Raw genomic sequence first — 288,358 nt, 5'->3', positions numbered from 1 at the left:
GGAAGGGAAGGCCATAAATCCAAGAGCTTTAATGTATTTGGTAACATGCTACTTCTTAAGATAAATGGTGGGTACTTGAGTCTTCATTATATATTCTTTTTTTCTATACAAGCTTGGTCTCTGTATATATTTTTAGTATTACTATTACCATAATTAATACTAGACATATTGTGGTGATCATGTCATACAATATATAAATATCAAATTACTATGCTGTACCCTTGAAACTAATATAATATAGTATGCTAACTATACTGCACCACAAAATAAATTTAAAAATACATAGTAAATGCTTAAATTTATACCACCTATTATATCATTTGATATAGTAATTTTTTGTTTGTTTATATTTTAGTTCTTGCCATTCCTTTTGCTTGAAATGTCCTTCCTTTTCCACCTCGTAGAATCTTACTCTTTCTAAAAGAACTGTGTAAGTTCAAAGCAGGGAAACTAAATTCAGGCTGGGTAACCAAGGAAGGCCACAAAGTGGATGTGACATTTTGCCGGAAGCCGGTCCACCCTTGCTGCTTGACACAGTCTCTGCAGGGAAGAAACATCTGCACAGCTTATGTTTCAAGGGACCTGGCGTATATGGCATATGTTTGCTCCCCCTCTTAGCGCTATGTGTTTTAACCAGGACCACTTCCCCAAGAAAGGTTGTTTCCCCAGGTGGGGATTTTTCCCTGGAGTTAGGGATTAACAGGAACTGCAACCACAGCCTTAGTACAGGAAGTCCATACAGCTCAGCATGTAGATCAATTAGCAAAGAATATTTCTCTTGCTGTAGCTACCCAAGAAATTATAAACAAAAAATTAGAAGCCAAGGTTAATGCTCTTGAAGAAGCCCTTACAAGGATATATCTCTAAACAAAGCATTATCCCCATGCTTTTAAGCACAGGCCTATTTTTATTCATAACTTTAATAATTATTTGTCTTTTCCCAGTCTTCTTCCAAGTCTTAAACAACCCAATCTGAGAGGTGGCCCCTGATTTACAAGCGCTAGCATTTAAAAAATAAAAATGGGGGAATTTGCCGGAAGCCAGTCCACCCTTGCTGCTTGACATAGTCTCTGCAGGGAAGAAACTTCTGCACAGATTATGTTTCAAGGGACCTGGAGTATATGGCATGTGTTTGCTCCCCCTCTTAGCGCTATGTGTTTTAACCAGGACCACCTCCCCAAGAAAGTTTGTTTCCCCAGGTGGGGATTTTTCCCTGGAGTTAGGGATTAACAGGACTAAGAAAGGGAATAAATCAGTAAAACCCCTTAACTAAGTGCCAGGTGGGTAGTTAATCACTTTAACTACGAACAATCATGCTTAAGCTACATAATCTTTACTTAGGATAATCTCCTTCAGTTACTTCCTTGTAGCTTAACAGAACAGTAGAGTAGTGACCTTGGGATGGAGATAACAAATGCCCTAACCTTTGGAATAGAATGGGTAGGATTAAAATCAAATGGTATAAATACAGATGTAACAGGAGAATAAAGAAGGAACCTGGCTAGAACCTGGCTGGAGAACCTGGCTAGGCTGCTGATCAACTGAATGCTGTCCTCATGTCATTCCTTCTTCGCCGACTCCATCCACACCTTTGGGAACCCCTGGACCTGCTGGGGTTGGACCCCAACAACATTTGAACTAGGCTTTAAGTTCTGAGGAGTAGAAACAGAGTCAAAAAAGGGACATTCTGAGCACAGGACACAGCTTGAATTAAAACATGGACAATTCAAGTTTAAGGGTCTCAGTGTTGCTGAAGAAAGGAATACCTGCAAAAGGGGATGGGTTGAGAATTTAGAGAAATAATGAAACCTTTCAAATATCCTAAGAAAGCCACTGAAAATTTAACTATTCAAACACACACACACACACACACACACACACACACACACACACACACACACACACTTCTGGGAAAGAACCATGAAAGCAGAATAAAGGATAGATTGTGGTAAAAATATAAGGACCCTAAAATAGGAGATATCTGTGATTATATATATATATATATATATATATATATATATATATATATATATATATATGCTAAGAAAGTAGCTTGACCAAACTACTAATTAGTCCCCTTTTTATATCTCTCTGGTCTTTGATATTAAATTATTAACTGTGGGTTAGTTACCAAAGCCCAAATCTATACATTAACTTGGGAAAAACATGCTCATTTACTAATAACATGAGAAAAGTATGGGGATTTTTAAAGGTGTTATGTCTAAACTTCTAAAAATTAAGCACCTTATCTTGAGAAATTTACCACAATATTCTTCCATTAGCTGAAGAGATTCTCTGAAATGAAATTAGTCACACTGAAAAACTTCAATAACTCAGGTCTCTAGGATGCCAACTTGGTAATTAAGTTATATTGCTGAACACCTTCACTTGCTAGAAAGAACAAGTTCAGCTTCTCAAGATGCTTAAACAACTTTTTCTAGATGTTATTATTTGTTTCCATAGCAGGCCTCAGAGTTGGAAGGCTCAAAAACATTCAAAGCTGGAAAGGATATTAGAAATTATCAAGTTTAGCTGTGGGGAAGCATGAGATTTGGTTGGAAAGTTGTAAGGAGGACATTCTGAGAAAAGGGAAGTATGCAGAAGGCCGCCTGTCCTGTTTATTGGAATACCGACTTACGGAAGTACTGAAGGAGGTGCCTCTTATTATTTCTTGGCCTTTCCAAACAGGTCTGTGCATGGGCAGACTACCGGGTGTTTACTGGAATCCTTATGCTTAATTTTTTGAGTGTCCTTGTTTAGAAGACATTACAAACACATGTGTCCTTCCAAAGCTACTTACCTGACTGATTGTATCTAAAAGATAAACTTTATCTCAAACCACTGGTACAATAAAAGCCTAACGAAGCAGGCAATAGATGCTGTCCAGTTCCTTTAGCCAGGCAGCCCCTTAGCCTTCTTTCACAGCAAACAGTTATATAGGAGTAATGCATTCATCCATCGCTCAGGGTCTGCTGGTCAGACCCAGCATTTAACTTCTTCATTTTACTGATGAGGAGACTGAAGCCTAGAGAGTGGAAGTTATACCTATCCAAGGTCATAGGACAAGTTACCTCACTCATTCATTATGGTAAATATTGAACTCTGACTTGTACTAAGTACATGGGTTGCAATCTAAGCCAGGAATATATTTCAGGTGTCCAGACTCCCAGCTTTGGGCTCATGTACTACAACATGGGCAGCCAAGCACTCACTAGCAAAGTAATTTACTAGGAATGCATTTCAGTTCCTATTGCTGTAGCTGAGGTCCAGGGTCCACCAGTTTTGGAATCCTGTGCCCTAACTAGCTAGACCTACTAAATCAGAACTCTTATGAAAAGCTTATAAAAACTGTATTTTAATAAGTTCCCTGGATAGTTCTCATTAACATTTGAAAAGCACAATCCTATGTGAATGGAAAGAAAAAAGTAAGGATTTATACTTTTAACTGAATTTAGAAAAGCAAATAGCAAATACCAATTAACATATGCCCAGAAGCAGAAAAGAAATAGATTCTCTAGTATAGATTTATATCTCACTAGATATGATGATTAACCATTTATCTAGACTTCAACATTTAGAAGCACTTTCACATATAATAACTTATTTGATCAAAACAAGACACTGAAATATATCAGCACAATTACTTCTCCTTTTTCCTATCAGGAGAATATAGCCTCACAAGGTTAAGTGACTTGTATGAGGTCACACAGCTAAGAGGCAAGGTCAAAATTCCTTTTCACTGCATCACAACTTCCTCATCTGTCACATAAAGGAATTGTACTGGTGAAATTTAAAATTGTCTTTATGATATGAGAAAAAATGGGACATGTGTTTGTCAGTGCCTATCTATATGTTTAATTCATTTCAGAGTCAAAATCAATGTTTTCTTTAAGAAAGAAGAGAAGATAAGGTCACACATCTCTTACCAGACTGAGACACTGAAACTACCTTAGAGAAGAGTATCATATCCAATCTTTGGTGCCTCAGGAACTTACTCCCATGACTACTATCTACCTACCTATGTAAATCCTTTTCCCAGCAGATGTTTCCTTGCAGGTGTATGTATGACATCACAGGTCCACTTCAAACACTGCCAATTGTCCTCTTTCTCCTGGGAAGAAACCTGTCCGCATTCCTTCTGCTAACGCTAATGCTGTCTTACATAAGTTAAGCACTTTGTAGTTTTTAAAAGGTCTTCAAAGACTTTTCATCAGCTCGCTTTTAGTTGCTATGTTCTTCTTCTAGTAGCTGTCAAGGCTTCTGGGCATCTCATTTAGACCCATCCCAGGCTAATGCTCCAGGACTCTTCATGAGGCCAGCGCAGCTAACTTGACTTCTCTGTGGCCCCTGGTCTTATTACCTCAATAAAGTCCCAGCCCTTTAAAGCTTGGAGATTTACATTGCTTTCTCCTTATCTTTCCACAATTCAAGAACATTAGGTGAAGTCCAAGGACTTGCTGATATAGTTCTCTGATGCTGCCACTTGGTGCCCAAGTAATGTCCTCTCAACTTCCTGCCGTAATGTTAACCCTCCTCCATGAGAAGACACTCCCTCAAATTTAATACTAAACTCCCCTAATGCTAGCAGTTTAATAACAGCAATACAGTTTACTACGTCCAGGAGATTACTAAGGGATTTATATGTATTACTGTAATAGTACTGTAGAAAAAATATTATTACTATATTTTCATTTCACAGATAAGTGAACTGAGGTTCAGGGAGACTACTTATTTCAAGTTACACAGCTAACAAGAGAATTTTAATCAGATCTGTTAAACTTTGAAAGCCATGCTCTTAACTAGTCAGCCAGAGAGTCTTCCTTAACCACCACATGCCTTTCACCATGCCCTTCTAATCAATAATGAACTGTATTGGTTGGCCTTAAATTCCTAACTGCACCATCTACAGATGAGTGTCTGCCCACCACTGTCCCATCCAGTGGGTGGATGGAGTTCCACAGGTTCCAGCCTCTCCCAGTCATTAAATCCCACTGAACATAAGCAGGCTATTCTTGGAATTATATGACATCATCTATTTGATCCTCCCAAAAGCTCTGTGAAATTGACACTGCCTAGATCATACGCCCCACTGTCTAGAGAGGGTGGCTAAGGCACAGATAATTACCTTGAATATTCTGGGTTTATTATCCCTAGCAAGTGGCAAAACCGTGATCAGACACAGGTTTCCTGACTCAAACACCAAATCACTGTACATTAAGTTCCTCTCAAAACATTTAAGAGGTAAGGAATATGGAAAACAATATGTGCAAAGTCCAATCCATCACAACATTGCAATGCATAGAAATCCAGCTCTATGTGATTTCTTGAGGCTAAGATGTTATCACCTCTTCATCCTAACTCACCACCTCTATTAACTCTTATGCTAGAACAATAATTCATTCAGTGCATGAAGCAATCACATTCAATGATCCAGAACCAATGACCCAGTATATTTGAATGAGATTATACAATTAATGGAGAGGAACAAGGAATGAAGTAACAGTGAAGTAAGAATCCATGGGTCAAATTGCATAGGAATCAGAAAATATTTTGTTAATGTGATTGAAATGTGGTAAAATACATTTTCCTCTAGTTTTGGCTGAGCCATGCCAACATCTGTTATTTCCCCCAGAGAAATAGGAACAACCAACATCATTGAAAAGGACTCAATAAATAATGAAGGCTTCTGTCCACTTCTGCCATTTTTTATTTTGAAAAAATTATAAGGGGACAAGAAAGCTCCAGAAGCATCCAGAAGCCACTCATTCTTTGTGCTTGCTTAGAAACACAATCACCTCCATTCAGCTCCTCAGAACTCCCTTGAGTAGGCAGGACCTCAAGGGTCATCTCTTATAACTACCTCATGTTACAGATGACACAACTCATGCACAGAAAGAATAACTGACTTGCCCAACGTCACACAGTGAGTCACTGTCAAAGCTAGGGCATCAGCACCCAGTGTGGGGTTCCCTCCTCTCAGGAGTTATGTAACTGAAACTTTTCTTGATATTATTTTATTCTATTAGCCTGGCATGAAACCTGATCATGTATGAGCTAGAAGAAATGAAAGCAAGATACTAGGATGACTGTTGTGTCTTTTAGTATTATGAATATGTTTCGGGGGGTGAGAGGAGATAGTGAAAAATTGATACAGCTCTTTGGTTACCGTAACTATATTTCTAATGTCTTTATAATATACAATGATGAACTAATCTACTAGCTGATCAAATGCAGGATTAGTCCTTAAACTAAAGGGGAATTAGGTTAAATCACTTTAAGATCCTTGGAAACATTTGCAACTCTGTGATCCTGGATCGAGTGTGGAATGAACCTTGGACTCTGAGTTCAGAAATATCTATTGAAATTCCAACTCAAACCCTGACAACCTTTCTGAATTACAGCTTCTTTATTCACATGAAAAGACTAATCATCCTTATCTGAGCCTCAGGTTTATAAGAAAAATATGAGATCGTATATTTAGCAATAATTTATATTCTATACTGTTAGCATTAATATTAGCGTATTACAAAAATCACAGGTACTGCATGGTATGTATATATGTACATGGATATACATATATATGGATGCATGCATGTATGTGTATATTCATATATTTCTGTTTTTCTCTCCATACCCAACTGTAGCCTGTTATCTAGGGTGTACCGTACCTGCCCTAATTTTACTTCCTATGAACAGTCATCTCCTTCCCCTTCCTCCTGCACGCATCTGCCAAGGTTTACACACCCTACATTCCTGCATCGCACCTCCCAAGCCTATTGGCGATTAAGGCTTGGGATTCTATTTTTCAGTGTTCTGTTTTGTGATTTGTGTTTCAGGTTAACTTTAAAAATAGGTTTTCTTTTGTTTGTTTATTTTTCCCAGACCTGCCAGGATTGTCCTTAGGAAAATATGTGTGCATCTTTCCATTATAGGATTCAAATACCAATCCTAGATATAAAACCTGTGAATTAGAAGTCTTTGAACTGATGATAGAATCATCTATAAATGATTCTATAATTTATAGATGAGGCAGAAAAAATCAGCTATAATCCTCTGGATATGTACAATGTTGAGCGTGAGCTAGGAGTTCGGATTTGATGAAGTGACATTTTCATGCTGAAGTATTAGCACTGAAAGTCAATGGAAACACTGGCAAACTTTGAAAAGGGGTTAAGTTCCTCAAATGACTACCTGGAAAACTGTGGCGAAGAACCAATCTGGAGATGACTGGGAGTTAGGGAGCATACCGAATGAGTAAATTACTAGCTTTAGCAACAAAATCACCTTCTCCACATGGAGTGTGCTTTTTAAAAAAATTAATGAAGCCCTTTGATTTGCTGAATCTCATTGCATCCTCACAACACTGCTAGGGAGATGAGTCAATTACGTATTTTTCTCATTTTACAAACAGGTATCTAAGGTTACCTGGATAGGGACTGGAGAAGTCTAGGTTGCTAGCTAAGAACTTCTTCTTAAACATAAATTTTATTTCCCAGGACTGAATATCAGTTGTTTCATTACTCTTTGATGTTCTCAGAGAACCATATTTTAAAATCACCAAATCATTTCAGGATTCCACAAGTCAGAAGTGATATCTTCATTTACACAGTCTCACAACAATAACCACTGTCCCTGTGGACTCCTTAGCAGCTGGTCAAACCTCAGGTCCTTCTCCCTCGAGCCCTCTTTCTGGGAACCACTATATTTACAGTTTGCAAAGTGATCTATTTAAAAGGAGCCTGTCTCAATGACAAGGACTTACTCGGAAAGGGAGTCATTATTTTCACAACAGGAAGTCCAGAGGTGGAGCAGTCTTCAAGGCTGTGACTCAATGGCACAGGTCGCATCATCCTCAGGCAGGGCCACAGCATTTCCTGGCGTTGAGCCAGAGGAGGAAAGGATCATCTTCAGGCATCCTCGAAGGAGAGAGAAACCTATCCCCGAAGCCCATGACCGACACCCCATTAGCTATCACTAGTTCAGGTTGTTCCTGAGCTAATCACCGACAAGGGGAATAGTGTTGGCCTCACATCAATCAGACTCAGTGGGTCAAGTCAGCTTCTCCAGAGGCACTGGGCTCTCAGAGGAGATGGATAGAGAACAAAACCAGCCTTCAGTTAGGAGGAGAGGAGAATACTGAGTAGGGAAACAATACCCTCACTAGAGGCCAACACATGGGCATATCTGCAGTGTGTGAAGAGGACCCACATTAAAGAACTCTCCAGTGGAAGTCCTAAGATTAGAAGATAGGATCTTCTTTATAAATTTACTTGGAATTGAAGCCAATACCTGACATTTTAGACTGACAATATAATGATTATGTTTCCATGGTTTTTAACTTGAATGACAGAAAATGATCATTTGTAAAGGATGCAAGAATTACAATAATAGCTTATTATTTTCAGCAATTATTCACCAAGTTCACTCAGTGCGCTAGTGCTACATGCTGGGTAGTGTTCTAGACATGAATATCCAACATAAATTCATCAATGTATGTGTTAGGGAGGTGGAAACAGGTGTGCAAATTACTATAATGTCACATTTTTCTTCCTATCATATGCAAAGTAGAATGGGAGGACTGTCTAACACATTAGGTCAAGGCTAAGAAATGGCTATGTACATATATGATGAGAAATAATGAATAAATAAAATAAATGCATGTATACTTTCATCTTAGCAGTAGTAGAATGGAGAATATTTATTGTTGACCTGTTATGTAAAAGTGACTTCTACACCCTAAGTATTATGAACATTATATTCCAGCTGAAAAGTGGAACTGCGTAGACATGGATAGATAGATAGCATGGCTAGTTTCCCAAGTGAAGTTCTGACAACACCAGTGGGGCTGACAGCTAGCTAACTACAAGCTATACTTACTGAAGACATGGCAGAGACCTCTCTGTAAAGAATAATCTGATCATGTAAAATGGAATCAAAGCTTAGATAGCATAATAATAATAATTATTATTATTATTAACCCTTGTATTAACTACATAGACACTTTACAAATACAATCTTATTTAATCCTCAGAAAGCACCTGAGATAGGTATTGTATTATTATTATTATTATTATTATTATTATTACAATTTTACAGATGAGGAAACTGAAACTCAGGAGAGTATGCAATTTGCCCGAGGTATATAACTAACGACAGAGGAAAGAACTGAGTCCAGATTCTTTTTGTCTCCAAAGCCTGTACTTTTAATGATTCAACTAGTGTTTTCAAAATGTGGTCCATGCTCTATCAACATCAAATCATCTGAGATATTTGTTAAAAATGCAAACTCTTTAAGCTCCACCCAGACCCACCAAGTCAGGATCTCTGAGATGGATCCAAGATTGTGCATTTTGCCTGGCTGGTGTGGCTCAGTGGTTGAGTGTTGGCCCATGGAACAGGAGGTCACAGTTCAATTCCTGATGAGGGCACATGCCAGTGAGTGACAGAGGCAAGACCCAGTGGAATACTCCTGTGTTACTCCATTACATGTGATGAATGCTTATGTCTTCTAGTCTTTGCTTCCTCAACACAGTGCTAGTGTTACTATAGCTGCTGTGTGCTCTCAAGGGCAGTAAACTTAGCACAGGCCCTAGTGCAGGGCCAGGCAATATTTCTCAGTTTGGGACCTCCTGGTAGCTTATAAGAAGATTTAGTTGGTTTTAGGTAACGTTGAATCACAAATGAAAAAATAATCCCCTTATCAATTTTTAAAATCTTTTTACTTCAAAGAAAAACTCTCAGGATGGTATTAATATACCCTTAGTACCTCCATTTTTAAGAAATTGGGAGTGGGGAGTTTTGTTTTGTTATTGTATTTTTATTCCCATGAACACCTTCTCTTTATGGCAAATGATATAAGTTTTCCAAATATGATAGTGATATGAATTTTCCTTTTACAATATTAAGTGAAAATATTAAGTGAATAATAGTACAGATAGTATGATTAAAATTCACAAACCTGCTATTAGAATGATTAAAGTATGGGAAACTGATCAAATGGTTCACACCACAGACTTTGAAGTCAAACACTCTTGAGTTTCCAACACCAACTTCTAGATGTATAAGATTTGAGGTAGCTTATATATGTTTCAGTGATTCACTTTTACCATTTGAAAAATGGATATGTTAGTAGTGCCTACCCCTGGCTTGTTGTGAGGATTAATAAAAGAGTCATGGGTAAGCTCTTTCCATAATGCTTGTCAACAAGTGCTAACTGCCATTTTATATACATTGGCAGCACCAACGTTACCTTGGCTGAGGAATGTTGATATATTTTATCTTCTAAGGTCACAGATGATAAAATCTAGGGAATATTAAAAAAATCATTTTATGTTATGCACTTACAAGACAAAAACCATAGGCATTCACACAACGTTACCATCTCTACACCCCAAAACCTGAAACTTAAATTTCCTCTAAAGGTATTTTTAACCTTTATGGTTTTAATCTTATGATTTGTAGTCTTTGATCATTTTTAAAAATATTTTTAAATGCTTTCAATAATCTCATACTAAAGTTTAGTATACAGGCAATAATATAAGTAGTATAAGGAGTATTCTGATGTCACCAATATAAATCACAGATATTTTCACATCATATTACTTGAAATATTTATATTCTTCACTACTTAGAAATTATGGTTATTAGCATATTAAAGAAGCAGATGCATTACTAGATCACCAATTTGTAATATTTTGATAACTGCATTTCAATATAATTGCTTTTTTTATAATCCTATTCATTTTATGTTATGCACTTACAAGCATCTGAGACAAAAACCACAGGCATTCCCACACCTCAACAGGTGTCCATAGCACACACAAAAGGTGTAAGAACCCTGCTCTATGGCCTTGTAGGAAATAGCCCTGGAGTCTGTTTGCATACCTCTGGGAGATTTCCCATCTCCAGAGATAATCCTTACATTTCAGAGTCCAGGTGGGTTTTTAAAACCCAAACAAAACATTCAACTTGATGGATGCAGAAACAAACCACTGTGTTACTCCAAGTTTCCAAAAATTATAAACTAACTCTGATACATGCCTTGCAAAAGTATCTGTGTTACCAGCCAAGGAAAATATTGACATAGGTGGCAGAATTTCCAGGATTTAAATCACCCAGTAAATAAAGGTAGCAGAATTTCATTGTTTCATACTCTACTCTGTCTATAGGCCACTTTTTTATTCACTAAGTCAGAAGCAATGCCTCACTTGTCCCGCTGAAAAAAGCATAGACTTTTAATCATTTTAATCAATCCATCCTCTCTGCACAAAACAAATAGCTAATTAATAAATCAAAATTTCATTTGTTTTATTTTTTCAGCCAATGTTTTTGTCTCTTCAGAATTAGGAGGCAGTTATTGAATCCGTGACATAAAGAAACAGAGAAGTTAGATGTGCAGGTCTAAGACATTCTTGCTCCCAATATCATGCATTCTCTACATGCAGAGCTGAGAATTATGCGAGTGGTAGGAAGACAGAGGAAGAGAAAGGGATGGGACAGGGGAGAGTAAAGGAAGGCTGATTTACTAATTTTGTATCAAAACAAAATGTTCCCATATAATTTCAGAATTAAGGTTTGAGCTCAAAAAAACTGGTTAAAAGGTTGTCTGTCCTCCATCCACCCATTCTCCTCCAGAGCTGGCAGTATATCCTTTCTAATGGAAGGATAGAACCATGACACTTTCAGATTTAATATCTTTTAGAGCTTTGGGGATAAAGTTTGGACTTAGAGGTCCATCTTGATCTGGCTACTGCTTACTTTAGATGTGCTAGGGCTGGTTCCTACTGGCCTTTTAGAATCAAGTATTAAATATCGAGGAGTTTTTGCCTGGCTTTGTGGCTCAGTGGTTGAGTGTCAACCTATGAACCAAGTCACACTTCAATTCCCAGTCAGGGCACATGCCCGGGTTGTGGGCTCAATCCCCAGTGTGGGACATGTAGGAGGCAGCCAATCAATGATTCTCCCTCATCATTGATGTTTCTATTTCTCCCTCCCTCTCCCTTTCTTTCTGAAATCAATAAAAAAAATTTTAAAAAATTTTAAAAAAATAAATAAGTATGCAGGAGTGTTATGAGGCAGTTGACAGACTGTTGGTAGCTTGAATTAGGCCATGGCGGGAATATTCACACCACAGAAATTGGCAGATGTTACAAAGAAAGGCTTTTTCTTTTTTTAAGAACAGATTTATCAACACATCACTGCTCCATACCACACATTATTTAATCACACCCTCTCTCTTCTTTTTAGCTATACTGAATTACTTTATTTTCTCCAGTAGGTTATGCTATTCCTTTGCCTAGAACACTATTTTCCTTCTCCTTTATCCCTGGCTCTATTCCTATGAATCTTTCAGTTTTTATATTACTTTCTTACAGACATTCATTGCACTTTAACCTACTCACTTCTGAAAGTCTGGGTGAGATGTCCCACCTATGACCTCCCAAGGACACCATGTTTTACATTCCTGAGATGATACTGTCATTGCCCTATATTGGCCAGACTATGTCACTTAACTACAAGTGACTCAGTGGCAGAAGCTCCTCTTAATTCTTTATTTTAATCCCATGTGTCTGATATCTAGAAAAGGCTCAATATTCAATAAATGAGTGAGATGAGTGATTAGAATTAAGAAGGATTCAGGGGACAAAATACTTGAAAAATAGGACTTCTAACTTACCTACATGGGGAGGTAGAACACCAGAAATTGGGAAAATCATTATCAACCCAGAAAAAAAAACTTATGGAAAAAAAAAAAAAAGACAAAACCAGGGTCTTAAGAGAGAGAGTTGTCAGTGCCTTTATGGTTTTAGCCCAAGGATGACAAACACTGGTCCAAATGACATCATGACCCATTACCAAGGGCATGAGAAGCTTCCCAATCTGATCCCTCTGCCCTTTTCTACTGAGCCCATGTGGCTCCTTCATGCCAGGGACATTGTCATCAATCAAAGCTGACATTTAAATTGAAACTCATTTGACAACTCAAAGGAGGTCATGAGACACTATGATTACTACCTTCCTCCCAGAAGCCTTTCTGCCCTACTTTCAAGTGTCTCACCAACTTGCTCCCTTTTGGTGTCAGGTTTGAAACTAAGACAAGTGAAGAGGAGAAGGAAGAGGAAGTGAGGAAGCTGTGTGGGAGGGGAAACTTAAAAAGAGGAGGTTAGGGAGAGCCATCTATAATCTGTTCTCACATTCCACCTCCTCCCCTTTCCTTTGAGTCTCTTCTTTCTCCTTGCTAATTCTCTCGGTGATTATTCTCCCATTTGCACATCTCATTCCCAGCTTCTGATTCTTTGTTTAGCCCTGCCTGTTCACTCCAGGGCAGCTTCTCATTTCTTCTCCATTCCCTTGTCTGACCTTTCCAATCTCCCTTTCTCCTCTGACATCCTCTTTATTTCTCAACTTCTCTTTTTCTCTTACATTTCTTCCTGCCTTGTTAAAAGGTTCCATGATCTCCCTCTCTCTTAATTTTCTTTTTATTTCTTCTGTCTCATTTTTATCCCCCTTTCAACTAGTTTCCAGAAGAATTACTTTTTTAAAAAAATATATATTTTATTGATTTTTTACAGAGAGGAAGGGAGAGTTAGAAACATCGATGGGAGAGAAACATCGATCAGCCGCCTCCTGCACATCTCCCACTGGGGATGTACCCGCAACCCAGGTACATGCCCTTGACTGGAATCGAACCTGGGACCCCTCAGTCCGCAGGCCGATGCTCTATCCACTGAGCCAAACCGGTTTCGGTGAGAATTACTTTTATCTTAATCACTATTTTCTTCTTTCCCTGGCCATACTTTTACTTATCTTTCCAGTTTCACTTTCTATCCCACTTCCTACCTGACATCCATCTCCTAACTTTCAACTTCCAAAACGAAAGAAAAGAATTTCTATAGAGTACATTTTTTCCTAATAGACCTTTCAATTAAATATTGAAATATTTAATCTAAAGGCAATAGATTAAAAAAATCATATCACATACATAGTAATGTAAACTTGCAAATTATTTTCCAGCTGGCTTTTTACATCTTGCATATCTTCTAAAGGAGAAACTTCATCAAATGTAATTATCTTTAAATTAAAACCTAAAAGAAATGCAAAAAGTATTCTTGTCATTTCTTGAGAGTTTAATACATACACATTGCCCAATGCATTACTCAAGTTCCAAAGCCTTTGCTTTTCCTATCTAACCCTATACTTACAGATTTCTAAAGATATTTGATGGGAAACATTGCTTTCAAACGAGCACAGACTAATTAGAGCATTTACATATTTACTGCCCTTTGAATGCATACCGGATGTCTGTCGGTCTCAGATGCAAAAATCATGCATGACCTCCTAGAGGCCTGAGAGTGGCTTCCTTAATGAATGTCTCTCATTAGCTTAGAAATATAAAAATGTAATGGTGTTTCCTAAAAAGTGGCACACAAAGATGCTGATTTCCAGTGCTAGTTAAGTGTCACCACGAGGAAGAGGCAGCCATAGTCAGCATAGGTGTTCTGTAAAGGGTGGGGAAGCTTCATTAACCTTGTTTTCAGCAGAGAGGCATGTGTTTCCTTTGAGTCTGTCATTCCAGAGGCTGACCAAATGTGAAAACAAGCTTAGAGCTAACAAAACAAAAATTCAGCAAATCTCTTAAGGAAAAGTTGACATCCTACAGAGAACTCCATTCCCATCAAAAACGAACTGCCAGCTATAAAAGACTAATAGGGAACATTAAGTTCAAATCCACTTCTTTACAAGGAGAAAGTTCAGTTATAATTAAGAATATGTGCTTTAGAGATAAACAGACCTGGGTTAAAACTGTCACTCTGAAGCTCACTAACTGTGCTCTAAGCTAATAACAGCACTTGCTTGTTGGGCTGCTATGAGCATTAAATAGATGCAGCCCATAAAGTTATAGCAATATAAGAAAGGCTTAATCAATATTAAATACGAATTCCAGACAAGGAAAGGGAATTCCCTGAAGTTACATCCTTGGCTGAGAGCAGGATTAAGACCAGACTACCAGCAGATTGATTTTGATGCCAATGGTCTTTTAAATTCACTGAGATCATAAAACTATGGTTCATGGGTCAAATCTGCCTGCTGTCTAGTTCTACACATAAAGTTTTATTGGAAATAGCCACACTCATTCTTTTAAATATTGCCTACAGTTTCTTTGGTGCCAAGATGACAGAACTGAGTAGCTCCAATCTGCAGAGCCAAAAATATTTATTAAAATTCCTTTACAAAAGGGTTTGCTGATGTGACTAGGACTAGACTTCAAGTCTAGATCTCTTAGGAAGATTGGAGTGAGTTCAGTGCAATCCTTCCTCTGCTCTTGGAAGTGTTAATCAAAAAGATAAAGATTTCCTGGTGAATCTGACCTTCCCAGGTCTTAGTATGGTGTCGTAAAACAAAAACAAAACTACTCTCATTGAAGGGAGGTAATCTGTTTCCTGTAATGAATATACTTGGGATTCAGAAGGGTGTTCAGAGTAAAAATCTTTATTCATCCTAGCCTTCCAGTTTCACTTAAGTCTCAAATATCTTTCCCCCTTCTTGCTTTCCACCAACTTGAGAATCTCTAAATGCATATAGCATTGCTAGGCAGCCCCCTTCTCCCATGCTGCTATGTGTTTTCATCAGGGTCAAGGAATGCTGGTGCTAAATCTGTCCTTAGCCTCTTCTTTGCACAGATGAAATAACTGATGTCCTGATAGTATCTGGCCATGGATTCCATGCACAATACTTTTTGCATTAAAATGAAACTGTGCCCCATCCCCCATGATTTGCTTTATGTTGTTCAACTGTTTAGAGTTTCTGTGGTGGCAAATAAAGAACTGTATCCTTTATTAAATTATTTTTTAAACTGCTTTGCTGGGAGGAAGAAAATCAGTGTTGCCCAGACAGGAAAGATAACTAACCACCTCGTCCCAGTTCCTTAAAATATCAAAGTTACAGGTGTACTTTCATACACAATTACTATCTAAGTACTCCTCTGAGATTGCCTTTTTGCCAAGAGATGAGAAGAGGTCTTAATGCACTGACAGGAAAAAGAAACCTCAGAAAACTGAGAAAAGCGAGAGGAAGGTGAGCCATGTAACCATAAGTAGCAAAGTCTAAAGAGCTACTTGGAAAGGGTATAAAAATATATATTTGGAAGAAATTGTGAATTCATCTAGTAAAAAATATGATTTATAAAGTGGGCACATTATTTATTAAGGATGCCTTTTGTTGAGGCTTTAAACTCCAGCCCCTCAACCACTGCCACCCCTGTCATTGACATAAGGCACTGTCATATTCTGCAGGCTGATTTCTTCATCTTTGATTCCCCAGTCTGTAGATAAACACAATCAACATATTCACATCTAATATCCATGTGGCTATAAATGTCATAGTGATGGGGTAATTGTTGACCATCCTTGTAGGAGATCATTGGAGGAGATGGATAGTGAGAAGTGAGTGGGAAAAGTGCGCCTTTGGTACTATTAGCTTTGTGGTTTTCCTGGTCAAATACTACAAGTGCTGAGATTATTTTTGGTCACCAGACTTTCATTTGCAGTACTATGTGGTCTGCTACAGAAACCACAGAGTAATAGATTTTCCCACCAGTTTAAAAATGCCTTGGCCAGTAAAATCTCACAGGCTGCCTTTTAAGCAATCAAATTAGTTTATAAATCTTGTTGTTCAATATATAAAACATTTTAAATTAACCAAATTTTAAAATCCACTTTAAAATAGCCTCTGAAAATTATTTGATATCTTTTTAAAACTTAGTCAATTAAATACCATGAAGCTTTGAAAACTACATTTATAAACTTAACTTCCTTTTCAAATTGGTTGATTTAACAAATTAGTTTTAATTGGTCAATTTAACAAATGAGTACTTTTTAAGTACTAATGATTTTTAAATAAATTTAGTAAAACTGACAAACTTACCTATCTTATATATTGCAATACTGATGTTAGGGGCAGAAATAGAATATTGGGGGCTAGCTATGGTTATGAGAAATATTAATCATGCTCTGTTAACCATGATTGCCTTGTGTTGGAAGAAAGGACATTCTAACCTGGTTGGCAGTTGTGTGCCCCCAGCCCCTGGAGCCAACCCTGGACCTGGGAGTCAACCTTGGACTGTGGTCCATTCTCATTCAAGAACGCCTATTATCATGGAAAGATTAACAACCTTGTTGCCTAAACAATGAAGTCCCACTCTAGCCCACACTGCCTCCTTACCCATGCCTATAATTCCTACTTCCCCATGTAATCTTTGTCTTACTCTATATAAGCAGCTGGCTTATGGGGGGCTGCAGAGCAGATTTTTGTGGATGACCTGATGCTCTCCCATATTGCTGACAGTACTGGAATAAATGCACATACTATATGATTCAACCCTGTCTTTGCATAATTGGCTCAAGTAGTGATAGGAAGCATGGACCAATTGATTGTCTGGTTACCCTGTGACTACATGACAAGATCTCAACCTGAAGACATAAGTGTACATCAATTACTTGAATAACCATTTCAAATTTATTTAAAATTGTTATCTTGTTGTGGCAGAATGCACAAGAGATCGATCAATCAGCACTCTGAAGGAAAGTTTATTGCAATACTGATGTTAGGGGCAGAGTTTAACCTTTATTTCGCAGATCTGCTAGTCCAGGGGAATTCTGGACCCAAAGCCTGAACTGAACTCGTAGGGAGGCTCTGAACTATACATCTCCTCCTGTTGAGGGCCCCTGAGGGTCCCCACAGCTCCGCCCAAGTCAGTTTTAGCTGGACCGTGGGGGCATGCTCCACAGCTCTCCCCAAGTCAGCTGTGGTGGGGCCCTGGGGCCCTGCAGCTCCACCCAAGTCAGTCAGAGTGGGGAAGTAAGACTACAGTTTTAACCAGGTACTGAACTAGGTTACAAGTCCCCCCCACCCCCCATTTTCCTTTTCATTCTCAATTAACTAAAGTTCCCTGTTTATTATAAACATATAAAATTACATATATGCATAGCCCCCTTCTTTCTTTGAAATATAATTGACATACCTTAAATATTAAAAAATATATAAATTCGTAACTTTGGACATATATTTACATATGTGAAAATGTTATGGAATTGGCGTGAAAGAAGACAGGGAGGTTCAGGAAAGCCTTTATTCAAAGCAGTGCTGCTGGTTCAGGGGACAGTGACTTAACTATAGGATAACTAGAGGCCCAATACACGAAGATTCGTGCAAGAATGGGCCTTCCTTCCCCTGGCTGCAGACACCACCTTTGCTCTGTCTGGAGCCTCCTTTCTGCCTTCCCAAGCTGCTCAGAGACCCGGAGCGGCTGGGGCAGTGCGGAACACCTGCATCCTGCCCCACCCCCAGCCTTTTGGTGCCTGTCTATGCAAATTAACCCACCATCTTTGTTGGGTTCATTTGCATACTCACTCCTGATTGGCTGGTGGGAGTCATGAAGGTATGGTCAATTTGCATCTTTCTCTTTTATTAGTGTAGATAAGAATGTGCACTAGGACACTGGTCACTGGCACAGATTCAGATTGCTAGCCACCCCCGCCCCCCACCACCAGTTTGCCCCCTATATTCCTCCTCAAGCAGTCATCTTGTTTATCAGATTGACTGATGAAGTATCACGAGTTATTTTACTTAATCATGGCCCCAAAGCCATTCACATAACATTTGTTACAGTATACTGTTACAATTGTTCTATGTTATTATTACTTATTATTGATAATCTCTTACTGTGACTAATTTATAAATTAAACTTTATCAGAGGTATCTATTATAATAAAAGCATGCTAATTGGACCGGACAGCCAAACAATCTTCTGGACTAAGCTGCTGCAGTGAGGGCCAAGGTAGAGGTGGTTAGGGGGGATCAGGAAGGCAGGCAGAGTGGTTAGGGGCAATCAGGCAGGTAGGTGAGTGGTTAGGGGTGATGAGGCAGGCAGGCAGGCAGAGTAGTTAGGGGTGATCAGGCAGGCAGGTAAGCAGTTAAGAACCAGTGGTCTCAGATTGCGAGAGGGATGTCCAACTACCAGTTTAGACCCGGTCCTGGTGCGGGGCTGAGGGAAAGCACCCTCCCCCCCCCCCCATGCACAAATTTTGTGGACCGAGCCTCTAGTATATGTATAAGATAAAAACATAGTATATATAGTTTGGTACTATCTGTAGTTTCAGGCATCCACTAGGGGTCTTGAATCCTATCCCCTGCAGGCAGATAAAGAGGGACTACTGGGTGTGTGCGTGTGTGTGTGTGTGTGTGTGTGTGTGTAATTTATATGTATATGTGTGTATATATAATTCACAGATTTCATAGATTAAAATAACACATCTGATTTTTTAAATTAAAGTTTTCACTGCAGTGGACCAATTCTAACTCCATTCTCACTCTCCAGGGTGAAATCCACCTTCTTCTCTGGCAGAGAAATTGTCTTTCTCACTTCTCAGCACAGATAAGGGATAATGCTCCAAATATATGACTATAAGCAGAGAGACAGAAGAATTTGTGCACGGGTAAGGAGAGGTTGACAAATTGAAGAAACAAACACTTAATTATGGCTGAGCGTAGGGTGTGAAAAGAGGAGTGATATAAGATTTGTAATAGCAAGATTATACATATTTCTGGAAAATCCTGTTGGGTAGGAGTTCCACTTAATTAGTATTTACTTTTCCTTCACTTCACTTTGTAATTATCTGCATGTTCTTAAAAGTTTCACCTTCATCTTGTTGGGGGTCTTAAAATAGTTCACAGTAATCCTCATTTTTCTGTCATTGTGAGTACTACAAAGAGAAGATGGCCTTCTGAATTTGTTTGGCTATTCACTTTGTTTTGTTTCCCATTGTGTTTTGTTTCATTGTCCAACAACCAAAATTCTCACTTATTGAACTAAAGACCCAGGACCTTCAGGGCTGGTGTTTCCTAATGAAGAACCATGCCTCCTTTTCATGTTGTCCAGCAGCTTAATGCATCTATCATATCACATTCTTCCTTTTCGTTCATGTTGAATACACTGAAATTTAAAGAAGTCTTGATGAATCAAACTTTGGATTCTGTTTGGAACCCATCACCTGCTCCTCATTGCCATCAATACCACCTTAATTCACATTCTCATTCTTCTCAAAACCCAAGCCCATTTCAATCATTGCTATACTGATTTCTGTGATCCCAGTCTCTTTCCTCCTTCTCATCCCACACAGGGGCATCAAGGTTATCTATCTGGCATGCAAATATTATTGTTTCCTTATTCTTCCAGTGAGTAATAGGGAACTACAGAGGTCTTTGAGTAAGAGAAAGTTCATAATCACTAGTGTTGCATAAATGTCCCTTCAGATCTAGCCCAGCAGACTTACCAGTCTCCTCTCCAGCAACTGCCCCTCACTACAACCACCTACACTCTCACACACTAGACATTTTCTTTCCTTAACCATGATAAATTCTTAGAGATCATTTGTCTTTGTCTGTGCTATCACCCATGATTGGAATAACACCCTTCCCTCTGTCCACTTGACAATTTCTACTTAACTACTCAAATGTCTTCCTTGACTTCCTGAAATAGAGACATCTCTCCTCTCATGCCCATGAAACTGTGTTTATAGTCATATGTGAGTTTATATAGCGGTCTTCTCTACTAGAATTAGCTTCTCAAAGCCTTCACCATGTCCTTTGCATCTTGATATGCCCAATATATATGATATTCAATATCATATTACACAGATATTACACAGTGCTTTGCCCAGTGGCTATCAAAGAATGGATACAAGGTAAATATCCAATGAATGTTTATAGGATGAAAAAGTGGGGTCCATGGCATTAATCAATGAAAAAAAGTATTTGAATCATAAAGATCTTTACTTACCATGGTAGGCAGTATTGGGTGAATTTTATAGGTAAAGGGGTGGGATTTAAAGTACTTAAGAAGTTTAAGCAGAAAAAATACTTGATTTTATTTTCCTTAGAATATTAATTTGACAATTTTTCCAAATATGTGTTAAAGGGGAAGACTGGGGCTAGAGACGGAGCTGAAAAGAAAAAGAGCAGACCATTTTCAGTTTAGTCAAGTAACCACAGAAATGGAAGGAATGGAGACAATGTTACTTAGAATGTATACTTCATAGGAATTACTGACTAGTTGGATGTAGAGAGTGGATGGTGAAAGGTAGAAATAATTAAGTCCCAGAGTTCTGGCATGAAGGAATGAGTAGATGAAGTTCCATGAACCACACTTGGGATATAAATGCAAGGGCATATTTTAGGGGTAAAAATCATTATTAAAACTGAATACACTAAATGAGAGATTTCTGAGGTAAGTCCAGTTACTAAGTTCAAAACACCAAAATATTATAGGTGCTATACTGAGAATATGAATAAGAAAGTTTTTTTGTTTAAAATGATTAAGCATATGGCTAAAAGCATGACACATTTAACTACTAGTACTCTATAACAAATGCTACTCTAATAGGACAAAGTACAATAGAAACAAAGGGAAGCAGCAATGAAATCAAATAGAATCTGATGAGAACTGCATAATGTAGGTTAAGTTAGAGATGGATTTTGAAGAGTAAATTTATTCTTATGCAGAGATCTAATCCTGTCCTCAGGGGGCTTGCTGTTACTTTGAGTTCAAGATAGGGAATTAGCCTGGCTGGCATGGCTCAGTGGTTGAGCGTCAACCTATGAAACAGAATATCATAGTTTGATTCCTGGTCAGGTCACCTGCCTGGGGTTGCAAGCTTGATCCCCAGTTAGGGGCATGCAGGAGGCAGCCGGTCAATGATTCTCACCACTGATGTTTCTCTCTCTCTGTTCCTCCCTGAAATCAATAAAAATATATATTTAAAAAGAAAAGATAGATAATTAAGCAGATTCTAATCAGAATTACAATATAATTTCATGAGCTTTATAATAGAGAATTTCAGTGCTAGTTTGGACAGGAAATAGTTTTTTAAAAAGATTAACCAGAGCAATTGCCACACTATTGTCTATGTCCATGAGTTCTTTCCATTTTTTTTTATCAATCCCTGCACTTTCCATACTAAGTAAGCTCTGCCCCCCAACAGCTGTCAACCTGCTCTCTATTTAGTTCATTTTGTTTTTTAGATTCCATATATGAGTGAAATCATACAGTACATGTCGTTCTCTGACTGGTTTATTTCACTTAGCATATTTTTCAGGTCCATCCATGCTGTCACAAATGGTAAGATTTCCTTCTTTTTTATGTCTGAGTAGTATTCCACTATGTAAATGTACCACTTTTTTTTAAGCCATTTATTTACTGATGGACACTGGCTGCTTCCAAATCTCTGCTATTGTAAATACCGCTGCAATGAACATAGTGGTGCCTATGATCATCAGATCTTATTTTACTCGAAAATTTTAACTAACTACAGACTTCAAATATGCCATCATTTCCCATTTGGAGAGAAATTTCGGTACCCTAAAGGGATCAACCTGCAAAGAGTACTGAAATTTCTCTCCAATTGGGAAATGATGGTACATTTGAAGTCTATAGTTCAAATTTTCTATTACGACAAGGTGCGACTGATCATTCATGAGGCAATCTACTCAAGTGAGGAAAAAGAATACAAGGACCACAGGGATAAGTGCCTCGTCTGCCCTCTGTCCCACTTCTTCCGCGGTGCTGGCCACCACCAAGGGGCAAGCTAGTGGGCTTTCTGCATGTGCAGCCTTAAATCTGTAAGTCCTTGTCGTACAGGTGCTCCTTCAGGCTTGCACTGCCCAGACTCTGGGCCAGCCATGGTCCTGTTCATGATGCTGAGTGGTCAGGGGAGCCCTCTGCTTCTCCAGCTTAGGCTTCCCCCCTAGATGTAATATAAAGGGATTCTGAGGCTTCCACTCCAATTCTGCCATGGGTTAGTTCCTTGTGAAACTTAGGGCAGTGGTTTCTGCCTTTGAATTTTAGTTAACTTTTTTATAGAATTAAAAAATTAGACTACATACCTCTCAATCTCTTCTATTGAACACCAATGATTTGAGAGGTTAAGAGCAGAGGTATTGTAATAAAAATAATCTGGATTCCAATATCACCTCTGCCACTCACCTTGTTTAGCACATCTTTAAAATGGGATAACAACAGCACCTACTCACAGAGTTATTGTGCTGGTTAAATGACACACTGCATACACAGCTCTTAACTGTGGCTGGTATATAGTAATTGCTCAATAAATTTTATAGTGACCTTTCCTCCAGGAGTTTGCCCCCCAAATGTCAATTCATGTGGGTTAGCCTTGTTTTCTGAAACCACCCACAAACCTTGACTGTAGTTCTATACATTGTATGTGGCCAGAACTGCCTACACATATCATAGCCCTCTTGTATCCTACATCTGAGTCTCTCCTAAATTATATGTCCTGCTCCTCACAGGTGTAACAAGTCTCAAAATCCCAGCTCTTCCTGCTCTACCCTGTTCCACTGGGATTATTAGCCTTGGTTCTGATATAAGTCTGTGATGAATCCATCAACTGTGCTCTCGGTAAAGACTCTGACCACAAATTCGCATCATCTGGCCTGACAAAAAGCTTTGTTCACAAACATTCTGGCAGCCAAGTGGAATTGTCTACTTTGAACTGAAAGACTGGGATTTTATTTCAAGTTCCCTGAACCACGCATTCCCAGTCAGTCTTTTGCCTTTCAACTCTATGCTCACTATCCACCCACTGCTCTCTGATGTTGTGCCATCTGCTTTACCTTACAGCGTTCTCTGTGCCATGGGAACCTTCCAATCAGATCCTGTGAGTGTTCTCAACAGGCCTGGCCCCATTATCCACTAAATCCCCACATTTCTATTGCAAAATCCTTTCCAAAAGCTGCTTCCCTCTGAGGAGTTAGATTATTGGCATGTATCACCTCTGTGTTGGTACAGTAATAAGTAACTTTAAATTCCTGACACATTCCTTGTCAGTCTTTACAATTAAATCTCTCACCCCTTGTCACAAATTGTTCTAGCCTGCTTATTCCAGAGAACGCTGATAATAATAATTATGCTTAAAATTTGGAGGTAATATATATTGAGCACTTACTATTTTTTCTATATGCCAAGGTCTGTGTTAAGCACATTTCCTGCATTTTTATTGAATCTCAAAGAACAAAAGAGGATAGCTAATACTTTATACAAATTTTAAGGATAAAGAAATAAAACTGAGGGCTAGTGAGCTAAATTAACTTGCCCAACATAGCATGGCTAGTGAATACCAGGATTCAAATGCTGCTCTATTTACCTTTAAAGCCCATGAAGCAAAAGGGAAAAAAAACATACACACACATGAGAGTGGAAGTGAGAGGTCTGGGAGAATCCCTTCCTGCTTGAGGGAAGAAGGAGGGAATGTGCACCTGTGGTATTTGAGTTTAGCTTTGAAGGATGGAGAGAAATCAAAGGACTTCAAGAGAAAGAACAAGAGCAGCATGGAGACAGGAAGCCAAAGGCTACAGAGTGAACATCTTTTCTTGGCTTGAGCTCACACATAAATAAGTCATGAAAAAAATCACTTTCAAAAGATATACTGAGACCAGAATGTGAATACCTTTGATCTTTGGCTAAGGATGCGCTTCTCAGTAAGGTTTCAAGCAAATAAATTAATAACAATCATGCATTATCATATTTATGTTTTAGGAGTAGTCTTCAGTGAATGAACAAATGATACAGTTTGAAGAGGAAAGACTACAGGCAGGGAGACCACAGCTAAATTACTTCAACCAAGTAGGTAAGAATTATGAGGATCTAAAGTGCGAGGGGGTGCCGAAACCGGTTTGGCTCAGTGGATAGAGCCTCGGCCTGCGGACTGAAGGGTCCCAGGTTCGATTCCGGTCAAGGGCATGTACCTGGGTTGCGGGCACATCCCCAGTGGGAGATGTGCGGGAGGCAGCTGATCGATGTTTCTCTCTCATCGATGTTTCTAACTCTCTATCTCTCTCCCTTCCTCTCTGTAAAAAATCAATAAAATATATTTTAAAAAAATAAAGTGCGAGGGGAAATGACAGAAGGAAAGAAGAGGAGCGAACAAAGGTGAAAGGTGCTTGCTTTCAACGTTGTATTAATGTAAGAGGTTTTGTGTCTAAAAACTTCATAAGCTTCTTGGGAAGACAAAATATACACAAAACACAATAAAGGGATTTTAACATTTGGAAATAAAGGGCACAAGAATACAGAAGAATGTGTCAGCTAAGGTTGAAATTTCTGGTGAAGATTTTTAACGGAAGAGGCTGTTTGACTCACCCAAGGGACATTGGCAATGTCTGGATACCTATTTGGTTGTCACAGCTGCTTAATCCTAGTGGCACCTGATGGGTAGAGGCCAGAGCCTGCTCAACGTCCTACAATGCACAGGACCACTTCCCCCGCCCTCCTCCAACAAAGACTTTCCTGCCCCAAACTTTCCCAGAGCTGCAATTGAGAGACCTGCTTTAAAGGCTTGCTTTAAAGACACTGGGAATTTATTTGATCTCTCTGACCCTGCTTTCTCATTTGTAAAATGGAGCAATAAGGATAATAGTATCTCCTTCATGGAGTTTGTGATAAGATTAGATAAGATGCTGGTTAAGTGTTTGTCATATGGTAAATGCTCAGTAAATCTCTATGAATATTAGATTTATTTATTTTTTATTTTTTGCAAAGATGGGCAATAATTAAATTCATACTTGGAAATTTCAGCTCATGTGAAGTCCCCATCTCTCTGCCATCAATCTCAAATATATAACCCAGCTCTGACCTCTGGACCAGACTCCCCTCCTACCACATGATAAAATCCCTGCCATTTTCATTGGATTATCTCACCATTTTTCCAAACCCAACCTGTACAAAATAATTCATAATCCCCCAGCTAACTCACCTCCATTGTTTCTGGCAAAGGCACATTCCTTTAGTCACTGAGCAAAAAAATGACAGCGAGTGTCATTCAGGAAAACTGTCTTCATGATCCCCATCTGCAGCACTGGCAGTTCTAGTCCTTGGCTCCAACAGCCCAACTGTGAAGTTGAGGATGTTACCTGGGATCTAATAGGCTTCTTTCAGAACGAATACCTGTCTTCCCCACCCACACCCACCCCCTGTCATATAATGCCAACAAATCATCAAATCTTTCCTGGAAATGCCACTCACTTTTGCCCACTTTTCCCCAACCCAGTGGTAGCACACTGAAGCAAGTGCTCAGTAGCTTTTAAAAGAAATATTGCAACAGATACCTAACTGGTCTCCTTGTCTCCACTCTTTCTCTTCCACTCTACTCTGTATGCCTCATGCATCCTCTTTATATATGTCTCTGATATGCCCTACCTGCTCATCATTCTTCAGTGGCTCCCCACTGCATGTCTCATTCCTAAAACTCTTCCACTTGGTACACAAGGCTCTATGATCAAACCCAGTCCCCCTTCCCAGTGCCTCTCCCATGGCTCTCCTCCATATACTGCTTTCTAATCCAGACTTCCGTATCTCATCAACACTCTAGCATGACATATTCATTCCTTGCATGTCCCTTACACTGTTGTGCCCTCTGAGATGCTTTTATGTATATCCAATCATCCCACTTATTCTTTATTAGAGAAATATTAAACAAGGGCCTACTTAGGCACAGTAAACATGTAGAACATTATGATGCGCCAAAAAAAACAACAAAAAACAAAACCCAAAAAAAACATGGTCTCTGTCCTTACAGCTTACAGTATAGAGGGATACATGGACATTTTTCAAGTAGTCACATAAGCAAATTTAAAATCGTAGCTACAACTAAGTGGCATGCAGTGCTAATATGAGATTTGGCCTAATGATGGGGATGGGATGGGGGATCCCAGCAGAAATCAGTAGAGCTGATATTTGCTTATCAAGCTAACCAGGCCAGGAGGTATAGGAAGCCCATTGGGAGCAAGCACAACAGGCTCTAAATGCAAACATGGCTTTCTTCTTACGTATGGATATACCAAAAATAAAAACATAGAAATAAGCTCACAATTTCATGGGGATTGTTTAGTTTATGTGGAAACTTAGTATGCGCTAGCTCATTTGATCCTGATGAGTACTCTGGAGTCATTCATAAGAGGCCCTTTTATAGATAAGTATATTAGAGTTCAGAGATATTAACTAGCTTGTGCAAGGGACAAAATTTGGAGCAAAACTATGGTCTCTGATCACTGGTGCAGGACTTTTTCTCCCCAACTACAGTCACTGCCCCTGCAGTTTGCAAAGTCCATTCACCTCTGCTCAGCAAGAAGCCCTAGTGTGGCCTTTTCCCTGAAGCCTTCTCAGTCCCCTCAGAGCCACAATAAAAAAATAACTACGGCAAAGCAAATGGTATCTTACAAACCAGGAAAATATCTATAGTATACATGACAGCAAAGAGTCACCATAAAAAAAGTGTTCATAAAATTGGTAAGAAAAACAATAAGAATCCAGTGAAGGAATAAATAAAATCCATGAAAAGGAAATATAAGGGGCTAAATAAATACAAAATAAAACGTCAAACGTCACAAGGAAGTAATCAAAAAAGTGCAAATAAAATGGGCGTTACTTTTGTCCATTAAACTAGTTTTTAAAAAACATATATATTTTTATTGATTTCAGAAAGTAAGGGGGAGGGACAGAGAGATGGAAACATCAATGATGAGAGTGTATCATTGATTGGCTGCCTCCTGCGTGTCCCCCACTGGGGATCAAGCCCGCAACCCAGGCATGTGCCCTGACTGGTTCATAGGTCGACATTCAACCACTGAGCCACACCAGCCTGGCTAACTAGTATTTTTTTTAATATACAAATAAAAAGCTGTCAAACTTGCCACAGAAAAAATGGCATTAAATGTACATTGTGGTAGGAACATAATAAAAATAGCAGTTATATAGAATGTGCCATTCTAAATACTTTACATCTATTGTTCTAAGTACTTTCCATATATCAACTCTATGATGTACTATTGTCATTCCTATATTAATTTAAGTAACGTTTCCAATCATTAATTAAAGTAACACAACCATCTGACAATTAGATTCTACACCACAAAAAAAACCTTAAAGTACCAGTATTTAACTTAGTATAATAACTTATTGGAAAGATTTATGGACAAATGTATTCAAAAGAGTGTTAGCATTCAGACTGTTGCTGATTTTTTTTTCACTGTTATAAAGTGAGTAGTAAAATTAAAGAGGGAAAACTTGGAAATGGTAAAAATAAATTGTAAAATAACTATAGTCTATCTGAAGGACAAAACATTATTCACTCTCCAAAATACTATAGGTATTATATTTTTTACTGACATAAGAAAACATTCTGGAATATCACTTAGAATGCTAAGGGAGAAAATAATACAAAACCACATATAGTATAATGATTCCAACTTTGTTTTTAAAACACCTACTCAGTAAGTATTTGAATGCAGATGTAGAGAAGGCCAGGCTATCTTTGGCTTGGTGAAAAGAAATACATAATCTATATAAAAGGATATGATAAATCTGAAGGAGTAGTTAAAAAGTTCATAATTTGATAACAGAGGGATGATCTTTTAAAACGAGAATAGTGGTTTACACAATAAGATATTACTGTCTTCATAAAATAGTTTAGAGTTTACAAATTGGAGGAACCTCAATTCTGTTGCCTTTCACCTAAATCTCATGAAAATGAATCACATCCATGAGACTCAGTATTACAGGGACAAAACTAAATCTAAGCTACTTGGCTAAGACCCTGCTCTTCAGGTTTGTCCAGTCTCCTTGACCCACTGGGGTGAGGTCCAGCTGACCCTCTGAACCCAGGAAGTCAGATTTAGGTGTCCTGTGGACTCTTCCGAGTGTAAGAGTTTAGTAGAAAGAGCTTCACCCTCTGGTCCACCAAAGAAAAACCATCTCCCAACTCTGAGAACCTTCCTATCCATCCTTAACTTATTTGGTTCCCTGAGATTCCAAAGCACTTCTCTTCTCTTATTCAAAGCCTGAATATAACCCGTTCCCTGGAATGATCCTCAGTGGGGTTGCAGACTGGATTGTGTTAATGAAATACTAATAGAGCCTGGTGGAGTTCAGACCCTAATCCCAGAACAAACAAGATCCAAGCTCATAGAATATGGAGAATGAGTACTAAATCTCTGCTCCCCATGCCTTGGGGGGATACATGCCATGATGTATCTTGGTCCAGTTCCCTTTTCTATGTATCTCCACTTTCCCATCTGGAAAAAAATGGGTATAATTATACACTTACCTCATTATGAATATGCCATTAAAAGTTTTAGCTCATAGCTGCCAATAAATGTTAGCTTCTGTTAGGTAAATGACAAGGTTATGATGATCACCAGGAGGAGCTAGCCAAGCCCCAATCAGTCAGAGCCAGGCAGAAGTTTCAGCAGACTGTGAACTCCTGGCTGTTTGTTTTTACCCATTATTTCATCTTCAGTACTTAGAGCAGTGATGGCGAACCTATGACACGTGTGTCAGATGGTGGCACACGAACTCATTTTTTTGGTTGATTTTTCTTTGTTAAATGGTATTTAAATATATAAAATAAATATCAAAAATATAAGTCTTTGTTTTACTATGGTTGCAAATATCAAAAAATTTCTGTATGTGACACGGCACCAGAGTTAAGTTAGGGTTTTTCAAAATGCTGACACGCTGAGCTCAAAAGGTTCGCCATCACTGACCTAGAGTGTAGCGAACAGCACATAGTTGACACTTGACAAATACAGATCAATAAGTGGATAAATGGATCTGACAAATACCTTCCAGCTGCCCAGATCTTAGGCATCCTTGGGGAGCACTGATCTCCCACATATCTGGGTAAAGCATATGAGATTTCTGGGAGGGGCATCCCGGTAGCCACCTCCAGGACCAGCATGTAGGTGCACTTTTCCACAAGTGGCTGCCTCTTTTCCTAGATCTCCATATAACACTAGGCAAAACTAAGGTTTCCGGTTTGGGCACTGTTAGAGTTGGAAGTCTGGCTGCACATCCTGCCAAACTCTTTTTGGCAGAGGAGCAATTAAATCGATTGCTGAGCCATCGAAAAGTCCTGTGGCTTCTCCGTGTAAGTGAGGCTCATTAAACTCTATGAAGCAATAGCTACAGATTCAAGCAATCAAAATCTTAGGTCTGTACAATGGAGTGCAAGGAAGGGATTGTACATGGGTGGAGAAGGCTGCTTCCAAAACTGCCCTCGCAAGCCGCCCCCTCCTTTCCTGGTTCTCACCTCTTTCATCTACCTCTTAAATAAGAAATTCAGGAGAAATGGTCTTGTTGTGCCTGGACTGGAAATCTCAAAAACTGGCTTTCTACTCTCTGCTTCCCAGAAGACAAGTGATGCCACCCTTTAGCATTCCTAGATGCCTAATTTGCCATATTATTTGTTTGTACCATGAAAACAGATTTTTATGGGTGCAGGTATCCTTTTAAAAGCAATCTGGGCCATTGGATTGCATTTGGTAGCCTCTAGGCAACTTATTAAAAATTTAAATGCCTAGGCCCCAAATCCAGCTATCCCAATTCAGTGGGGCTTAGATAGGACCTGGGTTTCTCTTTCCTCCCCCAACCCCTTTTTTAAAACAAATGTCCCAGAATATTCTGATGCTCAGTCAAGGCTGAATGTCACAATAACCTTCCAATTTCTTCTTATCTCCTAACATTTGAATCTTCTCCATAATATTTATAGCAAATAATTAGTAAACACATGTTTGAGAATTACTAGTAATGGGAAGCCTGACTTCTAGAATAAAGCCATCATTTTAGAGTTATATAACCATCTGTCCTTTTATTCTAGTTTTAATCATTCTGGGACCTTGAAAAATTAACAGTCCCTCTAATCCCTCTTTTACATTCCAAGTTTCTTTTTTGGATGTTTTTAATTGATGGAGAGGGAGGGGGGGTGAGAGAGGGGGAAGGGGAGGGGGAGGGAGAGGGAGAGGGAGAGGGAGAGGGAGAGGGAGAGGGAGAGGGAGAGGGAGAGATTACCTCCGGTATGTGCCCGGACCAGGGACTGAACCCAAAACCTAGGTATGTATCCTGATCTGGAATTGAACCTGCAACCTTTTGATGTAAGGGATGATGCTCCAATCAACAGAGCAACCTGGCTAGGGCCAACCCAAGTTTCTTTATGTAAGATGGCTCTTTGTAGGAGGACTAAAGAATTGTTTATAATGCAGTCTTTCCTAAATTATGTTTCAGAGAACAGTGCTGTTAGGATGTACTCCATGAAAGGGTGGTCTGTTGTCAAATAAGTTTTTTGCTTATCAAACATAGCTACATTCAGTGCTCACATGTACACATTTGACAAGCAGAGGCAAGAAGGTGAACTCTTTCACATGGCCCTGGGAGGAATTTCCATAGTGGATAATAGGACTGACTTTATAACTACTAGTAAACTATCATCTCTGGTCCCTTTAGTACAAATATTTTTATTAAAACAATCTAGTAATTCCTTCTTGCTCACAATGACCAGTCACATTTGAAACCTCATAGAAAAGCAAGGAAAAGTGAGCACTCTGTATGCAATTCATTCCCAGTCATCAAGGGTCAACCCTAGGTCACACCTAGTCAGGAGGGTTTGTCAATTAATTAGTCATCATCTTGAGGGAAGGGCTGGGTCTGTCTACTCCCAATATAATTCACTTAGTTCTCATCAATAGCAATTGAAGATTTCACCCTTCACTTAATAAAAAGCTCAGCAGATTTCAGATGAAAGAAAAGCAGAATCAAGGAGGTCCACACCTACCCTTTCCCAGATGCTTGGGAATCTGACCTAATTTTGTTTCAAACATTGCAGAAACCTTTTGATAGCCTTAGAGAAATTGTTTAAAAATGTACTCATGATATGCAACCTGTTTCATGAACTGCTTCCATTCTCCTGTAAATTATTCTAGCCCTATAGTGACCACGTATATTTTACATTATAATCACAGTGCTCCTATAATTTTGTGTACTGAATTCCACTTATGCTGTCCACATCCCTCATACTCTTATGGTATTCAGATTTACCAGACAACATATGTCCAGGGAATTCACCCTAAGTGCCTTGAAGGTTAAATTAAGTAACTTCAAATGCTAACTATAATACAGTTTTAAAATAAACATTTTTGTACAGAAGGATTTTTCCTTGTCTTCATTTTTTAGTGTGGATATTTATGAGTGGGATTATTGACCTAAAAAGCATACATAATTTAAGGCAAATTAGTCTTTTATAATGCAATAAATAAATATAAATAAATCTAACAATATACATAAAAAGATAACAAAAGTCTTTATAAAAATTATTAAGTAAATATAAATGATCTAAATTTCCCTAATCAAGGGAAAGAAGTCTCCAAATATATCTAAAAAGAAATTTACCAACATTGGCTTTAAACACATTTCTAAAACAAAATTACAAATTAATTGGTTATTTAATTAATTTAAAAGACTGGGGTGGGGGGAGAAAGTCATGCTGAAACAAAAGAGGAACAAGGTTGCCAATATCAACCTCAAGGAATAAAAGGAAGAAATTAAACAAAACATGTTAAGCATAGGTTTATTTTATAATAGAGTTATAATAATGTAAAATTTCATAGGTTTATTTTATAATAGAGTTATAATAATATAAAAATATATAAACACTATGAAGAAAGAAATATGTAAAGCAAAACATGTGTGCATATTTAAAGAACGATTAGAATAGTTTTAAATTAATGAAACGAGGAATCTATTGCAAATGAAATAGAAATCTGTGACAAAAACATACTGTTAAAAATAATTAAAGTTTAAATCCTACATGCTAGAATTTATGGAATCTAATCAAAGAATTAGAACAAAAAATAGAAGATCACATCACAAGAAAATAAGTAAAAGAAAATCGATTATATTAAAACTGTTATATCTAACTTAGAAATTATAAGCATATTTAAATTGATCAAGCCCAGTGCCTTAAATATCTATAATAATAAAAGTGTAATATATAAATCGGCCAAACCACCGAACAGCAGAACGACATCAGATGACCTTCTGGACAACCATGCTATGACACGCACTGGCACCAGGCCAGCCAAGGGCCCCCCCCGCCCCCTCCCCCGCCATCGCCCCACTATCACCTGCCGGGGTCCAACCCCAGCAGGTCCAGGGGTTCCCAAAGGCGTAGACGGAGTCGGCGAAGAAGGAATGACACGGAGACAGTGTTCAGTTGATCAGCAGGCTAGCCAGGATCTCTAGCCCGGATCTCCAGCCAAGTTCTGGTCTGGATCTCCAGAGAGGTTCTGCTTCAGATCTCCAGCCAGGTTCAGTCACCAGGTTCTAGTCAGGTTCTCTTGCCATGTTCTATAGTCAGGTTCAGTCCAGGATCTATTGCCATGTTCTCTCCAGCGAAGTTCTTCTGTCTCCAGGCTCCGTGTAGGTTCTGTCTTCTGAATTCTGTCTCCTGAGTTCTGTCTCTTTCTGTCTTGTTACAACTGCATTTATACCAGTTGATTCAATCCTATCAATCTCTATTACAAAGGTTAGGGCATTTCTTATCTCCATTCCAGGGAGTAAAGATTATGTAGCTTAAGCATGATTGTTCATAGTTAAAGTGATTAATTACCCACCTGGCACTTAGTTAAGGGGTTTTATTCCCTCCCTAACTTCAGGGGAAAATCCCTACCTGGGGAAACAACCTTTCTCGGAGAGGTGACCTTGGTTAAAACACAGCACCAAGAAGGTGAGCAAACATATTAAGAACCGTATGCCATATATGCCAGGTCCCTTGAAACAGCAAGCATGGACTGGCTCCCGGCAAATTCCCCCTTTTTTATTTTTTAAAAGCAAGCATTAAAAAGAAAAACCTCAAATGCTCTCTTGTATCCATTTTAAGAGTAGGATTGGCACTTTCCGCTATTACCTGAGTCCTGATCTATCACCCCAGGGAGAGCTTGCCAATCCAGCACTTTCCCGGGGTGGAAAGGCTGCAGTGGGGTTAAGGATAAGGCTCCTTGGGCCTACCTTCTCCCATGCCTCTACATTTACCTTTCTGGCACCTTTCCTTCCTCAGAAAAGCATGGACGTATTTCTTGTATAAAATGTTCCATCTGACTGGGAGTAACCTTAATTCCTCTGCTAGCAAGCATATGTGTTAAAAGATCAATACAGAGTCTTATTTCTTTAGACTCAGTATGGCACATCTTCTTAATCTAAAGATCAATACAGAGTCTTCTTTCTTTGGACTCAGTATGGCACATCTTCTCAATCTAAGAATCAATACAGAGTCTTCTTTCTTTGGACTCAGTATGGCACATCTTGTCAATCTAAGTTCTGTACTATCCACCTTCTTACCCTACTTATCCTCTGTAGGGGGGTCTGCAGTACCCTGGTGGAGTCCTATCCGTCCCGAGTGTGGGGTTCTCAATGTGGGGGGGGGGGCTTACCTAAGGGAATCCTGTTCCAGGGGTTCCCAAAGGTGTGGACGGAGTCGGCGAAGACTATCCACCCTCTTCCTACGGTGGAGTCCTATCCATCCCGAGTGCGGGGCGCTTACCTAGGGGTCCCTGTTCGGGCGCCAGATGCTGGGGTCCAACCCCAGCAGGTCCAGGGGTTCCCAAAGGCGTAGACGGAGTCGGCGAAGAAGGAATGACACGGTGACAGCGTTCAGTTGATCAGCAGCCTAGCCAGGATCTCCAGCCAAGTTCTGGTCTTCGTCTCCAGAAAGGTTCTGCTTAGGATCTCCAGCCAGGTTCTGTAGCCATGTTCCCTCGCTAGGTTCTCCAGCCAGGTTCTGTCTGAGATCTCCAGCCAGGTTCGGTCACCAGGTTCTAGTCAGGTTCTCTTGCCGTATTTCTGTAGTCAGGCTCAGTCCAGGATCTTTTGCCATGCTCTCTCCAGCGAAGTTCTTCTGTCTCTAGAGAATGTTCTGTGTAGGTTCTGTCTTCTTAATTCTGTGTTCTGAGTTCTGTGTTCTGAGTTCTGTCTCCTCCTAAGTTCTGTCTCTTGCTGTCTTGTTACATCTGTATTTATACCAGTTGATTCAATCCTATCAATCTCTATTACAAAGGTTAGGGCATTTCTTATCTCCATTCCAGGGAGTAAAGATTATGTAGCTTAAGCATGACTGTTCATAGTTAAAGTGATTAATTACCCGCCTGGCACTTAGTTGAGGGGTTTTATTCCCTCCCTAACTTCAGGGGAAAATCCCTACCTGGGGATTCAACCTTTCTCGGAGAGGTGACCTTGGTTAAAACACAGCGCCAAGAAGGTGAGCAAACATATTAAGAACAGTATGCCATATATGCCAGGTCCCTTGAAACAGCAAGGATGGACCGGCTCCCGGCAATCACCCCGCAGAGGGAGGCTCAGGCCACCCTCTGCACAGCCATCAATTGTGAAACCCTGGCTGGGTGGGTGGGGCCTCCCTCTGTGGAGTCATCCATCATGGGGCTCCATGATGGATGGCTCCACAGAGAGAGGCCCAGGCTATCCAGCTGGTAGCACTGCGGCAGGTGGGCGGGGCCTCCCTCTGTTGGGCAATTGATCTGGGGATCCCACAATCAATCGCCCCACAGAGGGAGGCCCAGGCCACCGGCCAGCAATGCTGTGGTTGGTGTGCGGGGCTGGCCAGCCATCAGCCCGCAGAGGGAGGCCCAGGCCAGCCAAGCGATCACATCCCACACCTGTTGCCCGCAGAGGAAGGCCACCTGTGGCAGGGGAGCTGGGGGGGCAGCACCACACAGATGGCAAGCAGTGGCAGCGGAGGTGGTGGGGCCAGCTGCCGGCAGCCAGGGGAAGGAAAGCCCTGATAGGCCCTGATCCCCGGCCAAGCCTAGGGACCCTACCTGAGGGGTCCTGGATTGTGAAAGGGCACAGGCCGGGCTGAGGGACACCCCCCGCCCCCACATGAATTTCATGCACCGGGCCTCTAGTAACTAATAACATAGACTGAAATTATGGAATCGAATCAAGTAAAAAGCAGGAATATAAATTATACAATATTGAAGGGAGGATACATTAGAAAAGTGGTCACTTAAAAGAATATGACTTTTTGAAATAGTGCCATTAACATGAATGACTTCGTATTTTAACAAATCCAGAATATCAAAAATACAATGCAAGATGAACAAACTTGAAAGTAATAATAATAATAATAAAGGAATGTAAGTTAAGGTGATTCTCTTTTCTTTTTTATATTTTATGATAGAGGTAGTTTCATATTTAGACATCTTCCTAAATTAAGGAAAGGACCTTTGCATATTAAGCCTTTTACATGGCTTATATTTTTCTCAAAACTTAGTTATGTACATGTCCTTTTTTGTGTGCTACAATTTTCATTATCCCCATGTATATACGTACTTAGCACCAATGGAATAAAGACACTCCTGCATCCTCAATGTGAGACTGGTAGGCTCCTAGCGTCACACTGAGAACATCGCAGTGTCCTCACTTCTTCCATGAAGTGTATTCTGGTAGTGGATTATGTAGACTTTTGGAAGGTCAAATATACTTTATGCAATCTCTAATCAACAGCTCCCTGTATTATTCCTTTGTGTGCAAAAGCCTACCTTAGCATTATAGACACTGGAGGACAGGTCAGGTAATGACTTTATTTTTGCTTTTCATTTGTTTACAAACATCCCTAGAGAGTAATACCATCAGGGGCTTAAACTTAGGTATAAGGCAGACCCAATTTGCTGAACTTCTCTGAGCTTAATTCCTCATCTGTAAAATAGGACTAAAAATACCTTGCTTGCTTTGAGACTTGAGATAAATAAGACTTCACCTGGAATAAACTAAAAATGTGTTTTTCTTTTTCCTCTTCAGACTTTTTTAGAGGGGTGATTCTATGTTGCAACTTCTCCACATGCTTGCTCACTCTCTCTCATCCTCTCTGTCTCTCTATCTCACCCTCTCTCTCAATTCACTCCTCATCAAGAATAACACAGGGATGCTTACCTAGTGGCTGATGAGGGGAACAATCCAGGATGTGGCTTATAAGGAACAGGTTCACAAAATGAGTTAAGTGGCCTGGGTCTGGACTCCCTGTGCTTGACCCTGGAACTTTTTCTAACAATTCTGTGAAGTTTGACAGGTTCTCTAACTCCTCTCTGCCTCAGATATAAAATACAAAAAAATTTAGCAGCTCCATTATTGAGATGCTATGAGTATTCCATGAGTTGACATATATAAGCACTCAGATGGGAGGGTGATGCATAGCTCACATTCAGTAAGTGCTAGCTATTATTATAACAAAAATAGTCTGTAAATGTATGTTGAATAAAGCTGTTCATGGCTGAGTATAATTTACATATTCTAGGCTTCACTTGGATATGACAATATAATAAGGTCACACTACCTTTTTATAACCAAATTGTGGTAAGATTAAAATCATCCACCCTCCAGAAGTCCCTCAAGTATTTCTGAGACTTTCCCCATTACTGCTATTTATGTAGTTAAGAAATAGAACTTCTAGTCCCTCTGCCTTCAATTATCTATCATGCTACCATTCCATAGTCTCTATTGCCCATGACGCTTGGAAATTATTATTTTGTTGGACACAGCTGATGTCCAGAGGAGATCATCATCGTTATTCTCTTCTGGCATCAGCTGAGATGGTAATTTTCCCCAAACTGTTTTGCTTTTGCTACTCAGAACATCCATGGCTAGGATTTGGGGCTAGAATTTACAGAAGTTTTTTGGATAAGGGAAGAAAGGTGAAATACTGAGAATAACAAAAAGGTCCTTTGCATGGACATTTCCTCTTAACTTGGGGATCATATGTTATCCCCTCAAAGAGACCTTCCCAAATCATCCCCTAACACAGTGGTTCTCAACCTTCCTAATGCCGCGACCCTTTAATACAGTTCCTCATGTTGTGGTGACCCCCAACCATAAAATTATTTTCGTTGCTACTTCATAACTGTAATTTTGCTACTGTTATGAATCGTCATGTAAATATCTGATTTGCAGGATGTATTTTCATTGTTACAAATTGAACATAATTAAAGCATAGTGATTAATCACAAAAACAATATGTAATTATATATGTGTTTTCCGATGGTCTTAGGCGACCCCTGTGAAAGGGTCACGACCCACAGGTTGAGAACCGCTGTATCTTCCTGTTATAGCTTTCTTCTCCTCCTTCTCCCTTTTATTGTTTACCAGGACCTGAAGTTACCTTCTGTATTTGTTTACTTGTTTATTTATTTCCTCATTTGAAAAAGGGAGTTCTTGTTTATTCCTAAGTCCTTAGAGCCTAGAATAGGGCATGTCTCACTGTATGAAAACAATGCGTATTTGTCATAAGAAAGGATGAGTGAATGAATGAAGGAAACCAGACCAGCCTTAAGGATGTAGAGAATTTTTACGCATTTTTTAGATATCAAATTGCTTTCTTCAGGCATGGTCCTCTATGACCCACAGGACAAGATCAACTAAATCATTGAAGTATCTGTCTTCCCTGCTTGATTGTCAGGGCAAGAATTGTGTCTTATTTCCTCTCACAACATGTCCCCAACTTCTAGACAAGTGCATGCCTTGTAGTTGGTGCTTAGTAAACTTTTCTATTAAAGTATTTAAAACAGTATTCAAATTGATGAAATAATATGCAATTAAGAAGGAGCCTTCTTATTTAATAGAAAAGACAAAATTGAAACCTTGTGAAGAAATCATGCTAATACATAGCTGACCTGCTCAACATTTTTACAAATTATTTTTTCTTGACTCTTCACATCTCTCACTGATGAGTCATTCTGTCCCCACAATTACTAAATATTACAAATTCTTTCACTGTAATTATAGGAAACTTACAGAGCACCAACTCAGCAATAAATGAACCATTTAACCCATCATGTACTAATGCTTTCCATTAATAAATCCAATGACTAAGGAAATGGTTTCCCGATGTGTACTTTCACATTATTCCATAAAGGGCCAAAGTATCATAGTCAGCGCTTGAATTGTTCCATTTGGTGTCCTGAGGAGAAAGCAACATTCAAAGTGACGTGTCTTGGGAGTCAACCCGCCTAAGGTTTCTTGGTGTTCAGGAATGTGAGGATGATAGCAAATTTCCATCGCTGAAGTGGTAACACAGCCACTCAGCTATTTTGATGTTGAGAGTTTCCACCCTAGTTTTCACAAAGGTTCACACAATATCAAAAAACACCACCTAATTAAATTTTTTAAAGCATCACAATCTAAAAGATACTAAGTGTATAAATTAATTCTATTGAAATGATATTATATTATTTAATTTTATGGCAAAATCTCTCTCTGTGTAGAAGCATAGTTTGTTTCTGCTTGGGAAAAAAATGTTTGGTGCCACAGTTCCCTCATTTGTAAAGTGGCCATAATAACTATGGAGTTGAGAGAATTGCCTTACGTTTAAGGGAGACAGTGATAATGATCACAATAATTATAGCTCCTATTTATGTTTACTAGGTGCCAAAGATTGTGTTAAATATTTTATCTGTATACACTAAATAACCTTTACCAAAACCTATAATATTGATTAATTTCCAAATAAATAAATAAGGAACCAAGGCACAAGTGATTAAATAATCTGCCAGTGAGAACCACCATAGTGTAAAATTCCAGTTGGCACCACTGATGTTGTCATCTATGTACTGTAGCCCCTGGAAACATGCTGCAAAATAGCCCCGAGTGCCAGAGCCAAGATGGAAATCAAGCTCTTTTTTTAAAAATATATTTTATTGACTTTTTACAGAGAGGAAGGAAGATAGATAGAGAGTTAGAAACATCGATGAAAGAGAAACATCGATCAGCTGCCTCCTGCACACCTCCTACTGGGGATGTGCCCACAACCCAGGTACATGCCCTTGACCGGAATCGAACCTGGGACCTTTCAGTCCGCAGGCTGATGCTCTATCCACTGAGCCAAACCGGTTTCGGCGGAAATCAAGCTCTTAATCATAATGCTCTACGCCTTGGTTAGCCATGAAATACAGTACAGATGCAAAACGATTACCTGGTATCTGTATAAAAAATCAAAATATTAAAATAATGAATTTTATTTTGAATGCCTTGGTTAGGAGAATTTTAATTAGATGCATTTAAAAGAGAAAAGTGATTATTAAATTTACCAGAAACACTAATTCAAACGAAAGACCATTTCATCAGGCTTGCAAGAATCACTAGTTTGACCCAAATAGGGCAGAAGAGAGTAGACCACTGGCTGAGGTTAAATTAGCATTGTGGTACCATTGTCTTACTTGTTAACCTAATATAAACAGCTGTAATTATGCTCTAGCTGGTTTGGTTCACTGGACTGAGCATCAGCCTGCGGACTGAGAGGTCCCTGGTTTGATTCTGGGGGAAATAGGTGGTGGGTGGGGAAAGATTAACCAAATAATTTGTATGCACATATTCATAACCCATGGACACAAATAATAGTGCAGTGAAGACCTGGGGCAGGAAGGAAGGGGAGCTGGTGCCAGCTAGAAGGCAACAATGGGAGAAAAGGGGAGACATCTGTAATATTTTCAAGAATAAAGATAAAAAAGAAGAAAATAAGATATTAACTTTAGGGAATAAAATTAAACAAGTTTTGAAAGGAGAAATTTCTTGGTTCTCAGCTATTGAAAGTAACAAAAAATATCATTTTGCCAAACATTTTTCATATTTTAACTTAATGAGAAACGTGCTATTTTTATTCCCATTTCATATTTTACAGAGAATTTAAGTAACCTACCCAACTACCCATAGTTAGTGGTAGAACAGGAATTTGAACCCAGCCTTGCCAGATGTTAATCACTAAGGACAGCCCCACCAACGGTTCTAACTATGTCTATGTGTCATTTCTCTGTTCCCTTGCTCAATGGGGTCACTACCATTGCCTTCTTTGCAGGTCTTGCTTAATTCCCTGCATAATTTTAGAAGAGACTAGAAAAATGTTTTACTCCTTGTTTTTCTCATTCATAATTCCTAGAACCCATAAGCTTCCTTCATTTCTAGAAGAAGCTAGAGAGAAAGCTATAGAGTATCAAATCCTGGTTCTGATTATGGAACTTCCTCCACAAACTAGGGAGGGGCAGACTCCAGAATGATGTTTCTTCCTCACACAGGTGACCATGCCTGATTGCCTGTTCAGGGACTGTCACTCAGGCAAGATTCTCTACCCATCTACACACACACACACACACACACACACACACACACACACACACGGAGTGGACTTTACTAGCCTATATAATAAAAGAGAAACATGCAAATTAACCATCCCTCTGCTATGCTCAAGCCACACCCACCAGCCACACCCACCAGCCAATCATGAGCAAGTATGTAAATTAACCCAAATAAGATGGCGGTGGCCACAGAGCTGGAGCAAGCAGGAGGCTTGGGTTGCCCCAGGCAATGGAGGAAGCCAAACTTCCTGCCTGCCCTGGCTGGCCCTCAGCTCTGCTCAAGGCTACAAAGCTTCAATTATAGAAGATAAATAAATCCCAGAGACCTGCTTCAGCAGGCCATGGCCTCTGCTCAAGGAGGGGCTGGGAGCCTGGGTTGCCAGGGGCAACCCAGTCTTCCAGCCAGACCTGGGCTCCACTCAGGGCTACAAAGTTTCAATTATAGAAGATAAATAAATCCCGGACAATAAAAGGAGAGGCTGTGAGCACGGATAGCCGGGGGGCGTGGCCAGCCTGAAAACTGCCCTCAGCCCCTCACCCAGGCTGGCCAGGCCCCCCAGTGGGGACCCCCACCCTGAAGGGCATGTGGCCTGAAAACAGCCCTCAGCCCCTCACCCAGGCTGGCCAGGCATCCCAGCAGGGACCTCCACCCTGAAGGGGGTGTGGCCAGCCTGAAAACAGCCCTCAGCCCCTCACCCAGGCTGGCCAGGCACCCCAGAGGGACTCCCACCCTGATCTGGGACATCTTTTATGGCAAACCAGCCGGCCCCCACCTGTGGACCAGGCCTGTATCCTATATAATAAAAGGGTAATATGCAAATTGACCCTAACAGCAGAAAGACTGGGAATGACTGGTCACTATGACACACACTGAACACCAGGGGACAGACGCTCAATGCAGGAGCTGCCCCCTGGTGGTCAGTGCGCTCCCACAGGGGGACTCTGCTCAGCCACTGACGGCTGCCAGCACAGCGGTGGTGGCGAGAGCCTGTCCCGCCTCCTCAGCAGCGCTAAGGATGTCCAACTGCAGCTTAGGCCTGCTCCCTGCTGACAAGTAAACATCCCCTGAGGGCTCCCAGGCTGCCAGAGGGATGTCTGACTGCTAGCTTAGGCCCGATCCCCCAGGGAGCGGGCCTAAGAGAGCAGGTGGACATCCCCCGAGGGGTCCCAGACTACGAGAGAGCACAGGCTGGGTTGAGGGACCCCTCCAAGTGCACAAATTTTTGTGCACTGGGCCTCTAGTTAATAATAAGAACAACAATGACAACAGCTTGCACTTATGGGAGTCTTCTATTTTTATCAGTACTTGTAAATGTTTCATATTCTTTATCTTATTTAATTCTCACATCCATATTACAAACTAGATAATACCATCATCATTTTGCAAATGATGAAACTAAGCTCATACAAATTAAGTAATTTTGTCACCAAGCCTGTAAGCTGGACTTTCTGACTCTAACTCTCTTGCTCTAACCTTTGTCCCATATTACCTCTGATGCTATCTCATCAAAACTGAATTAATATTTGAACATAAATATAACACTGATATAGTACAAACACGTACACACATGCATTCATACACGTAAAAGCACCATATTTATACATTATGCAATTTCACACCTACAGGTATTTTCTCACAGTGTGTTTCAAGTTTCACTTAGCAGTGCTATGACCAAGTGAGCCCCATGAATTCCACAAATAGTATTGATATAGTCTGATGCAATTCAGGGGAGGCCTTATTATTAAAAACAAACTGTGGCTTTTTATAGTTTATAAAACTTGCATCTAGTTCTCATTAGATGGTCTCACATCAAGCATGTGAGGTACAATGACCCCATCTTGCGGAGGGAGTATAGCCTCTGATAACTGGATAAGAAGCTGAAGTTAGAAGCCAGAGGAGAAAAGAGTAGGAATTGAATTTCAGCTCAAACTCCAAAGCCTGGGCTGCAGGCATTACTTCCCCCTGCCTCCCTTCATGTGTTTCCTGGAATCTTTCCTCCCCCTAAGCTATTCTCTTCCATGTGTAGTTGTTGATTTTGATCAATTGTGGAGTAGAATCTTCCCCCAGATGGAAATCAACTGTATTACACAAGAATGCTTTTTACCTGGGCGGTGTCCTTAATTTTTCAGCTAAGTCTTTTACTTCCCTGTGAAACCGCTGGGTAAGGTCCAAAATAAAATGTGCTGAATGGCTCCATGCCCTCTAATGCTGAGTCAGCTAATGCAGGGTCTGCGTGACAGAAGGCACTTGATGTGCAAAAGCAGGCCTCCTCAGCTTCTCAGTAGCCCTGGGCCTAGGAACCCACTAAGCTAGCACTTAGTCTGGGATGACTTTTGGCTTCTACGCTGCAGCACTTTTGTTACTTTTTTGGTTTTGTTTTGTTTTGTTAATCCTCACCGGAGGATACTTTTTCCATTGATTTTTCAGAGAGAGTGGAAAGGAGGGAGGGAGAGGGAGAGAAAGAAAGATCAATGTGAGACAAACACATCTATCAGTTGCCTCTTCCACATGCTCTGACTGGGGTCGGGGATCAAACCTGCAATCCAGGTACGTGCCCTTGACCGGGAATCAAACCCACTACCCCTTTGGGTTGCAGGTTGACGTTCTAACCACTGAAAACCACTGGCCAGACTTGTTACTTGTTTTTTAAATAGAAGAGATGTAAGGATCAAAGGTCTTTCCCCTTGGACACTCTGTGTCTAGTTTTTCTTTACCTACACCTTTTTTGATTCCATATGAATGGGACATTTGGCAATAATTCCAAGCTATGACTTCTTGTGAATTAATGTTAACTCCTACAAACTACTGCCTATACCCCCATTAAAAAAACAAACAAACAAAAAAACTATGGTCCCAACCCAGCAAGAGAAGCCACATCTAGGACCTATAAGCAATGCATGATACTCTTTATGTCCCTTAAGGAAAACCACATTACAGCCTGCCGATACTGCTACATTAGTCTCTGTACATTCTTGTCCATTAGTCCCTGTGTACATTCTTGCCCCCTATAACCTAATCTTTAAAAATCAGTCAATGTGATATTGAAAACATAAACCACATCATGTCACTTCTCTTCTTAACCTCATCCTATGTCTTCTCATTACTCTAGAATAAAACCCAAATTCTGTATAATGCTGGCTTCTTAGATCTTCTTCAGAGGACATCTTCAGAGGGACTCTTGGCAAATTCAATATCATCAGTCCTTGAAAACCCAGCACAGGAAGCTTTTCCCTATAAAATATTTGGATTCAAGGAGGAAATCTAAGAGCAGCAAGAAAGAGAGATCAGTGCAGGATGCCGACTGGGAGAGAATCCTCCAAAGAAAATGATATGCTTCTTATGGGGACCTGAAGAAAAACATTCAGGTCTAAGTTGTGGTTAAGTTTGACCAGAAAGCGGGATTATTTGGCTGGAAATCAAGGCATAGGATTTTACTCAGTTAATTTTTGTTTTTAAAACATTATTTAGTATTCTTAGAATTGTGGCATCTTTAAAGCTGAAATGGAAATTTAAAATCAGCTATTCCAAGACTCTTACTCCATGCATTTTAACAATAGGGCAGAAGATGCCACATGCTAAGCATTTTTGATCAACTCGGAAACTCTCAGAAAGACTAGACAACCATAATGGTTTATATTTGGTGAAACTTTTTTACTTCCAAGAATTTCCTCAGACACTTATTTCCCACAAGAAGGACACTAAGAAACAGAATCATTTTTCCAAAATTGCCTTGTGGTATATGCATACAAGCACTTCTCAACCTCTTCTGTTTAATTTTTCCCCACATTACCATTTAGCATTCAGCATATTATATTTTATTTGTTTTTATTTCTATGCCCACCAATAATAACAATGTACACAGTAAATTCACCAGTTACTATCCTAAGAGCTTGATGCACATTCATTCATTTGATCTTTGTAATAAAGCAAGTATGATTATTTTTAATATTCATTTACTTATTTTTAAAATTATTTTCAAAAGGGAGGAAGAAAGAGAGAAGGGGGGACATTGATGTGAGAGAGAAACATGGATCAGTTGCCTCCCCCGATGTGCTCTGACCTAGGATTGAACCCTCAACCTAGGTATGTGCCCTGACCGGGAATTGAACCCACGACCCTGCAGTGCACAGGATGACACTCGAACTATTATTATCCTCATTGCAGAGATGAAGAAACTGAGAGAAAGTGGATGAGTTCAATTCTGACCTTGGTGAGACTGAAACACCTATTATATATTCATGCACAGATATCCAGGAGGGCACTATACCCTATCCTGGAACTCAGGAAAGAAAATACATTAGAATCAGGTATTGGAGGCCTCAGTCTGTGGATGGAAACTAGAGCACTGAGCTGGAGATCTCTTAGGTTGTTGGCCCTGACTTGTGTGGCTGGGCCTTGTTGTGCTTTGAAGGCAGTTGGGAAAGAGTAGTGGGGAGAAAGGCTGCATGCCAATAGCCGTGAGCAGAACAGGATGTGTGAGGCTCTGTTGGTTCTCTCTGATACATGAGACTAGCATTTGAGGATGATGATTAACTTTCTCTGTGACTTCATGCAAGTCTTTTCACCATTAAGGGCTTCTATTTCTTTCCAAGTAGGATGAGCAGGCTCTACAATAAAGTTTTTAAGTCTCCAAGCCCTGAGCATTAACATGCTAAGAAAGTAAACTCTCTACTCTGTTGGTGGGATTATAAAGGGACTATCCTATATAGAGGATAACTTGTCAATATCCTTCAAAATTACAAATACCTATATTTATTGGCCCAGCAATTATAATTCTAGAAATTTATTCTATAGTTATATATGCACAAAATGATATAAATTCAAAGTTGTTCATTACAGCATTATTTATATATCAAAGATTGGAAACAGTATAAATATCCATCAATAAGGAATAAATAAATTGTAGTATATCCTTACAGTAAAATTTTATATAGTCATATATAAAATGTAGATGCAATGTAGTACTATATAGCCATGAGGATGAACAAAATAACTGCTACACGCAATCTATAATAATAAAAACATAATATGCAAGTTGGCCGAACAGCGGAATGACCATCAGGATGACCTTACAGGTGAAGCCGGGACTGCGAGGGCAGCTGAGGCAGTCGGGGCTGTGAAGGCCTACTCTTGCACAAATTTCATGCATCGGACCTCTAGTAGTGTATAATAAATATAGAAACAATGAAGAATAAAAGCAGAGCAAAAGAAGCCAAACACAAACAGAGCACACACTATGAATTTACTTAATTCAAAAACAGAAAAGAGAAATCTCTGGTGTTAGCAGCTGGGGTAGTGGTTACATTGGGGCCAGAGCTCTGAAGAGCACCCAATACACCATGATCTATCATGAATGGCTTCATGTAAGTACATTTACAAGATCCTTGTAACTGAACTGTTACTGAAAGCAGCTCCCTTTATGAAGAAAAAGGGGCCCATATTTCACAATCGCTGGCCTTCAATGAGAGCAGAGACTCACCGTATTAGAACGTGATGTTGATGAGTAGGAGGGGAGGGAACTAGAAACTATATGCCAGATAGGAACAGTGTATCCATGGGAACAATGGAGAATGACATAGAAATCAACAACCACGGGACAAACACTCCATCAGTCTGCAACCTTCTGAAGGGTTAGCTTTGGAGGTAATGGGGACACTTGTTTTTTGTGGTTCAAGGAGATGAAACTAGGGCATGTGGATGAAAGCTACAGAGAAACCTATTTCGGCTTGTTTAAAGATGGATTTTCCATACCCAGAGTTTTCAAGGTGGAACTCGTTGCCTGTCAGCAGTCACCTGAAAAAGGTCAGGTTCTGGGTGAGAATTAGGACGGAACCCTCTGTACCCATAAAAGATCCTCATAACCTTTCCCACGGTTGTTAGGAAGAATGTGAGGACAGAACGAACAGTAATTTTTCCTGGTTGAGCAAGAACTACAAGACAATAGCTGTGTGGTTCTCAGACAGCGACTTGGTTGGTGTAAAGACCAAGGTCGGGTGTCACAGCCAATAATGGTGCTCAGAGAGCCATGGTTCTTTGACTCCTACTGAGCAGTAAGTTGTGTCCTCCCGAGCTGTAAGAGGCAAGCTCTAATTCCAAGTCCCTCCTGCTTCCTGGAGTTAATAAAAAAGCTGGAATCACCCCAAAATTCCAGCTGAGCTCCCATCCATGTAGGCATGTCTCCTGCAGCATCCCTAACAAATGCCCAGCTGGTCTTGTTTACACTTCTTCGATATAGAGGAGCTCTCTGCTTCACAAGGAGGCTTTCAATGGTTGAAAGTACTCATTGTTAGTGATAAAAAGGAAAGACAATAGCTAACATTTACTGAGTTCTATGTGCCAAACTGTGCTCAATACTTTCCATGCATTGAACACCTAAATCTTTCCACAAACGTATTGAACAGGTAAGGAAATTAAGCATCATAATCTTAAGAATGTGTTCCAGGTCATGCAAAACGATAGAGTGTGCGTCAAGAAAGAATGATTTTCACAAATAAAAGTTTCCAATGTTATTTGCTCATCTATCATTCTTTTTGTAATATGTCTGAGAATCATCTTTACTAATACACACTTAAAATTTCTCTTTAAATTATCCTGTTTTGTTAAAAAAACAAATACCTATTTTAACTACTTGTTATATATTTGCAATCACAAAATTTATCTACCAGCTATGCATTTTCCCTATTATATGTTAAAATAAATTCATAACTAATAAAAGTTTTCCAATGTTTAACCATGTTTGAAGTAGAAACACCTTTCTTGCATCATTTTGTATATCATATAGTATGGTAAATAATGTCTTAAGCTATATTACTTCTCATGTTTAAATGCATATTTTTTAATAAAAAACCTGACTTACATAATTATTTTTCATTATTGGTATTAACTCTGCCCTGTGAGCTTTCTGAGGACAAGTCCTGGCAATTTATTGTCAAGACTAGTTTTTAAGTATCTAAGGAAATTAACTATATCTCCACTTAGGAGATATTGTCAATATCTAGTTAATGACCTACAGATTTCCCATTCCTCCAGCCTCTTGGACAGGGTTTCTGATTTCTCCAGACCCTCATAGGCTAGTCACTCTTGCTTGATATACCCAATTTTGTAGCCAGTCACAGTTGTTGTTCTATAAGGGCATATACAAACCCGGTTAGAACCTACAGAATCTCTGCATCTACATCCAGTAGTTGCTTCTGTGCTCAGGTTTTGCTCTATCCAGGACTGAGGCCAGCTTAGTGCAAAGAACATAGTTCCAGCCCAGAAGACATGAGCTATTCCCCAGTTCTGCCCACTCTTTAGCTATCAGTCAACTTACAGGAGCCTGAGTCTATTCAACTGAAAAATGAATATAATAATTCTTGTTTTGCTAGCCTCTCAGGATGATTATGAAGATAAAATGAGACAAATGATGTATCAATTTTATAAACTATAAAGAGTTACAGATATTAGTTACCATTAAAGCAGACACTATGGCCAAAGGTAACTTAAGAACCCAAGGCACCTTACAGCTCTACTAGAAAACATCATGATGGAGGAAATGGTATGTGGACAAGACTAGATGACGCTCAAGTAATTTGCCGCCGCGTGAAGAACTGTCATGGTCCAGTCACTGTTCTAGACCCTGACATAGAATGTTGAGTGTGGGAGCCAACTAGGAATGGTATTCAACCAGTATAAACTAGAGGTCATACTAATTGTTTAAATACTAAAATATTTTCATACTAATGGGTACAGTGCTACTTCCTGAATTTTCTAGTTCACATGTATTGCCCTAATTATTCCAACCCCTCCCTCAGGACTCCTACACCTCCCCAAACACCAGCAACTTAAAGGATAAAGGGCAGATAGAAGAGCTTCCTAAACCCTGTTTCAAGACTCTGGCCAGTGTCAACTCAGGCTGATTAGTGCTATGTGATACTGGTTGTGAATATTTGTCCTATCACTCAGGGAGAACAGGTTTCATTCTATGGAGAAGATACAGAGTAAGCAAGTGAATGACACAATGCATAATTCAATTGCAGATTGTGATAAGAGCTATAAAGGAATGAGCTGGTGATGGGAGTGGAGGGGGGAATCATCGATAGCATGATCGGGAAAGGCCCCCTTGAGGAAGTGAGATATGAGTTGAAGCAAGAATAAGAATGAAGGAATGAGAGCCAGCCATGCAAAAATCTAGGAGGGGAGCACTGCAGACAGAGGGAAGAGCAGTAGTGAAACCCTAGGGCAGGAATGGGTTTGTCATGCATGAAGAGCAGAAAGAAGGCCCATATAATCAGATCATAATGAAGGTTGCCCAAGTAGGCTAGGGCCAGAGCATGTGAATGCCGACAGTCTTTGGTAACAACCTGGACTTTTTTCCAAGTCCGAGAAGTCATTAGAATGCCTACGTACAATGACATGTAGTTATCATATTTAGAGAATGTCTCATTTGGCGAAACTCAAATCCTGGGAGACACTTCCTTTCCTATTGTCTCCCTACTAGAATTGGAAAACCTGTGGCTGATTAAAGTCCTGCTAAATGCATATGTGGTGGATGATAACAACCCATTCACCAGCCTAGAGGGACCAGTTTAGGAGGGTCTGCAGAGACTTAGAAACTCTGTCCTATGAGGTTGAAAGAACAGGAAATTACCAACCTGGAAAAATCTTAATAGAAATATAGCCAATCTTTTCAGACACTTAAAATCCAGCCTTGGAGACAAAGTTGCCAGTACATTTTCTTTATATCCATCTGATCTTCCCCATATCCAAGTGAAGTGGTCCAAGCTGAAGTTATCATTTCTTACCATATAATAAGTAAAAAAGTATGCAATTCTGCTAAGAAAATTACATTTGTGTACTACAGAACTATGGGCAAGAATTATGTCACTTCTTTTGCTTACTAAAAAAGCAATTAAGAACATTTGCCTGATTTCACACACAATTGTCACAGCTGGGCTAGCACTAGAATACTATGGTTGCCCCGCTCCCATTATAATACTCCACTTCCTCCTTTTGACATTTGGGGAACAAGGGAATGTTGTAACTTAGTGCTAGTCAGCAGAGGAATGACCCAGCCAGCTCCCCATGTGCTGTTCAGTCCACACACGTGATGACCATCTGGTCAGGCATTCGGGGAATCAGCATGCTTTATCTAGGAGAAAGAGGGATCCATGCCTTCAGCTTGACATATATAAACTTTAGCTCATTTTACCCCACATTTTAGAGACGGCTAAAACCTACCCAGTAAGTTATGTGATTAAATGTCATCTAGCCAAAACAAACTAAGCTTTTTGATTATGAACCAGATAACCACAGGTGGGCTAGGAAGAAAGAGATGTTTCTTTGTTCATTTTCCTAGGCACCCCTAACTCACTGTAGCTCTAACCCATGGCAATCCCCCAAAACACAGAATAAAGGCATACATTTTCATGGTTCCGATGCATCGCTGATGAGTAGAAGAGTCTCACATGGGGACATGGGAAAAAGGTGACCACAGGATGGGACATGCTGCCAAATTGGCTTTTTCTATAACTTTGCAATGAAGTTTCCTCTGAAACCTCCCTCCTGCAGTGTGTAGCTCCAACTTCATCTCCACTCAGTTCTTTCCCTCTAACTTTATCCCCATTCACCATTCCCTTTACTTACCATGGATTATTCTGCCTCTTCCATTAGTCTGCAATGTTCTTTGAGGACAGGGACCATGTCTCCTTTTTCATCTACTTCCATAGTACCAAGCTTGGTATTTTTCATAAGGACCCAGCACAATTTCATTAAATAAAACAGAGTTAACTGTGACTACCACTTAAGTAACATGTGCCAGGCATGACTCTAAGGGCTTTACATATTTTATTTTATCTTTATAGCAATCCAGTGATGTAGATGTCTTCAGTTTTGATTTATAGAGGACCAAATAGAAGCTTTAGAAGTTAAATAACTTGCCTAAGGTCACATAATTAGTAAGAAGCAGAATTGGGACTCAATCCACATTTTTTCTGATGCAAACACAGAGTAACTTACCCACTAATCTAGGCTGCCTCCCTGTACTGACTACTTCATTATGAAGTAAATAGAGGAGCTGGAATGGTGAGACAAGGTTAGACAAGCAGCCACTTGCATTAAGGAAGCTGGACCAGTAGAACTGCCATGCAGAGTCCACATTCTTGACTTGTAGCTGGGTATTAGAGGGTGGGCAGGTATCTGTGGGAAGGAACTCATTTCAGACCTTAAGCTAGTTCCCATCCCCTTTTAATACCAGATAAACAAGCTGAAAAGGAGCTGCCCTGTCCTCGGTGTACTGCATGCTAATCCTATTCTCCCTGGGAGAAGAGAAGCAGTAAGAGATGTTGCCTACAAGTCTTTGCCTGGTATTGTAGGCAGTGAGCTGAGTCAGAGAGAGAGTTGGCGGAAGTTGTGAAAAGGCAAACCAGCAGCTTAACTCAGGGTGGTGCAGAGCTCTTGCTATTGAGCCTCTGCCAGGAGTGGAAGAGCAGGATGCTCTCACATAGTGAGAGTGGAGATGTAGTAACAGTGGGTGTATATTGGTGAAGGTGGACTATGTCATTGCCAATTTGGAAATCCAAGGTCTTGAAGTTGTTTCTGAAAAAAAAAATTGTTGAAATAAATGAGCTAAAGACAGCACAGAGGGATGTGGTCTAGTAGAAAAAGCACTAGTTGTGGACTTAGGAACCGTGTCTTTGAAAGTCAATGCTGGAACGAGTCCTAAAAATCATGAAATGTTAATTGATATGATTTTGTTTCCAAAATTTGCTTCAACCTTTGTTTCTTCTCTCATTCAGTCAGCCAAGCCTTCTCTATCATTGCCTTACCAGCCATGGGCAAACTACAGCCCGCGGGCCGGATCCGGCCCGTTCGGCTGTTCTATCCGGCCCGTGGAGCCGAAAGAGCGGAGGGTTCTCTTGCTCTCCCCTCCGCTCCTTCACCAGCAGCAGTGTTAACATGTATTAGTTCACACAAACACTCCATCCATGCTTTTGTTCCGGCCTTCTGGTTCAGTTTAAGAACCCATTGTGGCCCTCGAGTCAAAAAGTTTGCCCACCCCTGGCATAGACACTAACTGACAGCAGAAAGCAGAGAAAAAAGAGTTAGTTGTTGGATTTTGAGTTTAGTAACCCACATTTATGGCTCATGAGGTACAGAAACATGAGGTTTTGAAAGAACAGGTGATATGATGATGATATGACTGATCAGAGAAATTTATCCTACTTTCAAGAAAAGAGTAGACTCCCAAGGCTGAGAAATAAGGGATAGAAGAGGCTTAAATATTGTTGGACAAACAATGAGGGGACATAGTCAAGTGTCAGAGGGAGCATGAGGGCAGTATTGAGTCAACATCTAGAGAATGGCCAGTCTCCATTTAAGTGTGCACCAGTGTAGCCACGGCCAGTTATAGAAGCTACTGCCTTCAGACATGTCGTCTTACATGTTGCCTGTTCTGAGTAGCTATGGTGAGATCATCCCTTTGACAGAAGTCAGCACCTACCCCACTGATCATCTAGCAGGAGTGATCACCATTCATCTCCTCATTCTTCAGATTGTTCTGTTCCCATCCGTCTTACCCTAGAATTGCCAACTCATCAAGAGCCTCTTAGGACACGTGTGTACCGATGAAATGGGCACTTAGAGAGGTGGTGGTATAAAAGTAAAAGCTCATACGTAGACTTAGGTGAAGTGAAATAAACTATGATTTCTCTGTATTTTATAGCCCGAACAACAAAAACAACAACAAAAAAACACAGGTTATTGTCTATGACAGATTAATGGCCTCCCAAAGATGTCCACATTCTGACCCCCAGAATCTGTGAATGCTATTTTGCATGGCAAAAGGGACTCTGCAGATGCAATTAAGAATCTTGATATGAGAAAATTACCCTGGATTATCCTGGAAGGCCCAATATATCACAAAGCTCCTTACACTAGGAAGGTAGAGGGTCAGATTCAGAAAGGGGGATGTGACAAGGGAAATAGAACCAGGGCCATGAACCAAAATGCAAGTCACCTCTACAAGCTGGCAAAGGCACAAAAATGAATTCTCTCCTTGATCTTCCGGAAGGAAGCAGCTTATTAATAAGAAAGAATCTTGAACTCGTCTCTAGATACACTAAATCAGAATATCTGGATTTGGGCCCATACTTCAGTGTTTTTTGTTAAGCTACTCCAGGCTATCCTGCTACAGCAAGCCAATACTGGCCCATGCACAACACTGAAAAATACTGAGTCATATCTAACAAATCACTCACTGAGACCACTACCCCATTCAGAAAATTTAATGTTCTTCACCCCATAAACACCAAGTCATCATTCAGATTCACAGGAACACCTAAAGAGATTATGATCTCATGATCTCTTGAATAATAATAATAGCTTCCATTTATTGAACATAACCTAAGACAATCAACATATTAACATATATACATTATGACATGTAACCTCAGAGCAACCTTGTAAAATACTTATAAATGCTATAATCTACAAAAGAAAAAAAATATCTAGAAAAATTAACTGTAACTGGATGGAGAGGGTAAAACAATGGTTAACAGGTAACACAACTGCAGTTTTGAGAGCAACTGGGAAGGGACAGACTGGACCTCAAACCAGTTCTATTCATTCCTACCAAGGCACAGAGGTGAGGCTACCCTTCTGTATAATCACTCCTCCTACAGGTGTTCAGGACACCTCCTGTCATCTCAGCGGGACCCTAGAACATACCTAGTGAACAAGTTATTTCCACACAGGACAAGCTGGATGGAGCAGAGCAAAATTTAGGTTCTGAGGAGCTGTAACTCTCATAGGACATGAGCAGCACTCTGCTGGTGGCTCAGCAGGAGGTCTTCACAGGACATAGCAGGGCAGCTAATATATCTCTATGGCGTGGATGATTTACAACACATGGTCCATGATCTTCATTAATGACCTGACTCCCACCTTGTGATAGATGGTGTTTCCCTATTGGGAGCTGCTGAGTCTTAATGCTGATTCTGCTGCTCTCTCTCTGGTTCCTCTAGGCACATTGAGCCCCAGGCAGCCTGGGCTCCATCAACCCGCTCTCGCAACATTGTCTTTCTCCACACCTTAACCTCTAGCCCATGGAATTTTTATTTGGTCTTAGGGATGGTATAGCGTGACTCCCACTCTATATTTCCAAACCTATTGTTTTAGCACATGTTTATGTTCTGCTTCCTTACAGATGTTCTGGCCTTTGATTCTAAAAACCAGACTTTGGGTACCCAAAACCCTTTTTCTCATACTACTTTCTCAGCCTTGAGTTTCAAACTCCTAACAGTATAGGCTGGCAGTGAAAGCAAGAGGTATAAGGAAGGGCACATAAGAAAGGGGGCAGGGAGGAAGAAGCTATATAAACAATATTCCAAAGTATTACCCCTCTTTAGAACAATAATTCCCAATGATGAAGTCAGGCATCGCACCCACATCTCTCTGATGTCAATATCTATACAACCAATCCATCATTAGGCATCCCTGACTAGTAAGCACAATTCTAAAACCCAGCATATTCTACCCATAGGTCCTGAAGCATCCATCTTATATAAAAACTGCTGTTTGAAATTTTAGCCCTGCTATTTCTGGCTTCTGTGAATGCTTGCTGGCTTAAATAATAAGGAAAATAAGACTACTCCCATTTCAGAGAGGCCATTAAACCTTCCCCAGATGAAGTTATCAGTGCTGGCGTCAGGCCAAGCCTTTGGTCGAGGTCTCAAAGCCCCAGCACATAGGGCCCTTTAAGAACTTGCAAAGGGAACCGGAAAAACCCCATATTTGGGAGACAAAAAAGGTAAAATCATATAAATATGGGAAACTTCGTGTGTGATTTCACCCAGAATTTGAGAGACATTTTCCTCTGGGCCCGCGCGTAATAAATGTAACTCCATCTCTCTAAGCATTGCTTGGTTCTTTGGTTTTTCTGTAACAGTCCAAGATCTGAGCTTGTGGAGCAGCCACAATCCTCCTTTCCCAGGACAGTCATCAGACACTTGAAGATAATTCCTTTGGCACCTAAGTCATCTCTGAGCTAAGTACCACCCAGTTCCTTCTTCATAGATATAATGTTTCCCGCTTGTCATTATCCTGGCCCTTCTTCTGGATAGGCACAAGTTTTTGTGTGCCCCTCTTGACTTGTGACTTTCCTAAATTATCTGTGTCATTCCAACCAGGGAAGTTCAAAATCAACTACAGAATCTTTTCCAATCTGGTGGTCCCTGGCACCACACTCCTAAAGTGAAGGATGCAGACTACTGCATCTGTCTATGAGATTTTTGCAAGCTCAGAAAGATGTCTGGGACCAATTTAGGGCATGCCTCAACCTCTCTCTAGAGCCCAAAGAGCATTCACATGGCCAGAATGTACCAAGACCCATAAAAAGATTAGGAAAACTTTAAAAAATGTATTACATAGAAATAGGTCTAGTGATAGAAGCTGAACTCACCACAGACAGATAAACTTTACTTCAGAAACCCCAGGCTGGCGGGCAGTAAAAGATGGGGTGGGCATGTTTGTAAAATGATATAATGAACCAATCAGGGGCCTGCAGCTAACCCTGCCAATAACTTGTTTTGGGACCTTGAACAATCACTTTCCCCTCTTGATTTTAGTTTTGCTGCTTGTAAAACAGTATGATTAGAAGAGAGTGGTTTCCAAAAGTATTTGTTTACATATTTTGATCAGAAAACATTTCTGCACAGGCACATGAAAGTATATATGTTTTAATTATTTATAAATCATATAAATGAACTGCTCTAATATATTGTGTATATAGTATGAAACATGCCACAAATAAATGTTTTTAAATAATTAGATTTTTAATGTATGTATTTTGCTTCATCCCAGTGAATCATGATAAGCATTTAGAGCAGGCAGCAGCAGCCTACCTTTTTGTAAAGGGCCAGATAATAAATATTTTAGGCTTTATAATCTGTACATTCTCTGCTTTAAAGACTAATTTGTCTGATACTAGTGTAGCCTCTCCAGCTTTCTGATGGTGCTGTCTGCATAATATATCTTTTTCCATCCTTTTAGTTTTAACCTATTTGTATCTTTGAATTTAAAGTGTGTCTCCTGCCCTGGTCAGTGTGTGTGTGGCTCAGTTCACTGGGTGTCTTCCCATGCACTGAAACACTGCCTGTTCAATTCCCTGGCAGGGCACAAGTCCAGGATGTAAGCTCGATCCCCTGTAAGGGGCCAGTGGAAGGCAGCCGATCAGTGTTTCCCTCTCACATAAATGTTTCTCTCTCCCTCTAAAAAATCAATAAAGTGTGTCTCCTATAGGCAGAGAATATAGTTGGATTTTGGTTTTTAACTAGGTTTGACTGGATTAAATTTCTGCCTTTTGATTGGATTGTTTAGTCCATTCACATTTAATGTTATGAATGGATAGACTTGATTTTACATCTGCTATTTTGCTTTTTTTCTATATATCTCATATCTTTTTTTCTCCTCTTCTTCCTTTACTGCTTTCTTTTGCATTCAGTGAATATTTGCTAATGTAATATTTTAATTCCCTTAATAATTTTCAATTGGTTGCTCTAGGGGTTATTGTATACATTTCAATTTATCACAATCTACTTCAGATTTACACTAACATAATTGACGTGAGATATAGAATGTTTCTTCTTTTTTCTGAATGATATACTTTATTGATTATATCAGAAACAAATATAGTAACATGTTATTTATTTTCTTTATATATTGTTTATTTATTTCATAGAGGAAGGAAAGGAAAAGAGAGATAGAAGCATCAATGATGAAAGAGAATCATTGATCAGCTGCCTCCTGCATGCTCCCCACTGGAGATCAAGTCCATAACTCAGGTATGGGCCCTGACCAGGAATCCAACTGTGACCTCCTGGTTCATAGGTTGACTCTCAACCACTGAACCACACTGGCCAGGCAACATCTTATTTCTTTACATAGAAATGTTATTTCTATAAGCGCTATACTTTAACCTTTGTGTGTTATTATTGTTATGCATATTACATATTTGTTAAAAATCTAACATTACTCTATTACAATCATTACCTTATATAATTTTATGGATATTAAAAAAATTGAGATGTAGATTCTATCTCAACTATTCCACTCTGTAATTGCAGCAGAGTTGGCTAAATATATGAATGAACATTGCTATGTTCAATAAAACTTTATTTTAAAACACTAAAACTGAATTTCACATCATTTTCATATGTCATTAAATATTCTTCTTCTTTTGATTTTTCTTCACAACCATATAAAATGTGAAAACCATTTAGCTTGCAGGTTGTACAAAACCAGGGAGGGGGCAGGATTTTATCCAAGAATGTAGCTTGCCAACCACTTGACTTTCAGCAATGATTTTTCAAAATCTTTAATGTGGCACACTGGGGTACCCAGACATGCCTCTGAACTTGCCATGGTACAAAGGTCAGATCAGAGACTGGGCTTCAGCAACTTACCTCCATTTAAAGGAGAATGGCTTTGCTTATATTATGTTTTGTTTTCCAAGATGGAAAGACTGCAGGTCACAAAGTCCCAGGAAGGAAGTGGGAAGGTAGAGAAGATGTGGAACAAGAAGGGAGGAAAGAAGATGCTTTCAAATGCTTTTTCTAGTTCTGAAATTCTACCACATTCACCTAAAAGAGTTCCAAATCATCCACAACTCCGGGACTGCAGTTTATTTTCAATCTAAATATTTGTATATTAGGCTGCATTTTCATTATTCCTATTAAGATTTTCCTGAGTTTTGTAATCTAAGTCCTTTTCCACAGCATTAATGGAACAGAATATGGATTTTCTACACCTGGGCCTAAATTACCAGGAGAACAGGTATCTTTTAGCACCCTCTTGTGTCCATAATTAGTGATCACAACAGTCATGCCCACTAACTATTAGGAATGTCTAATAAGGCTTTTAAGGCAGTGGGTGGAAAATGCGTGGAAAAAAGAAGCTGCGATGGGATAAGGGTTTGTCATTTCTTACTTATACTGGTCTATTCTAATTGAACACATCCTCTACAAACATGAACCCTCTACAGACAAAAGTGTTTCCTTTCTCTTTATCGAAATACTAAGTACTCTTTGAGAGAAAGTTGATCACCCTTTACTTTTTCTTTAGTTCACCATAATGATCCTTTCTCTTAATAATTAGAGCAGTTAAGTCTACAGGTTTCATCCTCAGGGGTGAATTTGATTCTCAACTCTACCTTTCATGTGCTGTATAACTCTGGGTAATCAATTAACTTGCTCTCCTAAGTACTTCTGTAGCCATCTATCTATCATCTATCTATCTATCTATCTATCTATCTATCTATCTATCATCTATCTATCTATCTATTATCTATCTATCGATCTATCTATCTATCTATCTATCTATCTATCTATCTATCTATCTATAATGCAAGGTGTCCTCTCAGGAGTTCTACCGGGAGTTCGATTGCTCGCTATGATGTGCACTGACCACCAGGAGGTGGCACAAAACGAGGGAAGGCCCTGGTCAGCAGCAGGAAGACCCTGATCAGCCCTGATCGCCAGCCAGGCCTAGGGACCCTACCCATGCATGAATTTCGTGCACTGGTCCTCTAGTTTATCAGTAAGTGGGACCCCACACATGTAAGTATAGTTGCTTCACCTATGATTGAACTAAGCAAGGTCACATCCCCTCAACAGTTGGAACTGGAGGCACAAGTCACAAAAGAAAAAACAGACATATTGGACTTCATCGAAATAAAAACCTTTTATGTATCAAAGGATACCATCAAACAAAATGAAAAGACAACCTACCAAATGATAGAAAATATTTACAAATCATAGTCTACTCTCATTAGTGGTATTTACATTCTAAAAGTCATTATAAACACTGAATTAGAAAAAAATTGAAACACTGCATATATGTGTGTGTGTGTGTAGTGTGTGTGTGTGTGTGTGTGTGTGTAATATAGAGAGAGAAAAGGGAAGAAAGGATATAATCACATAGATTGTATTCTTAGATTGTAAGAACAACTCATCCTGGCAGATTCTATTTTCTTTGTTTTACAAAAGAGAAAACAAGGTTCAGAACAGTGAAGGGACTTACATGGGAGACCATCCTACTAGCGGGCACCAGAATTGGGGTTCAAACCCCGTTCAACTGGACCCACTGGAGCTTCTGGCACTGCAATGCTCCACCCTGGAAGGCAGAGTGATACCTGGGAATGTGCACCTCTGACAACTAAAATTTTCACTGCTCTGCATGTCTTAAAATGACTAAAATACTGTACTGATTTGGGGGTTTTAAATAAATTTTACCAAGTAGGCAAATTTGCAAATATAAAATCTGTAAATAAGGAGATTCACCTCTCTCTCTGATAAGGGACTATCATCCAAAATATATAAATGCTATGACTCAACAACAAAATGGGCAACCAATTTAAAGATGCATTTCTCCAAGAAAGAATATGTATAAATGACAAGCAAGTCCATTAAAAAGTGCTGTTAGTGGAATTGTAAATTGGTGCAGTCAATATTGAAAACAGTATGGAGGATCCTCAAAAAATTAAAAATAGAACATATGATTCATCAATTACATTTCTGAGAGTAACCCAAAGGAAATGAAAACACTAACTTGAAAAAATATGTGCATCCTCATGTTCATAGCAGTATTATTTACAATAGCCAAGACACAGAAATAACCCAAATGCTCACCGATGGATGAGTAGATAAAGAAGTTGTGGTATATATAACAATTGAGTATTATTTGGTCATAAAAATGAGGAAATCCTGCTATTTGCAACAGGGATGGACCTTGAGGGCATTATGCTAAGTGAAATAAATCAGGTAGAGAAACACAAATACTGTGTGGTATTACACATATGTAGACTCCATAAGGTATCAGATTTGTGGTTGCTAGAGGTGGGGAGGAGGGGCAGGGGGAATAGGAGAAAGAAAGGTGGTCAAAAGGCACAAACCTCCAGTTATAAGGTAAGTACAAGGGATGCAATGTACAGTGTGATGTCTGTAGGTAACAAAATCCTAAGAGTTCTCATCACACAGAGATTTTTTTTCTTTCTTTGACTTCTCTTTTTATTGTATCTATAAGAGATGATAGCTGCTAACTAAACTTATATAAGTAACTAGAGGCCCAGTGCACAAATTCGTGCATGGGTGGGGTCTGGCCGGCCAAGCCCCAATTGGGGTGGATCAGGGCCAGGCTGGCTGGGGGTAGGGGCTTTGGGAGATTGGCTGACGGGCCCTGCCCCCGTTTGTAGTGGAGGGGGACAATCGGGGATCAGTGGCCAGGGGAGGGGCCATGGGAGGTTGGCTGGCCAGCCTCACCCCCAATTGGTGTGTGGGGGGCCCACTGAGGGCGGGGCTAGTTGGGGGGAAGAGCTGCAGGTGGTTAGCTGGCCAGCCTGGCCCTGATTGGGGTGGGGGGCCGATCTGGGGTAGGGCCAGGTGGGTGGAGGGGCTGCAGGAGGTTGGCCGGCAAGCCCTGCCCCCTATTGAGGTGGGGGGGGGGTGATCAGGGACAGGGTCGGCTGGGGGGAGGGACTGCAGGCCGATCAGGGTGGGAGAGGCTGATCAGATGTGGGCAGTGGGAAGGGCCACGGGAGGTTGGCCAGCCGTCCCCACCCCCAGATCCGGCCAGTTCACTGGCCACAGTGGGCATCATAGAGGCTGGTCGTTCTGGTCATTGCAGCATTTCAGTTGCTGGCTTTTTATATAGAGAGATAGATACTTTCACAATATGTGTAAGGCAAACCATTATTTTGTATACCTTATGCAGTGATATATTGTGTTTCAATAAAACTAGGGGAAAATAGGGTGTTTGATATCATTATTCATTAGGGTAATACAAAAATTCAAGCCACAAAAAAAATACCATTTTACGCCTACTAGGATGGCAATAATTTTTTTAATAAAGAAAATAAGTTTTGGCAAGGATGTGGAGAAATTGGAACCCTTGTATATTGCTAGTAGGCACGTAAAATAGTGCAGCTATTGTGGAAAACAATTTGGCTGTTCCTCAGAATGCTACAGAATTAGCAAACGACCCAGTGATTCCACTCCTGAAATATTCTCAAAAGAATTACAAACATAAACTGTTGGACTATTCACAACAGCCAAAAAGCAGAGACAACCCAAATGTCCATCAACAGACAAATGGAAAAACAAACTGTGATATCTCCATACAGTGGAAATTATTGAGCTATGAAAAGGAATTGAATACTGACACTTGCTATGACATGGATGAACCTCAGAAACATTTTGCTAAGTGACAGAAGCTAGATACAAACAGTGACATATTCTATTATCCCATTTATATAAAATATTCAGAATGGGCAAATGCACAGACAGAAAGCAGATTAGTGATTGCATGGCCTGGGGGTAGAGAGATAGAGAGTGACTGCTCAATGGGTAAAGGGTCTACTTTGGAGGTCATAAAAATATTCTGGACCTAAAATAAAGGTGATGGTTCACAACACTGTGAAAGTGCTAAATGCCATTGAGTTGCACAGTTTAAAATGGATATTGGAATAAAAGATTAATAATTCTGATTAAGTAGGTTTTACTCTGTGACTGTTAGGACAAACCACTAAATAATTCCATGACTCTTATAACTCTCTGTGGCTATAAAATAAAAATTTTATACAAAAAGAAAATGAGAAAACAACATGAAAAGAAAAGATCTCCTTTCTCTTTTTACCTGAAATAAAATCTCTCATCTCAAATATAAATAAATAAATAAATAAATAAATAAATAAATGTTAATTTCATGTTATGTGAATTTTACCTCCATTTTAAAAAGATGCATCACCCAAAATATGTTGGAATTAGAACCAAAAATAAAATTTCTCTCTGTCAGGATTGCAGCCTCTGTGACAAGTCAGCTCAGAAACAATTTAATGGGTATCTACAGCGTACCATGTGGGCAGGGGAACAGAGAGAAAACTGTTCTGCAGAAAAGTTAGAGAAGACAACAGTATGATCTGTCACTGGGATGGAGAGAGAAAACAGATGATATTCCAAACCCTATTTTTCTCCTGCCTGAGGATTTCCTGAGATAATTAACATTTTTTCTTAAACTAGTTTTTATTCTATGATTTGTAACCCAAGTGTACTATCTAGTGCACAAGTCCAGCTGAAAGATTGATTCTTCCCTAAAGCCTACTGCAGTCTAGAAAAATGATTGCATTTTGAAATGTATTTTAAAAAATTGACACCTAAGGTTAGAAAATATCTTAATAATCCCTCTCAGTGAGTCACAATCCTTCCAAGATCTCTAACAAGTATTAGCAGACTCTGTTTAAAAAACTCTAACAGTGACTTTATTATCTCCAATTACAGATCACTTCATATTTAATCAATTCTGATTATTTAAAATTTTGTTTAAATGGGCAAAAATTTAATCACCCTATATATTACAACATCTGGAGTCATTTGGGGAAAAAACATGGTATTTCTTTCCCTGTGAGACTATTTAACAATTTGAAGACAACTACCATAACTCTATTATACTCCTTCCTCTTGCTCCCTTTGTGTGTAACATACACACACATGCACACACATGTACACACATACACTTTATCTCCTCCCTAAGAAATATTATTTCCCTGCCCAATCTTCTCACAGTCATCTTAGAACAGTTAAGATGATATGTTTTAATATCAGACTTCAATTTTATTTCAATTCTGCCTTTGTTAGAAATGTAACTATGGGCAAATCAGTTACCTCAGCATCTTAGTTCCTTCACCTGTGAATTGAGCATACGGGTATTTCATTACATAGAACTATTGTGAGGATTAATTGAAATAGTTCATGTACAGAGCAAACCACAGTGTCTTCTACTGTTAGGTATCCAGTAAATGATAGCCATCATTATCTTATTAATAATAATATTAATACTTGTTATTATGATTGCTCTTACCTAACAATCTACTCTTATTTGACAATGTCATCAAACTGTGATATGTAAGGACACCATAGGATTGGTGGATTATCCCCATTTACAAAGGAAACTGAAACACAGTTAGCTTACGTAGCTTGCCCACAGCCACAAGTTAATAGGCCATAGAGCAAGAATTCTAATCCAAGAATTCTAGCTCAAATTAGAACATGCTGATTTCACCATCATAGCTCATTATTTATCCACACGGTGGCGCCCAGCAATAAGAGAGGCCCATGGTGGAGAGCCAGTATTTTTGACAAAGGCATTTTCCTCCAAGAGCAGTATTTAAGGAGAGTAAATAAGTCATGGGATGTAACGTAAAGCACAGTGACTATAGTTAAAAATACTGTATTGCATACAGTGTTTGAAAGTAAAATAATAATAATGAAGAGGAGAGAGAGGTGATTTGATTAGTAGCACAAATTTAGCGCACAATAGACCCACTTAAATGCTTAGAAAAATATGATGGAAAAACTTTTGAGTGTTAGCCAAAAAATAAGCAACTTCCTACAATTAGTCTGGTCCCATAATAAATTTCACATCCCCATATCTACACTGTTAATTCAATCATTCCCTTGGAGGGATGGAAACAAACTATACTAAATTTAAACTATGTATATATTAACTTGTGTTTTCATTATCTTTTACCCTTCCCAATGTATTAAAGATTATTCTGAGGGGAGATTTGAAGATGGTGGTGTAGGTAAATGCTTGTACTCACCAGCTCCCACAACCATATCATAATTTCAACTAAAATACAGAACAACCATCACCCAGAACCACTGGATACTGGCTGAATGGAAGTCCTACAACTAGAAAAGTAAAGAAGAAAGCACACTGAGACTGGTAGGAGGTGTGGAGACGCAGAATGGGATGGTCCGGCACCCACCTGTGCCACTTTTTTAATCAGGAGGGAGATCGCCTCTGAGGAGGCCACCTAGGGGAGCAAGGGATCCCAGCCCCACACCAGACCCTCAGCCCAGGGTCCCAGACCTGGGAAAATAACTCCCTATGGGAAGTAAGAACTATGGGCTGTAAAAACCAATGTGGATTGGGGATCAGTGAAGCTGCTGGAGACCCAGCTGTTGCTCTTAAAAGGCTGGCACTGCAAACTTAACTTACAAGGTCCTGCTTCCTCCGCACCAGGGCGAGGCTCTGGGGAACACAGATACATATGAGGAGGAACTGGATTGTCTGGCATCAGGACAGAACTCAGGGGTGGCTTTCTCTCAGATGGAGATGCTTGCAGGGATCACTGTTCCTATGCTGGGACCTTCTCAATTGATCCCAGTGCTGACTGGTGGCCATTTCTGTTTGTTTTGCCCTGGTTTTTCCTTAAGACCCTGCCTCATCCAATTTACAACCTCACCCAAGCTGTGTGCAGCAGTTTTTGCATATGAATGGCCTATCCTGGCTCAGGCTAAAATCTCTCAAACAAGCTATAGCTGGGTCAGGAAGCCCCAAACCTATAAATAAAAGGCAAAAGACCCCACACCAGCACCAGCCTGCCTTGCTTCATAGCTGGGCCTCATCTGGGCACTTCCAAACCCGATACAGAGGAGGAATCTGAAGATCTCTCTGTAGCTCCTGCTGGGTGGTCCCAGGCAGTGGCTGACTTTGCACCTCCCTGGAGACCCAAGAGCCAGTGTACCCAGTGGTCAGTGTCAGACCATACCACATTATAACTCTACACATCCATAAGCGACACACTCAAAGGGCAGACCTCAGTGGCCTGGAGGTCAATTCCGCCCAGTAACGCCAACAGCAATCAAGTCTCAACTACAAGACTGTTCTCACAGCCCACAAAGGGGGACACCTGGAGCTCCCAGCTCAGGAGACTGTGGAGGCTGAGCCAATGGGCCCTATAGAATACCTACTGCACAAGGCCACTCTACCAACACAAGGAGACACAGAAGCTCTACCCAATACATAGAAACAAACACAAGAAAGCAGCCAAAATGCAGAGGCAAAGGAACATGTCACAAATGAAAGAAATCTAAGAAAGCAAACCACTGGATATAGCAGTGATGGTGAACCTATGACATGCATGTCAGAGGTGACACGTGAACTCATTTTTTTGGTTGATTTTTCTTTGTTAAATGGCATTTAAATATATAAAATAAATATCAAAAATATAAATCTTTGTTTTACTATGGTTGCAAAGATCAAAAAATTTCTATATGTGACACGGCACCAGAGTTAAGTTAGGGTTTTTCAAAATGCTGACGCGCCGAGCTCAAGAGGTTCGCCATCAATGGGATATAGAGTTCAAATCCATGGTTATGAGGTTACTCAAGAATCTTCTAGAAACCTCCAAAGAAATGGAAAAGGACCAGTCATAAATTAAGCATACACTGACTGAAATAAAGAGTAATATACAGGAATTCAACAGTAGAGTACAGGATTCTGAGAATCAAATCAATGATTTGAAATACGAGGAAGCAAAAAACACCCAACCAGAAAAGCAAAAAGCAAAAAGAATCAAAAAATATGAAGATAGTGTAAGAAGCCTCTGGGATAACTTCAAGCATACCAATATTCACATTATGGGGGTGCCAAAAGAAGAGAGAGCAAGATATTGAAAACCTATTTGAAGAAAGAATGACAGAAAACTTCCTCTACCTGATAAAAGAAATAGACTTATAAGTTCAGGAAGCACAGAGAGTCCCAAATAAGAGGAACCTAAAGAGGATCATACCAAGGCACATCATAATTAAAATGCCAAGGGCTAAAGACAAAGAGAGAATCTTAAAAGCAGCAAGAGAAAAGCAATTAGTTACTGACAAGGGAATGCCCATATGACTGTCAGCTGATTTCTCAACAGAAACTATGCAGGCCAGAAGGGAGTGGCAAGAAATATTTAAAGTGATGAATATCTAGGATCTATAACCAATATTACTCTACCCAGAAAAGCTATCATTTAGAATTGAAAGTTAGATAAAAAGCTTCACAGACAAGAAAAAGCTAAATCCAGTATTATATGAAATGTTGAAGGGTATTCTTTAAGAAGACAAAGAAGAAAAAGAAAAAGATAAAAAATATGAACAATAAATACACATCTACCAACAATTGAATCTAAAAATAAAGAATAAGAAATCTAATGAACAGAATAAACTGGTGAATAAAATAGAATCAGAGGCATAGAAATGGAACAGACTGATGATTCTCAGAGGGAAGTGGGGGTAGGAGGTGGGAAGAGATTAAACAAAGATTTTATATGCATACTAGAGGCCTGGTGCATGAATTCATGCACGGGTGTGGTCCCTTGGCCTGGCCAGCCATCGGGGCTGATCAGGGCTATGGGAGGTTGGCCAGTGGGGAGGGGCCATGGGAGGTTGGCTGGCAAGGGGAGAGGCAGGGGGAAAACTGCGGGAGGTTGGCTGACCATGGGAGATTGGCTGTGGGAGCACAATGACCACCAGGGAACAGTCCCTGCATTGAGCGTCTGCACCCTGGTGGTCAGTCCACGTCATAGGGATCGCTCGACCAGTCATTCAGTTGCTTAGGCCTTTATATATATAGATGTGCATTACCTATGGACACAGACAATAGGGTGGCGAAGGCCTGGGGTGGGGTGGGGTGGGGTGGGAACCAGGTGGAGAGGGACAATGAAAGGTAATAAGAGGGACATTTGTAATAATCTCTATAATAAAGATTTTAAAAATATATATTCTTCATTGTTCTGGATTTTTTACTAGACCTCAATTCCTCCCCAACTTAAAAATGTCAATTCATAGTGTTCCAGTTCTGCTTCTGGTCCATTTTTTAAAATATATTTTTTATTGTTGATAGTATTACAAATATCTCCCATATAGTACTGGTACATGAGAAGAGAGAGATGAATGGAGAAGTGAAAAGAGAGAGTTTTTCAACAGAAAACAAATATTGAGTCAAAATATAAAATATAGAGCTAAAAGTAAGAGAAGAAAAATGAGGAGTCACTAAGAATCAGTTTTTTTTCCTTTCATATTTTTATCAAGGTGAGTTTCGTGGAGGATTAATAGTGAATGTTTATGTAGAAGAGGAGAAAACTTCAAAATACCTGTTGAGACGAGCTTTGGACTTTGTTCTGGATTGTGGCCATATTTCTGAAACCCATATTCTCAGCAAGTGGAACAAGTTTGGGCACTTAATCTGTCAGTAGGCTCTCTGTAAGGCCAAATGTAGGACTCTAAAAATTCTTACACGGGGAGAGGAAGCCCAGCTTTCACTAAGGAAAACACCCTTTCCAAATCAAACATCAAGAGCACTAGAGTTCACTCTGGATTTCCCAGGTGCCAAAACATGGCTCTTTCCTCACCCAACGGAAGTAGGCATTCCCATCATTAGGTTGCTACACAGCTCAAACCTAACCCTAGCATTCCAAACTATTACAGAGTCACCAGGCTGATCCTCACACCCTAATGTAGACATAGAAACTGAGAGCCAGAGACTTGCTCAATGTCAGACAACTCCTAAGGACTGTGCTCCTAATCCCCTGCCCTTTTATTAAAATGTGATGCTTCTTCTTGGCAAACCCAGGGAGTCGCCTGACTAGCAGCTATAGAGGACTGCCCTTGGAAAAACTCTCCTTCCCTCCTGCCTTTCTAAAATAGACCCACACTGCTTGTTTTGGCAGCACATATACTAAAATTTGAATGATATAGAGAAGATTAGCATGGCCCCTGTGCAAGGATGACACGCACATTCATGAAGCGTTCCATATTAAAAAAAAAAAAAAGATCTACAAATGATCATATTCATAAAAGGCCTCAGAAAGACAACGTAAGTGTCCCCAAATTATTGTGGCAGAAAGAAAGGAAAAAAAGGAAGGAGGGGAAAGAAAAAAGAAATCTTTATTAATAAGTGTCAGAAATGCTCAATTATACCAAGTTAAAGAAGTGTTTTTACTTGGTACTTCTTTAAGCCTTTAATATGGTAAAAGGGTACTATGACATCCTAATCCATATACATAAAAGGCTAATATGCTAAGTGTCCCTCCATCCATCGGACTGGTCACTGTGATGCATACTGACTACCAGGGGGCAGACACTCAATGCAGGAGCTGCCAAGATGCACACTGGCCATTTACAAAGAAATGGCACCATGGACCTGACACCTAAAAAGCAACACTCGATTTCCCCCAAGTGGGACACAGGCCCCATCACCACCACCCCAGAGCGACAGCCCCCCCAAATCACAGCCAACGCTGCGGAGACCCCATGGCACAAAATGCGGCCCACAGCCCAGCCCAACCTGGAAATGGTAGCTGTGGGCACCAGGTAATGATGTCACATAGCAACACCCAGCTTCCTCTCCCTAGCAACTAGCATCCTTGCAGTTTCTTCAGCCCAGGAACACGGCTTGCTTTATAGCCAGGTGCAAACATTTTAAACTTTAACCAAATGTCTGTGAAGTGTTTTCCCGTGCCTCATCTCATTTGATCCTCACAGAAGTCCTGGAGTAGGTAGATAGGAGACTTGGTGGAATCCTATTTTCTTTTCACTAGCTGGAAAACAGAGATTTACAAAGTTTAGAAACTTGACCTGACTGAAAAGAAGTAAGAAATGGTGGACCTTTAAAATGATTTCAGGTTTTCTCACTACACAGAATACAGTCAAACACTGCTGCAGTTAAATATTTTACCCTTGGTTCTCCCTGCGTGATCTACAACAATAATCTGCTTTGTGTTAATATTTACTGCTGTGTTGCTGACAATTACCTGAAAGAGAAGTTGGGGTGCTTCACTGGGCTGGAAAAAGTTGAGCTAAATCAGAAAGCAGATCTAATTAAGCAAGTTTATTCTGTATATATAAAAGGCTAAGTTGACTTACGCATGTGCAATATATATAAAGCTCTCACTGGCGCCAATTGCACCTATGTGTTTTGACCTGTCACTGTCAATCATGAATTTGGTTGACACTTCTATTATAGAGAAAGGGCAAATAGCGATATTAAAATATTTCTTCTAATTAGTTTCCTTTCAATGTGCATGAATCCGTGCACCGAGCCACTAGTAAGGAAATAAGTTTCCCAACTTATTTGGCCACAGCTATCCTTTTTATTCCCTCTATAGAGAAGTGCATATCCTTAGTGTTTTATGGAGTTCCGATAGCTAATGTAGCCCAATATTCTTAAGATCTGAATTGCAATGTTCAGAAAGCTGAAATTTCTTGTTTAAGGTCTTACAATGTGCATTTAAAAGGAGAACTGATTTGTGACAACATAGATGAGCCTGGAAGGCATTATGCTAAGTAAAATAAGCCAGACAGAGAGAAACCAATACTGCCTAATATCATTTCTACGTGGAATTTAAAGCAAGCAAACAAACAAAACAGAGAGTTGAATGGTGATTGCTGGGAGATAGGGAGAGATAAAATTGGGAAGATGTAGGTCAAAGCATACAAACTTTAAGTAATGAATAAGATCTGAGGATTTAATGTACAGCAAGCATGTCAAACTCAGAGCCCATGGGCCGCATGCCTCATTCATTTGGCCCATGTTAGCCTTTGAATTTGACATGCTTAATGTACAGCTTGATGACTTTAGATAACAATATGGCATTATATACTTCAATTTGCTGAGAGCAGCTCTTAAGCATTTCACCACGGAAATGCATTAACTATGTGAGGTAATAGAAGTATTAATTAACTTGATGGTGGTAATAATTATATATGTGTGTATGTGTGTGTATATAATCACATTTTACACTTTAAATGCAATTTTGTCAATTATTTTTCAATAAAGCTGGAAAAAATAAATAAAACAAGGCTGAAATCCATGTACTCTCGCCTTTGATACCAATTATCAATCCATAACACCATGCTGCTACAGTCCAGAACAGGAACAACCTTGGTCCATAGGACTCAAAAACAATGTAAGCTTCATGAGTCCAGGGACTCTACTTTTTTAATTATTTAACATCTAGCTTGGCACATTGAAGGCATCCATCAGTATTTGATTTAATGAGTAGGTGCTACAATACAGAATGAGTTTATCTTGTTGACTCTTCACGACAACCCTAAATTATTATTATAATTTTCAGATTAGAAACTTGATATTCAGAAAAGGACAGTAACTTATACAAATTCATACAGCTAGTAAGTAACTATGATTGTGCATTATCTCAGTATTTCTCAAATCCTGATGTGCATATAAATCACCTGGTTATTTTTTGAAATTGTAGATTCTAATTCTCAGTCTCACTCCTTTCATTTAAGATAGGTATCCCTTACCTCTTTAAATCCTCTTCTTTTTCAGCCTCTAGATAATTCACTCCCAGAATTCTCTTGCAAATTATTTTACTGGTTCTTATCAGATTCATTCTTCAGTCTCTCACCTTAGATATAATAATTTTTTTAAAATTGGTAATCCAAAGTGTTCTATCTGTTCAAGGCTTTAGCCATTCTATTTTAAGGACTCACTCTCAACTCCACTCCTCTAGTTCCATTTGCCATCTAGCTAGAGGGAAACTCCACCCTTCAATGTCACTAAGTGCCCAACTAAAACCACATCTTTCCCCTCATCTTCCTCCTTTAATTTCTTTACATGATCAAGTCACCATTGTTCTACTGCTAATCACTCAGGCCCAAAACCAAGTCTAACAAATCCTGGCTTCACGATACCACTAGCAATCATATCCTCTGCTCATTTCCCACTGACAAGATTGTTAATTCTTCATTTTTTTCTTGCTGGGGTTAGTAAAATAATTTTCTAACTAATTTCTTGATTCTTGTTTTTGTTCTCTCTATACACACATGACCATCAGATAATATTCCAAAATTACATTTCTGATTACATTATATTTCTTAACAAATCATTCAGTCTCTGAACTACTGTTGAAGGGAATGGAACTATGAATGTGTATGAATGAGGAGGGGAAAGCAAAGTTAACATTCTACCGTTTTTGGACTCCTTTCCTGTTCTTTAATCTTTACAGCTTTTTTTTTTTTTTTTTTTTGGTAGTGAGTAGTATATTCATCTTCCCTTTCATTCATTTCCAAATCTCTTGCAAATTTTGGAATTGGAAATGGTGTGAGAGGCAAGACAGAAGAAATATAACTCATGGTAGTAGAGGAGGAAGGGGTAATAAAGACTAAGTGACAAAATTGGGCCTTAATTACTGCCATCATTAATTGGGAAATTGAAAGCATGCATAATTATTTTTAAGAACTAGTATTTCCAAATATGGCTAAAGCAGAACTAAACAGAATCAAAGTACTCAATTCAGTCGATCGTCTGCAAAATATTAGAAAATTCGTGACTTGCTGAACAATGGAATCATGATCCTAAAAGTTAGGAAAGTATTTTTTATCTGCTGCATCAAAGTATACATAGGGGATTTGGGTAAGGAAGATAATAAACATCACCTCTATATAGGAAGAGGATGAAGATGGAAATAAAGGTAATGAAGACAATGAGGAAGAGGGAGCTGATCTATCCAGAGAACATGAGAGAGAGAAGGAGAATGAGGGTAAGATGAAGCAAGCTCAGAATTGGGAAAGAACACAGAGGAAGTAGATTTCTCACATTAAGAAAAAAAAGAAAAATCTCAAGATGTATATTATGATGACAAGGAGAGAGTAGAGGACAAAGGAGAAGGATTTCAGGGGAAAAGAAGAAACAAGATCCTAAGGAAGAAACAAAGAGATACTAGGTAATTCTAAAACTAGACCCCCAAATGCTCCTGGTTTTGCAGTAGAATGGTCATTACTATATTACATATTTCTATAGAAAGTAAGTAACGTGTAACTTTTATAAAAAGAATGTGTTTCACTATTTTACATTGTCTTGATTCAAAATAAGCTAATGATTATATTGTATGTGGAGAAAAATCTTAATGATCCCATTGGCAAATTCCCTAAGAATTTCTTTGGAATCTTAATTTTTTCTCATTTTTTAAATTCTTGTTAGCCATTACTATCCAGCAATTAAGAACATGATTGATTTACTCAGGGTGAAATGGTAATTTTGTTTATAATGTTTTAAACTGACTTTTTTCTTCTGAATGGCAAGTTGATTATTTTCATACTAATCCAAAGATCTCTAGTGTTAAAGTTCTCAGTTCTTTACTTGTTTGATACAAATTTTTAATTCTTTTAAAAATTTGTTTATGTGTTTAATTGTTATGTCACATGAATAGTTAGGAGAGTAGGAGTGAATAATAAATCTCAGCCACATAGTCATGGTTTTTATTTTGATATTCTTTTATGACAGTGTATATATTGTAAGTTTCTCATTAATAACTCTTTAATAGTTCAAAGCCATTACTTTTTGTGTAACTGTGTTTTCCCCAAGGTGTACAATTTAATGACTTCATATACAGATACATTGTGAAATGATCACATAATCTAACTAAATAACATATCCATCATCTCACATAGTTATAATCATTTTTGTATGTGGTGAGAACACTTAAGATCTACTGAATCATCAAATTTCACATATATAATACAGTATTGTTAACTATAGTTACGGCACTGTACATCAGATCTCCAGAACTTTCCATGGTGCATAAATGAAACTTTATACACCTTGACCACTATCTCCCCATTGCCTTTATCTCCAGGCCTGACATCCACCATTCTACTCCCTATGTTCATCAGGGATATTAGCCTGCAGCTTACTTTCCACCTTCTTTTTCTTACTTTGTCATTTTCATATGGAGTGCCTTATTGTCTCTCCTCACATAGTTAAAACATAGCCATCCTTATAAGTCAAGTTTAAATATCTCCTGTTCTACGTGTGAAGATTTTTTTTATCACACTACACATTAACTGTGAACTTCTTTAATGTTTTACTTCTATTTTCTTATTTCTGGCATTTTAAAATAATGTTTTGTAAAACTAAATAATATTAGTAAGTATCTGTTTTAAAAAATGGACAAGTGTGTCCATACTTGATACTGAAAGAGTCAGAGAAAGTTATAATGCCCCTATGAATTGCTTACATAGACCTTACATCTATCTCTTCCTGGTCACACCACTGTTAGTATTGGTTCTCATTTCACACACAGGGGTCATTGCCTTTTTTCTTTCTCTCTTTTCCCTTATGTAAACCTTATATACCAGTTCCAGAATAATGTGCCAAATGACTATCTGATTGTGGCTCACGCTCACTCCAAAAACACTAAAGAATCACTGTTGTCAACTGAATAGAATTCATTCCTTAAAAAGGCACCAAGCCTCTCCTTGATCTGACCTAACCTATATTCTCAAGCTTAATTTCAAACACTTCCCATCCCACAGCAGCTTAACCCTTCACTGTCTCAGATCTTTGCTTGGTGCTTCCTCAAATTCAAAATATAGCAATAATGATGGAGAGGGGCTTTAAAAACATGGCCTTTAAGGAAAGTTTAAATAAATTGAGATGTTTACTATGGAGGAGATAAAATCTAATGATAGAAGAGCTGTTAGGGAAAAGGGGATTCAACTTGCTGCTCGGGTCCAAGAGCAAAAACAAGGGCCAATATATGGAAATTAGAGGAAAACATTTTAGACTAAAACAAATAAGAACTATTCTACTAGTCAAAGCTGTCAAAAAGAAAACAATGTGTTTTTTAAAAATCACTCGGTTTTTAAACATATTATCTGTGCCAGAGGCTGTGCTAGGTATTATAATCTTTATTTTACAGATAAGAAAACTGAGATTTAAAGAGATTAAGTAATTTGACCAAGATATCAATGGAAGAGAAGCATCTAAACCTAGTCCTCTCTGACTTGAGAGTCTATGCCATGTAGCACCCACTAAATTGTTCTGAGAACTGCCCATCTTTAGAGTATAAAAGCAAAGTGTGCATGCATACTTGGCAGGACGATAGAATGAGGCTCTAAGCAGATGATGAGGAGTTGAATGAAATCTTTAAACAATTACAACCCTGATTTTAGCCTTTCCAATCCCATGAGACTTTACATTTTAAAACATTTTATAAAATGCAATGATGGGTTAACCAGGGCATTTATGATGGGAGAAACAGAATTAGCAAGAGCAGAATATGATTTTTCCTCTGTATGTCAAGATCATTAACTTTATCACCTCTGGCCTCACATTAGAGGCTTTTAAATTTCATATGTATCTGAAGTAGAGAGGGGCTGTCAACACCTGTGTTTCACAGATAAGGCAATCAGCCCTGAGAGATGCTTATCCCCATGGAACCTCCTGTCTTGACTCACACCATCTAATGAGGCTGTCACCACCACACCACACTAACACTCCTGTGAGTGACCAAAATACCTCATTGTTGCTAAATTAATAACATCACAATCCTGACCTCCCTTGATCTCTGAGCAGCATCTGACACAGCAGACCAGATCCCCTCCATAAAGTTTCCCTTGGTTTCCGTAGTATCTAAATATCCTCTTTTTTTCCTTCTGTCTTTCCAATAGATTTTTCTAAACTTCTACAGGGCTTCTCTCACTTTGCAGGGTCCTTAAATGTTAGTTTCTCAAACTCCTGCTTAATTACTCTAATTCTACCCATTATTCTTGACTAGTCTCATCTACTCCCATGACTTTATTTCTCATTGATGACTCCTAATTCTATAGCTTATGTGAAGTCCTCTCTTTGGGTATAAGACACAAACTATTTTTTGACAAATGAGTAAATGCAGGAATGAATAAATAAGTATATGAGAAGTAACCAGGTTCCCAAGTTTCAGACTAGAACCTCGTTAAGTACATTCTTATCACTGGTTTTAGCATCATATAGAATTGAGTTCAAGTCTAAGCTCTGCCCCTTAATAGTAGAGTGACATTATATTAGTGAATTAAAATGTCCACACTTCAGTTTTTGTCAGTGTTGGTGTTAGATTGTTTTTTCTTTGTAATAATTTACAAAATGAGGATAATTATGCCCATTCTGACCTATGTTTCAGGTAGGTAATTTTGAGAAATGTATGAGTTCTCACATAGGAAAAGTCCCAAGAGTGAGAATTATTCTTACTAAACTGAATTGAGCTATTCAATCAAGAGAGACAGAAAGCAGGATGCCTAGTAGCATGCAAGATAATTGCTTTGTTTTGTTTATCCCCTGGCTCTGGCTAGATCTCTTCATTATCTCTTCCTAGCAGGTTCATTAATTAAAACAACTTTCAAGATTCAGTTAGTTCACCATAATTTTTACTTCTAATATCAATACCCGAGAATTTGAGGGTTTATTCCTAGAAATATGCTGTGCTCTTCCACATCTGTGCCCTGCAGATGTCATTCCTCCTACCTCAAGCGTGTTCTCCACACCTTGCTCACATGGGGAAAAACTGCTAACCCAATTTTCAATGTTCCAAACAAATGATATCTCCATGACTGCCTCACCAGGCAATGTGAACCATTCCCTAATTGTCTCCCAAAGGAATCTGTTCATTAACTCCATTAGCATTTCTTATATTTAACTGCAATTATTTGGTTACATGTTTGCATCCACAACAGAGGCAAGGGCATACAATTTATTATTATTTTATTTGACTTTACTGGGGTGACATCTTATATAATCCTATCTAATAAAAGAGAAACATGGTAATTGGCATACGACTGCTACCCTTCCCATTGGCTAATCAGGGAGATATGCAAATTAACTGCCAGCCAAGATGGCGGCTGGCAGCCAGGCAGCTTGAAACTAACATGAGGCTTGCTTGCTTCTGTGACGGAGGACTCCAACGTTCCCCGCCTGCCACTGCAGGCCTCTGAGCTGCAACTATGTAACAAATATAGAAGCTAAACAAAACCCCAGAAACCTGCTTTAGTCCAGGCTTCAGCCAGCAGGATTGCAACATTGTAAGCAAAGGCCAGAAACCTACTTTCAGCAGCGGAGGCCTCAGAGCTGGAGCCTCAAAGCTAAAGCTGGCCCAGAATAAAAAAAAGAAAAGAAAAAAAGGAGCGGTTGGGAGCTTCAGTCACTCCCAGCCTGAAAACAGCCCTCAGCCCCTCACCCACACTGGCCAGGCACCCCAGTGGGGACCCCCACCCTGAAAGGTGTGTGACCAGCTACAAACAGCCATCATCCCCTCATCCAGGCTGGCGAGGCACCCCAGTGGAGACCCCCACCCTGAAGGATGTGTGACCAGCTGCAAACAGCCATCATCCCCTCACCCAGGCTGGCCAGACACCCCAGTGGGGACCCCCACCCTGATCCAGGACACCCTTCAGGGCAAACCAGCCAGCACCCACCGTGCGCCAGGCCTCTACCCTATATAGTAAAAGGGTAATATGCCTCCCAGCACCAGGATCAGCGGAGCCACGAGGCCTCCTGGCACCGGGATCAGCGTGACAGGGGGCATCGCCCAAACCCCCTGATCGCCCTGAGGCTCTGTGTGTGACAGGGGGTGGGGCCACAACCTCCCTATCAACCCTGCTCTGTTCGTGACAGGGGAAGGCGCCCCAACCCCCTGATCAGCCGTGCTCTGTGCCTGATAGGGGGGAGCTCCCCAACCCCCTGATCGGCCCTGCTCTGTGTGTGACAGGGTGCGGCGCCCCAAACCCCCCCACCCACGGGCCCTGCTCTGTGTGTGATGGGGTAGAGCCATAACCTCCCCATCGGCCCTGCCCTGAGTGTGAGAGTGGCGGCGCCCCAACCCCCTGATGGGCCCTGCTCTGTGAGTGACAGGGTACAGAGCCCCAACCCCCCTGATGGGCCCTGCTTTGTGAGGGACAGGGGGCAGTGCCCCAACCCCCTGATTGGCCCTGCTCTGTGCGTGACAGGGGGTGGTGCCACAACCTCCCCATCGACCCTGCCTTGAGTGTGACAGGGGACGGTGCTCCAACCCTCCATCGGCCCTACCCTGAGCGTGACTGTGGGCGGCACCCCAACTCCCCAATCGGTCCTGCTCTGAGCCCGACCAGGGGCTGCACAAAGGGATTGGGCCTGCCCTCTGCCACCCGGGAGCAGGCCTAAGCCAGCAGGTCGTTATCTCCCAAGGGGTCCCAGACTGTGAGAGGGCACAGGCCGGGCTGAGGGACCCCCCCCCCCCGCCCCTCCGAGTGCACAAATTTTTGTGCCCCGGGCCTCTAGTAATATAATAAAGGGCTAATATGCAAATAGACCAAATGGAGGAACGACAGGTTGCTATGATGTGCATTGACCACCAGGGGGCAGACATTCAATGCAGGCTTACGCTGGCGAGCGCAGGTGGCGGGAGCCTCTCCCACATCCCCAACAGTGCTAAGGATGTCTGTTGCTCCCAGCAGGCCTAAGCCGTCAGTCAGACATCCCCTGAGGGCTCCTGGAGTGTGAGAGGGCACAGGCTAGGCTGAGGGAGCCCCCACCCCAGTGGAAGAATTTCATGCACCGGGCCTCTAGTTTGTTAATAAAATTATATAGACTTCAGGTATATAATTCTAAAACACATCATCTATATATTGCCCCCAGTGCCTCACAGAGCACCTGACAAATAGTGTAAGCTCAGTGAATGTCCACTGAATAAAAAATTAATAAATTGACTGGTGACATGAGGATTGGCTAAGTTATCAGCTATATGTAGAAAGGTGATTGGGGTGACGAAGACTGTGGTCACTCCTCAGCACATGGCACCATGGAAATGGGAGGCCTTCCTGAAGCCGCATGCACCTCTGCCAGGGCTGGCATGAAACCTGAGCTAGAGTAAACCAAGAACAAGAGAGGAGCTAATTATTGTCTCATGAGAACTACGGGGGGAGGGGGGCATGCCCCAGATGTAATATCACAGATAAGCTCGGGCCCTTCAATAACTTCCACATTCCATATATGATTTCAAATTTTCACACACTACCTTTCAATTATTTATTTGACCTCCCTGTCCTTTACTCCTTATCTGAGGTCTAATGCAAGAAAACACTCCAGAAGCCCTCTCCAGGTAGGGTTGCCCAATTCAGCAAATAAAGAGAAATATTTGGGTAATAGTGAAAATTTACTCACTATTTACCTGAAATTCAAATTTAATTGGGCATCTTGTATTTTATATTCTGCAGCCCTATCTCCAACTCTCTTTTTGCCAAGGATTACATGAGGGCACTCTGTAACCTGCACTTTGATACTTCAAACTGAGCTAAAACAGAGGTGAATGATGTGGGTCAATGGGAAATATAGAGATAAATGGGGAAAACAGAGCAGACACAGATGCATCTGTGGACAAACTGGCCTGAGTGCAGGATTCCTTGTGTGACCCAGGCTTTTTGCCAGTAGCTGCACTGAGCATGTGCCCGCACAACATAATGTCATAATTAAGAGCACAGACTTCAAAGTTACATAACCTTAAGTTCGATCCCCTGCTTTAGCTCATACAGAATTTGTGACCCAGGAAAAATGAAGTTATCTAAGCTTACATTTCCTTATATAAAATTAGGATAATTATAGCAGTTTCCCAACACTTTGTTGATATGTTGCATCTAGTTTGATACTTGGCCAGAGTTAACACCAGTATAGCCTATTATTATTAATTAGAGGCCCGATGCATGAAATTCATGCAAGGGGTTTGGCCCTTGCAGCCTCAGCTGCCTCGGCCCTCGCAGCTCCAGCTTCGTCCGGAAGGTCGTCTGAATGGTCGTCCGGACTATCATTCTGCTGTTCAGTCTAATTAGCATATTAGCTCTTTATTATATAGGATTGTTGTTAGTATTATTATTAGCCCTAATCCTGCTTGCATGGCTATCACTCCCTCCTCTGGAACAACCCAAGATAGGACAGAATAGGATAGGACAGGACAGGACAGAACAGAACAGAATAAGCCTATCATTTATTTTTCACTTAGCATGTACAAGGCACTGTGCTAATTGTTTGCATGTATTTTCAAAACTAATCCTCATAACTCTGAGAGATGGCCTTATTCCTGTTTTGTGGACATTGGATTCAATGCATAAGGAAATTAGAAAATTTTTCTAAGGTCACAGGGTCACACAACTTGTAAGTGGCAAATCTGAAATTCAAACCCAGTTCTTTTTTTAAAAATTGAATTTATTGGGTGACACTGATTAACAAAATTATACAAGTTTCAGGTGCACAGTTCTATAACACATATTCTGTACACTGTGTGTTCACCACACAAAGTCAAGTCTCCATCCATCAATATTTATCCCCCATATACCTCCACCACCACCCCTTACCTCCCCTACCACTGGCAATCACCACAATGTTGTCCATATACACGAATTTTTTCTTTTTTACTCAATCCCTCCACCCCTCCAACCAGCCCCCCACCACCTGCTCTCTATCTACGAGTCTGTCATAGTTCTGTCTGATCCCAACACCCATGTTTTTAACCATGACACACACTTCAAAATCTCTCTATGCAATTTCCAACCCAGACTGTAATCCTTTTCTAATCTAAGAAAGAACTCTGGTGACTTTCAATTACACATGGAAATTTCCATGTGAATTAAAGCATTCCATATCCTTTCATTATCATCTAACTAGAATGGCATTCAGGAGGAAGGTTCTCACGTCCTCTCCCCAGCTTGGATAAAACATCTTTCTTAATCTAGTTTCTCTACTTTAAATCAAATTCACTTGCTTGTGCTAATGGAGGATAAGCCACAGCTTCTTACCTTCTATTAATGTGGCATGCATTAAAGATTCTTTAAAATGTATCTGTTATGTCCTATATTCCTAAAATAGTACAGATAAGTAGGCAGGAAATAATAATATGCCCCAATTTTACAGATGAAGAAACTGAGACTTAGAGTGGTATCAGTCATTTAATAACTGATAATAACTGATGGAACTATTACATGAGTCCAGACTTCTCAAAATTATTAATTAATTCTTCTATTCAGTAGTATTTGTTGGGTATTTTATGTGTGTGAGACACTATCCTAGAAACAAGAGCTGTCTTCAAGGACAACATAGAGAAGAGTCCTTCCATCCTGGATTTTGACATCTCTTAGGAAGAGAGACATTAAATAATCAAACAAAAAACTGAATATTTAAGTGTCAAATAAGGAAGAATGCAAAGTGTAGAAAAGATTATAGCAGAGGGATCTTAGTGTGTCACAGAAATTTTCACCAAAAAAGAGACATTTTAGCTGAAATCTAAAGCTAAAAATAATAAATGGAGGGACTAGAAGAGAATACCGCAGTGAAAACTGAATGTCAGGCCAGTGGGTATTTGGTCAAGTCACCAGTGAGCCGTGGTATTGACAGAAATACCCTTAGCCTCGGTATTGGTGCTGTTTTCTTGACACCAGACCACCTAAAGCAGCGGTTCTCAACCTGTGGGTCGTGACCCCTTTGGGGGTCGAACGACCCTTTCACAGGGGTCGCCTAAGGCCATCGGAAAACACATATATAATTACATATTATTTTTGTGATTAGTCACTATGCTTTAATTATGTTCAATTTGTAACAATGAAAATACATCCTGCATATCAAATATTTACATGACGATTCATAACAGTAGCAAAATTACAGTTATGAAGTAGCAACGAAAATAATTTTATGGTTGGGGGTCACCACAACATGAGGAACTATATTAAAAGGTCGCGGCATTAGGAAGGTTGAGAACCACTGACCTAGAGCATCTGATTCAGGATTCTGCATGCCCCTTGTAGCTGATATCCTTGAGAAGCCAGCAGCCCTCTCTCCTAGGTTGCTTGCCTGTACAGTGTTCTTACAGGGAATTTAAAAACTATGCCCCCACAAGATGGGTTAAATCCTGAGGACTCAAAGCTGGTGCAAAATAAGAGGTATTGCTTCCCTTTCCCAGGTAAGTAAAGCCACAAGTCAGGGGACACTTGAATGTTATTTCTGCACAAGCTACTTGGATATGCACAGTGCTCAATTCTAACTGACTCTGATGGCATCCCCCCCACTTGCTGAACGCTTCCTACCATGGATCACTATCTCCAGATCACAACTCTGTAAGAGAGACTGCTGGATCAGAGTCTTCGTGAGAAGATAAAATGGAGAGACTGGAAGGATCCAAGCAGAGCTTTCAAGTGCAGTTTGGCACCTTGTAAAGAGTTCGGAACTGGGAGTAAGAGGGCTGTGTCCTCACCTTGGCTCTGTGATACCAGACAAGCCTCCTTTCCCCAGGCCTCAGTTAATTTCACCATTTATTAAAAGGGCCCTCTCACAGTCACAATAAGTTTTGGTCAAGCTACAAGTTTAGGAACCCCCAAGACCTCATCTCAACTAACTGAACTTACAGCATCCCTCAGGATAACCAGTATCTACTTGAACAAATTGTATTCCCTTGAGTGTTTATATCCAAAAGGAAGGATATTTACATCTGAAATACACAGCAGCACCTCAAACCCAATATTTCCTTTTTATAGTGTGCAGTAATTTTATTATTATTATTATTATTATTTGTTTGTTTGTTATATACCTCGAATAATGTGCATTCAACTCTGAAAAAGACAATCTAGCCCTTGAGGAGCCTACAGCCTATTGGTGGAGACATATATTCCGGTACCTATTAGGCACAGGAGACAAACACCTAGTTCTTTTTGGAAAAACCATACAAGTTTCCCAAGGAAGTCAAAGCTAAGGCCAATGCCAAACACACTATTAGGCTCCCTGAGGATTCAGGATTGAATCAAACATTCTGACCCTTAAGAGATTCATAGGCTGAAAGAGAAGAGAGCTATTAAAGTACTTAGTTCTCCAAAAATAGTCCAAGCGTTCTATGTGACAGATGATGGAGCAACTAACTTTCTGGGGCATGGTGGAAGGGTTATCATAAAAGTTCATAGAGAAGTGGGGCATCTGAACCAGATCCTGATGAATAGCAGGAAAAAATCAAGAGCGTGAACAGAGGCCCTGGGGTATGAATGGGCATGCCCATGTAGGAACAAGTAATTAGCTCAGAGCATGGGGAAAGAAGCAGAGTGCGCAGGGATGAAAGTAGGCACACCTCACCAATCTGATTTAATACTTACTTCTTGGCACTGAATAATAATTCTGCCCAATACCCGTCTAATTGTTAATGCTGGCATAGGAACTACCTCCAAAGGAGTTATTACAATGCTATTGGTAAATATACACTAGAAAAACCAAAAAGGGCTTTTCTTCCCCCATGTGAAAAACTTTAGGTTTGAAAGATTGGGCAGGGCTCATTAGATCCCAGAGCATGCTGTGGAGACATTTTGTGCAACAGCCTAAATTCCATAGCAGATGATGTCACCTGCAAATGACTTATAAATGGAGCAAGGCTACAGGTGCACTGGAACGCTTTATCTGCACCAATACCCAGAGCTGCAATCATGGCCATCTCAGTGCTTCGGATGACAGTTGTCCTGGGACTGCTTGCCTTGATCCTGACTTGCCATGTTGGTAAGTGCTTCCAGTGACAGCTCGTGCGGTGGTTAGCCATGGTTGGAGGAAGTTGGTGGCACTGACCCAGAACATAAAGGGCAGGGCGGGGGAGGGACTTTGGGGCACTGGACTAGGAGACCAAAGACAGATCTTCTGGCAAAAAGCAAGTAGGATTTTTATTCAATGTGCTTCAGTTACAGCCTCTGTTCTCAGTGAATGTATGAAGTTTGAAATGATGGCTTTTTTACATATACTTGTGTGATAAGTAACACTATTATATTATAAATTAGGAGAGCTGGGGTGTTTTGAGGGTTTTTTTATGATTATAACTAATAATGCTCAAAGGTGAAGATTATCAACACTGAAATAAGACTCCTAGGTCTGACTTCATGACTATTCAGAAATGTGATTTCATGTATTTTATTTAACTTCTCTGGGCCTCACATGAAAAATAAAATGTCAATAGTTAACTTTCTCATACATTTATCATGAAAATTAAATGAGACAAAAATTTTAAAAGTATTTAGTCCATAATAAGCACCAGTAAATATTAGCTGTTATTGTTATCACGTATTATTTCATTTAATTATCATAATAGTCCTTTTATGTAAGCATGCACAGTTTTACCACTGCCCTTTTTGCAGGTTAACAAACCACTTGCAAAGGAAAAGTTACTTGATCATAGACACTGGTAGTGGCACAGTTGGCACTAAAACCTAAATCCTTCAGTATTTCCCATTATAACTAAGCATCTATTTCTTTCATGTCTGTTTCAAGCACACAGAGAACCACAAAGCAGCATGCAGAATTCTCATAAATTAATTTATTTTCTTATCTGTAGAAGACAGTGAACTCGTGACTCTTCTCTATTCAGAATGGTCAGAAAACAAAGAGAGAGCAAATACTGCTCTTGAAACTGTTCTAAATGTAACTCAGCAGAACTCACACCCTCAGCCACCCTTTGTCCACTGGCACAACACACAGGCAGACACTCCAACAGAATTACTGTAGAGATGGTCTCAGAGAATACTGTGTCCATCCACTCCTAAAGTAATCCCCCTGGTAAAGTAAAAGGTGAGACTGATATCCTAAAAACCAGTCCCAGTTTTGTCTCTTGTGAACTCTGAAACTGGTTAAATCAGTTCACTGCTTTGAACCTCAGTTTCTTCATCTGTAAAATGGGATAACTATAAACTTCACCAGATCAAATGAACAAGCTTTTGTAATCACTTGTAAATTATAAAAACTGGACATTATCATTATTATAGTATTTACAGAACTTTACTATTTCATTGACTAAGAAACTCTTAATGTAAATAAGAGCTATCCTATATTTGAAAAGAGAAAATATTCAACTATTGGCTTTGATAATTTGTTTCTAGTATACTACATTTCTTAATTTTATTATTATGTATTTTTATTTTGTTTTCCAACATTTTCAAATTTCTTAATATTTTAACAACATTTTCTAATTTGCATCATTTCCAAAAGCACTAGAGGAGAAAGCTACTACAAATCATTTTGTTATTATTATTAATAATAGTAATAATAAAATAACAATAACTTACTGTGAGCTTACCTTGGGGCTGGTACTGTAAGTGGTATATATAGAACATAATATTTGCACACACACACATATATACATACATATATGATATATATGAAAGACATATGAAATATTTTGTAATCTTTATAATGACACAATGAGGAAACTGAGAGTGCGGTTAAATATTGTGTGTAAGGTTACAGGGATAATTTTTGAACACATGAGTCAAACACAAGTATGTAGGATTCTAAAACATATGATCCACCAGACCCTAATACCACTCAGAAAGTACATGGTCCAAGGACTGGGGCCAACGATCTGATCTTCACACACTCCAACTCAGAGCTCCCTGCATATTGAAAAGCTACCACTTAGTGTCATATTAAAATAAAATAAAAATCTGGTTATGCCAGTAGGTAGATAGGAACACACACACACAAAAAAGAATTCACTTTTCATGTAAGGAACCTCTGTTTTGCACCTGGTAAATGTCTTCAGGGGATAACTGCTTGAAGGCTGTATTATATCATATAAGTTACAAGGTCTGTGGAGTTAAACATAAATTAGGTCAAAACCTGACTCAGCCACTTTCTAGATGTGTGATTTTAGGTGAGTCATCTAATTTCTCTAAGCATCTTGTTTTCTCTCTTGTAAGACTATATTATCGTCGTCGGCCTGAATAAGGATTAAAGCATGCTATGAAAGCACTATCCCAGCCCCTGCACAACAGGCACAGCATCACAAATACACAGTCTCTTTCCTCCCCTTCCCATGATAAAAACAAAGCTACTCTGGTCACTTTGGTTGCCCTGCACCTTATGTGAGAGTCATGTCCATAAATGCCCACTTTTGCCCTAACTCTTAGCCTATGCTATGTATGTAATAGTAGGCTCAAATGTCCTTGTTGAACAACAACAACAGAAAAACACCCAACAACTGAATGAATGAATGAATGAATGAATGAATGAATATTTGGTGACTAGTATATTGATTTTGGTTACATGTCCCAGATTGGTGCTCCTCTCCAATCTTTTGTTATAGCATGGTAAGCAATAAATGTTTGTAGAAATGAAAGCCACATCTTTTTACTTAGACTTTCTATTTTCGGATACAATATAGATGCAAGGCTTCTGACATAATTTGACAACCTCCACACAAAAAGCTAATTACAACTCCTTCATTCAGAGTCCTCAGGTAGGGTGTCCAGTAAGTGGGACCTCTCGAGTCAAAACTTGCGGCGGGGTTGCAGATAAAACACAGGACAGCCAGTTAAGTTTGAGTATTGGATAAACAGTGAATAACTGTTTTATGTAAGTATGTCCTAAATATTGCATGGGTCATTCTTATGCTGAAAACTATTGTTTATCTGAAATTCAACTTTAACTGGGCATCCTGTGTTTTGATTTACCAGATCTGCCAGCACAACTCCTGAGGCTATAATAAAACAAAAAGATAAAAATCCTACTCCATTCTGGCACTAAGGTCCAGTGAGGAGGCCATATGTGCTTGCAAATTGCCCCTCTTTCATTCCATCTAATCTCCTAATCATTTAGACCACTAAGTAAAGCCCACCCCCCATTCCCAAGGAAACTTACATGTCACCAACCTCCAACCTAACTCTTTAGACCCTTGGCCTCATTCTAAAGGGCACTTGATTAAGAGGCTCCCAGTTATAGTTTCATCTTCTCTTGCTATTCGTGAGTCTTCTGCAAGTCATCCAATCTTTTCAGTTTCTTAGTCTAATGAGCAAAAATATACATACCCCATAAGATTAAGGGTAAAGTTACACAGCTTTTGAAGAACCATTATTTTCAGAACTATCAGATAGATAATGTACAAGTCATAGAATTTCTCCTTGTCGTCATTATTATACCGCCTTCAATCTTATAACACACTTGTAGTTAGATCACAACTTTTCTGTCAAAGACCATGCAGCTCATCACTGAGTGCTTAAGGATCCAGATTTGAATACCAGACAGACAGGAGATTGCATTCTGTCTCTGCCACTTACTAACACTGTGGCTGTGAACCAGCTTCTAAACCTGTCTCAGATTCCATTTCTTTACCTTCATTCGGCATAATGATTTTGCCTACCTCATAGGTTTGTTTGAGAATAAAATGAGACAATGTATGTGGATTTCCTATCATAGGTATGTGGTCAACAATTGCTAGTCATTAGTATTTCATCTTCATTATTATTATTACCATGGGCCCAGGGATTACACGGGGGGGGGGAGGGGGAGAGAGAGAGAGAGAGAGAGAGAGAGAGAGAGAGAGAGAGAGAGAGAGAGAGAGAGAGAGAGAGAGAGACCATGTAATTGAAGTGAAACCAGGAATTCCGTATTTCAATCAGATAGTAGCTTTACTGGGGCCACGTTACTTAACCTCCATGAACATCAGTCTTGTCTTCCAGGAAGGTAACCAAAGGATCAATGCCTCTTGGTCTGCTTGATTGTTTTTAGGAATAAGTGATATAAAGCATGTGAAGGCTTTCACTGGGTAGGAAGTGTTAAGTAAATGCAACTATAAGATACTCCTAAATTACTGAGTGGGAGTACAATGGGCTCTAGGTGCTTCCTACAAATAAGAGAGACATTCTGTTCTTGTTGCTGAGAATCACCTCTGAGATTCTGTTGTGTTTTTCAGATGACAAGTCAGAGGACAAGTCAGAGGACAAGTCAGAGGACAAGTCAGAGGGCAAGACAGAGGACAAGTCAGAGGACAAGCCAGAGGACAAGTCAGAGGACAAGCCAAAGGACAAGCCAAAGGACAAGCCAGATGCCTCAGACAAAGAAGAAGAGGATGTGAGGACATTCCTAACCCTTTTGGGCACAGAAATCATTGAGGATGGAGTGGCGTTCATCCTCAGCTCCATAGAGAGGAACCCGTAAGCACTGAGACAAGTCCTGCTTTTGTCCAGTTTGCTGTTGGCAAATGACCACATTGCATTAAAATGAATGAGAATCAAAATTTGGTGCATGCCAATGTATGATTTTAATTAAAAAGTGTTGCCCTACCTTACATCCCATTTGTACCTGAATGAAATTTCCCTGAGCTCTTTGGGGTGAGCACATTCCTATCAACTGGTTCCATAAAATATTTTTTTAAATCTCTGGAACAAGTAAGGAAGATCACCAGACCAGGAGACAGAAAACCAGGTTCTGGTCTTGAACAAGTGCTTATTCATTGGGTGATCTCTGTGTTTCAGTCTGCTCATCTATCCAGTTAAGGGAATACAGGACCACCCCAGCGCAGACACTGTAATTCTTTGGTAAAGGTAGTGGGTAATGGTGTGCTCAGCGGATACAGTTGTGATAATTTCTGCCTTTATTTTCTCATTGGAGCAACTCAAAAGGGTTAGAGACAATGGCTAATCTCTCCTCATAGACAATCTATATGCGTGTTTGTTTTGATTGTGAGGGATTTCCCTGGTGGCAGATCACACACCTGAGAATCCCCCCAATGTTCTCAATCTATTTCCAAGCCCCTTTGCCCAACTTCTCATACATCTTAATCCAGTCTACATAGCTCTGATTTTTACTTCTACTTCACCCTGTTCATTCTTCCCCATTTATTAATCTCCTCAATTTCAACTCTCCAGGATCCAATTCATTTTGAATTTCCAGGTACTTTCAATCTCCACTTCTCTGAGCCTCTGCTCTCCAATTCTCTCCTTCATAGACCCCTAAGCAAAGTCTGGAAAACTGATCTATTATCTAACTGCTTTAGAATTCCCTGGAGAACTTACACAAAATGCAAGTTCCTCCATTTCACCTTGTACCTTCCTGGGACAAAGCTAAGGATATGCTTTCTAACAAGCTTTCAGGTGATTCTGATATCCTATATAATAAAACCCTAACATGCAAATTGACCCACCTGCGGAATGACAGGCAGAATGATCGGTCACTATGATGAGCACTGACAACCAGAATGCAGAAGCTCAACACAGGAACTGCCCCCTGGTGGTCACTATGCTCCCACGGGGGAGTGCCGCTCAGCCAGAAGACAGGCTCACAGCTGGCAAGCATAGCGCAGTGGTGGTGGCGGGAGCCTCTCCCACCTCTGCTTCAAGGGGGCAGTAAGAAGCAAGGGGTCTCGGACTGTGAGAGCCCCGGACTGCGAGAGGGATGTCCACTTGTCAGACATCCTTTGACGGGTCCCGGACTGCGAGAGGGCGCAGGCCGGACTGAGGGACCAACCCCCACCCTTCTAGTGCACAAATTTTGTGCACCGGGCCTCTAGTACAATAAATGTTGACAGCCCTTGATTAGATATTCTGAGCTACATGGCTGGTTGTTAAATAGCCTTTAAATTTTTATTCATATTTTGTGTAAATGTGACTATTTGCATTTTTTCCAGGAAAATTGCTTCTAACTTTTATTAGCTTCTGAAAGTGGTCTATGACCAATATCTGACTGCAAATTACTTCTGTAGTGAAGTAATCAGGGTATTTTGTAATCTCTGAATTGCTTAAGTCAATATATTACTATGTAGATGGGCAGGAGTCTACATACAATCCTCATGCAAGAATGCTGAAACTTACAGATGAGTATTTTTCATTGTTATTATTTCTATTGTGGCTGATTTTGCAACTGTTGTGTCCCCATGATTATTAATGTAAACAAGGATAAAACTGACAAACAATGAGAGTAACACCCATTATGTACAAAGTACAGATTAAAACCCAGTTGATTTCATATTGTTATGAATCACAACAATAGCAATGCAAGGGGTTGGAACAATAATAGTTCTTTTTATTTCTACCCTGAGGAATTCCCTAGATATAAAATAGCATTTTTTTCTCTGTTAACCCTGAAAGTTGATTATCTGAAATAATAAAGGATCACAGCCAGCTCTGGGTACAGAAACAGTATCTTATCTTCTACTATCTTTTTCTTTCATTATATTCTAAGTAAATAATGTTCTTTTTGTTCCTGGAACTTAAAAACATTTTAGGCCCTCTGGCCTTGCTTTCATTTCTGCTTTTCTCATGGCTAGTTCTTCACCCTGAAGCTCATCTAAAAGTCACCTCCTCAGAAAACTATTCGATAACCACTCTTGTTCACACTGTCTTCTTTCATTTCCTGGTTTTTCTCTATTACTTTACCTTGTCATAGTATCATTTAACATATATTATCATCTCAAAGAGTTTATTTTTAATATCAGATATCAAATATTTTAATGTGAAAGTAGGGATCAGATTTATCTAGCTCATTGCTATACCACAGGACTTTGCCCTGTCTAAGAAGACCATAAGTATTAAGGGGGATGGAGAATGGGAGGAGACCATTCAGAAGTATTTCTAAGCACTTAATACAGAAAAGTAGGGGCAGAAATTGTGAAGAAAAAATCTAGACTATAAAACCCTTCTCCTCAAATAATTTGCAGTTGTTATGGTGAGATGACATGAGCAAATGCAATGATAATTAAAATGCTAAATAATATAAATGTCAGCCAAATATTGCAGGTAATATCTAGAGAAAGGAACCTTTACTGGGGCCAGCATGCTTAGGGGAGTGTTTATGGTAAAGGTGAGAAATCTGGGCCTTAAAGGACTCAAAGAGATTTGATTAGAGAGAATGACAGGAATGGTGAAACTTCATAAAGTGAAAACAATGCGTTATTTACTTTAATAGCTCTGATGCCTAAATAGTATATCAGGCACATAATAAATGCTAGATATATGCTTTTTTAAAAAATATATTTTATTGATTTTTTACAGAGAGGAAGGGAGAGGAAAAGAGAGTTAGAAACATCAATGAGAGAAACATCGATCAGCTGCCTCCTGCACATGCCTACTGGGGATGTGCCTGCAACCCAGGTACATGCCCTTGACCGGAATCGAACCTGGGACCCTTCAGTCCGCAGGCCGACACTCTATCCACTGAGCCAAACCGGTTAGGGCTAGATATATGCTTTTAGTACAGTGAATAGACCAGCTCACTCCCTTCGCCTGTTCCCTATGCTGCCTTATGGATTACGTTAGAGCAGAGGTTCTCAACCTGTGGGTCATGACGCCTTTAGAGGTCGAACAACCCTTTCACAGGGGTCACCTAAGACCATCAGAAAACACATATATAATTACATATTGTTTTTGTGATTAATCACTATGCTTTAATTATGTTCAATTTGTAACAATGAAATTGGGGGTCACCACAACATGAGGAACTGTATTAAAGGGTTGCGGCATTAGGAAGGTTGAGAACCACTGCCTTAGAGGTATGCAAACTGGATTCTGGTCACCTTTGAGAAGCCTTCAGTTCTTGTGAATTTCCCCCCATCCCCTGGGTTTCCATGACACATTTTTCCTGGTTCTCTCCCTACCTCTAGTCATTCTTCTCTTTGATTTTTCTTCATGTATCTGCCCCTTAAGCATCATTGCCCCTCAAAACTCCAAATGTAATCTGTCTGGTGTTTCACATCACAGCTTCCACATTGGGAATATTTTTTATAATCTAATGAGTTCCAAATTCAGACATCTATAGCACTCTTTTTCCTAGGCTAGAGACTAATAAGAAGAATTGTTTGCTACAAAACCCCACCTAGATTTTTCATCAACACCTCAAATTCAACTGATCTAAATGCAAGACCACTGTCTCAGTTACATACTTGTACTCCCTCCCATGTTCCTCATCTCTGTCACATCCCCTCTCACCCAAAATCCAGAAACCTCAGGGTCTTCTGGGATCCTTCCTGCTCATCGCCAATTTCATCTTATTCTGAAAATTCTACCTATGACATTTCCCCCCATGCCATTCCTTTTCTTTAACTCCTCTGAATTGTTGGCCTAGTCAAGTCTTTCATCATCTCTTACAATCTTCCAGTTACATTTGCAATTTGTTTCCCTGTTTCTGTCCACAGTCACTCCAATCCTTTCTCAATCTACTACAAGAGTAACAGAACAAAATCACATATTTGATTCTATCACTGCTGTGCTTAAACCCCTTTCATGAATTTCCTTTGCCTACAAAATCATTCAGCTGACATTAAAGGTCCTTCCATGATGCTAATATATCCTTCAATCATCTTTCTCACTCCTGAAGCCAAGCCCCAATGCCCTAATGACAAATGATTTCTGTTTCAGGGAAGGTCATCTATATATATCTAGTCTAATCTAATAAAAGAGAAACATGCAAATTGACTGTACTTTCGCTATGCCCCAAGCCATGCCCACCAGCCAATCAGAGCAACTGTATGCAAATTAACCCAACCAAGATGGCGGTCAACAGCCACTGAGCTGGAGCAAGTAGGAGGCTTGGTTGCCCTGGTGACGGAGGAAGCCAAGCTTCCCGCCTGCCTGGCCAGCTGTGGCCTCCGCTAAAGGCAAAGTTTCAATTGTAGAAGATAAATAAACCCCAGATACCTGCTTCCAGCCAGCCTCCACTGGGAGCTTGGGTGACTGGGGGCTGTGGCCAGCCTGAAAACAGCCCTCAGCCCCTCACCCAGGCTGGCCAGGCACCCCAGTGGGTCCCCCACCCTGATCCGGACACCCTTCAGGGCAAACCAGACAGCCCCCACCCATGCACCAGGCATATAATAAAAGGGTAATATGCAAATTGACCCTAACAGCAGAATGACTGGGAATGGCTGGTCACTATGACACACACTGACCACCAAGGGGCAGATGCTTAATGCAGGAGCTGCCCCCTGGTGGTCAGTGCGCTTCCACAGGGGGAGCTCTGCACAGCCACAGCCAGGCTGACGGCTGCCAGCACAGCAGTGATGGTGGAGCCTCTCCCGCCTCCTCAGCAGCGCTAAGGATGTCCGACTGCAGCTTAGGCCTGCTCCCCGCTGGCAAGTAGACATCCCCCAAGGGCTCCTGGGCTGCCAGAGGGATGTCTGACTGCCAGCGTAGGCCCGATCCCCCGGGGAGCGGGCCTAAGCTAGCAGGTAGACATCCCCCAAGGGGCCCCAGACTGCAAGAGGGCACAGGCCAGGCTGAGGGACCCCCCTTAGTGCACAAACTTTTGTGCACTGGGCCTCTAGTATATATATAAAAGCCTAAGCAACCATTATGACGGAATGACCAGAACGACCAGTGCTATGACATGCACTGACCACCAGGTGGCAGACACTCAATGCAGAAGCTGCCCCCAGCCCACAGGCCCCGATCGCCAATGGGGCCTGCCTGTCAACATACCCATCCCTCCCTCTCGCTGGCAGGTCCCAATTGCCTGATTGGGGCTGGAGCCAGGGCTGGGACAGAGAATTGGAGGTTGGCGGTGGTGGACACAGGCGGTGAGGGAAGGAGGTGGGGGGGGGAAGGCGGAGAACTGCGTGGTGGCGGTACGCAGGCAGTGAGGGAAGGAGGAGGCGGGGAGGAAGAGAACCTGATTGGCCCTGATCGCCGGCAAGGCCTAGGGACCCCACCCATGTACGAATTTTGTACACTGAGCCTCTAGCCTATATAAATAAAACCTAAGCGACTATCCGACTGTCCGACCAGTAGCTATAATGCACAATGACCACCAGGGGGCAGACGTTCTAACTGGCAGCTATGATGCACACTGACCACCAGGGGGCAGACACTCAATGCAGGAGCTGCCGAGTTGCGGTGACTTGGCAGCTGCAGTTCTCGTGTGATGCACCTGGACCCAGAGAGGAGGGAGCCCAATTCCGAGGTACATCACCCAAGAACTGCCCTCTCACAATCTGGGATCCCTCAGGGGATCTCGGGAAGCCAGTTTTCGCCCCATCCACGCAGGCCAGGCCGAGGAACCCCACCAGTGCACAAATCCATGCACCAGGTCTCTAGTATTTGTATAAACTACCAATATCTTTGCATAGGCTTGTCTCTCTGACAGCAATGTGGGCCCCCAACCCCAACTCCATTCTCTTCATCTGATAAGTCTAATAATTTCCTAAAGCCCAATTCAAAGACAAGCTCTCTGGAGACACCACAGGCATCTACAATGTAATAATACAGGTATTCATACTCTGGAATTTCCTAATGCTTTGTAGAATCCTTCCTAAGAGAGTTCCTCCTCCCCTCCCTAACCCCCTTTTTAAAATTACTTATATCTCAATGTGTGTTTTCTCTCCTAGACTGTAACCTACTCAAAGATCACATTTAAGTCATCCTTCACCTTCTTAGCAGCTAACCCATACCCAAACCTTGTGACTATAGTGATTCTGGCATTAATGATTCTGGATATATAAGCTTTACACTTGGCTTTGCAGTTCACCAACGGTGTTCAACTTTGGACAGGGTGTTTAATTTCTTTGAGCTTCAGAAGTTTTTTATATGTAAAAAGATAAAAATTATTCATCTTTTCCATTCAATAAATATTTATTAATTTATACTATGCCAGGCATTGTTCTAGGTGTTGGAGATATAGTACTGAGCAAATATATAAAAGTGTATGTATGTATGAAGTGTATATATGAATAGACACCTAATTAATAATTTGTTTGTATATTTAAAGAGATAATTATGGATAAATGGCTTTTCAACTATGAACTATTATAGAAATCTTAGATTCTATTTATTTCAGAAATAGAAAAATATGGAAAAAAGTGTAGCTAAAACATTATAAGATGCCCTAGTGATCTTTCTAGCATTTCTGTTTAGTCTAAGTTTTAAACTGATAAGAACAGATACTACACTTGATCTTAGCCAAAAGGCCGAGAAGCGATGTTTAGTCTAATTTTTAATTCTTTTTTCCCCCCATTATTTTCAAGAGGATTTTTGGAACTTAATGATAATTGAGAATATTCATCAATGTGACCATCAGGTGATTTTAACTCACAATTTACAACTGAAATAGTAATATATGGGACAGAGAAAAAAGGGTCTGATTTTATTTCATGAATTTGGACATCCATGTCTACCTATATACAGAAAACGTGTATTATTTTTGTTTTTACTTTGTTCTTGCTGGAGTTTTTAAAGATTAATTTTAAAGAGATTTTTTTATTCTCTTAAAGAAGATAATGACATAAGGATTAAGGGAGGAGGCACAATTGTGGGGTGAAACAAGTAAGCCCTAGGAGTTAGGAGACCTAGTTCCTGTCACACTTTGCTAGGAACTTGTTTTGTGCACATCCAGCCTATGAACTGGGGGGATTATACATACTAAAATCTAAGGGCCCATGTAATCATGCTATTAGTCACCCTCAAGAAGAGTAATATTTTCTGAACCTAGTTCCAGGAGGAAGGACTAGCAGTCTCTCCAATCCCACACAGTCAGATTTATGTACAAACAATATGGTTTGAGGAATCAGAAATATTTGCTGTTTTCTTATTGAAAACAGTTGTCTCCTGAAATGGATAATGAAATACAAAAACAGAAATATAGCACTGGAAAAGTAATTATATCAGCATCTAGCACAAACTGAGGACTTATTCTGTTTCAGGCATTAAGGTGAGTGCTATTTATGTGCTACCTAAATTAATGCTAACGTCCCTATTTAAAATAGGTATTGTTAGCCTTAAATTTTATAAATAAGAAAACCAAGGCTCAAGGAGATTCATGGACAGGGCCAGTTTATAAGGGAGGAGGGAAGGATTTGACTCAAGCAGCCTGACAGCGAAGTCTGTGCCTTCTCACTAAGCCCTAGTGCTACTACAGCATAGGAGAAAGCAGAGGAAACAGTGACTAAGCTATTTCACCTGACACATGCCTCAAGTGCCCACAGAAAGAAACCACTACACCTTCGGTTAGTTGAGTTACCTTATTGGCATCTCCAGAAAGTATGGCCTTTCCCAACTTCCAGTCCATATCTGATTGGCAAATGACCCCTTCCCCACAAGCTCCATTTCACAACTTGGGTGTGATTAGTGTAAGCTCAGAAAGCCACTGTCATATTACTCCTGAACTTAGTCCACCCTTTTCTTCCATAAGCTTTGAAGGGTAGAAATCAGGCTTGGGCATTGGAATCAAGACGCACTCCACTCTGACACTTCTCTCACCCCAAAGGCAGTTAAGCTCCTAAAAACACTCACGTTTATATTTTCCCATTCCCATCTTCCAGGGAACAACCTACCTCTTGTTGCAGGTGTCCTAGCCCTTTGCCTCCACTCAGACCGCTGTTACATACCTCCACTCTTGAGTACCCACCATGAAGCAGTTCAATAGACAGACAACATGGAGTTAAGATGAGCAAAAGGCATAGAGGAGAAGCAAATCAACTTCTAACTTGGCTGCTTACTGATTATGTGCCCGAAGGGAAGTCACCTGTCCTTGAGCCTCCCTTTCCTTCGTATTAATATTAAAAATGTGAGGGACTTAATTGTCCCAGATCTCAATGCAGGAATTTTTTTAGCTGTACCGAGAAAGCTTTGACTAGATTCAATGGGCCCTAATGGGAAAGGAGAAATGGCTTAATCTAGGGACAGAGAAACCTGGAATCTGAGAGAAGGAAGCCTCTAGAGCAGAGATTAAATTTTGGATGGATTCATTAGGTGTACCTCTTTAAATCCCAGTGACTGTGCATTTAATCAGTAGTTTTGAAAGTTTCATTTGTATGATAATTGCCTCATCATATCAAAAGTTATGTCTAAAAGTGCCTCACTCATGCCTTGGAGAAAGTAAATTTAATAGGTAATTCACATGCAACTGATGAGCAAAACTGAAGGTGGGCATGACATCACTCAATACCCCTCTATGAAGTCTTCTGGGAAAAGAATTTTAGAATTTTGAGGAAAAAACAAATTGCCTTTCCTAAGGATTGTCTCCTTTCTGATTATAATATTTATATAACTTGATCTTTTCTTATTTTCCTCTCTAGCTGGAAGCTCAAAGTGAAACTGATGACTCAGTGTACGCCTATGTTTAACCTATGTGAATTTGCACTTCTTCCCTGTTACTCACTTCTTCCTATCTTGCATTTTGTTTTTGTTGTTGCTGCCTATTTCCTCAAATATGTATTATAGTTAATTTCGCTATAAATGATTTCACATGCTAAAGTGCAGAGGCATAAACATCTAAAAGATGAAAAGATCTTTGTATTCTTCTTAAATCCTAAACCCTCTGTAACTGGTAAGTTTTCCTCTCTCTGGCTTGTTTCTAAGGACACACCTCCATGGCTCCCTGAATAATCCAAGAGCAGCCAAGTCCTGTTCTTCCAGTTCTTCTGCTCCACACATCCTGAAGGACCTCCTAGCACCTCCTAAAGATTCAGGCCCTGGCTTTCACCAAATGCAGCTAATTTTAAACACCTTGACTCTGCATTTTTGCTTCTAGAAGTCAGAATAAATGTGTCCTCTTTGGGGTCACATTCTAGTTCATTGAGAACATTTTTATTGACAGTACTAATTTTCCCTAAGCGTGTTGAAAGTTTCAATGCTGCAAAAATATTAAGTAATATGAGAATTATTATTAGCAAGAATAACCAAAGAATGGTCCAAAATAAGGAAACTAAAAGCCCAGATAAAGTAACAAGTCCCAAATCACAGATCAGTAAATGATAAAAAGATTTTAATCTGACTCCAAAGAATATTTTCTTAACCCCTCAAAATGCATGAAGTTTCAGAGATCAAAGTTTCATATATGCTTTTTGGAAAGTCTTTCAAAAATATTTGAGCCCCCTCTCCTGGGCTAGTAAATGAAAAACTGACTTATTAAAAAAAAAAAAAAGGATGAGGTTATTGCTGTTCCACAGAGGCTTTATTATTCTCATAGAGGAGCAGAGTGTGTGGATGGAAGACTTTGAAAAGTCTTAGTGCTGCCCTGTCACTGCTTCTATCACCTCATGACACAGAGGTGGCTCCTCGGTGGCCACTGCTGTGGTTCTTGCCAATTAGTCACAGCGGATCAGACCACTGCAAAACCTGACCCAGTTGAGCCAGAAAGATTCTCCCAGAATTATTTAATCTGCACAGTAAGACCAGACTGAATTCATAGAGCATGATGACAATTAAGGCTATGCTCTAGTCCAGAATAAAAGATCTACATGCTTCTGCTACTGAGTTCTCAAGAGCTGTCCTCCTGAGTCCTGTCCTCCCCAGAACTTTGAATCTGAAAGCAACTCCAGTGTATGTCCAATAAACATTTTGTTTGTCTTCCTCTTTTTACACAGCCGCGATAGGTTTTCATGCAATACAAAGACCCTTTAATAACATAAATGACTAAACAAAGAGTGAACACCTATTAAATAATGAAAAATGCCTATTACTTTCTACAACAAATTCAGACAACCCACACACTGCATTTTCCAGAGACTGTGCCAATCCACCCTGCAGCTTTATTGAGATGTAACTGACATATAATGGTGTGCAAGTTTAAAGTATAAAAGTGATGATTTGCAATATGTATGGTGTATATTGCTAAATATTTACTACAATAGGGTTAGTTAACAAAGCCATTACTCATATAGTTGCCATTACTTTTTGTGGTGAGAACTTTTAAGATCTACTCTCTTAGCAACTTTCAAGTACATAATACAGCATTAATTATAGTCACCATGTTGCAATATACCTTATATTGATCTTACCATTTAGCCACTTTCACCTATTTCCTTTCACACATAACCCTCCATCTCAGGCAACCTACTGCAATCTACTCTCTGTCTTAACAAGTTCCAATTTGTTTAGATTCCACATATAAATGCAATCATACAGTATTTGTCTTTTTTCTGTCTGGCTTATTTCACTTAGCATAATGCCCTCCAAGATTTATCCATGTCACAAATGACAGGATTTTCATCATCTTTGTTAAAACTGAAATATAAATATATATATATATATATATATACATATATATATATATCCACATTTTTTTATCCATTTACCCATCAATGGACACTTAGGTTGTTTTCATGGTTTGGCTATGGTTGCAGTGAACATGGGGGTGCAGGTATCTCTTCCTGACAGTGATTTTAATTTCTTTTGGATACATACCCAGAAGTAGGATTGCTGGATCATATAGTAGCTCCATTTTTAAATTTTTTGAGGAGCCTCCATAAGGCCTGCAGCAATTTACACTCCCACCAACAGTGACCAAGGGTCCCCTTTTCTCCACATCCTTGCCAACATTATTTCCTGTCTTCTGATAACAATCATTCTGACTGTGTAAGCTGATAAACACTGTGATTTTGATTTGCATTTCCCTGATAAATAGTGATGTTGAGCACATCATCATATATCTGTTGACTATTTATATGTCTTCTTTGGAAAAGTCTCCATTCAAGTCCTTTGCCCATTTTTTAAATTAAGTTGTTTTGTTATTGAAGTGTATGAGTTTCTTACGTATTTTGGATACTAACCCCTTATCAGATATATTATTTACAAATATTTTCTCCCATTCCATAGATTCCCTTTTTATTTCATTAATTGTTTTAAGACTATGCTAATTTCAAGTATTAGTTCCACGTAAGCAAAATCACTTAAGATTTCTACTCTATTAAGTTCTAACAGACAGACTGCTTTTCCCTAACAAAAATCCCCCAAATTCCTTTTCATATCCTGAGTGCCTAACTGTGGCTGGGAAATACATTTACTGAAACTGTAGTAATCATATTACCTAGGTTTAAAAAACATGTCCTATCAGAGTTTCTCTGTCTTTATATTCACCTCTTTGTTGTACAATTTGAAATCACTCTTCCATGTTGGTAGTAAAAACAAAACAAAACAACAACAACACACCAATAGAAACAGGTGCCAAATCAGTACTGGATTTGATGCACCACTAAGAAGTAACTGTCTGAGATCTCCAGCGTAATAGAGAGATTTTGAAGATTTCAATTACATGTTTCCTTTTTCTACCCTTTGCTGCCTTTTCTTCCTGTCCTCAGGTAAGACCCCTCTCTACAGCCTGTTTTTGAAGATTAAGAATCTCTTGCATTTACAAAGTGTTTTTCTTTCATGAATGCTTCACATTATTATCTCACTATAATGCCATAACTGCAATAAAAATTAAAATACACGGGTCAGGCATTATTTTCTTTATATAACAGGCAAGGGAGGAGAATGAGGCTCAGGAAAGATAACTGACATGAAGATACATGAGCTAGTATAGGCTGAGTGGGAACTCTAATCAGGTTTGTGTAGCCTTCAACACAGCACCCCTTTGTGAATGATACCCTGAAGACAATCCACAGTTGTCCCCAATCCCAAAGTTCCTGCCAAGGCATCATTTTTCATGTTACAGAGATGCTGAGCACAAAGAGTACTTCTATTAAAATATAATTCAAATTAAATCAAGTCACTCTACTATATCCCATCTCATTCTGAGAAAAAGCTATATTATTAAACTAGGGGCCCAGTGCACGAATCCATGCACCTTGAAAGGAACTGTGGGCCGTGAGGCTATGGTGGGCACAGGGGCAGGTCTCGGCCCATACTCTGTGCCCCTGCTGGGCCCCTCCAGCGTGGACCTGGTCCCTTCTGCCAGCAGCCCTGCTCCTGCCGCTGCCGCTCCCACGCGCTTACGGCACCAGCCTTGCTCACGCCCACTGAAGTGGCTGCTGCTGCCTGGATCGCCCCTCAGGAGCAGGGGGAGGTGGAGAAGCCCTTAGAGAAAATTGGGACCTGTCCAAGATCACTCAGATTGCTAATTTGTGCAAGTCTAAAGCCTGAACTTGAACATAAATCTGCGCAAGCCTAAAGTCGCTGTTTTTCACTTCACTGCTTTTTCAGTCTGTATAGGGTTTCCTTATGTTATTTTTATGTTGAGAAGAAGGGGAACTTACTAATTCAATAAATGACTGAAGACCTAAAAAGTCAAATAGGTGATGGTGAGATAACCTAGGAACTGGTAACAGGAGGAAGCCACTACCAACTCATCTGAGAAGAAAGAAAAGAGGGGAGTATAACCAGAGCCAGGGACTGCAGTCAACTGACAAAAGCTAGAACCAAGGCAAACCTATCCAGAAGGACCTAGCAGCTCAGACATGGTACAGGCACTTCCAGAGTCTTCTTCCAAATAGAGAGGGACAGGAGCCTACATTCTGGCTTCCCCCTTTTCCAACCACCTATCTCCTGCCTGGGACTCCCAGGGGCAGAGCAGAGGCCCAGAGTCAGCTGACCTTGGAACCTGAGAAAGTCAACCTGTAGGGTTCAGCCTCATGCCCTCTGTCTTCCCCCCACCCAGAGCAGAGTAGAGGAACAATGGGGAATGAATTCGAGGGCAAACAGCCCCAAAGCTGGCACTAGATCAAGTCTGAAGGCAGACTATGGCAGACATTTTGGGTAGGGGAAACAACTTGATTTTTCATTAAGGCATAAAAGTGTTAACAGCAAAGAGATTTGGCTATCTTTTCAGCATGGCTGGGACTGGAGTCCATGTGAAGAAAGGGGTATTGAGATCATGAAGGGTCTTGCATGCCAAGCCAAGGAGCTTGAAGTCTATTTTATAGGTGGTCATATATAACCAAAATTATGTCTTGAAAAGAAAATGCTGGCATCATTATAGATGTTATCATGGGGGGTGGGGAGGATAGGTTAGAACCCGTTTGCCAAAGGCTGGTGTAGTAAAGGCCTAACTTGGAGGGAGGGTCAGTGAAGCTTTGGAGCGGTCCTGCCGTAACTACAAACTTAATAGAGATTGACATTCTGGCGGTATAGACTCCAAACCAATGAGATTTGTGAGGACCTAGACTTGTCAGACAATACTCTGAAAATGCTTTTTCATTTCATGCTTTAAAGTTTCTTTAGAAGTGTAAGGGGTGTAAGGATAGGAGTGTAAGGGGTCTGGAAACACTATCAGAGAAAAAACAATGGAGATGTTTACCTTAGAGAGAAGGAATCATATCTCACTGAAAAGGTGAGTTACCTTTAGAAGAGCAGGCTCTCTAGAGTCTATGACCCATGGGAAAGGTTATCCAGTGAAGGCCCTTCTGAACAGAGGCCCCAGAAATAAAATAAGACACACTGAAATCTGTTCATTGCTTTATTCATTCTTTCCAGGAGTCACTACATTTTAGGATGGAACAAGTTTCAGCCAGAAGGAGGAGACCGTCCTCCTCCTTCCGTTCTTGCTTTATCCTGCCATCACACCAAATATGAAAGGGCCCCCTGAAAGGTAGAAAGACAGTAATAAAAATAAGGGCAGGTTACATGTAATTAGCACATTTCCAAAAATAGTCACTCCTATTTAGCCACCATTTTCCTGACAGGTAATCGAAGTCTCAAAGTGGTTAAGTCCGATCACAGAGCTGGTAAATGGCAAAGTCACAACTAGAGAATAGGTCTTGCCCTGGTTGGGAAGTTCAGTTGGTAAGAGCATCATCCTAATGTACCAAGTTTGTGGGTTTGATCCCCTGTCAGGGTGCATGTAAGAGTCAACCAATGAATGCATCACTAAGTAAAACAACAAATTGATGTTTCTCTCTCTCTTTTTTCCTCTTCTTTCCTCTCTCACTAAAATCAATTTATACATTAAATTATTTTTCTTTAAACTCATAGGTCTCTGTTATTCACATGTTCCTACTGAAAATGTAGATACTGCACTTTTCTCAAGATTACTGAACATGAAACTTTATATGAGCCATCAGTAAGGGGGAAATACACATTCACAAGTGAGAACTGGGTGAGGTGGGAGCTGCATAAGCATTCAGGGTAGCTGAGCCCTGCCTGTGACAAACTACCCCACAAGCTGTAGTTACCAGCAGTTTCTTCACAGCCTCAGAGGCCTCTGGGCCCAGCTCATTCACAGACTTCCTTAGCCCTTCTATGAGGTGCTCAACAGAAATGCCCATATTTTCCAGTAGAAGCTTTAATGGATCCAGAAGGGTGAGAGCATCCTGAGGTGAAGGTAAGTCATTCTTGTCGAAGAGGAAGGCGGTAGCTGCAGAGCAAAAGGGAAGCTGAGTGAAAGAGGATCATCTGCTCCTGTCTATGACCTCACCACGTTGCACTCTGTCCATCACGGCTCCATTCCAGCCATGCTCATCTTGATTGCCCATGAAAACTCCTGCCTTGGGGCCTTTGCACCTGCTGTCCCAGTTCCCTAGAACTTTCTTTCCCCAGCTAGCTACATTATTTGGTCTTTCCTCACATTATTTGGTCTCTCCTCAAAAGTTACATTCTTAGAGAGGTATCAAAAATAGCACACCTGTAACCCTCTATCTTTATTTTTTCTTACCACTACCTAGACTATTAAATCTTTTTGTTTTTGCCTCCCTCCTCTCATTAGAATGTAGGCTCCATGAGGAAAGGAACTTACGTTTTACTCACTACTGTGCCCCATGCCTAGCTCACCGTACTGCACCTTGGCAGGTAGTAAGCACTTAAACGATACTAGTGATTGACTGAATAGGGGTGTACTTTACATGTGAATTGAAATGCTATAAGCAAACTCCACTTGGGGCCAGGAGTGGATCCAACCACAGTCCAGGAAACTGTTCCCAACCAATTTAACTCAATGCTATAAACATAATTGAGCAATGACTCTGTACCAGCTGGTGTAGCTACATAGATGCATAAGATAAGAACACTCCATTCTGAGAGCTCACATTGTCTGGTGGACAATATAGATCTGTGCACACCACAGTGTTGCATATTATGGGCAATGCTCTATGGAAATACAAAAGAAGGGATGACTAATTCTGCTGTGGGTGAGTGTTGCAGGAATCTTGGAAAATGCCAGAATCACAAGGTAAACAGGGAACAGAATTTTAAAAAGAACAAAATTAACAAAGGCACTGAGATATTAAAATGAAAGTACGTGCACGGTGTAGTGAGTCTTCTGCCCAGAATGGCTGGAGTGCAGAATTCCAGTGGGGTGTGCTGAGGAGTGATAAAGGGGGTGAGGCTGCAAAATTCAGGTGAGGTCAGGTTTTTCAAAGCCTTGAATGACATACTAATGAGTTTGAGGTGTTGTTTTTTGTTTGTTTGTTTCCTGAGGGCAATGGGAAGCTATCAAGGCATTTATATGAGACAACTGCATTTTATATCTTCAGTTTTAGAAATGTAACTTTTATGTAGAAAACTAATCAGTAGAAAAGTGTAGAGAATGGAAAAATACGTATATTTTTATAAAATGCGTGCAGATATGTAAACATATTTGTGTATGAACAGATTCATAAGAACTCCTATAACATATTCTCCTGCTGACTAAGATCCTGCCATAGTTCATTTTCTTCTGGAATCCTTTTCATGTACCTGTTCAAATCATAAAAAATTGAGTCTGTTCACCTTCACCTTCTCCCACCTATTTTCCCTCCAGAATTCCCTTCCAGTGAATGATATTTATTTCCCTCCACCCATCTTTCAGTGGTCACCTCTGCCAGTGGATGTTTGTCCCTGGAAACTAAAGAACAAAAATAGCTGAAACTAATGAAATTACAAATTTGTCAAAAATTTCGTAAGCTGCCACTTAGTTTCTCATGACTGATCTCTTTACTTCTTAAACACTTTGGTATCTTCTCTGCATGTAGTTATATACTTCTGGGGGAAGGCTCTGCAATGCTTTTTGTTCTCTGAGTGAGCAGTGACCATCACTGAATGTGTCAGTTCCCATTATCCTCCAAGAAGCCAGCCTCTGTACCCAACCTAGGCATTCAATAGTTCGCCCTCACTCTCCCAGGGCTCTAGCTGAATACCACTGTAATCACTTCTACAGAAGTCTTCTCCCCCTTGCCACACTATAGGTACCCTAAGAACAATTTTTATGTCTGACCCATCTCGAATCTTCCAATGCTTATCCAGTGCCCAACAAGTTGTAGCCATTCAATAGATAGCCACTGGGGTATTGGGCTAGGGCAGTGGTCGGCAACATGCGGCTCGCGAGCCACATGCGGCTCTTTGGCCCCTTAAGTGGGGCTCTTCCACAAAATACCAACTTCTGCGCATGGGCCACGAAGTTTCAATCGCACTGTACGTGCACACCTGCACGTGATATTTTGTGGAAGAGCCCCACTCAAGAGGCCAAAGAGCCGCATGTGGCTCGTGAGCCGCAGTTTGCCGACCACTGGGCTAGGATTTAGATTGGGGTAAGTGGAGTACATCTGAAAACCCTTCCAACTTTACCATTCTGTGATTCTAAAACTCCCCCCACCATATACCACTGGAAGCCTGGGCTGACTAGTTGTGTCCTATTAAGAGAAAAGTAGAGAAATGTCATAGGTTCCAGGCTACTTACCAGAGTAACTGCAAATGCCAACAGTCACCAGCAGGAATACAGTGACTAGCTTCATGGTAGGTTACCTGTGATATCTCTGTCTGGAGTTAAAAAGTAAATCTGCCAAGGCAGGGGTCTCACGTGCTTCAGCAAGTGTAACGGTGGCTTTTGCACACCCGCATATTTATACACCTACCGAGGGCCTGAATTTCAGTCACTGCCACTTGATTCGCTGCAGCAAAAAAAGAGCATGAACGTCATGCTTGTCACTTAAACAAATGGGAGGTTTTCCGTCTTCCCTTCATGTTCTCATGAGAAACAAAGCCCTACTTTAAAGCATTCTCAAGGCCCTCTTGCAGAAGCCCTTGCAAAACAAAACAGATGCCAGGGGTAGACAAAGAGCTCTAAGAATCCTTCTTCTGAAAGAATATTGAAAAATAAGGGAAGGTTTTGCATTGACAAGAGAAGGAGTGAAAGTTCTGTTGTTCTTCTACCTTTCTATTTATTTAAAGTTTGGAGAATTGCATTACCCAGTGAACTACCCAGTTGAGGAAGCGATCTGGAGGTCCCATCGGCCTGGTATAATATGGAGGCAGCTTAATGACATCTAGTGCCATATTTCTGTAGAACTTATCTCCACCCATCCCAGCTCCACTCACACATCTACTATGGCAAGATCTCTGACCTTTGCTAGTGCCTCCAGTTGTTTTGGGAAACCCTAGGGTGTGCCTTCTCTGTACCCTCAGATGGAATAATAAGCTCAGGACCTAAAATAAAAATGCCTTTTTAAAAACTTGGGATGCAATATTTTCTCTTTGTGTATTCTTGGATTAGACATTTTTATTTTACTTTATAGTATTAGTATCCTTATCTAAAATGGGGACATTAACAGCAGGACAGTCCCAAAGATGTGACTCTAAGAAAAACTTTATTTTGCCAGACCCTATCTATATAAACAAGATGAACTGCTGAAATATGCCTATTAGAACCATCTGGTAGTTCAAGCCCTTGCAATCATGCAAAAGGAATGCTGAGCTGGCCACAGAAACAATCTGCTGGAAAGGCTGCCCTCCTGGAACCAGGACTCAGTCATGGGGACTCAGGATGACCCTGTTAGGAAGCCCAAGTCTTGGAGCTCCTTAGGGAACCTGGTGCCTCATAAGCAAGGAAGAGGAAAAAATAACTTTGCAGGCAAGAAACGGAGAACAGGGTTCCCTGGCCAAATGGCCCCAGCAATCCTCACTATTTAGGAAGGACTCTGAACACTTTCAGGAAGATATGCTATGGCACAGTCCCTTTAAGGTGCAAGGCTAGGGGTTGGAGCCTAACTTCAGGATGTCATATTGTGGTGAGGATTTAATGAAATTATGTAGACAAAGGATGCAAATGAACCAAACCAAGATTAACACTTAATAAGTCTCTTCTATTATTAACTCCTATAAGTTACTGAGCTACCATGGCTATTTCTTTATGTTTCTGCTGCATTGTAAACTGCATGTAGGAGATCATGTAGTATTACTGCCACTCATACTCAGTCCTGCTACTTCTACTGCTTTCTCTGCAAGAGATGGCTTCCGTTTTTCCTGGGTATTACCACTCCACCAGGTATACTGATGTGTCCAAACCCTCAAAAAGCAAGGTTATGTGGTACAGTGGTGGTGAGTCCATGCCATCTTTATTTATATGTTATAATCTTTTTATGGGACACTAATCAACACTGCCCTCATCTGTGCTTGTCATTTGCCTACATTTCCCCTCTTCTGCTCTGCTCTATACTGGAAGTTGAGTTGGTCATACTGTGGTTTCCAGACTTCCTTGTCCACTGTGTCTGGTTAGGATTAGATACTGGAAGGCACTGGTGGAGGCTGAATCTTCCCCATGGTTCCCTGTCCTTCCAAACATGCCCTTTGTCTGTGCTCCCACCCAAGCCAGGCCGATCCACCACTGTCCCAGCTTCTACTGGGTGGCTCCAGCTCTGGCCCCAGCTTCTCACTCTGCTCCTCCAGGCCAAGAAACAGGGAACAGCCTCCAGCATTTTCTAATATTAGGACAGACTCACCTCCACCTCTACCACCACCACCCCTATTGCTTTAACTGTATTTCTAACATCTTGTACATTATCATCCAAGTTAAATTTTTCTTGTTTTGATCACCTGGTAAGGTTTTAATTTCCTGGCTGGTTTCTGACTAATGATGCATCCTAAAATACTGTACCACTTTTGGTAAAAACAGATCTTTCCTTTTTAAAACATAGGTCTCTCTCACACAAGCACCAAGTTATGAATCCATGAGGGGCAGGGCCAACACTCAAGCAAGAGAAATAGAACTTTATACACACACAGATGTTTCTCCCTCCCAAACTCTGCAGCACTTTGTACTGTTTCAAGTTTGTCTGCTGGTCCCAGAGGTGAGTTCTTTCCTAGACCCCTTTCCTAATAAAGTTCTGATGGGCCTATCAAGTATATATGCTGTTTTGGCCAAAACCTAATAGTAGACATGGATGGCTTACATTAAAGGTTAGAACCGGCTCCACACTAAACACACCTGTACAGTCATCAAGCACTAGTTTTCACTCATTTAACAGATATTTATTGAGCATTTACTGTGTGCTAGGCACTATACCAGGAACTAGAGCTGGAGGAGTAAACCAGGCAAGCAAACTTCATGCCTTCATGGAGTTGAAAGTGCAATGGGATAAACAGACAATACTACTAAACAGGTAAACAAAGAAAAGAACTAAAGGTCAGTGCTATGAAGAAGCAAATAGGGTGATATGCTAGTGAATGAGTGGATGGGGAGTCCAGTCCGATTTAAAATGAGACTTGGACATGGCTAATATGGCTACTTCCATCCTGCCTATGAACTGAGTCATTGTATTAATCACATCTTTTTATCTTGGGGACTTGCTGACCCTGGGGATAATGCTCCTGGCAGGGTGAGCTAATTCCTAGAGATAGCAAACAATGCATTTGGAAATGATCTTTCAAATGCAAACCCACCAATCCAAAGCTCACATTGTCAACCCCCTCCTTTATGGAGCTCTGACCCTCTAGTTTACTATCCCTCTGCCCTGGCCTTGAGGGCCAGGTACCAGAAAACTAGGGACAGCCCTTTCACCCTGAGCCCATTGAAATTATTCAAACTAGCCTATCCTAACCCTGCTTACCCTGTCTCTCCCATCCCTTCCCATGGGAACCACAATACAGGCTGTGCCCACTTACTGCCCCACCTGACAAACCTGGTGTTTCCTGTGTGGCATGCCCGCCCCTTTTCTAGGGATCTGTGATTTTACCAAACTTTTCAATGGCAGTCATCTCCTGATCTGTTAGCCTGAATAATAATAAAATATCTTTTAAAACAGCCACGTAGCCTTTTCTTGTACTGATGTTTTCTCTTTGCAGCATAATTATGTGAATGTATTCTTTCCCAGGGCTAATTTGTAAACATCTTGAGGGGGGTTTGTCTTGTTCATGTTTGGATCCTACACACTTGATAATATTATTAGGAACCACTAATCTGTGCTAAGCACTACACTTTGCTTATGGTTTCCATTTAATTCTCACAAAACCACTGATGATAAGAGCTTTCCTCCTATTTTATACATGATAGTCTGAAGCTGGAAGCAATGAATTAATTGACAAGGTCACTCAGACATAAATAACATGGCCAGAACTTGAGTCCTTTCTTTTCTGTACCTTTAAACATTTAATTAATATGCATTTCCAGTAAGCATTTGTGAAACAAATTAATTTATGAAGAGACATGAAAGGAAAAAGAAATGAATGTCAGTGATTCTAAATTAATTTTGGATGTGCTTTTCGAATGGATTTCTTGTAGAGATTAAATTTATAATCGGGAGTGGAAATTCAATTAGCTATTCCATTCAACAACTATTTGTTGAGCATGTTAGGTGCATTTGGCCCTGTGGTAGATTCTGGAATGCAGCAATAGAAAACTGAGCATGGACCTTGTATCATTTTAATTAATGGACACTGTTAGAAGCAAGTCGGTAAGTCTTTATTTTTTCCCTCTGTAAGAGGAATGGCAATTATAAAGAGGTCACCTGCATGTAGATGCAAGACACTGATCAAGAAAAAGAAAAAACTCAGCCTGAGATTTCATCTCTCTCTCTTCCTTCTAGCTAAAAGAAGATGGTCATCAGAAATGTCAAACTAGAGCCTCGATTTTCTTTACTTGCTGCAAATTGGACCATCAAAAGTCACCCAAACTTAAGTCTACATAAAAAGGGAAAAAACTGTCTTCAAATTTGTCTTTAAAAGCACAAGCATATAACATATAATCAAATGTCACAGCTCAGTGTATCAGCTTCATAAAGCTTGGAGAAAAGCAAAACTATCTGTTCCTGGCTGCTTTCCACATCGATCCTTCCCATTTAGTGCAAGCAAATCGGTCCACTGTCATTTGAGGCTAACTTTTAGCTCCTTTTCTAGGCACTGCAGAGAAATCCAAATGGAATGGGAGCACAGGAGGATTTCATACAAGAAATGACCAAGACCAAATAGAAGCAGAATCTAGGGAACAATCAGAAGGAACATAAGTGATCAGTCCAGGCTTGATTTTCCAATGAAGGCTTCCTGAATTCAAGTGGTTCTTGAATACACAAATTTGGATAAGCAGAGAGGATAAAAAAATAAAACCAGTATCTGCAATGTTTTATCTTAGAAAACAATTTGAGACAATCAGGTGGGCTGAAAAGAAGGATGCATGCACAGTGTGTCTTATCTTTCTGTGCCAGGACTATCTGACCACAGCAGGTGTCAAACACGTGTTTAGTTTACAATCAAACAATCAATGAGTTGTGTCAGATGAGTCTGATGCAAATGAATGGCTACAAAAGGATAAACTCTAAGTTTTATCTGGCAATATTTGATCAATATGGGTTCTTGAACAGGGGAAAACCTGACCATAGGAGTTTATAAAGCAAATTAGTGCTAGGGGAGGCAGAAAGGCCTTTCAGTGTCCTCGACTCTGGGCCCAGATGACCATACTGCCAATCCATGGCCTACTCCCACATTCACAGCTAATTCACTGCCTTTTGAGGGGACCAGGACAGCATCTGCTACCCTTACTTCCTGCAAGATGTCAAGCCTCACCTAGGATAGATCTTCCGTGTCCAGCAAGCACTCTCCTTGCCATGATCCTGTCCTAAGTCCTGCCTTCCACTGCCCTTTATAGAGGAATGATTTCACCATGTACCATGGTAACCTTGAAGGTATCTACAGAGGCAAAAGGTGGGACCATGGCTTCTCTGAGTCTTAGGGGAACACCTTGTGATATTCTTGGAACATGAGATGGGAGGCCTGCAAGAGCTATGAGCCATCTTCCACTCTTCTTCCCATCTTCCCCGGGAGGTTATCATAGACGTCCCTCGCTGCCTCCCAGGTTCTATGAGGTGTGGGACTATCTGCCCTACCCCTCTCAGGACAGGGCAGCAGATTATAAAACCAAACACCCCTAGCTGCAGACTAGAATTGCCTCCTCAGCAACAGGGCATCCTACAACTGGTGTGCAATCATCCAGTCCCTCTTGTTTGGGTGCCATCCTTTCTGATGTGTGAGACCAAGATGATAGGGAACTGGCACTTCTGACTTATGCCTCTCTTTGCTGACTGTATAAGTGATAAAGTGTCTGAATCTAAAGTGGTTCGCTGAGCCTTTATCATCCTTTCAATCAGGCCTTGGCTTTGCCTTGTCCCGTATGTGTGAGTTTGACATGCTATCAATACACAGCCAGACTGCATGTTCTCCAGGTGGGTGTAATTCCAAGAAAAACATCGAAAGCTAATGGTGTACTTGGCCATGTTATAGGTCTTCACTCAGTGTCTCAACTATAAATCATTTTTCCTCTTTCCAAAAGTTTATACTATGACTCTGCTGGCCAATGAAGTACAGGGTGGGGAGGCCTTTTTTATAAGGCATGTTGGCTCCTGGCAAGTCTCATACAAATGTTCATAGTAGATATTGTTTGCTCAGCAATGTCTCCAGTTTCTCAACACCTTCCCAGGGTTGGGCTGTTCTTTTATTCTTTGAATGCCCTTATTCTTTCTCTAGTTATTAAGGACACTGGTCCTGGAGCCATCCTGTCTACATCCATATCCCAGCTCCTCCTTGGCGAAGTTAATTTACCTGTCTGGGCCTGTTTTTATCATCTTCTAACATGAGGCTAACAAAAGTGTCTTCCTTACTGGATTGTTATGAGGAGTAATGAGTTAACAAACACAAAATACTTACAAAAATTAGACCTCAGAATGGGTATTCGGTATATGTTAGATCAGCGGTCACCAACATTTCAGACCTCACGGACCACTAGTGGTCTGTGGACCACAGGTTGATGACTCCTGTGTTAGATGACATTATTATTATTACTAGAGGCCTGGTGCACAAAATTCGTGCATGGGGGGGGGGTGTCCCTCAGCCCAGCCTGCACCCTCTCCAATCTGGCACCCCTGGGGGATGTCCCACTGTTGGTTTAGGCCTGATCCCTGCCTCTCACAATCTGGGACTGCTGGCTCCCAACCACTCGCCTGCCTGCCTGCCTGCCTGATTGCCCCTAACCACTTCTGCCTGCCAGCCTCATCACCCCATAACCACTCCCCTGCCAGCCTGATCGATGCCTAACTGCTCCCTTGCTGGCCCAGTTGCCCCTAACTGCCTTCCCCTGCCAGCCTGGTCACCCCTAACTGCCCTCCCCTGCTGGCCCAGTCACCCCTAACTGCCCTCCCTTGTAGGCCTGGTCACCCCTAACTGCCTTCCCCTGCTGGCCTGGTCACCCCTAACTGCCCTCCCTTGTAGGCCTGGTTGCCCCCAACTGCCCTCCCTTGCAGGCCTGGTCCCTCCCAACTGCCCTCCCCTGCAGGACATCTTGTGTCCACATGGGGCAGCCATCTTTGACCACATGGGAACGACCATCTTGTGTGTTGGAGTGATGGTCAATTTGCATATCACCTATTTATTATATAGGATCATTCTACCCTCTCCATCTCTACTTTTAGTTTTCTAGCTTCCTAAACATAACCTCAAACAAAGCAACCACCATTACCAACACATTCATGAACACTACTTCTTAATTATTTAATTTTGAGTGATTTTATTTATAATTTTCTCTTCAATAAATTTCATATTTATTTGGCTTGCTATATAATAGAAGGAGGGGTTGATAACCACTGTATCATGTAAACAAATTCTGGAGAATTTTTTATGGTATAAGGTTTTTAATCTGAGATAATTCACACTTATAGAAAATATCTGAGTATAGTAAAAAAAAAACCAAAAAACAAAAAAACCTTTTTTTTTCTAAACCATTTAAGAGTAAACTGCCTGTCCAATGCTCCATCACTCACAAATACTTAGTGCATACTACAAGCAAAGACATTCTGCTACACGACCATAATCAGGGATCTAACATAACCAACTGTTAAGACTTAGGCCTAGTTCCAATTTCATCAATCATCTCAAAAGGTCCATTATAGCAAAAGGATCCAGTTCAGGATCACTTAGTTGTCAGGTCTTGTTAGTCTTCTTTAGTCCGGAAGAGTTCTTTGCTCTTTCCTTAACTTTCATGACCTTGACATCTTTTAAGATTACAGGCCAGTGTTTAGTGTTTTTGTAGGCTGCTGCTCAATTTGGGTTTGTCTGATGTTTCCTTATGACTAGGTTCAAGTTATGCAAGAACCCAATGTGTGTTCTCAGTGGATTATTAGGAGTTGGCACAGGATTTGTCCCCTTACTAACTTAAGTTGTTCATCTTGATCACTTGATTAAGGTTGAGTCTGCCAGACTTCTCCATGGTACTCTGTCCTGTGTAATTAAGTATTTTGTGGGAAAGTACTTTGACACTATGTAAATATCCCATTCCTAATCAAACTTTCAAGTTATCTTAAAATATCAGAATGGATTCATGCTTTCCTACTCTATTAAATGAATTATAATCCATTCCTATAATGTTTTATTTGATAACAAAATTGACCCAATTGTTGTCACTGAGAGCCCCTTCAAGCAGGCCTCTCTTTGCCTTTTTGTGGGTTCCCATCATTCTTTGTGAACTTCCTTGCTTTCTGGTACTATAAGATTCCAGGATCATCTTTAATAATCTCTGCCCCAACCCTGAATCAACCCTCTCTCCAACAGTGAGCCTTAGTTATTTTTAATAGAAGACTAATATTGTGAGATAATCCATGTACTAGGTTGCTCATTTCACTTGGGGTATCTAGTTCCAAGGCCCTCTCAGTAGACAGAGGTACAGAATATGTGTATATATATGTAAATGTCCTCCTCACTCTGCAAGGGCTTGGATTCTCTTGCTATTTGTCCGCTCAATGGATGCCCTTTATACTCTACTTGGGCCCTGACTCCCCATGCCAGGCCAAACCCATGGATGCCTCTCCTCTGTTAGTTAAATCAGTTCTCCAGTGAAGGAACTTGCTCTATCCCTACCCACCTCAGTGCACTAGCTCCATCCACTTATACTATACAAAACTGGCATTTGTGGCTGGCTTTGGCTAGGAGCTCAGCAGGAGCTGTCCCCATGAGTTTAAGAAAGTGCATTCCAAGATATGAAAACTGAAACTGCAGATGTCCTACTTCTTAGCCTCAAAAGATCCACAGCATTATTCCGACCAAGTCATAGGACCAGTCCAGATCCAAGGGGAGAGGAAATAGACTCTACTTCTTGGTGGGGGGAGTTGCAAACAATACGGGCCATATTTAACCACAGCAAACGCGTCTTTTAAAAAGGGTGTCCAGGCTTTCAAAAAATTGTATGAGGGACAATTTATGGATATGGCAACATCAGCCAGAGATAAGATGAATCAAGGAAACCTTAACATATTATTTAAATACTTGCTATCACAGCAAGGCTATCACAATGAAGGAAGAATAGACTTGGATAGAGAATAGAATTTGAGGGCTGGTTTGTTTTTTTTAAAATGTGATTAGAACTTATAAGAATGTACAATTTAGTGATTCAGTATTAAAACCCACAAATAGAGATAGATTAATGTCATATTTACTGTAGAAAAGTTTCTTATAATGGGTAAGAAGATGCATTAAATAATTTTCATTACCCTTTCCAATTCTATGATCATAGGTCCTGATAGCTTTCTTAGCCTAAAACTTAGTGTGTTTTTTTTTGAAAAAAGTGCTCAATGCCTGGCTTATGTGGCTCATATGGCTGAGTGTCATCCTGTGCACCAAAAGGTTGTCAGTTCGATTCCAAGTTAGGGTACATGCCTGGGTTGTAGGTTCGATCCCTGGGTGGGGCATGTTCAGAAGGCAATCAATTGATGTTTCTCTCCCTTCCTCTCTCTCTCTCTCTCAAATTAAATAAAAAATCTTTATCTAAAAGTGCTCAAGACTGCAGTAAACCACTTTAAAATAGCTTACGCTTCTCTCCTACTATTTCTAGAACTGTACCACAAGCAAAGTCTCCAGCTCAGTAAATACTGATTCACAAATTATTTTTCCCTATAATTTCCAAATTTTTTAACGTTTTGCCTATCAACTAAGTGGAGCTATAATAATTTAAGTCAAAAGCAAAGACACTAGATATCTTCAATACCAATTTAAATGCTTAAATTTTTTCTTTTTTGAAATATTTACAATAACTTGCAATGCCTCACCAAATTGACAAACTGGATTAGATTATGGCTGATATGCCTCTTTGGTTTAGAAGCTCCATAATTGTACTTTTTTTTTTCTTTCAAGCCATGGGAAACGATGAAGGATTATGAAATTTGATGTTAAACATGAAAAATTTTCAAAATGGTGTACAAGTGCCCTCTTGTGACCAGTTTAGAGGAGTACAGTCTGTCTATGAAACAAAGCAAAACAACAGACAATTGGTTATGAATACCTTCTGTGTGCCAGGCTCTATACTAGAGGAAAAAATAAATTGTAAAGTCAAAAAGGAGGTGGAGGTTTATTGTTTTAGTTTCACTTCTCAGATGATAATCAAGCTACAAGAAATACTATGTCAACTATTATAGTGGATTTGGGCGTGTGTGTAAGGGTGAGATAAACAGAATGACAGCAGGGTAGTCAAACTGACTAATGTAATTGGGAGCCTCTAATCCTAAGAGGCTTTCACAGCAGCCTTAAATATTTAGCAGTGCAGAGGGAGGGCTTCAGGATCCTTCCATCATGTGAAAACTTTGATGGACATTCTGGTGAACACAGGTTACATTCATATTCAATCCTCCTGACATTCCTATGTCATGGATGCCAAATGCAGGACTTCCAAGATTTTATCATCGACCATAGTAGAAAGCACTGAGAAAGGATAGAGCTGCTTTCTGATTCCACATATAAGAAGCTTGAAAGTCACCATTCTGACCTAACAATAAGCAAAAAGCTAAACAGACTAAAAAAATCAACAACTCTTCTTGGATCTGTAAGAGATGGAAGACACGTAGCAAACTGCTGTCCTCAAGACTGGAAAGACAGATGGGCAAATGCAGTCACGGCTTACCTCTTCCCCTATCTTCCAATTTTAAAACTTCACTCACCTTTCAGTCTTCCCACAAAGTTACCCCTCCCACCTTTGGGGAGGTATCCAGTTCCGACTTTCTGCATGTAGGGGAGGTCACTAGATACAGTGGGGCCTTGACTTATGAGTTTAATTTGTTCCGTGACAGAGCTCGTAACTCAAATTACTCGTTTGTCAAATCTTAAAGTGAACGAGTGAGTCGCGTGATGCTGGGCTGATGTTGTGGCGTTCACTGTGACGTTCGTTGTGCCAACTAGCGGTGGGGTATCTGAAGCTGGCTCGTAACCCGAATTTTAGCTCACAACTCAAAGCAAAAAATCGGCCGAGAGACGGCTCGTATCTCGAAAAACTCGTTAGGACACTCGTAAGTCAAGGCCCCACTGTATTTCTAAGATGCAATGAATGAGCTGTCTCAACAGTGCAAGGGCCACAGAGAACTTCTCTGAGCCTCAGTTTTCCCATCTACCCAAGTGTAACCTTGGAGATGGCCATTCCAAATACAAACATTACATCTTTATAATATCTAACTATTTTAAATCAAGTAATAATTCACACATTTATAGTATGCTTTCTGGTTGTCAAATTGCTTTCATTAACTGGACCTATTTAAGCTATAAGAATCAATACTAATTTTATTTCTAAGGCTCAATGAGGTTAAGCTCATTTTACAGCTTGGTCTCAAAATTAAGACTCAAAAGCCTTCGAAGTCCAGTGATTTTATTGCCATTTGTGATCAAGCCATCACCCCTTCCATCTCCATAAGACATTCTCTGATGTGGTCTTTCAGAATGCCATCACATCATACTGCTCTTGCCAAAGTACAGACAAAAGAGAGATGAAAGCTGCCCTATACTAAGCACTCCACAAATGTTAACTGTTACTGTTTTCATTAACATCAAGCTTTACTATGCTCATGTACTTTTGAATTATTTTTTATACATTTGTTTAAAAAGCTTAGACACAAATTCCTTCAAGGATAAGGTTGACATTTCCTAAAAGTTTCAATGACCTACCAGTGGTCGGCAAACTGTGGCTCGCGAGCCACATGCAGCTCTCTGGCCCCTTGAGTGTGGCTCTTCCACAAAATACCACGTGAGGGCGCGCACATACAGTGCGATTGAAACTTCATGGCCCATGCGCAGAAGTTGGTATTTTGTGAAAGAGCCACACTCAAGGAGCCAAAGAGCCGCATGTGGCTCGCGAGCCGCAGTTTGCCGGCCACTGACCTGAACCAAAGACCACTAAACTTCAAGTCCCCAAGGAGTTAAAACAAACAAACAAAACATGCTTATTGTGAAAGAATTCTAGGCTTTTAGACAAACCTTCATGCTTATATCTCTAAGTTCCACTTTCCCAGTGTATTATTTAGTTCCTTAGTAGAGTCTTCTCTAGCCTAAAAACTGACACAGAAGCCTTAGAATCCCACAGCTCCATACAGTGGAAAGACCTCCAGGAAGGATTTGTCTGTTTCAAAAGCCACAGCAAGGAGGCAGGGCCCCAAGCTAGCCAAGATAAGTGTGTATGGGCTCCCTTCCTGACAGAGGCACATGAGGGCTCAACAGGTGTTTGGGGATAGCCTTTTGGGGAAATGCTTGTGGGAAGCTGGGTTTGGTCAAGAAGAGGGAGGCTTGTCCTAACTGGTGTGGTTCAGTTGGTTAAAGCATACACCAGAAAGTGGCGGGTTCGATTCCCCGTCAGGACACATACTCAGGTTGAGGGTTTGATACCCAGTCAGGGCGTGTACAGGAGGCAACTGATGGGTGTTTCTCTCTTTTCTCTCTCTCTCCCTCCCCCCTTCCTCTCTCTCTGAAGTCAATTAAAAAAAGAAAAGAAAAGAGAGACTTAAGTAAATAAGCAAATAAGACAATAAAAGAAATGAGTGCCTTCTAGGAGAAGGCTTCTGCTTTATATATCTCTTTAGATTTTATAATCCATATTTACATATATCATCTCATTTAATCTCGATCAGCACTACAATAAACAAAGAAATGCTTATGGAATAAAGTAATAACAGTAACATCAACAAAAATAATAACTGACATTATCAACAGTATTTTTGATATATCAGAGATACTTCCAAATATTTCACAGGATTATTCCTTTAGAGCTTGGCAACAACCCTATGAGGTATAAATATTACATATCCATTTTAAAGAGGAAGAACATAAAACTCATAGAGGGTAAATCTCTTGCCTAAGATGCTAAATGATAGAAGCAGAATAAGATGTGTCTTCTATGATGACTATTGAGACAATGATTTCTGATAAATAGGCATTACTGCTGGAATTAAGCAGATACCAAATACTAGGAGCAACCGGAGGAAGACGCAAAGAAATCTACTAGAATATGTTGTGCAGGATTTCACTGACAGAAAAGGGTGGGGACATTCTAGGCAGTAAGAACAGTGTAAGCAAAACATGAGGGTATTAATAGGATTGAAGACCATCCCCACAGTTTGAGGGATTTAACAATTGAAACAGAGAAAAAAAAACAGAAATAGACAGGAATATCAACAATATGAGGCAAAACTTAATGAATTTTCCATAAGAAACTGAGAAAGTAATTAATTCATAAGAATGCTACTTTTATATCCAGCTCCTAAATGCAGCTGAAGGGACCCTACTCCCTTAAGAGAACTTCAGGGTTCATTGGGAGAGAGTCCAACACCTCTAGACACCAGCTTCAAGATACCCTTTCCCCATAATAAGGAAGCTTTGTGATGAGGTGGGGAAAAGATAGGGTTTGGCATCAGGAGGTCTTAGTTCAAGACCCAGATCTGCTAGTTCTAAGTGTCATGAGCTACATGAAAGCAGCCTCCTGGAGTCTTTGTTTTCATATATATAAAATGAGATCAATAATAAAACATGATTGGTCAAGCATTCCATCTTGGGAGTTATTAAATACTGTGAAGTACAGGAAAGCTCCTTTGTAAACAAAATTGAAAAAATAAAGATGAGCCTCCCCTTGACACCGAGGAGAGAATCAAAGAACAGTGTCAAGAATATGAATCTTTAATTAAGCAGCACTAGGCTCAAAATTCAGTTCTGTATTTTTTTTTAGCTACTGGATATTTGACTTTCAGGAATTTACTAACTTCTATAAACCTTTTTTCCTCATCCATATAATTCCTTTCTACATCACAGATTTGTTATGAGTAATAAATTAAATGCAATATATGAGCAAAGCATTGGATTCATAGTAGGTGTTTAAATCATTATATGCAATATCATATGGAAAGTAGGTCACATAGAATAAGTGCTGTAAATGTTACAAAGAAACTGAACATAAAAATAAAATGAGGAGGTAGAGAAGGGACAGGAGGAGGAGGAGGAGCAGACCAAGGAGGAGAAGAAATATCGTCAGTAGAGAAATATGCATCCTAGAGCAGGAATATGAAAGCTCTCTGTAGTTATTATAAGACGGGAGATGGTAAGAATTTAAGCAATGTGTGTAGTTGTGGAAGTCTGAGTCTAACTAAAACTTGGCTCTTTTTACGGTAGTGTGGAAAAAATATCTATGTTATCACAGCTGGCCATAGAGCATTCTATGCCTATGTCAGACTATTATGATGATTCTTTGGTCTCCTCTTGACATCTTTTCCATGATAGTCTGTAACTTTCTTCCTCGGTCTGACTGGCAATGGCCTCGTCATCTGAGTGGCCGGCTTCCACATGCCCTGCACAGTCAACACGGTATGGTACCTCAACTTGGGCATGGCTGACTTTACCATCATCTTCTTGTTGCCTCTCCAGCTCATCTTGCTGGCTCTGAACTACCACTGACTCTTTGGCCAGTTGCTCTGTAAGTTCAACAGCACCATGTCTATTCTTTACTTTCTGGCCAGTGTCTTTCTTTTGACCCTAATTTCCATGAACTGCTGGTGTTGTAATCTTCTGGCCAATCCAATCCTGGAACCACCACACACAAGCTAAAGTAGCTCTGGGAGTTTTGGAAACATAGCTTTTGGCAATCTCCTTCTATGTACCCTACTTTTTCTTCAAGGAAATAGTTACGGTGGATCACCTATTGCTTCAATGTGACCTTTGAAATAAAACTCAAGGAAGTCATCAACTGTTGAAGGAAATAATTATTCTGCAGTAACAAAAGTTGATCTCTAGCCATTGTGTCTTTGGCTTCATTCTGGCTCTGGCCATTATCACCTGCTGCTATATCCTTGTAGCCTTGAAGTTAAAACAAAGTCATCTGGCCAGGTTCAGCTGACCCTTACAGGTCCTTGCAACCATAGTGATTGCCTTATTCCTCTGCTGTGGTCCTTACAAGTGTCCCTATGGCTGGACTTTGCCTCCTATCAAGAGAACAGAGAGGACCTACACCAGGTGGTCTTAGTTATAGACCCCTTCATATCAGCTATGGCCTTTATCAACAGCTGCCTCAAGCTGGTTCTCTATTTCTTCATTGGGCATGATTTCTAGGAGCACTTGTTTCAGTCCCTGTCAGCTCCCTTGGTAATTATGGCCACTACCCCTTCCATCTCATAGCAAGTGGAAGAGGGATTATGTCCCAACCAATGAATAAATGGACAGTGGGAGTCTTCCATTTCTACAGGAAACACAAAACTGATTAGAACAACACAACAAATACTGAGAGTCATCAGTATAAAGATTTATCCAGTATATCCATATAGGATCAGACTACCAGGATCCAAATTTCATTTTATGGCTATTTGCCAAAAATCTGATACTGGTTCCTGATACAACTTTGGTTGAAGAGGGTATGGAGAGGAATTTAATAAGCAAGTAATAGTCTGTAAGACTAAATCAATAGCCCTTTCCTGCCTAACATTTATGATATACACAGGGTAACAGATTATGTATGTAATAATCTGTTATACATATTCTGTTATCTGGATTAAAAAGAATAAAGCTCCTGTTTAAGTGATAAGTGGTGCAGATGGTCATTTTTGCTTCTGTTAAACACATACAGAGAAAAGACCTAGAGAGAAAATAAAGCAGATACTAAAATGAGGACTAATTCCTTACTAGATGGCCAAGAGGTAAGAGAGAAGACATTTGCCATTTCAAAGAGAACCCTGCCATGTCAGGAATGATATACCTGGGTAATAGTCCCAAGGTTAGAACCTTGCCAGGACTGATTAAATATGGAGGGATAAAGATTGCAATATAGCATTTCAGAAGCAAAAGAGAGAAGTTCTGGGCCAAATTCAATGAACTAACTACTAGCTCATGATATCTGTTCCCACTTCAGAATTGACTTATTGCTAAGGAAATAAAAACAACAGAAAATAATATCAAAAGCCCTTGATCAGACAAAGGAAAACTTTCAGAGGACAACAGGAAATCTACTGCAGACAACATCACTAACCACTAAAAAGGGGTTGGGACCTGGAATGATGCTGCTACAAAAGAGAAAAGGAAAAATCATGTTCATAGGTTTTCCCCACAGGATATTGTTTTTAAGGAAACTAATGATAACCAATGGCATAGTCAAGCTTGAGCATAATTCATATATTTAAAGTTACGATCTAGAAAAACATTTTGAAAATCTATAATTCAAAGATAGAAGTAAATCCTGAAAAACTAGAACTCAGAAATGGGGCACAGTTGGGGTCCAGCTGAAATAACTGTGATTGCTGGCATGGGGATTAGTATAAGTGTTCCCAGGATGGGAAGATGAGGCACACTGGCAATGTGTGAGAAAGTCTTCATGGAGAGTGGGAAGTTAGATCAGGCCTGAAGAATGGGCAGAACCTAGGAATGTAAAAGTGGGTGAGGGCAAATAGTACGGCAGGAGGTAAAAAATGCATAAAGAATTCCAACTACACTATCTCAATAAGCTTCCATGGAAATATAAAAACTCAGGTAGCAGTGGGATCCCACATTCAGTCAAATCTGTACCAGAAACAATTAAAGTAATGGTGTTTGGAACCAGAACACTAGCAGGGCTGGTACCAGGGTGACTTTAGAAAGACATTCACCTTAGGTTCAAATTTTAAAAGGACACCAAAAACTTGGCAGCAAGATAAATAATGTAATATTTTATTTAATCAAAAGTGTAAATCAAAATTAATGTAAAAAACATGATAAATAAAATATAAAACTTTAAATAGAGATAGGATTCAACTCTGCCACTGAATGACTCAACCTCACACACCTCACCCTAACCCCAATCCTAAACAATTGGCTAGTGTTTCATCATCAAAGAAAGTGAGCTCATTAAACTCTACACAGTAAATAGGAACAAGGACTAATGCATTATTTTTAAAATATTTCTTCAACAAGGCTTGAAAACCAAAAATACTAAATGAGACAAACAGCATTGAAAGGCCACATTCTTTTCAATGAATTTTTGCAAACTATTTGTGTGGTGAGAAATAAATGCTTAATACGAAGTATATTTTGCAAAAGAGGTACTAGTATCAGTTAAAGCCAGTGCTATGAACCATGAAAGCACTATGCCAGGGGCTGGGGATGACAGTCTCTGCCTACAGTAACTCACTGTCTGGCACGTAGAAGAGATGCTCCCCTTCTTTAATGTAGAGGGAGAGTGGTAATAGACATCCGCAAAGGGCACCTTACAATTGCTTATTAGTGAGAGCCTCAGATGAAGCCATTTATATACTACAGTGATTCTCAAAGTATGGTCCCAAACAATATCCGGAAACAAGAACCTCTTCCAGAAACTTGTCAGCAAATTCTCTGGCTCTATCCTAAACCCAGTGAATCAGAAACTCTGGAGCCCTCCAAATGATTCTGATGTATGTTAAATTTTGAGAACCTCTGAGATAAAAGAAAGAACACCTGTCTTAAAATCAGACAGACCATAATTCTAGACCACTCTTGTTAACAGGGTGGCTTGGAGCCAGATACTTCATTTTAGTTGGTTTTTTTGTTTAAAATTAGAAACAGTAGCTGCCTCACAGTGTTGGTGATAAATAAGTCATGTTATTTGAGGGCATTTTGTACATGAAGAGCTTTAAGGAAATGGAAGGGAATATGATTCTGCTGGGCAGGCCAAGCCTCAGGATGCCTGCTGTGCTGATGAAAGGAAGCTGTTTTTCTCACAACCTATTTACTACCTGACCATGAAGTTGACCAGAAGACCCAATCCCAAGGCAATGATGGATTTATCCAGGCACTATGTACCTAGCTCCACGACAGTCAACCTACAGGCTGGTCTGAGAACTATGGAGTGACCTGGTTACAACACACAACACACACACACACACACACACACACACACACACACACACACACACAAACGCACGTGCACACACACAGCTAGGTCAGAATTTTTATTTTAGGAACATGAAAGTATTAATACAATAAAATGAAATAATGGGTGGTAGAAGATGAAAACCAAAGACTGCTTTGAGTCAAGAGGGGTCATGGCAAGGTGACATTATAGGAAGCAGAAACTTTAAGATAAAAGATACAGAGAAGTTGCTGTCCAAAGAGAAAGAGAACAAAGAAAGCAAAGTTGCTTTAAAAGATGGCAACCTTGTGACCCACAAGGGACTGATCCCAAAGCAATCTCAGCTTCTGATGAGATTTTTAGCACCAATTTGAATCCCCTGAGAGGGTCCCTGTACCTTTAAAGCCCAAATCCTCAATTCAACACATTTTCATTATTATCCTGTTTACACTGTAGAAGAGAAGACCCAGCCTGACAGGGAGCCTGGAGCATGCCCGCAGGTATATGGTGGGCCATTTAAAGGAAAAGAAGGTGGGCTTGCTCCATGTTTTGTCAGAAGCCTGAGTCGGAACAAATAGACAGAAATCAGATGATCCACGAGAGCTTAAAAAGGAAGGCTTTTCTAAAAATATATTCTCTTTATACTTCTTTTCTTTTATCAAAGTTTCTATCACTAACATGTTTTATGGTTTAAAATTAAAACCTGTTTTGAAAATGTTTTTAAACATTGGATCCTTTCCATAAACATCTTCAGAAAAAGCTGTTTCCTTTGGTAAACATTGGATTAATGGTGTTTGTTAAAAGTTTCCGTGTAAAGTTCAGCAGATGATTTATGGGATTTTAACACTCTTCATTGGCACCAGTCTTTGTCCTGCGCTGAGTGGACAAGGTAGTAAAACAAGGTAGTGTTTGACCAAGGAACTCTGAGCAAATGCCAACCTAATACTCAACATACTGTTCTTTAGAGATTTTCTCCTTAGTGTTTTTCCAATACAGAAAAAGAACAACATGCTCACATGATTAAGGAATAACCTATTTTCCAGAGACACACAGAAATGTTTCATGTGCACCAATATTGAGAAGCGGGGAGAAAGGGGTAGAAGATGGTTTCTAGCATGTTGAAGAAAATGGTTGTGGACTCACTCAGATCTGCTGTTCAATGCCAGTTCTAATGATGTAGCCTCAAGTGTGGTAAGCAAGAGTCTTAACCTACAAAACCTTGATTTTCTCATCTTCTGATGGGGCTAATAAGAGTCCTTTAAGTGTTTTGTAGCATTAAATGAGCTCCGTGGTATTTGGCACAGTTCTTGGCATGCAATGAGTATGTTTTATTACTTATTTGTTTTTAATTATTTGCCATAAAATTTTATTTCTACTGGTGCTTTTATCAATAATTATTTTTTGGTTTTGCCATTATTATTAATGAGAAAGAAGTACTTCTGCTTTCTAGACTAAAGAATTACCAATAATGTAGTGTGCCTTTTCAGAGGTAGACATTTTCCTAAAGTTTAGGAAACTTTAGGAAATGTAGACATTTCCTAAAATGTAGATTTTATATACATATATATATTTTTTTACTACACTACTCAGTATATATACATAATTACGTAATATACTGAATCAGGCATTTAACCAGCTTCAGAGACCACCAGTGTCTAAGGACCATTCTCCAATCAGCTCTGATAAAGTCCATATTTAGGGAAGAAGCCAAATGAGAATAGAAGTTGAACACACATGTAATCAAAAGGAAGATTCAAAACCTTTCCAATTTTACATTTCTAGGCATATGCCTTTCTCTCCATGTTCACTTTGATTCCACAGGGGAAAAATCTAGCTGGAAAGACCCTTAAGGCTTGGCCTTGACCCAATGTCCCACCCATATCCCTGTAAAATTATTTCTGTCCTGTGGCCACCTTTCCTCTCCCAAATACCCCTGGGCAGCTCATTACATATTTAGACAGTTCTGAGTATTAGCAAGTACTTTTAAATATTTGTCTTCTTTCACTCATTGGACCTAATTCTACCTGCTGAGGGCACAAAGGAAAATGTTCTTCCATTTGACTCAATAACCCTTTAAATATATCTTATATACACTCACATCATGCTTACATGTTTTTAATTATTTACTTATTAAATGAATTCAGAAAAATTACTTACTACAAACTCTATCAGAAGCTGTGCTTGTCACTAGAAGGGTATAACAGAAGAAATGATACAGTCCTTAACCTCTCAAAGTTTACATTATCCTAAGTCTTCTTTATTCCAGGTCAAAATTTCTCATAGTATTATTTTCAACTCATAAGAAGTCAATAGCAAAACCCCCAAATAATCCAGAGGAACTGAATAGACAGTTTTCCAAAGATATACAAATGGTCAACATACATGAAAAGGCACTCAGTAATATTGATCATCAGGAAAATATAAATCAAAGCCACAATGAGATATCACTTTGTACCTGTCAGGAAGACTATTATGAAAAAGACAAGAGATAAAAAGTGTTGGCAAGAATGTAGAGAAAAGGGAACCCTTGCACACTGTTGGTTAGACTGTAAATTGGTATAGTCACTATGGAAAACTATATGGAGGTTCCTCAAAAAACTATAAATAGAACTATCATATAATCCAGAAATTCAACTTCTGAGTATATATTCAAAGGAAATGAAATTACTATCTCAAAGAGCTATCTGTACTCCCACGTTCATTGAAGCATTATTCACAATAGCTGAGGCAGGGAAACAACCTAAGTGTCCATCAAAGGATTAATGGATAAAGAAAATGTGGTATATTTATACACAGTGGAATACTATTCGTGAGAGTTAAGACTTTGAATGTAGTTTCAACATGACTTGGTGACTATGTTAGGGGACAAAGAAAACTGAGAAGAGACGGAGATTACATTGTTGGTAAGTGACTGAACTAAATCATACTCCAGGTCCTCTGCTTCTTTGAGACCATTAGATTCATAGCATGTAGCATACAGGAGAGCCCATATGAAATATAGCAGAATAATCCAGGCATGGGGCAGAGTGATGAAATAGGAATAAAAAGAAGGATGTGGATATAAAGTGAACTGGTTGTTGTTGATTAGATCAGGGGCCATGGAAAAGTAGGAGCCAATGATGTGGATGCTCTCAAGAAAACAGAAGTTTGGGAAAGAAAAACTCACAAGAAAGATTATCAGATTTGTTTTATAAAGTATGCTTGAAATGATGTCAAGGTGTCAGCAGAAATGTTCTAGGTAGAATAAAGACAGGGAGAGTCTGGAGATTCTAGAGATGTGAGAAAGACCAAACAGATAATTTTAATTGTCAAGAATGAATTCATGAATAAAGTGTTAGAGATTAGTTTAAGAGTAGTAGGACCAGAAACCAGAATCGCTCCAATTGTTTTCATTTTCTTCCCATATTCTCTCTTTCTCTTACTGTGGTTGCTCCATACCCACCCTGTACTTCCTTACTTGTAAAGTGGTTAATTATATATTGATCTTTTGCCCTGAAATACTGTGTATACCTCTTTCTTTAGCTATGGATTTTTTTTTTTTTTTTTTTTGGTTTTCATGTCACAAAAACATTTTCTGTTCTTCCAGTAAACATTTACATTTCTCAACTGAAATGCTTCCTTCTCTCCTGTTTGAGCATCGAGTTAATTATTGCCGGAAAAGAATTGGTGCCAAGCTGGGAGAAGAACAAAGTTTCTGAAAGTGAGACTCAGGGCTCTGTCAACAAAGAAACCTGGATGGGAGGTGCTCACAACTGTCTGGGCCCAACGGTGGTGGTTTCCAACCCTGGTGGCTTATTCTTTTAAAAATAGTTAATATAAGAGCAGCTCAGAAGTTTCCTATAAATTCCATATATTCTACAGAAATATTTTACCAATAAGAGGGAAAAGGAAGGGCAGGAAGTTGATGCCAAGTTTAAGGTGAGCTAAAAGTATGGCAGCAATAGCAGTGGTAACCATTTATTAAGTCTTTATTGTCATGGTCTGAGTATAAGCTTTACATGCATCATCCTCTTTTTTAATATAATTTTATTTATTGTAGAGAGAAGAAGGGAGGATAGAGAGATAGAAACATCACTGAGAGAGAACATCAATCAGCTACCTCCTGCATACCCACTACTGGGGATTGAGTCCCCAACCCGGGCATGCCCTGACTAGAAATCAAACCCATGGCCTTTTGGTTGAGGGGTTGACAGTCAACAACTGAATTGGCCAGGCACGTGCATCATTCTCTTTATTCCTCATGACAACTCCATGAAGTAGGTAGAAGCTCAGAGTCCTTAATTCATAATTTCAAACCCCACAGAATTATGAAAACCAATTTTTGTTTTATTTTGTAACTCATTTGATGGCAAAACCTGTCAAGCTCTCAAAAGATTATTTTAGGCTATATGTTTCTTATATTATTTTATAATACTGTACTAGAGGCCCGATGTGTGAAATTTGTGCAAGTGGCTCGGCCTCGCAGTCCCGGCTTCGTCCAGAAGGTGGTCCAGACAATTGTTCTGCTGTTCGGTCTAATTAGCATATTAGCCCTTTATTATATAGGATGTTTGATTAGATGGTACATCATGTGACTTTTCTAAAATTAAAAAAAAAAATCTGAAATATAAAAGTCATCTGGCACCAGGGGTTTTGAAGAAAAGATTGTTAAAACCGAGGGTCATAATGTGAAGTTTCTCTCTAAGACACGCAGCTCTGTTATTCTCCAGAGACTGGCCTTTCAATCACTAGAAATGTTATTATCTCAACTGCTGGTACCAGACTTTATCTTAGGGAAAGAACTCTCCTTTGGGAAAAATACCCCAGCAAGAATTTATTAGAGTGTCATCCTGATACACCAAGGCTTCAGGTTCGATCCCTGGTCAGGGCACATACAAGAATCAAACAATGAATGCATAAATGTTACTCTGTCTCTCTTTCAGCAAATCAATAAATAAAATCCTATATAATAAAAGGCTAACATGCAAATCGAACAAACGTCAGTATGACCGGTCACTATTACACATACTGACCACCAGGGGGTAGATGATCAACACAGGAGCTGCCCCCTGGTAGTCAGTGTGCTCCCACAGAGGGAGAACCTCTCAGCCAGAAGCTGGGCTCATGGTTGACGAGTGCAGTGGCGGTGGCAGGAGCCTCTCCCGCCACCTCTGCTGCAGGCAGGTGGTAAGGAGTGAGGGGTCCCAGACTACAAGAGCCCTGGACTGCAAGAGGGGTGTCTGACTGCCGAGGATTGGGCCTAAGTTGGCAGATGCATATCCCCTGAGGGGTCCCAGACTGAGAGAGGGCACAGGCCGGGATGAGGGGCTCCCCTCGCCCCCCCCCCCACACACACACAGTGCACAACTGTAATGTACCAGGCATCTAGTTTTAAAAATAAAAAAAATGTATTGGGTGTGGTATCCTAAGGACCTAGGGGTCATTACCCAAATAAGAGTATCTAAAAAGACTGATGTGTTGTTTTATTGTTTGGTGTCTGATGTAATACCTTCCATCATTTCTTTGCAAACTTATTAAAGTCTACTATACCCACAAGTGCTTAGATTTTTTAAATGGGAATGGAGTTTTTCCCCATTTTATCAGGTCCCTCTATATTAAACAGTATTTAACTCTGGATAATTTTTTTAAATTATTGCAGGAGTTTAGTAAAAGAGAAAAGAAAATGAAAAGTTAGAATTTCTGGTTTAATGTTCTATATAGAAGCATGCACATGGGCAGAGTTTGCACCGATTAGGGAGCTATTCTTACTCCCTAGCAGGGTTATCACTATTTTGGCTGTGTATTGCTGGGGCAACCAAAGTAGGGAAGACCATCTTCACATGCAACTGAAAAGTCGCTTGTTCAGTAACTATTATTTGGATATATACTGCTAGGATTCTCAATGCTGAAAGAAATTCCCTCTTGAGTTCCACATTTGCTTCAGTTGCTTTTGATCTTTCTTAGCAGTCCTGTATTCAAAAGTACTATTGTCTCAAGCTGTTACCTTCCTTTATTATTATGTTTTCAAATATAAGCAAAAGTTTATTTAGAAAGTCACAGAACTAGAAAAAGTGAGCCAGTTGGGTTGCGTAAACATAGGGAATGAGTTACAGAGGCAAAAGAAGGGTCCTTGGAGCTTAGGAGAAAGAAAGGTAAAGAAAACACACCTGAGAAGAGAGGGAGAAGGGTGTGTGTGTGTGTGTGTGTGTGTGTGTGTGTGTGTGTGTATGAGAGAGAGAGAGAGGAGGGAGAGGGAGAGAGAGAGAGACAGACATCTGCCTTTACCTTCTTTTATTACCTGCAGTAAATACTTATCACTTGCCTTTTATGTGTTGAATACTGGAAGGCTCTATAAAGGGTTTATGACATTATTTTCTTTCCACTCTCAGAAATGATTAAAGGGACTAAGAATTTTGAGCCTAAAGAAAAGAGTATTTGTAGTAGGCCTAGTGGTTTGAAGTGCATTAGTTTCCATCTTAAAATCCTTTACAAACCCATGTCCACTTTCAGCAACAGCCTGTATTTCCCATTCTCTTTAGAGCAAAACTTCTTCAATAGGTGCATTCCCTTTGTCTCTACTTCTCACATTGTCCCTTTTTAATTTAATTTAAATGGAATGTACATATTCCTTCTATCAACACCTAACAAATAATAAGTCTACATAAGTATTTGTTAAATAAAAAAATACACCAGTCATAACATTTCCCTGTGGTGAGATTGAGGCACTTCCCCACCTGGTACCCCAGATAACCTGACAAGCTAAGTGTCAGCAAAAGGACAGAAGTAGAAAAGACACTTAGCAGCATCATATGAGGGAAAAAGGATGTAGGCAAATTCTGTGTGGTAAAGTAAGTAAAAGCATAACATTGAATTAGAAGGTAATTAATAGATTTTTGACATTACTAATAGAATTTATGCACAGATGAGAGAGGGGGTAACAATCCCACTGCTTGGTCAAATAGTCTTGAAGTAGCATTCTAAGTAGTTCCCTTTTAAAAGCACCAAACAACCATTCTGAGAAAGAAAAACGAAGCAGTATCAAATGAGAGGTGGTTAACAGATTATCTCACCAAGAGAAGACTGAGTGGATTGTCTCGATTATGAACAAATATTTGAAGTAGGATCAAAAAAAAAAAGTGATAAAAAACAACAACAGAATTGTTCTGAAGTCAAGGATGAAGATAAACAGATGGAAATTCCAGGACATATTTCAGCTTCATAAAGGAACTGCTAATCCCTATCTATCACCTGAAGTACTTAAGCACTGGCTAGAGGCCCACTAATAGATGAAATGTAAACATCAGATGGAGAATTGGAAAAGGTGATTCTTGTCCTTCCCAGACCTGTGAGGAACATAGTTATCCTACAGAGCAATTGCAAACCCTGGAAAGTTGTGTTGAGACAAGCAACTGACATTCACTTTGCCTTAAAACAGTATTTAAGGCAAAACTGTATCTGCATTCCCTAAGGTTAACTATGAGACTTCTGTAATGATGATGATGTTAAAACAACCAGTTGACTGGAATACTGAGGAACACTTAAGCTCAGTTCCCCACTGACAACACACAGCAAGTGCTCACCTCTACTCGTCCCAACATTCCTTGACTATAAAAAAGCAAGTCCAAGAAAGAGAGGACTATTTCAACTCCAGTTAGATTTTTAGTGGTATCAGTTAAATACCTATTTCAATGAGACGAAGGTGGACTGAGATAGGTCAGGTGAATTTTCCATAGCCATGGGATGGGCCTCTACCAAGTCAAGAAACTTTAGCCAATAGCAAAGACAGACATCAGAGAGGGGAAAGACTGCCACCTACTGTGCATAACAGTAAACAAAAGTGTGAGAGGCAAGTAGGTGTTACAGAGAAAAACACATTAGATAAAAAGTCCAATAGAGTATCTGAGCAAAGATAGACAAAAGGAAACAGGCTGCAGGAACGCACCCACAATTAAATAGCCCATTGGTTTCAAGAGTGACATTGCACTGTGATAGGGGGAAATGGTAATTTCAATAACTGAAAATGGGTTGGCTATTCACAAATCAATGTTGAAAAAAGACTGAATCTTGATACCTATTTATATAATTTATAAAAATTAATTACAAGGGATTGTATAGTTTCTAAAATGATGTAGATTATCTTCATAATCTTGAGGCAGGCAATATTTTCTTCAATAGCTTACAAGTCTACCCTAAAACATTAACAATAAAGAAAAAGATTGCTAAATTGGACTCAATTAAAATTAAGTATCTTTGTTCATCAAAAGATACCATTAAGAGGGTGAAAATGTAAGCCACTCAGAAGAAGATACTTGTAATACATAAAGGGAAAGAAACTGAAGCTGGCAAAGTAAAGAGACCTTGCAAAACATCAGACGGTTGCCAGTGGCAATATTAAATTAGGAACCAAGGCCTCCTGAAGCTTAAGTCAGTGCTCTAACCATGTCATTATGCTTCAATAACTGTTTCCAAGTAAAAAGTGCTGGAGCATAATGAAGTACATTAGGAAGAATGAACAAGAGATATGACGTTAGGGATGTATTATATACATACATATGTGTGTGTGTATCCTATCTAATAAAAGAGAAACATGGTAATTGGCGTACGACCGCTACCCTTCCCATTGGCTAATCAGGGAGATATGCAAATTAACTGCCAGCCAAGATGGCGGCCGGCAGCCAGGTAGCTTGAAACTAACATGAGGCTTGCTTGCTTCAGTGACGGAGGACTCCAACGTTCCCCACCTGCCGCTGCAGGCCTCTGTGCTGCAAGCAACTATGTAACAAACATAGAAGCTAAACAAAACCCCAGAAACCTGCCGGGCTTCAGCCAGCAGGATCGCAACATTGTAAGCAAAGGCCAGAAACCTACTTTCAGCCGCGGAGGCCTAAGAGCTGGAGCCAAGCGTCAAAGCTAAAGCTGGCCCAGAATAAAAAAAAAAAAAAAAAAAAAAAAAAGGAGCAGTTGGGAGCTTCAGTCACTCCCAGCCTGAAAACAGCCCTCAGCTCCTCACCCAGACTGGCCAGGCACCCCAGTGGAGACCCCCACCCTGAAGGGTGTGTGACCAGCTGCAAACAGCCATCATCCCCTCACCCAGGCTGGCCAGGCACCCCAGTGGGGACCCCCACCCTGATCCAGGACACCCTTCAAGGCAAACCAGCCGGCCCCAACCCATGCACCAGGCCTCTACCCTATATAGTAAAAGGGTAATATGCCTCCCAGCACCGGTATCAGCGGAGCCGCGAGGCCTCCTGGCACCGGGATCAGTGTGACAGGGGGCAGCGCCCAAACCCCCTGATCGCCCTGAGGCTCTGTGTGTGACAGGGTGTGGCGCCCCAACCCCCTGATCGGCCCTGCTCTGTGTGTGACAGGGTGCGGCGCCCCAACCCCCTCCCCCCCCCACGGGCCCTGCTCTGTGTGTGACGGGGTAGAGCCATAACCTCCCCATCGGCCCTGCCCTGAGTGTGAGAGTGGCGGCACCCCAACCCCCTGATCGGCCCTGCTCTGTGGGTGATAGAGGGTGGCGCCCCAACCCCCTGATGGGCCCTGCTCTGTGCGTGACAGGGTACAGAGCCCCAACCCCCCTGATGGGCCCTGCTCTGTGAGTGACAGGGGGAAATGCCCCAACCCCCTGATTGGCCTTTCTCTGTGCATGACAGGGGGTGGTGCCACAACCTCCCCATCAACCCTGCCTTGAGTGTGACAGGGGGCGGTGCCCCAACCCCCCAATCGGCCCTACCCTGAGCATGACTGAGGGTGGCATCACAACCTCCGGATCGCCCTGCTCTGTGTCTGACAGGGGGCGGCACCCCAACTCCCCAATCGGCCCTGCTCTGAGCCCGACCAGGGGCTGCACCTAGGGATTGGGCCTGCCCTCTGCCACCCAGGAGCAGGCCTAAGCCAGCAGGTCGTTATCTCCCGAGGGGTCCCAGACTGCGAGAGGGCACAGGTCGGGCTGAGGGACCCCCCTCCCCCCTGACTGCACAAATTTTTGTGCACCGGGCCTCTAGTCTATAGTAATAAAAGGATAATATGCAAATTGGTCACAACACCCTAACAGTCACGACCAGGTATGCTAATTAGTAACGACCAAATATGCTAATTAGTCATGACCAGTATGCAAATTATCACCCCAACACAAAAATAAGAGGGATGTGCTAATTAGCCCTGATATGCTAATTATTCACGACCATGAAAATTGACCATCACTCCAACACACAAGATGGCCTCCCCTATGTGGTCAAGGATGGTTGCCTCCATGTGGCCACAAGATGGCCTGCAGGGAAGGGCAGTTAGGGGTGACCAGGCCTGCAGGGGAGGGCAGCTGGGGGCGACCGGGTCTGCAGGGGAGGGCAGTTGGGGGCGCCTGGGCTGGCAGGGGAGGGCAGTTGGGGGCAACTGGGCCTGCAGGGAAACAGTTAGGTGTCAATCAGGCTGGCAGGGGAGTGGTTAAGGGGTGATCAGTCTGGCAGGCAGAAGCGGTTAGGGGCAATCAGGCAGGCAGGCAGGTGAGCGGTTGGGAGCCAGCACTTCTGGATTGTGAGAGGGATGTCTGACTGCCTGTTTAGGCCAACAATATATTTGATTATATATAATACATATATACACACACACACACAAAGAATGTATACTAGTGCATATATATATATACATATATATATATATACATTTATATATGTATATCGGTATATTTGTGTGTATATCCTTATATATGTGTATGGATCATAAATATATATGCCAGTATTTCATCTCGGTGACCAGAAATATAACTGAAATATCTGTGTTTCAGTTTCCTTATTTGTAAAATGGGAATAATAATAATGCATTGGGGATTAAAAAATAATGAAAATAAAGTACCACAGTGCCTGGCATAGAAACTTTTGACAATTTTTAGCAGTAGTGGTCATAATTATAGTTATATGATTATGTAATTAATATAATTATTTAGTGATAGCTTTATGAACTAGAATGAGAGATAAAAATTTTACAGATTTAAGCACCAGATATTTTAGCCAGGCTATAAAGGATTAGTACAAGCAAAACCACAGGAACCTGTTTGGAGAGTAAGCAGAAGAAAAGGGTTATTAAGAAAAGCCATAAAATTCTATAAATAATAAAAAAAATAAGATTGAAGAGCTAAGTCAAAGAGATATTCAAATGTTAAGCTAGATACATTAGACTCCGTATCTCTAGTTTCTGTAATTTTTCTTACTAGTCAAAACTTAGGCATGCCCCTGAAAAAGGTAAAGGGGAATAAGAGGTATAAACTTCCAGTTATAAAAATAGTAAGTCACAGGGATGTAACATACAGACAGAGAATACAGTCAATATCGTAATACGTATGGAGAAACATGGTAGCTAGACTTATCATGATGATCACATCTAAGGTATATGAATGTTGAATCAATGTTGTACATCTGAAATGAATATAATATTGCATATCAATTACACTTTAATAAAAATACAAGTTGGGCACAGGATGTGAAAATCAACAGGTGCCCAACAAACATCCCCATTCCAGCAAGTTTTATCAGCATCCATTAGAACAGTTCTCTTAAGTTTTGTCATCATTCTTTATTCAGGTGAATAATTTGTCCTTGAAACAGAGAGGAATGGGTCATAATATGTTTGCCTGAGCTCCTGATGATATGCACACATAGATATGTACACAGAGAAGTGAAGAAAGAGGGAGGATTTATGAAAAGCTAGGTCATGTAAACACATTAAATGTGACTAATAGTCTAGCACATGAGCAGAGTTGTTTCAACCAATACCCATTCCATCTCATAAGGCAGACAGTAATTATTCTGTCAAGACATTGAGCTTATAAAGCCTAAATGGATTGCCCATTATACCAACCCATGGAAGGAAGAAGACTGTTACAGCTAGCAATTATTCTTCCGGGTGAAATGGAGGATAATATTTTGGCACAATATGTATTTACTTTTCTAAGTTTATTCTCACACCAAGTGAATATATTATGACGTGCATTTCTGTAGATATGACAGTATAACGTGATGGTAAGTGTACAGAATTGAGGTTATATAGGACACAGATTCAAGAATAGAACTTGGTAATAAATTAAGTGTGGAAAATGGTGCAATGTAAGGCCAAGGGAAGCATCAAGGAGAACACTTGGGTTTTGGCTTGACAACCAGTTGGAAGAAAGAGAAGCAACGGGGGAACTAAAAATAATTTTTTGTTGTGGATGATCAAAATAGCAGTATAGGAAATATTAACTTTTAAGTGACTATAGGATGTCCACATTGTTAAGAAGGCACTTAATATCTAGTCTGGAAATCAGAGATGTAGGAAAAAGATACATATTTTGGAGATATATATATATATATATATATATATATATATATATATATATGACTTATGATGTGAATGAATGAGCTCATCTAAGGAAAATGAAAAGTGAGGCATAAATAGGGCGTAGGGCCAATATTTGAGAAACTCCAAGTCTTTACACGTTAGAGTGAGAAGATTGGATAAAGAGGATGGAGAGGAAACCAGGATGGAGAAGATATGAGGAAATGTAGGGTACTGTGCAGTCATGAAACCCAAGGAAAAAGATAATATTGAGTGTGATCAAGTGTGAATAGTTAGAGGCCACATGCTCTGAAAGAATCTGCAAGGAATGAATCAACCTGGTCACTAGCAGAAGTAAAGGAGGAAGCTAGAATGTGAAGATTGAAGCATAAATGGAAGATGGAGGAACTAGTCATATGCACAAAGAGTTTCAACAGTGTGTCATCCTATATAATAAAGAGGTAATATGCAAATTGACCCTCACACCCTCGTGTCACAAGATGGCCATCCCCATGTCATCACAAGATGGACACCACAGAATGGCCACCGCACATTGTCACAAGATGGCCGTCAGGGGAGGGCAGTTGGGGGTGATCGGGCCAGCAGGGAGCAGTTAGGGGGTGATCAGGCTGGCGGGCAGAAGCAGTTAGAGGCAATCAGGCAGGCAGGCAGGCAAGTGATTAGGAGCCAGCAGTCCCGGATTGTAAGAGGAATGTCTGACTGCCAGTTTAGGCCCAATCCTGCAGGAATCGGGCTTAAACCAGCAGTTGGACATCCCCCAAGGGGTCCCAGATTGGAGAGGGTGCAGGCTGGGCTGAAGGACACCCCCCGCCCCCCAGTGCACGAATTTCATGCACCGGGCCTCTAGTATGTTATATCCAAGCATGCTCAAAATGCCACAGAAGCCCAGAATGACCTAAGGAAGATTTCCAGTAAGAAGCAACATTCAAACTGAGTCCTAAAGACTTAGGAAGGATTTATTCAGTATAAGTGTAAAGAAGAGAATTCTGGTTAGATGAAACAGCATTATAAATACTGAAAAGGTAACAATAATAAAAATAATATTTCCAAGTGTTTACCATGTGATAGAAACTGTTATAAAAACTTCACAGCTATTAATTCACCGAAGTGCACTATCAACCTCTTCCTTCTACTTTCACCTTCATCTCTTGGTTGGACTAATACAATAGTTTCTCTCGCCTCCTGGTCTATTTTCATAGAACAGATAAAGTGACCGTTTAGAACAAGCGTCATATGTCATTCCTCTGCCATAACTCTCTAACGGCTTTCTCTTTGGTCAGAAAACAAAGGCCCTTTATTATTTAGGCCCCCACTGCTTCCTTTATCTTACCATCTGTTTCTCTCTATCACATTGCTCCAGACAATCATGCTGAATATTTCTCAATCTCAAGCAAGTTTCTGTCTCTGGGCCTTGGCACTTGCTATTATTTCTGTCTGGAGTGCTTGTTCTTGGATATTCATATGGTTCAAATGTCTCACTTCTTTCATGTCTCTGTTCAAATGTCGCCTAACCAGCCCAGCCAGTGTGGCTCAGTGGTTGAGCGTCGCCCCAAGAACCAAGAGATCATGGTTTGATTTCCAGTCAAGGCACATGCCTGGAATGCGGGCTCCATCCCTAAGAGGAACATGCAGGAGGCAGTTGATCGATTATTCTCTCTCATTATTGATGTTTCTCTCTCTCTCTCTCTCCTTTCCTCCCTCTGAAATCAATAAAAACATTATTTTTAAATGTCACTTGATCAGCAAGGCTTTCTCTGACCAATCTATATAACAACTGTCTCCCAAATCCTCTGGCATGTTTACCCTCCTTGGTCAGTGACAAGGGATTTAATTATTCAATAGCAACAGTCAGAGTGTCAGCATTTGATCTAGTTTCTCAGGCCCCCACTTCCACAGTGTGATGTGAAGAGGGCCCAGTGGTACCTGAACAGAAAGTGCAGTGTGTGACAAGAGTAGGATGCCAAGGTTTTTAAAAATCCCTAATCTTTTTAAAAGTGCACTATTGCCTGCCTAAGCTTTGCCATGGAGGGAAAGAGCAACTTTATTACGCTAAACATAAACAAACCTCCTCTTTATTACAGAGGGGACACTATTACTCTCCAAGGCCATTTGTTATATAAACACTTTTGAGAAGGTGGGCTGAAGCACAGGCAGCTGGCCAGTACCTCTGTTCACAAGACACACGAAACATGAGTAAGAGTAGAGAATTGTTTCTCAATGACACATGGTAGAAACAATACATAGTTTTGAACAAAAGGTGAACACTTAGGTGCTATTATTATTTCAATTCTCAGATGAATAAATTGAGACACAGCAAAAGTGCACTACATCTCCAATGTCATAGAGCTAGTACATGTTTCTGGCAAGCATGTGCGCCCACACCTCTCAAGAAACTGAGTCCTGTCTCTAACCTGTCCCCCTGTCATCTACTTTAGGCTTTGTGAATGGGTGACAGAAAAAGAGAGAAAGAATAAAAAAGAGAAAAGCAAAAAAGAATGGAGAGGGTTTTTAATGTACCCACAGCTGTTCAGATGTCCGGAACTACAGAGTACAAGGGACCTTTGAGTTCACCTAACAGAAGAAAAAACGGGGGCTGAGGAAAGGAAATGCCTTCCCAAGTCACAGAGGAGGCGAGGGAGAGGCAACTAACTAGCAGAACTCTTTTCCTGACAGAATCTTGGCCTTGCACAGTACAGGCCCATGGCATTGCTTTCAGCTTTCGTACACAGGTGACATTACCCCAACCTGGGGGCCAGTCTACACTGTGAAGTCAATCAATAACCAAAGACACCTGTGACACAGGGCAGCAGGTGGAGTCCGAGTTGCCACTGCCTATATAACCCTTCCAGTCAAAGGGTTCTGAAGAGAAGCGGTAAGTTCATTGCAGTTTTCAGCTGAGCTCTGGACACAAAACTTCAGCCATGAAGGTAACAGCCATCTTTCTTCTCGGCGCCTTGGCCCTGTTGAGTTTTTCTGGTAGGTGTCATTGCATATTTCTTCTGACTTGAATAAAAGCTTTTGACCTGTTGCTTTACTGGGCACATTACCTTCTGGACTTAGAGTCTAGGCTTGAACAGACCTTTCGGTACCAAAGAGATGAAATAAGTTTACTGAATGAGAATTATAGAAAGAGGAATTTTAATATAAAATAAGGACAACATTTCTTAAACAATGCTTTTAAAAGGAGACTTAAATGGAATTGCAAAAGTTAGTTTTGCATCAATCTGGTTACTGCTAGTTATAACTGTTTTGCAGTTAGCTATATGAACTTCACCAATAAACTGAGATAAAGATACTTATACTTCCTATATTACTAATAGTGAGATCAAAGTCTAAATAACTGGTTGTGGGAATGTCAGTGAGCATTCAGAAGACATTTGCTCAATGCCTGATACACTTCAAGCCGTAAACACATCATTTCTATTTTCAAGGAAATGGGCCAACTTTTCTGAAATACCAAATTAAGATACTTGGGTCATAATCAAATTTTTGCTTAATTTTTCGAGTTTTCAGCAAGCAAGCAGTGAACAGACACTAATGAGATGTCCTTGGGAGAACATAGGAATAAGAAGGAGTGGGAGTGAAAGAGACCAGCAGAGAAGTCACTGTCTTCAAAGGAAGCAGAGAATTCTGAATAAAATAGATCTAGCTTCTCCGACTCAGGACCCAACTTCTCCTGTCTGACTTGTTTTCTAGGTAACGCTAAAGCTGATGTCCCAGGAACAAAGGTAAAGACCATTTGTAATCTCTTATTTCTCAGGTTAGAACTGTTTGTTCCAATCAAATAATGCTCTAGTGGTCACCTTCCAGTTTAGCCTGAAGTCAAGATGAGAAGTATGAATGCTAGCAAGGCTTAACCTACTACATGCAGACGCCAACATCAGTTCCCCCATAGGGGCTCATGTTAAAGGACAAATACATGGTGCTTTCTGTGAAGGGGGTTTTCTATATATACAGGGGCTATCTGGTAGGACAAGGTTTTGGAGTGGAAGCCTTATTAACTTCGCTCCAAAAGCACCAGATCTCCAAGGTGGAGCTCTAATTAATAATGAACAGAGGAATATAATAAACTAGGTTCTTCCTCTAGAAAAGGTATTCTCTATCCAAACATCTAAAAATATTCTGTCTCTATATGTAAAGGAAGAAGTATCCCTCTTCTCATTATATTTATATCTAATAGGGAGACAGATGACAAACCAAAAGTACATAGCAAATAAATTATTACATTTTTGATGAGTGTTCTAAAGAAGTTCTGGTACCATTAGGAACCTAGCCTAGTTAAAGTGATCAGGGAAAGTGCCCCTAAGTAAGAGAGATTTATTTTGAGCTATGAAGGATAAATGAGTGTTAGCAAAGTGTAACTGGTGAGAAGTGGTAGAGCAAGCATGTCAAACTCTCGTTTGACATGCTTGGGTAGGAGTGAAGTGGCTAAGAGCTAAAGCTCAGGACCTACATTTACTGGATTTGAACCCTGGATACAGGAATTAATACCTGTGTGGCCATGGGTGGTTTATCTTTGTGCCTCATTGTCTTCACCAGAAGAAGAGTATAATAAAAAGTTCATAGAATAGATGTGGGTTTTTAAATAGAATAACAAATAAAAAGCACTTCAGACAGTCTCTGGCCTATAGTAGTCATTCAATAATTACTAGTTCTTATTGACATAGAGGAAATAGGCTGTGCAAAGACTCCAAGGGGGGAAGACACCTAGTGCCTTCCAGTGACTAAGAGAATGGACTACAATGTGCAAGGAAGAACATGCCCAAGGTGTGGCTAACCTGAGAAGAGCTAGCAGCTGCAGTAATTATAAACTTGAACATTATCTCATTCACCTGATTAAAATGTCATAAAACCATTATGAGATAATTTCATTCCCATTTTGCAGATAAAGTGACTGAGGTTCAGAGACACCAAGAAATTTACCAATGTCAGACAATTTGTAAATAGCATAGGCATTACTTAAAACCAGGCTTTCTGACTCAAAATCTTTAATTCTTTCTCTTAGTATCACTCTCCCTATACAATCATGCTTCCATCTTTAAGCTAAGCAACTCCAGGGAGGTAAAAAGCACTTTGGAGATTTTGCTATAAACTCAAAGAACGGAAAATGATTCTGCTTAATTCCATTTTAGGCTGTATGTAACAGTAATGTGAATGGATGCCCCAAGAACTATGACCCCATCTGTGGGACTGATGGGCATACTTATTCTAATGAATGCATGTTATGTATGGAAAATAAGTGAGTACAAACTTAAATTTCTTTTAAAATCTATTTTAAGCTGGTTATCTTCAAATTTCATATATCTTATCCTTTGAAGCCCCAATCAATACCATCCACCTTACCATGAGAGAAACAAAACATCTAGTTTTCCAAAAATAATTTTCTATCTTTTTTCTTATTATTATTATATATCTGGTATGATTATATATTTGAGTGTGTGTGTTGACAGAAAATAATATTTATACTGTTGCGCATTGTGCTAGATACTTAATAGTCACACAGACACTTTGAGGTAAACTAGAGGCCCGGTGCATGACATTTGTGCACTGGGGGGGGGGGGTCCTTCAGCCCAGCCTATGCCCTCTCACAGTCCAGGACCCCTCAGGGGATGCCCGCCTGCCAGCTTATGCCCGCTCCCCATGGCAGGCGGACATCCCCCAAGGGGTCCTTAGCACTGCCACGGAGGCAGGAGAGGTTCCTGCCACCACCACTGCACTCACCAGCCGTGAGCTTGGCTCCTGCATTGAGAGTCTGCCCCCTGGTGGTCAGTGTGCATCATAGCGACATTGTTCCACCGTTTAGTCAATTTGCATATTAGCCTTTTATTATATAGGATAATACTAAGCCCATTATACACATGGAGAAATTGAAACTCAGTTTTATTCTACATAACTTGCTTGAGATCACCAGCAGTAAGTGCAGAGCTGGGACCTAATCCTTGCTCTTCCCGCCATGCTTCAAAGTCAAGTACCAGACTGAGGATTTGTGAGACACAGAAGAAATTCCAACCTGCTTCATCTCTCAATTCACTTACACTCAACACTAACAGAGTGCTGAGCACCATGCTTGAGAGCAGAAAATTAGAAACAACGAATTATGCCTGCTAGGGTTTGTAAATATTTGGAGGCTTTCTTTATGCCATAAAGAAGGAGAGAAATAAGAAGGGGGGGAAATGAACAAAAGAGAGACAGGAATTAATAATGTGGTACAACATAAAATGTATTAAGGATAATGAAATAGAGGAGGAAAGGTGTTTGAATGGTTCATGAATTTAAAAAATCAATTGTGTGATAAAAACTCATGCTTTTACAGCAAAATAGTAGATAGTCTAGATTAAAGAAAAGCTCATATACACAAAATACCTTTAAATCTAAAATGTCATTCTGGATGATAGTAATGATTATTTACTAAAACCTTAAATATACAAATATTAATTATACAGATTAGGTGACCAGAACATATTTTTTTAACGTTTTTATTTATGGACTTGAGAGCCAGTCTCAATGAAGCTCATTTTCTGAAGTGATTATAATCAGTGATTGGAAACAAAGTCAAGCACTCAGAGACATAGATTTGCCATAGATTTTTTATCTTGCCCAGCTTCTGAACAATTACCATGTGCCAGGCATTGTGCTAGTCTCCTCTGCTTTTCTTGTGCTTATGAATAAGAGAAAATAGGTCATGAGCACAAAGAAGCTTCTTGCAACTCGTGTGACAAATGTCATCACATGAGCTATGAGCAAACTGCTACAGGAGGGAAGAAAAGACACAGATTTCTTCTTACTGAAAGGGTCAAGAAAGGATCCATGAAAGGAATATTATTTCAACAAGGGCTCTCAATTTTGGTAGCATAACAAAAGTATTTCAGGTTAAATAAAGGTGTAAAATGATCAAAACAACAGATATCCCACAAGTGACCCAGAAGACTCTGTTATCATGAAACTGATTTGGTATTAAAACATTGATTTAGGCTCAAGTGACTACATTTCCATTATTCCATTGTATAAGTTCCCTATAACAGTGATGGCGAACCTATGACACGCGTGTCAAAGGTGACACGTGAACTCATTTTTTGGTTGATTTTTCTTTGTTAAATGGCATTTAAATATATAAAATAAATATCAAAAATATAAGTCTTTGTTTTACTATGGTTGCAAATATCAAAAAATTTCTGTATGTGACACAGCACCAGAATTAAGTTAGGGTTTTTCAAAATGCTGACATGCTGAGCTCAAAAGGTTCACCATCACTGCCCTATAACATGAATCCTCTTCTTAGTCTGCTTTAAATCATTTCAGAAAATTCTCAGTGTTTAAGAAGGATTGTGGAAATAGTCCTTAGAGAGACAGATCTAATATCCTAAAGTTTTAAACCCAAGACATTGGGTTCTGGCTTTGTGGTGAATTTATTTCCACTTTAAAGACTTGTAAGAGGCCTGGCCAGTATGTCTCAGTTGGTTGAGCATCGTCCTGTGCACTGAAAGGTCATCAGTTCAATTCCCAGTCAGGGCATATACCCAAGTTGTGGGTGCAATCCGTGGTTGGGTGTAATCCCTGGTTACATACAGAAGGCAACCAATCAATGTTTCTCTCTCTCCCCCTCCCTTCCTCTCTTTCTAAAACCAATAAAAACATACTGTAAAAAAAGTTTCAAGAGGAACTTTAAACCATTTGTTAATTTTCTCATGACCTATGTTGTTGACATTAAGGTCAAACATCATGTTCCATCCAAGGGGAGGAGAAAGCAATAGAACAGACTTGAGACTTTGGAAATTTCCAAGTGCCAGATCCGAAAGGCCCAATATTTAGAGTGAAACATATTGGGAAAACATGAGCACAGGGCTGCAACACTCACCCTCTTCCCTTAGTCTTTAAAACTCACCAGCCCTGCTTACTGTTTCTATTATTTAAAAAATATGTAAATATGGGAAGAACATTTAACTGCCAGAAAATATAACTTCTCTGCCTGTATTTTTAATTCTATAGAGAAAATGTAGCTTTCTCAAATGCAACATCTGTTCAAACGTACCGTATTGCCTTTGTGTTGTCCATTAAAAGCACCAGACAAATGTATACTTAAAAACTTAACCCCTCGTTCTTGGGTTTTGTGACGGGGAGACAAACAAGGGCTTTTATCTCCTTGATCATTATGCTCCTGGAAGATATAGTCAGTAAGGTCCTTTTCCTATTTCTTCTATGTCTTCTTCAGGACTCTGTACTGCCACATTCTTTTTAGCACTCTCCAGCAGAGCTCTCTGCGATGACAGGAATGCTCCACATCTGTGCTATCCAATATGGAAGCCCCTGCCACTAGCACTTAAAATGTGGCTAATACAACCAAAAAACTGAAGTTTAATATCATTTAGTTTTAACTGATTTAAATTTAAATAGCTACATGTGGATAGTGTCTAGTGTGCTGGACAGCACAGCTAGAGAAAAGTGAACCTGGGTGCTCTGTTTAGATGCTTGTGCTTGTATATGCTACAAGTATTATGAGTGGTTAATAATTATGGAACAAGAAAGCATCAAAAAACTCTTAAAATGAAGAATCAGCAGGTTTCAGATAAATATATGTGTAAAGATATATGAGTTAGATGTCCTCAAGTAATAGGGAAATAGAAGAATCTCACAAGGAACATTAAAATATTTCTAAATATTTGGCTCAGGGAAGAGGAAACCAGTTTGAGATAGGTGGTGTGGGGCTGGGGGAAGCAGAAAAGTCTTTATCTGGAAGGGAGGATGCTTAGAGCTGGCAGCTATCATATGGGACAGAGAGATGACTTCCTTTTGTGAGTTCTCACAAATATGAATGCCAGCATTCTAAGGGAAAAGATCGATCAGTTAGAAGGTCCTGCAGAGCCCACTTTCCCTACCAGGAAACATGGTGGTCAGGACAATGACATCAAGACAAAAGAAGCAACAAGGGATTCGAGATTAATTTCAAAGGTTCGCTGTAATTCCCCCCACCAGAACTATAAGGACAGACATTATTTTTCTTCTGCTATACTCTTAGTGTATGTAATAGTTCCCAATCAATATTTGATGAGTTAATGAATAAGTCAATGAAAGAAAGAAATGAGGATAAATATCAAACCAATCCAGGTAGCTCAGCTGATTAGAGCCTCATCCTGATACACCAAGATTGTGGGTTCTATTTCCAATCAGGGCACATACAAGAAGTAACCAATGAATGCATAAATCAATGGAACAACAAAGTTGATCTCTCTCTCTCTGTCTCTCTCTTTCTCTCTCTCTCTAAAATCAATACATTTTTTAAAAAAAAAAAAATTATGTTAAATAAAGCTAAACTTTTTTTCACTGTTTTTTTTCCCCCATGGTCACTTTGTCAGCAGAGGTTAAACTAATTTTTTTTCCAATCTTTTCTACAGGGCGCGGGAGGTTCCTGTCCTCATTAAAAAACATGGGCCTTGCTGAGAACCAAGGTTCTGAAATCCTGTAAGGTCACCATGATATCCACTGCCTGATTGTTGAATAAAATGCATCTAAATACTTCCTGTGGTTCCCATGTGCTTTATTCCCAAAGGCATGTTTGATTATATTGGGACAAAGAACCAAGTTTATAAAATCCAGCAATACAGTCATTTCAGACAGGTTTCCTTCATGGTACTTTTTGCTTCCCCATCTTCCTCACATTCTGAGGACTCTGTCTTTGGAAATATGACTGCAGATATTTAAGTGACAGGACACAGTTGATCATAAATACATTTAGGACTAGATAGCATTTTCAGAAACAGGTAGAAAACTAGTCCAGAAACATGTTACCCATCACCTATCACCTTCACTAATGAAATAATTCCTTTAGGTTTTCCTTTGGATTTAACTGAGCATCTATTGTACCTGGCAGTGGTCTAAGTACACGTGTAAGAATTAAAAGAGCTGTCTATCTGGTAGAAAACAATTTAGTCTTAAGATTTTCCCTGTATCTTAGAGTATAGATTTCAGGTAAGACAGAATTTTCTCAAAGAGGCTCTGAATTACTGAGGAAATCAAAAAGGCTACATTTTCTCAACTATGCTGTGGAACAGCCTCTGCATTCAGCTTTAATTCTTATTCAGCAGAGGTAACGCCACATCAGTGACTAAGACTTTCCGTGGTACCTGAGATTTGGAGGGAGGGGCAAAGCAAAAACAAATCAAGCATAAGGGTAGGATGCTCAGATCACACCCAGATTGAGACCATTTTTAGTATTCCCTTCCCTCCATCCCAACAAAGCTCTTCAATCTTCCCTATGAAGTCCCAGGTTAACCCAGGCACTCACCCGACCCAGCTTCTAAGTCTTGTAATTACCTATTTATACTGCTGTGTTCTCAGTATTTCTGGCTGCATGTATATGTTGCCTCAGGCAGACCAGGTTTAAGACATGCCCATCTGTCTCCCCAGATCAACTTCATTTAAATGAGCATGTCCTCCTGGCTGCAAACAAGAGAGTTTTTTAAAATTGATGTTTCAGGAAAACTAGGACAGAGTCATTTCTAAGACAGAGCACTGCATTCATTTACTCGAAGCCACTGGGAAAGAATGATTGATGAGCCCAGGTTTACTTCTCACCATATGTAACCAAAGGAGTCTGCATTAGTGTTGCTACATTTCTCAGCGTGCAGTCAATGGAAAGTACATTTCATTGGAACGAGGCAGAGCTATTTAAGTGACCTCCAATATTTTAGTATTAATAGTAGGCCACGAATCGATCAGGTCTTCTATATAAACCTGGAATTTTTTAAGTTATTAAGTAAACACAAAATTACTAACTTTCACCACTTAAACTAGGGATGATGCATGCATTAAAGTCTATGAGAAATTTTGTAATCAAAAATACTGGTTCTCAGGCTTAAAAAACTACTTAAGTATGAATGGGAGAGCCTGACTAAAAGGCTTCTTCCTAGAGATCTAACATTTTCTGTATGATCATCTGCATCCTGTGGTAAACCTGCCCATATGTTTAACTTGTTCTTGCCACATTTGCTTACCTTGACTTTCTGATTAGTCTTATTCTCACTGCCCTTTTCAGCTGAGGCTCCCTACTGAAAGGTTTAATTGCAGGGAACTCTCCCATTTCAGAGAACATATTCCTAATGCTCTTTACTGCATCATCCATGAGGTATTTCCTTTTAGTAAGAGCTGGTAGAAAATCACACCAGTGCCAATGCAGTGAGAATTGTGAGGCAGGAGGATGTGAAAGACAGAGTTTGGCTGTTAAATAACTCCATTATGTAAGTAGACACTATAAGGCACTTGAACTGTACTCCCTTTAAGAATAATAACATCATAAAATTGTCAACAATGAGAATTATTACTGGACCAGGTACAGGCTAAGATCATCCCCCAGCCTTCAAAAACTCAACTGAGCACTCCTATCACAAGAGAACCGTGGAGCAGGTCCTTGGGAGACAAAGGGAGGAGACAGACATTACATTTCATTTCCTACTTCTTCTAGCTCCTGCTTTATTCATTTGGGCAAAGAAAGGGCAAAGTGTCTGAAATAAAAGCCACAGTTCTTCTATACTTCTCTATTACTCCATCCATGCTGAGACTGAGTCACGGGAGCATGGGGAACATGCACTGGAGGTGCCCAGAAAACTGCATTCCTCCTGACTCCATTTAAGTTGATGTGTTGCCCATGGTTGGTTATGACCTACTGGTACTGTCCAGTAGTTAAGGCTCTTAGGAGAGACAGTAGAGCAGAGACCCCAGAGAGCTCACATAATCTAATAAATAAAACATCTCAGCCCTGAAGGTCAAATTCAGAGAGATCTGGTTATGCTGTTGGGAGAGAGAGACATTCATCATGGGGTATTTTACATTCAATAAAGTCTGAAGGAGCGAGTTAGATAATCTCTAAATGTTCTTCCCTGGAGAAGGAGTACATAATAGTTGCTTCTCAACTACAGATCCCAATATTGGTGGTGTAAAAAACTTGCTGAGGATTTTATAGGAACTTCTAGCCCCGAAGTATAAAGCATATGACTTCCCACATGATAAAAATGTCCCCTTGAAGAAAATGACACTAAGAATTCTGAGTGGGCAGCGGTCAGAGTCCTGTGCAGCATGAAGCTCCCTCTCCCAGGCTCAGTCTCTTATACTGAAGTAGAACTCATGAGGGCACATCCTAGAAAACTCTTGATGGGTTAAGATACAAAAAAGCATTGTGTCTCAGCTTCAAATCCACCCTTCTATCTTTGATTTGATAACAGGGCTGAAACCATGCAAACCCCATTGCTGCTTGACCAGTCAGCCACCCAATGAGGCAGGGGACAGGGAGAGAATGCTAGAGGGAGACTAGAAGACTGTAGGAGGGAGAAGGGGTTTTTTTCTTTCCCATTTGTATCCTATGGGTTCAAGGTTTCTGTGAACATTACTCTAGCAACACTAGGAGTGGGTGGGAGATGGGAAAGAATCAGTGGAAAGGAAAAGGAGAAAACCTAGAGACAGAACATGGCAAAAGATCCTTGACAGAAACTGGCCACAGAACCTAGAGACAGAACCTAGCGAGAGAACCTGGCTGAAGAACCTAGAGACAGAACCTGGCTACAGAACCTGGATAGAACATGGCAAGAGAACCTGACTAGAACCTGGTGACTGAACCTGGCTGGAGAACCTGGAGAACCTGGCTGGAGAACCTAGCAAGAGAACATGGACACAGAACCTGACTGGAGATCCTAACCAGAACTTCGCTGGAGATCCAGACCAGAACTTGGCTGGAGATCCTGGCTGGAGATCCTGCCTGGAGATCCTGGCTAAGCTGCTGATCAACTGAACGCTGTCTCCGTGTCATTCCTTCTTCGCCGACTCCATCCACACCTTTGGGGACTCCTGGACCTGCTGGGGTTGGACCCCAGCATCAGACGTTATGTTCTTTCCCCTAAATACTTGTGTGTATTTCCTAAAAGCAAGGACTATTTCTTTCATGAATTGAATTATCAAAATCAGGAAACTATATTGATATAATTCTCTGTACTCAATCTACCTTATTCAAGTATTGCCAATTATGTCATGAATGTCCTTTATGGAAAGTTGTTTTGTATTGGTTCCCCGGATTCAATCCAAGGTTCCATAGCATTTAATTATCATCTCTAATCATCTTCAATCTGGAAGGTTTTCTCAGTCCTACTTTGCCTCTTATGACTTTGACATTTTTGAAGGGTGCAGGCTATTTTGTACAGTATCCTTTAACTTGGATGTGTCTGCTGTTTCCTCGTGAATTAGAATCAGTAAAGCATTTTAGCGGAAATGCCACAGAAGTGATGTTCTTTTCAGTACATCATGTTAAGAGGCACGTGATTTCTTTCTTCTATTCTTGGTGCTAACTTTAATCAGTCGATTAAGGAGATTATCAACCAGCTTTCTTCACTGTAAAGTTGCTGTTTTCCTTAGTAATTATTAGAAACTTTGTGGGGAAATAGGTTGAAAATCTAGACAGCCTTTCCTCCTCAAATGTCTACTCATTAGTTTTAGCATCCGTTGATGATTCATGCCTAAAAATATTATGATGATGTTTGCTAAATAACAATTTGCCAAATGATAGATCATTCCTTTTATAATTATTAGTTGGCATTTTCCCATAAGAGATTTTCCTTCTCCCCATTTATTCCATTTTATTTATTTGTTTGTTTATAACAGTATGATTGAAGTTTTTCCTGCAGCTCTCAGTAGAAAACAGATCAGGTATTTCCCAGTAATTTCTGCCCACCAGCCTCCTTGTACATGGGAGACATAAAAAGGGTGAACACAAATCAGAGCCCAAATAACAGGTGACAGAAACCACAGTTAGGCATAAAAGATTCCATCTGGGCTTAATATCCCATACTGAGGTCTGGGACATGAAGGCTCTTCCTCCTTCAAGGAAAGGTATCTGAAATGAACCTACTCTTGTTCTATAATATTTCCATATAGATCTCTGCATAAACTCAGACCCAGGTCCTTTTTCAGAGAATTTAGGGAACTTAGGACACCACATGATACAAAGCACTGCTCTTCCTCTTGGCCATTCCCATTGATACAGGCTGCTTAGGACATACAAAAGGCCAACCACTAGCTTAGTTTATTCAAGGTCATAAAGATCAATCCTGGCATAAAACTTGTATCTCAAGGCTTGAAGCTCAAGTGAAACTGCGTAAGTAAAACCACTCTTATTCTTTCCTTTGTATATTGCCTATAAATATCTAGCTTCTCAAATGCTCTTTGGGACAGTTTTAACACATTACAGTTCCTCTGATAGAAATCAATCAATCAATCAATCAATCAATCACTGGTATGCACATTTTGAATTTGCTTGAGGGTCCTGATTTTGCCATTTTAAAAATTTTATTTCAACAGGAGTTTAGAGTTGTACAGATTTATTTAAGAGATGGATTGGGATTTTGATAAGGATTGAGAAATTTATTAGAAGGAGAAATAGATGCTGAGAAAAGAGAAGCAATTTGGACTTAGGGTAAAAAAAAAAAGGAGGTTTAAAAAGATTTAAATGACAAAAGCTGCTTTCTTGAATTGGAACTCCTCCTCTCTGGGTTTGCCTTCATTCCATCTCCCCACTCAAAATCAAACCATTTGCTTCAGAGTGGTAGTCTCTGACTCCTCAGGAAAGACCTCCTCAGCTGTAGCAGGAGTTAGAACCAGGGGCATGTTAAGCAAGAGTCCCCCAGAAGAAAGCTATGGGCAGATGCAAGAAATCTCAAAGCAATCCTTACAAAGTTTGATTCTCCTTGGTAGGTGGGGGAGGGACTCCCACAAAACTCAAACTTCTTATTTATATATTTTTCTAATATAGAAGTATTAGCAAACTCCAGGCTCCCAATTTCACTCTTCAGACCAATCAAAAGAAACAAATCAAAGAGTAATAAAATGTACATATGGGATGTAAGTATTTAAAGAAAGTTGGCTCATAAATATGAGACCATGAAATCTGTAAGCTGCACTTTTACACTACCCTTTCCTCCTTTTCAGTCCTCTGCACCTGCTATGTTTGTCACAGGAAAAAAAGTACTCAGCCATCTGAAGGATCTGAGGGACCATTTGGGGGTCTTGAGGTGGGAGATATTAGGGAAATTTTTCAAACATTTGGGGGCTGGAAGGAAAAGAATGGCTTTAAAGGCTTTAATAAGGAAGGTTCTGGTTTGGGGGAGGGGATAATATAATAGAACAGCTGAAATTCATAGAGATCCTTCTTCATGCCAGGCATGTGTAAAGAATTTACAAATATAATTCATTTCAATCTCAATTCATTAGACAAAGGCAATTTTACCCTGGCTTCATAGATAAAACAATGAGGCTAAGAGAAGATATGGCCACAAGGTCTCATGATTAGAAGGTGGTGGAATGGAGACAGTAGCTGGAGGAACCAGTAGTTGTGGAAGAGAATATGGTTTGGAATACGTAGGAGACTCCGAGTAGAGGAAGGCCTTTTCTTCCTCGCAAGCCACTTCTCAAGGCTGAGGGATTTTTTGAGTCAAATCCTGCTGTTCTTCCAGGCCTCATTGATCCTTTCTCAGCCAAGATACTTATGTGCAGTGATGAGTCACCCAACACTCTGACTGGTAATTAATGCCTAATTCTCAAGAATGCTAGGCCTGGGGAAGGGGAGGAAAGGCCCCTGAATGCTGGCTGCTCGGAAACCTTTCAGGTCCTCCCCAACCCCCCACATTCCCAGATCCAGAGCCTTGGGGCCTTTCCTCACTACAGAAGAACTAAATCTTGACAGATCTTCAAAATAGAAGAGTTGTCTTTTTCAAAGTGATCCTTAATATTTGCCTCTCCCTCAGCCCTAATATCTAATCCATTAGCAAGTCCTCACAATGCCACCTCTAAAATGTCTTCATTCAAAACAGCCTAATTATTTCTATATCCACTGCCATCATCCTAATCTAACCACTATAATCTCTAGCCAGATGCCACAGCATCCTCACTACACCCACTTTTGTCAACCACCAATTCATTTCCCACAATGCTTTGAACCATGTTTAAACTCTTCAATGTCTCTTCAATGCCTGACAGTAGGCTCCTGGTGCTGCATAACTTGGTTCCTGCCCACCTTCCCAACTGCCTCTCATGCCACTGTTCCCCATGCTCACCATATCCAGCTGTCCTGACCTTCAGAAATACTTCCCATTCCTGAGCTCTCTCCTCTGAGCTCATCCTTCCATATGAAACTCTCTTTTCATAGTTCTTATATGACTGGCATAATCTACACTTCATTCCTCAGTTTAAATGTCACCCCCACAGTAAGTCATTCTCTCTCTCCCCACCTCCAGTCCTTAACTTCCTTTCAGTTAATCACTGTTTCACAACACTTGTGAAATTTTGCTATGATTGTAGTGTTTTGTTTTCTTGTTCTTTGGCTTCTCACCCTGACAGTGGTTCTCAACCTGTGGGTCGCGAACAATGAAAATACATCCTGCATATCAGATATTTACATTACGATTAATGACAGTAGCAAAATTACAGTTATGAAGTAGCAACGAAAATAATTTTATGGTTGGGGATCACCACAACATGAGGAACTGTATTAAAGGGTCACGGCATTAGGAAGGTTGAGAACCACTGATTGATGATTAGCTCCATCAGGACAAGAACTATGTTTTGTTCACTGTGGGATGTATGTGCTTACTGCACTACCTGGGCCATGTTTTTTACTGTTGTGCTGTATGTGACAAGACATTTTGAGTTCCTAAGCACTATAAAAATCATGGTGTCCCCATAGACAATGAAAAGAAAGAACTAAGTTGAAATTAAAATGAAACTTGCATGTACACAAACATTGTAGACTTTCTAATTGTCAAAATTTGGAAAAGATCATTGAAATAGAACTTATCTCATTTCTTTGGTGTCCCCGATTTGCTGGTAACCTAAGCCAATGAATGTGTTGTCTGCCACTGGGTAATCTACAACTGCACAGGATCTGAAAGGAAAAACTATTTCTTGTTCCAACATCACAGCAAATGTTTGTATTACCATGTAAATCTTACTTAACAAATCTGTAATGGAACAGTGGTTACTGTTAACATTATACCTCTTTTCTACCATAGAACACTGAATCTGTTGGCTTCTCTTCATGCTTTCTCATTCCACACAGCCTGCCAGCTCCTTAGCTATTGACAAACTCTAATCCCCCAAATAAATTAACAGAAGGAAAATATGGAGAAAAGGAGTTCTTTGTTTAGAAAAGGAATGACGCAGATTCTTTCAACAAACATGTAAATGGCACATAATGTATGTGCCATAGGTATTATGCTACATTAAACAAAAATTGAGTAACACGCCATGTTCTTTCATACCTAGGGACCGATGTACATTTCCTTTGCTTTGTCTGAAATCACCTTCCCTGCCCCACCCCACATTCTCTCCAGCAATATTTTCCCTGGGCTCCCACACTTAGTTACATCCTCCTTTTATACTAGTATGCTATCAGAGCTTCCTGTAGTTCTCTAATTATAGCCTTCAACTTACTTTCCTTTCATATTATAAGCCCCATGAAGACAGTGTTCGTTATCTTAAACACAGCTATGTCCCTGGTCCCTAGTATAGTACCCAGTAGTAGCTAGCAAGAAATATTAATGTATCAATAAATGAATGAACTGTATTACTGACCTCAAAATGCTTACAGTCAAGTAGGAGAGAAACACAAAGAAAAAATATTTACCATTCAACATCCTAAGTGTAGTAATAAAGACATGACAGGGGACAATGGGAACCTCAGTTCTAATGCTAATCTTGGTATCACTGAAGACTCCCTGAAGGAGGTGATGAACAAATCTTGAAGGTTGAAGAGTTTGGGGAAGAGTGGGGATTTCTAGGGAATGGGGTTAGCAAAGGCGAAAGTTCCATCTGCTTATACAAGGAGTCATCCATAAGAAGGTTGGCCATAGGAGTGTAGAGTTCATGAAAGAGTTCTAACATACTTGCTTGCTGATACTATTGATAAAGTGTATGCAATGGGATCAGAAGGGTACTATCCTCCTTCTTAGTGAACTCAAGAAGATCTTGACAGCTTACATTTAATGTTTTCCCTAAATATGTAATATGTTTATTCCCTCTAATAGAGCAAACAGGGAATAAACAAGTTTATTTGAAAACCTCCCTTTTTTGCCTCATTTTTGGGGGAAATCAGAACATTGGCCTAACTCTGAGATAAACATCTCCAGAAATCCTCATAGTCTGCTGAAAGCTGATCTGCAGTCATAACAGCATGTTCTTAAAATAACCCTCAGTGATCTGTTTTTGTAAACACCCAGAAAAATGTGCTATGCATTATCATAGTTATTATAAATTATATTAATACTGTTATTAGCTAATGTTACTTGCCATTTATTTACTACAGGCCAGATACTGGTTAACTCTTTGCACACATGAACGTTGATCTTCAAAGCAATCCAATAAGTAAGTAACGCTGTTATGTCATACAAAAAAGAAACTGAGGCACAGAGAGATTAAGCAACTTAGCCAAGGTCACTCAGAAAACAAATGAAGTATGGACTCGATCCAAGCAGTCTGTCTCCAGAGCCCATACTTTGCAGCTTCCTTCCATTATGCTGTGGTTTCTCCTGAAAATTTAATGCTGTTCTGGAGCCAAGACCCACACCCTGTACTTTTTTAGAAATCTCAAAGAATTCAGAAGTCAAAGTTGAAAAGGTCCCAGGAGAGGTAGACAAGTCTGGTAACTGTACTACTGGGAAGACACTCTTAGTACAAAATCAGTATTTCCCAAAGAACCCATGCATACCACTGGTAATATGCTAGATGACTTTGAATATGCATGCATAAACATTTCCATTTTAATAGCTATGTATAATTAAGATATGGATTAGACAGACATTATGCTAATTTGCATGTATACAAATAAAACAATTATTTTTAATTTTGAGAAATATCAAAAATATATAACTGAAAAAATATTATAACATATAGAGCCATAACTCAATGCATAACTTTTTGCTATTATATTTATTTACTAGTTTATTCATTCAAGAAATATTTATTGAGCATTTAATATGGGTCAACACAGTTCACAAATAAACAAAAATTCCTCTTCCCCTTTCAGCAGATCTGACTGCACATTACTTCAAAGAGGACAGGACACACATACATCAAATAGGCATATGAAAACATGCTCAAACATTACTAATCATCAGGGAAATGCAAATAAAAAACAAAATGAGATATCATCTCACAGCTGTCAGAATTGTTACCAATAAATCAATAAATAACAAATGTTGGCGAGGATGTGGAGAAAGGGGAACCCTCCTGCACTGTTGGTGGGATTGTAAATTGGTGCCGCAGCTATGGAAAACAGCATGGAGGGTCCTGAAAACATTAAAAACAGAATAACCATCTAACCCAGCAATACTTCTGGATATATATTTGAAGAAATCCAAATCACTAATTCCAAAAGACCTATGTACCCTTATGTTTACTGCAGCATTATTTAAACAGCCAAGATATGGAAGCAACCTAAATGTCCACCAATAGATGAATGGGTAAAGAAATGTACTACACATATACAATGAAATATTATTCAGCCATAAAATAAATGAGATCTTGCCATTTATAACAACATGATGGACCTAGAGGATAATATGCTAAGTGAAATAAGTCAGAGAAAGAGAATTACTATATCATTTCACTTACATGTGGAATACAAACAAACAAAACAAAAACAAACTCATAGATACAGAGAACAAACTGATGATGGCCAGATGGGGGATGGGAATGAGTAAATAAGGGGAAGGGATTAAGATGTCAAATTGCCGAGACAACCAAGATGGCAGCATAGATAAACACCTGAACTTGCTGCCGCGGACAACCACATTAAAACTACAACTAACAGACAAAACGAATAGCATTCACAACCACGGGAAGGCTGGCTGAGTGGAAATTCTACAACTAGAAGGAAAGAGAAAAGCGCATTGGGTCCGATAGGAGGTGCAGAGGTGTGAAAGTGTGGAGGTACAGAGGTGTGTGCAAAAGGGGCTGGCAGCTGGGTCTTTTTCAACCGGGAGGGAGATATAAGCTCCTGACTGCTCTGAAATCCAGTTCTGGGCAAGAATCTGGGGACCCAGACTCATACAGAGAGAAACTGTACTGTCTGGCATCGGGCCGGAACTTGAGAGTGGCTTTCTCACAGAGGTGCTTGCAGCGTCCATGGTTCCTGAGTGGGGCCGAGGGACATAGAGACCCAGGGACCTATCAGGGGAGGGCCGATGGCAACCATTGCTGTTTGCACCACCCCGTGACTCCCTGAGACCACGCCCCACACAATTTACAACCCCACCCAAGCTGTGCAAAGAGGCTTTTGCATACTAATGGCCTGGCCTTTCTCCCCCTAAAAACCTGTCAAACTGCAGCTGGGTCAGAGAAACCCAGAGCTTCCAAAAGGCCTAAGGCTCATCAACAGCCTGCATTACTTCACAGCTGTTCCTCATCTGGGCACCTCCAAACCCCAAGAAAAGAGAAGTAATCTGCAGATCTCTCTGTAGCTCCTGCTGAGTGGCCTCAGGCAGTGGTTGACTTTGCATCCCCTTGGAGATCCAAGAGCCAGTATACCCAGTGGTCAGAGTGAGACCATCCAGATTACAACTCTTCACATCCGTAAGAGACACACTTAGGGGGCAGACTCAGTGAGCGCCAAAGCCCCACTGAAGCAAGTCCTGCCCCATAGGGTGTCTCCAGCACAGAAGTTCTCCCATTGTAGACACAACTGGTCCTCACAGCCAATTGACCTGGAGATCAATTCCTATCAGTGATACCAACAGTAATCAAGGCTTAACTACAACAAGACTGTGCACACAACCCTAACCAGTTTGGATCAGTGGATAGAGCACTGGCCTGCGGACTGAAGGGTCCCGGGTTCGATTCCGGTCAAGGGCATGTACCTTGGTTGCGGGCACATCCCCAGTAGGGGGTGTGCAGGAGGCAGCTGATCGATGTTTCTCCCTCATCGATGTTTCTAACTCTCTATCCCTCTCCCTTCCTCTCTGTAAAAAAATCAATAAAATATATATATTTTTTAAAAAGACTGTGCACACAGCCCACAAAGGGGTGCACCAAGAGTGTCCACCTCAGGTAATTAGGGAGGTTGAGCCACTGGGCCCTATAGGACACCTAGCACACAAAGCCACTCTATCAACACAGGGAAGCGGCCAAAATACAGAGACAAAGAAACAGGTCACAAATGAAAGAAATGGAGGAAAGCAAACTATTGGATATAGAGTTCAAAACCACGGTTATAAGGCTATTCAAGAATCTTCTAGAAACCTCCAAGAAATATAGTAAGACACTCAAGGATCTGAAAAGGGACCAATTAGAAATTAAGCATACACTGACTGAAATAAAGAATAATAAACAGAGATCCAACAGCAGACCAGAGGATCCCAAGAATCAAGTCAAAGATTTGAAATATGAAGAAGCAAAAAACACCCAACTGGGAAAGCAAAAGGAAAAAAGAATACAAAAATATGAAGATAGTGCAAGGAGCCTCTGGGACAGCTTCAAGCGTACCGACATCCTAATTATAGGGGTGCCAGAAGAAGAGAGAGAGCCAGATACTGAAAACCTATTTGAAGAAATAATGACAGAAAACTTCCCCTACCTGGTGAAAGAAATAGACTTACGAGTCCAGGAAGCGCAGAGAACCCCAAACAAAAGGAATCCAATGAGGACCACACCAAGACACATCATAATTAAAATGCCAAGAGCAAAAGACAAAGAGAGAATCTTAAAAGCAGCAAGAGAAAAACAGTTACTTACAAGGGAGTACCCATATGACTTTCAGCTGATTTCTCAACAGAAACTATGCAGGCCAGAATGGAGTGGCAAGAAATATTCAAAGTGATGAATAGCAAAAACCTACAACCAAGATTACTCTACCCAGCAAAGCTATCATTTAGAATTGAAGGTCAGATAAAGAGCTTCACAGATAAGAAAAAGCAAAAGGAGTTCATCACCGCCAAACCAGTATTATATGAAATGCTAAAGGGTATTCTTTAAGAAGAGAAAGAAGAAAAAGGTAAAGACAAAAATTCTGAACAACAAAGTGACAACAAATACATATCTATCAACAAGTGAATATAAAAATCAAATGAATAAATAATCTGATGAACAGAATAAACTGGTGAATAGAATAGAATCAGGGGCATAGAAAGGGAGTGGACTGACAATTCTCGGGGGGAAGGGAGAGTGGGGGGTATGGGAAGAGTCTGGCCAAAAATCATACACCTATGGATGAGGACAGTGGGGGTGGGGAGGAGGGGTGTGTGGAAGGACAGGAAGGGAGCGAGGGGGGGGGGGGGACCAGGTGGAAGGGAGCTATGGGTGGGAAAAGAGGAACAACTGTAATAATCTGAACAATAAAGACTTATTTTTTTAAAAAAGATGTCAAATTGCCTGTTATAAAAACAGTCCCAGGGATGTATAGTACAGCATAGGAAATATAGTCAATAATAATATTGTAATAACTGTGTATGGTGTCAAGTAGGCACTAGACTTATCGGGCTGATTGATCACTTTATATATTATACAAATGTCTAATCACTGTGTTGTACATCTGAAACTGATATAACATTGTATGTCAACTGTAATTGAAAAAAAATTGTTAAATCCCTGTTCTTTCATAGCTTACCTTCTAGTGGGGACAGATAAAAAAATTTAAGGTACAAATAAATAATATATTAGAGGATAAATACTATGGAAAAATAAAGTATGCTAAGAGGGGATGGCAATGAAGAGAAAAAATAAAATTTAAAGTTTAGTCTTTTGAATAGAAATCATTACAAATACAGTTGAAGTTTCTGTTTTACAAAAAAAAAAAAAAAGAGGTCTGGTTTTGCTTTAAGTTCCTTTTACTGGGGATACTCTCTACCATGCCTATTTTTTTAAAATATACTTTTTATTGATTTTTTACAGAAAGGAAGGGAGAGGGATAGAGAGTTAGAAACATCATGAAAGAGAAACATCCATCAGCTGCCTCTTGCGCACCCCCTACTGGCCCGCAACCAAAGCACATGCCCTTGACCGGGATCGAACCTGGGACCTTTCAGTCCACAGGCCGACGCTCTATCCACTGAGCCAAACCGGTCAGGGCAGCCACACCTATTTTTATTACTGTTCTGCTAAAGGCAGGGACAAATTTCATTTTAAAATAAATAAGTATCAAGTAGTCAAATAAAAAATAACTTCTGCATGATTAAATATCTAAAGAAATTATTAGATAGTCATTAAATATATTATTAAATAATGATAACCGTGCTGCACAGATACGGAAACCGAGAGGGTAGTGTTTGAATGTGTAAACAGGGGAATTGTTCAACACCACCTCGTGGATCCTGTTTGTGTGGATGGTGAGAGGAAGCGGAACCACTCACCCAACACGACAGCGCTGGGCCTAGATGACCGCTCCTCATTGGGCCCGCGGAGGACTGTCCCCTGAACAGGGCGCTTCCTCTGCCGGCAGCTGTCCTCCCCGCTCACCTACAAGCCCTTCCCTGTGGAGACAGCGGAAGATGAGCACTGCAAAGGCAGCGGGGTCATCACATCCCACCCCCTGATGCCCACAGAACTTCACTCACTTGGCGCTCACGGTTTAGGTCCGCCTGCCCCAGGCTTCGTGGCCGCAAACACCTCCCACGCAGAACTGCTTGGCCGTAAGGCAATATTGCCGTAAAGGAGATCAATAACGACAAACGAAGGAGGGCGATTGCAAAGGGCATAATGAAACCTGAAAAAAGTGACTAGCAAAGTTAAAGACTTTATTGCAAAATACAAAGTATGCGAATACATTTTGAAAGGTCTGTAGCCTCAAGGTAATAGCACTCAAAGGGCCGATCTTTGTACCTAAGCTCGCATCTTCCTTCCGTGGGAAAGGTGGTCCACTCTGCCCTCAGCGGGCCCTGCCTCTCTCCTCTGAATACGATGTGTTTCAAAATAACAAGCCACCAACTCCTGGGGAAAATCCTCATCATCTGGAAGAAATGCTATTTTAAGACCACCAGCACCATGTCTACTGGTAACTGTAGGCCATTATGAGGGCTAGCTAAGATTTATATGTAATATAAAAATGGAGTCATTGGGAGAAATTCGTCCAAACTAAAAATCCTGACCAAACAAACAAAAAACAAACAAACTGTCAACCAGTCAATTTCTTTTTTACGGAGATTGATTCATCAGTAGAGAAATGAACCCCTACACACACACACACCCCTAAATAAATAAATAAATAAATAAATAAATTAAATAAATAAAACCCACACTGTCAATTGGTTTACAGTATCTTTTACGACACAGTTTCCTTACTGCCAATTAGTGATGCTGCAAAAATGCGGTGGCAAAGATGATTGTAGGGGAAAATCCCGGGCAGTGATGCTGATGTGGAAGTGGGTGCAGACTGTGTGATTGACTTTCAGGCTCTGGTGGGAGGTAGGGCCCACCAGCTGCGCAGAGCAGGAGTGCTGAGGGTGAGCTGTAACCCTTTTCTCCACAAGTGAGATACCTGTAAGTCAGTTTTGTCAGAATAAGGCCCTAGCATCAAGGCCTTTTCCATGCAGGAAAAAGTTCTCTTACACTTTCATATTAATTATGTAAGAATGAGTAACAAATGATTATAGTTAATATTTACTGAACATTTACTATGTACTAGCCATGCTAATGCTCTATATGCATCAACCTATTTAATTGTCACGATAACCTGTCAGGTTCTATGATTAGCACCATTTCACAGGTGAAACACTTAGGTTTAGGGAAGTTAATTAACAAGCCCCATGCCATTATCTATAGCAGTGGTTCTCAACCTTGGCTGCACATTAGAATCACCTGGGAATCTTTTTAAAATCCTGATTTCTGGGCCTCATCCTCCGGAATTTCTGTTTCTTTGTTATGGGGTGGGGCCACAACATTAGTAACAAAGAAACAGAATTTCTGGAGGATGAGGCCCAGAAATCAGGATTTTAAAAAGATTCCCAGGTGATTCTAATGTGCAGCCAAGGTTGAGAACCACTGATCTATAGTAAATCAAGCCCAGGCTATCTGGCTCTGAAACATATCAATCCCATTTGAACCTACAAATAACCCTATGGGGGTTATAAATAACCCTAAAATAACTCCTTTTCCTGGCAGAGTGGTATAGTAAAACCTCCATATAACGTACTAATTCGGGCAAGAGGATGTTTATTAAAGCTGTAAGTCCACTATATAATAAAGTAGGTTTTCCGAATTCGTATGCTAAAAATTTGACAACTTAGTTCATTTACCTTTATGTAGGCATGTTTGTGTAATCAAAAGTATGTATGAAAAGTTTAATTTCACATAAAAGTTTTCTATATATATATATTACTATAATTTTTAATTTATTTTGAAGAGATCTAATAAACGTGTGCATTCACCAGTCACCGTGAGTAAACAAATGCACACAGCTGGGGCGTGGAAACATTGGCCAGCACCTGTTAAGACTGCTGCAGAAAGTCACACCACGTGACAACAGAATCAATTACCCCGAGATGCAGTGTGATCACGTGCTAATCACTCCCCGAACATTGTTTACGAGAGGTGACTCTTGGATTTAAATACTTAGACTGTAGTTGTAGCTATGTCATATTTATTTATGTTGGTGAAATTACTACAATGTTTTGTCCAACATATGACCTATTCACTAAAATTTGTTTAAAAGAACAGTGAATTAATAACAAAAAAATAACCTGTTAATTTAATCATAAGCAAATCTTGGCTAAAATCTTTTAAAAATTAACAGGGTGTCAATTTTCACACATAACATACAGAGCGAAAAATTTGTCTGTTAAATCCAAAGTCTGTTTAATCAAGGTCCAAAAAATCAAGGGTTTACTGCAATGGTTAAACAAGAGCAGATGTTAGTGTTAGAAGAGCCAGAGTTTTAATTCTGGCTCTGCCTCTTATTAGAGGTGTGAATTGGGGAAATTTATCCAACTCCTTTAGGACTTAGAACGTCCTCCATTAATCTTTTAATCTTCAGAGTACATACTTTTAATCTCTCAGGCCTCCCTATATTTGTCATTGTCATCATCATCATCATCACAGATAACATGAATTAAGTGTTTTCTCACCTTACTTTTCCCCATATTTGTAACTGCCATGCTATTCCTTTAATTTCTTGGATTAAGACATGAATACGATGTACTACTACTACTGGTAATCTTTATTGTACACATACTACATGCCAAGTGCTTTTAGTGCATTATCTCATTTGATCTTTACAACTACTGCATGAGATAAATACCAGTGTCATCTATAATTTATAGCCAGAGACAACCCACCTAGAGCTCAATACTGCTGACCTCACTCCTTGGGACCTCCAAAAGAGCATTCATGAAAATGGCATGGAATTTACCGCAGGAAATGAACTAAAAAGGTTTGGAACTATCCACCAACTTGTGCTGCCGAGAACCCTGATTGCTCCAAGAATTTGTTTCCTCTGTTCCATCTTCCTTTTCCACAGGGTAGTGTCAATGAACGCTGGGACTTCTTCACAGGGGGAGCTGGAAAAACTGTAAGACCAAGCAACTCTCCTGAAATGAACAAGGGAGAACAGTGCCAAGGAATCAGATTCTTGTTTTATTGCAAAGTCCAGCCACTCCTTTTGCTTTATAACAACCTTGAGTGGCATTGAGTAAAAGATGCTACAAAGGACAAACATATCTGGAGTGATAATAATTTCCTATTACACGACATAATTTTCTCCATATTTTTTTCTGATCGCAAACTTAGTACATTTCACTGGAAAAACCATATAAAAATGCACAAATAGCTGAGCTGTTTTGTACGTTAGAGTCTAGATTTCGATTCGATTTAAATTATTTTCTTCCCGTGCCTATGCACCCTTGCCCCACTTTTAAAGAGCCAGAGTCCAAGATAAGAGAGCCCAAGAGCATCCCAGAGGGCAGCAGCACAAATTCACTCCCCTCCAGCTCCTCCAGCGTTTCGCCCATCTCCCCTCCCCCTTAGTCCGATCGCTTACCATTGGTTATTACCATGACAACCAGCAGCTGCCGGGACGGGCAGCCTCTACCGCAGCAGGGGAGGGGCTGTGGGGGAGGGGGCAGGAGAGGAGGAGCCAGAGGAGGTGTCTGCTGCAAGTTCCTGGCTGCTTCTGAGCTCACCCCATCCTCCGAGAGGGAGGAGGCCCAAGTGGTGATGCTGGTGCTGCCGCCGCCTGGACTGCTGGTACTCTAGTGGGGCTGGAAGGGTGGTTCCTTTTTGCACCATCGCCAGCCAGAGACTGAGGGTGAAAAAAAAAAAAAAAAAATCCCAGCAGCCGCTGCTGATGTTGGGTTCGGAGGCTGCATCCGACTCGGTCACAAGGAAAATGGATTCAGTTTGCACCTCTCCCTCCTTTCAACAGCTTCTCCAGGTCTCCGCATGGTGAGTAAGACACAGTGGAGCTATCTTCTTGGTTTAGTTTGTTCCCAAATGCCCTGTGTATACATTTGTGGCCTGCACTGGAACAATGACTCCCTTAGAGTGGGAGAAGATGTAGAGACAGAGATGGGGATGGAGATAGAGGACGGTTGCCAGGAGGAGAGAAGTAAGAAGGCATCCGCTGCCGTTAAAAAAAAAAAATGGTGTTCTGATTTTATCTTTACTGGCTTAGAATGCAGAGTGAGCGCTTGGTTTCTTTCCTTCCGAGCTTAGCAACAGAACCAGGGGGTGGAAAAAGCTAACAAGAAATGGGTGTTTTTGAAAGGAATCATTTCATTTGCTGCTCCCACATTCAGGGCTAGGCCTTCCTCCAAAACACATTCGGTGCCTCATAAGCTTCTCTGTCTAATGATAAGGTGATTTTGCTTCTATCCCCTCATTGCTTGGGAAAGGTGGCCCCAGAATTGAGCGTCCTATTCCGTATTCTTATGTGCTCTTGTTGAGAAACCATTTGCTGGGCACAGTTTCATTTTTAGTGCATACATTTCATTGTGACTACACAAATGTATACTCTATGGATATGCATAACATATATACACATTACTTAGCACTTAGAGTGCATTTATGAAACATATTTATGTGCAAAGCATTCTTTGCAATCATTCTTATGGGTTATCAAATGCCCTTGCATGCTTGGAGGTAATTGGATATTTTTGAAAGTATGCTTCTGGTTTGTGAAATTATTCATTGAGTTCATCTGGATTAATGTGAGATTTATTCTTGTTATTGCCCATCAGTTTTGTTGTGACCAATTAGGACAGATGCCTGTCATTTAATATGTATCGTCGCCCTAGATGTGAATTCATAGCCAGCCTCTTTTCTTTATTTTTAATTAGGTTTGTGGGGGGTGATTTGAGAACCCGGACTTGACAATGATGGGAAAGGGAGGTGGCTTGTGGTATTATTTTGTGTACAGCGTCTTGCCAAATGATTGTGGAAACAAATCAGTTTTCTTGGAATTCTACCCCTTCCCTTTCATGTTTGTGCCTTGTGTCCCAGAAAGCACAGGCAAGCTGGATGGTGAAATGCATTCATTTTATTTAATAGTGATGCTATTTGCTGTTCATTCCTTCAGTATCCAGGCACCATTTTAGAGTTCTCTCAAATGTTGTATTCTGGATTCACTTACTTAGGTGGTCAAGTAGGAAAGTGAGATTGTTTTGAAAAAATCTAGGTATTTCCTAAGTACCCTGGCCATTTCCAAATGAATCTGCTTATACAGTGAAACGGAATAAGAGAGAGCAAAGCTTAGCAAAAGAATGTGTGGCTTGTAGCCTAAATGGGGGGTGGGGGCGGGCATTGTAGTTTACAAATGCTTACTGGGATCTGCTTGACCTTTGATTATGCCAAGGCTTTAGGACTGCTCAGGAGACTAAAGATGCCTAAGATGAGTAGGGTACAGGCCTCCATTACCACCCAGGATAATGGATATCATTGAATTAAAGCCAGAAAAATCCTTACAGGTAAAAGTGTGTTAGTAGTATTACATTCATCACATGGACTAGTTTCGGCCATCAATCTCGTCTCTAACAATATCATTGTCAGTGCAAGCATTTTCTACAGTGTAAAATAGCAGTATTTTTTTTGGTTTTAATCTTTCATTTTATTTTCATCTTTCATTTTATTTTAATCTTCCCTTCACTTAAAAATTGTATATGTATTTGAATCAGGTTTATAGTTTAATTTCTCTGAGAATAAATGTCCTATTTGGCTTATATATGGGAAGACTCTTCAGCAACTTAATGGAGAGAATGCACTTAATATGCTTATGGCATGTCATATATTACATAGATGCACAACTCTGTAAAGTCTTGCTACCATGTGCCTAATTATAACAGCTACATAAAGTCAAGCAAGGAAATACCCCTTGGGCTTGTATGTCATATCAAAATTTTAACACACTGCATCCTGAATTTTTTAATGACAACTTTTGACCTCCAAAAATTACAATTTCAGATATATCTACAGTAAGCTTTAAGGAAACAAGACATAATTGACTCTGTTTTATGCAATGAAAACAGGTATCTTGGGACTTTGTTTTCTTTCCTTTGTGTTGACTTTCCATGGGGATATGGTTTTATAGGTGATGTTGGTACAATTTGAGCAGAGGCAAATCACTGTAGGCCACGGATATAGAACTAACAGTCATATATTTCAGCTACGTGGTCAGACCCTGATATGAATACAGGTCTAGATTTTGGTGCCACAACTTGAGGTGATTACATAGACTTTAAGGAGGAGCCACAGAAAAGTGAATTATGTATAAAGAACTACAAGTTGAACTCTTTAAGAAAGGATAAGGAAACTAGGATTATTACGTTTAGAGAAACCTGAGAGATGACAGTTATTTGCTTCAGAGAAGCTGAGGGTTTACATGTAGGAAATTGCTTCTTGCCTATTTTTGGGGACCTAAAGAGTGGAAAATGGGATTTACCTGCATTGGGAAGAATGGAGATTATAAATACAAAATGTAGAACTTTCTGATAGCAAATTTGAATGGTCCACTGGGTAACCAGATAGGGCAGTGCATTCTTTTCTCATCAAAACCTCCATAAGTATGACCTACACATGAATTTATTTGGGATGGACTAGATTCTTTCTCAAAAACTTCTCTGACTTTCTAGTCAACTGTCCATTGAAGAGTGTTTCATATCATGTACTTCTAGACCTGTAACAGTCAGACTCCATTTTGTAAGGGGCTTTTAAATGACAAAATCTGGATATTTTTTTACAAAATCAATTGATCACCTGCACAGAGAAATTTATATGTCATCTTGTCAGGATGCAGGGAACTGAAAAATGGCCATTTCACGAGAGTCCTTTCCTAGTAACTCTATGGAGTGTGACGCCTAATAGCCATATTAAAGTTATCCCTTCTGTATGGCTAATTTTGAAAAATGAAATGGGGTTCATTGGGGGCTAGATACAAAATAATTCAAGAGCCATCAGATTGATGTCAGAACAAACCAAAATATATATAAAAGGTACATTCAAACCCTGGCTGGTGTGGCTCAGTTGGTTGGGCTTCGTCCTGTGCACCGCAAGGTTGCCTTTTGGATTGCCGGTCAGGGCACATGCTTGGGTTGCAGGCTCTATCCCTGATGGAGGGAATACAAGAGGCAGCCAGTTGATGTTAAGCTCTCACATTGCTGTTTCTCTCTCTTTCTAAAAAAAAAAAAAAAAAGGCACATTTAAATTATTGTGTAAATGAACTGTTTAACAGCTAATTATCTTTTTCTCAAACACTATCTTGAAAATGCCGTTCTGGTTGAGATAGTAAATATTTTGACTGGTACTTAAACTTAGGTAAAACTTGTTTTAATTGGAATAAAACACATTATCTGATTTCTCACTTTCTGATAGGATGTTCCTTATTTCTTTAAGTGATCTCAAAACATATTTCAGTTTTATGTACATGCTTCAAGTCTCAACCAGGAAGAACTAGAAGGAGAGTCAGAACCATTTTCTTCATTTCTTATAGGTTTATCAAAAGATTAATGCTTGTTTCCAATGGTTGGAGCCTAACAGAAAACCAAATTTATCATGGAAGTTTTAACATAATATTTATACTTGGGTGTTATTCTGAGAGGTCAGTTACAACTGAAACTGTGTTTACAAAGGAGATGGATTAATTAATTGCAAAACAACTTATATGGGTAGCAACATTTGCATATGTTAGCAATAGAATTTTTTGGAGGATTTAAGATGTACACATGTGAAAAGTTAATGACAAAAATAACGCATCTTATATTAGTCATTACGCCTTGTATTAATACTAGAGGCCCAGCGCACGAAATCGTGCGTGGGTAGGGTACCTAGGCCTAGCCTGCAATCAGGGCCATCTTCTGCCCGTTCACCAGTCCTCAGTTCCACCCCGCCGCCAAAACCCACCCAGGTTCCCTGTTCGCCATCTGGTGATCTATTGGAGCCTGCAGGCTGCGGGGAGGGAACAAGAGGTCAGTCGTTCTGCCCACTTGCCAGTCCCCAGTCCCGCCCCACCGCCTGCACCCACCGCAGTTTCCCGTGGTTCCCCATTGGCCATCCAGCTATTGTAGTCTGTGGGATGGGGGAAGGGACTGAGAGGTGGTCAATGCACCTCATAGCGACTGGTCGATCGGTCATTCTGGTTGTTATGCCGTTATGGTCGCTGGCCTTTTATTATATAGGATAATCTTTTGTAGTTCTCATTAATTTTACATTGTTTATTTTTAGCTTGCATTCCCCCCGATTCTATCACTATAAGTATTTTAAATAAGTGGGAACAGTCTCAGAGAGGTTAGACTTGTTCAAGTTGGGGTTAGGTAAATGGCCTAACTGCAGCTGGATTCCAAATCTCATGATCCCAAATGTGCCATATTAGAAAATGTAACAAATTACCTTGCCAATTTGAATTTTTAAATATCAAATATAGTAGATCTGCATTAAATGTGGCTCATCTCTATTTGGATTTTTATTGCAATATTTCAGGTGCCATGATTTGCTCTTTGATCATGTTGAATTGGTTCAACAGACTAAGTGTATGGTTAAGGTATCAGACCCAAAAAAAAAAAAAATGGTGCACACAAGAATTATTTTGGAAAAACTTTGAGATTCCTGATATTTCAGAAAAGCACAAAAGCATTTGTCTAGGGAAAAGTCAGAACTATGTTGGACTGCCCTGCACTTATTTTATGACCAAGTACTATTTTTATTTTTAATGAGAGTTTGGAAGGTAACATCATTTTATTCTGTGCTTTGGACCTTGAAAACACTTAGCCATACCTCCTACCTATATGTCCTAAGCATCTCTCCACCTACGTGTTCTTAAAAAATAGAAAGGGCATTAAATAATAAACAAGTGTACATAGCTTCAACAACTTCCTGATATTTTCCCCGAACAAACAGTTTTATACTTTTCTGAAATATCAAAAGTCAAGTAAGTACCTTTCTCCAGAATATTCTAATTTTTGGTGCCCCCCTTTCTTTGCGAATGCCCTACCATACGCTCTGTCTGACTGGTAATTCCATGCTGGCCAAAGAGCAAATTGTGCTGTCTGAACTATCATTCCACATCCATTAGCTTGCGGTGCAAGAGAGATCTGTCTCACTAACGACATTCTGCTTTAAATCAGTATTCACCAGTACATTTAAAATTTGTCTTTGAAAGGTGCTGTTTTTTTTTCACATGTAAAAAATACATGCTCATTTTAAGAGAAAGAAAAAAAAAAGTTAATACAGGAATGTTTAAAAAGAAAGTCATTCATAAGCCTACCATCAAGAAATAATTCCTCTTAGTTTTTTGGAATATTTCCCACTAGATTTTTTTTTTTCTATATGACACTATAAACACACTCAGGCATACAGTTTCATAAATGGGACCATACTCTAAACATTGTTTTATAGTTATTTTACTGTGTCAATGAAATATGTCTCTACTACATTTTTAATCGCTGTGCATTTTTCTTGATGATTCAAGATGTTTTTTCCCCCACTTGGGGCTCTTTACACTTTGCTTTAAATACTTCTTATGATACAGGTAGAGCCTACTGCTTTATAGCAGCTGTGAGTCAAACATTATTTTCAGGAAATACAAGATCTGTTACCCAGGCTTGCTACTACCTCTCACAATGGGCATTAAATTAACCTGGGTCATCTCTTGTCTGCTAACAGTGAATGACTTTTTAGCCCAAGTCAGTGAAATCCCTGTTTGAATCACTGGGAATTTCAGCAGGTGCATGCATAAATAATAATTTAAAAAAACAATTATAAATATCTTTCGGATTCATGTTATTTTTCCTCAGTATGGTAGTGGCATCCTGTAATCTTAACCTCTGTGACCAACTGAACCCCTTTATGAAAAAATATTTAAATGACAAACATTAGCTGTCACATGACTTCTCAGACTAAACTGAAATATTTTTGGCGTATATATCCCTTAAACCTGTATATATTTTTATTTGTTTCATATTTTATATTGTTATTTTTTATTAAAGTATAGTTGGCATACAATATTACATTAGATTCAGGTGTATAAAATAGTGATTCTACATTTACATACCTTATGATGTAACCACAATAAGTCTATTAACCATCTGTCACTGAACGAAGTTATTATGATATTACTGACCTTATTGCCTGTGCATCACATCTCCATGACTTATTTATGTTAAAACTGGAAGTGTGTGCCCTGGCTAGTGTGGTTCAGTTTGTTGGGCATCATCCTGTGCATCGAAAGGTTGCTGGTTTGATTCTCAGTCAGGGCACCGGCCTAGTTATGCTCTCAAATCCATGTTTCTCTCTTCTCCCTTCCTCTCTCTCTCTCTTAAATCAATAAGCTATGCTTAAAAAAAACACGACTAGAAGTTTGTATCTATTATTCCCCTCCACATTTTTCATCCATTCCTCCCACCCCCTCCCATCTGGCTCTGTATCTATGAATGTGTTTATGTTTTGTTTTAAATATGAATATAGTTTTTAAATGAAAGCTCACTCTCATCAGACTCTTCCCCTTTTAAAATATGACTAGTTGGATTCTTCTTATACTTTAACTTTGAGCTTTAATATGACCCTTTGTAGAGGTCCATATCTATATAATAAAAGCCTAAGCAACCATTATGGCAGAACAACCAGTCGCTATGATGCTCACTGACCACCGGGGGGCAGACGCTCAATGCAGGAGCTGCCCCCTGGTGGTCAGTGAGTTCCCACAGGGGGAGCACTGCTCAGCCAGAAGCCTGCTCATGGCTTGTAAGCGCAGAGGCAGTGGCGGGAACCCCTCCCTCCCTCATCTGTGGCAGCACTAAGGAGCAGCAAGCTGAGCAGTAAGGAACAAGCAGGCAGGTGGTAAGGAGTGAGGGGTCCTGGACTGTGAGAGGGATGTCTGCCTGCTGGCTTAGGCCTGATCCCGTGGCAGGTGGACATCCCCCAAGGGGTCCCAGACTGCGAGAGGCTGCACGCCGTGCTGACAGACCTCCCCTTCCCCAGTGCACAAATTTCGTGCAGTGGGCCTCTAAAATATACATATATATCCCTCTGTACACTGTGTGTTTCCTTCATAGCATGTATCAAAGTTGTAATTTTATTTATTTATTTTTTTAATATATTTTATTGATTTTTTACAGAGAGGAAGGGAGAGAGATAGAGAGTTAGAAACATCGATGAGAGAGAAACATCGATCAGCCGCCTCCTGCACATCTCCTACTGGGGATGTGCCCGCAACCCAGGTACATGCCCTTGACCGGAATCGAACCTGGGACCTTTCAGTCCGCAGGCCGACGCTCTATCCACTGAGCCAAACCGGTTTTGGCCAAAGTTGTAATTTTAGAGCTTTTTGTTTGTTTTCTTGATTTTCCCTACCCTTCACTATGAGGGTGAAAAATTAAACTGTTAATAGCAAATGGCTTAGCACAATACATGTGTTCAGCAAATGCTGGCTGAATGAATGAATGAATGAATTGTCCCCTGAAACACCTCTGGCCTGATTGTAGAAGAGCTTTTTCACTAGTAGTTCTTTGCACTGTTCTCATCCTTTTATTTTGGCTGTGAAGATAAAATGGATTTTGTATTCAGATATGTGATCTCAGGATTTTAAATTTTGATAGAAGAAAAAACTCAAAAGGTAACAAATCACACCAATTAAAAATCCATCATTAAAAGGTGTACACTACTATATGCTGTGACATAAATAAGAAAGCTGTGGACATTTCTTTTCTTCCCTTGTGGTTCCTTTAATTCCCTTCCAAAGGGAATTGCAAGTCAGACATAGTGACACCATTAAGAGAAAACCATTGATTTCAGTGTAATTTATTAAAATAAATTAGTAAATTAATATTAGCATCAAATTACTTAATGCACTCATAGCTATTATAGAAACCCACCCTAATAAATTTACGAATCATAAAAAAATCATTTCTTCATTTCTGTATCTAAACATCAAGCTGAAACAAATTGAAATAATAACCTCACTCAAAAGATAAATTAAAGCAGCATCTTGCTTTCATGAAAGTTTTGAAATCAAATAGCAAAAGAGTAACTGGGAAGAGTGAGGTATCCTTGGCAAATACAGAGGACTATCTTCAAGCCAATGGGGACAGCCACCTCTATAGGTGCCTAACCTGCTGATCCAGTTAAACTTCAGTATGAGGAAAAAGTCTTCGTTCCCTTTCTTTATCTGGAATCTATATCAAGATCATTTACTGCAATGCTTGAAATTCTGGAGTCCAACTGCAGTTAAAATCTACATAGAAAACCAAATCTAAGTTTAGTTGATACTATTTGGTCAGAAAACAATTCATTGGTATTATTTTCAGGAATGAAATTTTGCTGAGATCATTGTGAATCTAAAAAAGCCTTGTGAGCCTGTGCTTAAGAACAGAGGATGATATTTTCATCATGCCTTCTGCTGCAAACTGGAAAATGTCCCCTGGAAAATGCTACCCATTATAACACAATGAAAATGTAAACCAAGCAAATGTGCCTCACCTATATTTCTTACCTGCCTCTTTCTTATGCAGCATTTCATGGAGAGAGAAACCTCCAAAAATAAGCTAAGCTCTTACTTCATAGTCATTACTGATTCATATTTAAGTCTCATAAACTATTCATAGGTCAGATATACCTAATTTGAGCACATATTTCAAAAGAAAAATTGTTTTTTAAAACGCAAGAATACTGATGGAAACAATTAGAGGTAATCTATATATATAAAAGCCTAAGCGACCATTACGACCGAATGACCGGAACAACCGGTTGTCCAGTCACTATGATGCACACTGACCGCCAGGGGGTGGACGCTCACTGTAGGAGCTTTCCCTGGTGGTCAGTGCACTCCCACAGCCAACCTCCCATGGCCCCTCCCCCTGTCCAGCAGGCCCCAGCCAGCAGGCCCCATCTGGCAGCCGGCCCGCCCCCCATCAGGACTGGGCGAGATGGCCCCGATAGGCCCTGATCACTGGCCAGGCCTAGGGATCCCACCCGTGCATGAATTTCATGCACCAGGCCTCTAGTAGCTTAAATAAGCATCATTCTATAAAATTTAGGATATGGTGTCATTCTACCAATAAATTATTAACACATTAAGCACCAAGCCTGTTTTGTCTTCCTTTCCGTTTAGCCTGCCATATCTGATTTCACCAACATGCTGGCGGCACCAGTGACTGACTGGTCCAGACGGAAAGTATAGCGTCAGTCACCAGATTGACATGGTGCTTAACGTGTTAAAAGAATAACAAGATAATTGACAATATTTTTTATGTAACAATAACCAACTGGAGAGTTTATCCTAAAAATTAACACTGAATTCACATGAAAATTCATAAGATACTAATTCTTCCAATTGGCACTGACAAGACAGAGAGAAGGACTTAGGTGTCTTGAAGATATTATAGATCCCATTGCTTTTTTATGAATTTCCTAGATGATTCAGATTATGAAAATGGGTACTCTGGATCACTGGGGTTTCTCTATCCTCTGCTCTGCTCTGGTTTACCTAGACCCAGAGGAAGGAATTACTCCTACTCCATTGGCTCAGTCTTTGTCCCTGTATCTCTTAAGGAGGAATTAAAAGGTAGTTAATTAACCATGAAATAAATTTTGAATTTTAGAAAATGTGAAATTTTTGCTGTATTAAGGAAAACATTTGAATTATGACTTATTTTTAAATCACTTCATTCAATAAAAGCAATTACAAAATTTAGAATTTATAGTAATTTGAGCTAGGTGCCTAAAACATTAGTAATCATTAAAAATAAACCTTAATTAAAAATTTTTTTTTAATATTTTATTGGTTTTTTACAGAGAGGAAGGGAGAGGGATAGAGAGTTAGAAACATCGATGAGAGAGAAACATCGATCAGCTGCCTCTTGCACACTCCCCACTGGGGATGTGCCTGCAACCAAGGTACATACCCTTGACCGGAATCGAACCTGGGACCCTTCAGTCCACAGGCCGACGCTCTATCCACTGAGCCAAACTGGTTAGGGCATAAACCTTAATATTTTAAAATGAAGTAACAGGAAACCCCTTACTTCTAGTCAGTTTTGCTTAAAAAGAACATTCAGACATCTTGTTCTCTTCTTGCTAGATTGTCTATATTTTAGGCTCCACAGGGTACAAGGCTACACTACGAAACAAGAGAAAGGAAAATATCAGCCTGCAACATAGAAATTGATTTTTCTACCACTGTGCGACCTTCAGGTTTTTATCCTTTATAGAGTTCAGTCTCTAAATGCATGCTTAAACATGCCTGAGTAATACTAATGCTCCTATCTGGACAGGTTTGACTACACGTATTGTCGAATCTCTTCTAACTATGGTATATGATTTTATATTTTTCTTCTTTCATTCTACTTAAAGTTTTTGAAATCAAACCTAAATGGTTTAGCCACCATCCCTGAAAGGTAGTAAAAAGGCGGGATTAATATTTCTAGTCAGCCACTGGTCATTTGCTTACTGAACTCTCACTAACATTTGTATAGTTTGAAAACATTCACAGTCTAAATTTATTTTATATAATCCTCTTGCTTTGAAACATTGATCTTTGGCTGTATGGCCAACTATAATCTAAGCAGAATCGATCTGTTCTCAGCTCAGATGGTGCCATCATTTACCACCTTCTTGGTGTCCTTAAATGCTGTTTGACTAACGTAAGGATCTTGATGACTGAGAGTAGCTGATGAAATAGTGGAGAAGCGTTTTGTTCAGAAGACAATAATTTTGCAAAACAGCACTCTCCCTGGGGTCAACCTGAAAAAACTTTCAGACCTGATGCTGACTCATCTGTATTATTTAGAAGAATTGGGGATAACCATAGTTTCAAATTACCTTTATAATTCAAGTAAACAACTTATTTCCTCTTTAAACCCTTCCTAGTATGGGAATATAATGAGGCCATACACACAGTAAGTATTGGAAGACATGTTAGATACATTGATTCCAGTAACAGTCAAGGGACTCTTTCATTACTGTTTTTTTCTGCATTCAGTACATAAAAAGTAACCCAGAAAGTGAGGAAAAATATAAATCCAGAGGGAAATGGTCACTGAGTATTTAATGAGAATATTGATTCTGGTTTGCCTGCCTTCACTTTGTTTTTCTTTCTTTGAGCTGTGATTATCAGTACTCCAGCCTTTGCAGTAAATACTCTGCTCTCTCTCTCTCTCTCTCTCTCTCTCTCTCCCTCTCTCTCTCTCTCTCTCTCTCTCTCTCATCAAATGCCACTGAGGCAGAAACCTTTAAAACTGGCAAATATTTTGAGCTCTTTATTTTTCTTTCAGTAAAAGGAAAGTCTTGGGCTACATTAGCTTCAATAAGGGCCCTTCCAGCTATAAAGATGTTTATGACTCTGTGACTGTCCCTCACATTTGCTGGCATTTCTGTGTCATAATAAATGCTTCCCAAAGAAATGAGCAATGAAAGGACTTGCATGCATGCATATTAGCATAATCAATGGACACAGACACTGGTATGGTGGGGGCTTACCTGGGGTGGGAATGGCTGGGGGCGGGGGGGGAGTGTCAATAGGGAAAAAGGAAACATATGTAAAACTTTAGACAATTAAAAAAAATAGAAATAAGTAATGTCAGCTTTTTGTCATTTTTCTCTTTCATTGCCTTTAAGTCTGTGTGTGTGTGTGTGTGTGTGTGTGTGTGTGTGTGTGAGAGAGAGAGAGAGAGAGAGAATGTTGCCATTCAGTTTAGCAAAAGGTCATTAAATCCAAACCATACATCTAAAAAGCCATATAATGTGGTATACTGCTGGACTAATTAGTCATCCCAATACATAAAAGTGTTGAGTTTACTTTTTCTTGACTTCGGTCCAGATACTGGATCCCTAAGTGCTGATGTTCAATTGCCAGGTGAATGATTGATTGACAAGTTTTCTGACTTATTTAAGGGATTATATCACATTATTTTTAAGGATTCTTTCCACTCAACATTATGAGTGTATGATATGTAGACCCCCAAGCAGGAGTATTCTCTGCCCTATAAAATATCTGCTCTTACACATTCAGAGAGTCAATTTCTAGCTCTCCTTTTAGAGGCCATGTTGAAAGCCAGCTTGCCATATATGTAATATTTTAATCAAGGTATGAATGTAGCTCTGCTTGAAAGAAGAAACAATCAAATGAAAGGGTACAGGATTTTTATTTTTGGTTCTTTCCTATTTCTCAGGACACCTTTTGCTGTTGTATATCGAGTCAGTAGAAATTCTTGCGAAATCAGTGAATCCCTTGACTTTAACAGGTGTTCTTTGCCCACCTTCTCTGTCTTGGTACCAAGTTCACATATTCCAGCTGAAATTTTTTATTAGGGTGACCCAATGTGACACAGTGTGAAATCACAAACCTGGGATTCCAAAATCCTGGATTTAATGTAAGTTAAAATAATTATTGACTATAAATATATGCAGGGAATGAAAACCCTAGGATTTTAGATAAGCCAAATGAAGACCAGCAAAGTTGTCCTGCTAAGTTTAAAGCTGTAATGATGCTGAAGGAAAGTCACCAAAGTGATTACATCGCCCCCATCAATGGGAAAAGAACCAAGCTTTCTTAATGTCTATCTACTAATAATTATGAAGATTAATATTGGGGTCATTTCTTTTTTTGGAAAATATGACCTATCGGTTTAGGTGCATGGATCTCTTTCTTAATTTACAAAATAAACTCTGATAAACCAATATTGTCATCTATTAGTAATTATTCAGTACATACTTATAATGTAACCCTTTTTAGTCATTATAGTCATTTTTATGTACTTATTATGAGCATTAATTGTTCTTTCCATAAATTATAGATCAGTTGAAGACTTTCATTGATCACTTTTGCTTAATTTTATTCAATGTCTCTATCATTTATTTGTGCCTTTGCCACAGCATCCACTTTCACTCGTGACCCCCTTCCCATGTCCTTTTTCCTCAACTTGTAGCTCTATGTTACTTACCCCAGACACCCAGAACATAAAACAAATCTTTGACTGGCAGACTAGTCCAGTGCACTCAGATCTCCCCCTGTCTGAATTCCTTTCATACTTGTGATCACTACCGCACTGTTTAGTGCATCATTGTTCTCCTCGTTTCAGATGTTCTAACTTTGTTTCCACAGCTGGATTGAAAAATTTATCATTCTTCTCCTTTTTCTAGTCCTGGAAGGAAACCTCTGTTTTATGAGTGAATCCTGTCTGTCATGTACCATGATGGGTGTTTTGCATGTTATCTCATTTAAGCCTGATAACTACTCTTGTTAAGTTAGTATTGGTATTCTCACATGCCATGGGCGGTCACTAAACTTAGAGTTTGCCTACTTTCCTGAGGCCACACAGCTGGTGAGTGTCAGTGCCATCTGCCTCTCAGCCTCCATTTCGCCATATTGTCTGGTGGTCGATAATAGGTCACTTGAATGTGGTAGCTCATGTGTAATTTTATTTCATTTTCTACTTTTCCATACTCTTGCTTTGTTGACATAGTTGAGGTAATATGTAATGGTAGAAACCTTAAATATAATCAGCTTTTGGTCACTTGCTTTTAAATGGCCTCCCCTGTTCCTGCCAAGTTTTTCTCTCTCCCTTGGTGTCTTCCCTATGATATTGTTTCCACACACCAAGACTGCATTAAACCTCAAAGTGCCCAATTCATTAAATAGCTCCTCTATCCTGGGAACAATGTTAAGACACAAATACATGGCTAAGCTCTCTCTATTCCCTGCGTGAAAACAACCTTATCTTCTCTCTTTCAATTTGAGATTCCCCTCCGCCTCCAAATTAAAATATTCCCCCCTCCCCCCCGACCCGATTGTGGAGGCACCAGACTCCAGAGACAAAAGACAATGACGATGAAGCAATGATTCCAGTCTGTATTCCCTGCAGTGCCTCTAGGATATTCAGAAGCCCGAGGTAACCTGACTCCAGGAGAGGGCAGAAGATTTACAGAGAATGCTGAGTAGGAAAAGGCTCCCCTTCAACTGTGTTAGCTTAGCAGGAAGCAGGAGACAGCCTCAGAGCTGCCCCCAAATAACCATGTGTATACAGTCTTATAACAGTACCTACACATGGAAAGACTGTAGGTGATTATTAACTCCATGAAGAATTAAAACTGGGGCTGGTATACAGTGTTAATCATCAGGAGCAGCACATTGTCAAATATAGTAGCCCAGGTATTTTGCTTATATCAGAAACAACTTGCCGAGGCCGGTTTGGCTCAGTGGATAGAGCGTCGGCCTGTGGACTGAAGGGTCCCAGGTTCGATTCCGGTCAAGGGCATGTACCGGGCACATCCCCAGTGGGAGATGTGCGGGAGGCAGCGGATCGATGTTTCTCTCTCATCGATGTTTCTAACTCTCTATCTCTCTCCCTTCCTCTCTGTAAAAAATCAATAAAAATATATTTTAAAAAAAAGAAACAACTATATGTTTGTCTGCTCTTTCTTATTCTATAACTGATGAGAACACGTTGATTTAGGTGCTTTTTTGAGAAGGTTACGTAAAAAAATTCTGTTTACTATTAAAACAGATATTAAGCAACACTAGAGGAAGGAAGATTCCTTCCCGTGTCCTTGTGTAACTCTTCAATTACTCATATTTCCTTCTAGTCTGCCTAACACACACCTGAGGTCATAGTTATAATTAGAATGTATATGCCTTTGTGTAGGACCTCATGCCTTTCACAGTGGTCCTTGCACCTGTGGAGGCCAGAGAGCAGCCTGTAGATTTTGAATCCCATCCCCTCTCACCTTCTCAAGGTCTTCTCTCCTGCAATTGAATTCTCTTTCCCCTGAATCATCCATTTTTGCCCCTCTTAACTCAATTACTGGCATCAGCATATACATATGCTCTTCAGTCTCACATCTTTAAAAATTCCTCTTCTGACATCACATCTCCTTTAATTACTCCCCATTTTCATTCTACCCTTCACAGCAAGACTTGTTTAAAAGCTGTTTCTCAATGCTGTCCACACCTACTCACCCCACACTTTCTCCTTAATTCCCTCTAGATGGGCTTTCGTTCCCATCACTCCACTGAGACTGCATTTGTCAAATCCCCAAGAACCTCTGTACTGCAAAATTCTCATTATTTAATCCTTTTTTAAAAATATTGATCTTTTCTTAGTTTGACCTCTCAGATAAGACTATTGACCAGTCCCTTTTTACTGTTTTTCCCTTCATGATTTCTGTTACTCTACACTCATTGATTATTTCTTCTATTTCACTAGCTTCCTCTTTTCCTTTCTTGTGTCTAGTTCCTTTTCTACTTTCCACTTCTAAGTATTTGAATTACCAAGTCTCAGTCATCAGCCAACATAAACTCTCTATTACACTGTCCCCAAGTAATCTCATGCATTCTCATCCACAAAATGACAAATCTCATTTCTAGTCCTGACTTCTGGGAAGTCCAGACTCATACTCAGTCACCTACTTAACATGTGCACTATTGTTTTTACTAATCTTTCAACTTCATAGGGACAAAGTAGAACTCTTGACTTATCTGCATGTCACACTCAGCACAAAGTTGTCCTTCCCATCTCCATCTTATTTAATGACATTAATCCTCTAAAAATTTTTAAACCAATTTGCAGAACTGTCCCTGAGCTCTTTCTTTACTTGATACCCAATATCCAATCTATTAACAATCCTGTTACTTTTACCTCAGAACTTACCCTAACTTGATCTACTTTTCTATCTCAATTTCTTGTTAAAGCAGCCATCTTCTCCTGCCCGAACCATCTCAATAACGCTAAAAGGACTATCTTCTTCTATCCCTCTTATAGTAAATTGTTCTCACAGAAAACAGAGCAATCCTTTTAAACATGAATCAGATCATAACTTTCACTTCAAAATCATCAGTGAAGACAAGCTCCTTATCCAAGCTTACCACTATACATTGACCTTGCATACCACTATAATGCCATCTTCTCCTAGTCTGTTCCTCATGCGCTCCACTTTCTGTTCCTCTACTTTTCTACAACTGATCAGATAAAGTTGTAAATTGTGAAATAGTGGACAGTGTTTTCAATGCCCAAGCACTTTTGTGTTCTCGTTTATTGGTCTAGTAGCATTTTAATTGGAGAAATCAAACTTGGGGGAAACTGTATTATTTCCTGAATCTTTACTAAACTGTTCATTACTGCATCTGACTATTGTGCCTAAAATAAGATCTGTGATGAAAACCTCTTAATAGATAAATTTATCCTTTAAAGTTAAATAACACACGATATAGTTTATGTGTGAGTTTAAACAAAGTCATGGCTCGTCTTATCACTGGTTTCATGGGAAAGGAAACCAAGGTCCAGAATTTACATGACTAGGCTGAGGTTATATGACCAAGGCTAGATTCACGCCCAGGCCATCGGACTCCCAGAGCCACGGGAACATGATCCCTGACTTAGTTGACTTGTCTCATATAATCTATAACTTCTCAATGATCTCTATATTTTCATAAAAATTTGAAGACCAGGTTTACTCCTGTGGGTAGAGGGAATAAGATGATGTCTCCCTAATGCCACATATTACAGCCTCTGCTCTGCTATCACAGTGAAGAACCAAGGCAAGGCCTTCCATTTCTAAGAGTTCTCCCCTACCCTCAATATCCATCCAACAGAGAAAAGATCTGTGGATAATTTGTATCCTATGTCCCGGTGGCTGTTTCTATTCCCTTGTCTTCATACTTGGTAGTAATATTTTCTGTGAATGGAATGGGTCCTACTGGGTGTAATTACTATACAGAGCATGTCAGCCAACCTTAACCCACCACTGTGCCTGCCCTTTTTGGATGGATGCCTTTTTAATTCACAGGGACTCTTTCTCTCCACATAAATCAGTCTCCTTAATCAAGTAGCGTAAATTATAGCATATATGTGAAATTCCACCAGCCTCTTCCTCATGTGAATTAAATTAGCATAGGTTAGGGAAGAAGCAAGCACTTACTGAGTGCATATTATAGATTACAGCATCTAGCACAGTTACCTGAACACAGGAAGCACTTCATTATTGTTCCTTTTTCTTGTCTTCCTTTTTTCACCTCCCTACCCTCTGCCCTTCTGATGTTTTGTTCGCTGTTGCTCACCTGTGTTAACAGATGGCAAAGTCTAGAAACAGCAGTTACCACATAGGAAGGGTAGAACGCTGGCTGTTTATCTTGACAAGTCCAATGGGAGGACAAATGTGTACAGCCCTGCACATCCTCAGTGACTAGATGACTGGGTGCCTGTCCACCCACCTTTCCTCCTCTCAGTCCCTGGTCTCTGTTTACCTGTCCCCAGTTCCATTGAGTGGGGAAGCGGTCCCACAAGCAACTGTCTTAAGGAGATTTATTAGGTCTTGTTTGTAAAGCTTTTTGATTCCTCAAACAAAAAGACATATAAATACAACAACTCATGCTGGACAAGTTTTTTGTTTAATGTTTTATAACCATGAGAACTTTTCATGAACCTTAAAGCCTTTTTGAATAGCTCAGAAGGTAACATACGCAGTCATTCTAAGCTAAAGTGATTAGAATGCTCTAATCTCTGCACATCCCAGGGTAAGGGGTAAGGGCAGGAGTTTCCCGATCCTTATGGACCTTTACTGACAAATTATTTCTCCTATAAAGACAACATGAATGCAAATTGTCTTTGGTAGAATTCTTCTCTCTGATGCATCAGTCATTATATCCTATCTAATAAAGAGGGAATATGCTAATTGACCCTTATGCTATTGCAAAGATGGCGGCACCCACAGCCAATAAGGAGGGAATATGCTAATTGACCACCCCGCCCACAAAGATGGTGGTGCCCACAGCCACAAGATGGAGGCTCCCAGTCCCCTCAGCCCTGCCGGGGCAGCAGGCGCATGGCAAGGCCGGAGTCCCCCAGTCCCCTCGGGCTCCCAGCTGCACAGGGCCAGCCCAAGGTGCAGGTAACCAGGGCCAGTCGAGGCTTGCACTGCTGGCAGTGGCAGCAGCAGAGGTGTGATGGGGGTGTCGCCTTCCCCTGATCACCAGGTCATCTCCCACCCCTGAGGGCTCCCAGACTAAGAGAGGGGGCAGGCTGGGCTGAGGGGCCCCCCTCCAGTGCATGAATTTTCATGCACTGGGCCTCTAGTAAAAATATAAGATGCTTTAAAAAAATAATTCTTTCAAAGCACTGTACTTTCATTTAATTCATTATAGTTGCAGCATTAGTAATCACCATGACTAGTCCTTTTATAAAAAACATTTAAATATTCATAATTGGTCCTTCCTGTTGCACTGATAGACTCATCTGTTTATGATAATTTTATATGGATGTTTGTAAGTAATCTGTGTTTCTTTTTGTTAAAGCAATATAGGATATACATATATCTGTTGATTAACTAAATGATCTCAGTTCTCATTGTGAGTCCCCAATTGGAAAATGTTCAGTTTACTGATATGCTAGTATGAGTGAATGCTGAGACTCTCTAGTCATTAAATACTTGTACATGGACTAGTTCTAAAAAAATAATAAATAAACATTTATGTTTTTTACCACCCTGAGTCAAGTGTACAATATACAGATAATGTATTATAGAATTGTATATCTAAAACCTATATAAATTTATTTACCAATGTCACCCCAATACATTCAATTAAAAAATACATTTTAAAAAAATTACTCTGCCTTGGATAATTTTAAACATTCAAAAAAATTACAGAGGCACTGGGAAGAATAGTGTTTAATATCAGAATAAACTTTATTATAAACATGCAGGTATGAGTATAACTACTGTTGGTATTGCTATTGGGTTTTATGTCTTTATTTCTTCACAGTGCATGTGACCTCCCCTTTCTTAGGCTCCTACTGATAGAGGCAGAAATGTAATATTGGGGACCAGCTAGAATTGTAAGAAATATTAATCATGCTCTGTTAACTGTGATTGCTTTGTTCTGATTAAAGAAGGCACGATCTAACCTGGCTTGGAGTTACCCATGGGATCTAGAAGCTCACCTGGAAATGCAGCCCATCCTCCCCATCAGGGAGCTGCCTATTGTCATGGGAAAATGAACAACTTTGTTGCAGAAACCAGAGCCGCCAGCCCTTTGAAGACCCCCAGCCTTTGCATACCCACAGGCCTTTGCAAACCGATATTACCAATTATTTTTTGGACTTACCAACTTGAACATCCATAGACCTTCCCCTTACATTACAAGTTTCACAATCAACCCCTACCCAGTTATTCAAGCAGGAATCTCTAGTGTCACCCATGATGCCTCTCTTTCACCCCTCTAATTAATCCATTCTAAAATCATGCTGATTCTCCCTCCACATCTTGATGCATCCTTATCTTCTCTGTTCTCACTGCCAGTACCCAAGTTTAGACCATCATTTTTTTTTCTGGATTATTTCAGTAACCTTTTAAGAGGTTTTCTAGCATTTGGTTTCTTCTATGTTCCTGGGTTTATCTAATAAACTCATGCTTGATCATGTTAATCTGATTCTTACAAGCATTCAAAAAGTCCTTGCAATCTGTGGAGGAACGCTCCAAATCTGTAATTTTCAAATCTGGACCCGTTTACAAGTCTTACATAAAAATATTTATAGCTGCTCCTTACCTGTAGCCCCCACTCCAACACATAGGAGTGCCACGAACGAATCTCTAGACCTCAAACAAAAACATTGTATGTCTACATGCTGCGTGCCCTACCCGATGAGAGAGTGTAGGTGTAAAAGCCCAGGCTTTCATGTCACATAGACATGGAACTGGATGCAGGTTTTTCCAAAGATTAGCTGTGAAGCTACCTTTCTGGACCTCAGTCTTTTAATATGAAAAATGGGAATTTAAAACAGGTTTAACTTATTAGGTTGTTGTGAAGAATCAGGTATAAGTGTACTCATGGTAAACTCTTGATATGTATTAATATGCATATATGACACAAAATGCACCTTTTCATCCCTGAATTCTGAAACGTTAGCCATCCTTACAGTTAGAATGGAGCCGTAACCTTTCCTGGGTAGCTTTCCTTGACCTAGACCTCTCCCAGCTCTGCCCCCAAAGGAGCGTTTATTAACTATCCTTTTATCCATGTTCCCTGAGCATTTTGTAATCCTATTAGAGCACATGTCTCAATCTATTGTTATTTATGGTTCTGTTTCCCCTACTGGAACCTAAGTGCTTACGGCCAGGGGCAATGGCTTGTTCATTTTGTATCCTGGGACCTAGCACAGGTCCTGGCATATAACAGCCATTCAGTAATTATTCACCAATTGAATTTGTTAGATTCTTGAAACATTCCATTTCCCTCCTCATTATACTATTTAGAGGTTGTTGAGCTTAAAATCGAAACGGTAAGCCAGTGATGGCATTTTCTAATCTCCCATTGTTATGAAATTAACTTCAGTTGGAACCATCAAAATGATATCCAGTCTCCAAAAGCCAAGAAATGAATCTGAAAAAAAAAATAAAGCACTTGATATCTTTAATTCTAAAACCTCAGAGTTTGTTGGCACAGTGAGGTCAGCGTAGTTGTATCATTGCATTAGGAGGACTAGATGAATTCATTAGCCACATGGACAATATGATTTGGGGTTTCACTCTAGTCATCAAGCAGATGTTCAAACATTAGAGAATGGCTACGTGTTCCAGACACAAAAAACAAGCGCCTAATGCAACCCTTAGCTATTCTAAGAAACATCTTCAACAAAAAATACAATTGGTTGAGCACACAGGGACAGTGAGTTACACCAGATTCACCAATAGTATTTACTAAGGAGTGGAGTAGTGCTTTTCCCCACTAAAAAGGTGATAAATCCGCAAAGGAAAGTATGAGAAATGCCTGCAGTGATTGGATTCTCTAATGTTTGCTCTAGGACAAGGTCTTTTTTTAAATTCGGAGGTTTTATATTTATAAAATAAATTGATTTCCAGCTTCTCTGGAAAAATCAGACCTGGCAATATTGGGTGGCTGCTTTCCTGCAGACTAAGGCTCACTGTCAGCCAAGAAACAATTGCTCACTTAGGAATGCTGTTGCCCTATATTCTCCTTCGCCATGTATATTTCCTGCCTCAGCTCAGTAGGACAGGCATTTGTGCTTTTGATCCCTTGCTCTAAACCTCAGTTTCCAAATCTGTAGAACTGCTATAGCAGCAACTCGCTTGTTGGGCTTTTGTAAGGATTCAATGCTGTAATCCATGTGAAGTGCCTCACTAAGTTCCTGGTGTTATAGTGAGTTCTCAGTAAATGGTTGCTGACTGTTTCTGCACTTCTCTTTGAAAATCTGTGTTTATTAAGCTTCTACTGTGTACCAGGTACTGGGCTAGGCATGGACATATAATGGTGAGCAATACAGGCATGGGTCCTTCCTCTTGAGTGTTTACGGTTTAGCATCCAGAGAAATGTCAGTTAGCATTCTATGTGGCTTTTGTTTGTGTTATGGAACAAGGAGGGAGAAAAAGTCATTGGGTTCTTTTGAGAATCACTGCCCTGAACTGAAAGGAAAAGCAACAGGCTATTTTTATTGTTAATCCTCGCCCTTGGATATTTTCCCATTGATTTTTTAGAGAGAGTGGAAGGGAGAGGGACAGACAGAGAGAGAGAGAAACATCAACGTGACAGAGACGCATCGATTGGTTGCCTCTTGCATGCACCCGGACCAGGGCTAGGGTTCAACCTGCAACTGAGGTACATGTCCTTAACCGGAATCAAACCCGGGACCCTCAGTCCATGGGCTGAAACTCTATCCACTGAGCCAAACCAGGTAGAGCCAGACAGGCTTTATGAAAAGACATTTCAAATTAAACATTTGCCAATAGCTCTTTTTTAAAAAAGAATAGTTTATTGATTTTTAGAAAGAGAGGAAAGGAGAGGGAGAGAGAGAAATATTGATATGAGAGGACAACATTGATTGGCTGCCTCCTGCATGCCCCCTGTCAGGCATTGAGCCCGGAACCCGGGCATGTGCCCTTGATTGAACCAGCAACCTAGCGACAGGATGACATCTGACCAACTGAGCCACACCGGCCAGGGCTCCTCAACAGCCCTTCATTCTCACTGTTCCCAGAGAGCTGCTGCTTCCCAGAACTCTCTTGTCTCGGCATATGACCTTGTTATCCACTCAGTTGTTCAAGCCAAAATGCTAGGAATATTCTCTGATTCCTTTCTATCCTTTCCTCTATCCCCGCCGTGTTCAATGCATCAGCAAATTCTGTCTTCTCTTCTTACAAAGCATGCGGAGACCTGTCCACCTCCCGCCTCTATACTGCTACCTACCACTCTGGTCCGAGCCACCATCCCCTCTCCATTGGATGACTGCCCAGCCCCAGCCTCTTGCTTCCACTCCTTTACTTTTTTGCAAAGGGCCAGATAGTAAATAGTTTAGCTGTTGTGGACCATACAATCTGTCACAACCACTCAATTTTCCTCTTATAGCGCAAAAGCAGTCATAGACAATACTTAAACTGCTGGGCGTGGCTGTGCCCCATTCAAACGTTATTTACAGAATCAGGTTACATGCTGGATTCGGCCGTGGGTCATTGTTGTAGTTAGACTCACTTAATGTAAACCTCTGCAAAGATATCTCAAAGCACTAAGAGTACGTCCTCCGTTCTCCTGATCATGTTCTGCAGGGCCCTCTTGCTCTAGCGCCCCTTTTTACCCCAGCCACGCCGTCCTTCATGCTGACTTTCAGACACATCCAGCTAGTTCCTGCCATAGGTCATTGCACCAATTCCCTGAATTCTCCCAGATTTTAGCATGGCCTGACCACAATTCAGACTCCCCTCAAATGACTATTAAAAGTCATCCATTACTATCTTTTATTATATTTTCAGTATTCACCATCATCAGAAAATATTAATTTGGTTCATTTTGGATGGTGGTCTATATATACCCACTAGTTTGTAAGCTCAGTACCAGTCACAGAGCAAGCCTTACAAACAGACTTTTTGCAACAGAAAATAAATAAATGCTCCCGATCAGTGTGAAGCACAGCAGCACTTTCAGCCTGCAGTCCTTAAAGGCCACTGGAGCCTTATCAGTCAGTGCAGGCCCCGGCTCGTTCTGTCCTCCTTGATCCACAATGGACAACTGGGGCTGGACTAAAAGGATGCAATTGTAAATCCCTTTCAACGGGAAAGAATTTAAATTTCAGAAGGAAAAAGAGTACAATCCATCTAACAAAGAGCCAGTATCACTGCTAAGTTTACACCGATTTCTGCTGTGTGGCTGGTCTTTGTCTGCCTAGGACCCTTTGCCCATGCTCAATATCTGGAGGGAGGTACTTAGAGAAAAGATCGCTCATAAAGAGATACTTTACAAAACAAGTGTTATATGTGGGGTGTTAATATTTTTTTTTCTTTTTGTCTGAAGTATAAAGGCCAGAAGATCCCAACTACATCTCTCAAAGGGATTTCCCCGACTTGAAAAGCTCTTTGTTTGATAAGCTGTCCTTTCTCTTCATTGAAAAATATAACCATTATTGTTATAGGAAGATAGGAAATCATTTAATATAAACATTACTATTATTATTAGTCTGCTCCAGCTGTCATAATGGGATGCTGCATACTGGGGGCTTACACAACAGAAAATTCACTTTCTCATAATTCCAGAGGCTGGAAGTCCAAGATCAAGGCACCAACAGAGTTGGTTTCTGGTGAGACCTTTCTTCCTAATTTGTAAAAGGCCACCTTCTTCACCTTCTTCAATGAGAAAGAATTTAAATTTCAGGAGGAAAAAGAGTACAATCCATGTAAGAAAGAGTCAGTATCATTGCTAAGTTTACACTGATTTCTGCTGTGTGGCTGTTCTTTGTCTGCCTAGTACCCTTTGCCCTCTGTGGTCTTCCTCTGTGCATGTTGAGAGAGAGCTCTGGTGTTTCTTCCTCTTTATTAAAGGGCACTGGTTCTGTTGGATTAAGGCCCCATCCATATGACCTCGTTTAACCTTTATTACCTCCTTAAAGGCCATACCTCCAAATGCAGTCATGTTGGGGGTTTGGGCTTTCACCTATGGAACACAAATCAGCCCATAACAATCAGGACCCTTCAAGTACTGCAGTAATATAGACTTCTTTATTTTTTTAAAATATATTTTTATTGATTTCAGAGAGAAAGGAAGAGGGAGAAAAAAATAGAAACACCAATGATGAGAGAGAACCATTGATGGGCTGCCTCCTGCACAACCCCCATTAGGGACTGAGTCCACAACTTGGGCATGTGCCCTGGCAGGAAATCAAACCGCAACCTCCTGGTTCATAGGTCAATGCTCAACCACTGAGCCATGCCAGCTGGGCAATATTTACTTTTTTATTCATTAAAGTGGAAATACATGTATTTGTATTTACCTGCAACATGAGTGATGCCTTCCTTGGGAAATCTGTGTGCTTACTGTTTTTATCTTGTCAGCTCTATTACCTTATAGCCAGTGTCAATCTTGCAACTCTTAATAAATTGGAGATCAGAGTTTTCAAATAAGTGATTACTACATGTGAAACTTACTCTGACTGGAGAACAAAGGAAAACTCTCACCGAGGGGCCTTTTTCACACACAGTAACAACACAAAGGCACCCTCTGGGGATTGTGTCCCTTGGGTTAAGAAGGAAGCTGTTTACCACAAAAGGGTCCTTCTTCCTGCTGATTCTCACATGCATGGCCCCTTCAGAGCTCTTAGGGAGTTACTTATTTCCTGTTCCTTCATCTTCACTCAAGTTCATTTCACAATATTTGTGATCTTACCTGAGGAAGACTTTAGATCTGGGTAAAAGAGCAATTGCTTGAATGATCAAGGAGTGTTCTTTAATCATTTGACTTTTAAAAAATAATAAAGTTGTATTTATCAAGCAAACTTTACTGAGTGCTTACCACGTAGGAGTTATCCTAATTATTTTAAGACAATTTTAGTCTTCATTTTTTGGCAAATATTTAACTGATAGGCTGTTCTCAGGTTACTGGTAAGTATTTGTTAGTGTAAATCTCAGTTTCATCCCCCAGGACTTGTTTGTGTTTCCCCATAAAATCTATTGTTCAGGAATCACTCAATGGGCCTACAATAGGGGCTGAGGGCGAAACTCATTTCCAAAGAGAATCTCTCATTTAAACTTCGATGCTATATCCACATGGGGCTCTGTTTACAGCCACAGAGACACCTTGACAAGATTGAAAATATCCATCGTAAAAGTCTAAAATTTTTGTCCTATTGCAAGACCTATGGACTTTAATGAACTGTGATTAATATTATAAATACTGTAATTATTTTTGTGAGGAGCATGGTTATTTTGTTTTAACATCTTTTTCATTAAAACAGCGTTGCTGCAATGCTGTTTAATAGGTTTATAATATACTAGAGGCCTGGTGCATGAGATTCGTGCGCTGGGAGGAGGAGGTCCCTCAACCCAACCTGCGCCCTCTCACAGTCTGGGAGCTCTCCGGGAATGTCCGACTGACGGCTTAGGCCTGCTCCCCAGACAGCCTTAGCACTGCTGCGGAGGCAGGAGAGGCTCCTGCCACCACTGCTGCTGCACTTGTCAGCCGTGAGCCTGGCTCCTGCTTTGAGCGTCTCCCCTTGGTGGTCAGTGCGTGTCATAGCAACCAGTCATTCTACCTTTCGGTCTATTTGCATATTAGCCTTTTATTATTTAAGATAACAACTTTGGGGGAATTATTTAAACTTTTATTTATTTTTTTAATACATTGGCCTTAGATAGTTTTTGACAATTTATTTATAAAAATTATGTTTCTCCAGTGAATTTTTGAGAATTTTAGCATGTTCCTAATACTGTCATACAAAGGGTCAAGTTGGAACCTGGGAACTCCTTATCATAGGCAGAGTGTCCCCTGTCATGCAAAACATGACATGACAAGTTGGGGGAGACTTAGCTCCTCTCCTTGATATCTGCAGATACATTTAGAGACAGGCCATTTCCCTGTGTTGGCTCATTCATTTGTCTTTTTTTTCTTTGAAAAACAAATGAGACAACTTGCTTAAAAAAAAGATGAAAGAAAAAGAGGGAGGGAGAAAACAGAGAAGGAGGCAGGGAAAGGAAGGAAGAAAAGAAGAAAGGGAGGGAGGGAAGGAGGGAGGGAGGGAGGAAGGAAGGAAGGAAGGAAGGAAGGACTGTTCAATCAGGTAGCTTATCCATGAATTATTTTCTAGGATAATGGAGAGACAATAAAGATAATCTGTTGGTGAGGTGGGCTGAGTTGAGTGGGAGGTGGACTGGGAGTAGGGACCTCTGCTCCCCATCTCAGAGCCTCCGTTTTGGCATCTAGAATATAGCACAATGACTCGCTTGTAGGTGCCTGTCAACCCAGGTGCTCCAGGAAGCCAAGGCCCAGGCTGGACTCATTAGGGGGAAGGCCTGGGAGATAAGGGCGGGACTGGGGAGTGCCCTGCATCATCCTGCAGCGGGGGGCTCAGCAAGGTGGCGAGGAGTCCCTGAGCCACATAGCCTCCACTTCCCACCGAGCAGCCTGCCCTGGTGTGCCCACTGCACTGTCACTGACAAGGAGGTCCCGGGGAGAGCAGGAGACAGGGCTGAGGCACAGACACAGGTATGGGTCTCCTTGTGAGGCCTTCAGCGAGAGGTCTAGGGGGTCTCCCCTGCCAGAGCACAGGGCTCAGCTGTTCCCAGAATGTGATCAAAGCCCCAAAAGGAGGGGCAAGAAGGGGTTTATTTCCTGGGGCTGCTGCTCCAATGACCACAGACTGTCCTAAAAAATCAGGATCATGTGCTCTCGCCATTGTAGGGGCCAGAATCTGAAATCAAGGTGTCTGGGGCTATGCTCCCTCCAAGGGCTCCAGGGGAGGTTCCTTCCTGCTTCTTCAGCTTCTGGGGGCTCCTGGCCGCATCGCTTCAATCTCAGCCTCCATCCTTACGTGACCATCCTGTGTGTTCATGTGTCCTCACCCCGTTCACGTGCCTACTCTCACAAGTTCATGTGTCCACATGGCCCCACCCCCTTGTAAAAAAAAAATCTGCTAACCCAGTTTTCTCTGGTGCTCAACCTGGACTTAATACCACCAATGAACAGAAGATATTTTAACAATATCTAAGCTATAACTTTTCTTTGAGATCAAAGTCAAATGCCTGCATCTTATTGTGAGAGATACACAGATTCCTTTTTTTTTTTTTTAAAGGATTTCTCCTCCACATACACACCGACTCAAGTACTGTTATTTAAGTGCCACCAAGCAATTTTTGTATCTTCAACAGATCAACCTGCCTACTACATGAAAATTATTATAAATTAAATGGATAATATAAGGTTTATTTAAACTGTGTGAGTGATGGAGAATGCTGGCTCAGCTCAAATGAGATAGCCTTGGCTCCAAGTCTGTCATACCTCCTTCAAGCTGTGTGATGCAGAGCAGTTCACCTAACCTCTCTGAGCCATAAGAAAAGGATCAACAAATATGTCCCTCCTAGTGTTGGTGTGAGGATTCATAAAATAATCTGGAGGATTAACACAGCAATTCATTTATTTATCACAGTTAACACTCAATAAGGTCAATTATGATTACGATTATTATTTGAAGGGTTTTCTCTCAGAGAAAAAGCCAAACATTGAGGATTAGGATGGTGTGTAAAATTCTAGAGGGAGAATCAAAATTCAGTCCTATTTCAGGTTATCAATGCTGTAAGTCAGCAAGTCTTGTAATAGACTTCCTTTATGCCAAGCATTGTGCTAGACATTTTTCTAAGCCATTAATATTTATATTTCAACTACAGGCCTGTTGCACGAAGAGATTCATGCAATAGGCCTTCCCTTCTCCTGGCTGCCGGCACAGGTTTTCCTCCGGCACCGGGGACCCAGGCCTTCGCTCCAGCTGGAGCCGCCTTCAGTCTTCCATCTTCGCTGCTCTGGCCGGAGCCACCTTCAGTCTTCTGTCTCCGCTGCTCCGGCTCACTTTCAGTCTTCCCTCCGCCACTTGGAGCCTACGTATGCAAATTAACCGCCATCTTTGTTGGCAGATAATTTGCATATCATGCTGATTAGCCAATGGGAGGCATAGTGAAGGTATGGTCAATTACCATGTTTGTCTATTATTTGATAGGATAATTAATTTGCTACTAAAAGGAAAGTATTATAGGGATCCTATCTAATAATAGACAAACATGGTACTTTACTGTACCTTTGCTACGCCTCCCATGGGCTAATCAGCACAATATGCAAATTAACCGCCAACAAAGATGGCGGCTGATTTGCATACTGTAGGCAGGGCGGGACAGTGCCATCCCGCTTGCCCTGCCGCCATCTGGGCCTGCTATCTGCGACCTGGGGTGGCGGGCGTCCATGTGCAACCCAACCTGGGGCAGCCGAGTGGTGCAGCAGCGATTGGCCAGCCCGCCCGGCCTCCATCCGGGCATCCCGTGTGCGACTGGACCCAGGGCGGCGCCCCAACCCCCGCATCGGCCCTGCCATGTGCAGGACCCGGGGAGGCACTGAGGTATCAGGCCTGCCATCTGCCACCTGGGGAGCAGGCCTAAGCCAGCAGATGGTTATCTCCCAAGGGGTCCCAGACTGTGAGAGGGCACAAGTGGGGCTGAGGGATACCCCCCACTTCTCCTCCCCTGCCAGTGCACAAATTTTTGTGCACCGGGCCTCTAGTTATTATATAAAAACCTAAGCGACCATTCGACCAGTAGCTGTGATGCGCACTGATCACCAGGGGGCAGACTCTCAACGCACAGGCATGGAAATATGGGACAGCTCATTTTACAATGTTCCTCTTCACCAAATTTATATATGAGGTTTTCACTTCAAGATTGGTTGCAGCACCCTAACTAGTTTGGCTGAATGGAAAGAGCAGCAGCCCGCAGACTGAAGGGTCCTGGGTTCAATTCTGGTCAAGGGCATGTACCTTGGTTGTGGGCTCGATCCCAGTAGGGAACGTGCAGGAGGCAGCTGATTGATGGTTCTCTTTCATCGATGTTTCTAGCTATCCCTCTCTCTTCCTCTCTGTAAAAATCAATTAAAATATATTTTTTAATAAAAAAAATTGGTTGCAGTAATGCTGAGACACTTCCCCCCCGCCACCTGTCATTTATTGATCACATACTAAGTAATAAACAGTGTGCTAAGGTTGGTTGTGGAGATAAAGGCTGATATCAGAGCTCTAGCTTTAGCCCTTTTAATTTTGCCAGGGATTCCTGGAAGATGTGAGAAGAACCTGTAAAGACTTTGGGATTATTGCAACCATCCCATACTACTTCTAAGTTGTCCAAAAGCTTTGAGAAATGCAGATATGCTGAGCAACAGTGCCATCTTGGTACTGTAGGGAAGATTCATTGAGACTACTGGGTTCTAGCCTGGGAGAGGTTCTTAGTCAACTTGCAGAAAAAAAGAACATTTATGAAATTGGCTTGACCTTTAGAAGTAAGACTATGACCATACCCTCTTGTCACAGCTGCCATGGTTACCACCCTAGCCCCTCCCCTTTCCCAGTAATGTTCAATCTGGTTCCATAGAGCACTGATAATATATATGCAAAAATATGCATATATGTAAAATATGCATATATATGTAATGGCAATCAGCTCTCAATTTCTTTTTTTACATCTGTGTAATTAATGTGTGTCATGCATTCTGATTATATAATTAGGCCTTAGATCTTAGTGCTACCTACATTTATACTTTTATATGCTTTCCTTATAAAACATGCATAACAAGTACTCATCCATTTGGCTGAAGCCTGGAAAGCAGGTTAGACATGTGACTCAAGACAGCACCATATAGTTGTATGGATACAGGTCTGGTATCTAGCAAATAAGAACAACAAAAAAAGGGAGGTGAGCTTTTATCTCCAATAGTCAGTTGTCCTTGGAACAAGTATGCACAGCTCATGGAACACAATAAAACACTTACTTTTATTTTTCATTGCTCCCTTTAAAATTTACGTTCTAGGCATAGTCTTTCTATGACTCTGGATAAGAAAGGCAGGGCTGTGACTTTTGTGGTTCATCTTAGGTAAGAGAAAAAGTCCTGTGATCTCTTTAAATTACAGGAAGTCTCAAAATGAGACTTTCTCATCCCAGAGGATGATCACACTCTGAATTTGACTTAAGGCTGGATTTCCCCCCACCCACAATGACGGCTAGCCTCTTGCAGTACGTATGTGTGTATGTGTGTGTGGGGGGGTGTGTGTCCTTGTCTTTTTCTCACCCACCAACTCCCTCTCTGTGGTTGAGCATTGAATTTCCATACCACGAATTTTTCTTATAAAATATAAACTACTTAAACCCATTACATTAGTGTTTTGTAAAAAGTATATCTGTACATGTATGTGCTCAATAAGATACTTGTATCAACTAAGACATTTAAGTCACTAAAATTAATCCATCAAGAATCCTCACTACAGCCCTAGCCGGTTTGGCTCAGTGGATAGAGCATCGGCCTACAGTCTGAAGGGTCCCTGGTTTGATTCCAGTCAAGGGCACATGCCTGGCTTGCAGACTTGATCCCCAGTAGGGGGCGTGCAGGAGGCAGCCAATCAGTGATTCTCTCTCATCATTGATGTTTCTATCTCTCTCTCCGTCTCCCTTCCTCTCTGAAATAAATTAAAAAAAAAAAATCTGACTACCTTTAATGAGAATGTTATTTTCCAATAGAAGAATGAACACATTTCATGAGCAAGAATCTCAAAATCAGTCAGCAGCTATTGGAACAAATCCCTGGATGATACTTTAAATAGCTATACCTAGAAGTCTATTAAAGCTTAAATGCCTTCTTGGTCAGAATATATACCTTAAAGATAACAAAAGTAGAAGAATGATGGAAATATCTGTAACATTTTCAACTTTTGAGGACTTCAATTCCAAATGTATATCTTCACCATCTCAGTTAAGGGAAATTAAAACCTCAGTGCTATTTATTAGGGATTTCTTCTTCATTTCGCCCTGCCTCTGGGAAAACAGTACTTGAATGTAAAAAATGAAAATTGCAATCCTTCTTTACTTATAATCCTGATTTATAACACTGAAAGAGCCGAGTTATAGCTGGGCTAGAACAAGATACAACTAAAAAATTTAGTTGTAATCATATGCTGCAGCTCTATCATTAATTTTATTAGGAGATGTTTTGACATTTAGGTGGGAAGTATTTTCATTCTACAAGATCAGATGATACTTAAATCAAATATATCAAAATGAAGCATAACATTCAGAATTTGTTATTGTGACGACTGTTTCTGGAAATATTCTGGATTTTTCCCCTCCATTTTTGTGTTTTTTAATGGAGATTGCTGGGACTGATGTCAGATACTCAGCAAATATCTTACCTAATAGGACAAATGTCTATTTCTGTAGTAAGAAAGGTAGGTGAACACTGATATGGTCTTATACCTTACATCTCTCCCTGTCAGCCATAGTGTCTCTTCTGGTAAACTTTTCTTTTCCCTTGGGAACTCAGTTATGAAATACTAATACACAGCAGATATGTGTGAAAAATTGACCTTAAATTTCCTAAATTGCTACCAGTTACCTGAATATGTCCAGAAACAATACAGGACTCACACAAAATCTGCGTAAAAGATTCAACATCCTATTCAACATTGTGTATCTTTAAAATCCAGGGTTTTTCCCAGCCAGTTTGGCTCAGTGATTGAGTGTTGACCCATGAACCAAGAGGTCATTAGTTCAATTTCTGGTTGGGGCACATGCCCAGATTGGGGTACATGTCTGGGTAGGGGACATGCAGGAGGCAGCCGATTGATGTTTCTCTCTCATTGATGTTTCTATCTGTCTCCCTTCCTCTCTCTCTCTAAAAATCAATAAAAACATATTAATAAAATTAAAAAAAGAAAGTACAGGGTTTTGATTAAGTGAACTCTAAGATACCCTGTAGCCATTAATGTTCTTTAAATTAAATAGATTTATCTTTTGCAATGACTAAAACAAAATTTTAATTTTAATCAGGAAATTAAATGAACTAGAAAACCTCATCTCTTGAGACTTGTATTATATTTCTTTCTTAAGCCAGGTTAAGGAAGAAGAGGTAGGAAGGAGCATTAGTTTATAGGAATTGCCTCATTTAATCTGCCTGAGGCTCAAGAAGGAGATGACACCCAAAAGAGTAATGAGTTGGACTACAGACTGAGACCAGAACTATGAAACTCCTGACTGCTAAACCAGTGCTCATTCTAATCCACGTGTTAACTTCATTATTTCATAGAAATCCTACCTACATTGAGTGACAGTCAGCAATGATTGCTAGAAAGTACAATAGCTAAAAACATTTAGTACCACCCTAACAGAATTTCGAGATGACCAATTATTAACAAAAGGTAAGCATTCAATATGGGAATTAAGTTGGTAGAAATAGCTGAAAGATGATCCCAGTAATAATAACAAGCAACATTGGAGGCAGCTTTACTGTTGGAAGATCACTTTCATATTCTGTAAACTGTTGATGTGAGCTTCGTACCACCCACTTTTTTCAAGTAAGGGAACTAAGGCCGTTGCAGGAATTTGACCAAGGTGACATTGTTGGCAGAGCCAGTACTCACACTGAGGTCTGGCAGACGAGAAACACCTTAAAATAGAGACACCTGAATAGTAAGGATCTTGGGGGAGCCCTTCTTTTGGGTGCTGACCCAGCAATGCAGAACCACAGAAATCCATTTGCAGGGATTCCCACTCTGCGTGGTCAAACGAGTGGGAAGGCTGCCTGGGAGGGGGTTTTTGCTCTGTTTCCTTCAGCAGAGAATTTTCATCTTGTGTAGGTGTCTGCAGAGGGCCTCAGGGCGCCCCCTTCAGCCCCTCCCTTTACACATAGGATAAGTCAGGGTCTGTGTTCATACTCATTAGAAAGAGAAAGCAGTTCATTAGCAGTTTGTTATGATCTGCATGCAGTTTGTAAATCTTACCCCAAAATCAATTTGTCAATAGCCTTACCTACAAAGATGCTGAAACAGCAGTGGCAAGTGGAAGGGTGGAAACTATATCAGGAATAAATAGGAATACGAAAGGGCATAGGGAACTGATGGAAAATACCAGCAACACTGATGTCTGATGTCGTGCAGTAAAGGCATAGAGATAATGGCATAGAGATAACGGCAGATAATTCTCCATTGTTCCTTCCCTTCTTTGTCAAATACAGAGCCCAGCGTGGACCGAAGTTGCTCATTTCAGTTTTTCTGTGGCTGATCTGCTCTCACAACTAAAGTGAGTGATATGATCATGAGTAAAGGTGGTTTTTTTTCTATTTATTTGCGTTCATTCTATAAGCATTACGTGGTGACATCTACCTGTTAACTATTGTGATCATCAATGGAAATGAAATGATTGATACCATCTCTTCCCTTAAGATCCTCAGAGATTAATGGATTTTAAAAAAAAATCCTCACCTAAACCATGATTTAATTATGAGTAACAGTTTCGCACAAGCGATCTCTATCAATTTTAAACTCTGTAAGCATCTTAAAGATTTTAATTTTAGATATTCCCTTGAAGGTGTTGGGAAGACAGAAGGATTCTAATAAATCATTGAAAGATCATAATGGCAAGATGGTGTTGGATATGTCAGAACTTCATACTGTGAAATAGAAAAGTCCAAGCCTGAGATTAAGAGCACATTTCAAAGGTCAGACAGACTTGGGTTTAAATCCTGATCACATGAAAAAGTACCAGCTCTGTGACATTGTGCAAGGTACTCCACCTCTCTGAGCCTTGATTTCCTTACTCAGCAGGAGTGATAATACTGACTTCATCAGGTTTTTGTGAGGATTAATGACATGATGCAGGTAAAGGCTTCAGCACCTAGTAAATGTTCAATAGCATTTGTCATTATTATGAGCAGCAATGGTACTAGTGGTGCTAGTATATTATTAATTATTAGTAGTAGTAGTAGTATTAGTATCTGAAAGATCCCAGCAAGCCCTATGTTTTCTCCTGTATCCACCACCAAGTCAGACAGGGGGAAATAGCCATATCTAAATTCTCACATACTCCACTTCTTAGAAGACATGGTGCCATCTTTTTTTCTGTGTTGATAATACCAGCTACGGATAGAATGCTAGGGGCCCCACAAACACATGCTGAATGAGAACATTAAGAATTACTACAGCAAGGTGGGGGAAGGGCACAAAAATGGCAGTGATTCCAAATGAAGCCACTAATCTTTTTTATAGTTATATTGGGTGTTAATGGAAAAACATGGAGTCACATGACCTGCATTCCTAGATGCCATTTCATCAGTGCTTTCTACAGAGTCAATTAAATGTGCTGAAAACAATTTATCAGATATGGGCTAGAAAATGAAGATGGTAGGAATTTAGAGGTGCAAATCATGATTTTGTATTAACCACCTTTCTTAGAGCAACTCAGGGACAGGGGAAGAGATCACCCATGCGCAATCTAATTTAGCTTGAAACTGCTCAGTGATACTTAGTTTTGCAAACCCACGTACTCCAACCATGTTCCAAGCTTTTCTGTAGCGATCCTTTGTATGCACAATGCACTGATCCCAATTGAAATGCTGAGTAGTTTGTTTCTGCAAGGTTCAAATTCTTGATACATCTGCTGAATACCAAACGCCCAGAACAATGCTGCCACACTGGCAGATGTGCAAATAAATGTGTTGTGTCGGGCTTCTGCCCTGATACCAAGGGCGGCTCATTTCCAAATCATCCTCAGCCCCAGATGGCTCAACACAAAATAGTTTTGAAATCTAGGTGACCTATATTTTAAAACCATTGTTGCAAGTAATTTGGAGGAAAATAATCTAGATTAAAAAAAATACAAAAATAAAAGAGGCGAGCATTGCTGTGTTCTCTGGAACTCTGCATCTGAAGCTGTGTTTTCTTGGTAAACGTAACTATAACATGAACAGGACTTTGAGATACAGTACAAAACCTCTGAGGCAAACAGCATGGTCCTGAAGGATCTGCTGCTTCCACAGCTCCTATGAAAGCTTCATCCAGAAGCCCTCCGAATAGTCCCCTTTATTGTGAGTCCCCCGGAAGTAGGGGGACTGTGTGGAATTCATTGTCTGGCCCTGGGTGCTTTCAGAGCACTGTTCATGGTTACACCGGAAGAGCAGGGGTGACGCATGTCTGCCCCGAGCAGACCAGAATAGTAGTAGCATTGCTTTTCTCAGAAGGCTAAATCATCTGCTCTCCCCCGAAGGATTTTCTTCATCTTTAATGACGTCTTTTCCTGAAAATTCTATGCAATTCCTGTTACCATCAAACTAGATCCTCGAGGCCTCCTTGAACATCTCTCCATTCAAAATAGAACCAATATTGGGGGTTTTTAATTCTTGTGATTTTTTTTTTAAATTTATTGATTTGAGAGAGAGAGAGAGAGAAACATTGATTTGTTGTTCCACTTATTTATGCACTCATTGGATGTTTCTTATAAGTGTCCTGACCAGGGATCAAACCCACAACCTTGGTGTATCAGGACAACGCTCTAACCAACTAAGCTACCAAGCCAGGGCTAGAACCAATAATCCCATTGTCCCTGTTCATCTGGCCTTGGAGACTGACCCTCATTTCCTGTTGATTCACTTTGTTCCTGTCTAACAAACTTGCTTTAATTCTTCCTATCCCCTCTATCTGCTTATATTCTTTATTAACCTAAAATGGCCTGAAATCACATAGGCTTGACCCACAGTTAAAACAACAACAAATACAAGTGCACTGGTAGGAAATCACCCAGCATATCACTCTGCAGAGACCATTTATGGAGCATTTTTATTTGCCGGGCATGATGCCAAACACAATGCTATGCACTTTGCATACATTATTTTTAAGTTTTGCAACTGTATTTCAGATAGCTGTTATTATTCCTATTTTATAGATAGGAAAGTGAGACTTAGGGATGTTAAACCACTTCTGTGGTCTTGTAGATAATGAAATGGCCAAGCCCATTTCAAACCAGGCACAGCTGACCTTGAAGTCAGCTTCCCCGACCACTGCACTCTACTGCTTCCTCTGTAAGGACAAACCTCAGTGTTTGCTCTGCTGTGCTGGCTGGCAAACGGTTCCAGGGAATAAATATTTCATAGAACAAAGCTTTTTATTTGACAGTCCCTAACCCTGCCTTAACCTTTGGAAATTTTAACACTTTAGAGAACATAATGCTTGGTGATTTTTCTGTCCTCTATACTCCCTACCCCCCAGTTTTTATTGATGACACTTGAGCGTCCTTTCAGTTTCCTAAATGCTGTCTCAAGCATCCTCTCACTTTGTCCTCATGAAAGATAGGAGGAGTTAAGCTAGGCAAGGATGGAATTAAGACTTTATAGATGAGAAAACAAACTTGGGAAGATTAAATGTGTTGGCCAGTGTCATGCATCTGTGGCTAAAACTGATGTTGGCCAACTCTTAAATCAGGAAAACCCTGATTTATACGGGAGAACTATCTATCTATCTTCTATCATCTATCTATCTATCTATCTATCTATCTATCTATCTATCTATCTATCTATCCATCCATCCATCTATCCATCCAATCTATATCTGGACAGTGATTAACAAGGAAAAGAAAACTACTGATCCAACTCTTTTAAAAATCAGTTCAAACTGCCCAGACTTATAAAGACTTTATGAATATGGAACAAGTACAGGAAGATCTTTCTTCTATGTCATCATTCCATGTAACACATCTGAGTTGGAGTTTGAACTGAGCCTCTTATTTGCTTGGTTGGCTCAAGAGAGTTAGTAAATCACTCCAAATCTCAATTTCTTATCTGATAGAGTATTTGAGATGGATTTAAAGAGCTGGTGCCCATAAAGACCTAGCCTAATTCTAGGCACATAATAAGTACACAGCATATTAGATGTTATTCTATTTATTGTTGTTATTGTTATTGGGGAGCAAGAAAGACATAAAAAGAGACTGCTATACAACATCTTGTCTCATTATACCAAGCTGCAGGTGTGATAATAAATAAGAGGAAGATGACAAAAATAACGGTGCTAGAAAATGTAAGTTTGTCATGTTTACCTGGGCCTTTATTGATGAGTGTATGACATGTTAGATAGTAAAACAAAACTACCTTGCATTGTAAGCACTGAGAAATTTAAAAAAAAAAACTGAATTATGGATGAAATGTCTTTTATCCTCAGGACCTAGCTCATTGTTTAAAATATACTAGTAGTAAGTGTTCAAAAGAATCAGAGAATTATGAATAAAGAACTAATTTACTTGTTTTTGTAACCCTATCATTTTTCAGTGAGCCTGCCACAAAATAAGTCCTCAATTAAGTATCTGATGAAGTGAATTGTTTTTTTTTTTAATAATAAACTAGAGGCCCGGTGCATGAATCCGACATCCCCCGAGGGGTCCCGGATTGCGAGAGGGCACAGGCCAGGCAGAATGACCCCACGGGTGCATGATCAGGGCCGGGGAGGGACTGTGGGAGGGCTCCAGGGCGTTTCTGGCCCATCTCACTTAGTCCCCATCGGCTGGACCCCAGCAGCAAGCTAACCTACCGGTCAGAGCATCTGCCCCCTGGTGGTCAGTGTGCATCATAGCGACTGGTCAAAGGGTTGGACACAGCATATTAGGCTTTTATTATAATAAATAGTATCTTCTAGATAGCGAGTTGAATTTGATTGAAGGCCCTTTGGACATGTGAGAAATTATAAGACCATTTCACCACAGTATCTTCCAAATATGTTATGCCTCTCTTCTTTTGGGTTTTAGGCCATTCATTGTATTTTTTAAAGAGCTGAGGTGTTTGAGCTGGGGCTAGGCTACTGTGAAAAGACAACTATTTATGATAGCTGGTGGATAAGAAAAAATGAGTACTTCTTAAGCCATGTGCTGTTCTTTCTGTAATGCACAATGATGGTTTATACAAGCTGCATAATAAATGAGGTACAGGCAGAGCTGTTGTTGCTGAAAATAGCTACATCAAAAGGCAGGGAAGAGTAGAGAGAATCATCTGGTGAATATTAAGGAGTATCAGCTTTTTATTATATGTGGATCAATTTTTACCTGTTTTAAAAAATTGCCTATGACTGAACACACAGCAATGAAAGAAAAGAAGTTCTTTAAAAAAACAACTATAGTGAGCAACCTTCATCCCAGGGTATTATCCAAAATCAATGCTATTTACCCAAAGGGGACATTGTACTAGAACACACCACCTAGAATGTACAGAGCCATTGTGCTAAACTCTTCCTCAGCCCTCTTTGAAAAGTTTTTGTTTTTTTAATCACACAAATGTTTCCTATTTTGGGGAGCGTTTCCTACTTTGAGGAGAGTTATTTCACATGGTCTCCATGCTACCTTGAAAAGTCTTCTAGATAACATATGTGGGAGGTTGCTAATTTGTTGACTTTAATTGTATTTTATCCTCTAAAGATGACATTTTCTCTCCCAGAGTAAGTGTGGGAAATGAAACTGTTTTGTTTCTTAAAGATTTATGTAAGCTAGAAAGTGGTATTAAAACCCCAGTATTTGCAAGTATATAGAATGTTTAGCTAGTATATTACATGTCATGTAAATCTTCATGCTTACAAAATACACATATATCTGGACTTTGTGTATCTGATTATGTATAATGTATGATATTGTTTTTCTCTAAAGCTGATATTAAAATGAGAGTATCAAGGCATAAAATCCAAGTAGCCTAGAAAGACTACCCTATCAAAATGTAAAATTTATGGATGATATTCTAAAATTCCCACTATTTCAATTCAATACTGTGTTAATGATGCATGGTTACATTTTTCAAAATTCAATATGTAATTAATTGCATAATATTATTTTTCCTCGCCCACAAATGCTTTGCTAATGCTGGGTAACTATGTCAATGTAGTAATTGACATGTCATGGGGTAGCAATAAATGACATGAAATGGGGTTGTGGGAAGAAAGAAAAGAAAAGAAAGATGCAAATAAAAATGAATTGTCCTATATTCCACTTTCAATTTTTAAGTAGATAATTCTTTGAAAAAATTAGTTGTCATGGCATCAACAGAGCAGTAAATTACACATTTGTTTTATTAGACAAAACACCACACTTGACATCTTCAGCATCAGATGATTTAGTTTCTTCATTTCACTTGTAATGTAACAAAAATATTACATTTTTTTGTTATGACTAACATTGTCTCATGTTATCCTTTCATTAGTTATACTTTGCTGGAGCTGGTCATCAGTGGAAATCATCAAAGATTTAGAAAATTAGGAAATCATTATGGGAAATTGTCAGGAAACAGCCACTGCTTACACAAGGAACTACAAAATACAATAATTTTTTTTTTTTTAAAGAAAGGTCAGTAGGGAGAGAGGGGAGAGATAAAAGGGAAGAGAAAGGTAGAGAAGGAAAGGGAGAAATAATTAAAAAGAGCAAGCAGCCCTGCTGGCGTGACTCAGTGGTTGAATGTTGACCTATGAACCAAGAGGTCACGGTTCGATTCCCAGTCAGGGCACATGCCGGGTTTCTTGATTCTCTCTCATCATTGATGTTTGTATCTCTCTCTCTCTCTCCCTTCCACTCTGAAATCAATAAAAATATATTCAAAAAAATAAATAAAAATAAATAGAGCAAGCAGACTAGCCTGAAATTTGGTATAGCAAGTTATAACAGCAGCTTATAAAGATTGCACAGGTATTTATAAAACCATCAGGGTGAGAACTGCAACTAGAAGCAAAATCCTAAAATTAGTCATTTGCAGCAAAGTTGGATAGAGAGTGCAAACAGCAATTAGTTGATTTTAAAAAAAATGTTACAGATATGAAAGACTCTATAAATATTTCACTGGCTTTAAAAAATCGAAAGGTCAAGTACTTCTCTATATAGGTTTTTTCCTCTTGGTTCTTATTGCTTTTGTGTTGATAGGAAAATTATAATCAAGACATTTCTTTTTTTATTAATTTAGAAGTTAGAATATCTTTTTAAAAATGTGTTTAGTGTTAACCCTAGTAATTACATTCTTGAGTTACCAGTCTAACTTTACTCCATATATCTAGCTTCCTCCAAGTCCTTAAAACTTTATTTACTCTTCTTGAATTATAAAATTACTAGGGGCCCGGTGCACGAAATTCGTGCACTGGGTGTGTGTGTGTGGGGGGGGGAGTGTCCCTCAGCCCAGCCTGCCCCCTCTCACATACTGGGAGCCCTCAGGCGTTGACCCCCATCACCTTCCAATCGCAGGATCGGCCCCTTGCCCAGACCTGACGCCTCTGACAGAGGTGTCAGGCCTGGGCAGGGGACCCTCATTTCCCCCCATCACTGGTTCTGCCCCCAGCCCAGGCCTGATGCCTCAGCCAGAGGCGTAGACCCCCATCACCCTCCGATCACCTGATCGGCCCCTTGCCCAGGCCTGACGCCTCCGCCAGAGGTGTCAGGCTTGGACAGGGGACCCCCATCTCCCCCTGATCACTGGCTCTGGCCCCCGCCCAGGCCTGAGGCCTCTGGCCCAGGAATCATGCCTGGGCAGGGGACCCCCATCTCCCTCTGATCGCTTGCTCCACCCCCCGCCCAAGCCTGACACCTCTGACCCCGGCTTCAGGCCTGGGCAAGGGGACCATCATATCCCCCCAATCCCCGGCTCCGCCCCCCGCCCAGGCCTGATGCCTCGGCCAGAGGAGTTGACCCTCATCACCCTCCGATCACCAATCACCGGATCGGCCCCTTGACCAGGCCTGAGGCCTCCGGCAGAGGTGTCAGACCTGGGCAGGGGACCCCCAGCTCCCCGCAGTTGCAGGCTCCACCCCTGCCCAGGCCTAACGCCTCTGGCTGAGGCGTCCAGCTCGGGCAGCGGGGACCCGCAGCTGCAGCGGCCCCGCGATCGTGGGCTCCGCTTTAGGCCCAGGCAAGGGACCCCTAGCTCCCAGGACTGCCAGCTTCGACCGTGCCCAGCTCCCATCGCTGGCTCCACCCCTACTTCCTGCTATCACTGGCCAGGGCGGCAAAGGCACCTGATTCTCCGATCATGGCTGGGGGGCTGATTCTCCCCCAGCTCTTAGCTCCCCCTTGGGTTTCCGATCACTGTCAGTGGCAGGGGGCTTCTTCCTGCTTTCCCTTTCACCTCCCTGCATTGTGCCTACATATGCAAATTAGCTGCCATCTTGTTGGCAGTTAACTGCCAATCTTAGTTGGCAGTTAACTGCCAATCATAGTTGGCAGTTAATTTGCATATAGCCCTGATTAGCCAATGAAAAGGGTATCGTCGTACGCCAATTACCATTTTTCTCTTTTATTAGTGTTGATGTGCTTTTATTTTGGTGAATTTTAATTATATACCTCATAAGAAATACTCCAACTTTTAAATAGTCAGTGCTAACCTGATCGGTTTGGCTCAGTGGATAGGGCGCTGGCCTGCGGACTGAAGGGTCCCAGGTTCGCTTCCGGTCAAGGGCATGTACCTTGGCTGCGGGCACATCCCCAGTGCGGGGTGTGCAGGAGGCAGCTGATCGATGTTTCTCTCTCATTGATGTTTCTAACTCTCTATCCCTCTTCCTTCCTATCTATGGAAAATCAATAAAATATATTTTTAAAAAAATAGTCAGTGCTCATTTAGATTTGCCCAGGTTTTTTATCCTGTTCTTATTCCTTTCTGTATTGTTTTTCTCCTGCCTGAAGAATACCCTTTAAATATTTTTGCAGTAATGTCTATCCTATCTTTATTCTTAAAGGATATTTTCCATGGATACAGAATTCCAATTGGCCATTAATTTCTATTAACATATTGAAAATATCATTCCACTGTTTACTGCTTCTCATTTGCTATTGAGAAGCTATTGGAATAACTCTTGGGTTTTTGGGGGGTTTTTTGTAGGCAAGCTGTCTACAATATTTAAGATTTTTAAAAATTTGAATTCTTGCCAGTACTTATTAAACCTCTCGAATATATGAATTTGTATGTTTTAGCAATTCTGGAAAAAAAAATTAGCCATTATCTCTTTAAAATTGCCTTGCCCCATTCTGTCTCTTGGATCTTTCCATGGCTCTGTTGAACATATGCCAGACTTTCCCATAAAGCCTCTGTGTCTTCTTTCATATCTTGGTCATTTGCATCTTTTGATGTCTCCATGCTTTTGACCTAACTTTCATTCACTGGTTCTCTCTTCTGTTGCACTTAAACTGTCAATGAAATCATCTGTTGGTTTTTAATTTTGGTTGCTATTTTTTTTCACTCTTATAATTAAAATTTTGTTCTTAAATCTATTGTGTTTGTGTTTTTAAAAAAAATATATTTTCAGGTTGCCTTTCAAATTTTCAGGCTTGATTTTTATCTCCTTGAATTGGACCTTTCTGATAATTACAGTATTTGAATTCTGTGAGTGTTTCTGTTGTCTCTGCTGTTCTTATGTGTGCTATTTTGTCTCCTCATGTATTGGTCATTTTTGGGTGTGTGCTGATCATGGTATTTCAATGATTGTTAGTAGAAATCATTTGAGCCCTGCAAGTCATTTTCCCTTTGCCTTCCCAGGCTCCCGTGGACAATAGCAATCTGGGATTACCTTAATGTAAATCTGGGTTTTAGATGTTCTGGGTCATCCAGATGAATCACAGTTTTTATGGATATTCATTTACTTTGCTTCATCTTTTCTTTTCCTATTCAGCACTCTGAGGTCCCAGCTTAAAGCAAGAACAGTTTACGTGGATTTCAACTTTTCTCGGCTAGCCCCATTAGTCTATCAAACACTCAGTTCAGCATTTTAGCCATCTTCCTTGGATCAACAAATACCATCAGACCAAAGCCTCTGAGTGCTCTGTGTTCTTGGCCCTAGATTTCTATTTCTCCCCAAATATCAACCTGCTAATTCTTTACAATCTGGGTTGCTATTTAATGCTTTTTAAAATTTGGGGTGTTTTTCCAGGCTTTTAAATTGTCTGTTGGTTTTAGTTTGCTCAGGATTATCTAGTCTGCTATTAACTAAGTAGAATCCGCAATGTATTTAAAAATTTACCATTTTTCCTACCAATAATTTCCTCATAATTATAAAAAGGATTACCTGCTCTTTTTTTTTAGATTATTTTAAGTGAATTGATGGATGTAAAACCTAAGAATAGTATATGGTACTTAGGGAATATTCAAATAAATTTATTATTTTTTTTCTAACATTATTGCTGTTTGTAGCCCTAGCCAGTTTGGCTCAGTGGATAGAGTGTCGGCCTGTGGACTGAAGGGTCCTGGGTTTGATACTGGTTGGGGCACATGTCCGGGTTGCGGGTTCAATCCCCAGTAGGAGGGTACAGGAGGCAACCGATCAATGATTCTCTGTCATCATTGATGTTTTTATCTCTCTCACACTCTCTCTTCCTCTCTGAAATCAATTAAAAAAAAGTGTCATGTAAAAAATGGAACTCTGATATTAATGAAGTCTCACACTTGTAAAAAAGCGTCTTAGTTGGTAAACTCAAAAAATTGAACAAATGTTAAGAAATTTTGTATTAGTATAATAAAAATATGCTAATTCTACAATCCTTGAAGTGAAAACAGATCTGAGCCAGCTACATTATATTATTCCTGGCTAGAATTATCTTTTTAAAAAAATATATTTTATTGATTTTTTACAGAGAGGAAAGGAGAGGGATAGAGAGTTAGAAACATCGGTCAGCTGCCTCCTGCACACCCCCTACTGGGGATGTGCCCGCAACCAAGGTACATGCCCTTGACCGAAATCGAACCTGGGACCCTTGAGTCTGCAGGCTGACGCTCTATCCACTGAGCCAAACCGGTTAGGGCTAGAATTATCTTAAATGTAAAATGCAACAAATTAAGTTTATGCAACATATTAATATTCAGGATGTGGTTTATTTTTGAAGACTTCCAGTTTTGACAATTCCTTTTATTCTGACTGCCTCCTGTCATACACACAATTCTAAATTGTTAGCTATATCCCTTAAAGGAACCCTGTCTAACGAGAATTACTTAGATTTATGAACTCAGCATAACAAAAGAGTATTATTATTTCAATCCTTAGTTCTTAAAAGGGTTATTGCTTAGGGTTTTGCTTGAGAAGGAGACTGGGATGTGTCTGTGTTTGAAGCTGAAATGGATGCCCTTCTCTTTCTTGCTTTTAAACATCCATGGGCAGGGGCATTATTTCCGTCATTGGAGGGGGTGGGTGCTAGGTGCCGTGAGGTTATGGTGTCTAAATTAAGATGGATGAGGGAGCAACCAAGTGAAACATCCAATTCCTAGTTTTAAAATGTCCCCTCCCCCCTCCACTAACTGATATTGGCAATGCAATTTTATAGTGTGAGAGAGCCACACAAAGGGATGAGAATGAAGCCCTGAGAGTGTATTATTAGTGGGAGGACTCCAAAATGTGTTCCCTGGCCTGTATGCCTGCTCTTACAACATATTTCACATGATTTTAGAAGGAACTATATACAAAACCTGATCATTGTCACACTTTATTTGTCAAAGAGCAACATGGCATTTTTGAGATCTAAATTATGAACAAAGCAAGGCTCTCTTAGAATGTTCTAACATGACGTAAAGCCTATTTGGAGTCGTTTGAAGTTGCATAGCTGGCAAAGAAATCTCTAGCAACACCTTCAAGTCTACCATTTAGTAAGAATTTACTATGTATCACACACTGTGATTTATGTCCAGGGTTTCATTTAATCTAAAAGACTCATGAGATTAGTGATAGTACTATTCCGTTTTTATCCCCGAGGAAACCAAGGCTTAATAAAATTTGCCCCCAGAGTCCATAGGCATCTGTCTCTTTAAACTGTCTGCATTCTCACCAGTATGCCACCCAGTTTCCATGTTTTTTAACTTTTATATTTCTTTTCTGATTGAAAAGTCTGGGAAAGAAAGAAACCTATCATTTTTATTCACTACTGAGTCTCTACTTCCAAACATCGTACCCAATGCAAAATAAATACTTGTTGAATGAACTAATAAATGAGTTTTAAAAAAAGCATAATCCACTTTATCATCACTCTTGTAGATTGGCAATTACCTCATTATGACTATAAGACAAATTTTTAAGGTAGATCCACTCATGTCTTTACTGTTACAGAATGTTACCATTTAACATGTTATCTTTTCAACGTTAGCAAACAATTTTCAGGAAGATGTAAGAGCCGAGAACTTTTGCCTTAAATAAATAGTATAGAGATTTTTATTTTTCTCTGTTCAGGGACGTTCATTTGTTACCTAGACATTTTACTACTTGGAATGTGTTCCTATAACTGGTTCAGAAATCTGCATCAAGATATAAAATATTACCTTACATTTGCATAATGTAATTAAGTTTTCAAAGCTGTTTCCCATCACATCTATCATTTTGTTTTTATGTTTCTTTTTAGCAGAGCCTTGGAGTATTTTAAAATCATTGTATACACACACACACACACACACACACACACACACACACATACACTCACATATATATACACATATATCACCATAATGTTGTTGTAAAGCATTCATATTTTTGGAAAACTTTTAATATGTAAAACAAAGATTCTTTAGAGACTAACTAAATCAAGCCTGTTGTAAGAACAAGTAAACTGGGTTTCAAGGAAATTAACTGACTGGCCCAAGTTTAAGAAGGTCATTGGTAACAATCAGTATGGAGCTTATGTCTCCTGCCTCACCTATTCATTTAGTACTCCTTCGATTTTATTAAGCCTCTGTTATATGCAGATCACTCTATTAGACACTGAAGGATACCAAGACTAGTTGAATATCATTGCCTTTAAATAATTTGTAATACAATGAAGATATGATGCATACACATTGATGAATAAAATGCAAGGCAGAGTGCAATCGGACATTTAAAAAAGTACAAACAGGAGAATAAAAGGAGAAAGAATAGAATAGTATTTTCACCTCCTGTTTACTTTAAATTGATTTCAGAGTAAGCCATTACAATGTGACTTTTTCAGTGTGTAGGATAGACCTCAGAAAATATTTAATTTTTAAAATATCTTGAAATGCATACTATTTATATCAGTATATATATGTATATGTAATAGTATATGTATGTTTATATATATATGTGTGTGTGTGTGTGTGTGTGTGTGTACACATATCTATGGATCGATGCTTATAGATCCATGTGCATACGTATAGAAATATTTATATATGTGTAATTATAGGCATGTGTGTATATATAAGTGTAGATGTGTATATACATAAATATTTTCAATGGTTGTATATGTATATTTTTTTCGGTGTACAATTTTTGACATATTTTTCCAGTTTTAATGAGATAAAATTGTATAAAATTAAGGTGTACAACATAATGATTTGGTACTGTGAAATGATTATCACAATAAGTTTAGTGAACATTTTATCACTTTAAACAGTTTCAAAAATTTTTTTCCATGTGATGAGAACTTCTACGATCTACTCTCTTAGCAACTTTCAAATATACAATACAGTCCTGCTAACTATAGTCACCATGCAGTACATTATATCCACAGAACTTGTAACTGGAAGTTTGTATGTTTTGACCAATTTTACTCAAATCTGCTATCTTGTACCCCCTGCTTCTGGTAAACACAAATCTCGTCTTTGTTTCTATAAGCTTGTTGTTGTTTTTTTGTGTGTGTGTGTGTTTTAGATTCCCTGGATAGGGTGGGACAAAAGTAGGTTTATAGTTGTTTGTACAGGAAATAATACAGTAATGAATAAATAATAATATAAGAATAAACTCTGTGTTTTGAGTACTCAGAATGGTAAACCCACTTTTACTCCATCCTGTATAAGTGAGATCATACAATATTTGTCTTTCTCTGATTTATTTCACTTGTGTTTCTGTTTTTATGCACAAATACATGTAAGTGTATATAGCAGTTTTATAATGTTAGACCCTAAAAGTCTCAGCAAATATCTTCTTAACTCCCATAATATAATTGAGTTTTCATAATACAGTTATAAAATGTCACTTAGACACTGGACAGCTCCATGAGTTCAAACTATTTGTATGATTCATTGAATAGATCTTATTTGCTGCCACAGTTCAACTCCTGATTTATTTAAAATACCTCTTTTTATATTAAAAATTACTCTTAGACCTTTCTACATCCATCACTAGCATTGGCCACTGGCTGTATTGGGGGGTGATTTTCACAAGGAAACAAAATATGTTGTTGTTGAGGTGATAGTTGTTGCTTTACTAATTAGGGCCGGCCCTTGCATTTCTGAAGAGTAAGGCTGTCCTCTCACATTGGGTGATTTGCTGGGCTCACACAGCAGAAATCACCTCAGCCGCACACTAGTTTGCGAGTACTCACAATTCAAACCCAGGAATTTGCACTATTACAAAGGGCCTCATGTCATGAACCTTTGAGGCCACTCACAAATGTTGTAATTTTTTAAGGCATAATTCATTGTATTTTTGTAGCATTGATTTAATGTCGTTTCAGAGAAAAAGAATATGTCAATTGTAAGAAACCCCGCAATTTCAGGAACATTGAAAGGCTGGGGGAGGGAGTTTATATTAGAATAGAAGAAACAAGTTAAAACTGAATGAAAAATTAGTTTTAAGAGGTATTTATCCTGAAGGTGGATTATTAAACTAATACTGAAAATATGTGTAGACAATCATAATTCCAACTGTTCCTCCGCCCACATTAATTGACTAGCTGTTAATTAAGTCAGTGTTTTGACGTGCACTATGCATCATAATTTCCTGGGAGCTTGCCCAAAATGGAAATTCTCAGTCCTCACCTCAGGTCCTAAATCAGAATTTATGGAGGGGAGCCCACCTAACTTCTATATTTTTGACAAACTCCTCAGGTGATACTGAATCTCTTCAAGGTTTGAGAATCGATGTGTGCCACCCAGTGCTTAGGGAAATAGGAATCCTTCTTTAGGCCACACTCCTTTTATTATTTTATTTGTTATTTATTTGTTTGTTTGTCTTACTGTTTTCAAGTTGACACTATCCTTCTATTGTCATTTGAAGCCTAGTTTGTTAGAATTTTACCATGTGTACCTAAATGTGTAAAATATTTTCATAATCTCCTACTCAATAATTACACACTTCCAAGAGTGTCTCCAAAGGGAATTTTTTTTTTTTAGAAAATAAGCAAATATTTGTTGATGTGTATACAATATATATTTAAATCTCCCTTCTTTCTGACTTACACTCTTAGGAAACATTGCTCAGAAATCATCCCTGGCGGAAGCTTTTTTCTGACTTTCCTTAGACAAGTCCATGTAGCGTGCATCAAACCAGCCTGAGTTCTGTCCCCGTGGAAGCATTCAGTTCACATCATGGCTCCTTCCCAACCTCTTGGTCAATTCATTTTGCTAGTAAGACTCTTACTATTTCTGACCTGATTTCAAGCACTGACTCATTACAGCTTCAGAATCACAAACCCACTGTTACATATCGTATCCTATCAACAGTCTGAGCCTAACATTTGGAAGGCGAGTGCATGATGGAAAATGGATGTCTGTGTATTTTTGTGTAGGATATGCCACCAATGCTAGTGAAACGCTGGTAGCTACACATTGCATGTCGGTGTGCAATAGCATTATGGAAATTGAGTGAGAACATCTTATGGGGCATGGGAGGGGGGCACTGTCACTCTGCCACCATCTGGCATTAATCTAGAATTTCCCAAAGTGGGATATTAGATGGGACATGGATGGATTTTTTTTCCAGCAGTGATGTATTATTGTAGCATAAACTAGAAAAATATTACTAGCCCACCAAAACGTTGGTTCTACACATATGTCTGCTTAGATTGAGGCTAAATAAGGTGGACTTTAAGGGGGAAAAATGAGTTGATTTAGAGAAAAATTAATTAAATAATATTAAAGTTGGCATGTGCATACAGTGACAATTGTGAGGGTGGTGCACAAATGCCTGGAGTTTGGGAAACACTGCATTTATCAATACTGGTTGCACATCTCACATGGACACCCGGCCGCGCTGAGAGCACAGTCCATTTCTGCCCTTCCTGGGACTCTATAGCTTGGCTTAGCACAATGCCTGGCACCTCAGATTAATCAATACGTATGAAATCACAATGCCTGTACAAAGGCTTAGTTTCCCATGTAAACATGTTCACATGCCTTACAAGAAGGCTGTGTGCGTTTTCAGTTAAATATGGTGCCAGATTGCCCTGCGGGAAGGCTGTGCTAGGTTACACTCCCCTGCAGTACAGGAGTGTTCCCCACATGCTTGCCAAAGCAATGTACTTAAATCAGGCTTTCTGATATGCAAAGCATAGAATTGTCATTTTAAATTGACTCCTTATTTATGTATTAGGTTGAGCTTCTGTGCCCTTTGAATGCTTTGTGTCACACTGAGTGACCAGCCTCCCAACCTTACCCGTTATCCTTTGGCTAGAGGGTCAGAGCATTGCTAACCTTAGATTTCACTCACTACAACTCCCTCACTTTGCAGACCTGGGAGGTGAAGCCCAAAATGGAGAGGGTTTTGCCAAGGGTCACGCAGCACCTCACATATATTCTTTACTTAACAAGTGACCATTTGCTGTCTCTGAGGTAAGCACTCTTGGAGTTCTTTCCTGGCTCCAATAATCCCCTGCTCAAGGTGCTGCAAAGGTTAGAGCTCTGGGCTTCAAACCCAGATTGAGCAAGACAAGTCGTTCCATACATTCACAACGGGCTTATCTGTTGCAGAAGGCATCCCAAGGAGTCAAGAAATCAGAGAGCAGTTATCCTTGAGAATAAAGAATACTCCCTCCTGCAGCACCAGTGAGCAGATTCCAAAGAGATTGCACACATCCTGGGTATAGCAGCTGACGAGATAAAAATATCACGGCTGATTTGTGTGCAGATGTTCACCTGCACCTTGTTATTCACACTCTGCTATGTTGTTAGTGCTGTTTTCTCTCTCTACTCCCTCCAGTAAATGCGACACCCTTCAGAAAAGTGAACAAACACCTCCACCAGGCCCCTGACTGCCTCGGTCACACTGCAATGCTGCTTCCTCAGGGAAGCCTCCTCACTCCACCCAGTGCCTTTCTCAAAGTCAGAATAGCTAGCAATACAAGGGAAATGAGTCCAACAGAGAAAGAAAAATGCCATATGATTCCACTTATGTGTAAAATCTATTAGAAATTTCACTGATATGAATCTAAAAACAAAACAAGCCAACAAGCAAAAGAGAAACCAACTCATAGATACAGAGAACAAACTGATGGTTGCCAGATAGGAGGCGTTTGGAGGGATGGCTGAAAGAGGTGAAAGGAATTTAGAAATACAAATTGCCAGTTATAAAAATAGTTACAGGGATGTAAAGAACAGCATAGGGAATATAATCAATAATATTGTTATAACTATGTATGGTATCAGATGGTTATAAGATTTATCAGGGTGGTCACTTCATAAGGTATATAAATGCTAATCACTATGTTGTACACATGAAACTTATATAATAGGAGAGGCCCAGTGCACGGATTTGTGCACCGGTGGGGTCCCTCGGCCTGGCCTGCGCCCTCTCACAATCCGGGACCCCGTGGGGGATATCAGACTGCCGGTTTCAGCCCGATCCTCACAGGCCAGGCCGAGGACCTCACCGGTGCACAAATCCATGCACCGGGCCTTTAGTATGCATATAAGATCTTTGGTTAATCTCTTCCCGCCCTTCCCCCTCCTCCCTTTCCTCTGAGATTCATCAGTCTGTTCCATGTTTCCATACCTGTGCATTGAGCATCTGCCCTCTGGTGGTCAGTGCATGTCATAGCTACCAGTTGAACAGTCGGCCGGTTGCTTAGGCTTTTATATATATAGACTAGAGGCCCGGTGCACAAAAATCTGTGCACTTGGGGGGTTGGGGGAGGTCCCTCAGCCTGGCCTGTGCCCTCTCACAGTCTGGGACCCCGCAGGGGATGACCATCTGCTGGCTGAGGCCTGCTCCCCAGGGGATTGGGCCTAAGCTGGCAATCAGACATTTCTCTGGCAGCCCAGCAGCCCTCAGGGGATGTCCACTGGTTTGTTATCAGATATTCCAGTTGGTCTCCCATGGAGAAGCTGATTGGCCATTAATGGATAATTTAGTCCTCTGGGAGAATGAACCAGTCCTCCTGGTTGTCTTTCCTTTTACCTTGCTCCTTCTCTGATGTTGTCCTCTTTAGCAGGAAAGTCCCCAGTAGGGGGAAGCAAGAAGAGAAAGGGAAAGTCCAGCACCTTCTCTTCTTGAGGAAAGGAAGTGTGTGAGACCTGGGCTTGAGCCCGGGGTCTACCATTCACTGACTGTGGGACTCGGAACAAGCATTTCCCTGGGTATCCTCTTCATCTCAGAAGTTCTTTCCTGTGAAACTCCTATTCTATTGCAAACAAATTTTATCCATTTCAAATTTTCCCAAGTGTATTTGACAGTAGTTGTCCTTTCACAAGTGACAGAAACATGTCAGTCTCAGTAAACCTCATACCACATAGAACAGACTCTTGAGCATCCCTGGCATTTGGTATCTGCTTACTAACTTTTGTCCAACCTCCAAAGGGACACACCTTAACATTCTTTTTGTGATGACCTAATTTTGTTGAGATAAGGAAAGTTAAGACAGGTAGCAACCTGTATATTGGGAAGCTCTTCCTAGAACATTGGTTTTCTTTTGTCTCTCCTTTCACATGGAAGCAAATATCATAATAATTATATTCAGATTTTAGATATGGGATCTTTTGTGGCTTTAAAATGTGTAATATCATAGAAGTATGTATTATTCAACGTAATATTTTGCTTATATAACTTATGTCTCCGATGTAGACCCTTGAATTAGTCAAGCAAGTATGCCAAATGTTAATCCTCAATGCCTATCAGTCAGTATGCAATAAATGAGTATAAATGAGGGGGAAAGTCTCTGGCTAACCTCTCTTTCTCTCTCTCTCTCTCTCTCTCTCTCTCTCTCTCTCTCTCTCTCTCTCTTTCTTTCACACACACACTCACACATGCAAAGATACAACTCCATTTCTGTAACATGTAATGCCAGGGAAAGAAAAGAGAGAAGCAAGCCTTCCTTTGATGGTCAGAAGTTAGAGAACAACAGAAAGATCTGGTTCCAGGGCACAGGCTGGGGCTGCTGCAGTTGAAGCGCTGCTATTTTCATGAGATAATGCCATAAGGAGAAACCCTGTCATCTGACTCTCCCTAGAAAGGAAATATGGTAACTGTAGCCAAGCAGCAGGCGGAGAGAAGCCATAATAAATTCCACCACCTCCAGCCTGAGGAAAGAAAGTGCCTCCTTGAGCGTGTTCTCCCTTGTGGTGTGGGTATGGAAGGAAACTCTTCAATCGGCGCCATTTTGCTTTACCTTTTTGATCCTCTCAGCCAACTTATCGTTTTTTCTTTGTTTAAGCTTGTGTTAAAGAGCACTTAAGTTAGTTGGATTTGGTAGCGATCTATAAACTGCCAAATTTAGTACAACTATCACTCTACAAGAATCCTGAGTGTTGATACTTATGTCCTCAGCTTGGTTCAACTCTGACTAGATCATGAATACGTATTCCCAGTTTAAATTTTAGAATACGGAGAGAATATCCTCATTCTGCATCTAAGAACAGTCTTAGAAAACAAATTGGCCGGCTTGCATGCGCTTCTCTGATCCTGTGCCTTCCAGGTACTCAGCCTCCAATGTAGACTCTTGAACAAACACAAAATGTGTCACAATTTGATAAGCTCTGAGCCACATTACTTTGGTCAAAAGGACAAGAGATGTAAAAAAGGTAACTTCTATGCCTGTCAGAACCGTTTAGGTCTCTGTGTTTTATTCTCTCCACTTGACAGTAGTTCCCATCCTCACTGTATTTTTTTCAAAGAGGAACTCTGGCTCACAACAACAAGGAAGAATGACTCTGAGCCATAGTAAGAGATAAAGGCCCGGGAAAGAATCTCACAAGGAGGCGTAACAGGAAGGCACATTTGGGGAGGCCTGGGAGGCCAAGTCACACATCAGGCTGTAGAAGCTGCTGATGGAAATTGCCAGCCTCAAGAAGGGAGGGAGGGAGGGAGGATGACAAACTGGCTTTGACAGGCATGTTCCTATCTATTTCGCAAGACAGTCATAGGAACTGTAGGAATCTTGGGGTGGCTCGTTCTCCTGCATGGCCTCTCCATCTCAGGACATTCTGGCCTGTGGTGATGCCTGCTTGTGGTGCAGACTGCCCACCGAGGAGCTCCGGTTTCTATTTTAGCTGCCCCTAATACGACTGTGATCCCAAAATTTGCCACAAAGACAAGATAGGAAACACCCAGAAAGAAATAGCAAGCTGCTGGCATCCTTGGAAAATGAATTTTATCTTCTCTAGACCAAATAGAACCTTAAAGAAATTGTTTAAACCCCAGTACTTTTCCAGTGGAGGTAGGAGCCACTGCCAGCAAATTCAACCTTAAATCTGAGATGGAAAGACGGTGATCCTTTTTGACACCAAGAGAACAACGAAGTTCTAGTGTGGCTGTTCTGTTCAAGAATTTAAATATATGAATTGGCCACAAAATTCTTCAACAAAGAAGTCACTGGAAATGTTGGTAGGAGGAATTATTTCTTTGAGAAGGAGCAAACATCACAGATATGCATAGTAGATTTGATTTTCTCCTAAAATCTGATTTGTCTGATCACAAGTTCAACCCCCAAATTAATTGTAATTCTGAGTCTTTAAACCATTCTGTTAACCTGAGTTTTTAATAATCCTTTGACATTTTGACTGAAACTAAAATGCAAAAACTTGAATTTTAAACATTACCATAAAAATAAATTAATGCCTTCAAAAGAATGGAAATAGGGCACTTTAATTTAATTTTTTGACACTTTTAATGCTCCCTACTCCCTTGCCAAAAATAAAGATTAATTAAGCTTTCAGAATTTTTTATTTCAAAGAAATGTGTTTGCAAAATCCCTTTGCCATCCCTAACTCCATCATCACTCACCTCCCTTTGCTGTTCACTGCTTTCTAATTCTGAAAGATGAAAAAGAAAAATGACTTGTAATTTGTACTTACAACATAGATGAGATTATCTCAATGACTACTCACCATGGTCTCTTCCAAAATCATATGTCTAATAGCAATAATAATGCTAAAATGTATTGAGTTTTACTAGGTGCCAATTCCTCTTGCATATTTAGCTTATTCCATCCAATGACATCCCCATGAGACAGAAATTAAAAGCTGGCCAGAGAGGAGTTAGGTAATATGTCCAAGGTCATACAGTAAGTGAATAGAGCTGATCTTTAAGTCTTGGGTCTTGCCCTTAACCATTATGCAACATTGTTTTTCTGTAATTTTTAAAATGTAAGAGTATATGAATATGTTTATAAAAAGGTAATTCTAAAGACAGAAAAAAGTATGACTTTTACTGTTTGTATCAAATAAAAATTGTCTACTATTTTGGATTCTATGCAAAATTGATGGGACAAATAATTATTATTGTGCTGTTTAATAAGAAGACAATGATAAACAACATCCAAATTCTCTCACTTATAGAAAGAAATTATTTATTTTTCACAGTTTTATAGTATTTATCATCAGTGTAGGTGTTGACAGTTTTTCCTGATATTATGAACTGCTTTGTAAATCTTACCATTCCCCACAGACTTTTAAAAAGACAAATGCTCTGGCTCTAAGTTGACAAAGGCGAGAGAATGAAAGAGAGGGGCAGAATGAGGGAACGAGTGAGAGAGAAGGAACAAGAAAGGAAAGAGGAAAGGAAGATGTTTGTTTTGCTTTCAGATGGACCCCTTTTCCATACCCCCAACCTTAAGGCCAAAATTACAAGTGCTAGACTCTCTTCTTGTCATTCATCAATTCATTCATTCATTCACTCTTGCTTTCATTTTAAAAGTATTTATTGCGTTCTTTACTGTTTTTATGCTAGTCACTGTGATGAACAAAACCCAACACTATCTCTGTTTTCATAGGGCTTTCATTTTAATGAGGGGGATAAGCATTGAAAAAACAAACAAAAAAACAAGCAAACATATAACCACAGGTGTGATACAATGCTATTTAGGGGAAAAAATGTTGATGCTATGAAAACATGTACTAGAACAGTGGTTCTCAACCTTCTGGCCCTTTAAATACAGTTCCTCATGTTGTGACCCAACCAAAAATTATTTTCATTGCTACTTCATAATTGTTATGTTGCTACTGTTATGAATCGTAATGTAAATATCTGATATGCAGGATGGTCTTAGGCGACCCCTGTGAAAGGGTTGTTCGACCACCAAAGGGGTCGCGACCCACAGGTTGAGAACCACTGTACTAGAAGAACCTGTCCTGTCCTGTCCTGGAAAGACCAGGAAGGCTCTGTATTAGTTTCCTATGGCTGCTGCAACAAATTAGCACAAACTGGATATCTTAAAACAGCAGAAATGTATTCTCTCTTCATTCTGGAAGCCAGAAGTCTGAAATTAGGTGTCACCAGCATGGGGCTCTTTCTGGAGGCTCTGAAGAGACTCTTCCATGCCTCTCTCCTAGCTTCTGGTGGTTGCTGCCAGTCTTTGGTGTTCCTTGTCTTGTAAAGGCATCACTTCAATCTTTATCTCCAGCCTCATGTGGCATTCTCTCCTGTGTATCTGTTTGATTGTGTGTAAAGTTTTCTTTTCTTAAATGGACACTGGTCATTGGATTAGGGCTAATCTGAATCCAATATGACCTTAACTTGTTTATCTCTACAAAGACTCTATTTTCAAATAAGGTTACATTCATAGGTGCTGGGAGTTAGGACTTGACCACATTTTTAGGTAACACAACTCAACCTAGAGCACCTTCCTTGAGTCAAGTACATTTGAGCAGATTTTTAACTGGAATGAGAGGACCCTGCAAAGGGAATGGGATATGTCAAGGCCCTGGGGCAGGAGGGAACATTGTATCTGATGACTTAAAAAAGGGACACAGAGACAGACATTCACAGTGAAATACAGGAGCAAAGAGACTCAAGAACATGTTCCTCCTCGTGTGGCACATAGGCTCCCCCATCGACTCCCCTAACACAGGCGTGAACAATCACAAAACGAGTAAGTCCAATTCAGGAGCTCCTTCTGCATCTCGCTAGTCAGCCAGCACCGCCATGTGCCCTGGAGTAGAAAGAGGGGAACACTTTCCTATGGGAGAGAAAGTCCACCTGCTACAGCTTCCTTCAGGGCCGAAGCGTGGGTTGTGAAACATGAACAGGGTCTGGAAGAAGATGACTTAGGTTAGTTACATCCTAGCTTTCTAACAACAACTTGGGTAAGTGACTTCTCGCTTCTGAGCCCATTTTCTCATCTGCAAAGTGGGGGGAGCAGCATCTGCTTCAGTTTCATTTTGAATATTAAGTGAGATAAAGCATGTCCCAGCACTTTGTAAACTTATACTATGTGTACTGGTTAGTAATGGCAGATTTTGTAATCAAAGAAAACATGATAATTTCAAGAGAAACATCAAAAGTGCTTTATTCAAAATAATGTCCATCGCTAGCTACACATTTCCCCCATCTTTCAAGTAATTTGTGGATACCGTCCCAATAGAACTTTGCTTCTTTTGAGGCATACCAGAGACCCAATTTTCCACTTCTTCGTACATTTTGAAATGCTGCTCAGACAGTGTGTGTGCCATCGATCAGAAGAAGTGGTAATCTGAAGGAGCAAGGTCTGGTGAATATGGCGGGTGGGTTAATACTTCCCAGGCAAGATCTTTAAATGTGTCTTTAACTGGTTTTGAAGCGTGTGATGGTGCATCATCATGAAGCAAAATTACTTTGTCATGTCTTCTGGAACATTTTGGTCATTTCACGATCAAAGCATGATTCAAATTGATTATTTGTTGTTGGTAGCGATCAGTATTAATGGTTTCACCTGGTTTTAGAAGCGCATAGTACACCACACCTTCCTGATCCCACCAAACGCAGAGCATTGTCTTCCTTCCGAAGCGATTTGGCCTTACAGTCGATGTCGATGGTTAACGTGGATCGACCCATGATTTTGTGCATTTGGGATTCTCAAAATAAATCCACTTTTCATCGCCAGTCACAATTCAATACAAAAAAGACTTTCTTTCATGCCATTGAAGCAACATTTTACTGATGACTTTTTGGCTTTCCATTGTCTTTCATTCAGTTGATGTGGCACCCATTTTCCTTCCTTTAAAATCTTGCCCATTGCTTGTAAACGATTGGAAATAGTTTGCTGAGCAACATTTAATCTTTCTGCAAGTTGATTTTGAGTTTGACACGCATCTTCATCCAATAATGCTTGTAATTGTTGGTTTTCAAACTTTTTCAGTTGACCTGGATGTTCTTTGGCTTTCACATTGAAATCATCACTTTTAAAGTGTTTAAACCAGCATTCACAAGTATCTTGAGATGGAGCGTGTTCACCATAAGCTTCCCAAAGTATACGATAACTTTTTCTTCAAAATAAAGTAACGAATTAAAACTTCCTGCAAATGCTCTTTTTTTGGCACGACATTCGACATTTTTAAGCATAAAAATATCTATGATGTTAACACCTTCGGAAAATTTGACATATGAAGTTTTGAAGCTTGCTGCCAATACAAAAAAATAGCATACATATCAAATCACATATATATCAACATATATGTAACTCCATCTATTGAAAAAACCTGCATTATTAACTGGTACACCTAGTAAAATAAGGAGTAAGAATGTTAGATGGTACTAGGAGTCGAGAAGATTAATAATCCTTGGCCTTCTAAGCCTAGCACAGCTCATGCAAATGCCTTCCCTGTGACAGAAGGAGGGAGATTAATATTAATAGCATTTCCCAATCTGTATACCGTGGAGGAGGTGAGAAGGTCCATAATAACAATAACATTTCATCTGCGTACAGTGGAGAATGTGGGAGAGTTCATATTAATCATTTTAACAACTGAATTTATGTATAGTGGCTTGTGGGTAACAGTGAGTTCCTCATATACAGTCTCAGGCAATGCTTGTGGCTCCTAAACCCTTTTTATTTATTTATTTTTATTGTTGTTAATCCTCACCTGAGGCTATTTTTCCATTGATTTTTAGAGAAAGTGGAAGGGAGAGGGACAGGCAGAGAGAGATATCGATGTGAGAGACACACATCTATTAGTTGCCTCCCGCACGCATCCCAACCAGGGCCAGGAATCAAGCCTACCACCGAGGTATGTGCCCTTGACCAGAATCCAACCCAGGACCTTCAGTCCATGGGCCAACACTCTACTCGCTGAGCCAACCCCGCTAGGGCCCTACACCTCTTTTTGAAATCAAGTTCGGGTATCAGGGGGCTGGTCGAGTCTGTAAACACAAACCTTATCTGCGAGCATATTGGCAGGAGAATGTATCACACTTACTGAACTTGAGAAGGCTGAATGGAGTGAGGCCCTGGGCAAGAAGATGATGACAAAGGAGGAGGATAAAGGAGACCAGAATGGGGCTCCTGTCACCCCCAAACTCCTAAGAAGGCTCTGGGAGACGGGAGAGAAACTGAAGAAATCTTGTTTTAACCCAGGACCAATCCTGTCCACTCTAAGGGTTTCAGCTTTTCCAAAGACAGAGCACAGTATGTCATTGTCGGAGCTGTCCTCAAGGTGAGACTTATGATACAGGATGACACAGCCGCACTGCTGTGGAGAATGACCTGCAGCCTGGTCTGTGGTTGAGACGGGAGGTGCTGGAGCTAACATTCCCCAGAGGGTTTGGAGCAAATGATGTGAAACGTCTAGGCAGCCTTTTTGATCCCTGAATGAGGTGGAACCTGCCACCCAATATATCTTTCCAAAATATATTATGGCCTTATGGACATGTATGTACACATAGAATTGGGTATGTGTATGAGACATTATACTTTGCACTTCATTTCATCATCTTGCTCTTTTGACTAATATGGCTTGATGTGTAACTAGTCTCATTGGTTCATCAGATCTACTTATGTATTTTTAACTATTGCATACTAATTTGTAGACTGGACATGCCACTTTATTACACCACTTTCTTTTATGCGGATCTCACACTGTTCCTAGTTTTTCAACACTACAGAGTTGTGCAGGTATGGGTTTGATCTTTATGAAGTCACTCATTATTACCTTTTAAGATGCTATATCATTTTTATATTTATCTGGCTATCTTTCCTCTAATTACTCAAATATAAACTCCAGGAGAGCAGGAATTTTTGTCTTGTGTATCCACAGCTCTAGCTCCAGAACCTAAAACTGCACCCCCAAAATATTCACTGGATGAATGCATATGACTACATTCTGCCTCCATGTATAGTTATGAAGTATTAACCTCTTACTAGAGTTAAGCTCTCAAGGGGGCAGGAGTAGTCATTCTCATCTCTTCCGTTGGCAGTGCCTGGCATTATGCCTTTCTTAGAGTAGGAGCTTAATACTATCAGGGATACACAGTATATAGCACATCTCAGCCCAACAATTGACTGGTTGTAATTTTGGCCAAAGACCAATTTGAAAAGATTAATAGCAACTTATATGTGGTTCCTCTTACCACCTCCACAGCTCCCACCCTGGCCTGAGCCAGCACCATCTCCAAGCTGGAGTTTTGCAGTGGCCTCCAAACTAGTCTCCTTACTTCCACTCTTCTGCAAATTCTTCTCCTGTCCCCACTGCAGGGAAATGTTGAAGCCTCAGATCAGGGCACCTCCTGTCAAAACTTCCAGAGGGACTTCACTCTGAGTAAAAGCCCAAGTTGATGTATAATGGCCTGAAAAGCACAGCGTGGTCGGCACACGCTGCTCTTCCATTAATGTCTGCCCTCAACTTGGCTGCTCTCCTAGATGCTCCCTCCCTCCATCCCTGGGCTTCTGGCTTCCGGGCAGTTCCTGGAACTCACGTCTGTGTTCACTGCAGAGCTCTTGTACTTGCCCTGCGCTCCTGGAATGTTTCCTTCCAGCATTTGCATGGTGCACTCCCTTCCAGGCTTGAGCCAAGTCACATCACTTGGTTAGGCTTTTCCTTATCTCAACTTGCAATCCCATCTGGACACTTCCTATCACCTCTGTGCTCTATTACGATCTTCCCAGAGCACTTTGTGATCATGCAGCATAGTACTTATTTACTTGTTTGCTGTACATCATGCTCATTGTGTCTCTTCCAACTAACAGATTAGTGCCACGAGCAGAGATATATGTTTTATTTTACTTTATTTTATTTAATGCCAAGAACAGTGGCAGCAATTGAGTGTTCAATACCTATTTGTCCAAGAAACTGATTTTAAAAGAGAGCACTTATTTGATACACACCCTGCTAAAACCTTTATTATTCCGTGTAATTTTCACCACCATCCCAAGGAAGGTATATAACGACGGTGTGAAGATAATGGTCTCTACAGTCATACAGCTTGGATTAAGTCCTTGCTCCATTGCTTACCAGCTCTGGGCCCAAGGTCAACAATCATCTGTGTTCATTAGGTCTCTATTACCCCATCTCAAAAGAAATCAAGGGAAATATTAATGATTAGTATTTTGTCAGACTCTGTATGAAACAACCAGGTCAGCACTATAAGAAGTGTTTCAAGCACAGCCCTCAATTTAGGCTTCAAATCCCATCTTATTTAATTATCTGTCTCATGTGATCATTTAAGACTTAATAGCTATTTTGTGCATACTGTTTTGCAAGAGTAAACTACTCCCTTGTCTTACCCTATATCATACAGGAAAAATGTTAACTGCTAGATCATAAGTGCCCTGAAAAAGGGGATTTATCAGTGCAAGTGATTAACTCTCAGCACTCAGTGCGTTGCTTCAGTAATGATACACTGCCTTGTGCTAAATCTTTGTCATGCTCTGGACAAGAAATATGCTTCATCACCTTACACTCTGAATTCTATACAACAGGACTTGTTTTTAGTCACTTGAGAGTTTTCAAGATAATAATAAATATGCAATATATATATTGACTAGAGAAACAAATACCATAATGGTTAAAACAAATGTTTGTGCCCTGACCGGTTTGGCTCAGTGGATAGAGAGTCGGCCTGTGGACTGAAGGGTCCCAGGTTCGATTCCGGTCAAGGGCATGTACCTTGGTTGCGGGCACATCCCCAGTAGAGATGTGCAGGAAGCAGCTGATTGATGTTTCTCTTTCATCGATGTTCCTAATTCTCTATCCCTCTCCCTTCCTCTCTGTAAAAAATCAATAAAATATATTTAAAAAACAAACAAACAAAAAAACACAAATGTTTGTGAATCAGGCTGACCCAATTTAAATTTTGACAGACACATCATAGGCTCTCAAGAAACATTTGAATCAAAGAATGGCTCATAGACACTGGGCAATTTTCAATGTTTTAATTTCTTCTCTTATATAATGAGAAAATGAGATAACATGTGCAATGGTAGCTACTGTGTTTGACATATAGAAAGATTTTAATAGAGTTATTATTAAACAGTTTTTTTCTACTGTGCTGTTCAGAATATGGAACCCTTCTCTCCCAAATTTAATGTTTTACATAAAGTGTAAGAATAAAAATGAGCTTAATAGCAGATATAAAAATGAGCCCTTTCTAAATTCTCTCCCCCCCCCTCCTCCTCCTCCTCCTTCTCTTCCTCCTCCTCTCCTCTTCCTCCTCTCCTTCTCTTCCTCTTCCTCCATCCTATCCCCAACTCCATTTAATCAATAGTATGGGTACACCCATAATTCCTACCAAATCTTATACAATAATTATTCAGTTACACCTTATTTCCTCAACCACAAGACAAATCCTCTCTTATCTTTCAAGACTCAGCTCAGCAGTCCCTTCTGTTGGCAGCGGTCCCCATCCCCCCAGGGAAGTGGCTCTCCTCCTTGTGCCCCAGTCCTGCCTGGTTTGCTTCTCTGTTTCAGTGCTCATTACATCCTCAGGCCTGCAGCTCATTATTTACATGTCAGTCTTTCCCAGTGGGGAGAGTTGTAGAGGGGACTCATAAATCATACATTCTGGACTGGGCTAGATGACTTTCCACATGCATCTCAGAGCATTAAAAAGATAATGCTTGGAAGTAGTTTAGCACAGTGGCCAGCAGGAGTAAATGGTCAATGATGATAATGAGGATGATTAGCAGTAGTGGTAGTATTCATCTGTCACAGTGTGAGGTAAGTAAGTGGATGAAGTATAATTATCTATACAAATGCTATTATGATCTCGAATATTACAGGCCAGGGCCCCAGAGCTTTGGAATATCAAAGATTGCTTACTATGCAAAGAGGAAAGACTAGCTCTCAGAATCCTTTATGGTCCTGTGAGGGGAAAAAATAGAGCCTTTGAGACTGCTCTTCCTAACAAAACCATTTATCAAAATATTTAAAACCTTAAATGAGAAATTATAATTCCTGGTTTCTGTGCCAAGAGATAATAAAAAACAAAACAAAACAAAAACAGGAAAAAATTGTGTTTTGCGTATGTAAATTGCTTACACTTGAAAGCATATTGCTTATATTTCTGAATACGTAGGTACTATGGATATAGCACAGAGTTTAATATGGGATAAAATTACATTATGATTAAGTCAATGGTGAATTATACCTTCTCCTATAATGTGGGAGAACAGCATTAATATTATGTGGGGTTAAGGTATTCTTGATTGTTTCCAATGAAAAGTTTACTTAAGTCCATTCATTTACCTCAACAAACATTTTTATTTTTGAGTACCTACTGTAAAGCACAATCCATATTTCTTTTGAGGGCTTCTTTTTCCTTATCTGTAATATTTATGATGATGTGGGTTAAATTGGATATTACACATATCAAAGTTTTTAACAAATTGCTTGAACTAATGTATATATAATTTAACATAGTTCCTGGCTTATATTAATCACCCGGAAAACATTAGCTCTTGTTATTTCTAAGCACACATAAGACTCTTTTCATCTAAGTGAGTTTTTTGATGGTACCCACATCCTTCCAGTGTCCCGGGCACAAAGGTTGGGTGTCATTTTCAAACTCTCCTCTCTTTCCTATTTCCCAAAAATCAGCCCATTATGTGGATTCTACACACATCACAGACCAGCTGGAGAGAAGAGTTGGGGTTTAAGTCCGTAAGAAGCTTCAGACCAAAACACATTTGACTCTGCCATTTGCCTGGCTCTGTGTCTTCGAGTAAAAGAATTGACCTCCTATCAACTCGGTTCTCTCATGTATAAATAGGGAATACTAACTTCATATATCTCATAGTTTTGAATGGAAGGATGGACATAAATGGTTGCCGTATGCAGTGCTCAGCACATGTTAAGTGCTCAGTAACAAGATGATGTTGAGTGATGATGAAGAAAATGATGATGGTGAGATGAATAAGAGTTCCTTTAGCCTAGAAAAGAAAAAAGCCCTTCTTCTCTACATCCTATTCCAAACTTCATCTATTTACATATGAACATTGGAAATGGATGCCCATCTGGACCTCTAACCACTAGTTCTTTCTGTTTCATTCCACCCTCCACATAACTTCAAGATTAATATTTATTTTTAAAATTGTATTTTGACTCTTCTCTTAAAAGTGCTTATCATGTTCCCAGTAATTTTTAAAGAAGATGTAAATTCAGCATCGAGGCACTCAAGACATGCATAGTTTATCCTTACCTTATTTTTCTGTACATCCACTGGTTTCCCACACTGGGCTTGTGATCTACAATTTATTCCTCACACTTACCTTCCACGTGTCCTACCTACATGCCTTTCCTTGATTCCTCCTGTTCATCTTTCATTGTCCTGGCCCTAAACACAAGGCCCTCTCTTTTGGTGAAGTAATGTGTTTATTCAGGATCAGTTTTGTGCCTGGCACTGTACTAGGCACTGAGAGGCAACAAGGAGCCAAAGAGACACAATCCTTGCCCTCATGCTACTCTTCCTCTTGTTGATGTGTATGTGTTTCCCCACTCCTTTGGCACATATACAGTATATGCAGCCTTGTTTGGTAGATATATACTGCATCATCTTCAACTATAACATAAAACCTTGCACATAATTATGGTTCAAAAGAGAGCTGATCCAGTTTTTGAAATGATTTTCCTATAGTGTATGGTCCACATTGGGATTAGGTTGACTAACAGAAGTTAGTCTTGCTTCAAAGATCCCATCAACTGGTGGCGGGGGCAGGTAGTTAAACATTGGCCTCTGGGACAAAACTCAATACAGAATCCTAAATGTTAAGAAATGGAATAATCTATATTGTCCTATAATTTATTATACTGTATCACACCATATTATAACATAGGGAAATGTTGATAGCCAGTTTCTTTTTAGTAGCATGTGGAAAATTAAATGCATTTCTTTGTAATAGAACCATATGGTGTATCTAAAAGTTGTTTTATTCAAACTTTATGTACTTTTACTTAAATAACATTGATCAGAGTAAATCTTAATACAGAAATTATTCTGCCTTTTTAAAAATAGCAGGTACGTGTTATGCATGTCCTATTTATAGAATTTTCTGCTCATGTTTGACACTGCAAAGGTGCCTTTATAAAAGTTTTCCTTTTTTAATTCAAGGTCTTTGAAAATGCAACAGAATAGGTTATACATGCTTCACTTAACCTAAAATAGAAAAGCTTGGTGTCACTTATAAATATAATTATCTAAGACGACTCCTTCAAATGCTTTGGGCATTTATTTGTTGGTTTGCTTTCAATAACTGTACATGCAGAGCAAATGCCTACTTGAGGCGAGGGCTCTGACTCTTGCTCTGCCTGACCTTGAATACATAACTGTTTCCTGCTGTGTCTGAGATTCCCCTCCCCCCATTTCCAATGAAGTTGGTACCCTCATTCTACAAGAGCTGTAAAAGAATTTGAATCCAGAAAGAAAGGACTATGCAAATAAGAATATGTAGCACTGTGAGACTTATTTTGCTAAAAGAGTACAATGCAAGATAACTTAGCACGAAGGAGTGAAATGAAGCTTGGGAATATGAAGGATAGCAGCAGGGATTATGAAATCTCAACACATGGCTTAAATAAAAATTCATTTCATTTTATTGTTTATTCAATTGTTATACAAAGCTTTAACTTTTGCCTGAAATCAAAACTGTCATTCAAGGGCTCCTTCAAAGTAAAGAGAACTTCCACAATAAACCTTATTAAAATGATCTGGACATTGTGAAGGCATTGTGAAAAATGTTTCTCAATCTCAGCATTTTCCTTGGATCGGGGTCAATGTTAATTAAATTGAATTTCATGGTGGTCATTGTGATAGATACTATGAGTACAAAGAGGAATCAACACAAGGTTTTACTCTTAAGTGGGATTCGTTCACCTAAAAAATAACTATAATATAAATGAACATGGCCACAGCCTCCTACCTGGACTTTCTACATCTTTTATCCCTTTAGTCCATTCCATTCTCTGTTGCCACAGGACTATTACTAAAACCAAGATGTGAGCTAGTCATTCCCCTCCCCGACACACTTCTATGGGGATGAAGTTCATATCCTTTAACATAGTTTATACTCTACCAGCTGCTCCCTGTCTGCCTCTGCTGGCTATCTCTTACCACTTTTTCATTTCCTCACCAAGCTCTTGTCTGTATTTTTCTCCAGAGCATCCTTCATATTCTCTTTGGCTTCTAGACTTTATACTCAATATTCTGTTGACCTAGAAGGTTCTTTGGTACACCTCCAACGCTTTGCTGGCTGATTCCTCCTCATCTTACAGAGCTTTGAGATATATATATATATATATATATATATATATATATATATATATATATTCCTAAGGTGTCTTTCCTGACCCACCAAGACTCTTAGGATTCTTATAGCCTATGATATGTACAATTACCACACTATATGAAATTGCTGATTCTTTCTCTGGGAAGGACAGGGACCCTGCCTCTTGTTTCACACAGACATCCTCTGCCCTCCAGATGTTTCATAAATATTTGTGAATTGATAAATTAATGCATTTAAAAATGAATAATGAATATTGTAAAAAGTGCCTTCAAACTGAAGATGGAAACCAAGTGAGGAAATAACATCATCAGAGTATGGTGAAGAGGTATAAAGGAAAATGATATGAGATGTCATTGGATCTGGTCCCTAAAAGATGAATAGGAGAGAGTTAGGAAGTTGAGGAAGAGAAATGGAAGCTAAACAACAAACCGTGTGATCAAAGTCAAGGGTTTCCAGAATAGATCGATTCTGGGTGAATCCGACCTGCTTTGGATCTCAACTTAGATATCTCCTAGCCTTCCTGACAACCCCCTTAAAGAAGTTAGATGTTTCTTATATGTGTGCCGAGCGCTCTCTCTTACTGCAGACTGTATGAGATATAATGTGAAGTTTTAATCCTGAGATCTAAAAAAGATCCAGCAAGAGTAATAGCATTCTTTCATATGAAAAATGTAATGTGTTGACTTGATTTTTTAAAATATATCTTATTGATTTTTTACAGAGAGGAAGGGAGAGGGATAGTTAGAAACATCGATGAGAGAGAAACATCGATCAGCTGCCTCCTGCACACCCCGTGCTGGAGATGTGCCCACAACCAAGGTACATGCCCTTGACCAGAATCGAACCTGGGACCCTTAAGTCCGCAGGCTGACGCTCTATCCCCTGAGTCAAACCAGTTAGGGCAAAAGTGTTGACTTTAAATAATCTATAATGGTTGCTATTATTACTAAGTGATAAAGAGGGTATTCAGCAGAAGAACAGAAGAGAGACAAACAAACATAAAAGGACATACAAGCCTGATAAATATAATCCTGAAGATGCATAATCACTACCATGCTGAATGTCAGCCTTTCAGATTCATTTCCTTCTAACAGATTCGTTAGAAGAGTCCTCTGTGTAAGAGGTTCGAAGCCCTTAGACTCCATAGCCACACCACCACATTATTTTTATATAGGAAAACTAGAACTCCACGGTTGGACTGGCTTACACAGCAGCCCCCTCCTCTATATTAAATTGCTTTGTCAAGTTAATAAATGCACAGTGAGGCACTTTTCCTGCACAGAGAAGGATTTCAGAAGTGATAACATGGTCCACAGGTCACCAGGACTAAAGTAAGTGTAATTCATTCAGTTTAAACAATAACACCTTCTGAGTCTAAAGCATAATCTTTGAAAATGAATTGGGGGAAGGGCTTAAATGAACAGGCTCTGGTAGAGTGGACATATCCAAATATTAATTATGGAAAAGTGTTTGTAGCCTTTAACTTCATACTTATGAACTCCACCTATTTTATATTACAGCTGCTTTTCGAATCATAACTCAGAGGCAACAACCTTATTGGAAACACTAAGGTTAATAATGGCTTTATTCAGCTTCTAGCTTAGGGCAGAACCAGCTACAAAGCCAAGACCCCTGGAATACTGATTGTGTCAGTGCTGATCCCGTTTCCCCCAAAGCATCAGCATGAATTCCTTTAGCCTTTCCAGGGATCTCTGAGCTTTTCTTGGCCTGTCTTTTTTTTTTTTTTTTAACACTAATGGGTAATAAATATTTTTCTTCCTTTAAAATCTAAGATGGCTTTTAGTAAATAATAGGGGCATAGAAAAATAATAACTATGATATTGATAATAATAATTTACTAATTATTGGACACACTTTGGCTTATTTATTCCTCATGAGAGCACGATGAGGTAAACATATTCCTTTCCACATTTTATAGTAAAAAAACACGAGCTTAGAGATTTTAATTTCTCAAGAATATACAGCTAGGAAGTTTAATTCAAAGCCAGTCTTTCCGATTTCAGATTCCGGTCTCTTAACCACCACATCCCACCACTGTGTAGGCCCCCGGCTGGCATTTTCATGCTTTGCCATCTCATTACCCTACCCCCAACCACAGCTGAATCCTGCCCTTCCCTCCCGAGAGAGTTGTCATAGTCAAGACGCTCAGAGCTGACGTATTTGAGTTGTAGCTCTGCCACGTCATAGCTGTGTAAGTTTTTTCAAGTTATCCAACCTCTCTGATCTTCAGTTTCCCTGTCTAAAAGAAGAGTACATATCTGAAAGAGTTCATTGGACTTGTTCAATCAGTTAGTCTTCCTAAAGTTTAGTGCACTTTGCATTGTTCCTGCACTAAGTAAGAACCCAGCCAGGTGGGCAGCATCTCCAGGCTCAGCTCACATGTCACCTTCTCCATCAAGTCTTCTTCTTTCTCGGTGCACTCTCGGCTACAGCATTGACCACTGCGCTCATTCTCTGCTTTCCAGGATGTTTTCTCTCTTTATAGGCTGGAAGCCTAGGACTGGGAGGGTTTGATGGGGAATAAGGAATGACGGCTAACAGGTGTAGGCTTTCTTTCTGAGGTGATGGAAAGTTATACAGTTGATTGCAGTGATAGTTGTACAACCTTGTGAATATCCAAAAAAAAAATCACTGAATTATGTACTTTGAAAGTGTGACATCATTGAGATATAAGTGAAAGCTGTCCAAAAACAAAAAATAAAGACAGCCCAAGCTGACAGAGCATTGTAGCGACATTACATATGAGAATCAGAAGATTGCTGGGCACCCATCAAAACGGGAAGAGACTTTAGAAAGCTCCCCTCCCCCCGTGGGTGTGTAGGACCACACTCACAAACAGCTGCTCACTTTGAGATATCCATAAGTTGATGCTACCAGTAACTGTCTGGGATCCTTTTTTCTCTCCTGAACGTGTTTTCATTTTTTAAACCAATTTCTTTTCCTCAGCCCTTATGAGACTAACTTAACACTAATTCACAGACCAAAAAATACATGAAGTCAGTACATACTATTACATTTTTTTGAAAAGAATTATAAATTAAAATGTAAAATTGTCTTGTATGTTTTTGCTGCAAGAAATACCAGAGAGCTGGTACTCATTTAGACTGGAAGAGGACACTGGTTAAAACCAGTAATAATGTGTAAAAGTAGGACATGATTCCATCAAAATCTCCATGTGGTAGAGTTGTCACCTCCGGTTCATCCCCGTGGCCATGGCCCGGTTCAGGGCTGCATTACTTCTGGCCTGGACCATTACTGATATCCTGCCTCCATACTCTCTCTCTACCTTCACTTCCACCACTTTCCAGAGTTCCCTTCTAAAATGCAAATATGAGGCAGGGGATGATAGCTTGGGTCCCAGCCTCTCTCAGACTGCCTGGATCTGAATCTGGGCCTCACCCCATAGCAACTCAGTCATCTTAGGCAACTTACTTAATCTTTCTGTCAGTCATTTCTCCACATTTTTTAGTGAGCATAAATGAGAGTAGTATGTTAGTGCTTAGTCCAGTGGCAGGTTCATAGCACTCAGTCACTGTAAGCTTTTATTGTTACACTTATATTCAAATGCTGCGATGTTTCTTTATGTCTACATAATAAAATTCCGTTATCATCAATTACGTCTAATGATGGGTCATACAGGAACCTGTGCAATCTAACCTCTGGCTGTCTTCTCCCAGTTCACAACCTTCTCCAAATAGGCAAATTCGTGACTCCAAGTTTTCCTCAAGCTCTGTCCTCCACCATCCCTCCTCTGTCTCAAACAGAAGAGACCACTTTTGATTCAGGAACACTAACGACAAGGCTCTGAAGTGACCTATGTTTTTCCCTGTGTGGGGTTTGAGAGAAGTTGACCAAAGTAAATCATATTTTATAGGGAAAATAAACTGGACTTCCTGGTGGCCTGAATAACTGAGGGAGAAAAGAAGAAATGATGATTTCTAAACTTAAATCTGGAATGCCTGGGCCTGGGGCGGTGCCATTTGTTGATACTGGAAAACCTGGAGAAGATAAGGTTCTGAGTGATAATTAATAAAGACATCCGTATTAGTTAGGTTAGGTTTGTAATGCAGTCAGATATTCAAGTAGATTTGGTAAGTAAGCAGTTGAATATGTGAGTCTGGGTTTGGGGGAATGGTCAGGACTATGGATATAAAACTGAGAGTCATGACTTTATAGGGGGCAGTGGAGATAACTTTGAGGAAGCTCTGGGGACCAATAGCATCTAGAGACCAACTAGAGAAAGAGAAACCTGTTAAACATGGACATGTGGGTTTCCTCACTCGATACCTGCTTGAAGTTAAGTGCTGTCTTATTTATCTTTGTGTCTAGTGGTGTTTGTCGTACACATTTTCAATAATGCTTGTTGAATTCATTTTAATTCTACAAGCAAAGAATGATGCCTCTTAGAAGTCTCCCAGGCATGCACTTTAATGATTTGGCAACACTTGCAAAACAAGCACAAAGAACAACTCCAGCACCTAATTTAGGGTGGGATATTGGTGGACAGTTCCATGACTACTGGAGACAGGCGTATTCTCCCTATCCCTTAACTCTTCCCTCTCCCCTTTCTCCGGGGACACATCCAAAAGGCAAGGCCCCAGTGCGCAGAGGGTGGGTGGCAGAAAGCCCAGGATCCCAGCATGGTCCTCAAGGCTGAATACCAGGGGTCTTGAGAGAGAAGCAGCTGCCTGAACATATGTGCGATCAGTAGGAATTCCCCTTAGTCCTGGGCTGAAGCACATCTATGTACGCAATACTCAATTTTCTGTAAGGCTGCATGGGTAACTTTCTCTTGTATCTTGTCATGTTTTTTCCATTGAATTTTTAAAAATATATATTTCTTTATTGATTTCAGAGAGGAAGGGAGAAGGAAGAGAGAGAAACATCAATGATGAGAGAGAATCATTGATCGACTACCTCCTGCACGCCCCCTACTGGGGATCGAGCCTGCAACCCAGGCATGTGCCCTTGGCCAGGATCGAACCTGGGACCCTTCAGTCCGCAGGCTGACGCTCTATCCACTGAGCCACGCCGGCTAGGGCTCCATTGACTTTGATAGGTTAGTATTGATATTTTTCTAACCTGCTTTGTTCCTGTGAAACATTTAAGAATTTGTACAGCAAGACCATCCCTCTTTATTTCTCTCCTTTTGCTGCTGTTCTGATTAAGCCTTCATTATCCTCCACCTTAGCAAGTTCAATAGGCAGGCTCCCTCCCTCCATTCTCTGCCCACTCTGCCACTAGAATAACCACACCAAAGCACTGCTCTGTTATGCCATCCACCTGCCCAGAACTTCAACAGAGTCCCCGTTGCTTATTGAAGAAAAAAAGAAGATTCCAAAATTCTAAGGTTGGCATCCCAGGTCTCCCACAATTGGAAATTTCCAGGCAATGTTTTCAACATTAGTGCCCACAAATCATATCTTAGGTTGTAATGAATCAAGCCCCCATTTTAACCACAACATAGTTACTGTGCTTTCTATTTGCTGTAGCTCAGCACCTGCCATTTCTTTCATCCAGGAAGCTTCACCTGTTTCTCCATCTGTTAACATCCTACTCGCTCCTCCAGTTCCAGGCCAGTGCAGCCTTTTTCAGGGAGCCTTCCTTATTCCATTCCAAGAATAAATCTTATATACCCTGAGACAACTGTTTATTTTTTAAAGGCAGTTATCAAATAGATGATGATGATGATGATGATGATGATGATGATGATGATGATGATATAGATGGATAGATAAATATATAATATTGAGGTTTTGTTGAGTTGTTGTTTTTTTGCCTTGAAACTCTTATTTTCAATTTCAATATGTTGTGCCTAGCATAGCATATAGAAGGAACTCTAACAATATTGACTGAATGAATGTGAGTGACCCAATTAACCCAGTATAAAATTATCCTCACTTCTCACAGTGTATTTATTTATTGTATAATTCTAGGTCTTTATAGAAATGTCTTAAATTTGGGGCTCTTTATGGGGTGATCATGAGGTCTTCACATAGGTGACTTCCTTTTACAAATACTAATTAACAACCTGGTATGTACCAGGACTTATGATGGATACTGAGAAGCAAGTAGTAAGTAAGAGCAACACATTTCTGTCCTCACCAAGTTTACAGTTTCATGGTGGTGACCACAATTAAACAAGAAGGGCACGTAGTAACCTAGGGGGTGTTTCCAGGAGGAATTGATGTGGAAGCTGAGACCTGAAAGAGTCCTAAACGCCAGTCAAAGTACACTGTGTGTGTGGCAGGGTGTGAGGAGGAGGACATAAGGGAGGATCATGTGAGGAGGCTGGGCAGAGGCTGGAGAAGAGAAAATAGAATAGGAAAAGTCCTATGGGAAGGGAGCAAGAATCAGCCAATTAAAAGACATTCCTTATGGTTAGAATATAAGTGAGTGAAATGGAGGCAGAAAGGCGAGGAGAATGGGCAGGGTTAGACATAAAGAGCACTCTGAGATGTGAAAGATCCTTCACGGGTCTTTGAAGGATTTTAAGCAGAGCACTGATGTGATCAGACTGGCCCTTTGGAAAGATCGCTGGAAATTCATGTGCGGAGTGAACAGGAGATAGTGGAGACAAGAACCCTCCCGAGGAGACTCATAGAGGCAGCTCAGGCTGAGAGTGACTGTCAGGCACCCGCCCAGGTCTCTGCCACAGCAGTAACGGCTGTCTCTTCCCAGGGCTTCCAGGGCAGCGGCTAAGGGGACCTTACCAAGGACCACCACGCAGTAGATGCTGAAACATCGCACTCCGGGATAAGAAACAGGAACATGGCAGCACCCGTGTGAAAGGACTTAAAAACCAACAGACTCCATTTAGAAAGGAACAATGTCCAAGAAAGGGCGAAATAAGGGCGAGAAGCCCGAGGCGCTCATCGTCGCCCTTCAAGCTGCCAATGAAGACCTCAGGACCAAGCTCACAGACATCCAGATAGAGCTGCACCAAGAGAAGTCCAAGGTGAGTGAGGCTCCTGAGTCACAGCCCGCAGCGTGGCTCTGACCCAGCTCTTGCCTACTGGCCCCCCTCCGTGGGCTCCTTTCTGCCAATTGCCTTTCTGTACACATGGAGGGTTTCTTGTGTTTGACAGGAGGGAATTGAGCAAGGGATACACAGAAGGTGACAGTAACATGGTCATGAGAACGATCTCTGCCTGGTTCAGGAAAACAGATAATAAACACGGAAACAATGCCCCCAGCCACCCCTACCTCCCCTCGACACTTAATAGTTGTTGACTTGGGCAAGTCCCACCCTTGCCCTCTATAGGGTATCCCCCCTGTGGGATTTAGAGCAATCTTTCTAAAATGTACTACACCTTGTCACTCAGAACCCTTCAGTGGCTGCCTCTGCCTCTCAGAATCAAAGTGTTTCCTACCAACCACAGGGTATTTCCTGTCGCTCCCTCTGACTCAGTTCCCACATCCCTCCCCTTGATCACTCTGCTCCAGCCTCTTGGAAGAATCAGGAGAGATACCATCCCATTGAGGGCCTTTGTTCCTGTTCCTCCCCCGGACAGCTCCAGGCTCCGTCCTCACCGCCCTCAGGTGTCAGCTGCATCTGACCACAGTCTCTGACACAGAACATGCCCAGTTACTCCCCAGAGTCTGGCTATTCTTGATTCATTTCACAGAAAGTTACATATATTTACTTATTGTTTAAATAAATGCCCAGTTACTCCCCCATAGTCTGGCTATTCCTGACTTGTTCCATACAAAATTATATATTTATTTATGTTCTTATTTCATGCTTATCTTTCCTGAGTCAAGTGCGATCTCTACGAAATCAGAGACAGAATTTACCTCTGAATCTCTAGAGCCCAAATAAATGTCCAGAATGGAAAAGCTCAACATCTCTTTTTTAATGAGTTGAGGAATGAATGAAGGGTGATTTGAGCTGTGATGAAGTTTAAGTTAGATAAGTACATAAAGTGATTATGAGGATTAAATGGGAAAGTTCATGTCTCAGAGAGCTGCCAGGCACATAGTAAACTCTCAAAAAATGGTAATAGTAATATTCTCTCTAATATGGTCTACACTGAATCGGTCACTAACTGGACTTAGGAATGTCTCTTTAATTCTCTGCATCTCATAAATGGATTTGCTAACACTCACCTCACCAGAGCTGTGTGGATATCACAGGGTCATGGGTAGGAGAGCATTTTGAAATTTTCAGCATGGATTGAGGCAGGTCTGCTTCCTGCGAACTGGGCACAACCGTGCCCGCACTACCATGCATTCTCTAGATAATTCTTTGCTTGGCAGAAACTATTCTTGATCAAACTGTAGATCACAAACCAACAAATACCCTCACTCTGTTTTATCTCTCTTCTTCCTTGACATTACTATGAAATGTTAATTATTATTTTCCTCCAAATCTATTTCTCCTGGTGCCAGCCATAATAAATATTAGGTCACCCAAAGCCCTTTGCCTCCTGTCTCGGCAAAACCTTAACCTGGGATAAACAAACTCCAATGTGAAATTTGTGAAGGAAATATTTTAGTTCCCATGAAGGTACAAAGAACATGATGTTGTTGTTTTCTTTAAAAAAAAAAAATTGTTTGCAAGTCAGAAGACCAAGGCATTTTCTTTATCTCTCTTCGGGGACAAATTTAAGTGTCTCACTGTCTCCTTCTGTAATTTACATGACTGAATCAATTCCTCCATCTCTGTGTCTCTCAAGCATCAGTGTGCCTTAGAATAACCTGGGGGAACTTATTAAAAATTGAAGTCCAGGGCCCACATTGGAAGGATTCTGATGAAATAGGTGGAGGGAGGACCACGACTTCCAATTCTAACAAACAGTGCAGACAATCCCCACGCAGACGGTTCTCCGCCTTCATGTTGACAAACACTCCCCTCTGCGGTCCCTCCTCTTCTGACAGCCTGTGAACATTCCACTGGCTTTAACTTTCCCGGGGGTAACGTCACATTTCAAGAGAGCAGACTCCTTTAATTGTAGTCAGGACAGGATGACGAGCAACATTCATAGGAGGAGGCGCATTGGCCTGGAGACTGGTAACCGTAGACTGCCACTGATTTACAGAGAACAAACTCAGGAGATTTCAGAGAGGCAGAGGCCCTGAGGGCCCCGCCGCTGCCAATTTCCTACACATTCAAGTCTTTTAAAAGGGGTAACCTGAGCCTGGACAGGGCTGCCTGTTTATCCAGGACCTGGCACTGGGGTCTAAGTCGAGAAGGTCAGCGTAATCTCCCCTTGCTCTCTGACAAGAGACGGGAAGCCAGCCTCCTGAATAAAGGCACTGCCTTATCCTCCCCTGTGCAGGCTGCCTCCCTGTCTCCCTCTCCTTGGCAGTTAATTACAGTCCCGGCACTGGGGCTAACGCAAAGCCTCCCCGCCTGTCAGCAGCCTTCCCCGAAGAACAAAGGGAATTTCGGGGGCAAACAAGTCATAAAGCAGTTTTATTAAAATAAATAGGCTTGTGCTTCCAAGGCCCCGGTGTGAAGAGAGAGCATATGAACAGTATCAAGATGGGAACACTCACTCTCGGTTTGGTTCCCAGACTATGATGATAAAATGGCAATTTGGCTCCTGGGGAATAGACTAGAGAGTGGAAACCTTTGGGGCGATGGGGCATTACTTGTTTTTTTTTTTCAGAAAGACAGGTCATTCCATTGACATTTACAGAACACAGTGTGTAGAGAGCAGAGTCATAAATGCTTAGGGCTGATAAGAGAAATAGCTACACTTTGCTGAATGGTCACTGTCTGTCACATGCTGTAATAAACGCAGTTTCTCCTGACATAACCCCAGCCCTTTCACTCGGCACCAGAGTGGCCCTGAGCAGACTGTGAAATCCCTCGGTGATTCCTTTCCTCATCTGTCAGATGGGATCGTAGCCGTGTCTGTTTCATAAGGGTGTATCTCTGTGTGTTCATTTTTGAGCAGTTAGTTTGTGTCAAGCATGTGAGGTGTTTTAATTCATCATCTCGGCGAGTTTTAACTTTTTCCATCTCATGGCACATGCATGCTAACCGCTAAAATTCTGTGGCACACCACAAAATATATTCTTTGCTGATCTTACAAAAATAGGAGTAATTTTGATTGATTTAAAAAAATAATAATAGTAATTACGTATGCATGTCTGACTCTGCTCTCTATACAATGTGTTCTGTAAATGTCAATGGGATGAAGGCACAGTGGGGAGAGCAACAAGCCTGGGCTGCAGGGCCAGGGGGGAGTCAGCTGCAAACAGGAGTTTCCACTGTTGGACTAGCCCTTCAGACTGCAAAGCATTCGCATCCTCAGGAGGAGCCTGGGACAAAGGGCGGCAATGACTGTTCTGATTTCACCGAGGAAGAAACCCTTTCACTCATTTGTCCTCAGTGACATGTGAGTGCAGGAGCCTAAATGGGAATGCAGGCTTCCCTAAGGCGATGATTCGGTGCTCTGTGGCTGCTGGCGCACTCTCAGAAAACCAGCACCCTTCTCTATCCTCCAGGGACTGCTTTAGAGCCTCCAGGTTCAGGGCCCAAATTTGGAGTGCCGTATCTCTTGCGTTTTCTATCTTTAGTTTTGTTTTCAGGAAGCCTACGTGGCTAAAATCAGGACCTGAACAAATAGAATCCTCTGTGCTTCCCCAGGTTGTATAAAGTCTCCCTGAGAAGCACCTGCTGCCGCCATTTGTCCCTCCTTGGCGTCTGCTGTTTGAGATTTACTTAGCGCCCAGGAAAATCCCCACTGGCCTACTATGAGTTTAGACCTCCAGCAACATCTGATGCAGATCATCCGAACCAAAGCTTTTGTTAGCTTGTCTTGCCCTGATAACCTCTCAACCCTCCTTGCCTTTGATGGGACTGTCCGATTTTTAATCCTAGATGTCTAAGGTCCCAGGAGAGCTCACATCACTGCCATCTTGATCTTGGCAGAATTTACACTGGCATTTGGCAAAGGCCAGACTAGAATTGGGACAGAAGAGGAAAATACATGTGAGGCTGTGTGAGGTCGTCAGGAATTCCCTTCCTTCTCTCAGAACATAAGCTTTCCCTGCTAAGATGAATTCTCCCTAATGATTATATTTTACATAAAACCTCTCTCACTAGAAGGGATTTGGGGCTGTATCATCCCAAGCCTGGTCAGTGCTCACCCTGTCCCAGCCCCACCCACTCCTTCCGTATAACACATCATCCAAGTGTCTTCCAAGTTAAGGGTAGGTGCCCCCAATGTCAGGGAACTCAGTGCATCCTGAGGAAACCCAAGTTTACCTTTGAACATCTATTTATGTTAGTAAAATAGTTATTACAGTCTTAATGCAACAATTATAATGTTAGTCTTATCACGACAATATGGGTACTTACAGTTAGTTATGTTGTTGATATTTATGTAGCATCGCATAGCAATATTTATAAAAATTATATTGTAGTATCTACCATATATGAATAATTATTCATCTCCCATGTGGGCCAGCCTTTCCAAAGTATGTTGATACCTTATCTAAAGCATTCCTCAGAGCTATATGAGAATGATAGCACCAGTCCTGGTTTACAAACAAGAACACTGAGGCTGAGTGGTGAGGCGGCTTGTCCTAAGTTTCAGAGCAAACGGGATCTGGGCTCTGACCCAGACCTGACCCCTGACCCACACTGGACTCTGATCAACCCTCTTTACATGCTCTTATGTGGATGGAGACTGTTTCTCACTTTTTTCACCTGAAATTCACATGAAACAGACACTACCTACATCACAGAGCTGCCCAGGAGGTTAAATGAACTGAAATGGGTAAAGCCTTTTCAAAGGTGCCTGACTAAATGCTCTTATGTAATCCAGCTGAAATTTTTCTCCATAAAACATTCCCACTAATTAAAAGTGATTCTTTTTCCACTAACTAAATTTTTTCCATTTCAAAGCATTATTATCTTATACTTTTTCATTGTTACATAGGAAAAATTCTTGATCTTTTTGTATACTCATTCTTACAACTTACATCAAGATATTAACATCTACGTCCACCTCTGAACTAGGAGGTCACGGTTCAATTCCAGGGCAGGCCACACGCCTGGGTTGCAGACTCGATCCCCAGTAGGGGGTGTGCAGGAGGCAGCTGATTGATGATTCTCTCTCATCATTGATGTTTCTATATCTCGCTCCCTCTCCCTTACTGTCTAAAATCAATAAAAATATATGTTTTTAAAAAATATATTAACATCAATTTCCTGTGTGGTGTAATATGGGCTGCAAAATTTTTCAGAAAATGATGTTTTGTTTTGTTTTGTGATTTCAGAGATGAAGGGAGAGGGAGAGAGAGAGAGAAATATCAATGATGAGAGAGAATCATTGATTGTCTGCCTCCTGCACACCCCCTGCTGGGGATCGAGTCTGCAACCCAGGCGTTGTGCCCTTGACCAGAATCAGAACCTGACCCTTCAGTCTGAAGGCTCTGTCCTCTGAGCCAAACCAAGTAGGGCTCAGAAAATGATTTTACTACAAAATTTTTATTAGCTCTTTTTATCTAAATGTCAGTCACATCCTTTGTATTTCCTTCATAGTGAAACACTTCTCTCAAGCTTTAAAAAAGTCATACCTAGAAAACCTACCAAAAACTCCAGTTTCCATGACAACCAAAATAAGTTAACATAAAAATACCAAATTTAATTCAGTGCCTTTGAATTTTGTTTGGATTCTGTAGATTCATTTAAGTGACCAATACGAAGGCCTACCTGGTTTGGCTCAGCAGATAGAGCGTCAGCTGCGGACCGAGGGTCCCAGGTTCGATTCCTCTGGTCAAGGGCACGTACCTAGGTTGCAAGCTCCTCCCTGGCCCAGGCCCTAGTCAGGGCTCATGCAGGAGGCAACCAATTGATATATTTTTCTCACATTGATGTTTCTCCCTGTCTTTCCCTCTCTCTTCCACTCTCCCTAAAAATCAATGAAAAAATATCCTCGGGTGAAGAGTAACAAAAAAACAAACAAACAAAAAAGGCCAGTGTTTGTATCTGCTTTTATTTTCAAACTAGAATACACAGGGGTGGGCAAAAGTAGGTTAAATTACCAGCCTAAATGATAAATCATAAGTAAAGATTTAAAATAACAACAATAATAAGATAAATAATACAATCATAAATAAATAATAATACAAGAATAAACTGTGTTTCTCCGACTCACAACTGTAAACCTACTTTTGCCAAACCTGTATTTTTCTTGTACCTGTAATTTCATGTTTTTATTATTCATTTCTGCAGTCTACACATGAGAGATTGGTGTTTCTAATTAGAAATGAATTGCAAAGTGATACAAATCTAATGTATCTACAGAAAATTTGACATGTCATTTTAGATGATAAGTATCTCCTCTTATATCCAACAATAATGCCTTACATTTCATAGTACTTTATAGACCGAGCCACTTTCCTATGTCTTATCTAATTTAACCCTAAAAATAACCATTTCATAGGTATTCTTAAGTATAGTAAAAGACCCTCAGAAGGATAAAGCAACTTTCTTAGAGACAGCAGGTGGTGGAATTGGAATGCAAACCCAGACTTCCTTACCCTTTGTCCATTTTACTGTAATTTTCCATTATTCTAGGGACAATTGCTAAAATGTCCTTTAGGAGCATGTTACCAGGCAGCCCTTTGTGGTCATGATGTTATTTCAAATGCCTAATGTAAAAACATCCTGCTGAAATGGAAGATGACTGGTTTCCTATTATTTGAGCTAAACTTAACGTTCTCAAGGGCTTAGATGGAAATCAGTGAAAAACTAGGACCCCTTTTCAAAGAGATTCCTTTTCCATGTAAAAGAAGAATGAGCACACTTTTTCTGTAAAGGCCAAATAGTAAATGCCTTAGGTTTTGTGAGTAGTCTCTAAGACTACTCAATTCTACTGTAGCCTGAAAGCAGCCACAGGCAACTTGTACATGAATAGGCATGGCTATGTTCCAATAAAACGTTATTCACAGAAAACAAAGGGCAGGTGAGATTTGGTCCATTTGGCTATATTTTGCCCACTTGTGAGCTAGAAGATATCTACTTCAGTTCATTCTTTAAAAACGAGGAAAATTTAGGTTGGTCTTACTGGAGGACTGAGAGAAACATCAAGCAGAGGGCAAGTAGGAATTCTTATCTATTCAGGCTGTTTTGTTTTGTTCTTATTTTATATAGGGAAGGGATGGGTGAGGGGCTGCTCCGGGTAACCCTAGAAACCTGTGTTCTCTAAACTATATACAGGGTATATTATTCTTGCTTCTGATTAGATGGCTAGCCAAGGAGACATATTGGTATACTTGCTTTATTCCCACACACTCTTTTTGGCTTCTTCTTATGTGCTGCCTGGCAGCTACTGTGTAGACAAAGATGAGCAGGCTCATTGGCAGCCTTCTAGGAGCTTCCAGTCTGGGTAGGGTAGGGGAGGATGTAGTGAGGACAGACAAGTGTACAAAAAAGCACAGCATAAATAAAAATCTGGACAGGAGAAGTAAGAAGGTATTAACAAAGTACACTGAGCCCTGGCCAATGTGGCTCAGTTGGTTGAGCATTATCCCATGCACCAAAAGGTCCCCCGTTTGATTCCTGGTCAGGGTACATGCCCCAGTTGCTCACTCCTCAGGGGCGTGCAAGAGGCAGCCTATTGATGTTTCTCTCTCATATCAATGTTTCTCTCTCTCTCCTCCTCCTCTCGCTTCCTCTCTCTCAAATCTTTTTTTTTTAAAAGTACACTAGAAGACAAAGGCAGGAGACATGAGCTTTGTCCTGGGTGATCATGGGTAGCATGACCACAGAGGATGACATCTGGCTGGGCCATGTGAATAAGAGGATCCCCGAAGGAGGGGAAGGCAAGACAGGAAGAGGGAACTGTAGGCACATTGGTACAGAAAGGCAGGGCATGTGCTGAAAATAACGAACCCCTCTGTACCTGGAGAGGAAGACGCCGGAGCTAGAAGCCTAACCAAATCTCCTGAGAGCCCCAAGGGCGAGGCTAAGTGTGGGAGCTTGTTCCACAGTGTAAAGGAGCCCTGGGTGACTTCTGAGCAGGCACATAAGTCAGACCAGAACTAGGCTTTACTCAGAGAGAATCCCCAGCAGTGTGGGGAAAGCTGGGCTCATTAAATGAACCTCCAGGAACCCTAGAGCAGGGCTGTCTGAGAGAAATATAACGCAAGCCACAATGCCAGCCATATATGTGATTTTAAAATTTCTTGTAACCAAAATTTCAAAAGTAAAAAGAATTAGTTTTAATAATAGACTTAATGTAACTTATTTTGCCCCAAATATTAAATTTTGATATGTAATCAATATAAACATTGTTCATGAAATATTTTACCCTACACTAAGTTTTCAAAATGCAGTGTGTATTTTGCACTTAGACCAAGTCTTACTGCAGGCTTGCGATGTTCCAAGTCTCAGGGTGGCTAGTGGCCACCACACTGCACTCCTGCTTTAGAGCATCTGAGATAAGAGGCGTCCGGGAAGGGACCCTGGTCTAAGCTGGAGGTGAGATCGAAGGACAGTCGTTTGAGGATGCCTGGCTGCTAATTTCACCAAGTCTCCATGTGCCCTGAGTTCTTTTAGAATAACCAACATGGAAATAATTTCTTTGCCTTTAAAATATAATGTTCATATAACCCGTGGACACAGACAATGGGGTGGTGAGGGCCTGAGGAAAGAGGACGGGAGCAGGCTGGAAGAACATAGATATAATGTTCACAAAATGTCATGTGGACTTAGAAAATTCTGCTCTAGTTAAAGGTAGGTAAACTGTGAAGGTAAGTAAATCTCAGGCTCCTTACTGAATGATTTACATTATCATTCAGTAAGGAGTTTGAATCTTAACATTTTTCAGCTGAAAAGCCTCTTAACCATTATTTTATGACACCTTCCAATTCTACTAATGGCAGAGACTCACTATCACTCAACTAGATATTACTCTTGAGGCTGCCTGATTCTCCCCCTTTTCCAGGTTACGGGGTGTGTGTGTGTGTGTGTGCCCATGCACACGACAGAGACAAAAAGGAACAAAGACAGGCAGCAGAGATGAGGTGGGGGGAAAGGCCGGTGGAACAGGAGCCACGAGGCTTTTCCAAGCTGCAAACGCCATCGCTCCACTCTGATCCACTGAGTCAGAGCCGGATTCAAAGCCGGATGAAGGCAGTGCCATTGCTAATCTATGAGGAGACCTATATTATTTATTATCATTGGAAATTTAACAAAACACAGATTTTTAAAAACCAGAATACGTGAAAGGTGAAAAGATGAAAAGAAATACTTCATTAAACTACTTGGAGAGTTGGCTTGGGGCGGGGGGGGGGGGGGGGAGGAAGAGAGGGAAGTAACAGTGGGGATAGAGAAGGGTGCAGAGAGACATCGATGGAGTTTTTTGCCTGGTGTGTGCATATGAAGTTTGGGATGGAACCAAGTAGCTAAATACGAGGGGACGTGGAGGTTATATCACTTGTCTTCATTGTTTCCTTTCCCCTTAGTAGCAGCATCTTCTCTTCCAAAGAATAAAGAAACATGGAAAATATGTCATAATATTACTTTAGGCACCATTTATTAGTCTGATCATCATGAGCTATGAACTATCTTGAGTCACCGACACTGATCAGTCGCACCTACCCAGGGATGCGTAGTCTACAAAGCTCTCTGGTGTTCCGTTTTGAACTCCTCTCTGTGGAGGTGAAACCATTGTAGCACCGCTTCCTGATTTCACTGTGCAGGCCCCTGGCCTGGGGATTTGTTCCAATGCACGTTCCAATCCGTAGATCTGGGATGGAGCCCCAGGTTCAGCGTTTCTAACAGGCTTCTGGGTGATGCCCGTGCTACTTGCCTGCAGACCACACATCAAATATATAGAAAGGCCCCAGCACATCAGATATTTGTCTGAACAAAGTAACAAAAGCGTCCTTGGGTATTTGCTCCTTTTACACACTGTATCCCCAGCTTTAAAGCGCGTGGTCCCCTTCCCTCCCCGCTCCCCGTGGCCTGGAATTTGCAAAGAGCTAAGAGATCCCAGGGCCCTCATCAGTAAATCCTGCCTCGGAGCACACCTTTCCCGTGAGGCGCAGCTCTTTTATCCTTTCGCCTTTCCGCCTTTAGGTATCGAAGCTGGAAAGAGAGAAGACTCAAGAAGTCAAGAGGATCCGGGAGCTGGAGCAGCGCAAGCACACCGTCCTGGTGACCGAGCTCAAAGCCAAGCTCCACGAGGAGAAGATGAAGGAGCTGCAGGCCGTGCGGGAGAGCCTCATCAAGCAGCACGAGCAGGAGATGGCGAGGACAGTGAAGGTGCGGGACGGGGAGATCCAGAGGCTCAAGTCGGCGCTGTGTGCCCTCCGGGACGGCAGCAGCGACAAAGTAAGGACAGCGCTCACCATGGAGGCCCGGGAGGAGGCCCGGAAACTGTTCGATGCGGAGCGCATTAAGCTCCTCCAGGAAATTGCGGACCTGAAAACGGCCAAGAAGCAGGTGGACGAGGCCCTCAGCAACATGATCCAAGCGGATAAAATCAAGGCCGGGGACCTGAGGAGTGAGCATCAGTCCCACCAGGAAGCCATCTCGAAGATCAAGTGGGAGTCCGAGCGGGATATCCGGAGGCTGGTTAGTAACTCAATGCAGAGCCGTTCTTTTTTTTTTTTTGGGGGGGGGGGGGGGGGGGCAGGGAGCCAGGGGTTTGCTGTATCGGGTGTTTCTTATGAGTGGATTGTAGACAGTGCCCACCTTTTGTCCTGTGTTCTCTCCAAAATACAGGATAGGTCGATAAGCAGGTAGGTAGTAGACAGACAGACAGACACAGTCAAAAGTGTAAAAGATTTTGGATCACCTTTCTCATAAAAACTGGATTCTTCCAGCCCAGTACACATGGAAAATATCTATTCAATGACTCATGTTTTCTTGGATGTCTATGAAAATATTCTAAATTATGAACGCTTCCAAAATCAGCCTGCTGTCGTGTGCTTCCCATTTGTGAGAATGTTCACAGGGTGAGGAGAGTTCCTATGGCTCTCAAGACGTCTCAAACAAGCAGCCGCTGGGGACGTCCCGAGTGATTCACCAGACTTCTCTCTAGGAACTATGCCTGAAAGGAGTAGGTAGAGCTATAAAATTCCCAGTCCTGTTTAAAATCGATTTCCCCCCAAATGAGCAGGGGTCACTATAATTTTTAAATTGGATGTCATTCCTAAGTAGCTTATTCCTAAGTTTTCTATTACCAAGTTCAAAGATCTACTTCAACCCCTATAGAGTTCGGTCTTTCTTTTTAATATGTATAGCCAAAGCCACTGGTCTCTCACTATGTCAAAAAAATAAAACAAATATCATGATTGTGTGAAAGCTATACTATCCTAGGATGACTTTGTCTAATATTTTAAAAGATGCATTCACATGCATATACTTGGAATGTTCAGCATTAGTTATATCTTATCAAATTAAACATTACCTGTTAGAATGTACTTTATACTTATCTCAGAACAATACTTTCTTGGGAAAAATTATGCTTCCCCTCTTGTGTCTCCCAATTCTAAGCAATTCTTTCCTAAGAATTCTAATTATGTTCCTTGGATGGTATCTTGAGGATTTCAATTTGAAGTAAAATGTGGTTACCATAGAACATTTAAAAAAAAAACTAAACATGTAATTTTCTTTATACTGCAATACATTGTGACTGTAAAATGTTGCCTTTGCTACACTTTTTGAATTCTTGACCTGCAATTCATTCTATTGCACACTGGCTGACAAAGGAAACCAAACACAGTGTAGAAATACTGGTCTTTCCCCTGCCTTTGATTTTTGAAACAACAGCAGCTGATGATAAAGAATCAGACCCATGAACTCTGGAGTCAGCAGGTAGGTAAATGGAAAGGAAGCTTTACACGAAATATTTTTGTTTTTTGATGGTTTTCAGTGTAAAATCTACAAGTACATGTTGATGTGTTGTTTTCTCTATGATGTTTCTTTCACCAGCACACTGATGATGTGAAGCCCTCTTAATAACTGTAAAATCTAAGCTACCTGAAGAGTCATTCAAAAATTGGGTATAAACCGAATAACATGGTAAACTTTTTCAATCATACAGATGCACTTTTCATTTTTATCTTCTTCTTATCCCATTCCTGTCCTCACCCCCAGCTCCATTTTTGGAACTGGAAGGGAGAGAAATGGGAGTAATTCTATATATAATTATATTATATATATATAATATTATATATTATATATTATATATATAGTTCTATATTATATATGTGTATGTATGTATATGTATGTGTGTGTGTATATATATATATACATATATATATATATATATATATATATATATGTGTGTGTGTGTGTGTGTGTATATATATATATATATATACTAGGGGCCCGGTGCACGAAATTCGTGCACTGGGTGTGTGTGTGTGGGGGGGAGTGTCCCTCAGCCCAGCCTGCCCCCTCTCACATGCTGGGAGCCCTCAGGCGTTGACCCCCATCACCCTCCAATCGCAGGATCGGCCCCTTGCCCAGGCCTGACGCCTCTGGCCTAGGCGTCCGGCCCGGGCAGCGGGGACCTGCAGTGGCAGCGGGGGGGGGGGGGGGGGGGGGGGTGCCGCGATCGGGCGGGCTCCGCCCCTGCCCCTGCAGGAAGCCTCTGGCTGAGGTGTCCGGCCCAGGCAGCGGGGACCCGCAGCTGCAGCGGCCCCACGATCATGGGCTTCGCTTTAGGCCCAGGCAAGGGACCCCTAGCTCCTGGGACTGCCATCTTCGACCGTGCCCAGCTCCCATCGCTGGCTCCACCCCTACTTCCTGCTATCACTGGCCAGGGCGGCAAAGGCACCTGATTCTCCGATCATGGCTGGGGGGCAGGGCAAAGGCAGCCCCAGGGCCGCCTTTGCCCTGCCCCCCAGCTCTTAGCTCCCCTCTGGGTTTCCGATCACTGTCAGTGGCAGGGGGCTTCTTCCTGCTTTCCCTTTCGCCTCCCTGCATTATGCCTACATATGCAAATTAACCGCCATCTTGTTGGCAGTTAACTGCCAATCTTAGTTGGCAGTTAACTGCCAATCTTAGTTGGCAGTTAACTGCCAATCTTAGTTGGCAGTTAATTTGCATATAGCCCTGATTAGCCAATGAAAAGGGTAGCTCGTACGCCAATTACCATTTTTCTCTTTTATTAGTGTTGAGATATATATAAATTTCCATCCCAACTAAGAAAGGAACTATGGAAAATTCTGGTGTTCAGAGACCACAGTGCATTCTTATAACTATTATACAAAAGAGCCTTCACACACTAATTACTGAATATCCTGCAGGAAACCACTTGGGAAAATGCTGGAAATAATCTTGGAGTCAGTAAGGCATAGACTCTAATAGACTGGGCTCTAAAGTCAGAAGACTGAATGTAAAATCAGGCCTCACCAATTAGCCACATGACTCTAACCACATTAACTCTTTGGTACACAGTCATCATCTCTAAAATGGTGATAGCCGAACCTACATAAAAGGATTGTTAATAAAATGAGATAAGGTATGTAAAGCTCTGTGTTTAGTGCCTTGAATGTGGTAAAAGATCAATACATTTCAGTTGTGATGGTGGTGATGAGGAGGATGATGATATGAGCGGTAATGGGGTATGATACAGCAAATGGGGTATGATACATCAGCACCAACTAGGAGTATGCATATCTGGAACTGTGGTAAACTGTAAATAACACCATAGATGACAGGTCTGACAAATGAATGTGCTACTCCGTAAAGAATAACATTGCAGTCAATCTTCTACAAGGAGATAGAAACAAAGACCATGCTTTTATTTCCAAATTAACAGGACAGTTCAATTTCTCACCAAGCTACCAGACGATATCACAGGATCATCTGGTAACTTGGAATTTAGCACAATGGCCACTCAAAATTAATCTAAAAGCCATCATGTGTCTTTGAAACAATAGCTCACAGATATTTACATATGGGAAATACGTGACTGTATAACACAGTTTCTGTCCCCCCCCCCACCCCCGCTTTTTTTTTTTTTTTGGTCTGAGGAGCAAAGCAAAGAAAGATTTATATCGAGTGCTTTGTTATTATAAGGAAACATCTATCTAAAGAGAAGAGCATAATGGTATAATGTTGTTTGTATTCAATGTCTTTTCTCTATCTCCATTTTGAATATTCACACTGGATTTAATGAAATGAGGAGAAAGGTTTCACTCGATAGCTATGCTTTCTTCAAAATTTATTTATAGAAATTCACATCACTTGCCCTCATCCAGGCCTGGCAAAAACATTCAGTCCAATGAAACTCTGAACAATTGGTATCAAATGTTTATAGGCCTGTAGTTGAGAAATATTTCTGAGGCCATTGCGCAGACTTAGCAGAAATGAGAGTGAGGATCAATAAGTATATCCCACAGGAGTAGGAGAGAAAGAAGTGCTAATAAAACCAGGTACTTTCCATCCCTATTCTTGTTCCAACCTTGGCTTTCTGACAGGAAGGGTAAAATGGTTGCTAAGAATTGGCTGCTCTGAAACATGGATAGGAATGGAAAGAGCTAGACAACATGAACCACAGAAGGACCTCACTGCAGATTCACAGCCTGGATGCAAACATACTGGCCTGTGGAGATGACTAGGCTCCTAGGAAGTCTGTAGCTTCTCCAGTTACAAATGTCCTACTCCTAGTGACTACTGCTATTTGAACTGAACTAAAAGGTTATTCCTCCAGAGAGGAGTTGACATCCAAAATTGTTCTGGGAAACCCTGTAGTGGAATATTTACTATCTGTCTTTATGAACACCAATGATCCATTTTCAAGTGAGCCTTTTCTTTCCATATTCAACCAACCCAAACTATTTCAAACAACATATAGACTCAAAGCATCTACACAGAACATACGAGAGAGAGAGAAAGACTCTCTGACTCTCTCATACCTAACTAGCCTAGGATAGTCCTTCATTACACAGGATTGCCTTATTCATGAATCCAATACACTAGTCGTACTCATGACTTAGTTATACAGCAATCAGTGGAAAGCAGTTCAACTCAAAGCTGTTGTAAAAATGCATTTCTTTACAGCATGGTTAAATAAAATGTCCTGGGTGTCATTTAATTCAGATGGATGAAATCAAAGCCAAGGACAGGATCATCTTTTCCCTGGAGAAGGAACTGGAGACTCAGACAGGCTATGTACAGAAACTCCAGCTGCAGAAGGAGGCTCTGGATGAGCAGCTCTTTCTGGTCAAGGAAGCTGAGTGCAACATGAGCAGCCCGAAACGAGAAATTCCAGGGAGAGCAGGCGATGGCTCGGAGCACTGCAGCAGTCCTGTAAGTCTGTTCAAGTTGAAGTTACCAACACAGGAGTCATCTTTTATTTAGCTCCCAAGTTTTACTTTTCACTTAAGCTCTGTTCCTGTTTACTACAAAGAAATCAATTCCATCTCCTACTGTAAAACCAGCTAGTACCTTGGGAACACGGTTTTCTAAACTCCTAGACAACAAAGTGGTATACACTGCATTAGCAGATCACAAGAGAATTACAGATCTTTTAAAACCCTTCATAGAATTTTTCTGGCCATCAATATCTGTTCAAACTCCAGCCTGTTATAAAGAATCATAAATTAGATGAAAATGCTTTGCCTCGTGCCAAGACTGGTAATTTTCCCTCGTGTGAACAATTGGGTTGGAAATTGGTAAAGACGGTTATCATCTACAGGGTCAAAATGTGTCACTGTGAAAGGCTAAAGCATTTATATCACCCTCTGAGCGCTTCTAGTCTGATTGAACTTGCCACTTATTTCTGTGGATGTTCGTCATTTTTATATGAGACCCCATTTTCAGCCGTGCAGCAATAGAAATCAGCTTGTATGTAATTGACTTTCATACCTTATACCTTTCAAATTATTTAGCCGCTAAAAAGATGAAAATGAATTATTTAGGAACAGAGACAGGTTCCAAAGTAGTACTTAGAACCAAGTAATGAATAATTTATGAATTGGTATTCAGGATATCTATACCCCAGTAAGTGGTGAAAAAGATTGCTGAACTTGGATTTAGCAGATGTCAGTTTTTGTTCTCTCATGGACACCTGCATGGAAGGTAGCATAATTAGCAAGAGAATGGGCTCTAGAGTTAGACCTTTTAGTTCAAGTCCTGGATCTGCCATTTACAATGTGACCTTAGTAGAGTTTCTTCATCTGTAAAAGAGAGGCAATAGTGGTATCCATAGGCTGGTCTGAGGTTTAGAAGACGTGATATGTAAAATGTTGAACACAGTATCTGGCACATGGTTAGCATTTAATACATATTGGGTAGCCCTGACCAGTTTGGGCCCGTGGATAGAGCATCGGCCTACGGACTCAAGGGTCCCAGGTTCGATTCCAGTCAAGGGCATGTACCTTAGTTGCGGGCACATCCCCAGTTGGGAGTGTGCAGGAGGCAGCTGATCGATGTTTCTCTCTCATCGATGTTTCTAACTCTCTATCCCTCTCACTTCCTCTCTATAAAAAAATCAATAAAATATATAAAAAAATACGTATTGGGTATTGATCTATCGATACTAGCCATGAGCTCTTGAATAAGTTAGACCTCCCTGAATCGTACCTGTTCTGCTGAATCCTTTAGGATACTGTGAATCTAGGGATACAGTGAGTGTGAAACTGCCTTGTTAACAATACAGCACTATCAAAATGTAAGACAATAATGGCATTGCAAGAGTATGATGATAATGGTCCTATGGACTCTAGAGAATAGAATTAAGCCATGCCTGCTGTGTGTAAGCTGATCCATAACAATTATGCCAGTTAGGAAGCCAGTTGCCCTGAGCAAAATATACCAGCAATGGCTATCCTATATTCTGTTTCCTTCTATGCATGGAGGTCATGCACCAACCTTCTCAGACCTTCTTCTCCAGGAATATGCAGGAATTTATAAACCCCATTTCTACCTGATACTCTATCCCCTCTTTGGCCAAGTTTATTTTTTTAATTTCTTTTTTTATTGATTTCAGAAAGGAAGGGAGAGAAAGAAATAGAAACATCAATGATAACAGAGAATCATTGATCAGCTGCCTCCTGCAGGCCCCACACTGGGGATTAAGCCCGCAAACCAGGCATGTGCCCGTACCGGGAATCGAACAGTGACCTTCTCAGTCATAGGTCAACACTCAACCACTGAGCCATGCCAGCCGAGCTCTTTGGTTAAGTTTCATAGCAGGATACTGTCTAAGCCGCGGGAAGCAATGTCTAGCCACAACAGAAAAATGCTCCTTGAACCTCATAAAATCACAACATGACCATTGTCTCATAGCTCACAGATTTAATAAACTGATCAGACATCTACCTCTCCCTCTGCCAGGAGTCAGAGCTCCAGGGAGTAGCTGCCAAATAAAAGTCATCTGCAGTTTCAACTAGGCTTGGTCTTAAACCCAAGTGGTAAATATTGGGGGTTCAAAATGGGTAAATATTTGCTCTTCTCTGAATAAGAGAACATTTTACTCTCACCTCGTAAGCCAGGTGAAAGGACGTAAACCTATTACTATTATAAACTGTATTCCAAAATTTTGTGAGTAGTGTTCTTGGCAAATTACCCATTTTAACTTTCATATGTGTAGGATTTGCGGAGAAATCAAAAGAGAATAGCTGAACTGAATGCCACTATAAGAAAATTAGAAGACAGGAATACCTTGCTTGGAGATGAACGAAATGAATTGGTGAGTTCTCGTCAGCATGTTTTATTTTTGGGTTAAGCATTATGTGATAGACGTATATATGATATTATGGATGTATAGCAATAGAGAAAAATCCGCAAATAATAAAGGTAAGCTCAATAAATATGCCCGAAGTGATAGACCCATGTGACTCCACCCAGATGAGTAAGTGGAAGATTACCAGTGTCTCAGACCTCTGCTTCTTGTGACTCCTTCTGAAGTTACCCACTACACTGACTTCTATCATGAGATATAAATTCAGCTTTGGCCTTTGATATGAGATGGGATTTTTCAACTGGCAATTGGGACAGAGTTGGGGGATATTGCTTTAGAATCACAAGAGCTTTTTAAAGTATTCATAGGTAGCTAAGTCTCCTATCGCAGCAATTCCCCAAATGGTAGGTTCTCCTAAACAAGAGTGAGTACTTTAAACAGCCTTTCAGCTATTTCTGATACACCCCTCCCCGTTCCTTATTTTGGTACCCCCACCCCCAATGCCTACTCCCATTCACAGCCATTAGTGCGAAATGAATGAAGTAATCAGGAGAACTTTGACATGGAAATATATGATGTATAGGGTGACCATAAAATATGTCATCCAAATGGAGTTTTGAGAGGAAAAGGGGAGACTGTTCATGATTACCCTATGTCAACATTTACGAACTTAAACCAGTATTTCTCAACTAGAGGCGATTTGGACAACATCTGGAGACATTTTGGGTTGTCACAACTGGGAGGGAACTACTGGCATCTTGTGGGCAGAGGCCAGGGATGCTGCTAAACATCCCACAATACACAGAACAGCTTGTCACAACGGAAGTAAAATCTGGCCCCAAATGTCTAGAGTGCAGAGGTTGAGAAACCCTGCCTTAGACTAAAGGGGCCAACCAGAGTATGGTCACAGTTTATTGGTGGCTAGGTAACAGCACAACCATACTTTACCAAGGTTGGTGAGAATTGGTTGTTCTTAAACACAAATATCAATAGAGTTTCAGAAATATATTTCATTTGTTTTGTTTTTCTCAATAAAGCTGTCCTAAAAATAAACAGCTTTAGTGTGAGTCAGGAGACTTGGCAAGATCTCTGATGGGAAGAATGGGCTTCGGGGACAACCACGCTTGGATTCGGGCCCTGATTGTACTACTTAGTGATTGTGTGTGTGATTCTTCCAGCCAATGAGGCCCAGGGCGGTGTGAACAGGCTGGGCTGGGGCTGAGCATAGCGGTGTACCTGGGCTGGAGGAGTCTAGGGCAACAGGAGTGCGATTCCTCTTCCTGAACGTTTCCAAAAACAGAATCTCGGCAGCACCTCCTTTAAGGTCATAGACTGTTGGAGGGTTCTGAAGAGTGTGACGAAATGCCATTCAAGGAAACTGTAACTTGTGTCTTCTCAGTTAAAGCGCGTGCGGGAAACCGAAAAGCAGTGTAAACCTCTCCTGGAAAGGAACAAGTGCCTCGCCAAGAGAAATGACGAGCTGATGCTGTCCCTGCAACGCATGGAGGAGAAACTGAAAGCCGTTACCAAGGAAAACTCCGAAATGGTGGGTGTCCCAGACGCTGTAAAACCGCAGCGTCCTTGCTCAGCTCACCCAGTCACCTGACTTATTGCTCTCTCGCGGCTTTCTTTTTTAAATACAATGCTATTTATGAAAGCTCAGATTTTTCCTTATGTAAGCAAGGAACCTTTAAGGGGAGGGGAGGGGAAGCAAAAGTTGGTTGCTGGCTCTGGGTTTTACAGAGTGTCTAAGTTTGCAGAACAGTAGGAGTGCTCCAGGAATCTGCACACGCTCTGCAAAAGGTCTGAAACAGAGAAGTAAAGTTTCAATAGAGCTCCTCAGCCAGACACCTCCTTCCAAGAATTTCACGAATGTGCCCTTCACAGAACTGTACAGTGGTACCCTCATCTTCAAAGAGCTTTCATGATAGTGGGGGGATAGATGCCATCTTTTGTATTATGTATGGATAAGTCATATGCCAATGCACTCCTTCACAGGCGTTCACTACAGTGATCGAGATCTCCAGACCTTGCCAATGATTTTGACTTATTATAGCAGCTAAGTGCACCGGAGAGTTTTAGTTGGCATGTGTGTGTATTGAAGCTGGGAAGTTTTAAATTTAGCTGGAGCCTCATAAAGTTTCTATAGATGTTTTATGTTAATCACTAACATTTGGGATTTTTAAATTCTTCACCTGTACATTCCTCTTTTCCAATCCAGAGAGAAAAAATAACAACCCATCCACCCTTGAAAAAATTAAAATCTCTGAATGACCTCGATCAAGCTAATGAAGAACAAGAGACAGAGTTTCTCAAACTTCAGGTCATTGAGCAGCAGAACATTATTGATGAGCTCACCAGGGTAGGTCTTGATCAATCTATGAACCCTAAGCTGTTCCCAAGGATAAGTAGCCAAGGCACCACCATACACTGGGAGCACTTAATAATTTTGGATTAGCCCCAAAGGCCCAAGTTCATATGTTTAATATGTAAATAGGTTCAAGAGACTCTATTCCAAAAGTACTTTATATTGTTGAACTGTTTTATACCTTTTCAGTTATAATCTGATTATCAGTAATTATAATAAACTAGAGGCCTGGTGCATGAATTCATACTCCAGTGGGGTCCCTCGGCCTGGCTTACAGGATTGGGCCAAAACCGGCTATCTGATATCACCCAAGGGGTCCCTGATTGTGAGAGGGTGCAGGCTAGGCTGAGGGACCCCACCGGTGCACGATCAGGATCAGGGAAGGATGTGGGAGGTTAGCCAGCCAGGGAGGGCTCCAGGGTGTGTCCGGCCCATCTCGCTCAGTCCTGATCAGCCAGACCCCAGCAGCAAGCTAACCTACCAGTCAGTGCATCTGCCCCCTAGTGGTCAGTGCATGTCATAGTGACTGGTCGACCGGTCAAATGTCTGCCCCCTGGTGTCCAGTGCACATCATAGCGAGCGGTTGAGCAGCCTTAGCATATCATTAGCGTATTATGCTTTGATTGGTTGAACGGCTGACTGGACAACCGGACACTTAGCATATTAGGCTTTTATTACATAGGATTAATTTGTTAACTAATCTGGTAACACAAATAATAGCTGCAAACTTTCAAATGCATTGTACTGTGAGTAAGTAGGTCATGTGGGCATATCTTATAACTGCCTCCAGTAAGATTCTGAGACTTACAGGTTAAATATTTCACCTACAATAATAATAGAACTATATTCTTCTTGTTTCCCAACTTCTAATTCAGTATCTAGCACATAGTTGCAGTTTAATAAATATTTGTTGAACAGTCACGTCATAAGTAGTGACAGAGATGAGATTGCAGTCCAGATCTTCTGACCATGACTCGAGTACCTGGTGAAGCAGGTAGAGCAAGTATTACTCCCATTTGCATCTGGTTAAAGTCCGTGTTACCAACAGCTGTGGATTAAGGCCTTTAATGCCTTTGGGTTGCCTCTCTGCCTCTCTGTCTTTATGTTGTGAATGACACCTCTGGTCACGCGCACTTCAGGACCAAGCCAAGGTCCTGAGGAGCTAGTGAGGGGGGTGTTTAGGCAATAGTCTCCAAATAGAGTGAGCAAGGTGATTTAGAGCCCAGGGAAGAAAAGATTATAACCTTTATATATAGTTACTTGTGGTTTACCCTTTTAAAATGTTCTATGCTGGCGTGGGGGGGAGGTTGGGGGTTAATGGGGGGGATGAGGACACATTTGTAATACCTTAACTAATAATAATAAAAAAAGAGAGAGAAAAAAAAAAGTTAAAAAAAATGTTCTATGCTGAGTATATGTTATAATGCATATATACTCTATTAGGAGAGTGATGTAAGCATACATTTTTTAAAGTTTCAGATATATTGAAGTTGCATGATCAAAATATTTTTACATATAAAAGTGAGAAATCAGAAAGGTTAACACCAATGACTTAAACCAGCTTATTTATCGAACATAGCCTTCTGAAATGCTATGCCTCTCCCTTCACTTCCACACCCTTCAAAAATTTCACAGGCTCACTAGTCTAGGGATTTGTTTGGTTTTAAGTATCCTGAGTTTAAGCTAAAAGTTTCTTATAGAATTTGGACACATTGAGGCATGTCAAGCAGACTCTCAGGGAGACATAAGTGCCCCTTACCTCATCTACCTTTGAATTTGTACAGTAAATACCTGAAGTACTTAGTACAGTGGTTCTCAACTTGTGGATCGTGACCCCTTTGGGGGTCGAACAACCCTTTCACAGGGGTCGCCTAAAACCATCAGAAAACACATATATAATTACATATTGTTTACAGTAGCAAAATTAAAGTTATGAAGTGGTAACGGAAATAATTTTATGGTTGGGGGTCACCACAACATGAGGAACTGTATTAAAGGGTCGCGGCATTAGGAAGGTTGAGAACCACTGACTTAGTAGATGAACACCAAATTCCCAGGATATCTCTATTCACAGGAATGAATCAAGAAATCATTATTTCTAGATATGCTTTCATTTCCCCGAAAATTCCGAGAACTTCCCCCCCACACACACACCCTCACCCCTCAGAAACCACTAGATCAGTGATTTTTAACCAGAGTGCTGCAAGAATTTTTGAAACATGCAATACCTGACTAGGGACACTGATTTGTTCTCTCTAAGGTTGTCAAATAAAAATATGACAACAGCCAACACAATAATAGCCATCTGGTGTGAATGAATCAAAATTATGCCTATTTTTTTGTCTTATCGGCAAAAAATATATTTTTTAGTGCCAGATAATTTTAGTAATTAGTTCATATATGCCATGAGATGAATAAGGTTGAAAATCACTGCATTAGATGATTTCAGCCAAGACACTGTTCCCATCTCCAGAGGCTGCTGGTGAGAACAAGGACCCAAAAATAGTCAAAGGTAGTTTTCTATGCCTGTCAAGTGATTGAAAGAAAGAATAAGGCTTTCCTTTGTTGTGAAATGGTATTTTTTCAACATTTAAATTGAAAGTAATTTTGGGTTTGAGAAAACTGCAGCATTGTGCTTTGGGAGAATATGAGTAACTATTTTCAGAGCTACTTGATCTTGAGTATAAAACAAAGGATTCTGATTAGAAACACAGTACGCTTCCTCATTGTGAGGCTCTCAGATCTACATAGATTATTAGCACAAGTTGTAGAATGTCTTTACTTTGAAAATATTTAAGCATCAAAACCAAAAGTTGCTAAAATTTACACAACATAATTTTTTTTTCCCCCAGGGAGCGGGAGGGAGGGATAGAAACATCAATGATGAGAGAGAATCATGGATTGGCTGCCTCCCACATGCCCCCCACTGGGGGTCAAGCTTACAACCCAGGCATGTGCCCTGACTAGGAATAGAACTGGGACCTCCTGGTTGATGGTTTGCTGCTCAACCACTGAGCCACACCAGCCTGGCAATATAATCTTATCTTAAATAGAAATATGTAATGTCTCTGGGAAAAACAACTCTGTCTTTGCAACGCAAAACAAAACAAACAACAACAAAACCTACAAGGATAAATGTACCAATTCAAGGTCTGAAAAGTCCTTGGTCTGTTTTCCAGGACCGAGAAAAGCTCATCCGCAGAAGAAAGCATAGAAGAAGTTCCAAGCCAATTAAGGTAATGAGGAAACTAGGTTAGCAGGCTTTGCCACAGCCAGAGAAGTGAGGCTTGCCAAGGAATCTTCCTGCAAAGATGTGATAAGTCAGGTGTTCCCGAGAAGTTCAAACCATGGGCTTTATTTACTAGAAGAAAGTCTCTTCTCTTGACAGTTTTCAGTCCAAAACATTCTAACCTGAAAGGGTTTGCTTTCATATGACCTTCTCTGAGTTAGGAAGCCACAGGCTTGACATAGAAAGGGTTATCTGACAAGTTGGAGAGAGTCACACTCCAGGAACGTACAAGTGACACATAGGATGGAGTGTCTCTTACTGAATATTAGCATCTGATACCTACCCTGTGACTGATTAATGTATTTTCATTATTTACTTTGCACAATATTATGGGTAATGATAGTCCCAATTCACCAATATCTGTGTAACCTCTTATTAAATAATAAAATCACAAAGTCTTATTGTTTAATTTGTCTATTTGTTTGATTTTTGTTTTTATTGGGGACATCGTTTCATTTGGTTATGGAATTAGGTGGTAAGACTTCAAATTTGATAATCCCCTTCACAGAGATGCCTGGCCTTTCAGAGTCCCTTGGTTAGTTTTAAATACTGAAAGGAGTAAACGACATATACTCATCATGGTATAAAATGTACTGTAAAAGAGGCTACGATGCTTCTATGAAGAGAGCCAATATTAGTGAGCTTCCCAAAACATATCAGAAATTGAATAATACGGGACAAATATTCATTGGAATTATTCTGGTCGTATCCATATTTTTATTTCATCAAGGAAGCATTAAAGGATCCGTGTCTTTTATAATCATTTGCACGTATGCCAGTTAACAGTGCTTTAATAATGTGTCAACTTTTCCCACTTTTATCTGTGTCAGTAAATATGTACTTTCCCTCCATTAGAGGCCTGTTTTGGACCCATTTATTGGTTATGATGATGACTCCATGGACTCAGAGACATCATCCATGGCCTCTTTCAGAACAGACCGAACACCAGCTACTCCCGATGATGACTTAGACGAAGTAAGCCTTTCTCTAGTCTTTGGTGATAATGTCACCAAATCTTTCTTTTAAGGGGGAGAAAAAGCATTTCACGTCTGTATCTCCTTTTTGAACAGCACAAAATGATTTCATAATAGTGAAATAAAACTTCAGACCAATTTTGAAACCATACTTGATTTTGATACCTCTTAGGAAATTGTTCACTTGTGTCATGTAGCCCTTTTACAAGATTCTCTAAAGTTCAGCTCTGTAACTTGAAAACTTCTTTCAAAATAAAAGTTACTGTCCCCGAATTCTTCAGCGAAGGAACCTGTGAACCAAGAAACAAGTTTGTAGGTATAATCTAAGACACTGTTAAGCAGTGTGCACTGTCAACCACCTTCATCAGAACCATCTAAGGAGTTCAATTACAATGAAAACACCTGGGCCCTACCACACAACTCCTGACTCAGGATCTATAGGGTGGAACCCCCAAATCTGCATTTTTCACAGAACTCCCTGGTGATTGTATTGTGCTCTGAAGTTTGAGAGCTTAAGCTGTAAAACTATGTTTTTCATAATTTATCTGGGGAAGAAGTTGTTGGATATGAATGTATTGAAAACAAGTGAGTCTAAAATTATGAATATCATTTTCTCAAATTTGGACACATAACCAGGGTACACATTCTTCTCATTTGGATCCAAGATTGACTGTAACCCAAGCCCAAAGAGGTAATAATTCGAAATGTATAAACAAATGCTTCTCTTGTTAAAATAAATAGTAAAGCATTTCTTGAGGTAGAAAGTATTACAGTATTTTTTTAAATTTTATTTTTCAATTACAGTTTACTTTCAATATTATTTTGTATTGGTTTCAGGTGTGCAGCATAGTGGTTAGACAACAATATGCTTTACAAAGTGTCCCCCTGATATTTCCAGGACCCACCTGGCACCATCCATAGTTATTACAATATTATTCACTATGTTCCCTACGCTGTACTTTATATCCCCGTGACTATTTTGTAACCACCCATTTGTAGTTCTTAATCCCTTCCCCTTTTGACCCAGCCCCCAACACCCTCTCCTAAAGTACTACAGTATTTTTGTCCGTCCACATGCTTTAGAATTAAGAATAAGCCACACAGAATTCAAAATCAAACAAACCTTTAACTTCTGAACTTATGTGCATATATGCATAGTACACGAACAGACAATAGTGCAGGGAAGGCCCAGGGAGGGGGCAGGATTGAGGTGGATGGTGTCAATGGGGGGTGGGAGGGGACATCTGTAATACTTTAAACAATAAAGATAATTTTTTTAAAGTGGACGGAGGTTAATATTTCACATTGGACACAGGACCTGAACTTAGCATAATTATTTTTTGGCTTTTTTAATTTTTTCTACCTCAAGAGTTTAGCAGCTGAAGAATCTGAGCTACGATTTCGACAACTAACAAAAGAATACCAGGCTCTCCAAAGAGCATATGCCCTCCTGCAGGAGCAGACTGGAGGCATCATCGATGCTGAAAGGGAGGCCAAGGTTAGTGTGTGTCTCGGAGAGTGCTCGGAACTGGCTTTTTACGCAGCCCTCGCAGCATCAAAAACTCACCGACATAAAAATATCAATAAGGTAGCTTTTCCTGTGCCCTTCTCTCCTCTGCGGCTTTTGAACTGTTGTATCTTTTATGTCAACAAGCCTTGGATCTAGAGACATTAGAACCAGCCTGGATCGATGCTTTTGTTTCTTTCAGATACTTGAGTATCTTGCTATTTGAAAACTTAACATTTTCAAAACTAGACAATATTGAATGTTGATAATCCATTTTTTCAGTTTCTTGCTTGGGGAAAAAAATCACTTTTGTCTTTCAAAAGCAATGGTTAGCCAGTTTCTTTCCTTAGTAAGTACACAGCATTACATCAGCAGCCTCCCGAGAATTTCCACTGCCAATATCTCATTTAATCCTTGTGACGGCTCCCAAAGGCAGGTATTTTATAAAAGAGGAATTTGAGGCTGAGAGAGGTTCATTGAATTGCCCAAGATCACACAGGTAATAAGTGGGAAACTGAGATTCCAACTCAAGTCTTACTGGATCAGATGTTCCTTCCATTTTTTACAATTGCCTCTCATAAGCCTATTTCAAAAATATAAAACTAAACACACACAATACTAATATTTAACACTTATTTAGTGCTTGCTGTGTTCCAGGCATTGTGCCAAGCACTTTATATACATTTATATCATGGAATCCTAAAATAGCCCTATGCATTAAATGCTTTTGTTATCTTCCTTTTATAGAAGTGGAAATAATATCTTAGAAAGACTTAAATGTAGCGTAGCGCAATTAAAATGAGAATACGTAGCTTAGATTACAGCTAGGATATGAACCTAGTCTTTCTGAGTTCAGAGTTAGAGCCACCCTGCCATAACTGCTCTAGAGATTAATTAACAAGGGGCAAAAAGGAGTGTGATCTCCCAGTGGTTTTATCCTCCTTCCTATTTACAGGGTCTAGAGCAGGGGTGGGGAACCTTTTTTCTGCCAAGGGCCCATTTGGATATTTATAACATAATTTGTGGGCCCTACAAAATAATCAACTTAGAAATTAGCCTGCTATATATCTGGTCAAACATTTAATGAACTCACCCCTAATGCCTTGGCAGGGCTACACCACGGGCCTCATACGTCCTGTGGGCTGGACGTTCCCCACCCTTGCTCTCGAGTATGCTGAGGAGTGTTGTAGGACCTACTGTTAGTTGTTTAGTGGGAAAGGATAGATCCTATCCTATCTAATAAAAGAGAAAAATGGTAATTGGCGTACGATGATACCCTTTTCATTGGCTAATCAGGGCTATATGCAAATTAACTGCCAACTAAGATTGGCAGTTAACTGCCAACAAGATGGTGGCTAATTTGCATATGTAGGCACAATGCAGGGAGGCGAAAGGGAAAGCAGGAAGAAGCCCCCTGCCACTGACAGTGATCGGAAACCCAGGAGGGAGCTAAGAGCTGGGGGGCAGGGCAAAGGTGGCCCTGGGGCCGCCTTTGCCCTGCCCCCCAGCCATGATCGGAGAATCAGGTGCCTTTTCCGCCCTGGCCAGTGATAGCAGGAAGTAGGGGTGGAGCCAGCGATGGGAGCTGGGCATGGTCGAAGCTGGCAGTCCCGGGAGCTAGGGGTCCCTTGCCTGGGCCTAAAGCGAAGCCCACGATCGCGGGCCGCTGCAGCTGCGGGTCCCCGCTGCCCGGGCCGGACGCCTAGGCCAGAGGCGTCCTGCAGGGGCAGGGGCGGAGCCTGCAACCGCGGGGAGCTGGGGGTTCCCTGCCCAGGCCTGACACCTCTGCCGGAGGCCTCAGGCCTGGTCAAGGGGCCGATCCGGTGATTGGTGATTGGAGGGTGATGAGGGTCTACTCCTCTGGCCGAGTCATCAGGCCTGGGTGGGGGGGCGGAGCCAGGGATTGGGGGGATATGATGGTCCCCTTGCCCAGGCCTGAAGCCTGGGTCAGAGGTGTCAGGCTTGGGTGGGGGGTGGAGCAAGCGATCAGAGGGAGATGGGGGTCCCCTGCCCAGGCATGATTCCTGGGCCAGAGGCCTCAGGCCTGGGCGGGGGCCAGAGCCAGTGATCAGGGGGAGATGGGGGTCCCCTGTCCAAGCCTGACACCTCTGGCGGAGGTGTCAGGCCTGGGCAAGGGGCCGATCAGGCAATGGGAGGGTGATGGGGGTCTATGCCTCTGGCCGAGGCATCAGGCCTGGGCAAGGGGCAGAGCCAGCAATTGGAGGGGTCTGGGGGTCCCCTGCCCAGGCCTGACGCCAGGGCCAGAGGCATCAGGCCTGGGCTGGGGGCAGAACCAGTGATGGGGGGAAATGAGGGTCCCCTGCCCAGGCCTGACACCTCTGTCTGAGGCGTCAGGCCTGGGCAAGGGGCCGATCCTGCGATTGGAGGGTGATGGGGGTCAACGCCTGAGGGCTCCCAGTATGTGAGAGGGGGCAGACTGGGCTGAGGGACACTCCCCCTCCCCCACACACACCCAGTGCACGAATTTCGTGCACCGGGCCCCTAGTAGTTATATATTTTTAAGTGGTGACATATATACATGCACATACATGCATATGAGTAAACTTGTTTACAAAAAAAGCAATCATCAGAATGGGGTGTATGTGTACGCCTTCATATTTATGTCCTATAGCTATAATAGTTGTGGTTTTCATTATCAGCATTTATTAAGCATTCTAGCTAACATAGTATTGCCAATTAAAATACTAGCATATGCCTTGTGTTTTGGAGAGCTGGTCATATAGAAATTAGTTGTTTTACTCTTACCTCACTTTCCCATCTAAATAAAAGTTTAGCTTTATCTCTGGCTATTAGAATAAAATAAAAAAAAACACTTACCATGCAAAGCAAAATAGTCTAAAATGAATCAAGATGTTGGAAAAAGCAACACAATAAAATCAAAGAAGTAGAAATGAAAAAATAGACAATGTAATATAGATGAAATAGTATCAATGAAAACAAAAGATAAAATTATTTCGATGCAAGAAAAAAAATAATAAAGTATACTCAACACCCATTCAAAGTTAAAAAAGTTCTTAGCAAAATTAAGCTTGGCATTTTTTTAACCTGATAAAGATAAAGATAATCCTTAACAGTCCAAATAAATATTCTCCTCTCAATAAGGAATAAGGAAAGGATACCTACCATTCCCGACTTTATTCATCTTTGTAACAAAGAATTTATGCAGATCATAAGAGAAGAGAAAAATATATGTATGTTCAGAAAAAACAAAACCTAAGTTTTGCAGAAAATAGAATCGTAAACAGAAAATACAAGAATATCTAAGAATAAATTACTACACTAAATGAAGTAGGGTTATTCCTTTAAAGATTAGTGTTCAAAATTATTAATACACACAACACTTGACATATACATGGACTCATACATACATAAATACTTGGATTTGGATTTAGATTTAGGTCACAAAGTTGGCTCTGAATGAATGGAAAGATTTTGGAGAGGCAAAATGGGAGAAGGCTTTTCAAATGAGAGCAAGCTGGAGAGTCACAAAGCATATTTAGGAGATGAGAGATCACCAGCAGGTAAGGGGTGGACTGTGGTGTTCCTGAACAGTGGGAAAAGATTGGAAAAATAACAGGAAATCTCAAGTCCCAAACTAAAGAGCTTGAATTTTAACCCAATGGCAAAAGGAGCCCCTGAAAGTTTTAAGCAATAAATTAGATCACAAAAATAGTTTTATGGGATTCTTTGGTCGTAGAATGTTCTTCTTCTTCTTTTTTTCCTTGTTGAGTTCTAATCAAGGAAGATGAGGGGAAGAAAAATATTGAGTTACCATTTTACTTACTGAGTTCTGGATTTTTGATTTCACTAGGCTCAAGAACAGCTCCAAGCAGAGGTGCTAAGGTATAAAGCCAAAATTGAAGATCTGGAAGCGACTCTGGCTCAGAAAGGGCAGGTAGGCATTTGGTTTGCTGGCCATTCGATCTGACCTTCCTCTAGATCACCCTTGTGCATGGGCCACACCCAGGACATGGCTTGGCTCTCCACAGTGACCTTTCTCAAATGTGTCAGAATGTTCAGCGCTGTGTTTCTGTCCCTGGTGTTTTTCTGGCCAGAGCGTGAACCCAGCCACAACAGCGAATGAGGTTGGGCAAGAGGGAGAATGCCAGAGGAAGAGAAGCCCTGTACCAATAGCCTCGGGTGGTCATACACTGCTAAGACAAGGACCCACCCCTGCAGCTGCATTCGTTGCCTCTCCGCTACATTTATGGTTCTGCATTTTAATGTTTTTCCATCCATATGTATCTAGCCTGTGTGCATTCTGACCCTTGTCACTCTTTGCCTCTGTGGTCACTTCTGAGTCCCCAAAAGGCTGGTCCTGGATTATTCAGACTGAAAAAGGTAGAGGTAGTGAGTGACAATGAAAAGGGGGTTCAATTTCCCTGGCAGCTTTGGCCCCAGTTGTCTTTGAATAAGGAGCTGGCAGGGGTGGGTGTCATTTACCAGTGGTTGGCAGGCAAACAAACTGGGTGAAAAGAAGACGGCTCTGGCAAAGTGGTTTGACAACACAGGCTCTTTCGTGCCACTCTGAAATGCTGACTGCGCGATATTCTTTGTCAAACAGGATTCACACTGGGTAGAAGATAAACAACTTTTCATTAAGAGAAACCAGGAGCTTTTAGAAAAGGTATGTTGGGCGCAATACCCTAGTGGGGCAGAGGAGACAATGATGAGAGATCCAGGAGCAGCAGGGGTCCTCTCAGGAGTGGCACAGGGGCCAGGGGAAGGGGCGGCTTCTCGGTGCTGTATTCTCCTCTGCTGCGTGCTCGACTGCATCCCTGTCACCGCCATCACCATCAGTGGAGTGGCACGTGTGCATGGCTCTGTGCTGGGCGTTGCGCCAACGCAAAAGGATGTGATCCCTGACACCTATTGATGTGTTAACCATATATATATATATATATATATACTGTATATATGCTGTACATACATATATATATATATACACACCCACACGTGCACACATCCTATGTGGTTGTCCATCTACAAAAAGCACACTATGAATAGGACTTGTTATTTTGTGCAAGGAAGTGACCGGTTATGACTCCAAGTCCATGCTGCAACCTATCACAGACAGTTTTCACTTTTAGTCTTTTTGCTCAACTTGGCTGTTAATTTTTTTTTTAATAAAAGAACTTTTGAAAAGATTCCTCCAAAGCACAAAATTTCATGTCGAGGATTTTGTTCAACAAATCAAGATGCAAAAGCCTAGTTTAGTCCCAGATGGTGGGTTATTTTGATTTGGGGCAATGAAATATAACAGATCATTTTAAGTTCAAAGGTGGCTTTTCCTTTGGTGTTTACTTTCCAGGAATATAATTTAAATATTGCAACATAATCCTTTATATTTTTCTTGACAAAAATAGAAGTTGAAAGCCCATTGGAATAAGGGAAATAATTCTGTAGGTCTACCCAAAATTATATAGAAATTATCTTAGAATAATTTCTGCCAATAGTTCCTAGCTTTGACAAGTAATAGAAATTAACCACAAAGAAAGGAAAGATACTAGTACTTGTCCTCCTTCCCCTATGGCCTGGCAAAGTTAGGACATCCTATCTCACCTTATGCATGTTTAGAGACAGGGCTGATAGATACAAAGTAGGTGGGTATTTCAAGACTGAGAACTCATACTCTCAGAAAGGTTAAGGGTCCCTACAAAGAAACCTTATTAGACATTGGCTCTGGTCTGTGAATTACAACCTACAAACCAATTATCTACTTGCTAGCACTAAACACCAGAATCAGGAATTTCCCCAAATATCCCATCTCTAGTCCCAATCCAAGATGCTAGAAAGTAGAATATTTTTGAGATCTAAGTCAACTTCTGAAAATTTTCAAAAATTTTCTTGACCACAACAATCTAATGTAAAAAACTTGAATTGACTTGAATTAATGTCACACAGCTCACTATTTTCCCATCTTTATTTCCCTCTAATTTTTGTATATCATGAGGCTATGAGTAAAAGAGGATTTTAGCAGTCTCAGAAATGCCCAGTAATATGTGCTATTACATCTCTTTATCATCTAAAACATAATTCCCATTATGTATTCTGTCTGATTTCATTTGGTCTTGATTTCTTTGGGCTAAAAGCAGAATGTTGAGCTCAGATTTTTAAAAGTGAAACAAAACTGAAACAACAATAAAGCAAAGCATCCTACTTCAAGTATGTATACTTGGGAAAAGCCCCTGTTTTTTTATATTTCTAACTTTAAGGTTTTACATAATTACTGAGAAATGTCTACCCACATAGCTAATATCAAAGGCAGCCCATAACCCTTTGCAGATCATGAAATTTGTTGATTCCTTGTAGACATGGACCCTGTCTATAGGGCGAGGCATGTTCATACACAACCAACTTAAGTCCATGCTTCATCAGGTTATACTAGAAGTCCTATTGGACAGCCCTATAGGAAAACAGAGGAGGAGTTATGATTTCTGGATGGGTAGACATGGAAGCTCTTACGGTAGGAAATGTTAGAGCTTGATGTTCCAGGAAGTGTAGAATTTCCTCACCTAGAAAAGAAGTGGGGGACCCCTCTTAGGCAGACAGATGAGCAAAGACAGCTCCTGAAGTAGTCAGTCCATGGAGTAGATCTGGGTTTCTAGATTCTAGTGTGTATGTGTTCATGTGAGTGTGTGAATGTGTTGAGATGAGAGTGATAACATCTAAAACTGGAAAGCTACCTGGTAACCAGAATATCAAGGTTTTTAAATTCCATATTGAGAAGTTTGGCTTTACTCTGAAGGTAACTGGAATTCAGCAAAGTTTATATATGATCAGAGATGTTTTTTAAAAATTATTTTCCCGACAACTTGTAACTCCAGAAATAAGAGGTATAAGATTCCATTATTTACCCCATTCAGTCTACTTCTGGGATCCCCAGCAAAGCCATAATGAGTACCCTCAGATTCACTACTCACAGGGTCTCTATCTAGACTTTATCTCAATGAATGGAGGTGTCCTCTGGCGTTTTCCTCTATGACCTGAAAAACTCAACCGAAGGATAACTGGAAGGAAAGCCAAAGACTTGCCGTAGTCACATCTACTTGGGATTTTTTTTTCATGGTCTAGAAAGATGGTTTATTCACTGAGTAAATGAATGCTATCTATGCTTGCTTCGCAAAGTTGTATTGGCAATGTTCTCCTAACTTGAGGATTTACTTTATTAGATAGAAAAGCAGGAGGCAGAAAATCACCGCTTACAACAGGAACTGCAGGATGCCAGAGACCAGAATGAACTGCTGGAGTTTCGAAACCTAGAGCTAGAAGTAAGGAAATGATGATCATAATGATGATAATAATCATAATAGCTAACACACATGGAGCACGTGCTATGTGTGAGGTGCTGAATTAAGCATTTCAGCTGCATACTCTCATTGGACCTCACAACCACAATCCAGGTTTTATAGATGAGGCAAGTGAGGTTGAATCCATTGCCCAAGTCCTATGATTAGTGAGTGGTAAAGCATTGATGCAATTCAGGATGTCTGCCCAGATACTGTATTTTTTCAACACTATTAATGCCTTGATGAACAAGACTAATGAATAGACTTTAAATAATTTAAAGAAGCAATTTCAAACTTCATCAATGATTCATTGCTTTTCAATAATCATTTCCATTCTTCATTTAATTCTGACTTGAAAAAAGTCACCTTAAAACTTATATTTCAAAGTGTACTATATGCAGAATTATTTTATCATTAGACATTTGAATTTCTCAGTCAACTTTTTTAGTCTATAATGCATTTATGCCAAAAGCTAAGAAGCAAGGTAACTTGTTTTGAGAAATACTTTGGTTAATCTCACCAAATTTCAGAATTGTGTTTTTGTTTTTTAAGTAAAACATATCAATCAAATAAGATTTTGATTGTATCATGCAGAATCTGGCTTAGGATCTGGTTGAATGTATGTTGAAATGTAAAGGATAAGAAACATTCTTATTTAATTTCTCTTATTCTGCCAACAATTTCTTCTTGAGATCCTTTCAAATTAGGTCTGGATAGAGTTAGTAGTCAGTATGCTTCAATGAAAAAGAGTTGTCTTTGGTAGCCCATATACAGCACATTATTCATAAAGCTTGAGCTGATTGAATATGCAAAAGTCTGTTAGCTGCCATAAAACTTCATGGTCAAAAGATAACTCTTTGTGATACCTAAAAGCTCTAAATGTTCAGATAGTTTGACTTGCAACCCCACTTCCCACATTTCCCTGATCAAAAACATTTGCAAGATTGGATGACACCATCTATAAATTCCCTTCCATACCTTTGTTGACTAATCAGTCATTTCCATTAAATTTAAGCATGAACATCTTGAGTTCTCTTTTTTTCCCAAATGTCATATTGATACACTGCTGAAATAGCAGACAACTGGTTTAGTGTTTAATCAGTTGTTGCTTTTTTTTAATGCCCATATATTCTCCACTGTATTTCAAGGAAAGAGAGAGACGGTCCCCTCCATTTAATCTACAAATTCACCCATTCTCAGATGGTGTGAGTGCTCTCCAGATCTACTGTATGAAAGAAGGTGTCAAGGTAGGCAGATATTTGATGTTTTATGTTTGTAAGAAAGTGGAAAAACTGGGAATTGGAAAAGGGGAGGTTGCTCATGACTTTCATCTTTTGGTCACTGGATGTCATTTTGATACAAACCGGGTACTAATTGAAAGTAGTCATGTCCATTGGAAAATCAATAGAACATAAAATAAATGTGTGACAGATGTGTGAAATATAACAACAAAGAACACAGGAAGCCATGATTATTTAGAACAGAGTAGCAAAGAATATGAATTCAAAATCCTATATAATAAAAGCCTAATGTGCTAAGTGTCCAGTTGTCCGTTCAACCAATCAAAGTGTAATATGCTAATCATATGCTAAGGCCACTCAACTGCTCGCTATGACATGCACTGACCACCAGGGGGCAGACGCTCCAACTGGTAGGTTAGCTTGCTGCTGGGGTCCTGCTGATCAGGACTGAGCGAGATGGGCCAGACATGCCCTGGAGCCCTCCTGCAGTCCCTTCCCAGCTGGCCAACCTCCCACGTCCTTCCCCAGCCCTGATTGTGCACCGGTGGGGTCCCTCAGCCTGGCCTGCACCCTGTCACAATCCGGGACCACTCGGGGGATGTCGGAGAGCCGGTTTCGGCCTGATCCTGCAGGCCAGGCCGAGGGACTCCCACTGGTGCATGAATTCATGCACCGGGCCTCTAGTATTAAAATAATGACCTTTAATTATCTCGAGGAAATATTCAATGAATTCAGTACTTCAGTAAACATATTTCAAGTATGCTAGATAAAAATGTACTTGTTGAGTCTCTCTGTTGTGATGTTGGCTGTAAGTGCTGTGGAATTCATAATCTTGGAATTTCAGCATTAAAAGAGACCTTGAAATTGTCTAGTTCAGCACCTCTTTAGGTATGTTTAATTTAGGGAAGATTTCTCTTTTGAAAGTTTATAACATATTGCTCAGTTTGACAAAGTATACTTCTATCTGTAGTGATACTGGATTACATTGTAAATAATATTAAGGTTGAATGGAGCTGGCTCCATCTCCTGGGATCAATATTGTCCTTCAGTGTAATGAAATCACATGGCAAATATCTATTCCAGAAGTAAAACTGGGAAGCCTCCCGCTATTCCTGGCCTCTCCTTACCTTCTGCATGGCCCTTCCTGCTCCCACTTTGAGCTGCCAAATATCCTGCGTTAGTTGCCTTCTCTCTGCCGATGAGAATGAGCTAGACTTTCCCCTGTGGTAGGATCTGCTATACTGCCTTTGAACATAAGAGGAGAAAGTGGTACTAATGAGGTAAAAAGTGTGGGGTAGGAGGAGGGGATGAGGTAGTAAAATCGTGCTTCCTTGACTTCCATCTTCAACCACTTTCACAATGTTTAAACTCTGGCCTTCTGAGCTACATGAAAATTTGTAAAGCAAAGCAATTTTTTATTCAGCTCTAATTAAATATGAAAAGTACTTTGCTTCATCTTTTCCTTGGATACTTTTTTCTTTCGATAAATCATAAACTACCTTACCCAATGGATGTCATTTACACTGAGTGGCCAGATTAGTATGACCACCCCATCAGTACTTCATTGACACTTCCAAAAATACTGAATATTGAAAACTTCCTAAGCAAATACTCTCAAGGTTTTATTATTATTTGCATAATTAATTCACTTCATTGTACTGATTAGTATACACTGAGTTATAATAATCTGGCCACTCAGTGTATATCCAAAGGAACTCTTTGCAGTGGAGTTTACTTGCTTTAAAGTGATGCAAGGATTATAGTAAAAATCAGCTGTTTCCAAAAGATGAAATTAAAGCTCAATTAAAAGAAGGAAGGACTGCATTACAGTTTATGTGGCAGTCAAAATCTCAACCAACTCAGAATTCCATTAATTAAAATGAAGTTGGTTCATTATTTATATTTACTACCTATTATTTTTCTTTATACCTGAAGTCTACCATGACTGAAACAAATGGACAACTATTATGAAAAAGTTAATGAGTTAATGTAAACCTTCACTACATTCTAGACTCTTTTGGACATAATCTGTTTCTCCTCAAGATCAGCCTATGAAGGAGGTATTTTTTTACCTTCATTTTGCAGTTGGCAAAATTGAGAATGAACTGTTAAGTAGTTTTCCAAAATTCACACAGCTTATAAGAAGCACAGTGGAAATTTAAAACCCGGCGTGCCTCCTTGAAAACCCAAGGAATTACAGGGTTAAAATGTCTTCTCTGTATTAGGCGTGGGACACTGGGAAAATGGGAAGCCACATTTGTGTCTTTGACTTGAGTGTATCTCCTTGACTTTGCAGGATGTGAACATCCCAGATCTCATAAAGCAGCTTGATATCCTGGGGGACAACGGGGTAAGTATGAATTAAATAAGCGCAGGAAAGCATTGAATTTGCCTAACAAGAGGCAAGAAATCCTTGCCCATGTGTCGCCTGTGAAATAATAGCAGGTGGGATGCCATGGTCACCGAAGGATGTAGCTCTCCAGAGAGAATCAGCAGTTTATGGGACAACTTGGCTAAAGGATTGTAAGGATTTCTGGAAGGCAGTGACAGAAATGGGAACTGGTAAAATGCTCTTCGGGAGCAGGTTTCTGATGTGAATGCCAACCACATCTGCAGTGATTAAAGCTGATTGTCTTCTGACTGTTGCTTGGAGGCATCCAGCGTGAAATTAATCAGTCATGCAATTGCAAATGGTGCTAAATAGTAGGGTTGGTGGCAGCCACATAAAAATGGACCAGGAAGCTATAGTCCTTTTTCTTTTTAAAAACACCTTCCAGGCAGGGTCAAGGCATATTAATTCAGTGGGAGGACTGTTCATTGAGATGTTAGATGAATGATACATGTCGGTTGAGAAGTTACACCATTTTTTCCCTTAAACAACTGTCAAAGGGGAGAACGTTATCAATGAAATCGCATGAAACTGCTATGCAGAGATTACGGTTTATTTCATTTTGGTTTATGCTCTTCTTATAGCATGACTATTAATGAAGTATGCTTATAGTGAAACAAAACCAAGTCAGTGTTTGAGGGGTATAAAGAAACAATATACTTTTTATAGATTTTGAATGAACTCTTTGTGAAGAATTATTACTAAATAGGACATTTGTTAAGGTTCCATGCATTTGTGTCTGTGGCAAGCACTTAGGCAATATTTTCTGATAATGTAAATATCTGAAGTGTCTTCAGCTTATTTTTTTTCTGTCTTTTTTCACAGAATTTAAGAAATGAAGAACAAGTGGCCATAATTCAGGCCAGCACTGTGCTGTCCCTGGCAGAGAAGGTAATAAATTGTACTGACTTTCAAATCATCTCCATGCCTGGCTTAATACCTAAAGAGCAGGGTAGGGTTATTGGATACCTGATATTTTATTTTTCAGGGTGAGACAACCCAGATAGAATGAAAACACACACCAAAAAAAGTCTACACACTGATTTGGGGTGGGTGGATAATTCTTGCTTTGAAATCTCTTAAAAATAGAATTCTATAAAAATGGAAAACCTTCTAAATTACATTACTCAAGCAATCCTTACCAAGATGGGAAACCGATAAAGAAGGATTTTGTTAGAACAAAATTCAACTGAGTATATTTGAAGACTTTTTCATTTAATTTATTGGGGGTGACATTGGTCAATAAAATTATATAGGTTTCAGGTATACAATTCTATAATACATCATCTGCATATTACATTGTGTGTTTACCACCACAACTCAAATCTCCTTCTGTCACCATTTACCCCCATTTACCCTCTGCCACCTCCCTCCATCCTCCTTTCCCTCTGGTAATCACCATACTGTTGTCTGTGTCTATGATGGGTTTTTTTGTTTGTTATGTTTTGTTTTGTATTTTTTTGTTGTTGTTGTTTAATCCCTTCACCTTTTTCATCCAGTCCCCCAGCTCCCTTCCCCTTTGACAACTGTCAGTCTGTTCTCTACCTATGAGTTTCTACTTTGTCTGTTAGTTTATTTTGTTCATTAGATTCCACTTATGAGTGAAATCATATGGTACTTCCTTAAATTTGAAGAACTGATTGGCTTTATAAGTGATTCATGGATTGGGCAGCATCCCAGCTAGCAACTACAACAGCGCTCTTAGGGGTCGTGCAAAACGGAAAGCTTTTATAGGAAGAAAGGTGGGGCTAGGGAGCTATTAACAAAAGAAAATAAACCAGCATTTCTAGGCCAGGACATCCTTTTTTTCGGGAGAGGCAGGCAAAGGTCTTATCATGCAGGTTGCCTTTTCATCCAGGGGGGAAGAGAGAAGCGCTCCAGGGACAAAGAATGTTGCCCAGAGAATTCCAGACTGGTTGACCGAGATTATATTCCCAGTAAAGGTCACAACTGCAATTAGGTCAGATATTAAGTTTAGGTTTGGTATCATGAGCTTTAGCACAAGTAATGCCATTTGTGGGCTTGTGGTGTTAACAATTGAGGGACGGTAAATTGGAATGTGGCTCTTTTTATGGGCTTTTCCTTGGGCGTGTACATGCAAATTGTTTCCAAAGGATTCTGGGACCTGGTGGTAGCTCACTGCAGGCTCATTCAGAAAGCCCAACCTGAGAGTGTGCTCTGCCCTCTTGTGTCTAAACCTGATGGATGGTAGGAAGAGTGAAAGAAGAGGAAAGAGCAGGTAGATAAGTCTGATAACTGACTGTATTCAGGGTGCCTTGAGAATTGCACATAGTTGAGAGTCATGTATACGTGGTAGGGTCTAATGAGAACTATGTAAGTCCCTTGAGATGCTTCCTTAATTCCTAACTGCATATAAAGCTTGTTATAAATTAAATGAAACCAAGAGGAAGCAATCAGCGTACTACAATCTGAAATGAGGGAATTCTATAAATCAAATGAGCCTGTCATCTTACTCAAACAAAACAAAGACATTTAAAAAATGGTTATAAAATAAAAAGGTACTTAAGAAATTGCCCTAGCTGGTTTTTCTTAGTGGATAAAGCGTCGACCTGCAGACCCAAGGGTCCCTGGTTCGATTCTGGTTGCAGGTTGCAGGCCCTGTCTGGGTCATGTACAGGAGGCAACCAATCAATGTGTTTCTCTCATATCGATATTTCTCTCTGTCTTTCCGTCTCTCTTCCACTCTCTCTAAAAATCAGTGAAAAAATATCCTCGGGTGAGGATTAGGAAAAAGAAAAGAAATAGTGAAATGACCTTTATTGGCATCCTGATTCAAGCAAACCAAGCGTAATAAAAAGGACATTTTGCTGACAGTTGGGGAAATTTTAATATGGACCAGGTACCAGACAACAATGTTAATGTTAATTTTTCAAAATGTGGAAATGGCCTTGTGGTTATGCTTTTTTTTCTCTTTTTAATTAAAAAAGGCCTTATCTGTTAGGGATACGTATTGAGGAATTTACTTGTGAAATGATATCTGGGATTTGCTCTCCCTAGTTACATGAAATAGATCTTTTAATCTTCATATTATTATTATTGATCCCATATTACAGATAAGGAAGTTGAGGCTTTTAGAGAAATCAGGTAACCTTTCAAGTCCACAGAACCATGAAAAGCTAGAATTGGGATTTAGACCCAAAGTAGTGTGCTTCTAGAACCTACACACTTAATTATTATGCCCGATTACCTCCTGAAGGGATAAGCTGATGTTTAACTTGGTAGAGACACAGTATAAGACTTGTTCTTTTAAATTACATGTGTGGTAGGTTCATACCATAATATTCAAAGTCGAAATTTATTCAGGGAATTGTTCAATGCTAACATCAATGTCACATAACAGAATTATATGTTTTAAGTGTTAAGAAAATTTTCTAAGTTCTTTTTATGTGCTTTAAAATGTCTCTACTCAACAAAAATGATTGGTTAACATTTACTAGTAGCTGTACTACTTTATATATTAAAAAATTGCTAATTCTCCAGTCTCACTTGGCATTCTTCTTTTCATCATGCTCCCCCCAACCATGGAGAATTGGACATCCCTTCTGGTTGGAAATTGCCCCTCATTTTTGCCTAATCACCTTTGACTCATTGTTCAGACTCCAGTGCAATTGTCACTTCCCAAGAAAGCTTGCCATGGTGTTCTCCATGCGGGCAAGAATGTGTTGTTGGGCAAAAAAAATGTTTTGGTTACCATCACAGCTAGCACGTTGCCTGGCACATAGTAGATATCAATGAATACGTTTGTTGAATGAATGAATGAATGAATGGAAAACTATAGTCTAATTTCTGAACTAAGAGATAAAATGCACCAAGTTTTCATTTCAGTTCTTAGTCTGCTTCCTGATATATAAGGGGAACTGACTAAGCACCTCAGTAGAGAGCACCATATACACCATACCAAGGAGTCATTGAACACTTTTGTCTTGTTCAGTGGATCCAGCAAATCGAAGGAGCAGAAGCTGCCCTGCACCAGAAAATGATGGAATTGGAAAGTGACATGGTGAGTACAAAGATGAGGTATCATAAAAATTAAAGGGAAATTGAACAGGCCAATGGGAAATGACTGCTTTCCACCAGTTTTATTTGGCAGTGATGAAAGTTTATAGCCTTCCATTATTTTGTTTGCTCACTGTGGAACAAAGTTCCCAGAAATCGTCAAGAACTGTTTATATTAAAAATACCCTTGAAAACTCTTTAAATGCACAAATATTAATTACACATTCAACCTGTACTGTGCACTGTTCTAGGCATTGGAGCTCAGAGGTACTCAGGACAGTCACCAGGAAAATGGGTCTTGCAGGCAGTTATGTACTGAAGGCAGTCATACACACAAAGAAATAACTGACTGTACTTGGGGCTGTATTATACACAAAGATATATTTTTAAATACTAATGGGAAAATGTGCACAATCTGAGAGGCACACAGAAGCTGAGGACTCAAGGGAACATTAGATTTGTCTCTAGCTCCTACTGGCTCTGCCTCAGGAACAGACACCCATTAAGTAGCATTGTGGTGGTGGGTGGGATCGCCGCCCCTCTCTGAATTCTTATCTATCTTTGTGTTTGCTAATCATACACAGATGTCATCAGATGAGTTTTTCATTATCCAACTCTGCTAAATTACATTTCATAACATCCTTACCTAAATACACTATCATAATATATTTGCACAGATATACTTATTAGTGAACATTTATCTTATCAAAATCTACACTCTTGGATTGGCATAAAAATCCTTTAAAGCATTGTTCATTATGTCTTTTGTGCTTCTTTCCATTGATTTTCACATTGTCTGTGTGAGACGCTGAAAGTTGAACTATTTCCCTAACAGACAAAATCGATGACCCTACAAATACTGGTGATTTGTCTTGTGATGGAATTAGAGAAAACACTGATCAATATGATTATATATCACTTTCTGGTTAACTAAGCTGACTCTATTTATCAACATGGCCCTTTTTTATAGGAACAATTCTGCAAAATCAAAGGCTATCTGGAGGAAGAACTAGACTACAGAAAACAAGCTCTGGACCAAGCATATATGGTAGGTACAGCAAGCACTCAAGAGACTCAGAGTGTTTACATCAAATACTATGGAGGAAAACATCTGATTTAATTTGTCATGCCACATACTCAAATAGGCCATAGCGTGCAATGGTTTATTTATTCAGTGGTTTCCAATTCTTATTTTAGAAAATATATCTCTAGCTCTTTGCTGTAATATTAAAATATTCTTATAATCCTTAATAAATATTTAATTTTACTTTAAAATTTTTAATTAAATGTATATCACCTTATATAATATTTTAATGAAAGACAGACTGGATGGCCATGTAGATTAAAGAGAAAATGAATTAAATCCTTTGGGGAGCCTAATTTAGTGGTAGACTAATAAAGTCTTTAATGTTTGTTATATACATTTTTAATTCACTTATTTCCCACAACAACCCTAAGAGGTATAGGTGATATTATTCCTGTATTACATATGAGGACATAAGGAATCTGCCCAAACTGATAAGTAGGTAGTGTTTAGATCTGACTGCAGACATTGTGGTCTTAACTACCATAATCCAGCCACCATAAGCAAAGCTGTATCAGTAAATCGGCTATTCCTTCTCTCCCACAGATCATGCTGAGTGAGGAGCACGCTTAACTCACTCTCCTGTACAAAAGTCATAACAAGCAATTCCTAATATTGGACGAGAGCTTGCATTTCTTCTGTCCATATGCAAACCCCCCATCATTAATCCACAACAATGACTCAATAGAAAAGAGCAAACTTAGAAGAGGAACATTTCAGGGAGTTGCTTGTAGAAGTTTTTCTAATGCTTTCCTGGAAGCAGCCTGAGTCACTTTTGGGAAAAGAGTGAAGCACTTAGTTTCTGCTCATAACAAAGATAAATTGGTATTTCCCCTCCAAGATGAATAAGAGGTTCTGAGCATTACTTGATGGGGAAAAGAGAGAATGAGTTGGTCACTAGAGAATAAAGAAGGAAATGATTCTTTCCCTCCTTTCTACCCTTTATCCTTGCCTCCTCTACCTGTACATAAAACAATTAGGCTGTGTATACTCATTCAGACAACAGTACTTAACTTTAAAAAGCTGAGATCTGCATAATCTATGACAAGAGTTAGGAAAACATCCCTCACCAGGGCATGTCTGTTTACCTCTGTCAAAGTCACAGGGAACAAGACTGTAGATTTTGGCAACTGTGTCTGAAACATATTTCAAAAAAATCCAAAACTGAGATGTAAGGAAGAGTAGACTCTTCATCTAAAAAAAGAGAAGACTTGCCCAGGCGGTGTGGCTCAGTGGTTGAGTGTCGATATATGAACCTGGAGGGCACATTTCGATTCCTAGTCAGGGCACATGTCCGGGTTGCAGGCTCGATCCCCCAGATCGGAATGTGCAGGAAGCAACCAATCAATGATTCTCTCTCATCAGTGATGTTTCTATCTCTCTGTCCCTCTCCCTTACTCTCTGAAATCAATAAAAATATATTTTTAAAAACAGACCAATTCCAGAGACTCCAGGCCATTTTTAGATCATATTTCCTGATTTTTATTTTAAGAAGAAATATGGGGATTATAAAGCCATCTTCAGGTACAGAGGTCTGTCATGTGGAAGGGTCGTTGCATTTTGTGCATTAAATTTACCTCTAGTTTCAAGTATTTTATTCCAACTTTGACCACTTTTCAATACTTATTCCTAAAAATGTGGCCACTATAATAGATGTCTTTAAATGTTTGAAGGGCTGTCAAATGGAAGAGAAAACAAACTTATTTTCAGCTACATTTCAGAATAGAAGAATGTACAGTTATTATAACAAAGTAAGAACGTTTTAAAAATGAAAGCTGTCCAAGAAAAACAACAAATTTCTCATCATCTAAGAAGTTAACATATTGGATAAATGATCCTTATGGACTCTTATAAAGGGGATTATTATATGGGTAGTTAGTTTGAAAAAACTATGAAATGAATCTAATTGCTATGATCCTGTAAGACTAACGTAACACATCTCTTCCCATACACACACGTATGTGTACACTCACACACCACATAGAAAATGCTCAATTCCAAAGTTAGACTTTTCTCATTTTATTTGCCAGAGAATCCAGGAACTAGAAGCTACTTTGTACAATGCTCTGCAGCAAGAAACTGTTATCAAGTTTGGCGAACTGCTGAGTGAGAAACAGCAAGAGGAGCTGAGGACGGCGGTAGAGAAGCTACGGCGGCAGATGCTGAGGAAGAGCCGAGAATATGACTGTCAGATCCTTCAGGAGAGAATGGAGCTCTTGCAGCAAGCCCACCAGGTGAGGATGAGTGACTTCTGCGTAGGGTTGGTACTAAGCAAGTGGGACTCAGTACCAAGTACACAGTGCTGCGTATGGGTGTGGAGAAGCCCAGGAGTGAGACGCTATTTTCAGAGTAAAATAAATCACTTTTGTTTTCTGCTTACCTTTAGATAAGGGAGAACTGTTTTGTAATGCTTCCATCTTAAGAAAATGGGTGTTGTAGAAGCACTGCATTTTACTACTGTTTCTACAACTGCTTTGTCACGAAATACCCTTTGACTCTCATGGAGCCTGATTCTCCCTGTTATGCAGGGAGGCAGGACTTCCTCCAGGACAAGACTAATGCTTTCCTCCTGTTACTCAGCCCAGCCCATACCTAGTCTGATCACACAATCTGAATGGGGTGAAAGAACACAGGGTCCTTTCCCTTTATTCCCAGAACAAACAGCAACAAAGCTTGGAAGATGCCACTTACTTCGGGCATTTGCTGCGTGTCAGCAAGTAAACTAAGGGCTCTACTCACATCATTTCATTTAATCTACAAAAGAGCCCACGAAGGCAAATATCCTTAATATCCCAATTCAAGAGAGAATGATTCTGAAGTAAGAGCGCTTAAATGGTTTGCCCAAGATGACACGGATAGTAAGCAACAAAACCAGAATTGCAGCGCAGGTCCACCTGACCCCAAGGCCACTGCGCGTAACCACTTTCCTAACTGACGGATGCAGCTTGAGTTGTGTGTGATTTGTGATTCATCTACACCAGCGAGGTTCAAAATGGACACCCAATATTCATTTATAGCCCAGATTCTTCATCCAACTCTTAGTTTATGTCTTAGCTTAGAAGGTGAGGAAAAGGTCAAAGGCAGATTCCATAAGAATTCCAGAATTGGAAGTGCCAGGCTATATAGCGTTTGTCACGCAGAAGCTGTAACAAGCAACTGGTATAAAATCCAGATGGGCTCTACAAGAAGAAGGAATCATGTGGTCATCAGAGATCAAGGTGAGTGGAAGAGGAAAAGGGGTTGTTTGATAACATCAATAAGAACAGTGCGTGGGCAACTTGGCATTTAGCACACCTCAGATATAGCCCGGAGCTTTGCGGCTCACAGACTCTCCAAGATAACAGGGAACTCTGAAGCCATTTGTCTAGTTGACAGACAAATTCAAAATAGTCCTGGAACTTTATTGTCTTCAGGATTAGTTGGGTTATTTTTTTCATGTTTGCTTTTTCCCTGATTTATCAGTTCCCTCCTTGAAATTTTTATGGAAGTGTAATCTCTACTATGTATTATGAGAACTGGCCAGTTGTGTTTTGTGAGGAAATTCCTTCCTGAAACAGAGTTAAAATAAGGTTGAAAAGAAAGGTTAGCAAAAACCAATGGGCTTGTTTGCATTTGTGTTAGCTTTATCCAGTTTTTACTGTAGTAACAACCAACCAAAAATCTTAATCCAAATGGTTTACAACGACGTTTGTTTCTTGTTCACTAGTTCTGATTCACACTGTCCCTGCGAGGAGGCAGCATTCCACAAGTCACATCCCACCCGCCAACACCGGTCCCATGGTCAAGCCCAAGCAGAATGGGTGGGGACTGTATCTCTCGTGAGGAAAGGGTCTGCAGGGATAGACCCAGTAGAGAGGGTTAGCAAATCACTTCCACCACAGGTGCCGGTGATTTTGAAAATGCAGCAATTGGGTGTGAAAAAAATGTGTATGTGATATTTCCAGTTGCTAATACTATTGCTGATGTTTTTATAGAAAGCTGACTGTTTTAGGTTGGAGAACAATCTTTTGGTTCAACTTAATGCCCACTAATGCTTTTCCTTTTTCTTCTTTCTCCAGAGAATCCGTGACTTAGAAGATAAAACAGACATCCAGAAAAGACAGATAAAGGACTTAGAGGAAAAGGTAGGTGTTAAGGTCAACATCTATTTTAACTTTACTTTATAATCAGAAATTAATGCCACTTCCACTCACTGTGTGTGTCCTTTCTTTTGTCTCGGGTACTGTCTACTTTGCGTAGGCAGCTGTATAGTCCTAGGCCTCACCTTGAGTCAGGCACCAGGATCCCAGAGTAGGTGCTGCCCGAGGTATTTTGTGTTTTGTGTTGATTCCCATTCTTTTCTGTAAGTGTTTTCTCTCCTCAGTTTCCTCTTCTTCATCTTTATTTCCTTTTCAAACATTTCTTTTGAGTTTTGTTATTCTGCTTTCTTTTAAAAATATGTTTAGCGCCTTTTAAAAAATCCCATTATTACTCATAAAAAGCCCTTCGTTCCTGATCCTGCAGTTTCACTTCAAAAACAAATTCATAAATGTAGATTGACATATGATAATTATGCCCTCCTGTCATTTCCTCATGTCATTTCCCCCAGTGGTCTAGAAAAATCACTGCTTCTTCCAAGCGAGCCAGCACTTTTGGGGGGTTAAAGCATAGTCTTTCTTAAAGAGGACATTTGCAGATGTGTGTGGTGGGAGAAGGGGCACTTGTGCAGGGGTGCTCAACAAGCTCTGCGATGAATTAAACAGTCTGGCACAACAAAAAGTTATCCTTCCGGTGATGCCAGGAGCGCCTGCTGAGGAACACAGCGAAGATTGCGAGAGGTTTTCCCTGAGTTCCAATCTGATGGGCTCGAAGTAGCTGCCTGATCCCTACATCGCAAAATAATATAACGCTTTCCTGTATCTTCCATAGTCACCCAAGAAGAAAATAGCAAACCATGTGGCATTTCTGAGACTATGGTTAGAACCTGGTTCATCCCAAGTTGCTTCTGTAGTTGTCTACATATGTAAGTTCAGATGGAGCTGGAGGGGAGCTATTAGCCAGACCATCAGCACCTGGATTCTTATGTAGGCCGGTCTTCAGGTACTTATTTGACGTGGGGTAAGACCCCCTGTGTCTAAGCCGTGTCTATAGAATAGGGATGATAACACTTGCATTCACCTCCTCTCCATGAGGAACAAATTAGTGGTTGGTGAAAACAGTAAGAAAGTCAAATTTAAAAGTATACATTTTTAAAGTACCAAATGTAAAGTATACTTCTGCAAATTTTTAAATTTAAATTTTCCTCATTTCAGAAGTGTGCTATTTAGTTCTGCAGGATTGAATGAGGCAAAGTTAAACAAGGACTTAGTCTCATTTCCCAAGTTTTTGGCAAGAAGACCCACAAAAGGCAGGATTTCCCTACAGCCCGGTTGTCAGAGGACACGCGATGTCTTCCAGTTTCTACATTTTTGAATGGCGAGTTCTTGGCTCTAGTCATTCTCTCTGCTAATCCTTAAACAGCCCTGGGGCTGGCTCAAGGACAAAATCACAGCTAAGACTGTTCTGCCCCCAGAAACTTTAGTTCAGTTCAGTTCCCATCCAACTGAGGAAAACAAACACAGGATTTTTTTTTTTAAATCTACAAATGTTACCCCAGTGGCCATTCTCTTAATAAACCCCATAATGTTGGGAGGAGGGAGATTAAGATTATGTTTAGTTCAGAATTCCATGTGAGCTTTTCATTTTATGGATCTGACCTTCCTAAACATTTATGATAATGAGATAATATACTTAACAGAAAATATGGATTCTTTAGTTATCAAAGCAACATATACCACATATAGGAGTAAATTAAGTCACTTCAAAAATAACCTAGCTTGTTTCTGATTAGAGTTTGAATGAGAGATGAGCACCTTCTATTCTTCTATTCACTTGACCTCAGTTCTACTCATCTACAAGCCTAGTAAAAATGCTAAAGATCACTTATGTCAGAGATAGTCTCCACTCTTTTCCTTGGAATACTTGAACACCTTCTCAAGGTACATAAAATATCCTTTCTTTGTTCCTAATTCCCATGCACACCATTGATACAAATCAGGGGATAACAGCAAACAGCAAAATTGCCCAAAATGTGCAGCTTTTCACCATATCCAAAGCACTTCCACTTCCATCAGCTCATTTGATTCTCATAATTATTCTGTGATTCAGACACAGCGAAAATAATGATCCCCTTAATAAAACAAGAACCCAGAGATTAGACAACTTTCCCAAGATTGTATAATGACTCCATGGCTAACCAGGACCAGAGGTCTGCCCACCACACTGCGTAGACTAAGAATCTCATTACAGGCTGAGCGGTTGGGCATCTCTTCATTCATGCCCGAGAGGTAGTGCTGATATCTGACCTTCTCCTGGGAATAGTGGAAGCCTCCCATTCCTCTCCTTCTCCGTCCTCTCCTGTGACAGGTGCCACCATACCCCTCTTCATCTTCAAGGAGTGAAATAAAAAGGACCGTTTCTGCGTTTTAGACTAATAGAATAGTCACTGCTACATGGCTCTTAACACCATGTTTACAACTTATTCATACACTTTGCCATAGTGAAGCAAGAGCCTTCTAAACAGTGACATTAAAGGAATATGCAAATAACATTCCCCTAATATGAGAATGCTGTACATGCCATATAGGGAGCCTTGCAACAGAATGCTCCTAGAGATTGAATACAAGGCAAAGACTTCCTGCCTCTGTAAGAGTAAATCACTGAAGAACTCAGTATTGGAAAAAACTGACCTCACCTGTGACCTGTTATAATTAGTATAGAGTTGGTTATATACTAGTGCTACACAAGATCTGTTGGTCCATCAACTATCTGCATCTCTAGTGAAGATTCTTGGTGAAGATAAACAAATCAGGTTTCATTTAACTTCTGGAGGTCAAGTAAAGTGAGATCTATCTGAGAAGCATGAAGGCTGGAACCGCATCGTATATTCATTATCCAAAGTGTCACCGATGAATAGGCAGATGTCACACCAATAGGATGGCCACACAAACCCACTGGTGCAGGACAGACCCAGTTTACACCTGTTGCCCTGGTGTAATTACTGATAGTATCCCATTTCCCTCTCTGGGGTATCCCACTGTGGTTAATTTGTCATAGGTTTACCCTACATATTACTGTTCTTCCAGATGAGCCTTAGTCCTAAAACCTAACACAGTAACCAATCAATGACAGCATTGAGTGATTAAGTGTATGCTCTGATCATATTTTGTGTTTTTGAAATAATCTTCCATGCATTAAAAATGAGACAATAACATATAATAGAGTAAGACTTGGGAGGTCCATGCTCTAAACTGAACTATGCCATGAAATTAGTCTATTGATGAAATGATCTGTGCTTTTTTTCTGTACTTATACAATTAAGGGCTTACACAATTATCTGTAAGACCCTCTCAGAATTCTAAAATGTATGAGTCAATGTTAACTGCACACCAGTTAGTTATTCATTATGTTGCTTTGCCAGTAGACAAGTAAAAGGTATGATTTTTTGAAAAAAAAGCTACTTGGTGTTATGTGAGAAGTGACCAGATGAACAATGTGGAAAGCTGAGGTTTGTACTACCTGAATAGCACTACAGAAATTCAGATTTACATAATCTTCTTCTTTTTCTTCTGCAGTTTCTGTTTCTATTCTTGTTCTTCTCTCTTGCCTTTATTCTATGGCCTTGATGTCAAGGTGCCTCTTAAAGGTAAGATTCCATTTAATTCTCAAAATGTGGTTTCTGATAGGTATATACATGTAGTTATTAGGCCCATGTTTAAAAAAATGCACATGGTTTGATTAGCTTAGATGCCATAAAATGAGAAATGGGTCCAATCTAGTTGGGTGTTTATTGGGGAAGTATAGTGAGAATCAAGATTTTGTTTCTAGTTAACAGATTTGCTTTGGGAATCACGATGTCTATGGATCTCAGTCTTCTCATCGTAATCATTACACAGGGAGTTGCTTCCATATCTTCAAAATGAAGAAATATATTTTCAGTATCTTTTCCAGTTTGAAATTTCTGATATCTGTGAATCCTAACAAACTAATAAATGATTGATTTAACTCTTTCTCCCCATCTTTCTTCATCAAAACTCAGGAAAGTAAAATTGGATCTTGGGTTTTCAAATAAGATTATTGTCAATGTCAATTTAGAGGGAGAAAATAGAATAGTCTTATTATTGCTAAATCAAGTCCATGTCTAAGTAGTCATAGACAGTGATTCTCAATGCCATTTCAAATAAAGATTCTATGGTCTTCCTGTGACTTAACTTAATGAAGCAGATTACTGGGTAGATAGTGGGAGAGAGAGCAAGGATTGATCTATACTTTTAACAAACACATCAGGTGATTCTGATGTCCACCCAGGTATGGAGACCACAAATCTCAATACCATCGCTTAAAAATGAGAACAGGCTAGCTGCTCTTCTCAATACATTTATCACGGCCTGTGACAGCTCTGGTTATCCGATTAAGTTATATTAGTCAAGGATCTTTCCTGGACCTCATGTTATTTAACCTTTTCTAAAGTGGAGGAGAGACACGCTCTTTTTCCATGAGCATCAACTTGGCGACCTGCAGGCGGAACACACAAGCAGAAGGGCTTCGGCGTGTACAAGGGAGTTAGGCAGATGTGCCCAGAAAGTTATGTCTTCCTATAACCAACTCTTTGGCTTGATTCCATCCAAAATATTTTCTTCACAGGCTGACAGATACCCTTCATCTGACATGAAGGCTGGTAGCCTTGCATCACATAAAGAAGAGGGCTGAGTCTCTCAAATTGAATGAGAATATCTTAAGTGAAATGGGTGAGATTCTCTAAGAAAGGATCAAACATTCAGAGCGTCAGAAAAACAAGCAGCCCTCCCCCAAAGAACAATAAATAAACAGGCAAATAAAGTTCATGAGACACAAGTACTACATGGGGGGTTAGGAAAGAAAATTCCAACTTTATAAATGAATACCAGGTGGGAAAGGAGTAGGTTTGCACATGGACATCAATCATGGCGAACACTTAACGTGGCAGGTACTGTGTTAAGCAACAGATACACATATCCGCACAAAATCCCCTATAAACCAGGTGATAACAGCAAATTGCCCCAAATGTGCAGAATTTCACGATATTCAAGGCACTTCTACTTCCATCAGCTCATTTGATTCTCATAATTAGTTGCTTTAGTTGTTATTTTTGTTTTGTTTACCAGTTGGAGGAACTGTAGCTTGTAACTTTCCCAAGTCCACACAGCTACAATTCTCAGGCCTAGGATTTGTACCTGGACAGCCTCATTTTAGAGACCACTTTTAACCACCACACTACTGCCTCACAAATGAAAGAGGGCATTTCTCTCACATTCTGAGCATCATTTATGTTCATGTATATCAGCAACCAGAGGCATCCTCCCTGATGTGTGTGGTACTTCCCACTAAGTGGGTTTTGAAATTACAAGGCCCTCCTCGCTATACCTTGTAATCCCTTGAGAACTGTACAAAATTTGAATTGCTTTTCCTCCGGAATAGCCCTTAATTGACACTTAGTAATTATCTGTTAAATAAAAAAAAAACAGTATTAATAATATAGCAAATTAAGTAGCAGTATATCTGGGTGGTATAAAGTATACACAGGAGAACAGCTGAGTAGTTTAGAGTGTGCAGCCTTAAGGTTACTCAATTTACAGAAATGTAACATTTTTGCAGACTGCCTTTAAGTCCATTTGTATTATTATTTTAAATCCTCACCTGCATATATGTTTATTGATTTTAGAGAGAGGAAGGGAGAGGAAGAGAGAGAGAAAAATATCAATATGAGAGAGAAATCAATTGGTTGATTGTACATGCCCTGTCTGAGAGATCTAACCCTAAACCTTTTGGTGTATAGGACGACACTCCAACCAACTGAGCCACCCAGCCTGGGCAAGTCCATTTGTCTTTTTAAAACCAACATAGTTTTACTCAAATGGATTTTCATGACAAACATGAAAGACAGAAATTATACATGTGCGATTTGAAACAGAATTTAGGATTTATCTCTGAAAGTGTATGAGTTGAAAGTTTGCATACATATTTTAAATATACAAACACACACATACACTATACATACACATATACATGTACACACCTTACAGTACCTTTTATATACATTGAGACCAGTTTTCTTATTTACCAGAGAATATGGGAATATTATAGCCGTAACTAGTTATTTAGAACTCTCATCCCAGTAGGATGTAAATATGAACATAATCTATATTTCTCAAAACATAGCTTAAACTCAGCTTCTGCCTTATTTCCCTCTTTTGTCCTTTAGTTGACTCTTAGGTTGGTTCCCAAAATTTTTAGTCACCTTCAGTTCTTAGAATTCTAGCTCAGATTAAAAATTCTATCTTTGCCTCTGTTTAATCTCACTTCTTCCCTTATGCTGTGGTGGTGGGGGGGGGGGGGAGGGGTAGGGATGGGGGGAGGAAGCTCTGGCTCTAAGAGGGCTCGTTCCCTTCCCTCCTCAGGGCTCAGCTCCTCTGGAGGGCAGGGAAGAGGAAGCAGGGCAGGGGGTCAGGCCTCTCCATTCCAATGGGGGCCAATGCTGTTCCTCTGGATATTACCGACCAGGTCTCAATGTCCTTTTGAAGGGAGGTGATGAAAGACTGATCATTAGGGGGACATAGGTCTGAGCTCCTCAGAAGCTGTGCAGAACATGCTCACTGCACTGTTCCCTCACTGATGGAGGCCCCAGCTCGCCCACTGCCACTCTGGATGCCACCATGGGGGTCCCAGTCACAGCTTCTTGCTGGGGAGGAAGCTATTGCTCCGGTCTCTGCCCATCATCCCCCTGCAGTTCTCTGCACAGATAGACAAAGGAAGATGGGCACTGCTCTGTAGTGGAGCAGTAGAACGCGAGTCTCCTTTGTACAAGTACCGCCGATCTCTCATTGTGCCTTTTGGTACTCCCCTCCCTGCCACAGTGCGCTCTCATCTCAACCACTGCGCTTCCTAACTACGGTTCCCCTCTGGGGCTCTATCCCTCCATTATTGCAGTTGAATCTGGTCTTTTGGAGCAGACCAAGTGGCTCTGCAAATGTGAATTCCAAATACTTCTGGCCCTCACGTATGGCGTATGGCGGGAGTTTCTTTGAACCTTTCATTTGCCTCTAAATGGAGCACCGAAAGTGCTAAGTGCCTCCTGTCCCATCACTTCAGATCTTGGTCACCATTCCTAGGCGCCAGTAAAATCCCGCTACGGAATCAGTATCTTCATTATACAGATGGGGAAGTTAAGGCTTAGAGAAGTTAAATAACTTGTCCTTGGACAGACATACAGTGAGAACATGGGAATCCCATTTTCTCCGTCCATGTCATTCAGACTCAAAGCTTTTCTTGAAGGAAACACTATGTCCTAAACGTCTACCCAAGTGAAACCCAGACACGTGGATTTAAAGAGGAACAGGGCCAGGAGTGCTGACTGGCATAGCCCAGAGAAGTACCTTTTCAGGGACATACCTTGGATCAACCAGGAAACCTGTGTGACAAACTTCATAGGGAATCCTCAGGTCAGGACTTAGAGTGGAGGCTTCCACCGGATACAATTGTTGGGGTGGAAATGTGACATCAAAGGAAGTCGCTGACAGGCACAGACAGACCTGCTTTTAAAAAAAAAAAGCTTTTATTGATTTTAGAGAGGAAGGGAGAGGGATAGAGAAATAGAAATATCAATGATGAGAGAGAGTCATTGATTGGCTGCCTCCTGTGGCCCCCTACTAAGGATCCAGCCCACAACCTGGGCAAGTGCCCTGACCAGTATTCGACCTGGTGACCTCTTGGTTCAAAGGTTGATACTCAACCACTGAGCCACACTGTCCAGGCCAGAACTGCTTTTAAAATAATATTTTAAATTAATATTTGGGGCATAATGATTCAATTGAGTTTCTTCAGGCCTCACCTTGGAAGGCCCGGAGGGAAAGGTACTAATGATACCTAATGTTTCAGGCCACTTACTGTGAGGCAAGAACTGTTTATTGCTTTAGATGCATTATGTTGCAACAACCTTTGACATAGTCTAGTTTCTCATTTGAAATGAATGTAATTAAGCTTAGATACCTTCTTTATGTAACTTGCATAAGATCATACAGCTCAAAGAGGTGGTAAAGAATATTTTTTTTCTTAAAAGCATTTTGTTTTTTTTCTTCTGTTTCCGCTATTGACAGAAATGGTGATTAAAGAATATTCCCTCTGTTTTACAGAGTAACCGAAAACACGGATAAAACCCCAGAGAGACAAATGCTTCTAAACCTTCAAAGATGGCAGAAATGTTTACAGCAGTGAGAGAGAGAGATCAAAAGCTAAGAACTACCCTGTAGCCAGGACTACAACTGTGTATTTTAAAGCCATTATTCAAGGTTTCTTACTTGACAGTTCCTACATGACCCTGGTGAAAAATCTACAATATATGCTGCATTTAATGAAACGTGTACATGTCAAGCCAGAAGAAAAGAACTATAAACATATATTGTGAAGGCAAAAAACAAATCAACCATGGAAACAGATTCAGCAGATCACACAAAGATGTGTCTTGGGCATGGAACCAAAGTTACAAAGAACCATTCTACCCCTGCTGTGCAGGGGGGTCATTTTAATGTAACACCACACCCCATGGAAACACTAGTCCTGAAATAAACATCATTTAAAAAAAAAAAATCAAAACAAACAACAGAAACTAGGGTGGGTGGGAATGAAGCACGAGGAATACCTATGAAGAGCTATTTACAATAAAATGTTTCGTTTGAAAAGTCTGGTTTCTTACTACAGGGATTTGCTTTTTTCTCTTTATTATTGTTTAAAACTCAGGAACAGAGACCTCTGCCACGTGAGTGGGAAGGAAAGCGCTCTCCGGTTGGTTTTTCTGCCAAAGGCGGAGCAGGTGGAGTGCTTCCCACAGCTGAGAGATCTGAGCCGTGGCACACCGTGACCCCGACTGCCCTGGCGGCCAAGGCGGAGGACCTCGGCGAATGGGACATCAGACACAGAAGCAGACTTGATGCTTCCTTGACCTCCTGTCACACCTGTCT

At 40.3% G+C, this 288,358-nt stretch overlaps 4 protein-coding genes, 1 non-coding gene and 1 pseudogene across 11 annotated transcripts; 4 read left to right on the top strand and 2 right to left on the bottom strand.

The window, feature by feature from the left end:
- Positions 1 to 67,541: 67,541 nt before the first annotated feature.
- On the top strand, positions 67,542 to 67,644 carry LOC132236225 (U6 spliceosomal RNA). The gene has a single exon (XR_009453191.1). It is a non-coding gene; the product is annotated as a U6 spliceosomal RNA (small nuclear RNA).
- A 14,367-nt stretch (positions 67,645 to 82,011) lies between these two features.
- On the top strand, positions 82,012 to 86,648 carry C5H5orf46 (chromosome 5 C5orf46 homolog). 4 transcript variants are annotated; one of them, XM_059698801.1, is made up of 3 exons: positions 82,012 to 82,150; positions 86,325 to 86,375; positions 86,412 to 86,648. In XM_059698801.1, the coding sequence occupies exons 1-3, from the start codon at positions 82,081 to 82,083 to the stop codon at positions 86,567 to 86,569; spliced, it is 279 nt and encodes a 92-aa protein (XP_059554784.1). In that variant the 5' UTR covers positions 82,012 to 82,080; the 3' UTR covers positions 86,570 to 86,648. The 4 variants fall into 4 exon arrangements, with proteins under 4 accessions (XP_059554784.1, XP_059554781.1, XP_059554783.1 ...); XM_059698798.1 differs by having other exon boundaries at positions 82,014 to 82,150; positions 86,325 to 86,648; XM_059698800.1 differs by having other exon boundaries at positions 82,035 to 82,150; positions 86,349 to 86,648.
- A 6,513-nt stretch (positions 86,649 to 93,161) lies between these two features.
- Positions 93,162 to 93,314, bottom strand: LOC132236382 (U2 spliceosomal RNA; annotated as a pseudogene).
- A 7,728-nt stretch (positions 93,315 to 101,042) lies between these two features.
- SCGB3A2 (secretoglobin family 3A member 2) lies at positions 101,043 to 103,856 on the bottom strand. Its single transcript, XM_059695349.1, has 2 exons — positions 103,700 to 103,856; positions 101,043 to 101,404 (listed from the first exon to the last, which is right to left on the bottom strand). Exons 1-2 carry the CDS (start codon positions 103,752 to 103,754, stop codon positions 101,130 to 101,132), a joined length of 330 nt encoding a protein of 109 aa, XP_059551332.1. The 5' UTR covers positions 103,755 to 103,856; the 3' UTR covers positions 101,043 to 101,129.
- A 32,630-nt stretch (positions 103,857 to 136,486) lies between these two features.
- Positions 136,487 to 143,179, top strand: SPINK1 (serine peptidase inhibitor Kazal type 1). Its single transcript, XM_059698797.1, has 4 exons — positions 136,487 to 136,642; positions 137,363 to 137,394; positions 138,799 to 138,905; positions 143,056 to 143,179. Exons 1-4 carry the CDS (start codon positions 136,588 to 136,590, stop codon positions 143,099 to 143,101), a joined length of 240 nt encoding a protein of 79 aa, XP_059554780.1. The 5' UTR covers positions 136,487 to 136,587; the 3' UTR covers positions 143,102 to 143,179.
- A 17,577-nt stretch (positions 143,180 to 160,756) lies between these two features.
- On the top strand, positions 160,757 to 288,079 carry JAKMIP2 (janus kinase and microtubule interacting protein 2). 4 transcript variants are annotated; one of them, XM_059698793.1, is made up of 22 exons: positions 160,757 to 161,059; positions 233,180 to 233,456; positions 243,546 to 244,043; positions 248,526 to 248,735; positions 251,020 to 251,118; positions 252,509 to 252,655; positions 253,331 to 253,471; positions 256,657 to 256,713; positions 257,622 to 257,741; positions 259,110 to 259,238; positions 263,080 to 263,163; positions 263,833 to 263,895; positions 266,441 to 266,539; positions 267,706 to 267,804; positions 270,095 to 270,148; positions 271,013 to 271,078; positions 274,140 to 274,208; positions 275,175 to 275,252; positions 277,319 to 277,522; positions 279,347 to 279,412; positions 282,941 to 283,011; positions 287,534 to 288,079. In XM_059698793.1, the coding sequence occupies exons 2-21, from the start codon at positions 233,328 to 233,330 to the stop codon at positions 282,989 to 282,991; spliced, it is 2,463 nt and encodes an 820-aa protein (XP_059554776.1). In that variant the 5' UTR covers positions 160,757 to 161,059; positions 233,180 to 233,327; the 3' UTR covers positions 282,992 to 283,011; positions 287,534 to 288,079. The 4 variants fall into 4 exon arrangements, with proteins under 4 accessions (XP_059554776.1, XP_059554778.1, XP_059554777.1 ...); XM_059698795.1 differs by lacking the exon at positions 263,833 to 263,895; XM_059698794.1 differs by lacking the exon at positions 282,941 to 283,011.
- The last annotated feature ends 279 nt before the right edge of the window (positions 288,080 to 288,358 follow it).

Source organism: Myotis daubentonii, chromosome 5 (genome assembly GCF_963259705.1).
Source record: "Myotis daubentonii chromosome 5, mMyoDau2.1, whole genome shotgun sequence".
Taxonomy (NCBI): Eukaryota; Metazoa; Chordata; class Mammalia; order Chiroptera; family Vespertilionidae; genus Myotis; species Myotis daubentonii.
Note: the sequence above shows the minus strand (reverse complement) of the source record. Positions and strands in the feature narration are given on the sequence as shown.

Bases quoted from the DNA above. Each gene is read 5' to 3' on its own strand.
- C5H5orf46 (XM_059698798.1), top strand. From the start codon at position 82,081: ATGGCCATCTCAGTGCTTCGGATGACAGTTGTCCTGGGACTGCTTGCC. The intron at 82,151-86,324 runs GTAAGTGCTTCC...TGTGTTTTTCAG, and splicing joins GATCCTGACTTGCCATGTTG to ATGACAAGTCAGAGGACAAG.
- SCGB3A2 (XM_059695349.1), bottom strand. From the start codon at position 103,754: ATGAAGCTAGTCACTGTATTCCTGCTGGTGACTGTTGGCATTTGCAGT. The intron at 101,405-103,699 runs GTAAGTAGCCTG...TTTGCTCTGCAG, and splicing joins TGGCATTTGCAGTTACTCTG to CTACCGCCTTCCTCTTCGAC.
- SPINK1 (XM_059698797.1), top strand. From the start codon at position 136,588: ATGAAGGTAACAGCCATCTTTCTTCTCGGCGCCTTGGCCCTGTTGAGT. The intron at 136,643-137,362 runs GTAGGTGTCATT...CTTGTTTTCTAG, and splicing joins GGCCCTGTTGAGTTTTTCTG to GTAACGCTAAAGCTGATGTC. The intron at 137,395-138,798 runs GTAAAGACCATT...ATTCCATTTTAG, and splicing joins CTGATGTCCCAGGAACAAAG to GCTGTATGTAACAGTAATGT.
- JAKMIP2 (XM_059698793.1), top strand. From the start codon at position 233,328: ATGTCCAAGAAAGGGCGAAATAAGGGCGAGAAGCCCGAGGCGCTCATC. The intron at 275,253-277,318 runs GTAGGTACAGCA...TTTATTTGCCAG, and splicing joins CTCTGGACCAAGCATATATG to AGAATCCAGGAACTAGAAGC. The intron at 279,413-282,940 runs GTAGGTGTTAAG...TTTCTTCTGCAG, and splicing joins TAAAGGACTTAGAGGAAAAG to TTTCTGTTTCTATTCTTGTT.